The 288358-nt window shown below is 37.7% G+C and overlaps 2 protein-coding genes across 15 annotated transcripts; one reads left to right on the forward strand and one right to left on the reverse strand.

Annotated features, from left to right (window-relative positions):
- The first annotated feature begins 26789 nt into the window (after positions 1-26789).
- MIA2 (MIA SH3 domain ER export factor 2) lies at positions 26790-117432 on the forward strand. 14 transcript variants are annotated; one of them, XM_047767223.1, is made up of 31 exons: positions 26790-27104; positions 28788-28921; positions 32076-32162; positions 37698-38925; positions 45874-46092; positions 46199-46299; positions 57478-57597; positions 60214-60235; positions 60327-60415; positions 63965-64036; positions 65594-65620; positions 66169-66279; positions 67179-67250; positions 67978-68082; positions 72293-72415; positions 73993-74101; positions 75487-75533; positions 76262-76352; positions 79822-79960; positions 84559-84660; positions 86140-86200; positions 86966-87001; positions 91026-91093; positions 92629-92711; positions 94405-94533; positions 98019-98177; positions 101317-101385; positions 109435-109557; positions 115079-115137; positions 115771-116005; positions 117103-117432. In XM_047767223.1, the coding sequence occupies exons 1-31, from the start codon at positions 26990-26992 to the stop codon at positions 117267-117269; spliced, it is 4302 nt and encodes a 1433-aa protein (XP_047623179.1). In that variant the 5' UTR covers positions 26790-26989; the 3' UTR covers positions 117270-117432. The 14 variants fall into 14 exon arrangements, with proteins under 14 accessions (XP_047623179.1, XP_047623185.1, XP_047623183.1 ...); XM_047767227.1 differs by lacking the exon at positions 94405-94533 and having other exon boundaries at positions 26869-27104; XM_047767224.1 differs by lacking the exon at positions 65594-65620 and having other exon boundaries at positions 26876-27104.
- Positions 117433-126728: 9296 nt separating this feature from the next.
- Positions 126729-162348, reverse strand: FBXO33 (F-box protein 33). The gene is made up of 4 exons (XM_047767239.1): positions 161519-162348; positions 131184-131294; positions 129784-130469; positions 126729-128765 (listed from the first exon to the last, which is right to left on the reverse strand). Exons 1-4 carry the CDS (start codon positions 162130-162132, stop codon positions 128494-128496), a joined length of 1683 nt encoding a protein of 560 aa, XP_047623195.1. The 5' UTR covers positions 162133-162348; the 3' UTR covers positions 126729-128493.
- Between the last annotated feature and the right edge of the window lie 126010 nt (positions 162349-288358).

Below are 288358 nucleotides of genomic sequence, written 5' to 3' on the forward strand. Positions count from 1 at the left end.
CTAGCTGCCTACATCCCTGAGCCATTTGTTCCCACCAAGTCACTTCACCTAAGAATTTTAATTCTTTCCAGCATGCAGTACAAATGTTACTTTCCTGTGTACCATGATTGGGAAAAAATTGGTTAACACTTAAAAGGGATGCCCGTAAAACAACCTGGTTGTTTTTTGTTTGTGTTTTACTTTTTTTAGGGCTACGCCTATGGTATATGGAAGTTCCTAGGCTGGGGGTCGAATCAGAGCTGCAGCTGTCAGCCTATGCACAGCCACAGCAACATGGGATCTGACCCACGTCTGCAACCTATACCACAGCCCACGGCAATACTGGATCCTTAACCATCTAGGTGAGGCCAGGGATTGAACCCAAGTTCATTACTGCTGAGCCATGACATGATCTTTTTTTTTTTTAAGTCCTTATTTGATGACTCTAAAATAATTGCATGCATTAGATCTTGTACAATAAGTTTTCAGTTATTCTTACCCAGAAAATTTGAGTAGTCATAGTGCTTAAATAGAAAAGGTAATTTGGGGGTTTAAGTGCAACTATTGGTTGTGGCAGTGATAAGGCTATAATGAATAAAGAGGAAGGAAAAGAAAGGAAATGATCTTTGGAATATGCAGAACAATTTTCCTTTAAGCTCTGCTAAGGAAGCAGAAAATTCTAGTAAGTTTAATTTTACTTCTTAATGGTACACATTTATAAAGTGGAAGGTTTCATTTTTAAAATTGAGTTTTGCTTTGCCCTTAGAGTAGTGTGATTGGTTCCTTGCAAAGATAGACACAAGGAATGTTAGAATGTAAAAGTAATGAGTTTCCTAGGGCAAAAAGACGTATAAAGGTCCTATTAGAGGAGTTCCTATCGTGGCTTAGTTGTTAAACAAACCTGACTAGTATCCGTGAGGATGCGGGTTTGATCCCTGACCTTGCTCAGTGGGTTAAGGACCCAGCATTGATGTGAGTTGTGGTTTAGGTCACAGATGCAGCTCAGATCCTGAATTGCTGTGGCTGTGGTGTAGGCTGGCAAACACAAAGCTCCAATTTGACCGCTAGCCTGGGAACTTCCATATGCCATGGGTGCGGCCCTAAAAAGACAAAAAAAAGAATGTCCTATTAGAGCTAGGAAATTATTTTTATGGAAAATTTAGACGCTGAAGAGGGATACAGCTAGTAAGGACTAAAATTAGTTTGGAGTTGTGTTAATTAGCAGAGACATCTAAGACACCATTTAGAAAAGTTCGTTTGCCCTGCAATGTCAAGGTTGGGGTATGGCCACAGAAATTAGATAGTTTGATCTTCAAGGAGCTGTATCCCTTCTAGGGCTTGTCTGTGCACTGCCAAGAACTCTGGTAATTATATACATGTATACTCTTAATAATTTGGACCAAGCAAAACCCATTAAAGCAGAAATTGAATGCCTTTATAAATTAACAGATTGACAGATAAATGATTATATGGCATAGTAATATAGGCCAGTGCCCTCAGAAAAATAAGTCAATAAAATGTTTTGGGGTTCAACTTCTTAACATGAATTTTTAAAATCTTTTGAAAGCATTGAATAAAAATCTTAGTTCTTGAGATAAGGCCATTAAAATTCTTAGCCCAGAAAACCTGTTGCCTATTTACACTTGTACCTTCCTTCTCTATGAAAAATCTATGGGGAAGATTGCAACTAGGTAAAAAAAAAACCTGAGGTATCTGAAAATTTGTGTTGCCTAGCGTGGTTCTCAGATCCTATAACTCTTGCTTCCTGTTGCTATTTCAGTACCCTATTTAAAATTGTAACAACCTTTACTTTCCCTCACTGTCCTCTTTCCTTTATTTTCTTCCATAACATTTAGCATTCTGTAGTTATATTAAGCTTTGGTTTATTGTCTGTTTCCCGTTAGAATTCAAACTTTATGAGAGCAATTTTTTTGTATCCCATTGCTGTATTTCAAATACTTGGAATAGGGTTTTGTGCATTATAGGCAATATTATCATGAGTAAGTTATGGTTGGCCAATAATGTGGTTTGTATGATTTAATCTCTGGTGATCTTTCAACTTAAGTTACTGTTCTTCCAGCACAGTTAATGCTAATTTGAGACAATGAACTGAGATAGGCAAGGAACCATTGTGGCTGGAACAAGGTAACAGAAAAGCAGTAATGTGGTTCAGAGAGTTAGTGGCCCAGCTTGTATAGGGCCTTACAGGCAATTTTTAATCCTTTAGTGTTTATTAATGGCATTTCATTAGAGGGGTTTGAACAGGGGAGCTAAATGATAGGATTTGTCAGAATTTAAGAGGATAACTCTGCTGTGCTGAGAGGAAAGTAAATGGGACCAGAGGCAGGAAAAGAAATAGGGAGCTATTGTAATAATTAGGCATGATGTAGTGATGACAGTAGAAATGGTAATGAGATTGTAGATAGAGTTTTAAGACAGTGCCCATGGGATTTTCTCTTGGCCTGTATCTTATGTGAGGAGTCAGGAATGACTAAAGATTATCTGAGCAACTAGAAATGAATTGACATTAGCTGAGGTGTGAAAGATCGGAATGAACAGGATTGAGGATAGTGAAGGTGAGTGGGTCAAGAAGCTCAGTTTTAATTATTAGACATCCAAGTGAAGATGTGAAGTAAAGGAAGCTAGACATTTGGGTTCAGGAGGCACATCTTTATTGGAAATATAAGTTTGAGAGTTCTGAGTGTATCAATGGTAAGATCACCAAGGAGTAAGTGTAAAGAATTGTTAATGACAGTCCTTGGTACCTCAAGCTTTTAAGAGGAAAGGGGAGCTAAAGAGGAAGCAACAAAAAACAAGTAGAATAGAAGAAAGTGGTGTTTTTGAGGTCAAGGGAAGAAAGTGTTTCAAGGAGGCAGGAGTGTAATAATGTGCCAAGTGATGCAGATAGGTTAATGAAAAATGAGCATGAAGCATTGAATTTGGGAGTTCTTTTGTGGCACAGCAGGTTAAGGACCTGGTATTGCAGCAGCTCAGATGGCTGCTGTGTAGCAGGTTAACCACCCACATAGATCATTAGTGACCTTCAAAAGAGCAGTTGCAGGAGAGTGATGGGGGTAAGAGTTTGATGATGAAGGTATCACTTCTAGTTAAGGTAATTAAATTGAACCAGTCCTCCCACTGAAAACTAGAAAAGTGTGATAATATGTATGTATACACATATGTATGTGGGTGTGTGTGAATAAACAGAAGTATAAAACTCTAGAGCCCTCAGAGGACTGTTAATGTACTGAAGAACTGAAGGGCCAAAATCTGAGAAAGGAGGAAACCCAAAACCTGGCATTTGGGGCTATTTTCCCCCTAGAACCTGTTATGGAAAGGCTGCCAAGATGCTGAAAACATCTTTTACAGAATCAAGATGTCACACAGACAAAATTTTGAGTTCAACAGTCACTGAAAAGGGAATCCCTTTTAAGTCTCCCACACCCTAGGCTTTGGGCTATACTCTAAGGATAAGATAAACCAGAAATAGACCAGTCTCGAAAGGAACTGAATAAACCTTACCGTAGTGTGATCTATGATTGCTGGTGCTTCTGGCCTGCCTGCCTGCCTGCCTAAGAGCAAAGTTAAATCTTTATGAAGATGACTGCCAAAGTTTCATGTTTATATGCAATTTTTCATATGTAATCAATCAAACATAACTAGGAATAAAAGATGTGTCTTTAAAAGACAACAAGATTAAACAGATGACAAGCCAAAGAAGATCCTGATAGTGATGTTATCAATCCTGGACTTTTGAAATACCTGCTTAATATATTCAAGGAACTAAAAGATAAGATTGACCATTTCAACAGAGAATGGAAAAATAGTTTTAAAAAAGAACCAAATGGAAATTCTACAACTGAAAAACACTATGAAAATAAGAATTCAATGGTTGAATTTTATGGCAGCTCAGAGGTGGTCAATGAGTAATGGCTGAGAATCTTCCACAGCTGAAGAAACACTATAAGCCCATAGCCTTGAACCTCAAGTAGGGTAGATGAAATCACACAAGCATCAGGTAAAACTTTTGAAAACTGAATGCAAATACCAAATGCATGGGGATTTTCTAGTTATCTTTTTATTATTGATTTGTAGTTTAATTCCACTGTCATTGAAGGGAGCATACTGTGTATAATTTCACTTACTTAAATTTTGTTGAGAATTGCTGTTAGGCCATGCATATCATTAACTTTGGTAACCATTGCATGTGGCTTTGAAAAAATATTGATTCTATAGTTATTTTTAGTCTAGTTTATGTCAAGTAGGTCCTTTTTTTTTTTTTTTTTTTTTCATTTTAGGGCCGCACCCATGGCATATGGAGGTTCCCAGATAGAGGATGTATCAGACCCACAGCTGGCGGCCTAGGCCACAGCCACAGCAACACCAGATCTGAGCCACATCTGCGACCTACACCACAGCTCATGGCAACGTTGGATCCTCAACTCACTGAGCAAGGCTAGGGCTCGAACCTGAAACCTCATGGTTCCTAGTCACAACTTCCTTGTTCCTAGTCGGATTCATTTCCACTGCACCACGACGGGAACTCCAGTAGGTCCTCTTTATTACTTTATTGTTCAAATCTTTTATGTCCTTATTATGCACAGTTGACTATCACAAGAGGTGTGTTATAATTTCCCATGAAGTTCACATGTTTGTCTTTCTCCTTTTATTTTTATTTCATATAAAATTAGGGCTATACCTGCAGCACATGGAAGTTCCCAGGTTAGGGGTCAAATACAGGCTGCAGCTGCTTGCCTATGCCACAGCAATGCCAGATCCAAGCCAGGTCTTCAATCTATGCTGCAGCTCATGACAACACTGGATCCTTAACTCACTGAGCGAGGGCAGGAGTCGAACCCTCATCCTCATGGATAATAGGTTCATTACTGCTGTGCCACCACAGGAACTCCATTTTTTAAAATTTATTTATTTATGTATTATTTATTTTTGCTTCTTAGGGCCACACCTGCAGCATGTGGAAGTTCTCAGGCTAAGGGTCAAATCAGAGCCACGTGTGCAAACTACACCACAGCTCATAGCATCTCTCTTCCTTCCTTCCTTCCTTATTTTTTTGGCTTTTTGCCTTTTCTAGGGCCACTACCACAGCATATGGAGGTTTCCAGGCTAGGGGTCGAATCAGAGCTGCAGCCACCGGCCTACGCCAGAGCCACAGCAGTGCGGGATCCGAGCCACTTCTGCAACCTACACCACAGCTCACGGCAATGCCAGATCCTTAACCCTCTGAGCAAGGCCAGGTTTCAAACCTACAACCTCATGGTTCCTAGTTGGATTCATTCACCACTGAGGCACAATGGGAATTCTGGCATCTCTATTTCTTTTTTTTTTCTTTTTTTTTTTTGTCTTTTGTCTTTTTTGTTGTTGTTGTTGCTATTTCTTGGGCCGCTCCCTCGGCATATGGAGGTTCCCAGGCTAGGGGTCTAATCGGAGCTGTAGCCACAGGCCTACACCAGAGCCACAGCAACGCGGGATCCGAGCCGCGTCTGCAACCTACACCACAGCTCACGGCAACGCCGGATCGTTAACCCACTGAGCAAGGGCAGGGACCGAACCCGCAACCTCATGGTTCCTAGTCGGATTCGTTAACCACTGCGCCACGACGGGAACTCCTCTATTTCTAACTATACTTTTGTCTTAAAGTCTGCTTTGCTTGATATTAGTATACCTAGTCCAGCTTTCTTTGGGATAGTGTTGGAATAGTTTCTTTTCCCACATTTTTACTTTTGAGCTTTCTGTAATCCTTGTATTAAAGTTGTCTTATGAGTGAGATATATTTTTAAAACCACTGTGATAGCTTTGTCTTTTATTTGAAGTAGTCTGCCTAAGTTTAATAATTGATATATTTAAGTTTAAATCCCCATTTTACTAATTGCCTTTTTTTTCTTGCCTATTATGTTTCTTATTCTTCCTTTTCTTCTTTTGACCAGAATGAATAATTATTAGTCAGTGTTTTGTTATCCCTATTAACTTGATACATTTTTTTACTGTTACTTAAGTGGTTTTCCTGGAATTTACAACATGCATCCATGCATGATGCAAAACCCCCATAACATTTTACTTATGTGCTGATTTTTTCATAGTTTGTCTATACATGTTTTTTTTGGGGGGTGGGGGTGTTTTGTTTTTTATTTTGTTTTTTTGCTTTTTAGGGCTGCACCCTTGGCATATAGAAGTTCCCAGGTTAGAGGGAATAGCTGCCAGTCTATGCCACAGCCACAGCAAGAGCAATGCCAGATCCAAGCTGTGTCTTCGGCCTATACCACAGCTCGCGGCAACACCAGATCCTTAACCCAATGTGTGAAGCCAGGAATTGAACCCTCATCCTCATGGATACTACTCAGGTTTGGAACCCACTGAACCCAACTTCTGTCTATATATTTTTTTAAGTCTCACAGCATGTCATTATAGATTTATCCTTTCAGTATTTATTTACACTTTACATTACATTTTATACCTTCCTACATCTTCAAGCTTTTATCTGGGATCATTTTCCTTCGCTGTGAAGAAAATTTTTTTCTGATGATGAGTTCTCTGTTTTTGTTTATCCTAAAATTCCTTGATTTCACCTGCTCAGTGTAGAAATTAGGTTGGTGAGTATTTTCTTTCTGTACTTTGAAGATACTGCTTTATTGTCTTCTGTATTCATTGTCTGTTTAGAAGTCATTTGATGGTCTTATTTTTGCTTCTTTGAAGGTAATTCAAACCTTTCCCCAGAGGGAAGGGGAAAACAGGGAGCTGAGGACAAAATTCCAGGTCCCGATCATTTCATCAGTGAATTCAATTTCACACAAACACAGAGAGTAGAAGGGGAAACATTTCTTAGGTCATTGAATGAGGCCTAAATAATCTTGACAGTAATATGACCAAGGATATTAAAGGGAAAATTACAGTGCAATCTCATAAATATAGATGTAAAACATTAAACTATTGGAAGGACAAATTCAACAATGTATAAAAAGGCTACACAATGATAAAATATTGAATACTTTCCCCTTGAGATTAGGAACAAAAAATATTCACTATCTCTGCCTTTATTCAGTGTTCTACTGAATAGACAACTCTAGTGCAATAAGACAAAAAAAATGGAAGAGTAGGAAGGAAAAAATAAAAACCACAGAAAACTATAAAAGATTGAGAGAAATTTTAGAAGAATGTGTCAGATTCAATCATAAAAATTCTTACAAAAATATGTTTCCCCCAAGTCGATGTATAGCTTCAATACAATTCCAGTATAGATTCCTGCAGTGTGTAGAAAGGGAGAGGTGAGGGATGGAATAACTGACAAACGTCTCTATAATGTGTACACAAATAGAAAAGGTAAAGAAAGAAATCCTTGTAGAAGAACAAAGTGAAGATACCACTAGACATCAAGATTTTTAAATAAACTAAGAGTGATATTGGTGCAAATACAAACAGACCAATGAAATAAATTTCCAAAATAGATGTTCACCACAATAGTTAAAATTAAAAAGTGACAATACCAAGTGTTGGTAAAGTAATGGAGCAAAGAGAACTCTTATATAGCTGGTGAGAAAGTAAATTTGCATAGCCATTTTAGAAAACCGGCAATATATGCTCAAGTACATTTCTCTGCATATCCTATATCCAAGCAATTTTGTCACTGTGGTTCCCATTATGGCACAGTGGTATAATGTGGATGAGGATGCAGGTTTGATCCCTGGCCTCACTCAGTGGGTTAAGGAACCAGCGTTGCCCTAAGCTGTGGTGTAGGTTGCAGACTCGGCTCAGATCCCACGTTGTCGTCTCTGTGATACCTCCTGCAGCTTCTGCTTCGATTTGATCCTTAGCCTGGGAACTTCCATATGCCAAAGGTTTGGACCTAAAAAGCACACACACACACACACACACACACACACACACACACACAAATTATCACTATCTGTAACTCCACTAGGAAAGTATGCATTCTTCACCAAGAGATGTACATAATGTCTCTAGTAGCAGCATTATTTATAGATGCTTCAATTTGTAAAGCCCCAACTGTCCCTCAACAGTGGAATGAATAAATTGTGGCATAGTCATACCATGGAATGCTATTCAGCAATTAAAATAAATGAACCACAGCTCCATGGATTGATACGCATACCTCCTACAACCACAATATTGAGCAGAAGAATCCAGGCAAGAACACATGTCATATGATCCCATTGACATGAATTTCAAAACTAGTCTATGGTTTTGGAAATTGCAGTGTTAGAAATCAAGACAGCAGTATCTTTGGGGAGATGAAGAGATTAATAATTAAAAGGGCATGAATCCTACTGTTTAGCACAGGGAACTACATCTAATCTCTTGTGATAGAACATGGTGGAAGATAATATGGACTGGATCATTTTGCTGTACAGGAGAACTGACACAACATTTAAATCAACTATAGTAAAAAAAAAAACTTTTTAAAAATGAGGGGCCTGAAAGAAACTTCTAGGTTGCTGGTAGAATTCTTTCTTCGCCTGGGTAATGGTTATACTTTGTGGGAATCCACTGAATTGTATACTTATGACCTGTACTTTTCTGTACCTTTATTATATTTAAGACCATCTCAACCATGCTTATAGATTATTACTACTTTTAAATCCACCCAAACAAAATAGTTTCCCAACATATCCATGTCAGCAATCTCCATTTGTTTTTCAAGCTCTTCACTTTAGGAAACATTTTTTGAAAGCATATTTACTAACTGAAAGGAAGACACTTGTAGCATTAGAGTTTGAATGGTAGTCCTTGCCTTCTATTACTAAGAGAAAAACTTTAAGCTCATTTCTTTTACTCTCTTAAGGACTGATAATAGTCTTTCACTCTACATTTATTGAGTAGAGTGCCAGGTGCATAAATAGCTGGAAATGGAGTGTAGTCGCATAGACCTCGCTGCTTCTTAGACAGTGATCGATTCAAATATTTTCAATGCATTGTGGTTTTAGCTTCTACAGATTTTTGGAATTTTCCAACAATAACTTGCCAAAATTACAATTTTAATGGTTCCATCATGGAATCAGTTTCCTTTGAGGTAATAACAGTGTTTATTTACTGAAGAAATAAGTTCTTAGAAATATTGTATGGAGTTCCCGTCATGGTGCAGTGGTTAACGAATCCAACTAGGAACCATGAGGTTGCAGGTTCGACCCCTGCCCTTGCTCACTGGGTTAAGGATCCGGCATTGCTGTGAGCTGTGGTGTAGGTCACAGACGTGGCTCAGATCCCACATTGCTGTGGCTCTGGCATAGGCCGGTGGTTACAGCTCCGATTCGACCCCTAGCCTGGGAACCTCCATATGCCGTGGGAGCAGCCCTAGAAAAGGCAAAAAGACAAAAAAAAAAAAAAGTATTGTATGGTGGGAAATTTGGGGAAAAGTCTAAGGTTTTTTTTCCTTCTGTAAAGGGGAAGATAGGTGGTACCAGTAAAAGAAAAAAAAAAGTGTGTACGATCCCTGACTTAGGATGGTTCGACTTAATGATTTTTTGACTTTATGATGGGGCAAAAGCAGTGTGTGTTCAGTAGAAACTGTACTTCAAATTTTGAATTTTGATCAATTCCCTGGCTAATGATATGTGGTAAGGTACTCAATTATGATGCTGGTCAGTAGCAGCAAACCACAGCTCCCAGTCTGCCTTGAGATCATGAGGATAAATAATTCACCTACAACCAATCTGTACCCATACAACCATTCTTTTTTTCAATTTCAGTATTCAATAAATTATATGAGATATTCAATATTTTATTGTAAAATGGGCTTTGTGAAGTTCCCTGGTAGTGCAGAGGGCTAAGGGTCCAGCATTGTCTCTGTAACCACTCAGGTCTCTGTTGTTGCTCAAGTTCAATTCCTGGCCAGAAACTTCCACATACTGTGGGTGCAGCTAAAATAAATAAATAATAAATAAATAAAATGGACTTTGTGTTAGATGAGTGTAGCCAACTGTAGGCTAATGTAAATGTTCTAAGTACACATAAGTTAAGCTAGCCTAATCTATGATATTTAGTAGGTTAGATGATTAAATGCTTTTCTTTTTTTTTTTACTTTGCTTTTTTAGGGCCACACCCTCGGCAAATGAAAGCTGAATCAGAGCTGCAGCTACTGGCCTATGCCATAGCAATGGGGATCTGAGCTGTGTCTTCAACCTACACTTCAGCTCACAGCAATGCTGGATCCTTAACCCATTGAACAAGGCCAGGGATTGAACCCAAGTCCTCATGGACACTAGTTGGTTTTGTCACTTCTGAGCCACAACGGGAACTGCGTATTAATGCATTTTTGATTTATGATATTTTCAACTCACAATGGGTTTATCAGAAGACCTGTATATATCTTCAGAATGTGGAAAACTTAAGAACCCTAAGGATGTGAATTAAACCTGGAAGTAGGATTTTATGTTTCCAGCCAAGGTATGCAAGGTCAAACGAGCACCAATTTCTACTTCAAAGACTACATTTTTTTAAATTTTTTTTTTATAAATCAAATATTCATTTGCCCTGAGGGAGTCAGGGGAAAGCTAGATTACTAGTGCAGAGAGTTTCCAGGGGCAATGAATAGAATATATTTGGTTTTGGTTTGGAGAGGTTTGAGGTTAGAGCATGGGAGACCCAGAACGTTGGGTCTATACTATGGGGTTTATACTACATGATTTCTCAAAGTATACTTAGTAAAAAATATAAAAGATCTGGTCAAATACGTTTTGGAAATTACTGCTGTTTATCCCTTCCTTAGAGATTTATAATATATATATCAGCTTATTAAAGACCCTGAGAAATTCTGTAGCAAATCATATTTTGTGTTCTGAATTTATTTGACCACGGAATTATTTTCTTATTAAGTTATTAGATGTTTTAAAGTAAGTTTTTAGATTAGAAATAAATAAAATAAAATTCATATTTTAAAACTCATTCCTTGGGAGTTCTCTTGTAACTCAGCAAATTAAGGATCTGACTTTATTACTGCATTGGTTTGGGTCACTGCTTGTGGCTCAGGTTCAGTCCCTGGCCTGGGAATTTCCATATGCCACAGGCATGGCCAAAAAACACAAAACAAAAACTTCTTCCTCAAATTTAAAAATTATTCTTCTAGTTACCCCTTTTTTTCTGTTACTGAAGGTTTTATTTATTAAGAAGAAGGAAAAGAATACACTGGAGCAGAAGTATAAGATCTTAACCTGCATTGTATAACCAGTGCTGCTTGAACTTACTCTCCAAAATGCCTCTTATCTGCAGAAGAGAGAAAAAAAGCCCTCAAATGAAATGTAGCCCAAAGAACAAAATTTCTTTGTTTTTTAAAATTTATTGGGAGTTCTCGTCGTGGCTCAGTGGTTAATGAATCCAACTAGGAACCACGAGGTTGCAGGTTCGATCCCTGGGCTTGCTCAGTGGGTTAAGGATCCGGTGTTGCCTGAGCTGTGGTGTAGGTTGCAGATGCGGCTCGGATTCCGCGTTGCTGTGGCTCTGGTGTAGGCTGGTGGCTACAGCTCTGATTAGACCCCTAGCCTGGGAACCTCCTATGCCATGGGAGTGGCCCTAGAAAAGGCAAAAAGACAAAAATAAATAAAAAATAAAATTTATCAATTAAAGTTAAAATTTATCAATTTGGGGACAAAATGTATGTGATACTTTCACAGCATAGCAGTTTACCCCATGGCAATTTCTATCTTACCCACAAATATTATAAATGAAAAGAGCTTTTTTAAAAAAAAAAAAAGGTAAAAATACAGTATGTGGCTTTCATGCAACTGTAGATTGATATTTCAATATGTGTATCCTTTTGGTGAGAAGTCAAACATTAAATATTTAAAGAGTTTTTGGGAGCTCCCACTGTGGCATAAAAGGATCGGCAGCGTCTTGGGAGTGCTGAGACTTGGGTGTGATCCCCAGCCCTGCACAGTGGGTTAAGGATCCAGTGTTACTGCAGTTGTGGCTTAGTTCACAGCTACAGCTCCAATCTGATCCCTGGCTCAGGAGCTCCATGTGCCAAGGGGCGCCAAAAAAAAAAAAAAAAAAATTTGAATGTTTTTAACCTCTTGGTTTCTTTTACTCTCATCTGGGAAATTCTTTTTTTTCCCAATCTGGGAAATTCTGAAAGAACTTTCTGAAAAAAGAAAGATGATTGGTGATGATATTCCTTTAATATACATTCACATGCTATAATTTTTATCATTTTCTTTTTTTTTTTTTTTCGTTTTTCTTTTTCAGCCATCCAGCAGCATATGGAGTTCCTGGGCCAGGGATCAGATCCCAGCCACACTTGTGACCTACACTGTAGCTGTGGAAATGCCAGATCCTTAACTGATCATAAAAAAAGAAAAGTATAGTTGATTTACAATGTTGTGACAATTTCTGCCGTACAGCAAAGTGACCCAGTCATATATATATACACACATTTTCTTTCTTAGATTATCTTCCATCACAGTCTCTTCCAAGAGACTGGATATAGTTCCCTGTGCTATAGAGTAGTAATAGTTTGCATGTATTAACCCCAAACTCCTAGTCTCCACTCCCTCCTCCCACCTCCTTGGCAACCTGTTCTTTATGTCTGTTTTCAGTGTCTGTAAACTTCTTAATGTTTTGTAGATAGATTCATTTGTGCCATATTTTAGATTCCACATATAAGTGATACCATATGGTATTTGTCTTTCTTTTTCTGACCTACTTCATTTAGTATGATAATCTCTAGTTGCTTCCATGTTGCTGTGAATGACATTACTTCATTCTTTTTTATGGCTGAGTACTATTCCATTGTATATATGTACCACATCTCCTTAATCCATTCATCTGTTGATGGACATTTAGGTTGTTTCCCTGCCTTGGCTATTGTGAATAGTGCTGCTATGAACATATGGGTGAATTTTTGTTTTGTAGTTTGTGGTTTTGTCCAGATATATGCCCAGAAATGGGATTGCTGGATAATATGGTAGTTCTATATTCTATTTTCTGAGGAACCTCCATATTGTTTTCCATAGGGGTTATACCAATTGACATTACCACTAATAGTGTAGGAGGGTTCCCTTTTCTCTAGAACTAATAGGTTTTTTTTTTTTTTTTGTCTTTTTGCCTTTTCTAGGGCCGCTTCCCACTGCATATGGAGGTTCCCAGGCTAGGGGTCGAATCAGAGCTGTAGCTGCCAGCCTACACCAGAGCCACAGCAATGCCAGATCTGAGCCGCATCTGCGACCTATACCACAGCTCACGGCAACGCCGGATCCTTTAACCCACTGAGCAAGGCCAGGGATCGAACCTGCAACCGCATGGTTCCTAGTTGGATTTGTTAACCACTGAGCCACGACGGGAACTCCTAGAACTAATAGTTTTAAATGACCCTAGAGGAAGCTCAATTCTTCATTTATTTTTTCAGGAGCAATCTTTTCAAGCACACTAAAACATTCACAGATTTTCTTTGCATTTGTTAATTTAGGTTATTACATTTTGAAAAATTGGTCTGCTAAACAAGCCAACACTATGAGATTCTCTTTGTTATTCCCTTTATCCAAGTTTTTACAATTTACTATGATATTTTTCTTTTATGTTAATACATTTGAAATATAACTACAAAAGGGTGGATGTGGTGGACGCCCATGTCACCACCACACAAGTTAAGATACAGAACATCAACAGTGACTTAGTACCATTTTGTGCATCCATCCTTTATTGGATCCTCCACTCAAGGAATGTCATTATTTTGACTTGTGATAATCATTCATTACTTTTCTTTATAATTTTAATATCGATGCCTGGCATCCCTAAAAATATATCTTTAAAAATTGGTTAATTTTGCCTGACTTTTTTTTTTTTTTTTTTGCCATTTCTTGGGCCGCTCCCGCGGCATATGGAGGTTCCCAGGCTAGGGGTCTAATCGGAGCTGTAGCCGCCGGCCTATGCCAGAGCCACAGCAACGCGGGATCCGAGAGGGATCTGAGCCGCGTCTGCAACCCACACCGCAGCTCACGGCAACGCCGGATCGTTTAACCCACTGAGCAAGGCCAGGGACCGAACCCACAACCTCATGGTTCCTAGTCGGATTCGTTAACCACTGCGCCACGACGGGAACTCCTGACTTTGTATTTTGTATAAGTGAAACCACACTGTATTGTGACTCATTAGTTATGTTTGTAAGAATCATCTGTTACAGCTAATCCTTTCCATTGCTGTATAGTGTTCCATTACATAAAAATAATTTATTGGAGTTCCTGTCATGGCTCAGTGGTTAACGAACCTGACTAGTATCCATGAGGACATGGGTTTGATCCCTGGCCTCACTCAGTGGGTTAATGATCCCGAATTGCTATGGCTGTGGAGTAGGCAGGCAGCTACACTCAAATTCAACCCCTAGCCTGGGTACCTCCATGTGCCGCAGGTGTGGCCCTAAAAAGACAAAAAAAAATTATTACTTTTATTTATGGTGATGATCCTTTGAATTCTTTCCAGTTTGCAGCTATTACAAAAAATATTGTTTATAAATATTATTTTACATTTCTTGCTTCATATGTGCAAGAGTTTCTCTAGAGTAAATATCCTAGGGTATTTACACTGTTAGGTTGTTGGGTATGTTCAACTTTACTAGATATTGCCAAAGAGAATTCCAATGTGATTGTCACCTGCTGGTAACAACTTACATATCATTTATATTTTATTTACAGCTATTTACATTGTTTTAGATATTAAAAGTAATCTAGAGCTGTGTTAAAGTATATGGTAGGACGTGTGTAAGCTATATACAAATATCACACCATTTTATATAAGGCACTTGAATTTCTGTGGACTTGGGTGTTTAAGAGGAGTCCTGGAACAAACCCCTTACGAATATCAAGGGCCAACTACATGCATTGCAAATATCTTCCATTTTGTTTTTGTTGTCGTTGTTCTTGTTCTTTTAGGGCCATACCTGCGACGTACGGAGGTTCCCAAGCTAGGGATCCAATCGGAGCTGTAGCCACTGGCCTATACCACAGTCACAGCAATGCAGGATCTGAGCTGGGACTTCGACCTACACCACAGCTCACAGCAACGCCAGATCCTTAAACCACTGAGCAAGGCCTGGGTCGAACCCGCGACCTGACGAATGCTAGTCAGGTTCATTAACCAGTGATTCATGACGGGAACTCCATCTTCCACTTTGTAGCATGGATTTTAGCTTTTTTTTTTTTTTTTTTTTTGCCATCTTGAAGCATAAGGAGTTCCTGGTCCAGGGATCAGATCCGAACTGCAGTTGCAACCTATGCAGCAGCTGTGGCAACACCAAATTCTTAACCCACTGTGCCCAGCCAGGGGTTGAATTTGCATCTCAGTTCCCGTTGTGCCGGTGGGAACTCCAGTTTTTTTTTTCCCATTTTTGGCCTCCCTGCAGCATATGAAGTTCCCCAGCCAGGGATAAGGTCCAAGCCACAGTCATGACTCAAGCTTCAGCTGTGGCAATGCCAGCTCCCCAACCCACTGTGCCAGGTGGGGGATGGAACTTGCCACCCACAGCTCCCAAGATGCAGTCGATCCCATTGTGCTACAGTGGGAACTCCTCAAATGGTAATTTTTTTTTTTTGTCTTTTTGCCTTTTCTAGGGCTACTCCCACTGCATATGGAGGTTCCCAAGCTAGGGGTCCAATAGGAGCTGTAGCCACCGGCCTATGCCAGAGCCACAGCAACGCAGGATCCAAGCCGCGTCTGCAACCCACACCACAGCTCACGGCAATGCCGGATCCTTAACCCACTGAGCGATGCCAGGGATCGAACCCGCAACCTCATGGTTCCTAGTCAGATTCGTTAACCACTGTGCTGCCAAGGGAACTCCACAAATGGTAATTTTTGTTTAAGGATTTTTTTATTACAATGTAGTTCAGTTTATCAATTTTTTATTTATTTTATTTTATTTTTTTTTTTGCTTTTTAGGACCGCGCCCTCCGCATATGGAGGTTCCCAGGCTAGGGGTCCAGTTGGAGCTATAGCTCTGGCCTACACCACAGCTATAGCAATGTGGGATCAGAGCTGCATCTGTGACCTACACCACAGCTTATGGCAACACCAGATCCTTAACCCACTGAGTGAGGCCAGAGATCGAACCTGAAACCTCATGGTTCCTAGTTGGATTCATTTCCACTGTGCCATGCTGGGAACTCCAGTTTATCAATTTTTTATGGTCAATATTTTATGTGTTCTATTTAAAGGGTATCTGCCTATTTCAAGGTCAAGAAGATAGTCTCCTATTTTAATTTCCAGAAGCTTTATTATCTAACTTTTCACATATAATTATATAATTTTCCTGGAATTGGTTTTCATGTATGGTGGGAGTTGGGGGTTAAGCCTCATTTCTTTTTTCCTTAGGATGTCAAATTGCCCAACTTTAGTTATGGAAAAGTCTGTGCCTTCCACACTACTCTGCAGTACCACCTTTCTCCTATATCAAGTATCCATATATGCATATTTCTCTTTCACGTCTCTCTATTCTATCTCATTGGTCTATTATTCTGTTCAAGCCAGTACCATTGTCTTTTTTTTTTTTTTTTTTTTTGCCCTATGGCATATGGAGTTCCTGGCCCAGGGATCAGATCAGACCCACAATTGTGACCTATGCTATAGATGTGGCAATATCAGATACTTTATTTTTAAAAACATAAATTCACAGAACAGGAAAGGAGAAAATATACAAGAAAAGACTTTTTAAAAAAAGGAGCCAGAAAGCCAGTGTTCCCGTCGTGGCTCAATGGTTAATGAACCCGACTAGCATCCATGAGGACAGGGGTTTGATCCCTGGCCTTGCTCAGTGGGTTAAGGATCTGGCATTGCTGTGAGCTGTGGTGTAGTTTGCAGACATGGCTCAGATCCTGCGTTGCTATGGCTCTGGCATAGGCTGGCAGCTACAGCTCCAATTCGACCCCTAGCCTGGGAACCTCCATGTGCCTCGGGGGCGACCCTAAAAAACAAAAAGACAATAATAAATAAATAAATAAAAATAAAAGGAGCCAGAAAGCCAAATACTGAAGTGGTGACTGGATTTAGAGCCCTGGGAAAGCATTTTGAATGCTTTCAGTGGGATGATTGGTCTAGACGGTTAGCTTCCCATATTACTGGAAATAGATTTCAATATAATTTAGCATGTATTTACTAATCACTATATATCAGGTGGTCTTCCAGGTTTAGGGATATAGTATTGAAATAACAGACAAAATCTCTGCCCTCATGGGGCTTATGTTCCTGAACACTATCTACAAATATTCCCTCTGTCCCTTTCTCCCTTTTCTTTCTTTTTTCTTTCTTTTTTCTTTTTTTTTTTTTTTTTTTGGCCACATGCACAGCATGTGGACGTTCCAGGCCAGGGATCAAACTCAAGCACAGCAGTGACCCAAGCTGCTGTGGTGACAATGCAGGATTCTTAACCCACTGCATCACAAGAGAACTCCCCCTCCCTTTTCTCTTTGTTTTTAGCTGAAATGTTTGTTGTTGTTGTTGTTTTGTCTTTTTAGAGCCACACCGGCAGCATAGGGAGAGTCCCAGGCTAGGGCTCAAATTGGAGCTATAGCTGCCAGCATACGCCACAGCCACAGCAACCCAGGATCTGAGCCACATCTGCGACCTATACCACAGCTCACGGCAACGCCAGATCCTGAGTGACCAAATTAATTCATCTTAATGCTTAAACAAATTTTCTATTATATGAGCTTCACCTTTATTCTCAGGCAATTTTAACTGACCTTAAGTAAATGACTGGTAAGTGAGACCTTTGAAACATGTTGGAAAATTATACAAATTTATAACCAACTATATATGAAACTACTTTTCTCTCCACATCCTTACCAATTCTGAGTTTTGTCAATTAAATTCTCTCTTTTTTTTTGTAATGTCATAAATAAAAATCTCATACTGATTTGTCTTTCTTTACTAAAGAGTGGAATATATTTTCTATTTTTTTTTTTTTTTTTTTTTTGCTATTTCTTGGGCCGCCCCTGCGGCATGTGGAGGTTTCCCAGGCTAGGGGTCGAATCGGAGCCATAGCCACCGGCCTACACCAGAGCCACAGCAACGCGGGATCCGAGCCGCGTCTGCAACCTACACCACAGCTCACGGCAACGCCGGATCGGTAACCCACTGAGCAAGGGCAGGGACCGAACCCGCAACCTCATGGTTCCTAGTCGGATTCGTTAACCACTGCGCCACGACGGGAACTCCTATTTTCTATTTTTTTACATTTAATTTTTAATTTGCCTGAAATTTGTTTAGTTTTTAGTTTATTCAAAAAAAAAAAAAAAAAAAGAGGTAGGGATCAGAGTTCCTGTTGTGGCTCAGAGGAAACAAATCTGACTAGTTTCCATGAGGATGCAGGTTTCATCCTTGGCCTCGCTCAGGGGGTTACGGATCCAGCATTGATGTGGCTGTGGCTATGGCTGTGGCTGGCAGCTACAGCTCTGATTTGACTTCTAGCCTGGGAACCTCCATATGCTGCAGGGGTGGCCTAAAAAGAAAAAAAAAAGAGGTAGGGATCAACTTTTTTTTCCCCCAAGTTGCTAACCGTTGTCCTAGTATAATTTACTGGATAACTTTTGTTTCCCCTGTACTGAAATGCAACCATATAGCAAATTACCTTATGTTCCTGGGTCTATTTGTGGATTCTGGTTTAGTCTGAGTGCTGTATTTTATCATTTAAAGTTGTTTTATAATAGGTTTTAAGATTTAGTATGTTAAATCCTCCAGTTATGTATTTCAAAGGGCTTGGGCTCAAAACTGTTAGCAATCTAACACCTGAAAATAACACAACAATATAAATAAACTATACTGCAATTAAAACAAAATAACATTTTTAAAATAAATAAAAAATATTAGCAATCTATATTTTATCAGATCCAGGGACAAAATTTTTTAAAGCAGTCACAATATTAAATAGCAGCTCCCAGTAACTTCATTTCATTTTCAGAAGTTGACTCAGTTCGGTTTGTCTCATTTTTGAAAGCCTCAGCAAAATTCTCCACAAGATCTGGAACTTCATCCTCATCCTCTCAGGTAGCAAGCAGTACTTTTTTATCCATAGATTATTTTGGCAGAGTTTGAGCCAATCTCCTTAAACTAGTCAGACTGCACTAAACTGGTTTAAGGTGCTGGGTAACATTTCTGTCAGCTGCTTTGTCTCAGCATGGCCTGTAACTGTGAAAATTTTAGCTGTCAGAGATGCTTGAACCTTAGGAGTTTTAATGTGCACACTGTTACTGGATTTATAAATATATTCACTCCAATACAAGGGATATTGTTTACCTTTAAATTTTAAGTTTTTTTTTTTTTGTCTTTTTAGGGCCGCACCCGTTACACATGGAGGTTGCCAGGCTAGGGATCGATTTGGCGCTGTAGCCGTTGGCCTACACCACAGCCACATGGGATCCGAGCCACATCTGTGACCTACACCACAGCTCATGGCAATGCTGGATCCTTAACTCACTGAGGGATGCTGCAGATCGAACCTGCATCCTCATGGATGCTAGTCAGATTCTCTTCCACTGAGCCATGATGGGAACTCCTGTTGTTGTTTTTTAACATCATCTGTTGTAGCTGTTCTCTGAACCAGCTTTTTTTCTGTGAGTAGTTCCTTTCCCACCCATGTGCCCATATATGTGTTTCTCCTTGTTCATGATAGCTTTTTTCATTTTGATAGAATTTTAGTCCCTTCAGGGACTAAAATTGGCACTGAGGGGATTTCAGGCAGACCAGCTAGGATTAGGGAAACCCACATATGGGCACCCCTAATTATGCCTCTTTTCCAAATTTCCCAAAATATATATTTTAAATGAAGACTTTGGGATCACATTACAAGTTCTCCACCAAAGTTGTAACTTTTAGTTTTATCGAAGTATAGATATACGTTGTGTTTCTGTCTGCTGTACAGCAAAGTAATTCAGTCTTACATATTTATATATACATTCTTTTCCATATTCCTTTTCATTATGGTTTGTCACAAGATGTTGACTATCGTTCCCTGTGCTATACAGTAGGACCTTGTTTTTTTATCCATCCTATATGTAATAGCTTGAATTTGTTAATCCCAAACTCCTAATCCATTCCTCCCCACCCCTACCTCTTTGGCATCCACAAATCTGTTATCTATGTCTGTGAGTCTGTTTTTGTTTCATAGGTAAGTTCATTTGTGTCATATTTTAGATTCCACATATAAGTAATATTATAAGGTATTTATCTTTCTCTGTCTGACTTCCTTTAGTGTGATAACCTCTAGGTTCATCTATGTGGATGCAAATGGCATTATTTCATTCTTTTTATGGCTGAGTATTATTCCATTGTTTATATGTATCACATCTTCTTTATCCATTTATCTGTTGATGGACATTTAGGTTGTTTCCATAACTTGGTTGTTGTGAATAGTGCTGCCGTGAACATAGGGGTGCATGTACCTTTTCAAATTATATTTTTTTCCATATATATGTCCAGGAGTGGGATTGTTGGATCATATGACACCTACTTTTAGTTTTTTGGGCAATCTCCAGATCGTTTTTCATAGTGGCTACCACAATTTACATTCCTACCAACAGGGTAGAAGTGTTCCCTTTTCTCTACACACTCTCCAGCATTTGTTCATTGTAGACTTTTTAACAATGGTCATTCTGACCAGTGTGAGATGATGCCTTATTGCTGTTTTGATTTGCATTTTTCTAATAGCTAGTGACATTGGACATCCTTTCATGTGCCTATTGACTATCTGTATGTCTTCTTTGACAAAGTTGTAATTTTGATTGTGATTGCATTGACTTTATAATTTAGGAATAATCAACTTTAGAATATTGAGTCTGTCTAAACAGAAACCAGTGTGCCTCTCCATTTATTCTGTCTTTCACCTTAGTAACATTTTATAGGTTTTTTTCTTTATACAGGTCTTTTCTATTTTTCTTAGGTTTAGCCTCAGGGTTTGTATACATGTGTCTTTTGGCATATGGAGTTTCCCAGGCTAGGGGGTGAATCAGAGCTGTAGCTGCCAGCCTGCACCACAGGCAGAACAACATCAGATCTGAGCCTCATCTGAGACCTACACCACAGCTCATGACAATGCCAGATCCTTAACCCACTGAATGAGTCCAAGGATTGAACCCGCATCATCATGTATGCTTATTAATCTACTCTTATTTTTATTTTTTTATTTTATAATGATTTCTATTTTTTCCTGTTATATCTGATTTACAGTGTTCTGTCAGTTTTCTACTGTACAGCAAGGTGACCCATTCACACATACATTTTTTTTCTCACATTATCATGCTCTATCACAAGTGACCAGAAGTAGTTCCCAGTGCTATACAGCAGGATCTCATTGTTTATCCATTCCAAAGGCTATAGTTTTCATCTATTAACCCCAAATTCCCAGTTCCTCCTACTCTGTCTCCCTCCCTCTTGGCAACCACAAGCCTGTTCTCCATGTCCATGATTTCCTTTTCTGCGAAACGTTCATTTGTGCCGTATATTAGATTCCCGATATAAGTGAAATCATATAGTATTTGCCTTTCTCTTTCTGACTTAGTGTGTTCCAGTTTCATTGATTTAAACCTACTCTTATATAGTAACTTGACAAGCATCCCCTGTGCTATTTGGGAATCCAAAGGATTTTCATAGTTTTGCTTGAAAATCCATCATAGCTTTGATGGATGTTTAGATTGTTTTTTTTTCTTTTTAGGGCCGCACCTGCAGCATATGGAACTTCCTAGGCTAGGGGTCAAATCAGAGCTATAGCCACATCAATGCTGGCCTACACCACAACCACAGCAATAGCAGATCCAAGCTGCATCTGTGCCCTATGCCTCAGCTTGCGGCAACACTGGATCCTTAACCCACTGATCGAGGCCACGGATCAAACCTACATCTTCATGGATACTAGTTGGATTCTTAACCCGCTGAGCCACAATGGGGATTCTGATGGTTGTTTAGATTTTTACTGCTGCTACTAATATCAACCAAATGACAAAAATAAATATGAGATCCAAATCTTTTTGACAATTTTTTTGTTATAGAAGAGAAAAATTAATCAAAAGGATTAGCTGACTTTCTTTTTGAAATGAGAGAAAGAGAAGCAGCTGAACTACATCCAAAGATAGAGTTTCAGGGAGTTCCCCTTATGGCACAGTGGAAACAAACTCGACTGGTATCCATGAGGATGATGGTTCCATCCCTGGCCTCACTCAGAGGCTTGGGGATCTGGTGTTGCCCATGAGTTGTGGTGTATGTTGGTCGCAGACATGGCTTGGATCCCATGTTGCTGTGGCTATTGTGTAGGCCGGTAGCTGTATCTCTGATTTGACCCCTAGCCTGGGAACTTCCATATGCTGCAGATGCAACCCTAAAAAACAAAAACACCCCCCCCCAGGAAGATCGAATTTCATTTAGTAATGAGGCATGATGAATCTTGTCTTTGAAAAGAAATCAATTCATTTTTTTCATTCATGAATGTATTAGTTCCTTCATTCAATAAAAAGTTATTGAGTAATGCATTCATTCAGTGATTTAACCAAAAAGACTTGAACAATAAGTAGGAGTTAGTAAAGCAAAAAAAGTGAAGTTACATGATAAAAACACAATGTCATTCTCTTCCTTCATGGCTTCCTATTGCACTTAGAATAAGCTCATATTCATGCTCACAGCCAAAAATCCCTGAATGATTGGGCCTCTGTCTTTGTCTCCTGCTTCATCTCTGAGCACTCTCCACCTGCCTTTATGTTTCTTTATTTTTATTTTCTTTATTTATTTTTGTATTTTTAGGGTTATCCCTGTGGCATATGGAAGTTCCCAAGGTAGAGGTTTGAATTAGAGCTGTAGCTGTTGGCCTTTGCCACAGCCACAGCAACGCGGCATCTGAGCTGAGTCTGTGACCTGCACCAAGCTCATGGCAATGCCATATCTTTAACCCACTGAACGAGGCCAGGGATTGAACCCATGTCCTCATGGATATTAGGTTTGTTACCGTTGAGCCACGACAGGCACTCCTATGTTTCTTGATAATACATGCCAAGTTAGTTTCCACCATAAAAACTTGTTTCTGATTTACTAGAATGTATCTAACATGCCCCTTTTGTTTTTTTCTGTAACTGCTTGACAGTGAAGGACAGACAATGAAGGACAACTTTCTCATTAATTCTTCCCTCTGCATGGAATATTCTGCCTTCCTACTCCTCCATTGTAAATCAAATGTCACTGTCCAGAGATGCCTTTCCTGACAGTTTTATCTAAGCAGACAACTGTTCCATAATAACTTATCACGACATGCAGTTATGTTGTTCATTCATTTGTTTGTTCTTGTCTGTTCCCCTTCACTAGCATACAAAGTCCACAGGAGCAAGGACTCTGTCCTGTTCACTCCTGTACCTCCAGTTCCCGGAAGTGTCTGACACGTCATGGGCATTCAGTAAATCATACCTATCCTGGAAGATGAGATTTTATGTGAAATATTAAGCTCATGTGTACAAAGTCGCTGCTCAACAAACATTAAATTCCTTTCCTTACCCACTAATGAGGTTAATGAATTCAGTCCCCTGAACAGCAAATATTTACACATATAATCTTGGATGTACAGGATGTTGTATACATTACTCAAAAACACACAGTAAAGGAATAATGACAGTGTGAGGGGTATCCCCTTTCTGCTCCTCCCAGTCTACTCTTTGCCACTCTCTTCTGCGTGCCTAGAACACAGACCTTTATAACTCCTTCAGAGGGTCCCCTCATTCTCTGGCATCTGGCTGGGTTGGTCAATGGGAGGTACAGGTGGAGATCAGAAAGAAGAGTGGGATGCTCTCAACTGGGTTCCTCTACGGAGGCTTCAAGTTCCTGATAGCAGTCCTTCCCTAGAGCTCTATCCAGGCTGTGGTTATTGTTCCTTCATGCTTGGGGATGTTCCAACCCCTGCTGGTTTTCCTTAACCCTGCCCATACCTTTGTTAATAGTCCATCAGAAACTCCTCAATCATTGAAGAGTTTTTCCCTCAAAATGAAATACCCTCTGTTTTCTGGTAGAACTCTGACTGATAGAATGAGGAAACGTGGGCAGAATTACAACACAGCCTTCAGCCACAAAAGTCAGAAGAGCCATGGGCTGGAATGTGCAAGTTCTGCCATCTCCTCTTTTTGAGTCTGTGGCTAACCGGCACCTGGGATTTTCTAGAAGTAAATGCTGACATAAGAATGTACTTGGGAGGGCTACCTTAAAGGAAGGCACTTGTTTAGTAACAATTTTTTTTTTTTCTTTTCAGTTCCCAGGCTAGAGGTCGAATAAGAGCTGCAGCTGCCAGCCTACACCACAGCCACGACAACTCGGGATCCAAGCTGTATCTGCAATCTATACTATACCATAGCTTCCAGCAATGCTGGATCCTTAACCCAGTGAATAAGGCCAGGGATTGAACCTGCATCTTCATAGATAGTAGTCACACTCCTAACCTGCTGAGCCACAGTAGGAACTCCAGATTTATTTTTATTGTTATTATTTTTTTGGCCACACCATGGCATGCAGAAGTTCCTGGGCAAGGGATTGAACTCATGCAGCAGCAGTGATCTGAGCCGCAGCAGTGATCTGAGCCACAGCAGTGACAATGCCAGATCCCTAATCTGTTGAACCAGCAGGGAACTCCTTAATAGGGAAATTTAAATTTATCTGGGTTCTCTCTTAACTTAGAACACAACTAAATTAACTAGATCAGAATTTAGCTGTAACATTTTTGTGTGTGTGTCTTTTGTCCTTTTAGAGCTGCACCCGCAGCATATGGAGGTTCCCAGGCGAGGGGTCGAATCGGAACTGTAGCTGCCAGCCTACGCCAGAGCCACAGCAATGCCAGATCCGAGCCGTGTCTGCAGCCTACACCACAGCTCACGGCAATGCCGGATCCTTAACCCTCTGAGCAAGGCCAGGGATCGAACCCGCAACGTCATGGTTCCTAGTTGGATTCATTTCCACTATGCCACGAAGGGAACTCCAGCTATAAAATTTTAAATATTGAATACAAAAGGATAAAATGCATTAATTATTAAATATTCTTGACTTAATATAGACTATGTAAATAATTCTGTGCCAAAATTTGATGCTGAAGAGCTAATCCTTCTTTAATGTCTTTGACAACATAGTTTATTGATTTGTAAAAGTATTTAAGAAACAAACCTACACCTTTTTGAGTGTGCATGTGTTCAGTTCTGCAAATGAAAGGATCCTCAAACTCACTCTCTATCAGGTTCTTTCTAAGGATGTAAAAATCTTTGCTCTCAGAGAGAAGGCTTCCTACTAATTATTGGTTCTGGAAAACAGAAAACACACTTCCTTTTTTTAGGACTTTGAAAGTAGCTGTCTTTCACTTTAACTCCCTCAGGCACTAGAGGGGAGTGTGGTGTTGCATAAGTGCTGCATTAGGCAAAGTGCTCATACGCGGGCACGCCCAGACACTGGGGAAAGGTACAGCAAAGAAGAGCTTAGAAAAATATTTTCTCATGATTGAAACAGGACAACTTTAGTTTCCAAAAATCTACCTCAGTCTAGTAGATTTTACACAAAAATTCCCAATATAGGATTCGATCCCTTTTAAGCAATAATATCATTCAAATAATTTGACTTTCATAAACATTGTTATTTTTAAATGATATATGCTCACTGATTTTTTTTATTACTCAAATGAATTTATCAACACTGTTTTTTTTTTAAGTGAAACAATATAGAAAAGTGCAAAGAATAAAGTGAATACAATTTGAATTTACAGAATATATTCCCACCATATGGAGGAGGATTGTTTCAGACATCTCTCTCAATGTCTATGTCCAGAAATACACATCCAATTTTAAATACATAAAACTATATTGTATCTGCTGTTTCTAGAATAGTATTATTGCAGACAGAGTAGACATCTTTCTGTGGCAGATGACTTGATTCTTGGTGGTAAGAAATAGTGGTTGTGAGTTGTAGTAATCACAGAACTTAGATTTAAATTTCTTTCCCTTTCACTATGTGACTTTGGGCAAGTGATTTGACCTATCTCTATGTAACTCAGTCTCCTTATAATGCAAAAAAAGGGGATGATAATATTACCTACCTCAGAGAGTTGACCTGAGAGTAGAATCAGATCACATAATTGTTAAAGATGGTACCTGGAACATAATAAGTACTTCATATATTTTAACTATTATTCTTAAATGAAAAACAAGGGTCTATTTCATAGCAACATTGAAGGCTTTCAAAATATGAAAGTGGGGAGTTCTCATCGTGGTGCAGCAGAAATGAAGCCAATTAGGAACCATGAAGCTGCGAGTTTGATCCCTGCCCTTGCTCAGTGGGTTAAGGATCTGGTGTTGCTGTGAGCTGTGGTGTAGGTTGCAGACATGGCTCAGATTTGGCATTGCTGTGGATCTGGCATAGGCCGGTGGCTACAGCTCTGATTAGACCCTGAGCCTGGGAACCTCCATATTCACGGGTGCAGCCCTAAAAAAAATAATGATAATCAAAATATATGAAAGTGGGATATTTCTTCGAATAACTTTCATTATGATATTCCAAAACCATTATTACTTATTACCATAAGTACATTATTGCTTCTACATATAACTATGCCTCCACTGACGCTGGTATTTGCATGTAGCAGATACTGTGTAGTTCTTGACTGAACTACCTGAAGGCTTTAACTGAAGGAGATGAACTACCTTTTTGTGGAGGCCTGTGTAAGAATTGTTCTGTGGAACACAAGGTGTTTTTAAGCAGAGTTTTATGTGGGCTGGCTTTATAAGACATGACTCCAACTAGAAATCCCTGTTAATGATTAAACCCTTATGTATAATCTGGATACCTGACTCTGCAGATAGTGCAGATTGAGAACAGAGACTGTTTGTCCCTCAAGTTAAGCCTAAATACCGATAAAAAAATGTAGTTATTGAGGGATTTAAATAAATTCAAATCTTTTCTTCTCATATTTAGTAAGACAGTGGGCTGCCTCCTGGTTTTGGCTGGCATATCTACTGCCTAAACAATCGGTTTAAACCTTGTTTGGATCCCTGCTTGTTTTAGCATGGCGGAGCTTGGAATTCACAGAATCCTTCTTTTGGTTATTTCTCTGACTAAGTGTCTGGAGGGCACAAAACGGCTGGCAGACTTTAAAAAATGTGGTGACTTGGAATGTGAAAGTAAGTTGCTTTTCTTTTTTTTCCCCTTCTTTTCCTCTTAAATTGAGAATCCGAAATGATATAAAATGTTATTGTGGACATGTATAATAAAAATGAATAATAATATCTTTGGGAAGTATTTATCATTTTAAAGTATAGTTCACTCAAAAGGGAAATTCTGGAAGCAAGAATTTCGTGATAGATTTTAATGTAAATATACAAAGGGGCAAAGATTGGCCTGGTATATAAATATACCAGAAATTATAATGATATAATCCAGATCTCAAAAATAAACTAATTAGCACTTTACTATTTTTAAGATAAATGTAATTGATATGTATTAAAAAAATATCAAACCTTTTGATGGTTATTTTTATGAAGCCCTTATATTTTTTAGTTTCTATTTCACAATCAGAAGTTTCTGAGTCTCATGAATCTTCTAATACCATTTTTATTTCAAGCCATCATGATTTATTACCTAAATTATTTTATCAAACATTAATCATTTCTTTGTTCACAATATGCAAAAATATTGAGATCAGTGTTAGGCGTACATAATCTTATGTATCCTTGAATATTCAACCTCTATCTTCTACAAAGAGAAATTAATTTTCATTCTATTGCTTAAGAACTTATTTTCTGAAATTAGCGTTATGGTACAAAAAATGAATAGCAACCCAGTATATTAGAGTTGCTTTAAATATGTTCCATCTCTCCACTATGTGAGAATTATTTCTAATTTGTAACATGTAAGTAAAAATGAAAAATATCATTAGTATAAACAAATAATTTAAAAGTAAATTTTTTATGAGTAAACATTTTCATTAATCGTTTGGAAATGTAATTTAACATATAGAGAAGGTTTACTCAATGATGTTTTGTAGTAATAATAATAACAACAATGATCTCTCTTTTCCTCTTTACAACCTCATATTAATTTCCTTAAGGCCAGGCATAGAACACGGAAAGAGAACCTTCAAATGTATAGTAATTGATAATGTTATTTTAACTTTAATTGCATGACTTAAAACGTTTTACATATGTCAGTATAATTATAACGGTTAATATGATATGTGTATTATGTTATGTGTTGAAGGAATCTGTTTAGTATATGTGGTTATGATTATTCACAGTTATTAAAGGCCTATTATGTGCTGGGTCAGGGAAATAAGGGGTTTGTATTTAAGAAGAATAAAATGAAATATGAGATAAGTTTCTTGTTCTCCAAGTATTTTCAATCTAGTGGATGATGACAAGACAGGTCAATATGAAAAATAAATAGTGATACAACGTAAGGATAATAGGTAATATTGAAATTCAGAGAAGAGGCAGAGTAGCCTGGACCAATTAGGGATGAATCATAGGGATGTAGGTATGAGTTGTCCATCAAGAGAGATTGATGGGTTTCCAGAAGAGCTTAGGAAAAAACAGAAAGAAAAGCTCAGAATACATAAGGCAGATGTTGCAGTGAAATGAATGCCACACCATTTATTAGGTGTGTGACCAACTCTTTGAGATTTAAAGTTTCATTTGTTAGTATAAGATGAGATTATTAACTTCATAGACCTGTTTTGAGGGTTTATAATAACAATAATTAATGGAAGAGTTTGTCATGATGCCTGAAATATAGTAGGTGCTGGAAGAAAACTAATTATCTTTTCCTTCCCTTCCCTATTGTGTGTTTGTCTCTGCATGTTTACACAGCTTTAATAAGCAGAGTCTTAGCCATAAGAGATTACAGAGGACCTGACTGTCGGTATCTGAACTTCACTAAGGGAGAAGAGATATCTGTTTATATTAAACTCGCAGGAGGAAAGGAAGATTTGTGGGCAGGAAGTGTAAGTATCTAATCATATAAATTAAATACAGAGTAAATGACCAGCTTACCCAAAGACGCCTGGTTTTCATCTCTAAAGGGACTTTAAGAATTTCAAAGTGGGAGTCCCATTTTAGCTTAGCAGGTTACCAACGAGGATCCATGAAGACATGAGTATGCAGATTCAATCCCTGGCCTGGCTCAGTGGGTTGGGGATCTGGCATTGCCGTGAGCTGTGGTGTATGTGGATTTCAGATGCAGCTCAGATCCCATGTTGCTATGGCTGTGGCATAGGCTGGCAGCTGCAGCTCCAATTTGACCCCTAGCCTGGGAACTTCCATATGCTGCAGGTAAGACCCTAAAAAGAAAAAAAAGAAAAAGAAAAAGAAAAGAAAGAAAGAATTTCACAGTACTTTAAAATATATAAACATATTTAAACAAACAAAAATGGTCATGTTCAGTGTTGGTTCCTGAATTTCTATAAAAGTAGCCTTTGGGAAGCCAGTCTGGTCCGGATGAAGGCTTGAGAGTGCTTTGAAATTATTTTTACGTAGCATCCATAGGTTTTGAACTTTGATTTTATGTTTATTTAGAGGTGCCAATGGAGATACCAATGGCCACATTTAAGAGAGACTGGGACGTTTTTTGTTAATTAAATTAAAAGGCATGTCTTTCTGTAAAACAGCTATAATGGAAAAAATAAAAATCATTAAAAAAAAAAAAAGACATGTCTTTCTGAGCAAATAATGAACCAAGTTGCTCTTAAAGAGATCCTCAGAAAGATTAGTAGTCTAGGGAGGTGAGTTATACAAATGCTTCATTTAAAGAAAAATCTTTCTTTCAAAAAGAAAAACTGAGAGAGATTTGGCCCAAAGTACTAGTACATTGAAATTCCTAAAAACCTGGATCATCTCTGAATATATAAGATAGGAAAATTAATGATTAATGTTTTCAGTTGAAAATAGGTTTGTGTTCTAAATTATATCATTATGCTTTAGAATGAAAGGATGCCATGACAAACGATCTTACTCCCAGGTTGAACAAACATGACCAGCCTGGTATATACATCATTTCCATATTGCGTATGCATAAGATCTCTTTCTTGTGCAGCATCTGTGATCTTTGTTTGCAGAAGCAGATTCTATTTGGGGTCTACCCTGCGTTTTAGCATCAGGCGCTATATGACTGAACTTCTGATGGTTCTTGGCCAGAATTGTTTGCCTGGACTTTGCAGCTCCCAAGATTTCTTATTGTTTGTGGTGCTTTAAACATGACATTTCTGTCTTGAATGCATATGACTGTACTGAATGCAGCTATAAGAAAAATGACACAGGAGTTCCCGTCGTGGCGCAGTGGCTAACGAATCCGACTAGGAACCATGAGGTTGTGGGTTCGATCCCTGCCCTTGCTCAGTGGGTTAAGGATCCGGCGTTGCTGTGAGCTGTGGTGTAGGTCGCAGACGTGGCTAGGATTCCGCGTTGCTGTGGCTCTGGCGTAGGCTGGCAGCTGCAGCTCCGATTCGACCCCTAGCCTGGGAACCTCCATATGCCATGAGAGCCGCCCAAGAAATGGCAAAAAGACAAAAAAGAGAGAAAGAAAGAAAGAAAGAAAGAAAGAAAGAAACAAAGAAAGAAACAAAGAAAGAAAGAAAGAAAGAAAGAAAGAAAGAAGACACAGTAGGTATCCTAAGAAGAAAAGAAAACATTATTTCTTGTTTACATGTGTGAAAATAATAGTTTTGCACAAAAGCATGGTGTAATATGTCGAGCTGGGGTGAAGTCTTAAGTACAGTTGGTTTTGTGTATTAAGTGTTTAGTCAGGCAGATAACTGTTTAAGAAATCACACTGTGGAGTTCACACTGTTGGTTTCCAAATAGTTGCAGCAACTGGAGAGCTGGAAGAATCCCAGTTGAGGTGTAATAGTGCTGGATCAAAGGACCAAAAAAATGTGTTCTTTAAACTTTGACAGGGATAGGAAATGGACTGAGTGGTTGTGTGAAGGCTCTAGTCTCGAGGGACAGCTTGAATGCATTTAAATCAGATCCAGAGTATCTCTATTAAAGAGGTACACTCAGAGAAGTTGAATAGAACCAAATGCCCCCTAGAGAACTCATATATCTTTACTATCTTGATGAATCCATCGTGGCTCTTCAGAGTTTAAACATCTTATATGATATTAATATCCTGAAAATGCTGAATATGCCTCAGCTTCATTCAGCTTGGTCACCATTCCCTTGCCTTCTGATATTCCAGGTTTAATAGTGTAAATCTGTGGTCCACTTGGGCAAGAAAGGACATTAAGTATAGAAAGAGGAGGGAGTTCCCATTGTGGCTCAGTGGGTTCAAACCTGACTGGTATCCGTGAAGATGAGGGTTTGATCCCTGGCCTCACTCAGTGGGTTAAGGATCCTGCATTGCTATGGCTGTGGCATAGGCCAGCAGCTGCAGCTCTGATGCACCCCTGGCCTGGGAACTTCCATATGTCCTGAAAAGCAAAAAAAAGGAAAAAAATGAGAGGTTTTCTCTCTGAAATTTGAAAAAAAGTTCATTTCATAGCTTGAACTTTTGTTTCCTCAAATTAACACTGATCTGTTGAGAAGCAAAAAGAATGTGATTTTTTTTGGCCATGCCCACAGCATGTTTAAGTTCCCAGGCCAGGGATTGAACCTGAATCACAGCAGCCACCTGAACCACAGCAGTGAGAATGCTGGATCCTTAATCCACAGAGACACCAGGGAACTCCAAAAGGAATATAATTTCACTCACTTTTTTTTTTTGTCTTTTTGCCATTTCTTGGGCCGCTCCCATGGCATATGGAGGTTCCCAGGCTAGGGGTCTAATCGGAGCTGTAGCTGCCAGCCTACGCCAGAGCCACAGCAACGCGGGATCCGAGCCGCATCTGCAACCTACACCACAGCTCACGGCAATGCCGGATCCTTAACCCACTGAGCAAGGGCAGGGATCGAACCCACAACCTCATGGTTCCTAGTCAGATTCGTTAACCACTGCGCCACGACGGGAACTCCACTCACTTTATTTTTGATGGTAAATGAAAACCAATTAATGTTTGTGATTTGAAATGTGTAAAAACCAAGGACATGGAATAAAATCAGGGTCAATAGCTATTATTGCTTCGATCACTCTTATTTGCTGATCTTTCTTCTTCATTTTGTTAGAAAGGAAAAGACTTTGGATATTTCCCCAGAGATGCAGTCCAGATTGAAGAGGTGTTCATATCTGAGGAAGTTCAAATCTCGACTAAAGTGAGTAAAATCATTTCGGTTATGAATTGAATTTAAAATTTCTTGGCTAAACCATTTTTCTGTGGTATAAGCGCCCATAGGTTATGCATCTTATATAATGGACACATAAAGTAGGCTGAGAATGTACTCTAGGAATAGCTTGAGTATGTGACTAAAATTAGGTAAGATGATGGAGTTCCCACTGTGGCACTGTGGGTTAAGGAGCTGGTGTTGCCACAGCTGTGGTGTAGGTCACAGCTGCAGCTTGGATTCCATGCCTCACCTGGGAACTTCCATATGCCATGGGTGAGGCCAAAAAAAAAAAAAAGTTTAGATATGATGAAATTGATACAAATATTTTGCTTTCTAAAAACTTAACATACTGTTAATATAGAGTTTAAAAGTCTATCTGGAGGTAGGCTGAGCTCAAAGTTGACTCAGCCACTTAGAACCTTTGTGGCCTTGTGTGCTTTAGTTTCCTTATCTGTAAAATGCAGATGATGATTATAATAGAGTGCTACGTCATACATTTATTGAGGAAAAATAAGCATATGTAAAGTACATAGAATAGCACTTAGTGCTGTGTAAGTGTTAGATATTATTACTAAGTTATTGTCTTACTGGGACAGAGTTTACTTCCCATCACACCCTGTAGTTCTCTTATCTGTAAACCTCTTTTGGTGCTGGATTTTTTTTTTAATTTTTTTTATTACTCAAATGAATTTATCACATCTGTAGTTGTATAATGATCATAAAAATCTGATTTCACAGGATTTCCATCCCACAGCCCAAGCACATCTCCCCACCCCCCAAACTGTCTCCTCTGGAGACCATAAGTTTTTCAATGTCTGTGAGTCAGTATCTGTTCTGCAAAGTTCCGTCTGCCCTTTTTTCAGATTCCACATGTCAGTGAAAGCATTTGATGTTGGTGTCTCATTGTATGGCTGACTTCACTTAGCATGATAGTTTCTAGGTGCATCCACATAGCAAAAAATGCTGGTATTTCGTTCTTTTTAATGGCTTAGTAATATTCCATTGTGTATATGTACCACATCTTCTTGATCCACTCCTCTGTCGATGGGTATTTAGGTTGTTTCCATGTTTTGGCTATTGTAAATAGTGCTGCAATGAACATTGGAGTACATGTGTCTTTGCGAGTCATGGTTTTCTCTGGATAGATGCCCAGGAGTGGGATTTCTGGATCAAATGGTAGTTCTATGTTTAGTTTTCTGAGGAACCTCCATACTGCTTTCCACAGTGGTTGCACCAATTTACAATCCCACCAACAGTGTACCAGTGTTCCTTTTTCTCCACACCCTCTCCAGAACTTACTGTTTGTAGACTTTTTTGATGATGGCCATTCTGGCTGGTGTAAGGTGGTACCTCATAGTGGTTTTGATTTGCATCTCTCTAATAATGAGTGATGTTGAATATCTTTTCATGTGTTTCTTGGCCATCTGTATGTCTTCTTTGTAGAACTGTCTGTTTAGATCTTCTGCCCATTTTTTGATGGGGTTGTTTGTTTTTTTGGTATGGAGCTGCAGAAGGTGTTTATAAATATTGGAGATGAATCCCTTGTCAGTCAATTCACTTGCAAAGGTTTTCTCCCATTCTGTGGGTTGCCTTTTTGTGTTGTTTAGGGTTTCCTTTGCTGTGCAGAAACTTTGAAGTTTGATTAGGTCCCATTTGTTTATTTTTGTTTTTGTTGTCAATACTCTGAGAGGTGGATCTGAGAAGATGTTGCTGTGGTTTATGTCAGAGAGTGTTTGGCCTATGTTTTCCTCTAGGAGTTTGATAGTGTCTGGTCTTATATCTATGTCTTTAATCCATTTGGAGTTTATTTTTGTGTATGGTGTTAGGGAGTGTTCTAATTTCATTCTTTTCCATGTGGCTGTCCAGTTTTCCCAGCACCACTTATTGAACAAGCTGTCCTTTCTCCATTGTATATTCTTGCCTCCTTTGTCATAGATTAGTTGGCTGTAAGTGCATGGGTTTCATTCTGGGCTTTCTATCCTGTTCCACTGATCTATATGTCTGTCTTTGTGCCAGTACCATGTGGTTTTGATGATTGTTGCATTGTAGTATAGTCTGAAGTCCGGGAGCCTGATTCCTCCAGCTCCATTTTTCTTTTTCTTTTTAGGACCACACCTGTGGCATACGGAGGTTTCCAGGCTGGAGGTAGAAGCAGAGCTACGGCTTCCAGCCTACACCACATCCACAGCAACGCCAGATCTGAGCCCTGTCTGTGACCTACACCACAACTCACGGCAATGCCGGATCCTTAATCTGCTGAGCGAGGCCAGGGATTGAACCCGCAACGTCACAGTTCCTAGTTAGATTTGTTTCCACTGTGCCATGACAGGAACTCCTGCTGTTGGAATTTTAAATTAGCTTGATAATGAGAAAGAGAATCAGAAGGTAACTCTTCAATACATGAATTTGATTAGTTCATTTAATTCAGATACCAGGTTAAATCAATCTACCTTAACTTAGGTCAGTGTGAAGTCAATCTGCTTAGTTAAGTAAACTGTTATCTGGCTCTCCTCTAACACAAATTCTGGGATTATCTGTCTATTCACTGTATAATTACTGGTCCTGTCAATTCTGTCCCCAGAATATATCTGTCTTCTCTTCATTTTCCCTCTTCTGATAGCCCTGATTCAAGGCATCATTATCTCTTGAGTAGAACATTGCAGTAGACTTCTAACTGGTCTCCTTACCTCTGCTTTTGCCTTCTTCCAACTCATTTTCCACAGCAATGGATCTTATAGATTAAAACAAAACAAAACAAAAATTGGGAATTCCTGTCATGGTGTAGTGGAAATGAATCCGACGAGTATCCATGAGGATGTGAGTTCTATTCCTGGCTTTGCTCAGTGGGTCAGGGATCTGGCTTTGCTGTGACTTGTGGTGTAGTTCGCAGACGTGGCTCGGATCGTGTATGGCTGTGTCTGTGGCTGTGTCTGGCAACTGTAGCTCCAATTTGACTCCTAGCCTGGGAACTTTCATATGCCGTGGGTACGGCCCTAAAAAGCAAAAGAACAAACAACACCCCCCTCCAAAAAAAATCATATCATGTCATTTATTTGGTTTAAAGCCTTCTAATGGCTTTTCATTGAACCTGGAATGAAGACTTGACTCCTTCTCCTGGCTCTGCGTGATCTATTCCTATGCCCTTCTGACCTGTCTTATGCTACTCTCCCCTCACTCACTGTGCTCCTGGCCATACTGGCCTCATGATTGTTTTTAGAACATGTCAAGCTCTTTCCCAGCCCAGAGATGTTTTTAGAACATGTCAAGCTCTTTCCCAGCCCAGAGACCCAAATAGGCTGTTCCCTCAGTTTGGAATGTTTCTCCTACGGTTCTTCATTTTGTTAGCTTCTTCTTATTGTTTAGATAATAGCTTAAACATCAGTGCCTCAGAGAGCTCTTCCATGATGATTCTAAAGGAATGACTGCTTCTTAATTACAGCTTCCTGTTTATTTCCAACATAGCACTTATTACAATTTATAATCCCCCCCCCCCCCCGTTTACTGTAGAATCCCACACCTGGCACAGTCCACAGCACATAGTAGGTATATGGAAGGCCCAGATTCTTTTTTTTTTTTTTTGTCTTTTTGCCTTTACTAGGGCCACTCCCGCGGCATATGGCGGTTCTCAGGCCAGGGGTCCAATTGGAGCTGTAGCCATCGGCCTACGCCACAGCCACAGCAACTCAGGATCCGAGCCGCATTTGCAACCTACACCACAGCTCACTGCAATGCCAGATCCTTAACCCACTGAGCAAGGCCAGGGATCAAACCCAAAACCTCATGGTTCCTAGTTGGATTCATTAACCACTGCGCCACGACGGGAACTCCAGAAGGCCCAGATTCTTAGGTCAGCTTCCCTGGGAGATAGACTCTGAGATGGATCTTTGCATCTAAGAAGTTTACTGGGGAGTACTCTTGGGAGTAACACTTCTGAGGGAACAAAAGCAAAAGCAGGGTTGGGCAGACAGTGAAATTGAACTGTGTGGGAGTTTCTGTTGTGGGGAGCAGAAATGAATCCATCTAGTAACTATGAGGTTTTCAGGTTTGATTTCTGGCCTCAGTGGGTTAGGGATCTGGCATTATCATGAACTGTGGTGTAGGCTGCAGACACTGCTCGGATCTGGAGTTGTGGCTGTGGCTGTGGCTGGCAGTCGTAGCTCTGATACAACCCCTAGCCTGGGAACCTCCATATGCTGTGGGTGCGGTCCTAAAAAGCCAAAAAAAAAAAAAAAAGAAAGAAAGAAAGAAAAGAAATTGAACTGTGTGGAATTTGCAACAAAGGTTTCCACTGAGTCCATAGGAACTTTGAAGCTTTGAAGCTGGGATGGCCTTTCAGAGTTATCCTAAATAGAGGCAAAATGTTGGGCTTTTTCATCCTTACATTACTGGCTCATCTGAGGTAGTTAACCCTGGGCTAGGTTAGGCTAGTATTTACTACAGACAGATGCTATTTCATTTAATTCTCACAACACCCTTATGAAGTGGGTACTGTTATTCTTCTCATTTTAGATATGTGAGACTGGGGCATAGAATGGTCATTTAAGTCACCCAGGGTTACAGAGCTAGTAAATAGCAGGATCAGGATTTGAACTCAGAGTGTTTGGCTCCAGAGTCTGTTTTTTTTTAAATTATTTTATTTTATTTTATTTTTCAGCCACACTTGCAGCATATGGAAGTTCCAGAGCCAGGGATTGAATCCAACCTGCAGCGGAGACCTACACCACAGCTGCAGCAACACCAGGCCCTTAACTCTCTGCACCACAGTGGGAACTCCACCAGAGTCTGTTATTAATCATCCATAGTGATTTTGCAGTGTCATAAACATACTATAAAATTGCAATTCTGAAGTTTATTTTTTTAATTCTGAGTGTTATTCTCATTTCATAATGGTGATATCCAAAGAGTAGTGCATATCACCATTTCATACATCCAGATTTTAAAAAAATAGCTTAACCATTTTTCTTTTTGATGATTTGGTTGTTCTGTGAGATGAGCAAGGGGATCCCTGCCTCCATTGGCTGCAGGTGATATCTCACTAAAAGAAGTCCAAGTGTTTCAGTGCAGCTTCTGAACAGGCCTTCATGCTTTAGAGACTCTGTGGTTAGTCTGAGTTGTGACTATGTACTATGAAATTCCCCTCTTGGAAACCACTGCACAGCTGCATGTGTCCAGTCATTGTACTCCTACAAGGAGTAAGATTTTACAGACATGTACACCTTTCTGTTTGAGTTTATTTGCAGAATATACTCAAAGCCTTGGTTGTCTCTGCTTCTCAAGTTCTTCAACTATTTGATAACAAATAAATGCTAATGCAGGAGGATTTTCATTTAGGTTTATACCATTAACTCTGAGAAGTTAGTTATGATATGAGTGAGGTTAGGAGATATGATTTTAGTTTTTGCTCTTTTGTCAAGCCAGTTGTATGGCCTTGGGAAAGTCATACTCATCTATTTTAAATGATTTAAGGAGAAACAAGGAGTTTTGGTATATTAATGTCAATCATAATATTTTTTTCTCCTTTAGGAATCTGACTTTTTCTGTCTTCTTGGAATAAGCTACACATTTGAGAATGAAGATATTGAGTTAAACAGAGATCACAGCGATAATATATATCTATATGAAGAAGATGAAGACCCCAAATCTAATATATATGAAAGTGATTTTCAGATAGAACCCGGCTTTTTTTCAACTTCTGAAGGTACTTTGTTCGAAGACCAATTTCCAGCATCAGAGGCTCCTGAAGCTATCAGAAGTACGAGTGAGTCCAAAGACTGGGAAGCAGCAGAAGTTAGAAGTGTGGAAGAGCATCCTCTTCCTGAAGTGGATCATGTCCCACCATCATCAGCCGTGCCTGAAGTGAAAGGGTGGTTTGGATTCAGAAAGGACCAAGCTGAAGGGGAGACTTTTGAATCAGTTATTGAACCTCTACAAGAAAGCTCACTCCTAAGTAGAAAAATAGCAGTGGAAGATGAGAATGACCCAGAGGAATTAAACAATGATGAACCCCAAACAGAACATAAGCAAGAACCTGAATCAGAGGTTGATTCAATGCCAACGAAACAGTCTGAACTAGTGTCTGAGTCAGAGCACTATCCTCAAGATACTGGTTGGTTTGGTGGTAGATTTACAAGTTATTTTGGTTTCAGAGGTGAGGATACAGGACTTGAATTATTGTCCAAAGAAAGCAATCCACCATTACAAGATGTTCCTAATTCCATATCCTCTGAGGAAGAATCCACAGTTCCATGTACAGAAACATTAACAGAAAAAGAAGACACACTCACTAATGATAGCTCAATTCTCAAGCCACGGTGGTTTGAGTTTGGTTTTGCTATGCTAGGCATTGCATATGCTAATGAAGACAAAATTATATCAGATGATGGAAAAAATGAAGAAGCAGGTGGGGAAGATAAACACGGACCTCCTCCAACAAGTGAATTTGACCCTGGTGAGGAACAAGAACTCAAAATAATAAAAATCATGGAAACTGAAAGTCAAATAGGCAAGGAAGGAGCCCTAGAGAAAACAGATGATTCTGATACTTTACCATATTTTAAAAAGTTCTTGGGTAATTTTGAGAACTCTTGGAACTTCAAGAACATTCCAAAGGAAACAGAATTGCCATTTCCCAAAAAGACACTGGATGAAAATAATGTAGGTGAAAATGATGAAACAGAAGAATTTTCACTTGAAAACTACCGCACAGATAATATGGAAGATATGACGTTGGAAAGCAGATACAGTCAGTCAGGTTAGTAAAAAAAATATCCATAATAAGAGTTCCCTAGTGGGTCAACAAGTTAAAGATTTGGTGTTGTCACTGCTGTGGCCCTGGTTACTGAGGTAACTGCTACGGTGCAGGTTTGTTCCCTGGCCTGGGAATTTCTGCATGCCATGGATGCAGTCCTTCAAAAAATCTATAATAGAATTTATTCTTTAAACATAATTTATTTTTAAACATGCAAATCACAAGAAAAAGTCCAGAAATCCATTCTAAACATACTCAATAATCAGCAACAACCTTATCAACCACCCTTTTATCAATTTCTGGTTTACTGTAGAACTTAGATACTAATATTATAAAATAAAATCCCAAGGGTCAAAGAATGATTGGATATATGTTGATGTTTCAAGGAGATACATTTTTATCAAAGTATTATATGTAAACAGGTTAAAAATATAAATAATGCTAGGCTTTTTAAAAATTATTTTTAATTTTTAATTTTTAGGGCATTTGGAAGTTCCCAGGCTAGGGGTCGAATGTGAGTCACATTTGCAACCTACACTAAGCTCATGGCGATGCTGGATTTCTAACCCACTGAATGAGGCCAGGGACCGAATCCATATCTTCATGGATACTAGTCAGATTCTTTTTTTTTTTTTTACAATTCCTGACAGCATTTATTACACATTATGATTTTCATATTTTTAAACATTTGCAAGCTCTATTTTAATGGTTGTATAATATCCTATCCATTTTTAAAAATTTATTTATTTTCCCACTGTATAGCAAGGGGGTTGGGTTATCCTTACATGTATACATGACAATTACATTTTTTTCCCCCACCCTTTGTTCTGTTGCAGCATGAGTATCTAGACAAAGTTCTCAATGCTATTCAGCAGGATCTCCTTGTATATCTATTCTAAGTTGTGACTGATAAGTCCAAGCTCCTGATCCCTCCCACTCCCTCCCCCTCCCATCAGGCAGCCACAAGTCTCTTCTCCAAGTCCATGATTTTCTTTTCTGAGGAGATGTTCATTTGTGCTGGATATTAGATTCCAGTTATAAGTGATATCATATGGTATTTGTCTTTGTCTTTCTGACTCATTTCACTCAGTATGAGAGTCTCTAGTTCCATCCATGTTGCTGCAAATGGCATTATGTCACTCTTTTTTATGGCTGAGTAGTATTCCATTGTGTATATATACCACCTCTTCCGAATCCAATCATCTGTCGATGGACATTTGGGTTGTTTCCATGTCCTGGCTATTGTGAATAGGGCTGCAGTGAACATGCGGGTGCATGTGTCTCTTTTAAGTAGAGTTTTGTCCGGATAGATGCCCAAGAGTGGGATTGCGGGGTCATATGGAAGTTCTATGGATAGATTTCTAAGGTATCTCCAAACTGTTCTCCATGGTGGCTGTACCAGTTTACATTCCCACCAACAGTGCAGGAGGGTTCCCTTTTCTCCACAGCCCCTCTAGCACTTGTTATTTGTGGATTTATTAATGATGGCCATTCTGACTAGTCAGATTCTTAACCCACTGAGCCACAATGGGAACTCCAGCTTTTTTTTTTTAGCAAAAGCAATTTCTGTTCCTTCTGTCCATGTCTATTTACACCTCAGGCCCAGGGACAATAATTTCTTTTCTTTTTTTAAGACAAAATTTATTTTGGTATTTGTCTTTATCTTCCAAATAAAATATTTATATTGTTGTGCTTTGACTAACCTTTTTAGATGATGTCCATTGACTTCATGTTCTGGTAGGTAAAGGTTTTTGTTTATTTGCCCTCACTTTTTAGCTCATTTACACCATCCTATTATAGTTATATTTGAATAGTGTTCTTAGAAACCTAAGTTAAGGAATACTTCAATAATTCAAAATAGTCTTGATTCCTAAATGATATTTAATTCTAGGTCTATAGCCCTTCCCTGTTTTCCAAGAAGAACTATGATAACAAGGGTTTTCTTTAAGTGTGCAAGATAATAAAGAAACTCAAGCAGAAACAGTGTAAAAATTTGCAACTTTCTCAATTCTGGGAGCTCAACAGAGGGCAACGGAGGAGAGCAGAGTATCTAGATGCCAAGGTACCTAGTAACTCCTATGTTTAAAAACATGTGGATTATACTTTAAAGAATTATATAACATGATTTTCCACATCTCATCCTGATGTATCCATGATGGACAGATTAGAAACTCAGCAAATATTGGCTAATAATACAGAAACAATTGAAATCCAGAATGATAGAAAACCTTTTGCAAAGAGATCAACATTGTTGCAAACTCAGAAGGAAACACATTTTATTAGACCTAGTTGATATTCTTGAATTTCCAGAAGAACTATATATGTTATTTCTTAATATTCTAAAAAATGTGAGTTCTTTACTTGATCAACATCCTCAACCAGAATATAGTCCTTAGATTCTGACCTTTTTCTAATTAAAAAAGGTGTAGGTGTGATGATTTTCATGACTGAAAACACTAGAGACCTAGATTTTCAAAGGCTAGAGTAAATTATTTTGTTCTAAACTTGTTAGATCCTAAAGGAATATTTGTGAAAACACAAATAAGAGTAGAAAGAAGAATAGAGACTAAAGCAAAACAATCTCAGAAATACAGAAGATTCAAAAATGTAAATATATACAAATATTTTAGAGCTTATTTATAGAAATTTCAGAGAATTCTGCACATCATTTTAGTAGAATTTATCATTTCATATAATGATGTCAGGAGAATTTCTAAATATGAATAACTTGGTGAATACTTAAATGAGAACAGGGCATTTATGCATTATAACTAGGCTTTTTTGTTTTTTTTGTTTTTTGTTTTTGGTCTTTTTAGGGCCATATCTGTGTCATATGGAAGTTCCCAGGCTAGGGGTCGAATTGGAGCTGCAGCTGCCAGTCTATGTCACAGCCACAGCATCATGGGATCTAAGCTGCTTCTGTGACCTACACCATGTTTCACGGCAACACCAGATCCTTGACCCACTGAGCAAGGCCAGGGATCGAACCCACATCCTCATGGATACTAGTCGGGTTCATTTCTGCTGTGCCGTAATGGGAACTCCCGCATTATTACTAGTTTTGAGGGACTTTTATAAAAATATTCAGAAATTCCTTTAAGTTTCAGAAAAAAGATATGTCTTACTATAGAAACAAAGTGGATTATTTCAAAACACTTCATCTGTGATGCTCCAGTGGTTAGGTTTCAGCACTCTCAAAACATTTCAATGTTAATTAAATGAAAAGCAAGCTAGGATCATGCAAAGTTTGTTTTTAAAAAAGAATACTAAAAGAGGGATTCAGATAAAGCCACAGACTATTTTCTGGATATTGGAGAAATAGCAAAGATAATTTCTTCTAGGGAATAAAAAATGAAAGCTTGACTTAATTAGAAAGAATTAAGAAGAAAAATGAATTTTTAAAAAAATTTTAATTAATTAATTTATTTTTTTGAGCTGAGCCTGCAACATGTGGAATTTCCCAGGCTGGGAACTGAACCTGTGCAACTAAACTGCTGCAGTGACAGTGTTGTATCCTTAACCCTCTGTGCCACAAGAGAACTCTGAATCATTGATCTTAAATACATATTTGTGAAAAGTTGAGACTTGAAATAACCACATTTACAAAAAATTTAAATGCTTATATAAGAATTTATAAAATAGATAAATTCGGGAATAATTATTTATACTATAATATCAGTAACTTTAAAAAAGAACTCCAACTGAGTTTATTTAAATCATGATTCCTCAGAGTTCCTGTTGTGGCTCAGCGGTTAATGAACCCGACTAGTATCCATGAGGACGCAGGTTCGTCCTTGGCCTTGCTCAGTGGGTTAAGGATCTGGCGTTGCTGTGAGCTGTGGTATAGGTCACAGATGCAGCTCGGATCCTGCGTTGCTGTGGCTATGATATAGGCTGGCAGCTACAGCTTGGATTCAACCCCTAGCCTAGGAACCTCCATATGCTGCAGGTGCAGCTCTAAAAAGACAATAAATAAATAAATATTCAAGTCAGTTAAACATGAAAAAATTATTATTTTCTTTGACTTAAAATTCTCTGTATTAATTTATTAACAATTGTAAGAAAGTCATGTCTGGATCTAATGTAAGTTTTTTATTGAAGTATAGTTGATTTACAATGTTTCAGGTGTACAGAAAAGTGATTCAGTTATATATATGTACATATATATTTATATATATATAAATTCTTTTTCAGATTCTTTTCCAGTATGGTTACTATAAGATATTGAATGTAGTTGCCTGTGCTATATAATAGGTCCTTGTTGTTCATCTATTTTATATTCAGTAGTGTATATCTGTTAATTACCAATTCCTAATTTATCCCTCCTCCTTCTTTCCCCTTGGTAACCACAAGTTTGTTTTCTATGTCTGGAGTCTATTTCAGTTTTTTGTAAATATGTTAACTTTTTTTTTTAAGATTCCACATATAAGTGATGTCATATTTGTCTTTCTCTGTCTGACTTTCTTCACTTAGTATGGTAATCTCTAGGTTCATCCATGTTACTGTAAATGGCATTATTTCATTATTTTTTTGTGGCTGAATAGTCCATTTTCTTCATCCATTCATCTGTTGATAGACATTTAGTTTGCTTCCATGTCCTGGCTATTGTAAATAGTCCTGCTGTGAACACTGGGGTGCATATATCTTTTCAAATTAGAGTTTTCATCTTTTCTGGACATATGCCCAGAAGTGGTATTGCTGGATCATATGTAAGTTGTATTTTTAGGGAAAGTCCATACTGTTCTCCTTAGTGGCTACACCAATTTACATTCCTACCAAAAGTGTAGGAGTGTTCCCTTTTCTCCACACCTTTTTCCAGCATTTCTTCTTTGCAGCTTTTTATTGATGGTGATTGTGACTGATGTCAAGTGACATCTCATTTTGGTTTTGCATTTCTCTAGTAATTTAGTGATATTGAACATCTTTTCATGTGCCTCTTGGCCATCTGGATGTCTTTTTTGGAGAAATGTCTCCTTAGGTCTTCTGCCCCCACCCCTTTTGGTCTTTTTAGGGCCATATCTGTGGCATATATAAGTTCCCAGGCTAGGGGTTGAATCAGAGCTGTAGCTGCCAGCCTACACCACAGCCACAGCAATGTGGGGTCTGAGCCATGTCTGTGACCTATACCACAGTTCATGGGAATGCCAGACTGAACCCATTGAGCAAGGCCAGGGATCGAACCGCATCCTCATGGATACTAATTAGGTTTGTTACTGCTGAGCCACGACAGGAACTCCTTGCCTATTCTTTTGACTGCATTGTTTATTTTTTTGATATTGAGCTGTATGTGTTGTTTTATTTTATTTTATTTTATTTTTGTCTTTTTAGGGCTGCACCCACAGCACATGGAGGTTCTCAGCCAAGAGGTCGGATTGGAGCTGTAGCCACTGGTCACAGACACAGCAACACCAGATCTGAGCCATGTCTGCAATCTACACTATAGCTCACGGCAACACCAGAACCTTAACTTACTGAGTGAGGCTAGGGATCGAACCTGCGTCCTCATTACTCTGATTCATTACTTCTGAGCCACAACGGGAACTCCCTAATGTAAATCTTAAAGCTTACATTTAAGAAATGTGAAAATAGTACCTCAAAAGTAAAATTAAATATGCAAATACTATAGGAAATTTTCATTTTTCTTAACATATATTATTTCAAATACAGTATAAATCAGTATTTTAAAGAATCAATTTAGTCAGATGTGAATTTGGTATAACTAATTGCTGAATAAGCCTTTTCCCCCTAATGCCATTGAACATCATTGTTGATCAATATTTGAGTCCTGTATTTATAATAGTCCTATTGTATTCAAACTCCTCAGTTTTTTTAACTTTATGTCCACAGGTGGCATTATTAAATTACTGATTTGTGTTTGCTCAGTTGGGACTTTAATCTTTTAAACAGTGCTAAATAAGTGACAGCCTCAAAGTGGTGTGTTAAATTCATAACTCTAAAAACAAAGACATTGAATAAGTCAGTTAGGACTATAATATTGTTTTTTAGGACTGCTCTGATTTTTTTCTACCCTTTTCTTGAAAAATAACTGAGAAGTAAATCCCACAATTTACTTGAATACTATACTTCAGGCTAGGACTAGTCTGAACTTTAAAAAATCCTGTTTGATTAGTTCCTTCATTTAAGTAATCAATTTAAACTATATTTGAAAATTGAATTATCTTAAATTGATGGCTATTTGGCATAGCATGAACATAAATTTATGACGAATATCACAAACATGGAAAATTATAACACATTTCAACTTTTTTTTTAATTTTGGGGAAAGTTAGTATTTTTAAATGAAAGTTATTAATATGTGCATGTATATATACCTTCATATACACAGGGCCATGGGTCAAGGGATGCAGGTGGTTTCCAGAAATTAGAAAAGGCAAGGAAATGGATTCTCCTCTAAAACTTCCAGAAGGAACACAGCCCTGCCAACACCTTGGTTTTAGTATTTCTGATTTACATAGGGAGGCAAGAACTCTAAGAGATTATATTTGTATTGTTTAAGCCAGTAAATGTGTGGTCATGTATTACATTAGCAGGCCACACATTTATGTTTTAATAAATTATTTCCATAATGAAGTATCATAATGCCCACTGAGTTTCAAAGAGTGACCTGCCTAGAAAAAACAAAACAAAACAAAACAAAAACAAAAAAAACCAGGAAGTTCACAACAAAGCAAGTGTTAAAAAAGTCCCCAGGAGTTCATGCTATGGCGCAGTGGGTTAAGGATCCGACAGCAGCAGCTCTGGTCTCTGCAGAGACATGGGTTCAATCCCTGGCCCCATGCAGTGGGTTAAAGGATCCAGTGTTGCCACAGCTGCAGCTCATATTCAATCTCTGTCCCAGAAGTTCCATATGCTGTGGGTGTGGCCATAAAATTAAAAAGAAAAACAAAATAAAACAAAACCCCCAAAGTTTCTCTTTATTTTTATTTGCAGATATGAACTCTAAAATAGAGTTACCTATGATAATTCATGAAGAAGTACATTTCAAAACTCTTTCTTCTGAAAATAATGATGAAAACTCAAAAACATCCCTAGATACTGAAAGGTCTACCAAGTTGGAGATAGACACATCTGTGGAAAATACCCTGCCAAATAGTCAGATCTTTTCAACTGATTACTCTTTGTCTTCTCAAAATTACCTTGATCAAAAAGGTAAGAAACAGGTTATTTGTTCTTTAATGCAGCAATTGAGGAAGAAATTAGATGCAAAAGTTGCATCATATCAAGTGTTAACATATTTTTATTTATAAATTGACAGAATATGCTTCTGTGGGTCAGATTCTGAAATATTTATTTCAAATTGATGTTTTCGATTTCCTGAATCCTGCGTTTTCACCAATTGTAATTCTTACAGGAAGGGTAAGTTGATATTTTAAATTGTTTTCAATAATTTTACTTATTTTACTTAAGATAGGAGCAGCTGAAAATTATGTTTTAGTGAATCCTCCCTATGCAAATGTTACATAATTTTACTCTTCACATAAAATTTTACATGTATGCTTTCTCCTTACATGAATGTTTTGTTGCATGAATGTTAAGAATTTTTTTAAAACCTTCATTAAGCTTTGCTGATATTGAGCAATGGACTTTTTTTCCTTTTTTTCAAATCAGGAAAAATTATACTAAGAGTTAAGCTGGAAGTAATATGAACTAAAAATTAATCGTAAGCAAATTATTAGCACTTGAATGACAGCTGTGACCTCAAAATGTTGTAATGTGAGAATCTTGCAAAAGCTTAACCAAGTCACAACTAGACCAAGTTTAAGCTTGGTTTAGTTATCTTGCAAAAGCTTAACCAAGTCAAAACTTAACCAAGTCATAACTAAAATTCTAAGATCTGTCCACTTTTTCATTTATTGTAAATCCTATTAAGTTATATCTCATCTTTTGTAAATGAAATATTGCAAAATGACCTAGCTGTAGTATGTGGCACATGGTAGTGTTTTACAAATGTTTGTTCCTTTTCTCATCTACTGCTGTGGTATAAATAATTGAGGAACCACTTTTATCTTCTCATTTACATTTTAAGATGAAATTTAACAGTGGTTGCCTTCAAGGAGTTCACTATAGTTGGAGGACCCAGGTAAGAAAAGCAATAATTTTAATATGGTGCCGTAATAGCTGCAAGATGCTACTGATACACAGGGGGAGTTTCTTAGTTGACTGGAAGCAGTAGGTAGAGAAGGTGGGGAGAAGGAGACTGGGAAAATGTCCCAGAGGAGAACTTACTTGAGCTGATCTTTAAGGAAGAGTAGAAATTAGCCAGGCAAGAAAGGATGAACATTCTAGGTCGAGGAAAGGGAATATTTATTTTTATTTTTTAATTTTTTGGCCGAGCTCATGGCCTGTGGAAGTTCCTAGGCCAGGGATCAAACCCACGCCACACCAGTGACCCAAGCCGCTCCAGTGACAATGCTGGATCCTTAACCTGCTGCACCACAGAGAGAGCATTTTTTTTTGGCTTTTTTTGTCATTTCTAGGGCCGCACCTGTGGCATATGGAGATTCCCAAGCTAGGGGTCCCACAGCCACAGCAATGTGGGATCTGAGCCGCATCTGCGACCCACACCACAGCTCATGTCAACTCCGGATCCCCAACCCACTGACCAATGCCAGGGATCGAACCAGAAACCTCATGGTTCCTAGTTGGATTCGCCAACCACTGAGCCACGACCGGAACTCCAGAGAGAACATTTTTAAAAGTATATAAGTGGGAGAGATTCTGGCATTTCTGGAGATCTATAAGCAATTCAGTCTGATTGAATTTAGGGTGAGACTGAAGTAGTATACTGGGATTAAATTTAAAAAATAGCCTTGCCTGTTATGATAGGAAGTTGAATTCTATCTTTTTTTTTTTTTTTTTTTTAGTCTTTTTGTCTTTTCTAGGGTCACTCCTGTGGCATATGGAGGTTCCCAGCTAGGGATCTAATTGGAGCTGTAGCTGCAAGCCACAGCAACGCCAGATCTGAGCCGCGTCTGTGACCTACACCACAGCTCATGGCAACGCCGGATCCTTAACCCACTGAGTGAGGCCGGAGATCGAACCTGCAACCTCATGGTTCCTAGTCAGATTTGTTAATCACTGAGCCATGGTGGGAACTCCAAGTTGAATTCTATCTTTTAAATGATAGGGCACTCTCGCCTCCAAGTGTGAGGAAGCTAAAAATCTCTTAGTGCAAGGAAGGCAATGGTTTTGTGCTATTTTGGAAGCAAGACTTGTTCCTTTCCATTCCTGATTGTCTCTCTGGTCCCAAGGAGAGCATCTTCCAAACCATGGGAGGCCGGTGTGAACCTAGGAGCAGACAGGTCCCTGGCCTGCCTCACAGTTCCTGCCATGGCCCAGGCTTCTGTTAGCTTTCAGGCCTAGGACGCTAAGGGAATAATGCTCCCAGCTCTGTGGGGTCCATTAAAGTCCCAGATATTGTCTCCTGAGCATGGTGACTGTGTGTCCCATCCTTCTCCTCTGGTGACAGCCATCCTTAAGATGACCAGCAGCCTATGAGGTGACCTGGCTTTAGAACTTGGACAAATGAGGTGACTGGACAACTTGGCCCTTGCTCAGGGCCTATTAGAGAGACCCACGGAGAGGTACCCAGGAGTTGCTGTTTTTTGTTTTTTTGGTATTTTTAATAGGAATGTCTACAGCAGCTTTATTCATAACAAATACAGGAAACACTCTGGGTGCTCCATCAAAGGTGAACATATAAGCAAACTAAAATATACTTATGCAGTGCATTACCACTCAGAAATAAAATGGAATAATCTATTGATTTACAGATAAAAAATGATGGGGCACTGTTGAATTTTAAGAAATTTAAGACATAAAAATGTTGAATTTAAATTATAAAAATCTCAAAAGGGTTCTCTTGTGGTGCAGCAAGTTAAAGATTGTCACTTCAGTGGCTCAGGTAGCTGCTGTGGCCCTGGTTTAGTACTTGACCTTGGAATGTCTGTATGCCACAGGAATAGCCAAAAAAAAAAAAAAAAAAATCCTAAATTTGTTAATTATCTTGTGACCTTGGCAAGTCACTTATTCTCTGGGAGAGTTTCAAGTTTAAAACTCTAATATCCATAGCTAAGATTAGATGACAGATTGCTGGTGAAAACCCATTTGAGTATTGTTTAAAAAATCATGAATACGTTGTTTATATTTAAAAGGTGAGTTCATATAAAAATCTGGATTTCTGATTTCTTATTTTGTGGCAACAAGTAGTTCAAGCTGAATAATACATGCATTTTTAGCTGTTTGGCCTCTACAGTGCTCAAGTTCATAATATTTGGACTAAATGTTCTGAAGAGTTTCTGCCAGATCAGGAATTCTAACAATCTTAGTGTGTCTATTAAGCATCCATAGTAATTGCTGTAAATGGAAAATTTGAGCATTTTTCCAGTTAAATTTGGGTGAAAGAGTTTCCTTTTCTTCTTGACTAAATGTTTCAGGTAATTGTTTCTATTTGCTAATAATTTCAGTTAGATTTTGTATACAAAATTTTTTTGAATTGTTTAATAGGAATCAATGTCACTTTTTACCTACTTTATTTTATAATTGAGATGGCTGTTTAAGTTCTAACAAACTTAAGTAGAATGCTTCAGTTATATGTGGAATAAACAATGGCACTCTTGTTCAACAGGTAATTCTTGATTTGACATGTTCTGAAAACACCTCTTACGTCACTAGTACAGAGAATGAAGATGTGGCTCAGCATGTTTGACTTTCAAAAGACTAGATTTTACAGCCGGTGACATTGCCTGTTTAATTAAATGGGAGTAACTAGTATTTACAGTTTAGCAACAGGGCCCTTCAAAAGGGAAATTAGTTTCTAGGTTGTGGACAAGGTTTACTGGTTAGCATGTTTCCAATGTTCTTATGTGCTTTCTAGTAGCTGTCACAAACAGTAATAGCACTTGTTCTCCATTTTCTTTAAAGCAGGCATATATAAGTCAGCAAAATCCCATGTCTACTTAAGAACAAACTTTGTCTTTTAGATGGTAAAAATCATATACTCTACATGAATATAATATGGAATAAAACATTCAACTTTATTTTTATCAGTTATCTAATTCAGGATTTATCTTTTTAGTTGTAGATTTTAAGACGGTAGTCCTATGCATGATGATATTTAAGAAAAATTTATTTATTTATTATCTTTTTAGGACCACACTCGTGGCATATGGAGGTTCCTAGGCTAGGGGTCTAATCTGAGCGATAGCTGTGGGCCTATGCCACAGCCACAGCAATGCCAGATCCGAGCTGCATCTGTGACCTACACACCACGGCTCAGGGCAACGCCAGATCTTTAACACACTGAGCGAGGCCAGGGATCAAATCTGCAACCTCATGGATCCTAGTGAGGTTCCTTAACCACTGAGCCACGAAGGGACTCCTAAGAAAAAATTTAATCAGCAGTTATGTCCATGAAATTGGATTATGGGTTGGTAGTCACAACTCCACCTATAGCACCCCTTTACCACACAAGTGTCAAAACAGGATCACAGAGGTGTGGAAACAGAAGACTGCAGGATGTATTAGAATCTGAAATCCTTTTCAAGGATATGAGGTGCTTGGTAGAACTTTATCTACATGTTAGGATATTTTAACATGAACTTTTTGAAAAAATGGAATTAAAAGATCTAGAGGAAGAGGTAAGTTTCTATATGACTATTAAGTGTGCAGAAATTAGATTTGAATCTGGCATTGAATTTAAGTTTTACTGCTTTTGCTATGGGGGGAACGTGTAGATTTTTCTTTTAAATTACAGTTATTCTTTTGTCCCTGATCTATGTTCTTTTATGTGTTTAATATTTGGGATGGTAATCATTGAAAAATTAGAAAAGGGCATAGGCTACCTTACAGAGGGCAAAGGGATTTTTTAAAAAATGTTTTAGGAGTTCCCATTGTGGCTTGGCAGTAATGAACCTGACCAATATCCATGAGAATGGGGGTTCATTCCCTGGCCTTGCTCAGTGGGAATGACGTAAGCTATGGTGTAGGCTGGCAGCTGTAGCTCTGATTCTACCCCTAGCCTGGGAGTTTCCATATGCCTCACCTGTGACCCTAAAAAGCAAAAGGAAAAAAAAAGAATACATAAATATTTTAGGTTGTAAATAAGTTCTGATGCTGAAAACGATTCTGAAGCTTCCTGATAATGTTCAGACTTATAAAAATTTTCATTCAGTAATACAGTGTTCTAACTGAGGCATACATTATTCCAAGGTTATTTGAATCCTAAAGTTTTGGTTATGCTTCTGTTTTGATTTTAATAAGCTATTCACATAGCTTAACTTCAGTATATGGTGTCCAACACACATAAAGGTTATGTAATACCTTAAAAAATGGAGACTCATTAAGCAATTTCTAGTACTTTTTGATACTGATAGTTCCTCAAACTCCGTAGACTGATGTGGCCAATAAGAGACAGCACTTTGAGTTCCAAAAAATTAGGCCATATTTTGGTCCTGAAAATCACTTGTTGTGAACTTGTGCCATTTGTGGATTCTTTTTGGCAAAATAGTTCTGTTGCTGCTAGAGCTTAATATTAGGAAAGTTTCCTAAGGAACTAAGGTTTTGTTCAACTACTGAGTTCTCTCTGGTGATTTTGTTTAGAAGTACCTGTTCCTTTTTGAATTGCTTCTTTGAAGACTTCAGTTAGATCCCTTACACCTCTATGAGCTAAAACCCATCCCCAAGAACAGATCCAGCCCTGGGTATTTTACTCAACAGACCTAAACAGGATCCTAAATATAGAGCGCAAAGTGCTATTTTTAGCTCCTCTTCCCAGAGGAGAAAAGCGTGCGCCCAGTTTAGGTCCACACTGGTTTGCTGTTTGGGTAACTAGGCGCTCACCAAGTTTGAGTATTGCCAGGTAGCTCAGGTAAAAGTGAGTAATACCCTTGGAGCCCTGTGCTGGGCAGAGGAGGCAAGATCGGTGTTCTCTTGCGTGGGAGAGGTTAAACTTTGCCCAGACCACAGCTGACCCGATACGCCTTCCTGTTAAAGTCCAAAGTCCGGACACGGTTGGCAGGACGCACAGGCGTGGGCCCTGCAAGCCACATTTTCTGACTGGAATGAAGGCAGCGGCCGGTTTCCCTGGGCCGGCGGGCTCCCCCGGGGTACGACGCTGTCAAGGCTTCGGTGGGGTACGGATAGCAGGCTCTTGCGGGGTTGGGAGAGGAAAGCGCTGGGTGTTGTGGCTTGGCCAAGCGCCGGCCCCTAGGCCGAGGGGGCGCGTCCCGCTCATTCTTGGGGGCTACGCCGACGGGCCTCCAGGAGAAGCCTCGCCGCCGCCACCCAAGGCTGCGACTCCTGGGCCTGGTGTTCCGGGCCGTGCGGCCCACATCACAGCGCATGGCCCGAAGCTTAAACTCATTCTTAGCCTCGAGCCCCTAGATTTCACAGGCTGGGCAGCTTCCTTAGGTAGAGTGCCGGCCCCTTTAAGAGAGAACGACCTGGACACGTCTACGAACCTCGCGCGAAGCAGGAGGGGAGATTTACCGCGTCCCCGCGACCCCGCCTCCCCGCCGCGGCCTGGCCGAAACCAAACCGAGGGGTAGGGCGGCGAGGAGAGTGTAGGTCGAAGACTCTTGCGGGCGGGCTTGGCCCTTCAGATCTTCAGAAAGCAAAGCGTAACCTAGGGGCCGAAGCTTCCCGGGTGGGCAGCCTGGACCCTTGAGGCTTGTCGCCGCCGTTCACCTCCAGCACCCCCGCAGCCGGCTTCGCAGTGGTCTGTTCTGGTTGCCCGGTGCGGGTTTGGGTTCCGGACCGAACGCTGCGTGTTCTCTGCCGCTTGTTGTGTCTCGGCTAGGGCCTGGCGACGGGCCCTACGGCCGAGGCAGCGTTGGCGCCATGGAGAGGCCCGGGACTGCCCCTCAGCCGTACTTGGGGCTGGTCCTGGAAAAGCTCCGCGGGGTGAGTCCAGGCGCGGTGTGGGTAACTTGGCCCAGGGGACGCGGGAGCGGCCCCGGGAAGGAAGCAGCAGACTTTTGACTTCGGTGTCTGAGCGGCAGTGGTCAGAGGTCCTGAAGCCAGTTCTCACCTGCAGCTGGGTCCAGCCTCTATCCGTGGTAGTTGCCAGGTTCTTAGGACTTTTGGGTGTGTGTGTGTGTGTGTGTCCGGTGGGAGGGGACCTAGAGATCAGGGAGGTGAAGAGAGTACTTGCTTAACGGGACTTTACAAAGGTATGCTTCTTGATTTCTAAAATGAATTAGCTTTTCCGTTATGTTATTTATTTTGAAGAGAGGTCAGTGACACGTGGTTTCACCGACAGTGAGAAACTTAAGGACTGATCCTCTGAAATGAGTTTCTTTTAGTGCTGAAACTTCTCGTTGCCTGAAAGGACACCTAAGCCTGGACAGGAATTGGGATTCTAATTTTTCATTTTCTTTTAATAAAGAACGCTCTTTTGAGAGCTTTACCATAACTGAGATCGTTCTTCACTTCCTTCTGTGTCTTGTTAATGTAAAAGGTCGTGTTAATGTAAAATATGGCGATATTAAGCTCATAGTGTTCACAATTTCCTTATTACCTCCTCTTTAAAGGTTTAGTTTGTAATCAGGTTGCAGGGATATTTCTAAGTACTTATTTACAGGTGTCTTTGTGGACATATTTAGGGGCATTTATGTCAACCGTTTTTAAGAAACTGTTTGTGTTTAAAAATGTCAACAGCTCCTTCAAGTATTGAGGCAGTTAGGATTACTGGTTTCTTATTACATACATTAAAACGTTCTGTTGCCATGGTATTCATTATTCAACCATAATGTGTCTAGCGATTTTATATGTGTATAAATGAAATATAAATGACAGTTGTATGGAGATCCTAAATGGATCAAGACATAGTCTGGCCCACTGGTGTCATACTGTCTGTTAAGGGAGAGAAGACAAAAACATAGCCCAGAGAAGAAACAGAAGTGCATACTGGACCATAGGTACAAAAAATATTTCATTGTCTAAATATACCACATTTTGAGTATTCGTTCATAGTATAATGGATATTTGGGTTGTTGCACTTTTTGACTATTATGAAGAATGCTGCTGTGGACACTCAAGTACAACTTTTTCTAATGAATGTTTTCACTTCTCTTGGGTATATACCTAGAAGTAGAACTACTGGGCCATATCTACTGTATGTTTAACTTTGTGAGCAACTGCCAAATTGTTTACCACAGATGCTGCACCATTTTACATCCCCTCTAGCAGTTTATGAGGGTCTAATTTCCCACATCTTCTCCAACACTTTTTTTTTTTCCCAAGTAGCCACCCTAACGAGTGTTAAAGTGGTAACTCATTGTGGTTTTGTTTGTTGCTCTCTAATGACTAATGATGTTGAGCAGCCTTATATGTACTTATTGACGATTTGTGTCTCTTTGGAGAAATATCTTTTTAGTTCTTTTGTCCTTTTAAAAAAATTGGATTATTTGTCTTTTTATTTCTGAAACATAAGGGTTCTTTATATATTCAGGATAATAGGCCCTTATCAGGTATATAATTTGCAAATATTTTCTCCCATTCCATAGGCTGTTTAATTTTAACTTTCTGGACGGTGACTTTTTTTTTTTTTTTTTAGCTATTTCTTGGGCTGCTCCCATGGCATATGGAGGTTCCCAGCCTAGGGGTCGAATCAGAGCTGTAGCCACCAGCCTACGCCAGAGCCACAGCAACAGGGGATCCGAGCCGCATCTGCAACCTACACCACAGCTCACGGCAACGCCGGATCGTTAACCCACAGAGCAAGGGCAGGGACCGAACCTGCAACCTCATGGTTCCTAGTCGGATTCGTTAACCGCTGCGCCACGACGGGAAGTCCTTAATCTTTTTTTTTAGGGCCACACCCCCAGCATATGGAGGTTCCCAAGCTGGAGCTGCAGCTGCCGGCCTGCAGCAACAGCCACAGCAGCTTGGGATCTGAGCCACGTCTGTGACCTACACCAGCTCACCCCAATGCCAGATCCTTAACCTACCGAGTGAGGCCAGGGATCAAACACGAATCATCATGGGTCCTAGTCAGGTTCGCTACTGCCGAGCCACAATGGGAACTCTGATAAGGTTTTATATTATAGTTAAAATTGAAGGGTGAAAATCTCTATGAGAAAACCAACATAATTAAGACTAGAGCAATGGATTTGAGATGAATTCTTGAGACTCAGATTCTTTACTAATGCTCAGTCCAGTGGATTCCATCAGATTCTATCAGCTCAAGGCTTTAACTGGAGTTTACCGTCTCCTTTTAGAATAGAAGGACTAATAAAATGCTGTTGGATTTAAGAAATATCACTATACTAAAGATAATTACATGTTTGAGAGATGCTTTTAGAATTGTCTCTTAAAGTGTTATAGTGTTTTAAAGAAGTTATATTGATTATTAGATTTTTGAAGTGATGTGCATTTTTTTTTTTTTTTGGTCTTTTTGCTATTTCTTTGGGCCACACCCGCGGCATATGGAGGTTCCCAGGCTAGGGGTCGAATCTGGAGCTGTAGGAGCTGTAGCCGCTGGCCTACGCCAGAGCCACAGCAACGCCAGATCCGAGCTGCGTCTGCAACCTACACCACAGCTCATGGCAATGCTGGATCCTTAACCCACTGAGCGAGGCCAGGGACCGAACCCGCAACCTCATGGTTCCTAGTCGGATTCGTTAACCGCTGTGCCACCACGGGAACTACGTGATGTGCATTTTATGTTTTGACATAGTTAGCTGAAGCTAGGATGGTTGGAAAATATATAAGCTGTAAGAAAGCTTCTTTTCTTCCCAGTATTGTGTCAAGTGCCTCTTTTTGTCAGAGGCAGAAATACATTTTTTTTTTAAATCATTGGTTGTTTCTAGTGATGTCACAATTCCATGAGCTGGTAACTGGGGTAATGTAGGGTGAGGCAGAGGCCAAACCAGGGTTAAGGTTTTTTTTTTTTTTTTTTCGAAGAGGTATAATCAGGTTTATTTTATACATGTTAATGAACTACAGATAGCATTTTGGAAGAGTTTGTGTATGGATCAGAGTTATAAGAAAGATTTTGGAGAAGAGAATGGACATTTAAAGGATGTTTTTCTAGATAGAAAAGGCCTAAAAAGAGAATATTTGCCATAGAGGTTTTGAGTTGACTCTTGGAAAGAATCAAACCTGATCACATTTGAGGTTGTTCGTTAAAAAATCTTTTTTTCTCCTGCCCTTCCCCTTTTTATGTGATTGAGTAATATGTGGGGCCTGGTAACAGGAAAAACAACCCCATTGGATGATAATGAATAATAGACCCAGAGAAAGATGAAATTCAAAGAAACAGCTGCAAAAGCCTTAAGCTATTTTGTGCCGAAGACTTGCTAGGCAAGGAAGTAATGTGGGGAGGCCATGGTTACAGGATCATGGTCTTTGGAGAAGGAACAATAGAAAGTTTACCTTCATTGACCTGTTCTCTATGTTCAAACTGCACCCATGACAGATAAGAGAAGGAAGCCACAGAGGTAGGGTAGAGGGATTCAAATTCTAAACCCAAGTTTTCATCAGTGGCTTTCAGACTTTTTTTTTTGTGAAGCAGCAGATTCTTTTTTTTTTTTTCTTTTTATTCCTTCCCGTTCGGAAACCAGTATACTCTGTGGGGAAAGCCTAAAGTGGTTGAATCAGGGTAAGAACACCTGATTCAGCTTCTTTCTTTGGCCTTCTCTTATCCTCATGTTCAGAAGCTTGGAGGGATCCCTGTAGAACTTTAGTTTGAAAATCATTGCAATTCACATCCTACTGTCCTTTATCACTTGATGATAGTGGTTGAAATTGCCAGAAAAATATTCTCCATTACCTTCTGTTTGGTGGTAGTCTGGTAGCCCATTTCATGGGAAGGGTGTTACTAGTGTTTATATGTAAACTTGTTCTTATGTTTGTGTCTTAGTCTATTGAGGCTGCTATAACAAAAATACCACAGACTGGGTGTCTTAAACAACAAACATTTTCCTCACAGTTCTGGAGGCTGGAAATACCAAGATAAAGGTGCCATAGATCTGGTATCTGGTGAGGGCACACTTCTGGTTCATAGTCTTCTCATTATAGCCTTACATTGGTAAAAGTGTCAAGGAAGCTTCTTGGAGTTTCTTCCTTCCTTCCTTCCTTTCTTCCTTTCTTTCTCTCTCTCTCTCTCTCTTTTTTTTTTTTGCTTTTTAGGGCTGCACCCACAGCGTATGGAGGTTCCCAGTCTAGGGACTGAATCGGAGCTGTGGCCGCCGGCCTACACCAGAGCCACAGCAACTCGGGATCCAAGCCTCCTCTGTGACCTACACGATAGCTCACAGCAACACCGGAGCCTTAACCCATTGAGCAAGGCCAGGGAGAAGCTTCTTGGAGTTTCTTTTGTAAGGTCACTAATCCCATTTATGAGGGCTCTACTCTTATGACCTAGTCACCTCCAAAAGGCCCTACTTCCAGATACCATCACATTGGGGATTAGATTTCAACACAGGAATTTTGGGGTTGTGGGGGACATGGAAATTCAGTGTATCACAATTCATAATCAACACTTTTTATCAAAAATATATTTTTAAGAAATTAATTTTCTTTGTCTTGAAGGTCGTGGCAGCATTGCCTGAAGATATGAATTTCCATGGTTTTCCATGGGAAGTGGTGATATGTGCAACTATTGTTGGACTCTTTGCCGTTGTCTTGTTTTTGTGGAGAAGTTTTCGATCAGTAAGTAGACAATGCTGCATATGCTAAGAGAATGTTCTGTCTTCATGTTGAACAAGTAATATGAGGAACATCTTTTGTTTTAAGGAAGTAGGTTAGTTTATCATTATGCGTGCTGCTTATGTTAATGTGTGGCTACTAGACACTGAATATGCATTTAGAGGAATTCTTTTTTTTTTTTTCCCACTTTTTGGGTTTGCACTTGTGGCATATGGAGGTTCCCAGGCTAGGGGTCGAATCGGAGCTGCAGCTGCCGCCTACGCCACAGCCACAGCAACTCAGGATCCAAGGTGTTTCTGTAACCTACAACACAGCTCACGGCAACGCCAGATCCTTAACCCACTGAGCAAGGGCAGGGACCGAACCTGCAACCTCATGGTTCCTAGTCGGATTCGTTAACAACTCTGCCACGACAGGAACTCCTAATTTGTTATACTTTTAATATGTGTCTTTTCAGTTCTTTCTATATTCGTAAGTAAATTTTCCTTCTAAGGAGACAAAAACGTTATTTAGCATACGCTCATGTCCCTTGGTGTCTTTGACTTTCTGACCCCCTTTTCATATCGGTATAATTGAGAATTTGGGTTATAAAAATATTTCTCTTTTCCTTTTCTTTGTTTTTTACTTTCTCCTCCACCCCTTCTCTATCCCTCAAGGCGACAACAAATATTACTAAGATGTCTCATCACCCTCAATTGACGTATCTTTTGCTAGATTTCCTGGATTTAATTTTTTTTCTTATTTTAATACTTCTTTCTAGACTGTTTTTAGTGTCAGTCTTTGTGTAGCAAATCTTTTGAATGCTTGAGGATGTTTGAATGAAGTCCTCATGCTGGAGTGGAATTTGTTAGACATAAGCATTCTAGGTCCAAAGTTTTATCCTTTTAATATTTTAAAACCCTTATTTCCTTGTCTTTTTACATCTAATGTTACGTATTGAAAAGTAATGTCAGTGCGATTCTTATTCATTTGTAAGTGATCTTCTCTCTGTGGAAGGTTTTAATATGATATTCTTATTTCAATATAATATGTTTAGGTTTGACTTTCTTCATATTTATTTAGAATTCTCTTAAATGTTTAAATATGAGCCCTTTTTATCTTTTTTAATTCTGGGAATTTTTTTTCTCTTTGGGAGTATTATTTAAGATGTTAGCTCTTCTACTTCTGACTTCAATATCTCTTAAATTTTGTTTTCCTTTTTTTAATGGTTTACTGTTACTTTTTTTTGTCTTCTTAGGGCCACATCTGCAGCATATAGAGGTTCCCAGCTAGGGGTTGAATCAGAGCTGTAGCTGGTGCCACAGCCATGCTGGATCCAAGCTGCATCTGCAACCTGCACCACAGCTCACGGTGACATCTGATCCTTAACACACTGAGCAAGGCCAAGGTTTGAACCTGCATCCTCATGGATACTAATCAGATTCATTTCCACTGAGTCACGACAGGAACTCCATTTATGGTTTACTGTTAAATTTTGGTTTCTGAATCTGATGTTTGAGTTCACCAATCGTTCCTCTTCTATACCTGTTATGCTATGCTTTGACTTTTAAATCTTAATTAATTAATTAATTAATTAATTTTTGTCTTTTTGCCATTTCTTGGGCCGCTCTCACGGCATATGGAGGTTCCCAGGCTAGGGGTCTAATCGGAGCTGTAGCTGCCAGCCTACGCCAGAGCCACAGCAACACGGGATCCGAGCCGCGTCTGCAACCTACACCACAGCTCACGGCAACGCCGGATCGTTAACCCACTGAGCAAGGGCAGGGACCGAACCTGCAACCTCATGGTTCCTAGTCGGATTCGTTAACCATTGCGCCACGATGGGAACTCCCTAAATCTTATTTATTTTAATTCTATTCCCGTATATCTTTTGTAGATGATTTAAGTCCACATTGTTTTTTCTACTTAGATTACCTTAGCCCTAAGCCTGATTCCCTTGTAAATGGAACTTTTTCTTTATTACTTGAGAGAGAGATTAAAGAAGAAAAAGATGTATATATATATTTTTTACTTTAGTCAGCAGATCTCTGATCCCATGGTAACATTTTTCAGAATGTTATTTTGTCTTTTTTTTTTTTTTTTAAGGGCCACACTTGTGGCATATGGACGTTTCCAGGCTAGGGGTTGAATTGGAGCTATAGCTGCTGGCCTACACCACAGCTACAGAAACGAGGGATCTGAGCAGCATCTGCGACCTACACCACAGCTCACAGGGCCAGGGATCAAACCTATATCCTCATGGTTACTAGTCACGTTTGTTACCAACTGAGCCACAATAGGAACTCCTCAAACTGTTATTTTGGGATTAATACTGGCAGAGATGTACTTAAGTAGTTTGTTTTAGGGTCAAATATGTTTGAGGATTAGGGGGCTAAATGAAATGTAACAGGTATATTTAAGGTAAACTTACTTCAGAGGCTTTAATATGCTAATACACAATGTGAATCTTCAATATGAGGAATTTTTCTCATTGGAGATAGAATGCTTTACGGCTAACTTAAGTTTATGCTAACCCAATAAGAAAGCTATTGTTTTTCAGTTGGCAGTAGAATTCAATAAATTATATTTGCTTAAATGTGTATTTGTTTTAATGTAATTTTTGTTACAAATTTCTTTCAGGTTAGAAGCCGACTTTATGTGGGTAAGTTTTTTTTTTTCTTTTTTTCTATTTTAAATTTCATCTTTGTTGATAAATAAATTTATAAACATGATAACATTAATCCTTTTTTCAGGACGAGAGAAAAAGCTTGCTGCAGAACTTTCTGCACTAATTGAAGAGAAATGTAAACTACTTGAAAAATTTAGCCTTGTTCAAAAGGAGGTAAGATATTTTGTAAGTGTTGAATTTATGCTAGAATCACAGGGCTTTATACTTTTTGATGCAGTTACTTCTATGTAAGCTCAAGATTATTAATGTTTTGTTTGCTAAGTATGAAAGTTCAGTTGCTTTCACATTACTAATCTTAATAATTTTACAGTGGTAAAATTATTGTGGTTTCAGTGTTCATTTCCCTGGCTAATGAGGTTAGGCACCTCTTTATATGTTTATTGACCACTTGGATGTCCTTTTTGTCATGTTGTGTAGTTGAGGTTTTTTTTTTCCTTCACATTTTTATATTTCTAGTTATCTTCCTTCCCCTCCTTTTTTTGGTCCCAATCATGGCATGTGGAAATTCCAGGGCCAGGGATTGAACTGGTGCTGCAGCAGCGGCAACGCCAAATCCTTAACCTGCTGTGCTCACAGGCACTTCCTCTTTTTACTTTTGTTCCATAGGATTTTTTAATATTTTGGGTATAAGTCTTTTGTAAGATACATGTATTGCAAATTGCTTCTTCTGTGCTGTGGTTTGCCTTTTTATTTCAAATGATGTCTTGGTAAGCAGAAGTTATTTTAATATAGTCTAATTTGTCAGTCTTTTTTTGTATGACTGCTATTTGTTTCCTACTTAAAATTTGTCTACTGAATACACAGATATTCTTCTGTTATCTTTTAGAAACTTTATTTTTTTACTTTTCTCATTTAGCCTTTGTATTAGTTTGCTAGGACTGCCTTAAAACAATACCACAGACTGGATGACTTGCATAGAAATTAATTTTTTTCACAGTTTTGGAGGCCAGAGGTCCAGATTGATGGTGTTGGCAGGTTTGGTTTCTTCTGAGGCCTCTCTTTTTGATTTGTAAATGGCCATCTTCTTGCTCTTTCCTTATGTTGTCTTCCCTCTGTGCAGGTGCATATTTCTGGTGTCTTTCTGTGTGTTCAAAATGCCTCTTTTTGTAAGGGCACCAGTCAGACTGGATTAGGGCCCATCTGAATCCGGGAGGCTTATTTTAACTTCATGAACTTTAAAGAGCCTATCTCCAGATACAGTCACATTATGAGGTATTGGGGCTTTGACATATAAATTTTGAGAGGAAACAGTTCAGTTCCAAATGAATCAGTCTTTAATCCATCTGGAACTAATTCTGTGATGGTGTGATTTGGTGGTCAGTATTCAATATTTTTCATATGGCTGTTGAATTAACCAGTACCATTTATTAAAAGACCATCTTTTCCATTTGTTCTGTAGTGTTGTCTTCTTAAATCACTATTGCTGTGACTGTATATATCTGAATCTGTTCCTATGATATCTTGTGTTCTCTTGATCTATTTTTTTTTATATTCTTGCACCGGTATCATGCTTTTAAAAATTTACTTTGCTTTTTTTTAGGGCCACACCCTCGGCATATGGAGGTTCCCAGGTTAGGGGTCTAATCAGAGCTACAATTGCTGGCTTACGCCACAGCCACGGCCATGCCAGATCCAAGCCACATCTGCGACCTACACCACAGCTCACAGCAATGCCAGATCATTAACCCACTGAGTGAGGCCAGGGATTGAACCCACAACCTCATGGTTCCTTGTCAGATTAATTTCTTGCTGTGCCACGATGGGAACTCCTACTTAGCAAGTCTTTATATATATATATATATATATATTTATATGGGTCGAATTGGAGCTGTAGCCGCCAGCCTACGCCAGAGCCACAGCAACGCCAGATCCGAGCTGCGTCTGCAACCTACACCACAGCTCACGGCAATGCCGATCCTTAACCCACTGAGCAAGGCTAGGGATCGAACCCGCAACCTCATGGTTCCTAGTCGGATATGTGTAACCACTGCGCCACGACCGGAACTCCAAGTCTTTATATTTGACAGTATAAAACGACCGGAACTCCAAGTCTTTATATTTGACAGTATAAACTTCCAAGTTTGTTTTTCAAGATTGTCTTGATTATCTTGGCACTTTGCCTTTTCATATAAAGTTTAAATCACTTCATCAATTTATACATGTACATGCGCAAATAGCCTATTGGAATTTGGGATTGCATTGAGTATATAGATTAATTTGGAGAGAACTTACATTTCTAATGTTTACTCCTTATTCATGAACTATGGTATATCCCTCTATTTATATATCTTTAAAAAATTCTCTTAGTATTGTTCATGTTTATACATTTTTGTGTTGAGGTCCTGCTTATTTTTTCTTAGTTTATTCCTTGGTAGCTGATGATTTTTGTCCATTATAAATAGTACAGTTTTCTCATTAACAGCTTTGTAGGGACTTAATTCATATTATTATACAGTTCACCTATTTAAAGTATACAAATGAAAGGCTTTTAGTATATTCACAGAGTTGTATATCCATCATGACAATAGTTTTTTTATTTGTTTTTTGTTTTTTGTTGTTTTGCTTTTTAGGGCCACACCTGTGGCATATGGAAGTTCCCAGGCTAGGGGTGGAATCTGAGCTCCACCTGCCGGCCACAGCCTTAGCCACAAACCTATACCATGGCTCATGGCAATGCCGGATCCTTTAACCCACTGAGCAGGGTCAGGGATCAAACCCACATCCTCATGGATACTACTCGGGTTCCTTTCTGCTGAGCCACAAGGGGAACTCTTCCACAATAAATTTTTGAACATGTTTTTTAACTCTGAAAAGAAACCCTGCACCCCTTAGCTATCAGTCTTCATGTAGTATCCCCTACTCCCAAGCACTAGACAACATCTACTTTCTGTTTCTATAAACTTGCCTGCTCTGGATTCCACTTCATATAAATGGAATCATACAAAATGTGCCTCTTTGTGACTAGCTGGATATTTTCTTCTGATCTGGCTTCCAATTTATTGTCTTGTCTATGTTTGTTCATCTCTTAAGTCATGTATTGAGATCTAAATTTCATTTATTGCCTTTTTCAGTTCTAAAGTATCAGTGTGGCTCTTTTTGTAGTTCTTTCTCTGGTTCAGGATTGTCTTTTAGTTCCTTTTATATATTACACTTATTTTAACATCTAAAGGAGAGCTATTCTAGCTGCACCTTCCAAGAGTCTGCTTCGCTGGCTCATTTTTTCTTTTGGTTGTCAGTCAGATTTTGTTTTCTTGAATGTTAGGTTATTTCATGTTGAGTATCAGTAAGAGCACAACTTTGAAGCTGTGGGTAGTATTATCTTTATGTGGGGAGGATTTGCTGTTGCTTCTTTTTTTTTGTCTTTTGTCTTTTTTTAGGGTCGCACCTGCGGCATGGAGGTTCCCAGGCTAGGGGTCGAATCGGAGCTGTTGCCACTGGCCTTGCCAAAGCCACGGCAACACCAGATCTGAGCCGCATCTGTGACCTACACCACAGCTCACGGCAACGCCATATCCTTAACCCAATGAGCGAGGCCAGGGATAGAACCTGCAACCTCATGGTTCCTAGTTGGATTTGTTGCTGCTGCACCATGACGGGAACTCCGATTTACTGTTGCTTCTCCTGGAATTGGTGGGTCATTAGGCAGGTGTAGTTTTGAATACAACTTTTAGAGCTTTTATTTACAGTGTTGCTTTCTTTCAGTATGAAGGATTAGAGTCATCTTTAAAGGATGCCAGCTTTGAGAAGGAATCAACAGAAGCACAAAGTTTGGAGGTAAAAACAAAGAGTATAATTACAAAAATTGGAAGAAAGATTCTTACTAAATATCATAAACTTTAAAAGAAATGTATCTTCTCAAAACAGTTTTAAAGTAAATATGAAACTGTCTTTGGATGTTAAAACTTAAAGAAGAAGTTAAATATAGGAAATAGAATATTAGTAGGTAGCATAAGATATTTTAAAAATTTAAGCTCTTGTTGATAATGTATTTTGAGTGTAGCATATTCAGTTCACTGGAATCTCGGGCTATATAGAAACTCTTTATTCCTAGAAAATGTATTAAGGTTACCATTCCTTTTTTGACTCATTTTGCTCCAGGAAGGAAAATAAGATTCACTTTCATAAATTTAGGAATAGTTGGCAACAATAACTTAAGTAAATTGAGGCAGTACTTGCCTTTACCGCATCCCAATATATTGGGAGCTGAGCTGATTAGAATTAGACCAGAGATTTACATTACATACAGTGGTGTGCTGGTGAATGTTTAATGGCTGGCTCTCTAAAAAGCAGGAGCCCTTATTTGTAGCATTTGCTGAGTTCTGTTACGTAAATATTACTACTCTCACCAGTTTCAAGGTCCCAAAATGATGCCACTGAGTGTGTATTTTGGAGGAGATACACAGAGTCGGCTCTCCTGAGCCAGGTGTGATTTGGCTAATAGGAAGGAAGGAAAGTGTGATAATTAGTCATTTAGCTAAGCTGTGACAGATCAGGGTAAGTAAGAAGAGCGCCTTTCTACTGTTTACAAATGAAAGTAAAAATATGTAAAAAGCATACTAATATTAACATAGAAAACAATGAACGTTGTACCATTGGTGGACATGTTCAGTTAGTTCACCTTGGAAGTTTTCAATCACAGGTTTCTATAGTCATCAGAAAGCCTGTGTATCATGAATCAGAATTTCAGAGTAGAATCCAAAGAAAGTTAATAATTGAATTCCAAATGAAATTAAGTTCTTAATCTTTTTTCTTCATCTGTTACCTATTAATATGTTACCTCAATAACTGAATCAAATTGTTATATTTTGTTGATTTCTCTGTTTTAGTCCTGTCAGTTATTTATTAGAATGATCAAAATAGAATTTTATAAGGACTTTAGCATGCTAAAAGAAGCAAAAACTGGAGGGCAGAAATATTTACTCATGCTTTGTGGTGGTGTGGATAAATAAAACAGACCAATCTATTCTCAGGCATTGAATTTACATAATCTGGCAGGAAAATTAGTTGAATTTTGGCTTTAAAATGAACATTTTGAAAGTTTTTCTCTTATTTCAGTAATTTTTAAAACATAAGTGTTTATTTTCAAAATTGATAATATCATCCATATAAACTGTAATGTGATACAGTTTAAAAAAATTGATATTTGAATCTGTAGATGAAATAGAAACAATTTTGATTCAAGTTGGAGAATTCATATAATCAGATAGACAAATTTGGGGTAATATATGTAAATAAGTTTTTTAACCACTATAATACAGTATGTACTTTTTCTATTTTTATTTTGGCCTGCACTAAATTCTGTGATTCTTTTGGTTTATTTTTTTTAACAAGTTTGTTGAAGGATCACAAATATCAGAGGTATGTTTATTATAGCATTTTAAAATCCAATTGGAATAATCCAATAGCTAATCATTTTAGGTTAAAAAGTTCACAGAATGTAAGTCTTAATTCAGTATAGAATATTATTACGAAGCAATCTTGATTGATTTTAAGTTTATTTTTTATTGTCTTTAATTATTTTAAATTGGAATTATTTCTTTTATAATACTTTAGAGCAGAAGTTGGCAAACTAGACTCTGGGCTCTCTACTTTCTATTGTAAATAAATTTTTCAAAACACAATGATGCTTATTAATTTACATATTCACTTTCTCACTACATATGCATACCACTGGAATAGCTAAGACAGAGACTGCAAGGCCTGCGAGCCTAAATATTTACTCTCTTTCTATGGAGAAAGTTTGCTGACACGTGCTAGAATTGCTGTTATTTCAATGTTATAAAAATGAACAAATACATAAACTAGACTTACTTGACATATAGTATATATTTTTGATTGTGCTCATATGATTTTACCTTGACCAGAAATTCTTATATCTATCTTAGGAAGTTGTATTCCTCTTTCAGGCCTTCTGTGAAAAGCTGATTAGCTCTCAATCTGAGCTTGAGGATGAAATACTCTTTCTAGAAAAAGAGTTAAGAGAAGAGAAATCTAAACATTCAGAACAAGATGAATTGGTAAGGCTTTTGTGTTTGAAGAAACTGTAGGAAAATGAAAGTTATTAAGTTTTTAAAGAAAGATATGATATTGGTTAAAGTACTACATGCACTGTTAAAAAAAAAAAAAATCCAAAGAATACAGAAGGCTGTAAAGTGAGGAATAAAAGTTTCTAAATCCACTAGCTCTTTTCATTTGTTAGAGGTTACTCTTACTGTGTTAAATTTCTTGCATATTTCTGTAGAAATTTTCAATTTGTGCTGTGGAAGTAGCTCCCATAAATAAAGTTGAGTAATCACATACGTAGTGGATTTTTTTTCTTTTTTTTTTCTTTTTAAGGGCGCACCTATGGCATATGGAGGTTCCCAGGCTAGGGGTCGAATCGGAGCTACAAATGGTGGCCTACGCCACAGCCATAGCAACTTAGGATCTGAGCTGCGTCTGCAACCTACACCACAGTTCACGGAAATGCCATTTCCTTAACCTACTGAGCGAGGCCCGGGATTGAACCTGCAACCTCTTGGCTCCTAGTCAGATTCGTTTCTGCTATGCCACAACCAGCACTCCAGATTTTTTTTTTTAATTACTCAGCATGTTAAGAACATTTTAACTTTATTTATAATCATTCTGTTTTAAAATCTATTTTAAGAATGATCTTGATGTGTGTGAGATTATTTAGTAAGATATATCCTAATGGACTTCTTTTGAGCCCATATAACTTAAATGTTTTGAAATAGTAAAGATGAAATACTATTGTTAAGTAACATTTGTATGAAATCGCTTTAAGCATTTGACTGAGAAGATTTCCTAATTTGAGCCCTCACTTTTTGAGAAAAAATGTTAGGTTATATGTGGCACCTTGGAACTTGGAGGAGTTTAATTAAATACTTGTTTATTGTTTGATACTGTCTGTTTTTAGATGGTGGATATTTCAAAAAGGATACAGTCCTTAGAAGATGAATCAAAGTCCCTCAAATCACAAGTATCTGAAGTAAGTTTAATTAATTTAGTAGGTCTGTTTTTGAAAATTAAATTTACATGTTTATAATTAAAAAATAAGATAAAATATTAGGACATATATATATATTTATTTATTTTTAATTAATTACTTAATTATTTTCTTTTTTGTCCACCCCACAGCATGTGTAGTTTCCGGGCCAGGGATCAGATCCAAGCCACAGTTGTGATCTTTGCAGCCGCTGTGGCAACATTGGATGCTTGATCCAGTGTGCCAGGCTGGGGATCAAACCTGCATCTCTAGCACTCCAGAGATGCTGCTGATCCCATTGTGCCACAGCTGGAACTCCTAGATAATATTTTTTAAATACAAGTTACCTCTGGAAAATTAATTTTTTTCACTGGACAATATTTATCAGGCTAATTGCTATGTCACTGTTAAGGTGATTGGCACTTACTGTTAGAAGACAAAATAGAAAATTCTGGCAAGAGACAATAGAAAGGTAACAAAATTTGCTGCATAGTGCCTAGAAGGTTATAAGAGGTTAAATCATTTGTCCAAGGTCATGTGGCAAGTTACTGCCAGAGCCATGACTAGACCTTGATTCTAGGTCAGGCTTTTTTTCTACTATAACACGTTGCCTCTCCTATTGAAATTGGTATGTTTTTTATTTTAATTCCATGTTTCAGGGAGTGTATTTTCAAAAGAGCTATTGTGTTAAACTAATTGTTATAGTCTCAATATGTTGTATTTTACTTAGGCCAAAACAACCTTCAAAATATTTCAAATGAATGAAGAACGACTTAAGATATCTATAAAAGATGCTTTGAGTGAAAATTCCCAACTTCAGGAAAGCCAGAAACAGGTTTGTACTGTAAGGGACTCTTCAACTTGTGATTATGTAATTATAAATACACTGGGCATACTTGTGACTGACCCATGGTAGGGGGCTCAAGAGTAGATTCTTTCTGGAGACCAGAAAAGAGCAGGACAATCTCTTATTTATCCTGTGGTGTCTCTGTGTAGGTTACAGAGGTCTGTGTTTCTGGCTTCCTCTTCCCCCCAGGAGTGGAAGTAAGCCAGGGCGTTTTCAGCATTTTGATAATAACAGCAATTGGCATTTAGAACAAATCTTCAAAGCCGGACTGAAGAAGGGCCAGAGAATACCATGGGAGTTATTATAGCTGTGGATCTGGGGCTTAAACATAGAAGCAGTGGTGGTAGCAGATCTAATGAGGATCTTTTACCCTGCTCTTCCCCTCCATGTATAGATGCTGCCTCATACTCAAGTATATTTCCTCTTCCACTCTTTTCCCAATATGATGATAATTTTTCAGTGAGAAATTTTTTTAGTGATTATATTATTTATTATTTTCTAAATATTGCAACTGAGCTGCATGATGTGCTCTGATTACATATTGTTTCACCCAACATTTTATTTGCCCTAGTGTTAATAATTGTCATTTCCTTTATACCTATCTGTAATTCATCTGTAGTTCAGTCATATATATCTCTTCTAGAGATTATATAAATATCTTATTTATGCGTTCAAATGCTTTGGTTAATCTACTGATTTCATTTTTTCTTTGAAGCATTCCTTCCTGGGGTCTTCCATCTACTGATTTCATTTTTTCTTTGAAGCATTCCTTCCTGGGGTCTTCCACCCTCCTGGTCCAGTTTGTTCTCTAGGTCTGCTGTACTTTTCTTGCCCTGAGACTTCACTTCACCCCCATCCTTCCCGTTGTCTGTCTTCTGTGTCAGATCTTCTATTTTCTGTGTCTAAGACTTGCTCTTATGTGGTTAATTCCTTTGATTAGCTTCCTGAGAAAGAGGTATAGGAGGTAACTTTTACACAACTTGGAATGTCTTGTTCCCTCATACTTATTGACAGTTTGGTTGGGTATCTTCTGGGTTGAATTTTTTTTTTCTTGAAATTTTGTCGTGATTGCTCCATTAAGGTCTTCATTGTCTAGTTTTGCTTTTGAGAGGTCAAATGCTATTTGGTTCACTAAAGCTTTTTTGTGATCTACTCTTTTCCCCTCTGGTGAGTTTTTATATTTTTCACTTTCATTGTTTCCAGTTCTCTGAAATTTCATAATGATATGCCTTAATGTGGGTCTTTTTCTATACACTTGTAGGCTACTCTCAGTCTGGAAACTCCTGCTCTTGATTCAGTTTTGGGAAATTTAAATGAATTACTTCCTACTTTTTTGGATATATTTTATATGATATATGAAATTATTTGAAAATGTCTTTTTTGGTTTTCTTTGTGTCTGTGGAACCTTTGTTCATTTAGTATTCTCCAGCATTTTTCCCTTGTAAGAGTTTTGTTTTGCTTATGACTTTTTCTGATTTCATGGATGCAGTATCTTACTTTGCTGACAATATTATGGTTTTTTTTCCTCTCTTTTTTAATGTGTTTTTCAGTTTCCTGAGTTGCCTTGTTTCCTTTAAGTTTATTTTCTGTTTTAGTGTATGTCTTAACATCTGAGAGTTTCTTTTTTTCAGATATTTGGCAATTCATTGGTGTTTGCTCATTTAAGAATGAAGCTCTCCAAACTGAATTGAAAACTCTGTGTGTGTTTTTTGTGGGCCCTTCTACAGGGTAACTTGCCTAGGGTGTTTTATTGGAGGATGCTCAGTTGTTATCCAAAGACCATTTTCTATAGGGATGACTCCTCTGCAGTTTCCATTTGGGAGGTATAAGCCTATTTGCCATCATTGAGGTAACCAGTTTAGTCAAGTATGGGGACTGGTATCTCACTGTTCAGTAAGTCAACTTTTGCTTAATGTTTTTGTTTTCAACGTGTTATGCACACCTTCACCTGGGTCATGTGTCCCAGAGTTCAGGTTCCAGTTCTCCAGAGACTAACCCTCCAGGCTTTTGCTAGATGTGTGTGTGTGTGTGTGTGTGCATGTGCCTGTGTGCATGCATGTGAAAGACTGTGGGGTTTGGGGGAGGGAGGAGTGGATTGAGAATTGGAACGTGTGCATATGTGTGTGCAGGGAGAACAGGGGGGATTTTCTAACTACGTACAGACTTTTGAGCAGTTCTCCTTTTTTCATTCTACTTATACCCTAGTACTTGTGCCTCCAAGTCTTGGGCCTTTCTGGGTTGTTTCAGATCTGCCTTTTAGACTGTTCTGTCTTTTGCCTTAGATTTCGGTTCTGTCTAGTGTCTTACCATGCTTGCATCTCTTTTCACTTTTCACTTGGAGAACTATTGTTTTATTACCTTTTCTCTTTTTCCTGTCTGTCATCTTAGTAGATTTTAGGAGAAAGTGGTGGTCAACCCTGTATTAAATCTTCTATATTATAATCAAAAATGACTTTTTTTTTTTTTTTTTGCTGTGCCCCGTGGAAGTTTCTGGGCCGGGGATCAAACCTGTGCCACAGCAAAACCCAAACCTGTGCTGCAGCAAAACCCAACCTGCTGCACCATAGAAGAATTCCAAACTGTCTTACACTACGGCTGCTTTCATCTAATACCTTTTTAATCACAAAAGTTCTTGAAATAAACTATTCTATATTCATTGATTCTGCATTCTAATACACTCCTTCTTTTACTTTATCATACATCATTCTGTGTAGCAGTCTCTTTAGTAACTCACTAGAGACTCCCTAATCACCAAATCTAGGTTATATTCTTTAATTCTCATTTATTTTTATCTGGCAGTGTTATTATATGCATGGAAAAGGATTCGTTTTTTTGGTGCTAGCAATTGTCTTAGGTTTGCATAGAAACCCAACAATTACTATTTGATAGAGTTTTAAAGATTAAATAAATTTGGCCTTTTTTTTTTTCCAGTATATATATGGCCGATTCTTTTGTAAATTGTTTACTTATTCTTTTCATCTTTTTTTATGGGGGTGTCTTTTTTTATTACTTTTTTTTGAGTTTTCATTTTTATTTATTAAAAAAATTTTTATTATCATTGACTTACAATGTTCTGTAGCAAAGTGACCCAGTCGTACATATATATATACATTCTTTTTCTCACATCCTCAATCATGTTCCATCACAGGTGATTAGATATATTGTTCCCTGTGCTATACAGCAATCTCATTGACTTCTAAGAGCTCTTTGCCGTTTAAGGTTATTAATCCTTTCTAATTACCTGTTTGTTTTTATTAAAGTATATTTGATTTGCAGTGTTGTGCCACTTTCTGCTATACAGCAAAGTGATGCAGATATATATTAAAAATATGTAGGGATAGAAATACAGATATATGGATATATACATACATGCATATACATAAACATTCTTTCTTATATTCTTTTCTGTCATGGTCTGTCCCAGGAGATTGGATATAGTTCCTGGTGCTATGCCGTAGGGCTTTGTTGTTTATCCTTGGTAAAAGTTTGCATCTTCTAACCCTGTACTTGCTTGTTTTTAAATTTTATTTATTTTTTGATTTGCAAAGCTTTTAAACACTATGTAGTCTGCCTTTTACAATGATCTTTAACCTTTTATGTTATGTTCTGAAAGTCCTCTCCTATAAAAGTATATGTAGTAAAAGATTATTTATGCAGAATTTGATCTTTTCTAGTTTAATGGTATTTCTGAAGGTTAGTTAACTACAAACTGGCACATGATTAAAAACAACAGATTTTAATACAAAGTGTGGCATGTTATATGAGCTATAAGGGATGGTAAGGAATAGGCATATATAACAGATACATTTCTCTCATAAAACCTTTTATTTGATATACATTTATTATGTAATTTGTTGAAGAATGTTTATCTGTTATTTTACATTACTCCTGTTTTGAAAGTTCTTTGAAAATAGGAGCTCCTTCTTCCTTCCCTTCTTTCCTCATTCCATTTCTCTTTTCCTCCTTCTTTCCTTCCTTTGCTTTCCCTTCTCACTAACACATTGTGTTGTATAATATTTATTACTAGAACACCTAGATATATAAATAAGATGCATCTACACATGAATATAAGATAATGAGTTGCTTTTCCTTTTGTGAGGTTCTATTAAGGATGTACCTTAGATACATAAGTTAAGTGAACCTACCTATATATGATGAGATGAGTTGCTTTTCTTTTTGTGTGCTGTTTGAATTTTAGCTTTTACAAGAAGCTGAAGAATGGAGAGAACGAGTGAATGAACTTAATAAACAGAAAATGACATTTGAAGACTCCAGAGCACATGTGGAACAAGTTCTGTGTGATAAAGAAAATCAGATTAAGGTAAATGGCCCTCTGGTTTAGTGACTGAGTTAGCTAGAATTTTATACTAATTCTGAAACTTGAAAAATTTTGTTTTTAGCAGCTTTATTTTGATAATTTATTTGGCATAATTTGAGGAGGTATACTATTTGACATATGTTCTAGTTTGTACCAGTATTATTATCCTTGCTGCCAAATGCTCCTTGAAGGCTTGTAGATTTGTGATATGTGTGTGTGTGTGTGTGTATATATATCTATATATTTACATTCTGTGTCCTTTTTCTCCCCTTTATGTATTTTAGCCAAGGCATTTAATGAAAAAAGGCAAAGAATATTGGATTTTTACCTTTTATCTTAAGACTGTCATTTTTTTGTTGTTGTTGATAAGAGGGTGAAAAGTATTTTAGAAATTTGACAAAGTTATGTGTATTGGCTGAATATCTTTAATATCTAGATTAACTGCTAGATTTTCACAAAGGTGATTACTTTAAATAAATCTAATCGAAATTTGACTCCATTAGGAATAAAATAATTGGTATTATTTTAGGATTTGTTGATTTTTTTCTTTTTTTCCTATTCCCTGTCTCTCCCTCCTACTACTTTTTCCCACCTGTTCTTTTAAATCTTATGCTTTCAAGCTGCAAACAGATACTCAGGTGTGAGTATTAAATAATAAGATATAAGATATAAAACTAACAATCTTCACAGTTAAGTGGATGCTGTCATCTTGAAAGCTATACATTTATGCTATTTTTGCTACTAAAAATGTTTTTGAGATTCCATTTTTAGGAATTGTACTCATAATTTGGCATATTGTTTTATTTTTTTTCCCCCTAAACTTACTTTACTAAAGGACTTGGGATTTTTCCTAACAGAACAAGAATGAGATGATAATCTCAAGCTCTTCTCAAAGCTGTAGGCCATCATATTTGTGCCTGGAACTCTCAAGAGGGAGGAGATCGAAGGGTGGAAATTGTAGAGCAGAATGGGTTTTTAGGTGGGTCCTTCCACGGAAATACATAGAACAGTCTATTTTACTCTTTTTCTGTAAGAAAATCTTCCTTTATCAAAAAAAAATTCAAAAATACTGTTGGAAATTCTCTAATGTTCGAATTCTGATTTTCTATTTTTTCTTTGTCAGTTGAGCTCCTTAGGTAGTTGTTTACTTGAATAAATCAAATCTGAAATCGGTGGTCTTGTTGCATATACCATGTACCTCACTTGAGGATTTGTTTGACCACACGAAATTTACTGTCATGTTAATGACCATTCTTATTGTGCCAAGTGAGAAATAGCATATAAGAAAATGTTTTGTTCCTTGATAGTCATGTCACACATTTAGCAAAAATTGGCATATCAAGTATTGTATTTTATTTAGGAATAACCTGCTTTGGTTTTTCACTTGCAGAGTTTAAATAGTAAGTGTTAGTTTTTGAGAGTATTTACGTATTTTATGCCAGGTGGACCAGAAGAGCTCTATATAACTGTTAGAAATGTGGATTGATGTTTAGACTACAACTATACATTCAAAAGTTGTAAATTCGTTAACATATGACATGACCCTCTCTCTTTTTTTCCCCCCTTTGCTAAATGTCAAGTCTCTGACTGAGCGCTTGCTAAAGATGAAAGATTGGTCTGCTGTGCTTGGAGAAGACATAACAAATGATGATAACTTGGACTTGGAAATGAAGAATGATTCAGAAAATGGTACATACTTAATATCTAAGTCATGACTCATCCTCTTTTGCTGCAAATGATAATGGCTCTTGTATTTCCTTTCTAGTTTCCCATGTGCACCATGTTCTCTATGTACTTGTATAATACCTTGTCTCTCTCTCACTATCCATATAGTTACATTTCAGCTGAGATAACACCTTTAACGGTATATCTTTCTCATCCTCTCAGACAAACCTACAGCCTCTCTTCCCTCTGTTCTTTTTATATGTTGTACATTATAGCAGCCTTCACATTGCGTCCTAGTCATTTCCATGCCCGTTTTTCTGAACCGTAAGCTAATTACAATGGATAGGTGAGTAGTTTGAAAAATGGGTGTTAGATAAATGATTGTCTCAGGATACTTTTTTTGCTTTAGGTAGATGGTTCAGATGGCTACAGTATTTTAACGTAGGCCATCTCGAATTCATATTGCCATTGCTGATTGCCATCTGGAAACTCAGCAGAATTATGTTCAGTATAGCCACTTAGTGTGTTTTCAGACCAATTCCTTTGACTTAAAAAAGGAACACCATGGAGTTCCCATGAGGCCGCAGGTTCGATTCCTGGCCTCAGTGGGTTAAGGATCTGGCATTGTAGTGAGCAGTGGCGCAGGTTGCAGAAGCAGCTTGAATCTGGCATTGCTGAGGCTGTGGCATAGGCCAGCAGCTGTAGCTCCAAGTTGACCCCTGGCCTGGGAACTTCCTATGCTATGACATAATTATAGACTCACAGGAAATTGTAAAATCGTATAGAGAGGTCTCATGTATCCTCATCCAGTTTCTGCCAATGATAGTTCTTTCTGACCTTTGTGCCCTTTCTCTTTTCTCTCCCTCTATCCCATGTATAATTAACAAATTTATTAAGGAGGAGGTGTGATTTTTAAAAGATTTTCTTTGATGGTAACATTAATATGTTGGGAGAAAAGTACATTCCAAAGTACATACATAGAGTTCTGTTTATACTTTTCTACTTTATCTTGTAAGAAATAATACTTTTTCTACTTAGAATTCATGTTTTTTTAATATAGTTTTAATTTGGAATATAATTCCACTCATATTTTGTATGCTGAAGGATTCTAAGAATAACTGAGACTGTAGGCTGGATTTAGGGGAATATCAAACCCTTGTTATAACTCTGTTCTTGGAATTCGTGGTGAAGAACCTTGTTAGATGACACTATGGCCCTCCCAGTGCTTTTTTTGTTTAGCTTCCTTGGAGCAAGTTTGAGGCTGTTCTGCTTCATACTGAATTCTTTATTATAGCAAGAAGAGGGATTATAAGGCTGTAATTGAGTGAACTAATGAAATCATTTGAATGTCTGTTGTGGTATTGCACTGTTTCCTCAATTTATTGCTATGTTTTTGTCTTTCACTGTAGATACTCTGCCAAAAGGAACTTTGAAGAAGCTGATTCATGCTGCTAAGGTTTGCATTACTACATAAGTATAAAGAATATAGAGAAAGAAGTAGGATATGGATTAAATCCATCTGTCTTTGTAACTGTTTTAAAGGCCATTTTATAGTTGCCATATAAGTGATCAGAATTTTCCTCAGTTGCTTTTTTCTTCTTTTAATAACTAGAAATTCATATTATTAATTTTTAGAATTTATCATAATAAGATTTTTCAAGGTGTGCACTCATTTCTTTGGATAAGGAATATATTAAAAATACATACTGTATTTTCTCTCATGCTTCATTTTTTTTTTTTGAGCATTCTTCATCCTCTGGTCTCAGTGTTTGCTGATCCCCTATTGCCTCGTCTTATTTTGAGAAGTAGATACTACCTTCATTTTCTTGTGGTTTATCCCTTCTCTTTTTCATCCTAGTAGTGGTGTCCTGGCCTTTATAGATCTATGGAAAATCTTAGTAACATAGTTTGAAGGTTACTTTAATCAAAACTTATGTGCTGAGTGGAAAGAACCACTATTTAAGCATCTGTCACTGATCTTCTCTATTCTTGTTCTGAGATTTACAACTCTTGATGACTTTGCTAAACTTTCCAGGATGGAAGCCAAAATGTTGGTTTGTGTAGGCAATAATTTCATCAGAGTGATAGAAGAGCTTCAAAGAGTTGGGATGGTATAGTGAGATTTTTTTGGAATAATTAATGTTTTTGTTTTTTTTTTCCTTCTCCTTCTCCCATTCTTTGAAGTTAAAAGCTTCTTTAAAAACTCTAGAAGGAGAAAGAAACCAAATTTACACTCAATTATCTGAAGTGGATAAAACAAAAGAAGATCTTACAGGTAAGTGATGTATGTACCTATATAAATAAAGCCATTCTAAATAAATACATCTCCTTATAGAGAATTGTAAATTAACTGAATCAGTTATGGGGAGATACAGTTTGATTTTTTTTCACTTTTACTTTTGTTAGTTATTTGTGAAAAGTTAGTCTTGTTTTTTTTTTTTTTGTTATTGGTAAAGCTATTTCATTTCCTCCATATTTATATAAAATTAATGGCATTATTTAAAAAAAAAACACATGTAAAACCAAGGAGTTCCCATCGTGGCTCAGTGGTAACAAATCTGACTAGCATCCATGAGGATGCAGGTTTGATCCCTCTCCTTGCTCAGTGGGTTAAGGATCTGGCATTGTTGTGAGCTGTGGTGTAGGTCTCAGATGAGGCTCAGATCTGGCGTGGCTGTGGCTGTGGCTGTGGCATAGGCTAGTGGCCACAGGCTACAGCTCCAATTTGACCCCTAGCCTGGGAACCTCCATATGTCATGGGTGTGATCCTAAAAAGCAAAAAACCCAAAAAAACCCCCCAAAAACCCCATGTAAAACCATACTTATTGATATGCATGGTATGGTTTTATTAGATATTAAAAAGTAGCAAATTATAACTTAATTTAAAAAAATTTTTTATTTGCAAAATTGATTTTTAGTAGTGGTACTACTGTATTTTACAGCTCGTTCTACAGTATAGTTTTGTCCTTTAATATACATGCATAGAATATTAGCAAATACAAGAGTGAAGTGAGACCTGTAAAACTAGTTTTTTTCCATTGTAATCATGTTAATTTATTTTGTTCATAGTGTTTTTTTTATTGCGAACAAATTCTGTTAGTTTGAAATTTTTTACATGATTTTTATTTTTGCCATTATAGCTGCTTTACAGTGTTCTGTCAGTTTTCTACTGTACATCAAAGTGACCCAGTTACACATACATACACATATATATATTCTTTTTCTCACATTATCCTCTGTCATGCTCTATCGCAAGTGCCTAGATAGAGTTACCAGTGCTGTACAGCAGGATCTCATTGCTTATCCACTCCAGATGCAAGAGTTAGCATCTATTAGTTTGAAACTTTTTCAAGTTGATATAATTAACAGTCCATTTAAAAAAAAAAAAAGAATTCACTCTAACTATTAGTATTTCAAAGTAAGAGGAGGACATTCTCAAATGTCAACCATGATTCTCTTTGGATATGGGATTATGGACAGATTTCTGTTTTCTTTTTACTCACATGTATTTTCAGAAATGTTTACAGTAAGTGAACTATATAATAAAACACTTTCTGAAAATGCTGAACTACCAGAAGTAAGATATTAAAAAAATTATTATAGCTCTGTTTATGTGACATTGGTAGTTAGATTTTTTCTGAATTTTGGAAAACATTAATCTTATCAGTAAAGTTGCTATATGCAAAGCATAGTACTAAAAACCATGGGTGATTTATAGGGGGAAAAGATATGGAGCATGCCTCAAGGAAGCTCTATTTTAATGCATTAATAGACTGTGAGAAATTGTAATAAGTGCCAGAATAGCAAGGAATTTGTTTACTAGTTACTCTATCACTTAATACAATTTCTTGGAAAGTTTTTATTTTCTAAAACTAAGTACTTAGAGACCTTGTGTATATGTGTACCCTTCTTCCAAATCTAACTTTGTTTTTTTAATGGGTCCTGAAAGATAAATTTCTGTAATAGATCTTCTATTCATAACAGGAAGTTTTTCTTCTAAACTGTTTTTCCTCTGATCCTGCATTTTTTTGGTAATCATTTATAGTGCTCTTTTAAGATACAGAGGATTTGAAACAAAATAGATAAAGGTAGAAGTACAAAAATTTAAGTGTTGGTTTATTATTATTTTTAATAGGGATAATCAATTTTAATAGAAATAATAGTCAACATGAATGTCTTTTTAATAATGGCTTGTTGGAGTTCCCGTCATGGCTTAGTGGTTAATGAATCTGACTTGTAACTATGAGGTTGTGGGTTTGATCCCTGCCCTTGCTCAGTGGGTTAAGAATCCGGCATTGCCATGAGCTGTGGTGTAGGTTGCAGACGCGGCTCGGATCTGGCATTGCTGTGGCTGTGGTGTAGGCCATCGGCCACAGCTCCTATTCGACCCCTAGCCTGGGAACCTCCTTATGCTTCAGGTGCAGCCCTAAAAAGACAAAAGACAAAAAAAAAAAGACAAAAAAAAAGACGTGTTAAGAATTGTTCAGACTTAATAATAGCAATGGCTTAAAGCTTAGGTCAACAGACTTTTCAACTGATGTAGACTTGAATATTTCTGTGGAAATTTCCTATGCATTTAATCAATTAATGTTAAAGTATTTACTTATACTGTCATTTTTTTGGTGTGTACAATTGATTAATAGACATTTTAGAGTAATTATATACCAATACATATAATTAATAAAATCTTAATGCTTGTTAATATGATTTTGAAACTGTCCTCTTGAAAATGAGTGAGTTTTGCAGTGTTTTTTGTTTTTTTTTTAAGATATGTGGTGGTGATTCACGAACTTATTTTGGGAGATGACACCTCAATCTTAGAGGAGTTAAGAGTTAGGTTATTTTGGAAGAGAAATGAGATTTTCAAAACAGTTGGTGCACTAATTATAAAATTTTCGTAATTACTTAGAATTGTTAATTTTAGTTTCCATAGATGATTCTTTTAGATGGTTTAGCAGTTGAAACAAAGCTAAAGTTGGTATTCTTGTCTCTAATCTTGATCTGGTTTAACCTAGCAGGACTTTGTAGTGCTTGTTATCAGAAGATCCAAATTTTTGCCTTGACGTGTATATCAAAGTTTTGGCTTAAAAAGGAGGCTGGGTAGAAGTTAAGTGTTAACAGATATACTTTATGCTAAATAAAAACAGGCATTGTTCATCATGTGAAAATACTTTTATAGAAAATATTGAGCTAAGTATTGAACTGTTTGCCTTCAAAACCGTTACCACCAAAACCTTGAGAATTTTAGTGGCTTTTGGCTCCCAGACTGAAAACTAGATGCTAGAATTAGAATACTGGGAGTTTCCACTGTGGTGCAGCAGGTTAAGAATCTGACTACAGTGTTTTGGGTCACTGTGGAGGTGTGGGTTCAATACCTGGCCTGATACAGTGTGTTAAAGGATTCAGCATTGTTGTAGATGTGGCATAGGTCATAGCTGTGGCTTGAATTCAGTCCCTGGCCTGAGAACTTCCAAGTGCTGTGGGTGCAGCCATTTAAAAAAATAAAAAGAATTTAAAAAAAGAATGTTGAAGGTTTTAAGAAATCTTCAAATAAAAAAATTTATAGCAAGTTCTATAGCTCTTTAATTAAAATATTAAAAGTATTTAGTTGAACAAAATACAGATTTTCTCTTGGAAAGAATTTAGTGTATTAATTATTATTTTTGGTAATTTTTATTCTTCTGAAATGTTAATGTGCAATACAGAATATTTGCTCCTTTGTGATTTTAAAAATGTTTCTATAGAATGTATTGAAAACCTCCAGACTGAACAAGCATCTTTACAGTCAGAAAATACACAGTTTGAGAATGAGATTCAAAAGCTTCAGCAGAAACTTAAAGTAATGACTGAACTGTATCAAGAAAATGAAATGACACTTCACAGGTAATAAAAATTACATTGGTAACTCCACTAAATGGGAAGTAAAATAGTTTCATAATGTTTGATTATAGAATTTTAACAAGTAATGTTTAATACTTCAAAGAAAAAAGATACTGTCTGTAGATACTCAAAGCAGGGATGGGAGGCTGAGTAGAATCCTAGCTGTATGTGTGTTACTCACATTGTGATTTCATTCATTAGTTTGCAATGTTTTGAATTCTGTTTCCATCATTAATGAATTCACTCAAATGCAAAGGGAGGGTGCATAGACTTTGCCTCTCACCTGGAGGGGTGTCAAAGAATTTCTGGCCATTTTAAATCTACACAGTCTGAAAGAACACACCTCTCTTCCATCTCTAAGCCCACTACACTTGCATGCTTTTCCTAAGGAGATCACTTTTATTTTCTTATAACACTTATGAAACGATTGACCTGGGAAGTGCTTTCTCAGAGATTGTTAATATAGTGTGAAGAATGGAAAACATTTGCCATTATCCTGTAGAATTTCTTCAGTGGTTTGTCATGTTCTTCCCCAAAGATTATGAAAAAGATGAGACATCTACAATTAGAACTCCAAATGTGTTTTCCTGTGGTGTTCAAAAAGTATTTCTTAACACAATTGTGTAAGTCAACTATACTCCGGTAAAATTAAAAAAAAAAAAAAAAGTGTTTATTGAGGGACCAGTGTTATTAATGTCACTGTGTGAAATAGTATGGCTAATAACAATGTTACTTATGATACAGTGTGAAACAGCATGGTAATGTTGTATAATGGAGTCACTAATTGCTAGCTCTATATATAGGCCTTGGTCTAGTTATGTAATTTCTCTATGCTCCATTTTTCTTTTTGTAAACAGTACTACTCTTGTAGAGCCATTGTGATAATAAGATAATATATGTAAAGGTGTAAGAAGAGCTTCTGGCACATTCTCAAGGGCTCATTAAATTAGCTATTATTGTTAAAAGAACTAGAAGTAGTAAGTTGGACTACTAATACTAAATTTTATTTACTTTGGATTCATTATGTATAAGTTTTTTTGTTTTGTGAACTGGCCTGGAAGCTTGGTCACTATTTTAACAACTTAACAACCAATTTAAAAATTATTAAAACATAATTCATTAATTGGTGACTAATTCTAATAATTATAATACTTCTTTATATACTAGAAGGCTTGGTAAATAATATGTAGTCAATATTTTTTATTAATGTTTACATTTGATAGTCTTATTTCTGTGATAAATTCTTATAGAAAACTCTTGAAACTTTTTTTTATTAAAGTATAATCGATTTACAATGTTTATTTAATTTCTGTTGTACAGCAAAGTGATCCAGATAAACACAGTTTCCTCATTGCTTATCCACTCTAGTTTTCTGAGGTCGCCTTGTATTGCTATAAACTTTCCTCTTAGAATAGCTTTTGCTGTATCCCCTAGGTTTTGGAGTGTCGTATCTTTGTTGTCATTTGTTTCTAGGTATTTTTTAATTTCCTCTCTGATTTCTTCAGTGATCCATTGGTTGTTTAGTAGCATGTAGTTTAGTCTCCACATGTTTGTGTTTCTTGCAGTTTGTTTCTTGTTGTTGATTTCCAGTCGTATAGCGTTGTGGTCAGAAAAGATGCTTGGTATGATTTCAATTTTCTTAAAGTTACCAAGGTTGGATTTGTAGCCCAGGATGTGATCAATCTTAGAGAATGTTCCATGTGCACTTGAGAAGAATGTGTATTCTGTTGCTTTTGGATGGAATGTCCTGTAAATATCTATTAAGTCCATCTGGTTTAATGCATCTTTCAGGGCCTTTGTTTCCTTATTGATTCTGTCTGGTTGATCTGTCCATTGCTGTAAGTGGGGTGTTAAAGTCCCCCATTATGATTGTGTTATTGTTGATTTGTCCTTTTAAGGTTGTAAGCAGTTGCCTTATATATTGTGGTGAACCTTTGTTGGGTGTGTAGATATTTAAAATTCTTATATCATCTTCTTGGATTGATCCTTTCATCATTATGTAATGACTTTCTTTGTCCCTTAAAATATTCTTCATTTTAAAGTCTATTTTGTCTGGTATGAGTATTGCTACTCCAGCTTTCTTTTGATCCCCGTTTGCATGAAATATTTTCTTCCATCCTCTCACTTTCCATTTGTATGTGTCCCCAGAAGTGAAGTGGGTCTCTTAAAGACGGCATGTATATGGGTCTTGTTTTTGTATCCATTCAGCCAGCCTGTGTATTTTGGTTGGGGCGTTTAGTCCATTAACATTTAAGGTAATTGTTGATATGTGTGTTCTTACTGCCATTTTATTAATTGCTTTGGATTTGTTTTTGTTGCTCTTCTTCCTTTCCTTCTTCTCTTGTTCTTTTCTGCCTAGAGAAGTTCCTTTAGTATTTGTTGTAAGGTTGGTTTAGTGTTGCTGAGTTCTCAGTTTTTGCTTATCTGTGAAGGTTTTGATTTCTCCTTCAACTCTGAATGAGAGCCTTGCCGGGTAAAGTAATCTTGGTTGGAGGTTTTTTCCTTTCATCACATTAAGTATATCATGCTACTTCCTTCTGGCCTGCAGAGTTTCAGCTGAAAAATCTGCCGATAACCTTATTGGGGTTCCCTTGTATGTTATTTGTTTCTTTTCCCTAGCTGCTTTCAAAATTTTCTCTTTAATTTTGGTCAGTTTGATTAATATGTGTCTTGGGGTGTTCCTCTTTGGGTTTATTTTATATGGTACTTGTTGTGCTTGCTGGATTTGAGTGAGTGGTTCCTTTCCCATGTTAGGGAAGTTTTCGGCTATTATCTCTTGGAATATGTTTTCTGTCCCCTTCTCTCTCTCTTCTCCTTCTGGCACCCCTATAATACGGATGTTGGTGCGTTTAACGTTGTCCCAGAGTTCTCTGAGACTCTCTGCATTTGTTTTCAATCTTTTTTTTCTTTTCTGTTCCACATCAGTGATTTCCACTAATCTGTCCTCCACCTCGCTTATTCATTCTTCTGCCTCCTGTATTCTGCTGTTAGCTGCCTCTAGTGAATTTTTATTTCAGTTATTGTATTTTGCATCTCTTCTTAAGTTTTCTATCTTGTGTCTCTTTGCTCAGTGTTTCCTGTAAGTTATCCATCTTTGCCTCCAGTTTATTTCCAATGTCTTGCATCATCTTCAGCATCAACAGTCTAAAGTCTTTTTCCTGGAGGCTGAGAATCTCCTCATCACTTAGCTGTTTTTGTGGGGTTTTTTCCTTTCTTCCTCATCTGAGTTATAGTTCTCTGTCTTTTCATTTTTATAGGTTTTTGGAGTGGTGACCTTTTTACAGATAATAGGGTTGTAGCTTCTCTTACTTCTTGTGTCTGCCCCCCTTGTGGCTGAAGTCGGTGTGGGGGCTTGGTGTAGGCTTCCTGATGGGAGGGGCTGATGCCTGCCCACTGGTAGGTGGAGCCGATTCCTATCCCCATGGTGGGTGGGGCTTAGTCTCTGGATGGGATTAGAGGCAGCTGTGTGCCTGAGGGGTCTTTAGGTAGCCTGTTTACTGAGGGGTGGGGCTGTGTTCCCACCTGGATTGTTGTTTGCCCTGGGGCTTCTCAGCACTGACTGATGGGTGGGGCCAGATTTTCCCAAAATGACCACCTCCAGAGACAGGCAAGCTGCTGAATATTCCCTACAGCTTTGCTTTCAATGTCCTTCCCTCACAGCAAGCCACATTCACCCCTGTTTTCCCAGGATGTCCTCCAGGAACTACAGTCAGGTTTGACCCAGATTCCTGTGGAGACTTTGCTTTGCCCTGGGACCTAGTGCAATGTGAAAGTCTGTGTGTGCCTTTTAAGAATGGGGTCTCCGTTTCCCCCAGTCCTGTGGAGCTCCTGCATACAAGCCCCACTGGCCTTCAATGCCAGATGCTCCAGGGGCTCTTTTTCCCAGTGCCAGATCCCCACACATGAGGGTCTGATGTGGGGCTCTGAGCTCTCACTTCTGTAGGTGAGTCTCTGTGAAGCAGTTAGTTTCCAATCTGTGAGGCTTCCCACCTGGGAGGTATGGGGTTGTTTATATCACGAAATCGCTCTTCCTACCTCCTGATGTGTCCTCCTCTTTTTCTTCTGGAGTAGGATATCTGTTTTAAGGTTTCCGGTCCATTTGGGTGAAGATTGCTCAGCCTTTAGTAGTGGACTTTGTTGTTTTTAGGAGAGAAGTTGAGCTCCAGTCCTTCTATTCCACCATCTTAATCCCATCTCCCTGCTTATCCACTCTAAATGTAACAGTTCACATCCACTAACCCCAAACTCCCTGTCCATCCCACTCCATCCCCTCTCCACCATGACAACCACACGTCTGCCCTCCATGGTTGTGATCTGTCTCTGTTTTGTAGATAGGATCATTTTTGCCATATTTTAGATTTCACATATATTGAAACTTCTGTATTAGTAGTAACAGTATTAGACAGGATGCTTTATGATTTCAGTTTGTAATATTAAATTCTACACTCAAGTTCATTGTTTTTCTTTGCATGTGATGTTTTTATTGATATTTGCAGATTGCTTTACGGGAAGCAGTAAAATAAATCAGTTGTGAAATAAATGAAAATATAAAATTGATTATTTTATAACATAAAGTAAAAGAAAACACTTTTTATTTTAAGGAAATTAACAGTCGAGGAAAATTACCGGTTAGAGAAGGAGGAGAAACTTTCCAAAGCTGATGAAAAGATCAGCCATGCTGTTGAAGAGTTGGAGACCTATAGGTATTGAATACATTTTACCACTTTCTTTTCGAGGTGGGGAGGGTATCAAAAAGCCCAATACCAGGAAAAAAAAAATCAATCCCCCCAAAAAAACTCCAAATATATTTTTGTTTCATTATTTTTCATTTTGATGTATTGCTTTTATGCCATCATATGAAAAATATAAAAAAGAAAAATCTTTCAGTGAGAGTTTGCGATTTTAAATCTCATTAGTTGGATTTGAATTATGGAGACTCGGTTTTATATTAATGTTAAGAACTTTATGAGTGTGATTAATTTTAAGGTCGTTCTTCTTTGGTTCACATGGGGTAGAATAGATATACTATTAATCAGTTTGAGAAGTATGCAACCAAAAGTAGAGTAAGCATCAGTTAAAGTTATGAGGAAGACTTATAAGACTATAAGACAATAAAAATTGAGCTAAGGTAAAATAATAGAAATAATAACAACAGAGAAAATAAGGGGCATTCAGTGATAGTCCATATAGTTGTGATACTTCATTTTATTTTATTTTTTTCTTTTTAGGGCTGCACCCATGGCATTTGGAGGTTCCCAGGCTAGGGGTTGAATCAGAGCTACAGCTGCCAGCCTACACTACAGCCACAATAATGCCAGATCCAAGCCACCTCTGTGACCTACATACACCACAGCTCATGAAAAAGTCAGATCCTTAACCCACAGAGCGAGGCCAGGGATCAAGCCCGCAACCTCATGGTTCCTGGTTGGATTCATTTCTGCTGCACCACGATGGGAATTCCGATACTTCATTTTACGTTAGTGAGAGTACGCTTAAGTTTTATCCAAAAGAAGGAATTGTGTTATTAATCTTATAAAGGTGATAAATTGACATTTTCTCAAAGATCATTAATGTCCTAGTATTCTATTAAGATTCAGACATTTTCTCATAGATCATTAATTTCCTAGTGTTCTATTAAGATTGAGGCATCTGAATAAATTTCCTAGTATCATGCTTTTTAAAAGTAAAAGTGAGGAGTTCCCATTGTGGCTCAGCTGGTTAGGAACCCAGTGTTGTCTCTGTGAGGATGTGGTTTCGATCCCTGGCCTTGCTTAGTAGATCAAGGATCCAGCATTGCAAGCTGCCATGTATGTCACAGATGCAGTTTGGATCCCGTGTTGCTGTGGCTGTGGCATGGGTTGACAGCTGCAGCACTGATTCTACCCTTAGCTCAGGAACTTCCGTATGTTGCAAGTGTGGCTATAAAAAGAAAAAGAAAAATGAATCAGTATACCGTCTAAATCTTTTCATGGGTAAACCCAAATAGTATTACTCCTAAAGCTTAATTAATGTTGAAAGTATATTAGGAAAAAATTTACTTTATACTCTCATAAAGATGATTAACGTGGAGTATAGTTACATGAAACAAAGCACTATAGGTGTTTAATATTTTCAGTAGAAATAGTGTGTTCTATCATTTCTTAGGGTGTGTTAATAATAGAATGATTATTTATTCTTTATAGAAAGCGAGCCAGAGACCTAGAGGAAGAATTGGAGAGAACCATTCATTCTTATCAAGGACAGGTATGTGTGTGTATATCACTTAAAACAGTTGTGATTTGTTTGTATCTCTATTTTTATGTAGGAGTATAGCTGATGAGCTGTATATCTCTCTTGTGGTTTTAAATGTGGCTATGGAACATTTCTAAGGAGGCAGATATTTCAGAGACAAAAGACCTTTTTAAAGTTGCCATGTGAACTGCTGCTGCTTTGGGAATTTTGGTTGCATAAATAAATAGATAGCAGCATTGGGGTCTGGCTAATTGTCTCTTAGTTGGCACCTCCTATTAATTATGGTATAAAATAGAAATATACTAGACAAATATTTTAGTTGTCTTTACAATTCAGTTTTTGTTTTAAAACTATAATAGACAATGTGTATGTGAAAATTTGTTTTACAGTGTTACTGACTTTTTAGTGATGCTCCAGTTATTTTTGAGTTTATGAGCTGTTACTAAATCATAGTGGTAGGCGTGAATTTTTTTTTTTTCTTTTAGGGCCGCATGCGCGGCATATAGAAGTTCCCAAGCTAGAGGTTGAATTGGAACTGAAGCTGCCAGCCTACACCACAGCCACAGCAACATGGCGTCTAAGCTGCTTCTGTGAACTATACCACAGCTCACGCAATGCCCGGTCCCTGACCCACTGAGCAAGTCCAGGGATCGAACCTGCATCCTGATGGATACCAGTCAGGTTTGTTACTGCTGAGCCACAACGGAAACTCCAGGTGTGAATGTTTTTTGACGAAGAAAAACAGTTACAATAGTATTTAATGACTTTCTTTTTCAGAGTATTTCTCATGAGAAAAAAGCGCATGATAATTGGGTAAGTGTTAAATTTTCTTAGTTTCTTTTGTCAGATTGTTCTTTTTCATAATTTAAATGATGAGTTTAAAAGGTACAATTTTACAACTGAGAATAAAGGTAGCATTTAAAGAAATCAATTCCTTTTAATTTTACCAGTAGTGAAATTGTTATGAACTAATACTTATCACACCATTTTTTATAAAATATGATTTTTTCCTTCTCTGCTTTCAGCGCATTGCTTCTTTGCAAGGAGCTTATACTCTGGGGGGAGGTGTTGTAAAGTTCATAGACTTGTTTCAGGCACTGAATGGCCAACTAATTACTTGTGGACAAATTACTTAAAATTCCCTGGGCTTGTTACTCATCTGTTAAGCAGTGAGATTAGACTAAGTGATAATCTAAAGTACCTTCTAGTTCTAAAAGTTATACAATTGAGGTATGTGATTAGCATGTTTTTTAAAACATTAAAACATTTAAAACATTAAAACATTGCTGTATCTGTGGCATAGGGAAGTTCCCAAGCTAGGTGTTGAATTGGAGCCATAGCTGCCAGCCTCTGCCACAGCCACAGCAATGTCAGATCCAAGTTGCATCTGTGACCTATGCCATAGCTTGCAATAACACTGGATCTTTAGCCTACTGAGCGAGGCCAGAGATTGAACTTGCATCCTCATGGATACCAGTTGGGTTCTTTTTTATTTATTTATTTATTTATTTATTTATTTATTTATTTATTTATTTTCCCACTGTACAGCAAGGGGGTCAGGTTATCCTTACATGCATACATTACAATTACATTTTCCCCCCAGCCTTTCTTCTGTTGCAACAAGAGTATCTAGACAAAGTTCTCAATGCTATTCAGCAGGATCTCCTTGTAAATCTATTCTAAGTTGTGTCTGATAAGCCCAAGCTCCCGACTAACCCACCAAGCCACAATAGGAACTCTCTCATTGTTGAATTACATGTTATGCATTACAAAAAAGACCATCGTGAGAAATGATAGGTCAGTGCTCCAGAGAAACTGAATGAGGAAGTGACAAGCATGTAGATTTTGACTAATTACCAGAATGATCCCTCTAACATAAAAAATGGTTGTGATAGCTGGCCTTTGGAAGGCTTGTCCCTAGGGTGAAGCAGGTTGCACAGTGGGTGAATCTGGGGTCTGGAGTCAACCTGTCTTGGTTTCCTGGCTCTGTTACCTACCACCAGTTTCCTTAGCCAAGGCAAAAGATATCATTAATACCTATTTCATAGAGTTATTGTGATAATTAAATAGGATAATTCTGTTAGTACTCAGTAAATGTTAACTCTTAAATTATCACTGTTGTTACATTGAAGTTTGGAGGTATTTTTTGGGGGCATGGATGTTTCTTGGAATGGAGATTTCAGTTTAGAGTGAGAAATTAGATATATTGAATGTCTAGATCCTTGGCAATTCTAAAATTTTACATGCTTTTGTATTGAGGGTTCAAGTGAAGATTTGTTACTGAATTAAGCTGGGCTTGAAGGTGAATTTAGTCTTCTTCACCACTCCTCACCACTTTCTAAATACTCAGATGCAGACTATATTTCAAAGAGATGTTTATTAATATCTCTTATGCACTATACCTAAAGGCATTTTACATATATGACTCATTCAATCCACAGAATAACTCTGTGAAATACATATTATAATTCAGGTCTTACAGATGAGGAAACAGCCCCAAGGTCACATGATTAGAGAGTGAAGAGTAGAGATTGAAGTATTGATCTTGATCTTTTAGATTCTTTTTTTTTTTTTTTTGGGCTTTTTGGGCTGTACCCACGGCATATGTAAGTTCCCAGGCTAGGGGTCAAATGAGAGCTACAGCTGCTGGCCTGCGCCACAGCCATAGCAATGTGGGATCCAAGCCACATCTGTGATGTTTACCACAGCTCATGGCAATCCCAGATCCCTGACCCACTGAGCAAGGGCAGGGATTGAACCCACATCCTTGTGGATACTAGTCGGATTTGTTTCCACTGTACCACAGTGGGAACTCTTGACCTTTTAGAATCTAATCCTTGTACTTCTTCTTTTAGTGCATTGAATTTCTTGTTTAGTAAATAATGACATGGATTTTATTTTTTTAAAATTTTTATTTATTTTTTAAAATTTATTTTTTCCGCTGTATATTTTTAAAAATTTATTTATTTATTTTTTCCATTGCAATGACATTGATTTTAAATTAAAACATGCAGCAAACATGCCCTTCATGTCTCCAAGTGAAAAGATATTTTTCAGGTTTTATAAAAAAAATATACTCGTTGAACAAAAGTTCATGGCCTGTAGAAAAATATAGAGAAATAATCAGCAGTATTACTTTAATTTATTCCATACTTTTTTGAATACATTTAGACACAAAGCACATATATATATTTAAAAAATAATAATGTTTTATAGCCGTTTTTTACTTAGTGTATCATAGGTATTTTCCTATGAACATTTTATAATTTATGTAAACCTTTCCCATTTTAAAAACTTTTATTTCCACTATTTTACTGTCATATATAATTCGATAATCTCAGATGTTACTTGATGGAGCATTTGTTTGCTCCATCCTGTAGATTTAATCTTTTCTTTCTTTAAACTTTCATAGTATTTTGTATTTGTGTGTGTATATGTCCTGTGATAAGTGCTATGGTCATTTTTATTAGTCCTTACCAAAGAGTTAAGCTGCTTCATATAGGACTGTTTGTTTTTCCTTAACACTTGTACCTAATAAAATGCCTTGTTGCATATTGTAAGTATTCAGTCTCTGAATACACTGTTTTAGAATACAGTGTGGTTATTCACTGGAACTATAGTTTTTGTTAACATTTAGGTGTAAACTTTTCAAGTCAGAATCACTGCCATCAGTTCATTTTTATATTTTTTGTAGTATATTTTAATATATACTGTACTATAACCATAGCAGAACTTACTTTTGACTTAACTACACATTTTTTTGAGTAAGTTACACTATAGACAACATTTAGAAATAATTTTGGTTCTGTTATTAAAAGTTAAATGAATTGGTACTTTGTTGACTAAAGATGTTATGGTGTAGTAATCTTTTTTGTTAGTACAAAATTGTTTATGTGATTATATATGGGAAAAATTTATGCATAGAACCTTTCTGATAAGGCTAAAATGTGGTTAAATCATCTTTTTGGTGAATATTTGCCCCAAGTCAATTTTTATGTGTCGTTCACAATTTTAAGTGAACACATTTGATATACAGTTCTTTTTACCTGTAAAAAGTTATAGACTGAATTAATTTACCTACCTTTTTTATAATTGTTACATTTGCCTAGTGGATTGGATTAGTTTAGCAGGTCTCCTGTTCTACACCCTGCTGCTTCTAATCTTGAGAGTCCACAGGATAACTGGGAAACAGGCATTGTTCTGTACAAGTTTAACCACTGCCCATAGCTGTTTGGGTATATTGCATGTTTTTGGTATAAACGTAAACTTAGTTTTCTGTAACATACATACTCTGACTTTTATTAGGTGAAAGTGTGATTAAACAAATGTAAAAGACTATGGAATATATATCTGTACTTAAATAAAATGTAGCATGCTTTAATTATATTCAGCCATTAAAAAAATGGCCTTTACCATCATGCTGTGAAACTTTTAGACCTTATGGTTTCACAGAATTACAGTGGTTTCTTTCTAGAGATGATTGCTTTGTTCCATAGCCTTTGCTGCCATGCATAATGATAGTGAATCTCCATTCCTAAGCTTGGGTTTCATTACATTGCTCTTGTCATTGTTATTTGGATATTTACTGCACCAAATAATGCTAATCCTCATCTTACATCCAGCTGAAAGCCTTTATTAGAAAGTACATGATTAAACTCTAGCCTTAGACTCAGGTCTTCTGATTATGTGAAACTCACTCCTAAAAGCTTACTGAAATGGATACTTATTACTTAAGTGACTGTGATACTTGTATGCCATTATTGAGATGTTTATTTATGGTTTTCTTTCATTTTAAGTTTTCATAAATTTATCTTAGAAATGTTTTGTTTTCCTTAAGTTGGCAGCTCGAAATGCTGAAAGAAACCTCAATGATTTAAGGAAAGAAAATGCTTACAGCAGACAAAAGTAAGTATTTGAATAGAAACACTTAAAAAAACTTTAGCTATGACTTTTATTATTAGTTATTATTTTAGTAATTAGGTAATGCTTTTATAAGGATAAAGAAGAAAACCTTCAGTGAATCCAGCATATCTAGTGGTAAAATATCTGTTTTACTAGAAGTTACTAGATTTTTTTTTGTTTATAACACTTGTCTTTAGAGAGGTTACTCTACCAGAGAAGGAAACTGTTCATAGATTCTTTTGTAAAAAGTAACTTAAGGAGTTCCCTGGTGGCTCAGCAGGTTAAGGATCTGGTGTTGTCATTGCTGTGGATGAGGTCACTGCTGTGGCACAAGTTGATCCGTGGCCTGGAAACTTTCACATGAGGTGGGCATGGCCAAAAAAAGTGTAAATTAAAGATTTTTTTTTTGGTCTTTTCCTGCGGCATATGGAGGTTCCCAGGCTAGGGGTCTAATCGGAGCTATAGCCACTGGCGTACACCAGAGCTACAGCAACGTGGGATCCAAGCTCCATCTGCGACCTACACCACAGCTCACAGCAATGCTGGATCCTTAACCCCCTGAGCAAGGCCAGGGATCGAACCTTCAACCTCATGGTTCCTAGTCGGATTCTTTAACCACTGAGCCACGATGGGAACTCCAAGATTTTTTTTAAAGGTAGGCAGACTCTAGAGATAGGAAGGAAGGATGAGTCTCTCTGATACACTAATTCTCAGAGTATAAGCATCTTTTAATGGATAAGTGGATAGAATAAATGTTTATTATTTCTCCTTTTCCCTGTTCTATTTATTGAGTGGCATTGCTTTACAATAACAAAATGAAAATAAAAGTGTACAGGGTTCAATTGAAGGGAAAAGTAAATGTTTTTCTATGACGATTGTAGAAGTCTTCCCAGAGTGTTAGAATTTCTTTCTAAAATATGTTATTAGCATTATTTAATTTTAGTTTTCTTGCTTGTCTTTTATGCTCAGAAATTAAAACTGAATAATTAAATGTTTTATTTTAGATCTGATGGTCAAGAACTAGAAATAAGATTCTTTTAAAATGTCATATTTTTAAGATAAAAAGTTTAGGAGTAAAATAGTAGGACAGGTTAATCAGATTCCGCATTTATGCTATGATTGGAATCCTGTGGGTAACATTACAATGGATACATGTACTCATAGCATATACATGACTCAAAGCTGGGAGCCATGTGCTTTAATCCTGGTGCTTTCATCTTACCATAAATCATTTAATCTCCTAGCCTCAGTTTCCTGAGTTTGGATTCTGATATCAAGTACTCTTTGTAGTCTTGTTTTGAAGTAAACAACAAAGCAGGTAGAAACCTCAACAAAATAGCACTATCACCTATTACCTCAAAATAAATAGTGGGGGGAGTAGAAAGGTATTTTGGTCAGAGTAATTTTAAATGATCTGTTTCATGTATGTAGATACTGAGATAGTGAAGAAGAGCTTGTACTTGATAGTGGTATTTTTCTTGAAATGTGGGTGCTTCTCTTGGATGAGTAACTTAGAGATGTTTGTTCTTTATTTGCAGATTAACTGAAACAGAGCTTAAATTTGAACTTTTAGAAAAAGATCCTTATGCACTTGATGTTCCAAATACAGCATTTGGCAGAGGTAGTTTTTTTTTTTTTTTTAAATCCTCATCTAAAATTACATATATTTTTATATATGTTGGACATATAATATATACTAGTGTGAATTAACACTGCTGCTTATAAATATTTTCAGTTCTGGAGCTAGGGTTCTAATCTAAGTTCTCTTACTGTCTCCAAGTTTCTGAGTTGTGTTTCCCTAGCAATAATGTAAATAATGGCTGCCTCCCTTTCTCAGTAGCATTTTTAAAATGATGTGTATTTAGTACTTTGAGCACCTTGAAGAGCAGAACACTTGGTACATAGTAAAGGTACTCATTAATTATTTTTTGGAGAATGAATGGGTAAGAATGCTTAAATGGAATAATAGCACTGTGACTATTTACATATTAACTGTTGTTTGGAATTTGCTTGAATTATAAAAATAAGAGTTAAAACATTTGGCTTTAAATTATTTAAAAGCATTAATTAAAAAGATGGGAAAACCTTAATAATCTGAGTTTTGATTGCTTTAACTCTCCCCAAGAAAGGACCAGTTCTTTGGAAGATGTATTTAATATTTTTGTCCATGCACTGAGTTGGCATCTTTATGATCTCATACTGTTCCAAATTGGGTTTAATAGTTTTCAAAATAATTTTTTGTTGAATTGGAATTAAGCTTCTAGGGCAGTGAAAACAAATCTGTCTTTATATAGGTTAACTCCCCTTTTAATATTAAAAAGTTATAAAGATCACTTTTGAGAGTCCAGTTTCATTAAAATAAAAGTCTGTTTCTACATTAAAAAATCAATTGTTGGGAATTACAAATAGGAACTAAATCTGGATTTGGAAATTATACAGAAGAAATTTTTACCTGAATCTAATGCAAAAGTCTCAGGGAAAATAATGCTTTGATCTTTTGTTGTAACTACATTTGTATGTTATATAAACTATGAAATAAGATTTAACATGATTTAAAAGTGTTATTTTGATGATATTTAAGTTTTTTTTGATGTTGATTTTTGATCTTTGGAAGCATAACCACTGTTTGGGAATGGTGAAGTTTATACAATGATAAGGCTCTTGGTTATATGGTTTATAATTCATTTGATGAATTAGTATATGTAAACTGAGTTTTCACTGATGGTGAATCAAAAAAATAATTTCTTATGCTTCAGAGAATTAGTATACATAATCTGAATTGTCACTGATGATAAATCAAAAGTAATTTCTGGTGCTTCAGAATATTTTGTGCGTTTTTTCTCTACTTTTAGAATCCCAGCTTTATTCAAGTAACTCATAGCCCATTACGGCCTATCTGGCCCTGATTTAAACCGAGCCATGTTTAAACTGAGCCTCACCAGCTGAAATATTTGGACGAATACTGTCATTAAAAACAAAACAAAACTTGATGCCCTTCAAATCCTCTCATAACTCTAAAATATGGTGTCCTTTGCTAAATATTGTATGGTTATCTAAGTGTATTAGTTACCAAGAGAATGATGTTTTTATTGACTGAAGTGTCCATTTAGTAGATAGACTTTAAAAATACAGGGTTCCATATTTAATTCTATCCCATATCAGCAAAACCCAAGTACGGTTAGTGTTTAGGACATGGCTTAAATGTAAATTGGCAATAATAGAATGACCCAGTGGTGATTGTTGAAATGGGATTCTAATCTATGGTGTAGGTCATTGAAAGTATGAATTTAAATATGCTGTTTTAATTATTCCAGAGCATTCCCCATATGGTCCTTCACCATTGGGCCGACCTTCACCTGAAACGAGAGCTTTTCTCTCCCCTCCAACTTTGTTGGAGGGTCCACTCAGACTCTCACCTTTGCTTCCAGGGGGAGGAGGAAGAGGTATATTGTTTAACATCTTTATTACTCTAGATTTCTTCCTTACCTTATATTTTCATCTCATCTTTAAAATGATCTCTAAAATGATTCTTTGAAAAATACAGGCATTCCTTGCACTTATTGGGGGTTGCTTTTGTTTGAAAAAGGAGCTTTATGACATCCATTTTGAATATATTTTTCTTTTAGAAACATTGTTATAATGGATTACATTTTGGTCAAGGATTTGATAACATCTTTTAAAGTCATTTTAACTTCTTAAAAGCTGTATATTATACTATGTAATATATAACTTTATAAAGAATACATAAAATATGATAGTATAGCCTAGCATAAAATTGGATTTTAATGAAACATTATTGGAATGCAGAATTTTTAAAATCTTTTTTTGGTGTTCCTTCTGTGGTGCAGTGGTTTAAAAATCTGACTGCATTGGCTTGGGTCTTGGTAGAGGCATGGGTTCAATTCCTGCAGAGTGCAGTAGATTAAGAATCTGGCATTGTAGCAGTTGTGGCACAAGTTGTGGCTGCTGCTCTGATTCTGTCTCTGGCCCAGGAACTTCCATAGGCTGTGGTTGTGGCCAAAAAAAAAAAAAAAAAAATCTTTTTCTTTACTTCATTCTCATGATCTTTTTGTTGTAGAAAATCAGAAAGTGAAAGGGCCTTTTTTTCTGAGAAACAATTCAGAAGTGCTCTCTGGTAGACAGAATTTTGATGGGAACCTTAAAGGAGACCTAAATCATTTGATAATACTTTGAGACCCAAGATTGTCTGCTTTGTTACCTCCATATGTGTTTTTGAGAATTTCCACAGCCACTTCAAGCCTAAGCATTAGCTGTTGATCTTTGTGCATTTACCTCATCAGCACTAACTCTGGTTTTACCTGTGTACCTGGAGTTTCCCTCTTTTGATCTCTGAGCTATATTTTGTTTACTTTGTCAGGTTACTTTAAACGTTTCCCTTGAGTTGTGGCAAAATTCGAACCGATTTATTCCAAAATCAAGAGTCATAGGTTTTTAGCCCCAATCTGTGTTTATATCATCTCGTGTTACACACCAATATAAATATAATTGAAACCAGTCACATGAAATAGTAGTAACCTTACTATTTTTGATGCTTTCGATATCTTTAGTTCTGTTCCGCTTCGTTAAAAAAGAATGCTGGTTAGGATTAAGTTAATTTCATGGGCCGCTTTGGATTACAGCCAGCAGTCTGCAAAACAGTGTCCTTAGAAATAAGAGTATAATTGGCTAAACTGGAAAGTGAATCACTGGAAGTTAAATGACATAAGTCAAGGATTGCTTGTAATCGAGTGAATATTTAGAATAAGTAAAAATTACCTTTGATTTCTCCTCTCCTATTTAAATTACTTTCATTTCTTTTTTAATTACTTTGAAGATACAAATATGATTAGATCATTTGCAAGGGTATTTTACTATTTCTTAGAAAAGCTACAGAAGTTTTAGGTAAGTTATCAGGTCTTAAAAGAGTTGCTTTGGACTGAAAGTTTCTGTGGCCCACCAAAGAAGAACCTTTCTTTATCTTCCTCTTACCATCTTTTTTTAAGTTTACTTGAGATATATGTTTGAATTAGATTAGCCTATACTTGACAAAGCTTTTGAATGCCTCTTTTATCTGTTCTTCACTCTAGATGTACTCAGCTTAATCACCTCTGCACATTTCTTACTGATTTAATTCTCTGCTTTCCCAGCCTTTTTCTTCTAATAAATTGATTAGGGATGAACAAACTAGAAGGAAATGTCTGAGGAATTTAATAGAATATACAACTGTAAGGAAAAGTTGACATTCTAAAATAAAAGTCAGTTGGCCTCCTGACCGCAAAAGAGATTAGGTAAAAACAATTTGCAGTTACTATACATTAAAAAAAAAAAGTGGAGTTCTTGCTCTGGCGCAGCAGGTTAAGGATCCATGTTATCTCTGTGGCGACAAGGGCTGAGTCCCCAGCCTGGCACAGTGGGTTAAGGATCTGACATGACTGCAGCGGTGGCATAGGTCCCTGGACTGGGACGTTCATATGCTGTGGGTGCAGCCAAAACAAAACAAAACAAAAAAATGCTTATTTTATGCTGATTTGCACAAGTTACCATGAAAAAGTCACATTAGTTTTAGTCTTTTCTCTTAAAGGAGGTAATGAAAATGTGGGAAGCATTTTAGAAAGATTTCTATTAAAATAATATTTTTTAAAAAAGCTATTCTTCAAAAGGTTAAATAAGCTTTTGTTTTCTGGGCAACATAATATTGAGAAGACCTCCTTTCCCCCTCAGTGACAGATGAGGTATTAATATATTTAATGTTAAAATTTTTTTGTCTTTTTTGTTTTAATTGAATATGGGTTATTAATTGTGGTACTAGTATTTTTGTTGTTGTTGTTGTCTTTTTAAGTCTGCACCCGTGGCATATGGAAGTTCCCAGGCTAGGGGTCAAATCGGAGCTGTAGCACCAGCCTACGCCACAGCCACAGCAATGCCAGATCCGAGCTGCGTCTGTGACCTACACCACAGGTCACAGCAATGCTGGATCCTTAACCCACTTAGTGAGGCCAGGGATCGAACCCTCAACCTCATGATTCTTAGTCTGATTTGTTTCTGCTGCACCACAATGGGAACTCCTTTTTTTTTTTGGAGGTACTATTCTTTCTGTGGTCATAGGAAGGGAACTTTAAAATGATTCTCTTCCTTTATAAATGTTAGCACTTCAGATTTTCTTATTCAAATGAGTGTTATCTCGTTCAAAATGTTTAATCCAACAGTGCTGGAGTTTTTGAAATTTTTTTAGACTTGCCTTCAGAGTTGGTGGGCTCTTTTTGAAGGTGAATTTTATATTTAGAAATTCCTGGAAGCCATTTAAATAAAAATTTATTTGGTGGGTATAAAGTTTGTCATCAGACTGAATAAAATCATTTTGGGGCAGAAGTAGAGAGTTATTAAGATTCCGTTTCTTTAGTGGCTTTTAAGTAAATCCAAGTACATTTCTAAAAGAGATGTTCTTAAAAAGTACTTCAGTTGCAGAACTTTTAAAATAGGTATATAGCTTCTAAGATGACTGTTTTAAAGGAATCATGCTCTTTTTGACTACTGGCATTAATTTAAGCAAAAACCTCATTTTATAATTATCTTGCTATATCTGGTATAGAAATCTTTGCTTTGCTATTTACTTTCTATTCTTATTTTTCAGACTTGGTATTAGTAATTTTCATCTTAACCCCTGAGTTTATATATAAATAATGGTGGTAACATTTAAAAATGAATTTTATAGGTAAATGTTTATTTATGATCATGACAAAATTGTTTTTTTCTTTTTGTCTTAGAAATGGCTTTGGTCGGATAGAGTTAGTATAGGCTAATGTCACTTAGGGAAACTTTGTTGGAATCTGATTGTTTTCCCTTTTAAAAAAGTGTCTGTATTTTATTTGATGATAGGTCTTATCATACTTTTAAATAAAACAGTGTTGTATTTTTCTTCTTTAATTAGGCTCAAGAGGCCCTGGGAATCCTCTAGACCATCCGATTACCAATGAAAGAGGAGACCCAAGCGCTGATTGGTTAATTGATCCTCATAGAGCGCCTTCTGACACTGGGTCCCTTTCACCTCCCTGGGAACAAGATCGTAGGATGATGATCCCGCCATCAGGTATATATTTGAAAAGCAACCACTGTGTACAACATATAGGAATGGAAGTAAAGAGGAGTATGTGTGTGTCCTCTCTTAAGAAAGGCCGTGATATGTATTAGAAAACAACACAAACTGGATTGTGATGATCATTGTTAAAAAAAACCCAAAGAAACAGATTTTCCAAACAATAATTATGGGTAATTGTTTACATTACAGAAATCTGTTTCCCACCCCTCCCTGCTCCATGGAATGTCTTTATTGTTTTTGTTGCTCTTAGGAAGTGATACATGTTTATGTTTATGTTAGAAAATCCAAACAGTGGAGAGTGTATGATCAGGAAAGTGAAGAAAATCTCCTTCATCATTTTAAGCATTCCCCTCCCAGAATTTAATTTTGCGTCTTTTAGATAGTTCGTTTTTGGTATGTGTCCATAATCATATGTATACCCATTCCTTCATTACTTCAGTGCAATTTTATATTCACCTTCTTGTAACTGGCTTTTCACCTAGAATAATATATCTTAGATTAATTGCCAAAATAAATATATTTACCAGAAGACTCAGGATATCCTGAAATAAGGCAATAATTGCTGTTCTGTTGATAGCCCTCACATCCCCAATTCAGTTTGCTAAACTTTTATTTACACACAGTGTGTTTCAGGGACACTATTATGTAAAGTGAACTATGCCTGCTTTGTATAAATTAGTCACATTAAAAAATGCAATTTCAGATAGCTTCCTGTGAAGTTGGAGAGGTGATAAACATTTGATATTGTGATAAAAAACGTTTAATTCTAAGAATTAACCTTTTCCGTGGGAGTGTATGTTCTATGAAATGGTACCTCCTTTGCTTTGATAGCACTTCCCTTTGTTCGCTATCAATAGACTATCAGCATCATAAAGAAAGATTGGTATCACTTTTGTTCAGTGCTGTATCTCTAGCATCTAGAACAACGCTGGTATTTGCCCAATAAATATTTGTGAATGAATGAATACCCAAATAATTCTGAGAGAGCTGGATATTTTTTCTTACTGCTTTTATATTTAGAGATAAATATGCTGTGACTTAACAAACATAATCTGCTAGTAGGTGGCATAGAACATCTTTCAAGGATTTTTTTTTAAAACAGCCCCACCCATGGCATATGGAAGTTCCTGGGCCAAGGTTTGAGTCCAAGCCACAGCTTCAACCTACACCACAGCTGTGGCAATGCTGGATCCTTTAACCTATTGCTGGGCTGGGGATCAAACCCACACCTCCATAGCGACCTGAGCTGCTACAGTCGGATTCTTAATCCACTGTGCCACAGTGGGAACTCCTCAAGTATTTGAGTGGGATTCATTTTAAAGTTTAGCTGTGATAAAAATAAATATTAATGAACTACAGCTTCTTTCTTAAGGGACTTGATCTTAAGATTTTGGCGGATATCATATTTCTGTGTATCTTTGTAGAGGATATCCCTTTTGAGAATTTACAAGCTGTTAGTAAAGAGTCCCTATCACATGCTCTGCCTATCTCCCCAAGTATTATCCAATGTAGTGATCCTCAAACTTGGCTTATCATCAGAAATAACTTAAGGAACTTTAAGAAAAATGCAAATACCTGAGTTTCGCCTCAGATTACATCTTCTGAACATGAACTCTGGAAGTGAGGTCTGTTTATCTAAAAACCTCTCTAGGAGGTTCTGAAGAATAGCTAAATTTAAAAACCGCTAATCTACACAGTACCCTTACTAAATGGTGAAGGGTACTGAGTCCCCGAAGAGATGAGCTTGCAATCTTAGCTATGTGAAGAGCTTAGACTAGAATTCAGATAGTAATGGCTCTTGGTCATAAAATTAGAACATCCTTTACATGTCCTTTAAAAATTGCCTGAAACCTGAGACTTTTCAGTATTGTCCCACAGATTCGTGGGTCTCTTTTCACTTTGTTTCTGTTTTTTGTTTTTTTGTTTTCTTTTTTTCATTTGGTTGAATAATTTCTTTTTTTTTTTTTGGCGTTTTGCTATTTCTTGGGCCGCTCCCGCAGCATATGGAGGTTCCCAGGCTAGGGGTCGAATCGGAGCTGTGGCCACTGGCCTACGCCAGAGCCACAGCAACGCAGGATCCGAGCCGCGTCTGCAACCTACACCACAGCTCACGGCAACACCGGATCGTTAACCCACTGAGCAAGCGCAGGGACCGAACCCGCAACCTCATGGTTCCCAGTCGGATTCGTTAACCACTGTGCCACGACGGGAACTCCTGAATAATTTCTTTTGATCTGTCTTCAAATTTACTAACTCTTCCCTCTGTCACCTCCTTTCTGTTATTAAGCCCATCCAGTAAAATTTTATTGTAGATGTGTATTTTTCAGTTTGAGTATTTCCATTTTTTAAAATGGTTTTGAGTTTTCTGATGAAATTTCTTTTTCTTTTCTTTTTTTTCCTCTCTTTTTAGGGCCACACCTGCAGCGTATGGAAGCTTCTGCACTAGGGGTCACATTGGAGCTACAACTGGGGCCTGTGTCACAGCCACAGCAATGCTGGATCTGTGACCTATGCCACAGCTTGTGGCAATGCCAGATCCTTAACTCACTGAGCAAGGCCAAGGATTGAACCCACATCCTCACAGACACTATATCAGGTTCTTAACCCGCTGAGCCACAGTGGGAACTGAAATTTCCTTTTTAAGCATTATAAGTATTTTTTGCACCTCAATAGCTGCTTTAGAATCCTTGTATGGTCTTTCTAACATCAAGGGCAACTTGAAGATGGCCTCTACGGATTGTCTTTTCTCTTAAGAATGGGTCACATTTTTCTGTTTCTTTGTATAAAAAGTAATTTTAGATTGTATTATAGATATTGTGGGCATTCGGGATTCTACCGTATTTCTCTGAACAGTGTTGCTGGTTTTGTTTTACAAGGTAGTGAAGTTGGTCAGACTCACATGTAGACTTTTTCTCTCCTGTGGTGAGCAGCACATGTGTTTTATTCAGGGGTCAGCAACAGTCTTGGGCAGAAAACTCAGAATTTTAGATTCTACTTCTCTGGCTCTCATGAGCTCTCTCCTTCGGTTTTTCAAGCCAGAAAGTTCTGTGAGTTTTGACTGTTCTGTGCTGTAGTTTGACTTTGGTCTGCCTTCAGGCTAAACTGTAAAGAAAAACTCATGCCTTCCCAGGTCCCTTCTGTCAAGTTCCCGCTCCTTTCCCAGATCTGCCTACTGTTGTTCATGCTCCAGAGGCTTCAGGTATTTATTTCATTATTTTAAAAACTTTTGACTTTTTTCCAGTTTTATTGAGAAATAATTGACATGTAGCACTGTGTAAGTTTAAGGTGTACAGCACAGTGAATTGACTTACGCATATTGTGAAATAATTACCATAACAAGTTTAGTAACATCAGTCATTTCATATAGATAATAAATAAAAGAAAAAAAAGGTATATTCCCACACCTACATTTTATATTATGTTGAATTATAAGGACTCATAAAGAGTCTTGCTTTCCAGTGATAATAGTGTCTTTAAGATTTTTCTTAAACTTTAAAACATTTTAAAACATTTTAGTTTAAAATGTTTGTGTTATAAATAATGACATTTAGAATAACTAAATTCCTGAAGGATATGGATTCCATGGTTGTTTGAGATTTTCTGTAATTTAGTCCTATTAAGCATACTTTGTAAAATTCATATATTCCCTTATTACTTGGCCAAAATTTAAAAATTTTTCTTTGACTTAAGATCAATAAGCAGAAATAATTTTATTTGTTTATTAAAAATTTTTTTTTCGTCTTTTTTTTAGGGGTGCACCCATGGCACATGGAGGTTCCCAGGCTAGGGACTGAATCGGAGCTGTAGCTGTCAGCCTATGTCACAGCCACAGCAACGCCTGATCTGAGCCGTGTCTATGACCTCTGCCACAGCTCATGGCAACGCCAGATCCTTAACCCACTGAGCGAGGCCAGGGATCAAACCTCCATCCTCATGGATGCTAGTCAGATTTGTTTCCACTGAGCCACGATGGGAACTCCATGAAATAATTTTAAGTGATTCTATAATTCCAAAGAATCGTTTGTTTTTGCACTGTTAAATACTTGTGGGGAGGGCGTGTTCTTACCTTACATAGTCAGAAAAGATAAGCTGTAACTATTTCTTGTATATTATATTCCAGATATTTTTATTACTTAGAGGTTTTGCTAACAAGTTCAGGTCTAGTTTTTTCAAGTAATCATTTTATTTTCACTATTTTTAGCTGCAAATTCAATCTTTTATAGACCAGTATAGGTTTTAATCTTTTTTTTTTTCTGAAATTCTAGATTGAAAGTGAATATTAAAGGTTAATACACAAATTTAAGATAAGGTTGATTCTGCTTTGGCATAATTTTATACAAAATTGATTTTAATAGTGTGCAGGATAAAGTATTTGTTCATCTAACATTCTTTTGTGTGTTTATAACTTAGACTGCCCGTTGTAGGGCAAGAATGGTTTATGTGAAAATGTGTTTGGACTGGAAATTAAGAAATCTAATTTCTTTTCTCCTTTTTTCTTTTTTCTATTATAATTGATTTACAATGTTCTGTCAATTTCTTCTGTGTAGCAGAGTGACCCAGTCATACATATATATGTGTGTATACACACACACACATATATACATACACATTCTTTTTCTCACATTATCCTCCATCATGTTCTATCACAGGTGACATCTCATTGCTTATCCACTCCAAATGCAATAGTTTGCATCTGCTAACCCCAAATTCCCAGTCCATCTCCCTCCCTCTCAGGAAATCTAGTTTATAATCTTCACCTTATAAAAAAATCTTTTTATGTGATTTTTGAAACTCGTTCTACCTCAGACCTTTTATATAGTGAGAGAGATGTACATATTCTGTTTAGCTGAGTAATAGAAAATTTAATTAGGTATTAATGGTCAGTGTTGAGATTTGCTAGATAATGTTCAATCCATTTGGTAGACCAAGTAACATATTATAATCTATAATGTTAGTAAGACCAAAGACTATTTATTATTTTCTAAACTCAGTTGGTGAACACACCTTTTTCAGTTTCTAAAAACTTCTTATTGGGAGACTTCCTGTTCTAGGTTAAGCTACAGTTTAATCAGATTGGAAAATGTTGACACCAGTGAACTATGATAAGTTATGTAATACCTAGAGCAAGCACTGAAAACAATCTTTGTAAAGATATACACTCAAAAACACTATGGCCAGGTACATCATTAGAACAGACATACTTTTCAAGCCTCATGGGAAGATATCCCAAGATAGATCTTATCCGGGACCATCAAACAAACCTTAAACAAATTTAAAAGAATCGAAATCATATAATACATTTTCTGACCACAGTGGAATCAAACTAGACATGAACTATTGATACACACAGCAATTTGAATAGATCTTAAGGACATTATGTTAATGAAGAAAATGTCTCAAAAGGTCAGATACTTTATGATTTCATGTATATAACATCCTTGAAATGACACAGTTATAGAACTAGGAAACAGAGTGGTGGGTGCCATGGGTTAGGGATAGTAGGGGAGGAGAGCAGATATGACTGTGGCAGGAGAGAGATCTTTTTGTTAATGGAGTAGTTCTGTGTCTTGAGTGTGGCAGTGGTTTCACAAATCTGCACATGATAAAATGGCAAGAACTATGCACATGCATTGTACCAATGTTAGTTTCCTGGTTATTATACTGCATTTTTATATATATGAAAGATGTAATCACTTGGGAAAATGGGGCACAGGGACTGCAGAAACTGTATTATTTTTGCAGGTTTCTGAGAATCTTTAAGATCAAAAGTTAAAAACCCTTATTTGGATACAATATACATGCGGTAAAGTGCATGTGTTTTTTTTTTTTTAATATAATGATTTTTATTTTTTTCCGTTATAGCTGACTTACAGTATGTGTTTTTAAGCATATAACCTGATGATTAGTTCACAGTTTATGCACATCTATAAACCAGCATTCAGATTAAGGGACAGTTTTCAGTTTATTTTTATTCCTCTTAATCATTTAGATAGGAATCTTTACAATTTAGCACAAAAAAAGTTCTTGATGAGTAATATAAAGGTTGTTAAGATTCGCATGTTGTAAATAATCAGAATTGTAACAGGAATATGTTTTGAAAGTAATGAACCCATTATAAATTCTTAATAAATACTGAACTGCAACAAAAAATTGATCAATGCGAATTACTTTGCTCAGTGTTTCATTCTATAGGAAGTGAAAGTTTATTCTGAGTCTCTCATCCTGGTTGAAGTACAAGAGTAGAAAAGCAAAAACATAAAGATGCTTTTTAAAGCCTCTCTTTGAATCACAGCAGCTAACATTTGATTGACCAAAATAAGTCTCATGACAGGATTTGGAACTGTTGGGCAGAATATATATTCTACCACTTAAGGATAAGGATACAAGGAAGGGTAAGGAATGGAGAATTGAGGTCATGAATGGAGTCTCCCAAAGGGATTTTACTTTTATAATGTATTTTCACTTATAACTTACTATCTTTTAAAAAATACATTTGTGTACTATAATTTCTTAGATTTTAAAATTACTTTTTGGAAGAGAGGAATGTATGATTTTTTTGTTTAGTTCTTCTAATAAGTGACTCCAAAGTAATTGCCTTGTTTTCTCTGCACTTGCTCTTAACTACAGAGCTGTGCAATATTAAGCAATCTTGAAGAGTAATAATTTAGGCAAGTTTTTAGAAAATCTTAGAATATGATCTCTTAACTGCCATATTTTGTAGTTGCTAATACATTTTAAGAGGTATGCATATTAAAGTATTCTTATGCTTTTTATAAACTGTAATTAGTAAACTATGTTTCTTAGCAATACTAGTAACAAATATGTCAAGTAAGAAAAGTAATGCTAGAGTTTAAATAATAGCTATTTGATTGTCACAATATGAATCTGCAAAATTCTTGGCTTTTAGTCTTGTAAATGATTGTTGAGAATTATATCTACAAGGCAGTTACAAATAATTCATAGTGCAAGTATTAATCAGTAATATTCATCATATGCAAATAATTATATTCATGAATGTAATAAGAAAGATTATTAGATTAGTACTCATGTCTAAGTTCATGTAAATATTTTATTTTGGTAGAGATGAGATGTAAGTTGAAAAACCATAGAGGCTTTAATGAGACAAAGTTTGTTTTTATCATATTGTCACTCTTTGGTGTTAATGATCTCTCAGTGCCCCTCTTGGTGCTCTGACTTTGGTGTCCTTCTGTTCCTCTATTGAGCCACACAGCCTCCATTTCCAGGGATAGAGAAGTAATAGAGAAGAACAGAGAATCTTACTTTTCAGTAAATCTTGTGCTCTTAAAGTAGAGCGATATGCATTAAAGGTGAATTATGTCACTTCCTCTCCTTGTACTTTTTTGAACTTTCATAGTCTTAGTTTTAATTGGTGAGAGAGCAAGGAATACTTGTGTGGTTTCTGTTATTTTGGCCAGCATGTATCTTTTACTGATTTGGATAATAACGTTTTATTTAAGGGGTAGCAAAGAGAGTTAGCAGCTTTTCCTTGGTGGTTTTATCATGAAGTAAGTCTATTTTTCAGCCTTGCATGTTTTAAAAAAATTTGCTTTTATCTTACTCTTTTTCCCCGCCCCCAGGGCCGCACCCGCGGCATATGGAGGTTCCCAGGCTAGGGGTCAAATCGGAGCTGTAGCTGCCGGCCACAGCCACAGCCGCAGGCAACGCTGGATTCTTAACCCACTGAGCGAGGCCAGGGATCGTACCTGCAACCTCATGTTTCCTAGTCGAATTCGTTTTCTGCTGTGCCATGGCAGGAACTCCATATCTTACTCAGTCAAAGAGCTGAAGAAATAGGAGACATACACAGCCAACCTGATGAGGACAGTTTTGAATTTTACTTTGAGAAAGAAAAGCAGGCTAAGCAGAATAAAACAGTTTGGGAGCTTTAGAAGTACAGGCATAGATGTTACTGCCTCTGATTTGTAGATATTTGTACAGACCACTCTCCTGCATTGCAAACATTCTTTCAGACGAGATGCATTTAATGGAATTATAGTTTATCTTAAGGTAGGCTCATTTTTATCTCCTTTTTGAGATTTTTTTGAGTCTCTATAAATTGGATAAGGTGTATTAAAATCTACAGTGATGCTTTTATCCTCTTAGAGGATGTTACTTTAAAGCTGTTTCCAGTTTTGGGGATTTCCACTTTTTAGGGAGTATATATTGCTTTTATCACTCATATCTTCTCTGTAATGATCCTTTATAAATTCGAATGATTAGTATTTGGTTGACAACTTGCTGCTATGTGTGTTTATATAAACCGGAAAAATCTGTGCTTAATTTTTCAGTCTTCCTGAAGAGAGTAGACTGAGGAGAGATTAGGATGTAGGGCAAATGTAAACAACTTTTTGAAAAATTTCCTCTTAAGAGTGAGAGATGAGATGGTAGCTAGCTGGAGAGATAGTTTTGTTTTTTAAAGATAGAAAATATTAAAAAATGTTTATTTGCTGATGGGAATGGCCTAAGTTCAGAGTAGAAATTGTTGATGTGTGGGAGAGAGTATAAAAGTGAAATCCTTGAGTGGTATACAAAAAACGTGGGGGGAGTTCCCGTCGTGGCGCAGTGGTTAACGAATCCGACTAGGAACCATGAGGTTGCGGGTTCGGTCCCTGCCCTTGCTCAGTGGGTTAACGATCCGGCGTTGCCGTGAGCTGTGGTGTAGGTTGCAGATGCGGCTCGGATCCCGCGTTGCTGTGGCTCTGGCGTAGGCCGGTGGCTACAGCTCCGATTTGACCCCTAGCCTGGGAACCTCCATATGCCGCGGGAGCGGCCCAAGAAATAGCAGCAGCAACAACAACAACAACAAAAAGACAAAAAAAGACAAAAAAAAAAACATGGGATCCAGAGTATAGTTGAGAAATTAGATTGGCGTTAAATAACTTTGTAAAAGGAAGGAAGGCAGAGCAAGTGGGTACAGATGTTGAGATTGGATGAGAGTAGGAGTGTATTCAGTTGCATCAGTTTTCCTGATGTGGAAAATTATTAACTTGAGGTGGAATAAGAGGGCATTGTCTGAGAAAAAGGTATACAGTAGCCATTTAGGATAATGAAGGAATTTAAATGTCAGTGAGGTGTGGTATGATTACAGGCAATGTTGAGTATCTGTTTGAAGTTTATGGTCATAGGTTTGAATGAGACCAGTCAGTACTATATTTTAATAAAGTTTATAATCATGAAGACTTTTTATCATTACAGCTACTTTGGTGCTTATTTTGTGCCAGATGCTATGTTAAATGCTTTTTATTAATCATTCTAAGACTCTTAGAGTGTCTGAAGAAACAAAAACATGGAAAATAAAGCAAAATCCTCCTAGAATTTACATATTAATGTTTGTTTCATATGTGTATATAAGCTGTATATGTGTGTGAGTGAGAGAATTGGTAAATAAAATGTAAAAATAAATAGCACACTGTATAAGTTGAAGTCTACTCTGTTTCCTTTCCCAAGGGGGTTACCTTCTTTCTTTCTCAGAGACAACTACTCATGAGTTTAATGTGTGTAAACTTACAGCCTATATATGATTTAAAAAATATATTTGTATTTTATCATTTCTAAATCAATATATGTTCTTGAATTTTTTCCATTTTAATGTAAATTTTATTATTATAATTGCTGTATGGTACTTAAATATATTCATATATATGAATTCATAAGTATATGAATATACCACAACATATTTATCCTGTTTTATCTAGTCTTCTCTGATGAACATTTAGGGTGTTTCCAGTATTTCACCATTACTAACAGTGGTTCACTTAACATTTTTTTGCACATATGTTCTTTAGAGATGAGTCCAGGTAATGAAGTAGCCGGGAAGTAAAATTTTTGGTTTATTAGTAGATGTTTGTATTTTTGGTTTATTAGTAGATGTTGCCCATTGTCCTCAAGAGTGATTATGTGTGAAGTATTTGAGAGTAGCTATTTCTTTAATACTTGATGTAAAACTGTTGTGAATATTTCCAGCCATGTGAGTTAAACATTTTCTCATTTCTTTATTTTTTGTAGTTCTTTGATTATTAGTAATCTTGACCATTTCTTTTATTATTGTCTGTTCTGCTGAATTTCTTGCTGTTTACAGCATACTCTAGTTTATTTTCTCTCTGCTAGTAGTTAGCTCCTAAAGGTGTATTTTGGTATATTAATTATTCAGTCCATTCCACTATTATTAAAATTGATAGTTAATATATATATATAACTAAATTCTGTTCTTGTACTATGATTTACACATAGTAATGGAAAATTTCAAACTTCAGGGTAGCCTTATGCCTGTGTTTATTACAAAAGCAAAGCTATTCCCTTTAGTAAAGTGTCTAATTTTCCTAAAATTGTTGATTGTTGTCTACGAAGAATGTATGTCAGTCTTGGTCCATCCATGTTGCTGCAAATGCTGTTATTTCTTTGCTTTTAATGCCTGAGTAATATTCCATTGTGTATATGTACCACATCTTCTTGATCCACTCCTCTGTCAATGGACATTTAGCTTGTTTCCATATCTTGGCTATTGTGTATAGTGCTTCAGTGAACATTGGAGTACATGTATCTTTTCAAGTCATGGTTTTCTCTGGATAGATGCCCAGGAGTGGGATTTCTGGATCAAATGGTAATTCTATTTTTAGTTTTCTGAGGAATCTCCATACTGTTTTCCACAGTGGTTGCATCAATTTACAATTCCAACAGTGTAATAGGGTTCCTTTTTCTCCACACTCTCTCCAGCACTTGTTTGTAGAGTTTTGGATGATGGCCATTCTGGTTGGTGTAAGGTGGTACCTCATAGTGGTTTTGATTTGCATTTCTCTAATAATGAATGATGTTGAACATCTTTTTCATGTGTTTTTTGGCCATCTGCATGTCTTCTTTGGTGAATTGTCTGTTTAGATCTTCTGCCCATTTTTTGATGGGGTTGTTTGTTTTTTGGTATTGAGCTGCAGAGGTGTTTATAAATTTTGGAGATTAATCCCTTGTCAGTCGCTTCATTTGCAAATATTCTCTCCCATTCCATGGGTTGTCTTTTCATTTTGTTAGGGTTCCCTTTGCTGTGCAGAAACTTTCAGGTTCCATTTGTTTATTTTTCTTTTTATTGTCATTACTCTAGGAGGTGGATCTAAGAAGATATTGCTGTGACATGTCAGTCTTTCAGAAAGCAAGAAAAATGTCTGTGTTTGCTATATGAAACTTAAGTAAACTTGATTTATTTTTAATGAAGATATTTTTAAAATGTGTTTTCTAGGCCAACCATATCCTGATCCAGTTTTTCCTCCGCAAAGGCAAGACAGATTTTATTCTAATTCTGGTAGACTTTCTGGACCAGCAGAACTCAGAAGTTTCAATATGCCATCTTTGGATAAAGTGGGTAAGAGACAAGTTGTGTGTGTATGTTTTTTAATAGTGGTGACATACTAAAGAACTAGAAGCTGCATAAAGGCTAATATAATCGTGATCTCTGCTTAGCACTTCAGTCCAAGGTCTTTCCTGAAAATGTCCTGGTTTTATGTTTCTTGTTATATTGTACACATCCATGGCATCTGCACACATGTCAATTTGGGCACCATCATAATACGTTTACTCTATGTATCTGTAATGGTATATTTTACCATGCTCCATGATAAATTTTCTAGTTTTCCCACTCCACTTACATATATCCTGTTTAGTAATCAGGGAAATTAGGCTGGTGTGAATGGTTATGTGAAAATCCACCAGAAAAATAATTTGAGTGCATGCTCTGTTGATGGGTTAATCAGTTACCTTGTTTAAACTGTACATGCTTAGGTAGATTTAAATTAACATTTATTGAGTAATCAACTATTCGTCAGGGGCTCTTTCACCTAAACCACCTCACAGCAACCCATTGAAGTTGGGAAATATTTATATCCAGTGTATCAATTAAACATGCATAGTATTAAGAAAAGAAAAGGAATTCCTGGTGTGGCACAAACAGGTTACGAACCTGACTAGTGTCCATAAGGATGTGAGTTTGATCCCTGGCCTCACTCTGGGTTAAGGATCTGGCATTGCCAAGAGCTATGGTGTAGGTTGCAGATGTGGGTTGGATCCCACGTTGCTGTGGTTGTGACATAGGCTGGCAGCTGCAGCTCCTATTCAGCCCCGAGTTTGGGAACTTCCGTATACTCCAGGTGAGGCCTTAAAAATGCCAAAAAAAAAAAAAAAAAGGAAAGAAAGGAAAAGAAAAAAGAAAATATAAGATTAAAAGTAAGTAGAAAATTAAACTTATGGGTAAAAGGTTTCCTCAGGGAAGGGTATATATTTGGGGGGATGGGGATCATCCAGTTGAAGTATGTATTGTTTTGAAAACAGTATTCTCTGAATAATAAGCAAAGGAGCAGATCTATGGCCTGGGTTTTTGTTATTATGAGTCCAGGTAAAGAAATACCTTGGAAGCAAGATATGTGTTGTTATAATTTCTAACTGTTTGGCTTTTGAAATTGTTTTCCCCTATTAATTCTGGCTTAATGAAATGAAAGTATATGTATGATTATCTATTTCTAAACTAATGCTATTTAAAATTTTTCATATGTCCATTTTTTTTTGTATGTAATTGCACAATTCTAATTTAGCAAAGAATTTTTAAGTGCCTTCTGGTTAGAATGTACCTGCATGACATGGTAGATGATATAATTAAGTAAGGTATAGTTTTTTTTTTTTTTGCTTTTCTTTTTAGAGCTGCAGTTGTGGCATATGGAGGTTCCCAGTCTAGGGGTCTAATCGAAGCTACAGCTGCCAGCCTACGCCAGAGCCACAGCAACACCAGATCCGAGCTACATCTGTGACCTACGTCACAACTCATGGCAACGCCAAATCCTTAACCCACTGATCAAGGCCAGGAATTGAGTCCACAATTTCATGGTTCCTGGTTGTATTTGTTTCCGCTGCGCCATGACGGGAACTCCAGTAAGGTATAGTTTTTAGCTGTAAGAAGATAATAATTAAATAGGGAGAAAGACAAATATTTATGTTTAAATAATACTGGTTAGAATAGTAAGTCCCATTAGAAAATATTTTATGTTCACAGGAGGGAGAACTCCCGTTTAGGTGAAGAATCAGGGAAAATGCCAGAAGGAGAGGGCGTTTGAGCTGCTTCTGAGGGAATTTGAAAAATTAGTCAAAAGCTAGGGGTTTGTGCCAGTCATAATGAACAGTATAAGCAAAAACAAAAGACCAAGGGTTATTGACTGATAATGCTATGAGACTGAGATATTAATCCCTTGACACAACACAAGTTCTTAAGAGAGTTAAATGAGTCAATACATTGCGGAAGTATTTTGTAAATAGAAGAATTCTATGTATATGTAATATATTATTATTGGCTTATCAGTATATGGTATTCAGGTGATGGAGAGTGGTGAGAGAGACGGTTGAAACACATGAGCTGGCACTGGTGCTCTGTATATGTTTTTGTGAATGAATGAATGGTCTCATTTAATCCTCACAATGAATCTGATTTTATAGATGAAGAAACCAAGGCTCAAAAAGGTGCTCAAGAGCCAAAATTTGATCCCATATCTGTCTGACTCCATAGCCCTGGTCTTGATTCCTATACTTCGTTGAAATGAGAGGGTAGTGGACCACACAAATGGCATCAACCCTGCCACTGATGCACTGGATATCCAGAGAATGCTTACTGTGTGACTCGCACTAGGGTAGTTGCTGTATTTCATTGTTGAATAGGAGGTTAGCATTCCTTACATATGGAGATCTATTTAAAGATCCATATAGGCAGTTGCACTATGTAGTGACAAAAGTTATGAGTGCAAAGTGTTATTGAGGCATGTGGACCAGTAACCCAGATGAGAGGTGGTGGTGCTTTAAGTATGGGATAGTCAAAAGAAATCATTGTGGTAGAAGTGACATAAAAGCTGAGATTTAAAGGAGGAATTAGCTGGCCCAAAATGTTGTTGATAACATTCTGGGAGGAGAGAACAGCATCTTTAAAAATTTACTTTTTTTATTTTTTTATTTTTTTTTGCTTTTCAGTGCCCCACTCGCAGCATATGGATATTCCCAGGCTAGTTAAATCAGAGCGGCAGCTGCCGGCCTGCGCCACAGCCACAGCACATCAGATCCAAGCTGAATCTGTGGCCTACACCACATCTTACAGCAATGCTGGACCCTTAACCTACTGAGAAGGCCAGAGATCGAACCCACAACCTCATGGTTCCTAGTGGATTTGTTTCTGCTGCTCCATGACGGGAACTCCAGCTTCTTTAAAAATTTAGAGTTAAGGGTGCCTTGTAAATTATGGCTACACCCTGGGCTGAAAGTCAGAGAATATTGAAACAAGTAGTGAAGAGGTAAGCAATGCATGAAGTTTTAAAGTCCTTGCAAAACTATTGATAAATTTTGGACCTGTTTGCAGGATGATGGGAACACATTAAAGGATTTTAAACAGAGAAATAATCAGATCAGATCTGCAATAGAGAAGTTACTCAGGTTGCATTATAGTGAATGGATTGGAGGGAGGATAACTTTTTAGGAGACTGAAGGAATCTATGTGAACGGTGATGACGTAGCAGAGGTGAACAGACCAAGAGAAAATAGAATTGAGAGGACTTGAGGTTGAAGTGGGAGTGAGGATGAAGAAGGAGTCTAGGCTGATGCCCGGGTTCTTGGCTGTGGCACGTGGGCCATTCATTGTTCTGAGACAAGGGAGTAGGTGTGGCGGAACATGTGACAGGAAAGAGCGTAAGTTACATTTTGAACTTACAGAATTAATAGTACCTGTGATACACTTGCAGGCATACTCAAGTCAGGTTCTGAAGTCCTGGGCAAAATACCCAGATCTGAATTATACATCTGAAAGTAATTAGCGGTTTATATCAAATTAAAACTGTAGGAGAACATGACATTTCTCAGGGAGACAATGAGAAGAGGGTAGGGTGCAGGGTGGAAGTCTGAGGAGACTGCCTTTGAGGATGATTAGAGGAGAGGAGCCCACCAAAGAGACTGAGAAGCAGTCAAGGCAGAGAGGTAGAGAAGGGCACCATCCCAGAAGTTGAAGGCTGTGAAGATTTAAAAAGCAAAGGGGGGAGTTCCCATGGTGGCGCAGTGGAAACAAATCCGACTAGGAACCATGAGGTTGCAGGTTCAATCCCTGGCCCAGCTCAGTGGGTTCAGAATCTGGCATTGCCATGAGCTGTGGTGTAGGTCGCAGACATAGCTTGGATCTGGCTTTGCTGTGGCTGTGGTGTAGGCCGGTGGCTACAGCTCCGATTGGACTTCTAGCCTGGGAACCTCCATATGCTGCGGATGCAGCCCCCAAAAGAGAAAAAGCCAAAAAAAAAAAAAAGAAAAAAAAAGCGAAGGAGTAGTCAACAGTGATGAGAAATGATGTTAAATAAGGACTAAAAATTTTGTTTTAATTTAGCAAAAAAAGAGGCTTTTCATCTTGGAGAAAATAATTTCGGTGGATGTAGCACATAGATTGCAGTATAGTGAGGACAGACGGGAGAAATTCTGAAAATGTATATAGAGCAGCTTTTGACTTGAAGGGGAGAGGTAGCTATAAAGGGGTGATTCTCTTTCTGTCTCATTTTCAGGGAGTAGTTGGAAGGGACTTGCTGATAGGATGGGTCTAGCAGTAGAAAGGGAAGCAACAGAGAGAGGAAGATCCCTGAAGAAGCTAGAGGGGAAGGATCCTGTGTACAGAATCAGCATCTTAGATTGTCTAGAAGAATCCTTTTCCATGATGACAGGAGGAAGGATTATAGGAATATAGATGCTGATACATTTATGTTTGGCTAAAAAAGTAAAGGAAGTTTCTAAGTGACTGGTGTGGTAGGTTTGAGAAGAATGAAAGTCTGAAGTTGCTGAGAAAACTAATTTAGAAGACACACAAGGAGGGTGAGGCAGTGGGCAGCTGGAAGTATGGCTGGAAATCTGTTAGCCACTTCTCAGAGGCTGAGCAGTTAATTCTTTTTTTTTTTTTTTTTTTCGATCTTTATGCAATTTCTTGTGCCGCTCCCACGGCACATGGAGGTTCCCAGGCTATGGGTCAAATCGGAGCTGTAGCCGCCGGCCTGCGCCAGAGCCACAGCAACGTGGGATCCTTAACCCACTGAGCAAGGGCAGGGATCAAACCCAAAACCTCATGGTTCCTAGTTGGATTCGTTAACCACTGAGCCACAACGGGAATTCCTGAGCAATTAATTCTTGATGATAAAGTCCAGGAATATTTATTTAGAAACAGTGGCTAAATTCAGCTGTTAGTCTCTGTTATGTGATGGAGGAATAAGGAAGGAAGGATGAGAGGGAAGGGAGGGACGGGGAAAGACAAGGCAAGAAAGAAAGCAGGGGGGAAATGAAGGAAAGAAGGAAGAAAGGAGGGAGAGGGATACTCCCTCCTAGAAGCCTCCTTTTTTTTTTTTTTTTTTTTTTTGCTTTTTAGGGCTGTACTCGCAGCATATGGAAGTTTCCAGGCTAGGGGCTAAATTGAAGCCACAGCTGCTGGCCACAGCCACAGCAGTGAGGGATCTGAGCCATTTCTGTGACCAGAGAGCTCACGGCAATGCCGGATTCTTAACCCACTGAGCAAGGCCAAGGATCAAACCAGCATCCTCATGGATCCTAGTCGGGTATGTTAACCACTGAGCCACAAAGGGAACTCCCTAGAGGCCTTCTTAATGATGCTGCTTGCAGAGTAGCTCGGAACAAGCTAAGGCAACCTCTGCCCATGCCTTTGCACAACTCTGAGTCTGTCCAAGCTGTTCTTGGGGCCCTAATAAAGGATGCTGGTGTCAAGCTGGTTTCTGCGCCGACAAGGGGAGTGTGGGGATATCAGCTTCCTTTGTGATCTGGAGATCTAAGAGTGAATGGAGTGCTAAGTCATTTACTTTTCATGGTTTAATTTTTATGTCTAGATGGACCAGTGTCTTCCGAAATGGAATCCAATAGAAATGATGGCAAAGACGACCTTGGTGTAAGTATTGAAAGTGGTATTTTATCCAGGATCTTTCTCATCTCTGGATTTACTAGAATAGAAATTTAGTTAGAGCCATTTAGTTTTTGATTGAAAACTTCTTAATATATTTGCATTATACTATAATGTACTTAGTATTCTGACTGTTTCTTTTCTGGATTGTACTCTGTGGTGATAAAGTACAACATACAGACTTGAGGCTAGATTTAGTTTATATAGTTAAACAGGAATTTGAATTTCCTCCCTTGAGTTGTTATTTGAATGTTTTAAAGTATATTTTTTGTTTACTACACTTACATTCTTGGTTTTTGAAAATACTAATATAAGCATATTTTCCTTTTTTTCAGTATATCCTTAATAAAAGGATGTATATTTTGGTACTCTTGGACTATTCTTGTGTTTTATCTTTAGCCAGACTATTGCTTTCTTGATTAAAGGTGTTTTCTGTTGAATTAATAAACTATTCATGAAAGCTAAAATCCATCTGATGTAGAAAGCTGAGTCTCTGGAGCCTTTTAGGATATCATAGACTGCTTTGTGCCTAGGCGCCTAGATGCCTAAATGAGCTTTTCAGGAAAACTATTGCGTATTTTGCTGTTGTTATAGTGACTGCCATGTGTCAATTTTTTGTAGAATTTAAACGTGCCTGATTCATCTCTTCCCAATGAAAGCGAAGCAACTGGCCCTGGCTTTGTTCCTCCACCTCGTCCTCCAGTCAGAGGTCCATTGTTTCCACTGGATGCAAGGGGTCCTTTCTTAAGAAGAGGCCCTCCTTTTCCTCCACCTCCTCCGGGAAGCATGTATGCAGCTCCCCGAGATTATTTTCCGCCAAGGGATTTCCTTGGCCCTCCACCTCCTCCATTTGCAAGTATGCTTTTTTTTTTCTTTGTCAAGTTTAATATATGTCTTATAGAGTAGATCAGAATTATTTATTTTACTTTTTATTCATGTGGTAATACAATTCAGGAAAATTTTTCTCATTCTATGAGTATATCATTACTTTTACAAATTGGGAAGTCAGCCAGCCATCAGTAATGAGGCTTCAACTTGGTTCATCTTAATAACGTGGGATTAAAAAAATAATAATGTGGAATTATTTCTCTATGTCAGTAATCAAGAAAATGGTTGGCTTTTTGCAGCACTCTTACATTAAGACTAAAATTATTTGTATCTTATTTGATAGAAATTGGGTACTCTGTGTCAGTTAGTAAAAATGCAGTTTGTATTTTAGCATTAAAATTACTGGCTAAATTATTTTAAAAAGTCTTTTAGAATCTTTTTTCATAAGTAACTGCCATGTAGTCCTACTTATTTACAGCCCAGAATGTATTTAATCATGTTTGGACTAATTGTTGAATTTATTAGAATTCTTTCATAGCCTCCATAAGAAAAACGGAATAATTTATTGCTTTTATGTCTATACATTGCCACTTAGAACTGTAGATTTCAGCAGACTAAATACATGGTTACCAAACATTAGCAAAAAGCATATCTTTTTCCGGGTCATTTCTTTCCTCATTCCTCCTCTAAGTTTAGGGTGAAATAAAATGAATTTTATTTGGGGAATTTCAAGACAGTTTTTGATATAACTGAAAATGTTTTAGGGTAGTATCAAATTAGATTTGGGAATTACTGATCTGAATTTTAAATCTGGTGAAAATTACACGAAGACTCTTTTTAGAGTAATTTTGAAATATTTCCTCTCCTTTTTAAAAGTATTAAGACGTTAGATTTTCATACAACAAAAATCACACCTAAAATTAATGATAACTCCCTTTAATTGTGTAGTTGAAGAGGATAGGTTTTTCTCATTGTTGTAAAAATTCATTTGTTAGATCAGGTAATTATTCTGGTGTTAATTTTTGAAAATAAAATAGATAATAGAAGTTATATGCTAATGACTTATTGGGGCTGCAGTGCAGGTTCTTAAAGTTAAAAAATTCTTTTATCAATCTCTTTGAACAGTGAGAAGTGTCTATCCACCAAGAGGTTTTCCTCATTATCTGCCCCCAGGAGCTGGATTTTTCCCTCCACCCCCACATCCTGAAAGTAGAAGTGAGTTCCCAGCAGGGTTGATTCCGCCTTCAAATGAGCCTACTACTGAACACCCAGAACCACAGCAAGAAACTTGACTATATTGTCGGTCTCTCTTTAAAAGTAATGTTGACTTCTCTCTCATTTTCAGTTTAAGTAACTGTGGTTACTTAAGTGATTATACTTTTGCTCAAATTGAAGCTCAATGGAATTTTAATTCTCAGGATAGTATTTTGTAAATAAAGATGATTTAAATATGAATCTTATGAGTAAATTATTTGCTTTATTTTATTCTAGATAGCATAATTATTTTAATTTAACACATCCACTATGACATAAACAATAATGAGAATTTCACATATGTGATCTTGCAGTTGGGGATGTTTTAAATTCCAAAGGCTGTGTCTTTATGCCAAGAACTGTATTTACTATGATGGTTGTAGCAAATGTGAAAGTAACTTTATGTTTAATTAAATAAATTTTAATTGATATAAAGACTTGTTTGGCATTGAAAATAATAAAGCCAGCTAGTTTTTTCATAAATATGGCTCCTTTAGTTAGTTTTTTAACTTCTGATAGCTTTGAGGGACAAAACTAATGCTTTATATGGTCTTTCCCATCCAATTATCTTAACCAAAAATGTGCCCTCTTTCTTGCAAATAGACCCAAAGCAACAAATTAATACACCTAAAAGTCAAAGTTGATCATATTTTAAAGAAAACCAGGATGTTGTCTAATGGCAAATTTTACTGGTTTCCTGTGAAGTTTTATTTTTTTCTTGTTTTTCTCTTGATGTAAGATACTTATTTCTTGATTTAGTGGGGAATGTTGAGATTTACTATGAGTGTATTGAGTCAGTGTGTCATTTTGAGCTTTGGACTCAGTAGCTTTAGAATGTTTTCTCTAACTCAGATTTGTATTTTAATATTTTTTTTTCTTTTTTGGCTGCCCTGTGGCATATGGAGTTCCTAGGCCAGGGATCAGATCCTAGCCACAACTGTGACCTACGCCCCAGAGCTGGCAGCACCGAATCCTTTAACCCACTATGTTGGCCCGGGGATGATCCTATATCCTGGTGCAGCAGATACACTGCTGATCCTGTTGTGCCACAGCAGTATTTTATTATTAGTCATCTTGTAGATTAACATGATTATGAAAGGAAAGACAGTTAAGTATAGGTGGTAAATATTACACACAGCGTTAATATTCTAGTTGTTTACTTGGATTTTTTCCTTCAGTGCCAAAAGACAGAAGATTGAATATTCTTGTAACAAATGATATAATTGGAAAACTTCATACCAGCATTTCCCCACATGTTCTTTGAAATATTGTTCTTGTGAGGTATTTCTATTCCTTCTCCATTCTCACCCCTGCCTTAGAAAAAGTAAAGGCTCTATGTGGAATGCTTGGATTAAAAAAATCAGTAGAATAAGAACTATAAAATTATCCTTACATTTGGTGTTAAAAGCCAGATTTCAGGGGAAAATAAAGACTACTTTTTTAAGTTGGAAACTGAAAGAAGAGAAATGGAAGAAGAGTAATAAAGAATGTTCCAATCAAGTGAATTTTTTGGTTTGCTTTGGGATGGGGAGCCTTGTCTTGGCCTGAAAGAAGGGAAGGAAAGAGAAGGCAAAGCAAACATAAGAGAGATGCAAAATCCAAGAGGAGGCAAGGAGAGCATTGGGTGAGAGGCTGGTGGAAGACGGAAGACTTGACATCAGCTGAGTAGTCTAAATACTTTGAGATTCCAGAATCAATGAATGTAATTAGCTTTAAAATATATCTTATTAAAGTAATATAAATGGGATAAATCAAATAATAGTACTTTAGGATGAATCGTAAGTTTTCCCCATTTACTCCTTATCCCCAGTGCACTTCCTAGTCAGTTTCTCTTTTAACCCCTCCCCCCGCCTTTTTTTTTTTTTTTTCCTTTTATGGCTGCACCCTAGGCATGTGGAAGTTCCCAGGCTAGAGGGGGTCGAATTGAATTGGAGCTGCAGCAGCTGGCCTATGCCACAGCAACAGCAACACAGGATTTGAGCTGTGTCTGTGACCTACAGCACAGCTCGTGGCAATGCTGGATCCTTTAACCCTTTAACCCACTGAGCGGGGCCTGGGATCAAACCTGCATCCTCATGGATACAAGTTGGGTTTGTTTCCACTGAGCCATAATGGGAGCTCCAACTTTTAACTTTTTTGAGGACCTTACATATAATTTTTTCCTGGTGGCTGTACCAGTTTACATTCCCACCACCAACAAAAAAATTTTCCCTTTTCTCTACATCCTTGCCAGGATTTGTTACCTTTTGACTTTTTAATAATAGTTGTTCTAACAGATGTGAGTAATATCTTATTGTGGTTTTGACTTGCATTTCCTTAAAGATTAGTGGTATCGAGCATCTTTATCTATCTGTTGGCCATTTGTATATATCTTCTTTGGAAAAATGTGTGTTCAGATTCTCTGTCCATTTTTCAAATTGGGTTATTTTTTGTTTTTTCCTGTTTTTTGTTATTGAGTTATATGAGTTCCTTGTATATTTTGGTTATTAACGCCACATCTGATACGTGGTTTGCAAATATTTTCTCCCATTCTCATAGGCTGCCTTTTCATTTTGTTGATTTCCTTTGCTGTGCAGTTTTTTAGTTTGGCGTAGTCCACTTTATTTTTGTTGCTTTTGCTTTTGGTGTCAAATCCAAAAAAATCATTGCCAGGACCAAGGTTCAGGAGCTTATTACCCCCTGTGTTTTCTTCTCAGAATTTAATGGCTTCAGGTCTGTTCACGCCTTTAATCCATTTTGAGGTGATTTTTATGTATGGTGTAAAGTAGGGGGCCAGGTTCTTCGTTTGCATGTGAATACCCAGTTTTCCCAACACGATTTATTGAAGAGAGATTATTCTTTCCCTGTCGTGTATTCTTGGAGCCTTGTTGAACATTAATTGACCATGTATGTATGGGCTTATTTTTCTGGCTTGTCTTCTGTTCCATCAGACTGTGTGTTTGTTTTTATGTCAGTACCATACTGATGTGATGATTACTATGGCTTTGTAATACAGTTTGAAACTTGGAAATTTGATGTCTGCAGCTTTCTTACTCTTTTTCAAGGTTGCTTTGGACATTAGGAGTCTTTTGTGGTTCCACAGAAATTTTAGGATTTTTTGAATAGGAATTGCATTAAATATGTAGATCTCTTTGGGCAATATGTACTTTTTAACAATATTAAGTCTTTCAATTCATGAATATGGATTAACTTTCCATTTATCTGTGTCTTCCTCGGTTTTTCTCACCAACACGTGTCTTATAGTTTTCAGTGTACAGATCTTTCAGCTCCTTGGTTAAATTTATTCCTCCGTATTTTATTGTTTTTGATCATATTTTAACAGAGTGAACATAAAATGAAATGAGGCTAGGCCATTCCTGGGTACCCGGCTGTGGGGGGCACTGGATATGGGGTGGCTCTGGGGCCAGAGATGGCAGAGGCCGCAGTTGTGGTGGCTCCAGGATGAGTGGGAGGAGCCCAGGGAGCGCCGTGAGATGGGCCAGCTCCCAAGCCAGTGGGGTGGACACTGCATCTTACTATAGATGCTCAGAAGCACCACTGGAAGCTCAGATGTGGATTCCCCAACCAGCTACAGAGAGGGGTGCAGGGGAGCCACAGAGAAGTCCCTTCTGATGCCCCAAAGAGCAAAATGACCACTTCCGGGCCCCAGGAATACCACAAAGCAGTATGAAACCTATTCATGAAAGGCGTCAGGGATGCCTTCCACCAAAGAAATGAGATACCCCCCTTGACCAGAGAGGCTATGGGGAGAACTACCAGCTGTTCAACTAAACACATACCCTCCAGTGATGCCTCTGAATGGTCCCAAGGGGTTGTGGTGCTGGGCAGTGCCAGGCAGGAGCCAGAGTTGGTCTAGGGGGGTGATGGAGCTGAGGCCATCATTAGTCTGGCAGGCTGTATAAGGTGGCTTTAAATCACAAATATTTAAAAAATGTAGGGAAGAACAAAATAATAAAATGAATGCCCTTTTACTTACTACCTGAAGAGCAAATTTAACATTTGCCTTATTTTTTTTCAAGAAAAAAATATTACAGTTACAGTCATCCTGAAGCTGCAGCAAAGGTAAGCACTCTTGTGAAAAAGATGTTGTTTTGTTTTTCCAGTTAAGTGTGTTTATGTATAGTATGAAGCTTTTATTTTTTCTTTCCTTTAAAAAATGTATATCAATAGCATCATTATATATATATATATATTCTCTAGAAGTTGGTTTTTTTTTACTCGACTTTTTTTGAGATCCATCACTGTCATTTTTTTTTTTACACTTCAAATAAGATCTTTTATTGAAGTCCAGGTTCTTTATGTCTCAGCACAGAAGAAACCCAGTGAGAGGCAAAGTGAAGGGTAAGAAGTAGATTTTTGGAGAGCAATAGAGTATGGACCATCTCAGAAGGGGAGAGCGGCCTGGGAGATACACATTCCTTTGACAGAATGCTGTCCATGTCAAAAGGTGAGAGAGCAGCCTCCATCGGTGTGAATAAATGTAGGTTAAGTTCATTTTTTTGTTGTTGTTGTTGTTGTTGTTGTTGCTATTTCTTGGGCCGCTTCCGTGGCATATGGAGGTTCCCAGGCTAGGGGTTGAATCGGAGCTGTAGCCACCAGCCTACGCCAGAGCCACAGCAACGCGGGATCCGAGCCGCATCTGCAACCTACACCACAGCTCACGGCAATGCCGGACCATTAACCCACTGAGCAAGGGCAGGGACCGAACCCGCAACCTCATGGTTCCTAGTAGGATTCGTTAACCACTGCGCCATGACGGGAACTCCAGTTAGTTCATTTTTGACTACTGTATAGTATTACACTCTCTGGCTTTGCCACAGTAACTTAATTTTGTTATTAATGGGCATTAGGTTGCTATTGGTTTCTCATTATAAATTATGTGGAAATAAGCCTCCTAGTATTTCTTTTCACAAAATTTGTAGTTCTTTAGAGCTATAGTTTACAAACTGGGGGACATCCCCAGTGTATCACAGTAAGGTATATATAAACCTCTGAAGCTTCAAGGAGACAATTTGAGATATTGGTCTCAGTGCTGAGAAAGTGAATAACTTTGCGATCGCTTTCAACTAATTGACTTAAGTGATAGGCTGGTGCTGCTTTTGGTCCCACAAGCTCAGAAGTTTGAAGAATAAATGACATTGCTATAACAAAACTTTCTCTTCTCATCTGCTTATTTATGTAAAAAAGATTGTTGTTTCGTCTTTAGCCACGCCTGAAGCTTGCAGAAGTTCTTGGGTCAGGGATCAAGCCTGAGCCACAGTGGGAATTTCTGAAAAAGGTTTTTTAGTACTTGTGTTATAAAAGTGAAAATAAGAATAGAATGAATGTTGGACCTGACTCATTTCAGGAAACAAGCAATATTCATCCATGGAGTATGATCTCTTTGGGGGGGAAAAAAGCCCAGCCTTATTCATTTCATTAAGAAATGCGGTTCTATAAATTTATTCTTTATACTAATTTAAATTTATAATATTTATGTCTTTGATCATTTATGTACTTAGTATGTGTAAAATCTAGGAGAAAAAATTTAACAGCCTTTTCAGAAAAAAAATCATATTTAAAATTCTATTTTTTTTTGTTACAGAAAATATATAAATAATCAATGAAAAGGCTAACAAAGTATTACATTTGCATAAAATGCTGGCTGTGGGATTGTTGAAAAGGCTATATGTAGATAGCCTTTCTGGGCCAAATCAGAAGACAAACCACATAGTATCTTAAACAGGGAGTTTAATACAAAGAATTATTCACTGTGATAAGAAAAATGAACAAATGTAAGGAAACTATGTGGCTTTTCTAGAGCTGAGGGAGGGCACGTGTGTGTGGTGGGTGGTAGGCGAAGCTTGGGAGGGGTTCAGCCCTCCCTGATGAAGGTGTTTCAACTCTGGGGTTGCAGAGATTGCTGGTTCCACAAGGCCTGAGCTGATCTAGAGATGCTGAGCAAGCAATAGGCACTGTCCAGAGCGCAGGTGGGGAGAAGGTGAATGGTAACCATTGGCACTGGGTGTGGAGTGGGAGTGTGGATGCCAGAGTTAGGGAGGCCTTCAGAGCCAGTGAGTGGGCCAGGCAGCAGCCGCCCCACACGTGACCTGCAGGCTGCTCAGGGCAGGCAGTGGAGTCCAGGTGCCAGTGCAGGCAGGAGACCTTCGAAGCACGTGAGCTGTGCAGCAGCCCTGGTTTCTTTGTGAAGGAAGTTCAGGCTGAGGCTGCAGGGTGGCAGAGGGACCATGTCTGGGCCTATGGCTGGGGCAGGCTCCACCGTGAGTCTTCTATCCAGGCTGCCTACCTTGACTTGCCTGGGAAACTGCAGGAGAACCTCTGCGCGCCTGTTCCCCGTGGTCCTTACTGAAAAAAAACTTAACACTGTTCTGAATTTAAAGGTGCCTTACTTAGAGGAGTTCCATTATTGGAGAGCATATGTTGAAAGGTGCATTCAGAGTTGAAGCAGTAAATTGGTAACTGATACAATATATAGGCTTAAGGAGGAAAATGATCAGGAGCTTATTGCATTTTTAAAATGGATGGATGGTAGTAGGTATGGAACTACTATGGCATGTAGATCCCTTTACATACATTTTTAAAAGTGATGTGTCATTTAAAAGTGTTAATGTTTATTAAGATTATAACCAATTTAGTATATTAAACTTAAAAATTTCCAAAGAATATATGGTTTTTCAAAATTCCTTTAGAATTTTTAGAGACTATGAGAACAAACCATCGAAAACATGGTGATAGAGAATACATCTGGAACTGAAATTGCTGGGTCAAAGGACACAGGCAACTTTAACTTTACAAACTACTGCAGATTTGCTCTCCAGGGTGGATACACCAATTCAAGTTCCAACCGTCACTGTTTTCCTCTTCCTTGCCAACAGCTGTTATTATCTTGCCCCCCATTTGTTTAAATTTTTTTTTTTTTTTTACCATTCGAAAAGGATGATTCAAGTGAAAATTGATTCATAATACACCTTCCATTTTCTTTCCACACCAGCAACCCAAGTTAGTAGATTGTACCAAAGTGATGGCCTGCCAGGTTACCTGACTTCTGGGATGGCCAGGAGCTTCAGCTGGTTGCTTCTTAATGCTTTCGTTTTCTTGGAGAGCAGCTAGACTGGAGCTGGGTCTGACAGTGCGCCCTGGGCCGAGCATGCTCTCAGGCACTCACTTCTGATGCAGAGTTCAACCATCCACTATGGACAGTGGGGGCCTGTGAACCTGTGAGAGAAGTATGCTCCAGGTGTTCGAAGAGCAGGTAGGAAGCCTACCTGGGGAGCTCCAGATGTAGCTGGTAGGTCTGAGGGGTTGGGAGCTGGAGGTGGGATGAAGGCTCCCTGCAGGCCTTGACCTTCTGTCTGTTGGTGGCTGATGTATGCTGTCAGTGCTGGCTAAACTAGCAGCAGGGTTATGTATGGGAGACTATAAATTAGAGCTTCAGTATTATTATTTTGCCTTTTTTTTTTAAAGTGGCACACCTGCGGCATATGGAGGGTTCCCAGGCTAGGGGTCACATCAGAGCTATAGCTGCTGGCCTACGCCACACCCACCCAGTTCTGAGCCATGTCTGAGACCTTCACCACAGCACATGGCAATGCCGGATCCTTAACCCACTGAGCGAGGAGGCCAGGGATCGAACCCGCATCCTTATGGATCCTAGTTGGGTTCGTTAACCACTGAGCCATGAAAGGAACTCCTTCAGCATTATTTTGAAATACTTGTAGTGAAAAAAAAAATCACTTGAATTTGAAATTTACAAGAAATCTCAACATTATACTTAGCATTACATTTAGAGCTGTGAGATTTCATAATTTCAGCTGCATAAATTTTTGTATGTTGTTAACAGAAAGGTTTAAAAATTATCGTCCATTTGTGGGGTGTTTCTCTTGTTGGGTATGTTAAAAATTTTAATAGGTTGAAACATTTTACAAGATTTTATTTGAAAGTTCTATACAAATTCAGTGATTTTTTTTTTCCCTCCAAACTTCTGCATTTTGTTTTTCTCATCAATTATATACAAAGACAACAATGGGTCTTTTTTTTTTTTTTTTTTGCTTCAGTTCCTTCTAGTTTATACCAGTATGCTGTATAATATTTTCTATGTGTGTCAGGACATGAAAAAGTTTAGGAAGCATTGATATAGACAACATGGTGTGACTGTTGGGTATTATTCACACCTGCTATGTGTTACTCCATTAATACTGTTTTCTGTTACTGGCTTCATAATGATCTAGTCAGCTTCAGGCTATAAGCCCCAAGCATGTTAGTTTCTGAATCTATGTGTTCAACCCATAAGCACACTGTCCTTCCCAAGCCCCAACTCACCAACTCCCTAACTTCTTTATTCCCAGGATGGTGGAGGAAATAAAGTAATTTTAGATTTATAAATTTCATAATTTAGTAAGCTTTGTTTTGAAAATATTTACTATGTTTGCTCAAAGATGATCCTGTATGTCTGTAAGCTGCCAGGCTAACAATATTTGAAACTTTTGATGAGGAATCTTGAGTTTTAGATAAGTAAGGTGAACCCCTAATATCATAGATGAGGAAATTGAGGCTCAAGGAAGAGCTGGTGATCATGTAGCATTAGAGTCAGAGCTTAGCAGAGAAAATAGATGTGGAGCCCCCCAGTTTAGTGATTTACTTTTTATACAACTTCACTTGTATACTATATATGTAATTACAAATGTAATTAACAGACTCTATTTTTCTTGGTATATTTCGGGTACTATTTTGGTATTCTGAATACATACACATGTTAATTCATCCAAAGGAGTTAGCTGTGTCCAGGAAATAATTCCAGCAGTAGCTATAATGACAGTTCTTTGTGGATGCAAGATTATTCTATGATGAGGCAGTACCTGGAAAAGGCAGTGTCTGGAATGATTAGGGAAAGAGAGCAGGAAGAAGGAAAAGCAGCCATTTTCTTTCTCATCAATGACAATCGTTTGTCTCAACAACTAAGAATGGAGATTACAGGAGTTCCTGCTGTGGTACAGTAAGTTAAGGATCTGGTATTATCTCTGTGGCAGTGTGGGTTCCATCGCCAGCCGGGTGCAGTGGGTTAAGGATATAATATTGTTGCAGCTGTCGCTCAGATTCCATCCCTGGCCTGGGAACTTCCAAATGCCACAGGTGTGGCCAAAAATAAGTATATAAATAAATAAATAAAATTGGAGATTATAAGGCCACATGAAAGCAATATGGGGTTTAAGAACTATTTAGTACTGGCATAATGAAGTATTTTTTCATCAAGTAGAGGAATTTTTAAAAATAAGTTCCAGTCTATTGTTGACTTTTCAGCTTATCTTTTGCCATAGTAAGTGAAAAAAATTAAAACCCTCTATTCTGCCTAAGGCTTTTTAAGATACACTCTCAAATTTCAGCTTTGCTGCACCAGATTACCTTAGGAGCTCACGTGATTATACACAATATAGAGATTACTGCAGTTTATTTCACACTAAAGGTGTTCAGGCTTCATGTACAATAAAAGGTTACAACGATCACTTTTTAATGCTTTATTCATTGATTAAAAGAATATACATTTAACATAAACCATACAACATCAGTCATCAGGTCAAACATTCAGCTGGTTTCCTTACAGTTTCTGTCAGGAGTTATTTTATCTGATCACATTTATAAGATAAAATCTCACCACATCTGGCATTTACACACACTGTGCCAGTGGATTCACACTACTGATGTACATATAAAATCCGCATGGTATGTGCTCACTGGAGACAAAACAGTGCACACCTGTCAAAAGGTCATTTTAATATAAGATGGTAAAACCATTTGTAAAATACATATAAACTTTTTCCATAAATAGAATCATATCTGGACATCTGTTGCATAAATTGTGTTTCCAAAGCTTACAATAGAGCAGCCAGGTCTCAGCACTGCTGGGCACCCACGTTGGCTACTTACTTTATTATTGCAGACTGTCCTTTAACATTAAATGCACAACATTCGTACCACTTAAAACTGGGGTCAGGTGGAAGTCTCACAGAGACCACGTCTGTACCGCGGTTGCCCTGAAACAGTTAAGTCGGCTTTTAAAGCCTCTCAGATATAACAAGGTTTTAAAACATACTTCATGGAATGTTCTTCATGTATCATAGCAGCTCATACCTGTGATAGAACAAGCTTTCAGTTTTTCCTTTCTTTCCTTTACATTCACTATTCACAGTGAAACAGGTGCATGTTTTTTTTTTTTCGTTTTGTTTTTTTGTTTTTTTTTTTTTCAGAGTTCTGAGGTTGCTGACTGAGCCACAGCACAGCTGTGTACCACAGGTCGAAATTCGACCTTAAATATTACAATCTAGCAGTATCTGGCTGGCCAGAGTGGGCCGGCCCCTGCCAGCATGTGGGCACTTCTTCAGTTAAGTCTATTCTTTGGCAGCTGACACGCGCGCTGACAGAGAAAAATCCAGTGACTTGCTGCTATAGGGATTTCACGACTAATGTTTGTTCGCAAGCATGTGTGTTTACACTCTGTGTTTTGATATTCTTTCTTCCTCCACTATTTGAAATCTGGGCTAAAAAGCTAACTTGACTGTATAATGTAACTGATGAAGAAAATTATGTCAGATATACTTTTTAAAATATCCAATAATTTGAGTATCATGTTAATGTAAATGTATTTTTAAAACAGGGTTAAGCAATGTTCTATCCTAATAATATACAAAATTCAGAACGGAAACTGATGATATCAAATACTATATATGTAATAAAAGTTAAAAAGTCTTGGCTTTTCTGTGAGAGATAACTCATTGGGGATCATATTATCCTTCCTCTCCCATTTCAAATAAAAATTAATGAAGTGCTATCAGAATGCATGAATGTAGTGCATTGCATACAAATCCACCAGGCTATGGACATATATCTATATATGTATAAAAATATTTTGGCTCCTGAGCTCTGAATTGTGACACACAAAGAATAAAAACATCAAAAGGCAGAGTAACTCAGTCAAAAATAAAGTTAGCCAGTAACCTCAGACAACCTTCGGTTGTATATCCTTAAGGTTTGGTAACAATTCCATTAACCGTGAAAGCCCTAAACATTGTCACTTTGAACTTCTAAACCAATACCCGACTACGTTCTTTGATCAAGAAGTAGAATATACATGTGTAATTCTATAAAGCTAATACTGATTAAACACAGCACAAAGGGATTAATTCACACTACTGAAGGAAAAAAAAAAGCAAAACATAATGGGACCCTACTTGCATATGTAACCACAGGAATTGTACATTTAAAAAAAAGCTAAATGTCTTCGCTGAAGCTTTGCATCTCTCTGTAAAAATGACGATTTGGTTCAGTGAAGACACTGAGTGATTCGATGTCCATGACCGCATGCCAAGGTTGACCCAGGCCCAGGGATACCTGCTCAATAAGGTTGTGCACTGGATCCACATCCTGGTCGGCCAGTTCACCTTGGTCAAAATCAATGCTTTCTTCCGTGACTTCGAGTACTTTTAGATCAGAGCCACGAAGACGAGCAATGGCGATGAGGTTGTGTGCCCACACTGTGTAACCTTAAAAACAAGCAAAAGATAAATAAGCACTGTCATTTCCTTGCATTTTATTTGTGTATCTGATAAGTTAGTCTTTTCCACAGATTTATCTCTCACTTATCACTTTGGTCCTTGTCCTTTAAAAATGTACTGAGATTAAAAAAGGAAGTATGATTATTTAGCCCAGGGGAAAAAAAGACTAGAAGTTTTATACTGTCTCTAAGAGCATCATGGTGAATGGGTAGCTGCTGTAATGGTATTCTGATATCACTGCATTTAGTAAAAGAGGGGACATTTAAAGTCTGAAGTGTAATTTTACAGCTTTGGATAGTGATGTATCATAAAGAACAAATTTTTATTTTATATATATGTAATAATACATAGTAAACTGGTATTTTTTATTAGAAAAAAAAAGTCCTCGGAGTTCCCATCGTGGCTCAGTGGTTAACAAATCCGACGAGGAACCATGAGGTTGTGGGTTTGGTTTCTGGCTTTGCTCAGTGGGTTGAGGATCCGGCACTGCTGTGAGCTGTGGTGTAGGCCAGTGGCTGCAGCTCTAATTCGACCCCTAGCCTGGGAACCTCCATATGTTGTGGGTGTGGCCCTAAAAAGACACACAAAAAAATGTTGTACAAATTAACATATTGATAGCTAGAATCTAGAAGAGGGTGCAGTGGGCATGAAAGAAATATTCTCTCTTCCTTCTGTGTTATGTTTTTAAGAGATCTTATGATTAGAGGAAGAAATATATCTATTGCAGGTATAGCTGTTTTCTTAAATTAATTTCAAATGCCATTTTTGTGAAATACCATCAATCACATGGCAGAGAAAAAAAGCAAAAGGGGAGCTGGAGCAGAACACTTAGGGTAAAACGTTTAAAGAGCATAAATATTAAAAAGTATAAAAATGTGCAGGTCAACTTGTGACAAATGAGTTCTTAACACTGTAGTTGTCAGTGCTTTCTTTGTGTGATAGGTGTGATATCAATCAATATCAAATTGATATCAATATCAAATTGCAACAAACAGAAATCACCTACCATGAATTGCCAGAAGAGACAGCTTTGTGCACCTCCATGCTAACAAAACCAATGGATCTTCATTTCGGTTGTCACTAAGATCTGGAAAACCAGACGTGTCAATCACATCATTCATTAATATAAAATGACTGAGGAATTTGTCATACTGCCTGGATATAAGATCAACAATAGCTCCTGAAACACAAGTGATGTAGCTGTCAAAATGAATCCTCTCTAGTGGAATACTGGGTTTCAGAATCTTTAACATATCTTCACTCTTGATATCAAAAGCCATTATATAGACCCGAAGGTTGGTGCTCTTTCGTGACAAGGCCTTCCAATGCTCGTCATTTGGCATGTTGTCCAAAGACTTGTGCATCACAGAAACACTGTGGACCAGGAGAGAAAGTCGCTGCAAAGGCACATGGTTGTTATCTGTTAAGACTCTTGCCATCTCAGCTGTAAAGTCACAGAAATCCAGGGCAAGTGAGCGCAGATTCACGAATCGCTCCAGTTCGACTGCGGTGATGAGAGTGCTGTTACCCGGAATATTGTTGTCCAGTAAACTCAGGTGCTCCATGGTGTTGGCAATAGCGTTTGAGAGAGATGACAGTGATGTCGGGGTTACTATTTCCAGCATAAACCCACAGGACAGCCATTTCAGTTGCCTACTATTACTGAGTATTTCTTCAAACAGCTGCTGAATTCTGTAATGAAAACACACACCACACAATCTTGTTGACATTCAGCTCTAATCTTTTAACACTGGCTTTTGAAAATAGGTAATGAAATGGCATGATCCATGAAATGTTAGATCCATTTTTTCTCATTAGTTAATTTCTATCCAACCCCTAAGTAATATTATCATAAATACCATTAAAATTCACATTTAAATATAAAAATAAGTATTTTAAACAGAGAGATATATTCAACATGTTCTTCCAAGTAAAGGAGCATTTTACAACAGTCTGGTAGAACGGACTAATGATTCACACTTTGTGTTACAGCAAAGGCAAAGGAGAGGAATAACGGTTTTTTAAGCACTTCAAAACACCCCAGTGGTTTAATAATAAAAATGCTACCATTCAAGATCTCTTCATTATCATTCTTTTTTAAAAAACATTCTCTTCTACTATACTATGGTTTATCAGAGAATACTGAATACAGTTCCTGTATACAGGAGGGCCTTATTTAAGAAATAGCAGTTTTAAATAGCAATAATTACCCAGCAAATTGTCTTAAAGATTTCTGACACGGAAGAGAATGTATTGACCACAGTATTTCACAGTTAAGACATTTCCAAGATAAAGGTTCTTTTTAGGAAAAAAAGGATCTTTACTCTTCTGGTTGCAACTTACAATTTCTTGGAAAAAAATGAGAATTATCAATATGAGTCCCTCCTCACTAACTATACAACTTACTGTTTAATTTTTTTGCCATCAGGGTCCACCTTGCTGAGGTATGTATTTGACAAACTTCCTTGCTGTTGTAGAACACTGATGTCTCCAAAAAGGCTAAACTTCTGGAGGTTCCTATAAGAAAAGTAATTTAAAATGATTGTCTAAATAATTAAGATAAAAATAGGAATGTTAAAAAATATGCAGAAGGGATATTCTATACAAGTTTCTACCTTATAGCTCAGAATACAATTAAGTCCTTTCAGATTGCTTTTTACATACATACAATCAAAGCAATGTGATACAGGAGAAACAGCATAAGCTTGAAAGAATGAGGATTTGGGCATAACTATTAGTTTAGGAACTTAGTATTTTAATGACCATGTAAAAGTTTTCATACGGTCCTTGGGACTCAATTCTTTATCAGTAATAATAACGTCTAATTTAAAGGGTTTAGAGATGAATAAATAGTAATGACATATGAAAGAACTATTTAAACTCTCTAAGTTTTACATAATGTTTCCCAAACAACTTAACTTAGTGTGTTAAATGCTCAAGGGTGGGGCACTGTCCTGAAGATATCTTCTCAGAAAGAAACATTCTTTGACAAAAGCTATAGAACCTTCAGCAAACGTATAGCTTAGCAGGAGAGGTTAAAGAAAAAAAATCTGTAAAATCTTTCAATTTAATAACTTAGCTACAAAACATACTTTTCTGATAAAATTCTAAATAGGTCAAAATTAATAACAGGATAATGATAAAAACTCCCTGGTGCCAATAATAAAGCTTAAAAAACAAAAATTCAACTGAGATCAAATTGGCTTTATTAAATGATTCATGAGTGGGACAGTACCCTACCTATCTAGCAAATGGAAGGAAGCGCTGCAGATCTGTAGAAAAGGAAAAGGTTTTAAAGGTGGATAGGAGGAGGAAAGAGGAAATTATTAGCAAAGAATGCACTGTTTCAGGCAATAGTCACCCTCCTAAAGGGAATGGAAGGGCTTACAGGGCGAATAACCTCACTAATAATACTGACCAAGGAATTCCAGGTTGACTGATTAAATGCTACATTCTTGTGGGAAATGGAAACTGCAGTTAGGTTAAGTATTACGTGTTGGTTGGTAACATGGGGTTTAGCATAGTGACTCCATTTTAAGTCTGCTATCTTTTTTTTAAAAAAATATAACCACTAGAGATTACATCTGTAACACAAAACTTAAGGATAACTTGAATGAATAAGAAATGTATAGCCCCTAAGAATGATAAAATATTTAAGTAAATGAAAAATAACATTTCTTGATCGTATGCCACATTTTCCCAAATTAACCACCTTGGTTCCACTAAAAAGCCTGATTAAGTACCAGACACTGTGTTCTATCAGACATGACAGTGATCAAGTGCTGTAGACAAGCATATGGTACCATGTCTTACGGGGGCATCTGACACTGTGTAAATCAGAGACGCCTTCCCCAAATAAACTGATTAAAATAGGACCTGAAGGATATGTGTGAGCTAACCTGGAGGAGTGTGAGAGGAGGGTGTTACAGGGAAAAGGAAAAGCATATGCAGAGTCCCTGAAGCTAAAAGAAACAAAGTGAGTTTGAGACACTGAAAGGAACCTAGAACACAGAGAATGAACATGAAATGAGGCTGTAGGGGTAGAGTTCTATGTTAAATAAAATTTTTTGATTTTTGCCTTCAAAATAATGAGATGCCCTCAGATGATTTTAAGCAGGAAATAACATGATTAAATTTGTGTCTGGAAAATAATGCTCTATCACTGGAATAGCCTGGGAGGGGGCAGAGTTAAAAGTGGGGGGCCGGGTTAAGAGTAGTTTAGGGGAGTTCCCATCATGGCGCAGTGGTTAACGAATCCGACTAGGAACCATGGGGTTGCGGGTTCGCTCCCTGCCCTTGCTCAGTGGGTTAATGATCCAGTGTTGCAGTGAGCTGTAGCATAGGTCGCACACACGGCTCGGATCCCACGTTGCTGTGGCTCTGGCGTAGGCCGGCGGCTGCAGCTCTGATTAGACCCCTAGCCTGGGAACCTCCATGTGCCGTGGAAGCGGCCCAAGAAATGGCAAAAAGACAAAAAAAATAAAAAAAAAATAAAAAAGAGTAGTTTAGTAATAGAGATAATTTGTAGTGGTAGAAGAGAAGAAAATGGATAATCTCAAAGCTATTTGTAGTAGCTAAAACAGACAGGAAAATGTCCTAGATTAGCTATAAAGGGGTGAGGGAGAGAGTAGTCAAGAATAACTCCTAAATTTTCTGGGTTATGGAACAGCATAGACAGTAGAGCTTTTCATTGAGACAAGGATTTACAGAAATGAATCAGAAATTAATTAGGGCCTTTGGGGGCTTAGGGGGGTAGAGGTGAGATGGTAGAATAAGATTATGAGCTCTGTTTTGCACATGTTGAGCCTGTAGTGCCTTCAAGATAGTCAAGATGTCAAGTAGGCTATTCCAAGTCTAGAGCTGTAACGGATATGTGGATGGTAATGGAAATAATGGATGAGGACAATGGGGCTTAGGAAAAGAGGATAAATGAGAAGAAAAGCAGGCAAAAAACCCAAGTTGTGAGGAACTCCAATAATTAGAGAAGGCTGAGGCTGCAAAGAAGAGGTCAGAAGTTAAGAAAAGCCAGAAATAGGGAAGACGCAGAAACAAAAGAATAAAGTGATCAACAGTAGAGTCATGGGGTATCATAAGATGTGGACTAAACATATCCAACTGGCATAGCAACACTGTGATCAGAATGGAAGTCGTTTTGTATGGTGTGATATGAAGAGGTCAGATTGGATGTGAAGAAATAGAGACAGTGGATAGAGACAAATATTTTTAAAAAACGTGCTGTGAAAAGGAGTAACAGAAGGGACAAGAGAATACATAAAAAGCCTCCAGATGAGAGAGGCAAAGCTATAGGAGAGTGGATGTGGCTCCTGATTAGGAAGACAGCGAAGGATGAAGGAACTTCTGTACCAGATAGTGAAGCATACAGTATCAAAGTTAGTAATGATATTAGCAGAAAAAAAAGGAAGACAAGTTGATGGAATAGAACAGCCAGAAATGAACACTGTTACATGGTAGAGTTTAATAAATGATAAAGAAGGTATTACAAATCAATAGAGAAAGGAAAGACATTTTTAATAAATGGCATTGGGACAAGTAATTAGCAATTTCAGAAAAAAAATCAAATTAGAGCCAATTCTGACCTCATAGACCAAAATAATCAGCAGAGATGCTATGGCATATGATAAAAAGTCAAATCAAACCCAGTATGAAAATGTAATAAATTTTTATCTAACTTCTAAGGGATAAAGCTTTCTAAGGTTAGAAATGATGGAATAAATCAGAAAGGACAAGGTAAATTTTTGACTACATAAAAATGAAAAACTTGATATTCAATATATACCTCTAAAAAAGGCAAGCCAACATAATTAGAAAAACATTTATAACACATGCTATAGTTATTTTTTAAGATATAAAAGGATCTCACATACAATAAAAGAAAAAAATTAAGAATCATACTGAAAAACAGGAAGAGGTTATAAAATAGTAAATGCAAAGCAGGTCAATGAAAATATTAGGATTACTAATAGAAGAAAATCAAATAACTTCTCTTGACTTCTAAAAATTTTAAATTAGAAACTAATAAACCTAATATGCTTTCCATTTGATTACCAAATAAACTGTATTCTTAAAAACATTTCAAAGGAAGAAACCAACTTATAAATTTTTTCCCATTTTTAAAAGACTTCTGAAAGAATGTTTATTTTTGGAGAATAAGCTTGTATATAAAGTAGAAAAAAAGATATCACATTCCATTTCTAATAATATTCAGAGAGCAGAGTCCTATACAAGTCACACAATCTCAGTATTTTTCTCCCTCCAACCCAGGTTCCCTTAATTACTACTGTACATCCATAACACTGTGCTTGTGGTATTAAAACACAAATGTGAGGGAATTCCCTTTGTGGAGCAGTGGCAACGAACCTGACTAGAATTCATGAGGATATGGGTAAGATCCCTGGCCTCGCTCAGTGGGTTAAGGATCTGGCAATGCCATAAGCTGTGATGTAGGTCACAGACACAGTTCAGATCACACATTGCTGCGGCTGTGGCGTAGGCTGGCAGCTGTAGCTCTAATTTGATCCCTAGCCTGGGAACTTCCATATGTCTCAGGTGTGATCCTAAAAAACAAAAGCAAAAACAAAAACTGAAAAACAGAACACAAATGTGAGAAACTTTACTTCTTTCACAAAGGACTAAACAGCTACAAAACTACCTTCCCATCTGTAAATAACTAGAAAACTGGACAAAATATGTGAGAAGACTTGTTACACACTGGACAAGAAACAATATAGGACTATAATCCCTGAAAGATGGAATAAAATGAGATGAGTACTATGAGTGCTTGGAAAAGTTCTAAGCTGAAACCCAGAGTTAGGGGATCCACAGAAAGGCCAGCAGTCTCCTTGAGTTGAGAAGACAAAGATTTGGGAGTGCCTAAAGTGGCTAGAGTTTGCAGGGGAGACAGCCAGAGACAAAGAGAGTTCTACAGATTTGCAGAAAATTTTGCAAAGACATTACCCAGGTCTTTGGCTGAGCAATAATGATCTCCCTTTATCATTACATAGGGACCTTCTTCATCTTTTAAAACAGAATTTGACTGAAAGACTATTTTATACAGGTTTAGTCACCTCTGTTCTCTTTTGGTTTCCATTTGCATGGAATATCTTTCTCCATCCATTCACTTTCATTCTATATGTATCCTTAAAGCTGAATCGAGTCTCTTGTAGGCAGTTTATTGTTTACATTCATCCACTCTTTCTTTTTATTTGACAACTTAATGCATTTCATTTTAGATAATTATTGATAGTAAAGGACTTCCTTGCCATTTTACTATTTTGTTTTACATTTTCTTCTATTTTTCCTCTTTTGCTGCTTCCTTTATGAGATTTGTTGATTTCTTACAGTGGTATAATTTGATTGTTCTTACCTTTTGTGTATCTACTATATGTTTTTTATTTGTGGTTGCAATGAGATTTGTATAAAATATCACATAGGTATAACAATATATTTTAAGCTGATAATTTCAATCACATACAAAACTGTACACTTTTACCATCTCCCCTTTTACTGGCACTGATGTCACACTTCATATTTTATACTCTATATCCACTAACGAATTACTGTAGCTATATTGTTATTTTAAGAATTTTTTCCCATTTAAAATTTTATTTTAGTTGATTTACAATGTTGTGTCAATTTCTGCTGTACAGCAAAGTGACCCAGTCATACACACATATATATATTCTTTTCCTCATACTATCTTCCATCATGTTCTATCACAAGAGATTGGATATAGTTCCCTGTGTTATACAGTGGGAATATTTTTAATACCTTGTCTTTTAACCTTTATAGTAGAGTTAAAAATTATTTACGTACCACATTATTAGAGTGACTGCATATTTACTTAAGTATTGCCTTTTATACTTTTACGTATTTTTATTTTGTAACTAGCATTCTTCCAATTCAACTTGAACTCCTTTTGGCATTTCTTATAAGGCTGGTCTAGTGGTGATGGAACTCCTTTATTTTCTTTTTCTGAGAATGTCTTTATTTCTTTTTCATTTCTGAAGGGCTTTTTTGCCAAGTATAGTATCCTTGGTTGGCAGTGCCCCCCCCAACTCTCAGCACTTTGAATACATTACCTACTCCCTTCTGGCCTTATAGGTTTTTGCTGGGGAATCTGCTAATAGTCTACAAGGTTCCCTTGAAATGTGATGTGTTGCTTTTCTCTTGCTTTCAAAATTCTATCTTTGAGATCTGACAATTTTATTAAAACATATCTTGGAGCATTCTTCTTTGAGGTGATCATGCTTTCCATCCTTTGCAGCTTTATTGTACATCTGATGTTCCTATCTATCCCAAGCTCTGGGAAGTTTCCAGCCCTTACTTCTTCAAATAAGCCTTCTTTTCTCACCTTCATGGAAAATATATAATACAATTTATATACTCATTCTTTTGATGTTATTACACAAGTCCTGTATGCATGCTTTCTTCACTTTTTCATGTTTTGTTTTATTCCTCTAAGTGGCTAATTTCAGAAGGTCTTTCTCTGAGTTACTGGTTCTTTCATTTGTATCTGTGAGTCTGCTTTTTAAGTTCTGACTGAATTATTCAGTCCTATTGTATAGGCAATTCATAGAGCTCTATTTACTTGAGCTTTACTAGTTTCCTTTGGTAGTCCCATGTTTGCCTGCTTTTTTTTTTCTTTCATTTTTTAAAGGTTTTATTGAAGTATAGTTGATTTACAATGTTGTGATAATTTCTGCTGTACTGCCTGATTTTTATTGATCCTGTCTAGCCTTGTGTTAGTGTCTATCCATGTGAGGATGCAAATATGTCTTCCGGTCTATATAGACTGGTTTCATCAGGTAAAGATCTCCTCCGGTGAGGTCCTCAGACTACTGAGATTGCTTCTAAGACCACAGCTGAGCTGGCTTGGAGCCGGGTCATGTGGATGCTCTGGGTGGTCGCATAGGGGTCTGTAGTTTGTGGGCCTATTACCAGATACTTGGGCAGGGATGGATCCTGTCTAGTCTCTTGGTGGACAGGACTGCTTCTAGGTCCTTGGTCAATAGGGCTGACTGGGATAAAGGTCTACTGTGGGATCTGTAGACAGTGGTCCTGCTACTTACGATGTGCGTAGGCAGGCATGGTTCCATCAAGTCCTTGGGAAGGTTCATGTTGTGCCACTGGATGGGTTCCTGGGAAGGCAGAAGTGCCCAGGATCCACAGTTAAGACTAAGCTCTGCAGGCCTGTCTTTGGGAGCAATAATAAGTGTGCTTTCTGCTATGTTTCTAGGTATGCAGAACTGCCCTCAGACAATGGCTGACTGGGGATAGAGTAGAGTCAGAGGGCTGCTTCAGGATGTGGAGTTAGACCAATTTTGGTGGGCCTGCCTCAGGAAATAGATGGATTTGTCTCCCAACAGGTTCCTAGGCAAATGGGATTGCTCCTCCACTGTACACAACCTTGAATTTTGTACTGCTTTGATTAAAAATCCTTAAGAGATCACAATTTTACTGACAAGAAGAAAAAGACTCAAATGGGTATCTTGGTACAAGAGCCTTCAAAATGTGGTTTAAAAAGTTACTCTAGGCTACTTACTATTTTTTAAATGGAATATTATTCCCTCTTCTGGTCTGCCTGGTAAACTTCTACTCAGCATTTAATACCTGGATGTCACCTACCCTATTAAAGACTCTTCTGAGGGCATCTTCTCAAGTCTCTATAGATTTAGCTATTCCATGGGATTTCGTTTATGCTTTAATGTAATTAGTTACCTAACTCTCATTAGAGGGGTAAACTCCTGTCTCTTATAAGTACCTAGCACAAGCATAATTTCTGGCACAAGAGAGATGCTCAATGAGTATTTGTTAAGCAAATGAATACTTTCAGATAGGTAAGTCCAAAAGTTACCTAAATAGAAATAGTAATCAAGACCAGAACATAAATGAGAACAATGGGAAATAAGTACATAAGGGGAAGTTGGCCTGTGACAAATTTTGGAAAGATAATCACAAATGAATGGTTTCGTATGGATAATTATTTTAAGGTTAATGTTTTCAATCAATTAAAAATAAATAACATAAACTTTTTCTTCTGGATAGAGAGATAGAGATAAAAGGAGATAAAGATTAGTTTATGAGCACTGATAGCTATTCTAAATAATTATATTCTGTACTGCTTTGACTATTTTTCATATTAGGAATTTTTTATGAAAAGATAACTAGATCTGCCTTAAGGGGAAAAAAAGCCTGAGAAAAACATCAACATCTTGAGGGGTTTAGAAATGACTCTTCATTTCTATCCCACGGAATAGCAAGGTGAAAATGTCAGGTGAGTAGAAAATATTTCACTTAATTTACCATCAAAATGCCCTCATAAAATGTTTATATTTCTTCATTATTTATAAAAAGATAGTGATAAAAATCATTTCATAAATAAGTTAAAAGACTTCTTGAGGCCCCATGATGGATACGGACCAACCTGAATTACTGATATCATACAAATGAACTTCTCCCTATCATACTCTAAACTGCACTGTTCAATATGAGGCATTTAGCTACTGAATACTTAAATCATGCTAGTCAGAACTGAGATGTGCTCTAAAAGTAAAATACATTGAATTATAAGAATTAGTACATAACACAAATGTAAAATCTCATTAATTTTTTAAATTAATCACATATTGAAAAGATAACATTTAGGACTATATTGCATTAAAATATATATACTCAAATTAATTTCACTATTTATTTTTACTTTTTTAATGTTACCAGAAAATTTTATATTACATATATGTTCCACATTATGTTTTTATTTGACAGTGCTGCTCTAAAGAATTATGTAATATCATAATCTTAGTTTCCTGGCTAGCCTCATTTAAAAACATACTATCATCAGCAGAAATTTAAAGGCATATAGGTAATCCTCTTGCTCTTACAGTTAAAATATTTACCAGAAGGCCTATACCATTTTTCAGCTTTCCTTCCAACTATATGTAACCATATAAATATAAATTCTAAGATCAGTGACCAGTTTTTCACTATAAAAAAGCAGGAGTTGACTTAAAAGAAAGTATATACAGAAAAATACATGGTCTTTCCTCCATCTCTCCCATTAATTCAAATACAGCCCAAATCTATCAACTTTTTAAAAAAGTACAAAAGCTCGAGAGGACAATCATCCTGCATGAATAGAGCAAAAAGGCTCATCTTTCTTCACCTGTGATGTAATTTTTTTTCTCTTTTTTTAGGGCCGCACCCGTGGCTTATGGAAGTTCCCAGGCTAGGGGTCAAATCAGAGCCACAGCTGCCAGCCTACACCACAGCCACAGCCATGCCAGATCCAAGCAGCATTAGCGACCTACACCACAGGTCATGGCAACACTGGATCCTTAACCCCCTGAGCGAGGCCAGGGATTGAACCAGCAACCTCACGGTTCCTAGTTGGATTCGTTTCCACCGAACCACGACGGGAACTCCAATGTCATTTTTGATTTTGCACTGACTGTAGCTCATTTATCTTGAAGATGTGATATCTAATCTCCACTGCTGTCTCCATCTCAGACCTGAAAAAATGCAGTTTGCTGGCTTGGTGAAAAAGCAAGTCCTCTTACAGGGGTGGGGGTGGAGGGGATTCTCCTTTCCTCATTCTCATGGAGAAATAAGAATGGAAAGACACACAGGCAAGGGAAATGAAATTAACCATGGATTATATATCTCCTCTAAATATCAAGTTTTCTCCACTTATTTTCTATAATTAGGTTCAGAGAATTTAAGATGACTATGCTAGTATTAATTTTTTTAGTTTTCCCAATCATTTCAATCTATAGCACTGGCATCAAGGTCTGCATATTCTTTTTTTCTCCCCCTTCATTGGGCTATTCATGTTGCACTGATAGAGATCAATGACAAATGTAGACAGAGATCAATGACATAACCCAAGACATCTATCAATTTGCCCTTCTCTAATTTCCTATTTTTCTACTATTTTAATCCAAAAAGTTCCTTAATTATAGTATCAAAGATTCCTCCTTATGAAGGTCCCACAAGTGGAACTGGAAGCTCATTTAATGTATTCCATTTAATTTATATCAACATACCATATATATATGGTAAACAAAGACTACCTAACTCCTACTGGTGGAAAAATAAAAGACCTTATAGATTAAAAAATAAGAGCAGAAGAATCATCTTTCACTATCATGGCTAGTAGTCAATTTTACTAACAGAAAGTGCTGATACTTTGGCAATTACTGGCATAATGGTAACTATTATCTCTACTGTGGTTACTAGTTCTTAAAATTAAAGGTAGGGTTTAACATTTCCCCAATTTATCTCAGAGCTATTATTTGGATTTACTGAATCTAAAACATAAGTTTTTTCTATTTCGACTGACTTACCTTTTAAATTGTGACTAAAATTTCCTTGCAATGTCATTTTCTTAAGCTCTTGGATTTTATTGACAAATAGCATTGAATAGTCTCAGCTTCTCAGCAATCTAAAATTCCTTGCCATTTAGACTGTGAGTCATTGCTTCTGAATGTACTCAAATCATCTAGACAGTATTACTTAATGAACTTCACAATTCCCAGTATACAAAATTGTATATGAAAGATTTTGTCCATTTATTTATTTATTTATTTTCATTTATAGAGCGGGATGGATTGGGAATTTGGGGTTAATAAAGTTTGCCCTTTTAAATTCCCATATCAAACTTGTTTATCCCTCCCCAATCCAATGGATTTCTCTAACCGAATCTATTTACAAAATAATACTAATTGCTAAACTCAAAAGTATAGTAGGTTAACTTCTTTTTGACAATCAAGTAATGATATTGAAAGAAGTTATAGATTACATTTGCTTGGCACAAATCATTTAAGTGGATATAATTACTTTCTTTTACATACACTGACTACACTGACCTGAATGAAGTACTTGGTGTCACTTACCGAATAACACACTATTCATATAGTTAAAAAATTTATTAGATAAATAAATACATCCAAATGATACAAAAATAAGGATTTATGGCCTCTTAACCTGAGGCCCAAAATATTGTGTTTATGTGCACATTCTGGGAAGAGGATCACTAGTTTTAACAGCTCTTCAAAGATTAACCAAAAAAGATTAGGAACCACTGACCTAGGCCTGGACTTCTGTGGAGACGTTAAAAAAACAAAACAACAAAAACTCTAGACCTACATACATGACCTATTCACATTTAAAATGTACTACTAACCACATTCATCAATGTATACCCCTTCTCACAACTGCCAAGTTCTAATAGCTACTTCTCTCTGTAAGTTAAGAAAGAACAAGCAACCATTAGCCAATGACAGAGATTACTATAAAGATTAACACAAAATTAGGTAAAGGAGAACAAAATTTAAGTACATTTATGTTAGGCCCAATATCTAATTTATTTTGGACTTAGAGTGCTGAGTGTCTTTTTGTTATTTTTGGTGGCAACCTTTTAAATTCTAAAAAATAGATCTCTATCAGAAATGCTGTCAAAACAAAAACCGAAACCCATAAATTACAAGGAGTTTCCCAATCTCAGGTGAAAATAAAAATGCTTATTTTGGAAATTCTTAAAAAACTTTTTCAGATATATAGTGTTTAATTATCCTCAAAAAATTCTAACCCAACCTTTTCTTTACCAAAGTGCTGGATTGTGTACTGTCGGCTCAGTTCACCTCTCAAAAAAATTGAGGTGTCTTAAATTTGGCACTTTAAGGGTTTTGTTTTTTGTTTTATTTGTATTGTTCATATTGGCTCCCAGGGTAATTTTAACTTAATTTTTTTAAAGAATAATTTACTTTTATATTTTAGGCTATATTTTTCTATAAAACCTACATAAATATCCAGTAAAACTCCAAGCAAATGGGCAAATTTCTTTTACTCTGTTGGATTTTCTCACAGATAATTGGTATAAGATTAATTTAATAATGTGCATCTTGGAGTTCCTGTCGTGGTGCAGTGGAAACAAATCCGACTAGCAACCAAGAGGTTTCGGGTTGATCCCTGGCTTGCTCAGGGGGTTAAGGATCAGGTGTTGCCCTGGGCTGTGGTGTAGGTCACTAATGCAGCTCGGATCTGCTGTGGCCATGGCATAAACTGACAGCTGCAGATCTGATTTGAGCCCTAGCCTGGGGACTTCCACATGCCCTGGGTGTGGCCCTAAAAAGACAAAAAAGAAAGAATGTACATCTTAAGTATTTCCTATTTTCTTTTTAATGAAGGGTCTTTGGCTTCTGAGTTAGTAGCCCTGTGCATATGAAAATAATTACAAATGCAAATTAAGTATTGCTGAAATAATGAATAATTTGTTTCAGATTCAAGTTGGGAAACAGGCAAAAAGCATGCTGAATTTATAAAATTTTTTTTAATAAGAATTCTATTAAGAATGCAGGCTTAGGAGTTACTGCTGTGGTGCAGTGAGTTAAGAATCTGACTGCAACAGCTTGGGTTGCTGTGGGGGTATGGATTTGATCCCTGGCCTGGCACAGTGGTTGAAATGATCTGGAGTTGCTGTAGCTGCAGCTCAGATTCAATCCCAGGCCTGGGAACATCCATATGCCACAGCTATGGCCATTAAAAAAAAAAAAAAATGCAGGCTTAAATCTTCCATTTGGGACTTCCTCCTGTGGTGTAAGGGGTTAAAAATCCTACTACTGTGGCTCTGGTTGATGCTGTGGCATGGGTTTGATCCCTGGCCTGGAAACTTCCACATGCCATGGGTGTAGCCAAAAAGAAAAATTTTAAAAAATGCACTGTCACTGCAGTAGCTTGGGTCACTGCTGTGGCATGGGTTTGATCCCTGGCCTGGGAACTTCCACATGCCATAGGCATGGCCAAAAAAAAAAAAAAAAAAGGAGACAGGGACAGAGGGACAGAAGGGATATTTGTAGAGACACTGGTTAGAAATGTTGGCCCCATGAAGGTAGAGATTTTGTCTGTTTTTTTCAATACTAATCCTTAAACCTAGAAGACCTTCTGATATATAGTGATTAGTAAATATATGCTAGATTTTATTGAATTTTTTTTTTTGTCTTTCTAGGGCCACACCTGTGGCACATGGAAGTTCCCAGGTTAGGCGTCAAATCTGAGCTGTAGCTGCCAGCCTACACCATGGCCACAGCAATGCAGGATCCAAGCCACATCTGTGACCTACACCACAGCTCACTGCAATGCCAGATCCTTAACCCACTGAGTGAGGCCAGGAATTGAACTCATATCCTCATGGATACTATTCAGGTTTGTTACTGCTGAGCCACAATAGGGACTCCATAAATTCTATTGAATTCTATTTTTTGTAATATGGGGAGCTAAATATCTGGGCCAACCATCCCACTGAAAGCATTCAAATGCCTGGGTAAAATATAAAATCTTCTTTCAAGTATTTATGAGATACCAAGGAGTCTTTTGTTAAATGAGAAGTAGAAGATGAGACAAAGGCATTTTTTTGTAGGGACAAATACCAAACCATTCAAATATCTGAGAAAAGAACCAAAGGAAAAGAAATCAGGCCCAGAAAAATATCCCTTAGGAGAAATTAGTATCGTACACTCTGCTGAGTTGATGATTTGTTGGATCAGAAGAGGATGAAGTCACCAGCACAGCAATTTTCATTTTAAGATCAGGTGGCTTACATACATCATGAGAAATGTGTACATATGTTCATCAAAAGATAGGAACAAGTTTGTTGATAACAACACTGTTCATATTGACCTAAAACTGTGTGGAAACCACACAAATGTCCATCAACAATAGAATGGACATATAAATTATGGAATATTCATTCATACTAAGGAGGCTGTCTTTGTACTTTCTTGCTTCTTTGCTATAGATTAGTTGATCATATAAGTGTGGGTTCATTTCTGGGTTTTCTATTTTGTTCCACTGATCTATATATCAATTTTTGTGCCAGTACCATACCATACTGTTTTGATTACTGCAGTTCTGAAGTGTAGTTTGAAACCACAGAGTGTGATACTTACAGCTTTGTACTTCTTTCTCAAGTGCCTTGACTATTCAGTGTCTTCCGCATTTCCATACAAATTTTAGAATTATTTATTCTAGTTCTGTGAAAAATGCCACTGGGATTTACCCTGAATCTGTAAAATTGCTCTGGGTAATATGGATATTTTAACAATAGTGATTCTTCCAATCTATGATCATGGTATATTTTTCTATTTATGTGTGTCATTTTCAGTTTCTTTCATCAATGTCTTACGGTTTTTGGAGTATACGTCTTTTACCTCCTTAGTTAGATTTATATCTAATTATTGTATTTTTTGATGTGATTATAAATGGGGTTGTTCTCTTAATTTCACTTTGACAGTTCATTGCTGGTGTATAGAAAAGCAACATATTTATGTACATTATTTTTGTATCCTGAAACTTTACTGAATTAACTGAATTCACCAATAAATTTTTGGCTATATCTATATCTTTAGGATTTTCTATAGATATCATCATGTCATGTGGAAAGAGCAACAGTTCTACTTCTTCCTTTCCAACTTGGATTGCTTTTATTTTTTTCCTGACTGCTGTGGCTAGGACTTCCAATACTATGCTGAATAAAAGTGGTGAGAGTGGGCAACCTTGTCTTGTTCCTAATCTTAGAAGAAATGCTTTCAGCTTTTCACTGAGTATGTGGGCTTGTAATACATGGCTTTCATTATATTGAGGTACGTTCCCTTCATACCCACTTCATGGAGAGTTCTTATCATAAATGGATGTTACATTTTCTCCAAAGCTTTCTCTGCATCTATTGAGATGATCGCATGATTTTATTCAACTTGTTAATATGCCGTATCACATTGATTGATATGTGGATAGAGTCATCCTTGCATTCCAGGATCCTCTTGATCCTGGTGTATGCTTCTTTTAATATACTGTTATATTCAGTCTGCTATTATTTCACTGAAGATTTGTGTATCCATGTTCATTAGTGATATTGGCTTGTAATTTTCTTTTTTTGTGGTGTCATTTTCTTGTTTTGGTACCAGGGTGATGTCTTATTCTGATTTTGGTATTGGGATGCTGCTGGCCTCATAGAACGAGTTCTTAAGTATTCCTTCCTCTGCAATTTTTTGGGGAATAGTTTGAGAAGTATAGGTGTTAACTCTTCTCTGAATGTTTGGAAGAATTCACCTGCAAAGCTACCTGGTCATGGACTTTTGTTTATTGGCAGTCTTTTTTTTTTTTTTTTTAATTACTGATCCAATTTCATTACTGGTAATTGGTCTGTTCTTCCTGGTTCAGTCTTGGGAGAATGCACATTTCTAGGAATTTGTCCATTTCTTCTAGGTTGTTCATTTTATTGGCATATAGTTGTTTATCTTATGTTCCTTTGTATTGCTGCGGTGTCAGTTGTAACATTTTTCATTTCTTATTTTTGCTATTTCTTGGGCCGCTCCCATGGCACATGGAGGTTCCCAGGCTAGGGGTTGAATCGGAGCTGCAGCCACCAGCCTACGCCAGAGCCACAGCAATGCTGGATCCCAGCAGCGTCTGCAACCTACACCAAGCTCAGGGCAACTCCGGATCGTCAACCCACTGAGCAAGGGCAGGGACTGAACCTGCAACCTCATGGTTCCTAGTCGGATTAGTTAACCACTGCGCCACGATGGGAACTCCACATTTTTCATTTCTGATTTTATTGATTTTGGTTCTCTCTCTTTTATTCTTGATTAGTTTGGCAATTTTGTGTATCATTTCAAAGAACCAGAGCTTAGTTTCATTGATCTATTCTCTTGTTTTCTTTGTCTCAATTTCATTTATTTCTGCTCTGACCTTTATTATTTCTCACTTTTTACTAAGTTGGGTTTTGTTTTTCCTTCTTTTTCTAGCTTCTTTGGCTGTAAACTTAGGCTGTTTGAGATATTTCTTGATGATTCTGGTTAAAGTTTTATTCAAACAACATACATATTATTATTCCAATTTTGTAAAAGGATGTTTCACATTTTATTAGCAATTAACTCTGGTGAATTTTTTACTTTTTTGAATTTTTCAAATATTCCGTTTTTACAAACACATTACTTGGGAATTGAGAAATTTAAATTAGCTTTACATAACTTTCACCTTTGTAAGAACTTAATTCATGTCAAAAATCATCAAAAAATTAGCAACCTATATATTAGTAAAATTTAACTAGTTAATATAAGGAGACTCTCTGGAAGATTTCTGTTTTAGTTCCAGGTATACAATGCTTTTAAGTATCCCAGAAATGTCACAAACATGCCACTCAAAGGCAATGAACAAATTTTTTTTTATTTGCAGCAATGAAATGGTAATAATCTTGTTACAGTAGAGCCAATAATACATGCACCAACTTTCCTTACAGAGTAAGGGATATCTGATTCAATCATCTTTCCTTACAGATGAGGGAACTGAAGTGACTTATCTAATACTTCAATATTAGTTAGGGCAGAGCCAGGTGGAGAACATTGTTTCTGACTCCCACTTCATGTTGTTTCTATAATTTTCTTTTTTGGCAGCACCCACAGCAGGCAGAAGTTCCTGGGCCAGGGATCAACCCTGCATCACAGCTGTAACCAGAGCCATAACAGAGACACACTGGATCCTTAACCTGCTGAACTATAAAGGAATGCCTTTTTTTTTTTTTCTTATTTCTCATAATTAAACTGTGTCCTTGTATACGATGGTCTTATTGAAAACTACGGGAAAAATTAAAAGTGGCATATTTTATAGTATATGATGGACATTTTTAAAAAATTCTTTTTACAGCTGCACCTGTGTGGCACATGGAGGATCCCGGGCTAGGGGCTGAACTGGAGCTGCAGCTGCCAGCTGGCCTACGCCACAGTCACAGCAATATGGGATCCAAGCCGCATCTGCAACCTATGCCACAGCTTGTGACAAGGCTGGATCCTTAAACCACGGATTGAGGCCAGGGAACTCGCATCCTCATGCATACTATGTCAGGTCCTTAACCTGCTGAGCCACAACGGGAACTCCTGGTGGACATTTTGGAAAAAAGTTTTTTGGTACCTATATTCCCATTCAAAATGAGCATTTATTTAGTGAAAGAGAAAATAATAATTTACTTTAAAACTTAGAAATACAGGGAAAAAAACCTTACTGGGAACTCAAGGGCAGCTTCCAAATATATCATGTTTTTTTGTTTGTTTTGTTTTGTTTTTTTAGGGCTGCACCTTCGGCCTATGGAGGTTCCCAGGCTAGGGGTCCAATTGGAGCTACAGCTGCCAGCCTACACCACAGCCACAGCAACAGAGGATCCGAGATGCATCTGCGACCTACACCACAGCTCATGGCAATGCCGGATCCCTAACCCACTGAGAGAGGCCAGGGATTGAACCTGCAACCTCATGGTTCCTAGTTGGAATCATTTCTGCTGCGCCACAATGGGAACTCCCCAAATATATCCCAAATTCATCATGTTGAAATCAGATCACGAATCATAAGGTGAAGCCAAGAAAATAGCATATAGCTTTCAGGTGGCTAATTATTGTTTCAGATGGTAAAAAAGAGACTGAAAAGAACATCTAGGCAACAACACTAAAACAGAACCTACTGAACCATGGCAATAAATAGATGCCTCATTTTGCAGCTAGGAGAATATGCCAGTAAAAAGGGAATTATGCTACATAATCCTTTCACTTAAAGATGAAATCTGTGACCGGGGTTTTCTTTACTTTATTTATTCATTCATTTACTTATTGTTGAATCAGCAAGTAAACTAAAGAAGCAAACTGGGTTCTTACCTGCACAATGTTCACAACATGCAATTGCTTAAAAGTCATGTAATGAAAACCATATTGGGAAAAGATTTTAGTTGGTAAGAAATATTTTTTCATCTTAATTCTTCAAATTAACTTAGCTCTGTTCCTATGGTAATATTAATAGGATATAACTTAATAGTTCCTTTGAAAATCCTAAAAACATGCTGTGAAAGAGCACAGGATCATGAATGTTTGATAATCAATCTTTCTAATGCTACTGCCAAAAGAGAATAAATTTCTTCAACCTAATGGCATTCTTCTTTAATCCTATTTTAAAAGTCATCAATTCCAGATGCAGTGCTGTCAGACTGTTAAGTGCTTACAACTGAGAAATTTATCCTATAGACTGTTCTCCTACTCTTTGCTCATGCAGTTATTAAAATATATATTGTGTGCCAATTACATGAAAATATATTATGATTAAGTTATAGGTATCCATGAGTTTAGACTCCTGGAGTAGAAATAAAGGTTTTAAAAATTCTTAAAAAAAAAAAAAAAATCAGGTGAGCTGCAGTCCAGGTTCAATCCTTGACCTGGGAACTGAGATCCCACATCACGCTGCTGTAAGATGTGGCAAAAAAAAAAAAAAAAAAAATCAAGTGAGACTAAAAAATTACTGACAGGTTTGTTAAGTGTACTAATACCACTGTGGTTATTATAAAAATATCCATAATTTTCAGAATTTTATACTGAACTGGTAGTGTAAAATGACATCTGTATCTTGTATTTCCTTTAAAATATTTCAGTAAAGATAAAAGAAAGCAAATATGGCAAAACCTTTAAATATGAATCTTGATGATAGCTTCGTTGTGTCTAGTTTTTCTATGTTTTCAAAAATTTCATTAAAAAATTAGAAAAAAAAATCAGTCATCTCTCTGCGTAACTGGGAAGTTCATTCATTTAACTGCTGTGTGCCTTAGTTTTAAAATAGGGATAATAATGCCACCTCATATGGTTGTTGATTACTGCTGTTTCTCTGGGAAAACTAGGATTTTAAGGACTGTCAAAAACATATCCGTTCAACTCTTTGCAGTACTGGCAATATGACTGGGCCTCAACCAGCTCCATGATCAAGGTGGTAACTCTACTAGAACTTTGGTATGAAGAGGGTACATAGCTTGAAAAGGTGGACTTGGATCTTCTATAGAAGATCAAAGTCTCTTGCCTCATGTGACTGCTCTTCTTCTATGCCTGAACCAAAGTTGCTTTTTTGAGGTTTCTAAGAATGAGATTCTTTTTTGAAGTTACCAGCAACATCTAAATAACAAAACAGGTTAAAAGGTAGTTCAGGAATGGCTGGTTTCTCCCTTTTCCTTGTCCACTTAAAAGATATAACAAAAGAAGCACACACATGATGAGTTGCTGGATAGAAAAATAGACAAGACCAGGGGTGAAGGAAGAATCCTTGTACTTCTTCTGGAAAGTCCTACCATCTTGAAGCCACAGCTTATATGTGGGCCAGACTTAGGCAAATTCCAAGGAGTACTGGGTTTTCATGAAGCAGGAAAGTGAGAGAGGGGAAGAGGAAAGAAACATAAATTCATGCCAGGAAGTTGCTGGGGCAATTCAACAGACTGATGCAATTCAACAGACTTGGTAGTAAAGGGACTAAGAGCAAAGATAAGTTTTGCTTTTAGAAAATAAACTGTATCCAAACTCTAGGTATTTCTTTTTTAACACAAAAGAAAAACAAAATAAATACCAACAGCCAAAAAGAAAATTTTTTTAGACATATTTTGGGGGTAACAATTAAAAGGGCACTGTAATATTAGCTGGACAATTGTATATAATTTTTTATACTTATATTCTACTTCTAGAAGGCCTCCAGATAAAAATAAAGACAGACTTAGACTATTTACCACTTCCACGGCTCCTACCCTGGTCCATGCCATCATGTCTTGCCTGGATTACTGCAATAACCTCATAGTCCACCTCATTGCTTCTACCCTTGTCCTATTACAAACCTCCTAACAAAGCAACTAGAATGTTCCTTTTGCACTATTAGATCATGTCACTCCCTGTCTCAAAACCCTTTCACTGCTCCTTGTATCACTTACAGTCAAAGTCCTCACAAGAGCCTAATAAAGGCTTACTGATTTTGATATCACCCTTCCTTCTTACTTGGCTGACCTTTTCTACATCTCACTGCTCTATGCGCTGTCTTACTTAACCAGGCCAAAGTGCAGAGACACTATTCCACTTATTGCTTCTTCTCCCAGGAATCACTTTCCAGAGAGAGACATATGGCATCATCCTTCCCTTCCTTCGAGTACTACTTCAGCAGTTAAGACCTTCCTTAATTAAATGCCCCATTTTACACAGCAACACTCCTTCCCATCACCACCATTCCCATCTCCCTTCACCAGTTCCTTTTGCTTCATAGCAGGTATTACCAACTTGGATACTATATGTCTTATTTATTTGTCTTGTTTTCCCACTAGAATAAGCTCTACAATACATGGCTTTTTATTTTTTTTATTTTTCTTTTTTTTTTGTCGTCTTTTTTTTTTGCCTTTTCTAGGGCTGCTCCTGCTGCATATAGAGGTTCCCAGGCTAGGGGTCTAATCGGAGCTGTAGCCACTGACCTACCTACGCCAGAGCCACAGCAACACGGGATCCAAGCCGCGTCTGCAACCTACACCACAGCCCATGGCAACGCTGGATCCTCAGCCCACTGAGCAAGGCCAGGGATCGAACCGCAACCTCATGGTTCCTAGTCGGATTCGTTAACCACTTCGCCACGACGGGAACTCCAATACATGGCTTTTTAGTTACTGCTGTATCCCCAGTCACTAGAACAAGGCCTGGCATTCAACAAATATGTTGAATAGTATATTTACCTTAGTCGATGATAAAAACCATGGACTATTTATCTATACCTTATGCACCATAGATTGAAAGTGTAGATCAGTTTTCAGGTACATTATACTCTAGGAATACCTCTAAAATAATGTATTTGTCCAGAAAAGTGAAAATTCTTTTCTCACAACCTGTGAATTGCACTTATCTTTTCATCCATAGTTTTTATACATACAGAATAAATACACATATTTAAATTATATGAAAAACATACAGGTTAACAAACTGGACAACCTAGAAGAAATGGACAAGTTTCCAGAAACACACAGTCTGCCAAAATTGAGTCAAGAAGAAACAGATAATTTGAACGCACTGATCCCTAGAAATGAAATAGAATCAGTAATTAAAAAAAAACTATGCAAACAAAAGTCCAGGATCAGATAGCTTCACTGGAGAATTCCACCAAACATACAAAGTCAAGAACTCATCCCTATCCTTCTCAAACTATCCAACAAGACTGAAGAGAAGGGAACCCTTCCGAATTTATTCTATGAAGCCACCATCACTCTAATACTAAAACCAGACAAAGACACTATGAAAAAAGAAAGATACAGGCCAGTATCTTTGATAAATATAGATGCAGGAGTTCCCGTTGTGGCGCACTGGTTAACGAATCCGACTAGGAACCATGAGGTTGCGGTTCGATCCCTGACCTTGCTCAGTGGGTTAAGGATCCGGCGTTGCCGTGAGCTGTGGTGTAGGTTGCAGACGCGGCTCCAATCCCGTGTTGCTGTGGCTCTGGCGTAGGCCAGTGGCTACAGCTCCGATTCGACCCCTAGCCTGGGAACCTCCATATGCCGCGGGAGCAGCCCAAAGAAATAGCAAAAAGACAAAAAAATATATATATATATATATATAGATGCAAAAAATCCTCAACACAATATTAGCAAACAAAATCCAACAATGCATAAAAAGGATCAAACTTCATGATCAAGTTGGATTCATTCCAGGGCCACAAGGATGGTTCAACATATGCAAATCTATCAGTGCACTACATTAACAAAAGAAATGACAAAAACTACATGATCATCTCAATAGATACAGGAAAAGCATTTGACAAAGTTCAACATCTATTCATGACAAAAACTCTCACCAAAGTGGGTATAGAGAGAAAAATCTCAACATAATAAAATCCATTAAAGACAAACCCACAGCCAACATAATACTCAACAGTGAAAAGCTGAAAGTCTTCTTACTAAATTCAGGAACAAGACAAGGATGTCCACTCTCATCACTTCTATTTAATATAGTACTGGAAGTCATAGTCACAGCAATTAGACAAGAAAAGGAAACAAAAAATATGCAAATTGGAAGGGAAGAGGTAAAACTGCCACTATCTGCAGATTACATAACACCTCTATGTGGAGAACCCTAAGGTCTCCACACAAAAATCATTAGAACTAATAAATGCATTCATTAAGGTAGCAAGATACAAGATTAATACACAGAAATCCATTAGATTTCTTTACACTAATAATAAGATATGTTCAAAAAAATTCCATTTAAAATTGTGCCAGGAGTTCCCTGGTGGCTCAGTGGGTTAAGAATCTGGTGTTTTTACTGTTGTGTCACTTCTGTGGCATGGGTTCAGTCCCTGGCCCAGGAACTTCTGCATGCCTTGGGCACAGCCAAATTAAAAAAAAAAAAATCTAGGAATAAATCTAATCAAGGAGGTAAAAGACCTATATGCTGAAAACTCTAAGTACTGATAAGGGAAACTGAAGTTGCTTAAAAAAATGGAAAGATATTTCATGCTCTTAGATTAGAATAATTAATATTGTTAAAATGGCCACACTACCTAAAGTAATCCACAGATTTAATGTGATCCTTATCAAAATACCCATGACATTTTTCACACAACTAGAGCAAATAACCTTAAATTTTTATGGAACCACAGAAAACCCAGAATTATCACATCAATCCTGAGGAAATAGAACAAAGCTAGAGGGATAACCCTTCCAGACTTTACGTAACACCACAAACCTACAGTAATCAAAACAGTGTGGTTTTGAAATAAAAACATACCTATAGATCAATGGAACAGAAGAGAAAGCCAAGAAATAAACCCATGCACTTGTGGTCATTTAATCTATGACAAAAGATGCAAAAATATGCAATGGAGAAAAGGCGGTCTCTTCAGCAAGTGGTGTTAGGAAAGCTGGACCGCTACATGTAAATCAACAAAATTAGAACCTTCTCTCACACCACATACAAAAGTAAACTCAAAATGGTTTAAAGACCTGAGTATAAGACATGACACCATAAAACTCTTAGAAGAGAACACAGGAAAAAACATTCTCTGACATAAATCATAGCAATGATTCCTTAGGTCAGTCTCCCAAGGCAAAAGAAATAAAATAAAAAATAAACCAATGGGACCCAATAAACTTAAAAAGCTTTTGCACAGCAAAGGAAACCATTAACAAAACCAAAAGACAACTTATGGAATGCGAGAAAATATTTGCAAATGATGTGAATGACAAGGGGTTAATTTCCAAAATACACAAACAGCTCATACAACTCAATATAAAAAAAACCCCCAAACAATCCAATCAACAAATGGGCAAAAGATCTAAATAGACATTTCTCCAAAGAAGACATACAGATGGCCCCCAGGCACAGGAAAAGATTCTCAACATTGTTAACTATTAGAGAAATGCAAATCAAAACCATAATGAGGTATTACCTCACACTGGTCAGAACGGTTATCATCAAAAAGTCTACAAACAATAAATGTGGAGAAAAGGGAACTCGTCTACACTATGGGAATGTAAATTGGTGCTGCCACTATGGAAAACAGCATGGATAGAGGTTCCTTAAAAAACTAAAAACAGGGAGTTCCCGTCCTGGCGCAGTGGTTAACGAATCCGACTAGGAACCATGAGGTTGCGGGTTCGATCCCTGACCTTGCTCAGTGGGTTAACGATCCGGCGTTGCCTTGAGCTGTGGTGTAGGTTGCAGACCCGGCTCCGATCCCGTGTTGCTGTGGCTCTGGCGTAGGCCAGTGGCTACAGCTCCGATTCGACCCCTAGCCTGGGAACCTCCATATGCCGAGGGAGCGGCCCAAGAAATAGCAACAACAACAACAAAAAAGACAAAAGACAAAAAAAAAAAACTAAAAACAGAGCTATGACATGATTTAGCAATCCACTTATGCGTATATACCTAAAAAAGTGAAAACTTTAATTCAAAAAGATACAAGCACCCCAATGTTCACAGCAGCACTCAATAGCCAAGACATGGAAGCAAGCCAAGTGCCCATCAAGAGAAAATTGGGTTAAGAAGACGTGGTGTATGCACGTGCGCGCGCGCATACAAACACACACACACACACACACACACACAGTGGAATATTAGCCATAAAAAAAATGAAATATTATTGACATTTGCAGCAACATGAATAGACCTTGAGAATATCATACCAAGTGAAGTAAGTCAGAGAAAGACAAATATTATATAATTTCACTTATATGTGAAATCTAAACAAATAATATCTATATATAAAACAGAAATAGACTCATGGACATAGAAAACAAATTTATGGTTACCAACGGGGAAAGGGAGAGGGGGAGGGATAAATTAGAGGTATGGGATTAACAGATACAAACTACCCTAAATAGATTAACAAGGATTTATTGTATTTCATAGGGAAATATATTGACTATCTTGTAATAACCTTTAATGGAAAATAATCTGAAAAAAATATATAACTGAATCACTCTGCTGTACATGTGAAACCAACACAATATTCTAAATTAACTATACTGCAATAAACAATTTAAAAGGAATAAAAAGTAGACACAACTAAAATATGTATACAAAAATTTCACTGAGAAGAGATATCTTACTTTCTTTTTTACCATAAGAATTTCCCTAGGAATCAAACAACTACCATGATTTTTGAAGGCCTTTTAAAAAAATCTACATAAACAGATTCAGTGCGATTGGAGCAATTCATTGAAAACATTAACCACCTCCAGCTTAAGAAATATTCCTCAAGGAAGGCTGAAATGCAGAGAACTGAAAACTCTTAATTTTTCTTTGGGATTTCTGTTGGACTGTGGTTCAGAACTGGCCAACTATCTGCAGCAGGAACTTTAGTATGTTTCCTTTCATTTCAGAGTATCCAAAATTATTTATCTGATGTAATAAGTAGTATCAGTGGAAAAATGCAAAACATAGCCATCTTAAATTAGAGTTAATAGAGCAAAGTCAAATTAACTATGGAAAAGAAGAATACATAAGAATTTGGTATTTTAAAAAGATGCACTTAAAAAGGTCAAGTCTTTCTTGATGTAAAGACACTCATAAAATCCATTTTTTTCCTTTTCTAAATTAATAAAAGCTAAAATAATCTACATCACTGCATGAAATTCTTACAGATCATAATAATCTTCTTAGTCAATGTTCAATATCAAATGTGTTCACATTCACATAACACTTCTGTGAGTATACTTCCCCCCTCACAAATGTTAATGAACGACCACAGCCAAATGAAATAAAGAAAACAAACATTTTAGAGAAATATCCATCAGAACTTTCTGCCATGATGGGAATGCTCTATTCTATGCTGTACAACATGGCAGCCACTAACCACATATGGCTGCAGAGCATGTGAAATGTAGCTAGTGCAACTAACTGAATCTTTAATTTTATTTAAGTAATTATTTTTTTGGGGGGGGTCTTTCTTAGGGCTGCACCCTCGGCAATATGGAGATTCCCAGGCTAGGGGTCCAACCAAAACTGTAGCTGCTGGCCTACACCACAGCTCACGGCAATGCTGGATCCTTAACCCACTGAGTGAGGCCAACATGGAACCCATGTCCTCATGGATGCTAGCTGGGTTCGCTAACCGCAAAGCCATGAGGGGAACTCCAAGTAATTAAAATTTAAATAGCTATATGTGGCTAGTGGCACAGCTTTAGAGATTCCAGAAATAAGTCACAGGCCTATAATACATTGCTTATTAGCTTTATTAGGGATTAAAAGTGATTTTCCAGAATTTTACAAATTCACTTACTCAATTACCATCTAAGAATTATCATCATCCTCAAATGCCAGAAGTTACACAAAAAAGGTTTATTTAAATAAGACTGACATTTAAAAAGGTGATTCAACATATTATGAAAAGATAATTTTAACAGTACTAAGGACAAGAAAACTGAGTGAGACTTACTGAGAAATGATGAAAAGTATTTGATTCTTCCTTTTCTCTATCTATATCCAAGCAGCAAGTCTTCTTGCTCTACTTCCAAAATATATTCCAAATCCATCCACTTTTTAAAATCTTCTTTTCCTCCACTCTACTCCAAGCTATCATTATCTCCTGCTTAGATTAATGCCAACAGATTTCCTCTAGTCTCACTTTCTCTCTGTTCATTCTTAAAATTCACTTATTATACAGCAACTAGAGTGACTGTCTTAAAATGCAAATTAGATCACATTTTGCTTGTCCTTAAGATTTTTTCAGTGACTTCTTCTATTCTTAGAATATAGCCTAAAATTCATTCCACAAGCCCACATAACCAATCCCACTCCTTCCTCCCTCTACATCTCAGACCTCATTGTGACACCACTCTCACCCTCATCCCCATGGTCCTGCCATATTTTCTTCCTTACTGCTCCAACAGGCCAAAAATTTGTCTGGCCTAAGGCCATGGTGCTTACTGTTTTTTTCTGCTTGGAATGCTATTTGCTCAGATCTTCATATGGGTGACTCGTGTCATTCATGCTGCAACTCAAATGTCCTTTTCCGAAGATGTTTTCCCTCACCACTCTATCGCATGTTGCCACCTAGTCACTATTACACAGTCTTTTATTTTCACAGCTGAAATAATCTTTCATTTGTTTACTTGTTTCTGCCTGTCTTCTCCCTCTGGAATGTTGAATCCATGGGAACACGGAGGTTGGCACATAGTATCCTCTCAACATTTGGAAGAAAAAACCCCAGATTTTGTATGATTATCATCTTAGGTCATATGCAAATTGATCAAGCTGAGTGAACTCTTCCAAGGCTGCCTCAGAAATAACACTAAAATGAAAATAATTTCATCCCTTCACTAAAAAGCTGCTTCACAGCTTTTTTTAACACAGAAAAAATATTTTACTTTAATAATCTTTTGTTGACTCTTATCTCCTAACCTTTTTCTATCAATTCTCAGTCACTGTAAGAATGTACCTATGGACGAGAGAGAGCCCTAATTCCTTCCTCTCAATAGCCATCCCAGGAGAGCAGTTTCTTCAGCAGGTTAGTCTCCTTTCTTTTCAATGACCTTGAAGCTATCCCTATGGAGCCATTTTAATTTGTCAGTTTTAAGACCAGGAGTCTGGTATGGTATCTCTTCTGTAAGGCAGCCATCTCTTGGGCAGTGTGGACTGGTCAGAGTACTAATATATTTTATTTATTTATTTGGCCATGCCTGAGGCATGTGGAAGTTCCCTGGCCAGGGATGGAACCCGACTCACAGTAGTGACCTGGGGCCACAGTAGTGACAATGCCGGATCTTTAACTGCTAGGCCACCAGGAGACTCTGGGAGTCCCAATATATTTTAATACATGTATTCTGTAAGTGAGCTTTTTTTTTTTTTCCTTCTTTTCAGGGCTGTACCTGCAGCATTTGAAGATTCCCAGGCTAGGAGTCAAACTGGAGCTATAGCTGCTGGTCTATGCCACAGCCACAGCAACACAGGATCCAAGCCATGTCTGTGACCTACACTACAGTTCAAGGCAATGCCAGATCCCTGATCCACTGAGTGAGGCCCACGATCAAACCTATATCCTCATGGATACTAATCGTATTTGTTTCCATTGCACCACAACAGGAACTCCATGTAAGTAAACTTTTTAAAGCAAAAAATAAAAGTAAGCTCTCAAAAGTGAGATATTGTCACATGTATTTATTACCTTTGATAGGGAAAAATAAGGCTCACTAAGGTTGGAGATAATATTTTCAGGTCATTTCTTACCTTCTTAGACAGTACTATGAAATGTCTAAAGAATTTTTAATCTATTTCAAGATGTCTTTTCAAATTGCCTTATCGGTTGTTGCTTCTCGGTAGACTGATGTTCAGAAAATACAAAGGTGAGATTCTCTTTCACTGCCAGCGCCAAATCAGCAGACCAAATCTAAGAATTATTAACATGCCTCCTACTACTTAGAGGGTATTTAAGTAGGCACAGTCATAAAATTGGTCAATCTACATACACAGAATTTTAACAAGAAAATCACCCTGATACAAAATAGCTCTGCCCTGCATCTTTTTAAAAAAGTACTGCTCTCAGTTTAGCATTTTACCTCAAAAAACAAAATATTTATATAGTCCAGGAAAGCATAAACCAAATGACGACAATGTTACTTATGTCTACTGTTTAACTATTTTTAATGACTGAGTCTATTAGCTCTTATTGTAAATCTAATTGTCCATGAACTCTCATTTTTCTTAAGGAGTCTAATATATGGCATTTTAATAGGCAGCACTCAACTTGACAACTAGGTTAAATCCTAAAAATGCATATATAAATTTGTTGTTTCTGAACTTCTAAGTACAATTTCTTCTAGAACCATTATAGAAGAAATTCAGCCAATTTAACCTATAATACAATTGATTGAGTACTTATTGTATTTCTGTTCTTACTGTTGGTCAAGAAGGTAAGTATCCTAGAAACCTGTAGAGAAGGGAGATCAGAAGCTAGAGGACTGTATTTTACCCTTTGAGAGGCATTTCTGTGTCTCTTTGATACTCATTGGTTCTTCCTAACACCTGAAATAAAGTGGCTATAGCCACTCTCAGAGTACAAGTGCATATGAAACCCAGGAATCAAGCAAAATAAAATGTCAATTATCCTCTCCGAACAGTATCCTTGAAAAGGTCCCATAATTCAAGGTTATGGTTTTAGTTCTTTCCCTCAGAGACATGAAAATAACTGGAACACAACATAATAACGCTCTGAACTGTATGAATTATTTAAAGGAATTCAACACAAAGCCTCGAAGCCTAAAGCTTGTGACTTGGTAGGTTTCATATCCCCCCTTTCAACTTATAAAATGGTAAAAATCAAAAATCAAAAAAAAAAAAACAAACCACTGTAAATTTAGCTTAGAAATGTAAAGAACAATATTAAATGTTGATTTCTCTTATTAAACAACTTGGTTTAAAACATTTTCAAATCTGTTTAAAGAAAACCAGTTTCATTTACGTTTTTAACATCCACATTAATACTTCCAGCATTACTAGACACTCTCAAGACATTTTCAAAAATAAAGCTGAGATTAACTTATTTCTAAGCATATAAAGATTATTTATATGGCAGCCTTATAGAAAAGTAGATCGGGATGCTAATAAAAAAAATGGGCACACTTTTATTTGCAAATTACACCTCAATTACAGCTGAAAAAAAGTGGTAGGGGTGAGGAGGGGGAGGAGAGAAGAGTTAAACAACAAAGCAAAGATGTTAGATACCACTATTTTGCCTACATAACTTCATCCATCCAATCAACCAGTTATTAAAACACTTAAAAGGAACTATGCGCTTTGAAAGGCGTGTTCTTACTTGGACAAAAGGCACACATTTTTAAGATGATTGCTTGGAACTATCTGATCTCAAAAAATCTAATTGATACTTGCTGAATTCATCCTCCCTGGACATCCTCCTCAGCAGTAACTACTCACTGAATCAATCTCTCTAACTTCTGGGTCATTTGGGCCTCTAGCCATCACTCAGCTCTGACAAAGAGTCTCCAACCTGATCAAGACCAATTTATAGCCTTAAACAGCCTCTCTTGCCACATAAAATGAAAGTAAGGAAAATAATGGCTTGATGTGAAAAGCTGGGGAAATACACAGCCCACTGGAATGCATGCTCCAGATACAGTCTGGAGCCATATGCTTATCTCCTACCCTTCTGAATCAGAAACATAATTAAGAATATATATATATATATATATATATCTCACTTAGCATTAAACCAGGACCTTAGTTCCATCCTGTTCAACATAATGTAACTACTGCGAAAGAAAGACCACTGCTTAGAGAAAAACAATGCTGTATACAATGTGTACATCATTTGACAAACTGACCCTGTTAGGTATCAGTTTCTTTTCTATAAAATAGGGATAATAATAGCTATCCTGACTAACTCACAGGGTCATTGAAAGGAGCAAATAAGACAGTGAATGTGAAAGTACTCACAAACTACTAAATTATTATTATGTAAGTTGCTCCTTCTTAGAACTTTTGAATTTTCTTCTAACTCATAGTTTAATTATAAAGTTAGAATACCCAGATACAGAACATCTAAATTAACAGGATTTTGGAGACGGTGACAGACAAATAATGGAAAATATTGATTAGGACAATGGGTCAGAACATATCAAGTTAGTCTCAGAATTACAGTAGAATTCTAATGAAAAACTAGGCCGCTAAGGGCTTACTCTTTATAGACACAGGCCAGTTCCCCCAACTCATGCAAACACCAAGCTATATATACTGTGCTACTTTTAGGTGAATAACTAGGGATAAGTTGAGTCTGGAGGTGCAAAGGGGAGGGACTTCCCAATCGTCATTATCAGGCTGTTCCCCAATCCTTTTAACAAACACTCCTACTCTTCATGCCTGGCCTAGTTAATCAAAACTATTCCCGGTAAGAAAATGGCTGTCAAAGATTTTTTTGGGGGGTACAGTCTAGTAACTATGAGAAACCAGTAGCATAGCTAGTCCTTCCCCACCACGAACTATTTTGAATGGATAGATTCAGAACTGAAAAAATCAGGTAAGATTTTGTTTCTCCCAAGACTCACTCACAGGCCTCACCCTCCAAGCTTCAGCTCTCATCTGTAAAATGAACCCCATCCCATTGCCAACGAAAGTATGAATGAGACAGGGCTTGGAAGGTGCCAGGAATGCTGTCTGATAAACACCAAATCCATCACTGTTTATAAAGTATTACGATAATCCCGTTATGCCCTCCCGCCTCAAGGAAATCGCTGGATTAGAACTGAAACCCCTAATCACTGAAAAAAGCAACGCTGAAGCGGGTCGGGAGTATCCGCACAGAATCTATTCTGAGATGAGAGGAAGAAGGCCATCCTGCTCCCCGGAAGGGGAGGAAGCGGGAGAGGAGGATGAATGCAGGGTTTACGACGAGCCTACCTGTTGTTCCGGATGCTGACCAACACGCACAGCACCAGCTCTAAGTAGGTGCGCAACACTTCTAGCCAACGGGATGAGAGCTGCAGTGCTTCGACTTCTTCCCCACCAGTCCCGGTATCGGCGCTGCCTCCATCGCCCGGGCCGCCGCCGCCGCCGCCGCTCAGGTAATTCTCCGCGGCGAACTCAACGCGCAGCTCTCGCACGAACCAGCCGCACTTGCGCATGAGGAATTCGAGCCGTGGCTGCTCCGCAGGCGAGACGCGGAGGCAGATGCGGAGCTGGGGCCAGAGAGCAGGATAGAAGAGGCATTCGCGCCAGTGCGAGCAGGAGGCCGAGGCCCGTAGCCGGTCGGAGGCGGACAGGAAGGAGAAGATGTGCACGATCAGCTCGCTGGGCAGCGACGCAGCGCCTGCCGCCTGCCCGCACAGAGCCATCCGGCCCCGCCGCCGGCTGCCGGTCCCCGGCCGCCTCCGCAATCCCCGGAGCAGCCCCCGCAGCCGTCGCAGCTGCTGCAGCCGCAGCCGCCGCCGCCGCCACCGCGCCACCCGGGCGGCCCCTGCTCGGGTTCCGGCTCCCGGTGGTCGGGGCTGCGGCACTGACAAGAACAACAACATCAATGACAAGGAAGAAGGGGGCGGAACCGTCGTAGGTCTCGGCGGAACCAAGTACAGCACAAGTTGCGGAGAGGGGGAAAGGCCTCTGCGGGGTTGGCCTCCAGACAGCCAGCCTGTGGCCTCTCAAACTTTACTCACACGCGTCCGAGGCCTACACACTCAGGAACTTCAAAATCCTTGCTTTTACTGGTTAGGGACCCGGAAGCGGCAGGACTAATTGTAAGGAAACGGCAGCCCTCCCCGCGCCTGGAGGCGGAGGCAGAGCAGTGGTAGGACCTGAGCTTGACGTCACCAGTGGTGGGAGGAGCCCGGCGTGATCCGGAGCTACTTCCGGAAGAAGGGAGCGCCCGGTTGCCGGTAGGAAAGGGAGACGCGGCACGTGACTCCTGACGCACGCAGGCTGTCGGGACGGGAGTGGGGAAGCGCTGGTGGTGCCGGTGTTGGGCGCCCCCTCCCGTCTCACAGAGACCGCCGAGTCCCGTCTTGTTTGTAAGTCGGTTAACTGGGGCGCTCAGGCAGTGTAAGTGGAGGAACTCTCGTTAGCGTAAGCGGGCGGTGACGCTTCTCATTATACGTTTTCCTATTGCTGGGCTGAGGACTCAGAGCCAAAGTGCCGGCTTGGGTCTTTTTCAGCCTAACCTCCGCCCCCCCCCGCCCCCCGCAGAGAATTGTTGGGAGTTTCTGAGAAAAACCCGCTAAGGAAGCAGGACCGGCGCCCTCGCGGGCTAACCCGGGGGGCTGGGTGAGGAGAGGAGAAGCGCGGGGAGGGGAGACAGGACACAGGCCGCAAGCGGACCTTCCCTCGTGGTCAGACCTCGGAGTGGACATTAGCGCACACCTGGGTGCGAGGGGAAGGAGTGAGGACAGCGCCACCCTTTGGATTTTGAGGGAGAAGAGAAAAAAAAAAGGGCAAATGGGTTAGATCTGTTGGTTGATAATTAGTCTCTTATCCAGAGATTGAGGGAGACTGAGTTCCAGGTTTTGGGGCTCTAACTGTAAAGAAGTTTGTTGTTATGGTAAAGGTTTTCTTTAGCTCGGCGCCCGGTTTTTGAGGGAGGGATTTTTCGAAAGAGTGTCCTAACTTTATCACAACTCGGGAAGTAGTTAGTTAACTGACTGTAAGGAGCAGTGAAGTCAGAAAGAAATAAGCGATTTTATGTAATAATTGAGGATCGCTTTAGTGAGGCTGCCGCTTCAAAGCCTTATCTAGGGTCTTGGAACAGCCGTGTTTATTTGTGGCTAACTCTCAGAAGCTGTTCTCCTGGATATTTTTAGCCCTCTGAGGGCAAAACTCTCCATTCATAATGCTTCCATGCCTTTTGATGCCTAGCACAGGCCCCGTTACCAATAATATTGTGTTGGTACCTCAGTTATCTTCATTTCGGTACCTGTGTGGGGAGGAGCTATCATTCATGGTAGGTCACTTCTCTGAACCTCTTGTCTGTAAGAGATTTTTCTATGCAGTTATTATTATATCTTATGAATGGATTAATGAGCATTAATGGAAACAGCAGTGAATTAGGAAGTTGAGGCTTGGATTTAAATTTTTTATTTTTTAAAAGCATTGATTTTTTTGGGGGGGGGGCGGCTTGTCATTTTAGGCCTGCACCCGCGGCATATGGAGGTTCCCAGGCTAGGGGTCCAATTGGAGCTGTAGCTGCCGGCCCACACCACAGCTCACGGCAGCCCTGGATCCTTAACCCACTGAGCGAGGCCAGGGATGGAACCGGCAACCTCATGGTTCCTAGTGGGATTCGTTTCTGCTGCACCTCCATGGGATCTCCATCATTGAAATATTTTGAGTGACCCATGGACATCTACATTTCCCACTTAATAGTAATTAAGTGTGCATCTCTTTAAAAGCGTATTATTACATAACAAAACTATCACACTTGAAAAACTTCTGTTGTCTAATAACCCATCTTCAAGTTTATCTAGTTATTTTCCAAATGTTTGTTATAGATGTTTTATCCAAACCAAGATCCGGTTGCATAGGCCGGCAGCTACAGCTCCGATTTGACCCCTAGGCTGGAACTTAAATATGCCATGGATGCTGCTCTAAAAAGACAACCCCCCCCCCCCAAAAAAAAGGGAGTTCCCCTTCGAGGCTCAGCAGTAAGGATCCCAACTAATATCCAAATCAGGATCCAAGTAAGGGCCACACTTGTTTTAGTTTGTATTTAAAGCTTCTTTTAATCTAGAATAGTCACCCTCTTCCCAGCACTCATTTTTGGGATCTCTCTGATTAGTTAATTACAGGAGGCTTATTGTGCTGTAGATTATCTCCCATCTGTAATTGTTTGGCTACTTTCTCTTGGTGTTTAGCTTACTACGCTAGTCCCTGAATTTCTAATAAACCTACATATTAATGTTAAAGGCTTGATTAGGTTGGTGACATCTTGATCTCCCTCCTTGTAAAGTTTTGTGTTTTGTTTTTCTCCAAGTAATCTGTGAGATGTTATTTTCTACAAATGTCCAACTCCCCCATCAATGATTCACTTAATAGCCTTAACAATAATTGATAATTCTTGCCTGAATCATAATTTTATTATGAGTTGCAAAATAATAATTTCTAAGTCTTTTGTTCCATTTATATTTATTAATTTTCATTCTTCTGGATAGGAGAAGCTTTCTTTAACAAACTGGCAACATTTAGTTACACTGAAATACAGCTCCTATTCTCGTATTGAAAAGACAGGAAAAAATGCCTAGTTCTTTTTCTTTTATTACCCATTTTGAAAGTAAGTTCCATGGCCTCAAAGAGTGATGAATGAGTTTTTCTAGTTTTTATTTTTTCTGAATATCAAATTCTCATGGATTTTTAAAATGTTTTAATTTTCCTTTTTGATCCTTAAATTTTGATACTTCTAGAACACCTCACAAAGAAGTCTATGTGATTAATATTACAATTTAAAAAAATTCCTTGAGCATTTTTAGTAGAGGTGATACTATACTGAGTGGGAGGGTAAGCTGGATTTTGATCTTTTTTCTTTTTTGCTTTTGTAGTAATATAGCTGTGTGACATTTAAACACGTTGCTTAACTCTTTGGGGCCTCACTTAACTTTGTCTGTCAAGTAGAGAGTTTTGGCAAGGTTCCCTGCAGCTGGTGTTCTCTGACTTTTTAAAAATCTGTTTTATGGAGATACATTTTTCATATGTAATTCGTTTCAAGTATACACATCAACAGTTTAGTAGTTTTATCAAATTTTACGACCATCACTGTAAATAAGTTTTATTTTTTTTATTTTTATCTTTTTGTCTTTTTGCCATTTCTTGGGCCACTCCGGTGGCATATGGAGGTTCCCAGGCTAGGGGTCGAATCGGAGCTGTAGCCACTGGCCTACGCCAGGGCCACAGCAACGTGGGATCCGAGCTGCATCTGCAACCTACACCACAGCTCACTGCAACGCCGGATCCTTAACCCACTGAGCAAGGCCAGGGATCGAACCCACAACCTCATGGTTCTGAGTGGGATTCGTTAACCACTGAGCCACGATGGGAACTCCCTGTAAATAAGTTTTAGAACATTTTCATCCCTTTAATGAGATTCCACATGCCCATTATGGCTAATCCCCACTCCCACCTCCAGGCAGCCACTAATGCACTTTTTGTCTCTATAAATCTGCTGTTTCTGAACATTTGCTATAAATGGAATCATACAACATATATGATCTCTTGTGTCTAGCTTCTTCCACTTAGGATGGTGTTTTTTAAGTTTCATTCATGATGTGACAAATGTCATTAATCCATTCCTTTTTACTGCTGAATAATATTTATGTATATATTTATTTATTAATTACCCATTTACCCGTTGATTAACATACGGGTTTTTAGTTTTTGCCTATTATGAACACCATTTCTGTAAATACTCATGAGCAAGTCTTTTGTGGACATATGTTTTCATGTCTCTTCCATAGATACCTAGGAGAGAAGATGATACATTATATGGTCATTCCATGAATAACTTTTGGGGAAAGGCCCAAACTGTTTTCCAAAGTGGCTGTATCGTTTTCCAGTCCCACCAGCAATGTATGGGGGTTTCCAGTCTTTGACTCTTTGATGTTCTCAAGACATTCTCTGGTTGATTTGAGAACAATATTTTTCCTTTTTCTTAGTGTTTTACTAGCAACAAACTACTTTCTCCAATAATAATTTAATCTTTAATTATTACAAATACTTCCTAAAGGAAATAAAAATACAAATGATTTCCAACTTATAGTGGTTCATTGTACTTACGATTTTTCAACTTTACAATGGTGAGAAAGTGATATTCATTCAATAGAAACCATACTTAGGGTTTTGAATTTCGATCTTTTCCCATGCTAGTAATATGTTATTTTATACTCTCTCATGATGCTGGGTAATGGCAGTGAGCCACAGCTTCTAGTTGACTCCACATTTCTTGAGGGTAAATAGTCAGTACACTTCAAACCATTCTGTTTTTCACTTTTAGTATAATATACAATAAATTGCATGAGATATTCAGTGCTTTATTGTAAAATAGGCTTTGTGTTAGATGATTAGCCAACTGTAGGCTAAGTGTTCTGACCATGTGTAGGTAAGCTATGATGTTTGGTGTGACACATGGAAGTTTCTATGCCAGGGTTTGAATCAGAGCTGCAGCTGCTGGCCTACACTACAGCCATAGCAACACCAGATCCCAGCTGTGTCTTTGACCTGCACCACAGCTCACAGTAACGCTGGATCCTTAACTCACTGAGCAAGACCAGATATCAAACCCACATCCTCATGGATACTAGTCAGATTCTTTTTTGTTTGTTTGTTTGTTTTGTTTTGTTTTAGGGCCATACCCGTGGCATATGGAAGTTCCCAGGCTAGGGGAGGAATTGGAGCTATAGCTGCTGGCCTACACCATAGCCACAGCAACGCTAGATCTGAGCCACGTCTGCGACCTACACTACAGTTCATGGCAACACTGGATCCTTAAACCACTGAGTGAGGCCAGAGATAAAACCCTCAGCCTCATGGTTCCTAGTCAGATTCCTTTCCACTGAGCCACGATGGGAACTCTACTAGTCAGATTCTTAACCTACTGAACCACAATGGGAACTCCCTGCTAAATGCATTTTTGAGTTATGATATTTTCAGGTTATGATGGATTTTTTGGGGGGGACATACCACATTGTAATTTGAGAAACAGCTCTATATTAATATGCTATAAAATAAAATTCAGCTTCTTAGTGGTGTTTCTAGATTTTTAAAATTGTATTTAATTTTCATATTAAATGAAGGATGATAGGAATAGTCTTATTAATGACAATGAGCTAAGATATGAAATAAGATATGACTTTGCTCAGGTACAGTTAAAAAACAGTAAATTTGGAGTTCCTGTCCTGGCTCAGTGGTTAACGAATCCAACTAAGAGCCACGAGATTTTGGGTTCGATTCCTGGCCTTGCTCAGTGGGTTAAGGATCTGGCATTGCTGTGAGCTGTGGTGTAGGTTGAAGATGTGGCTCGGATCCCGGCATTGCTGTGGCTGTGGTATAGGCCGGTGGCTATAGCCCCGATTAGACCCCTGGCCGGGGAACCTCCATATGCCGCGGGTCTGGCCCTAGAAAAGACAAAAAAACAAACAAAAAAACCGGTAAATTTCATTGATGACATACAATTTGTTTATTAAGCCAACATCTTTGATGTTAATCCATAGTATTTATTGAGTATGTATATTCTTAGCATGTTAAATGAATTATGCTATTGCTCTTGACATTTATTATCCTAGATAGACTAAATTATTTTTGGTAAACTTTTTTTTGATAAAGTAACAAAATTGACTTCTTTAAAGGACAGAATGAAAGCACATTTTGTGAAGTTGCAGTGTCTGAGCTATGATTCATCAAAGTGTGGGAGGAAGTATTGACGCTATGAAGCCCGTAAGTACTCAGTAGTACTAAGCTTCTGGTTCCAAAAGTGGCATATTGTCACTATAGCAACTACCCATGCTTATTTGGATTTGAAACCCAGACAACGAATGATGGGTAAGAGTACAATGTCAAGATGGATGTGTATCCTGGTGGGTTGATATGGATGTCTGTTGATGGTCAAGTGTTTGTTCCGTTTTTCTTATATTTATTATGATTGATTCTTTCGTAGCGGTATTTTAATTCTTGTTAATGTATTTTCTGGAGAGAAGTTAAACATTCAATATTCTTATGTTCTTCCTTTTCTAATAGGCTAAATTTAATGCTTTTTCCAGTTTGGTTATTAGGATATTAAATATATTTCCGCTATAAGTTTCTCACTGTCACTGTTTGGCAACTTGCCAAACAGTAATTATAAAACATAACTTTATTATGCCAAATCACTTGGAATTTTATAACAGAAAAAACCTGTAATACAGATTTTATTTTAGCTACATCATGAAAAAATGTTCAAGGCTACCAATGAACATTCACATTGCCTAAATTCAAACATTCTTTGAAAGAATTTTCTTTTTCCTGAGCAGGGTCTAGGTTTCAGATGCTGTTGGCAGGTAGAGATGACTTAGATTCCTTCCAATTATCTATTAGTTGCTTATATAAGTTTACTTAGAGGTACAGGAGCCTCCTGGAAGAACAGAACTGGAAACTTGATTCTCTCCACCTTTGTCTGACCAATTGAAATGGTTCCTAGTGAAGTCATAATACAGGGAAAAGAAATGAAGGTTTGAAGGGAACTTGTCTTTAGGATAGGATAAGTCTGCGCTGGTGAGCTAAACATAGGACAAAGGACCATGTCGTTTTTTCCACCTAGTTGTACAGTATTGTTGATGTCAGAACTGATCTTTACAAAGGGCCCCACAAGTTGGTTGGCCAAGTTTGTGAACTGAAGGATCTATATCAATAAAGCAGGGATTGATAGCTCATATCCTAAAGGAGATAGGAGCAACAAGAGAACTGGGTCCTAAGCAAGATGACGGTTAGTGGGGAGTACTGGACTTACCAGAAGATGCTTTTCCCAGTGGGAAACCAGCTCTGTGTTTCCAGATTTCCCAGTACTTAAAGAAACTAAAGTACTAATTTTTTTTTCTGAAGATGAAATGTCCTAATTGTCTACCTTCACATTAAAAATATCCTGTGGGCCAAACAAACCAGATTTAATCTGTAGGACACCAGGTTACAACTTCTTAACCTAAGAGTTCTTATACATGTGAGCTGGGGCAACTTTGTTTTCCAAGAACTAGGCCTGCTAGCTAATTCCTGTATTTTATTTTATTTTATTTATTTTTTATTTTTTTTAATTTAAAAACAATTTTTTTTGTCTTTTTGCCATTTCTTTGGGCCGCTCCCGCGGCATATGGAGGTTCCCAGGCTAGGGGTCGAATCGGAGCCGTAGCCGCCAGCCTACGTCAGAGCCACAGCAACGTGGGATCCGAGCTGCGTCTGCAACCTACACCACAGCTCACGGCAACGCCGGATCCTTAACCCACTGAGCAAGGCCAGGGACTGAACCCGCAACCTCATGGTTCCTAGTCGGATTCGTTAACCACTGCGCCACGACGGGAACCCCCTAATTCCTGTATTTTAAATCCACTCCTAGAGCTACTTTTTTTCTTACTTTTTTTTTGAGGGGGGGGGTGGTGCTGTACCTGTGGTGTATGGAAGTTTCCAGGCCAAGGGTTGAGTCCGAGATGCAGCTGCTGCCTACGCCACAGCTGTGGCAATGACAGATCCTTGACCCACTGGCTGGGCTGGGGATGGAACCCGCTCAGAGTCAATGCCAGATACCCAACCCACTGGCCACAGCCTGAAGTCTTAAAGCTATGTTTTTCCCATTCATTCCTTTCACAGTTTAAAAAAGAAAGGGGATTTCCCGTTGTAGTTCAGTGGTAACTAATATCCATAAGGACATGAGTTCGATCCCTGGCCTCATTCAGTGGGTTAAGGATCCGGCATTGCTGTGAGCTGTGATGTAGGTTGCAGACCTGGCTCGGATCCTGGGTTGCTGTGGCTGTGGCGTAGGCTAAAGCTGCTGCTCCTATTCAACCCCTAGCCTGGGAACTTTCATATGCTGCAGGTGTGGCCCTGAAAAGAAAAAAAAGAAAAAGAAAAAGAGGTTTAACTTAATGACTATTTTATAGCATTACTGTTTCTTGCCTTTTATTCAAGAGGATGGGTGTTTTTAGAGGCACCTTTTGTTGCCTAAGATGTTAATAAAAATGTATTAAAAACAAAATACTGCTATCTTTAACGCAGTTGATTCAAACAATCGGTTTCCTTGACTTTCAGTCAAAATCAGTAATTGGATGATTTTAATTATCTTGGTTGGAGTTGTCCAGCTTATATTACTTATAGGCGGTATTGTACAGTGGGGCTCATAGGTCTTTTACTCCAAGGGTACTGTCTCTAACCAGTCATTTTAATTGGGTTCCTTTAGTTGCTTAACTAGCTTAAGTAAGGAGGTTCCCCCCCCTCTTTTTTATACATACTTCAAGGAGTTTTGAGGACATCCGTACACACACATGCGTTAGAGCTTACCTGAGCCTCATGAGGACTAAATGGGGACCTGTAAACAGGAACTAATTGTTTCGTAATCTCTCTTTCTCAGCAGGCTTCCTTTGCCTTTTCATCTTGCAAGGGGCCCAACTGCTGGCCCTTACTAGGCTATATACTCTTCTAGCTCAAGTATCCACTTTCATTTAGAGATTTGTTCTTTGTCTCTAGTTAGAATTCTTGTGAGAATCTGATTGGACTATTTTTGGAAGATAGACTACAAAAAAAGCTGATGGCATTCCTATCGATTGGCTGCTTTAAGGTAAAGTGTCCTGCCCTAGTTCAGTTTGCTGAGTTTAGGAGGATAGAGTAATGTGCTGAATGCTTTGGACTGATGGATGTGGGGATTTGGGTGAAGAGAGAAAGGAGCTTTGTTTAGACCAAGGTATGGACCACAACCACTAGGAAACCTATTAGTACAGTAGATACAATGTCTTAGTGACCTTTTATCCAGAGATGCCTAGAACTCTGTATTGAACAAAAATGGCCTAAGCTGATAACTGATCTCTTAAATAGTTGTTGAATAGTGTGCAGATAGTCTCTGGCTTCCCTCATTCCTGGAATAACCATCAGACTTCCAGGTTATACTAGTTGAATAGCCATGAGACTCTGTCATGAAGAGATATTTCCTTCATGGTCAATTACTGTAATATCCTCATTGTAGATTTTAATATTTAATCCTTTGGAAAAATCTCTTAAGCCTGTTAAGTGCTGAAAAGGTGAAATGAAGTGAATATTTACGTACAGTAAACATTAATTGGAGTGTTGCTTTGGTTTAGGGGAAAAAGTTTCACCTGCTATGCCGTGGCCGTGGCTGTGGCTGTGGCACAGGCTGGCAGCTGCAGCTCCAATTCGACTTCTAGCCTGGGAACTTCCATGTGCCTCAGGTGCAGCCCTAAAAAAAATAAAAAAAGAAAAGAATTTTTTAAAAGCCAAAATGATATTAAGTAAATTTCTAAATATTAAAATTTATAAGTTCTTAACTGCATTCTCTAGGAATGTGAACTACTTCACTTATATTTATGAAGGGGGAACTCATACCTCTGCACCACAAGGAAAATATAACAAATTTCCAGTCACTTGAAGGATACAGGGTTTTTTCCATGGTATTCAGTTTATGTATAGGAACATTCTCTCATCTATGAAATCTAGCCTTAAGCAAGAAGTTTCTAGTAGAAATTTATTACTTTTTAAAAAAATTAGAGTAATACATGAATATGACAACAACAACAAATGTACAAAAGTGCTTTTGATGAAAAGCAACAGTTTCTCATTCCTTACCTCCCATTGTTAGGTCTATCCCCAGAAACAAATATTTGAACTATTTTGCTGTATTTTTCTTTAGGTAACTTTAAATTGTGTGCTCTTACCTACATTCCTTGATTGGTTAACTATCATCTGTTTACTCTCTTTTATAAAAAAATGAAGATTTAGTTCAGTTACTCCCCTTTCCCTTCTCCCTCTCCCATCTTTCTACCAATATTTGATAGTTAATTGTACTTTAAGTTTTTCTCTTTATACACACACACAGTTTATATTATTGAGGTAACACTGGTTTATAGCATATAAATTTCATATATACAGCATTATACTTTGATGACTTTATTCCAAACAGAGTGCTCACCACTAAAAGTCTAGTTTCCATCCATCACCATACAGGTGATCCTCTTTATCCATTTTGTCTTCCCTCCACACCCCTTCTCCTCTGGAAACCACCAATCTGTTCTCTGTATCTACGTGTGTATTTATTTATTTATTTATATAAAATATTCCACATATGACTGAAATTATACAGGATTTGTCTTTCTGTGTCTGACCTATTCACTTGGCATGATACTCTTAAGTCCATCCATGTTATAGCAGTTGGCAAAATTTAATCTTTTTTTAAGTTTTGATTCTTATGTTAATCAGCTTTTCTTCATAACAGTCACTGTCTTTTGTGTATAAGAGAGAAGATTATGACAGATTAGGTAACTGTTTAGCAGATATTCACTTCTTGGTCTTGCAACTTCCTTTGGCCGAAAGAACTTGGGCGGAAGTGACAGTGCACCAGCTTTGAGCCTAGGCCTTAAGAGGCATTAAATATTTCCACTAGCCACTCCAATCTTTTCATAATAAAACATGTCCTAAGCATCTTTTGGCCACCATCGGAACCCCAGATAGTTCTGCCTAAAGCAGAACTGCCCTAATTGATGTAAAGAATTTATTTATAAGTGAGAAATGTATGCTTATTTTTTTATGTTACTGAGATTTTGTGTTTGCTTGTTTTGCAGGAAAAAGTTAATTTAATATGGATACCAGGAAGTGGGGTGGTGCTATAACAAAAACTTAAACACATATCATTGGCTTTGGGACTGGGGTGGTAGTTAGCAAGAGGAGGCTAGAAGAGGAAGGTAGACATGTTATATAGTAGCAAAACATTTGATAAAACTTTTGTCTGTGGTAACCTTAGGAGTTTTTGGTGCCTTTTCCTTGTTCATCTTTCCCTCTGTAAACCCTACCTGGCTTTTAATTCCTTCCCTATCAGTATCTGTCCCTCAGGTAAGTTCTATACAGTTTATTGTGTCATCAGCATGCGATGTCGTCTCTGACCTCTGTGCCTTTGTACTTGTAGTCTCTAGTTTGATGAGTTACTACCCCTTTCATATCTGAGTTCTACTTAAATACAAAATTTCACTTTTTTTTCAAGAGCCTGTACTCTCTACTCCAGACTTCAGGGATCTTTTCCCTCTGATTAGCAATGAATCTTATTTATCCATGTTATTTATCGTTGAGTCACACTTTCAGTGTTCTTTCCCCCAAAATATAGATTCCTTAAAGGAAAATCATATGCTTTATACCTCTTTGAATATACTACAGTGTCTAGCATAGTGAAGAGTTCATGCTGAGTACATAATCAGTATTCATTGGTTGAAGCTCTGAGTCGTTTAGACCAGTGCTATTCAGAGCGCACTCTGCAGATAGGTGCTGGTTCATGAACTGTTACTATTATGCTGGAATATAAATACAAAAATTGAGAATAAGCTTTAGAAACTTATATAGATTCTTGACAGAAATTATATGTCTGTCAAATTTATAATAAAAAATGTTGTTTCTATTTTTCATGTTTAAAAAATTCTGGTAATTCATTTAAATTTCATCTTATAGGAGTTCCTGTCGTGGCGCAGTGGTTAACGAATCCAACTAGGAACCATGAGGTTGCGGGTTCGATCCCTGACCTTGCTCAGTGGGTTAAGGATCCGGCGTTGCCGTGAGCTGTGGTGTAGGTCGCAGACGCGGTTTGGATCCTGAGTTGCAGTGGCTGTGGTGTAGGTCGGCGGCTACAGCTCTGATTGAACCCCTAGCCTGGGAACCTCCATATGCCGAGGGAGCGGCCCAAGAAATGGCAAAAAGACAAAATAAATAAATAAATAAATAAATAAATAAATAAATTTCATCTTATGAAAGGATCTGTCCAGGAAGTTCCCATTGTGGCATGGCGGAAATGAATCTGACTAGTGTCCACAAGGATGTGGGTTTGATCCCTGGCCTTGATCAGTGGGTCGGGGATCCGGCGTTGCTATGGCTGTCTTGTAGACCAGCAGCTGTAGCCCCAATTCGACCCCTAGCCTGGAGCTTCCATATGCTGTGGATGTGGCCCTAAAAAGCAAAAAAAAAAAGGGGGGGGGGTCTGTCTACAAAGGATTAGGAAATTTTTTTTTTGTCTTTTTTTGTTGTTGTTGTTGCTATTTCTTGGGCCGCTCCCGCGGCATATGGAGGTTCCCAGGCTAGGGGTTTAATCGGAGCTGTAGCCACCAGCCTACGCCAGAGCCACAGCAATGCGGGATCCGAGCCGCATCTGCAACCTACACCACAGCTCACGGCAACGCCGGATCGTTAACCCACTGAGCAAGGGCAGGGACCGAACCCGCAACCTCATGGTTCCTAGTCGGATTCGTTAACCACTGCGCCACGACGGGAACTCCAGGATTAGGAAAATTTTTAAAACTGCATCTCATCACAGATTGCTCATATGCATGAATATTTTGCAATGAAGTGATTGGTATATTTTGACAAGAAGAAGAGGATTTCACAAAGGAGATGATATCTCTTCTTGTAGGGTGAGTAAGATTTGGATGGTTGTAAAGCACTGTGTCATTTCCAGTAGGGATAGCAGGGTTTTGGGTTACAAATGGAGGAGAGGTGTGTTAACATGATCAGTGGTGACAAGGGAGAGAAGAGTCCTAGCAGAATAAAAAATTAATTCCACAGAGAGCTGACTAGGTTACCAGAGCTTTTCCTGTTTATTTGGTTACTGCTTGAGTTGTTGTATGATGTAGGCCTTTTTTATTCCCATATGTCTGTTGCTGATTTTCTGTGGGACTAGTAGTAGTGAATACATTTAAAATTTTGCCTGTTTGAAATACTTTTTTAACTTAGTATTTAAAAAATTAAATGGTTTATTGAAATGTTGCAAAATTTATTATAGCTTTAATATGAAGCTAAATAAGTAACATATAATAATGAAGAATAGTTAATAATCGGTAAAAAGTATTTAATTTTTTATTAGTTTTTAAGCCTAAACAGCATAAGTTTATTTTCTCATGGTACTAGAGGCTAGAAGTCTGAGATAAGTGTAGATGTCCTTCTTCTCTCTCCATCCTATAGTCTTTTTATGTGTGTGTCTGTGGCCTGATCTCCTTTTCTCACAGGGACATCAGTAATATTGGATTGTGACAATCTTAATGACCACATTTAACTATAATTACCTATATAATGTCTCCTGTCTTCAAATCTATATAGTTACATTCTGAGGTACCTACCGGGCGTTAGGATTTCAGTATATAAGGTTGGGGGAAACAATTCTGCCCATGGAAGGAAGTGTATGAGACTAGTTTATTTTATAGTTTTAATGACTCAGAATCCTAAGGTGGCAGGTTTGGAACCCAAGGCTTTAGTAGAGGAATTTGTACTTATTCTTTTGGTAGAAATTGCTGTATTGTGGACAAGCTTTAACATCTTACTTGATTCTGGTCTGACTACCATAAAAATGCATTGAAAATGCTACTTCACTGGAGGAGTACAGTATCCCATTCAGTTGGTAATCTTCCTGTCATGGAAGTTTTTTGCCAGCTCTAGTTTTGAATGAACACAGTAAACATAATGGTTAAAATATCAATTAAAAATATCAGTTAAAAAACCTACTCTCCATACTTTGTATGTCTTTTTCCCTATGTGTTCTGACCTTGCTCATAGCTGCCTACACATAGTTGTCTGTAGCTTCTGGGTTTTGCAAAATTGTTAAAAAACCTTACTTGGAATCATCTGTTTTTTTTTTTTTTCTTCTTTTTTCTACTGTTCTGCCTTGACTTTGTTTTCAGCTCTTGCTCTTCAAGATTGGGATACAGAGGGACCTTTCTGTCCTTTACCACACAGTTCCTTTGACAGGAATATCAGGATTTCCTTCAGTTTGCAATTATGTGTTTGGCTTTATTAATTTATTTTATTTTTAGTCTTTTAAGGGCCACACCCATGGCATTATGGAAGTTCCCAGGCTAGGGGTCGAATCAGAGCTGTAGCTGCCAGCCTATACCATAGCCACAGCAGAGTGGGATTGGAGCTGCCTCTGTGACCTACCCCACAGTTCATGGCAAGGCTGGATGCTTTTTTTTTTTTTTTAATGATATTTATTACATTTATAGTTATACAGTGATCATCACAACCCAATTCTATAGCATTTCTATCAAGGCTGGATCCTTTAACCCGCTAAGCAAGGCCAAGGATTGAACCCACATCATCATGGATATTAGTCAGGTTCATTACCACTGAGCCATGACGAGAACTCCTGACTTTATTTCCTAATTTCAACACTGACTTTTTTCATACTATATTTTCCTAGTTTTGTAATTTAGTTTGGTTCTTTTAAAATTTTTATTTATGGAGTTCCTGTTGTGGCACACAGGGAACTATATCCACCTTCTTGAGACAGACCATGATGAAAGATAATATAAGAAAAGGAATGTATATATATGTATGACTAGGTCACTTTACTGTACAGCAGAAATTGGCACAACATTGTAAATCAACTATACTTTAATAAAAAATAAAAATAAAGAGTTTCCGTGTGGCTCAGTGGTTTACGAATCCGACTAGGAACCATGAGATTGAAGGTTCGATCCCTGGCCTTGCTCAGTGGGTTAAGGATCCGGTGTTGCCATGAGCTGTGGTGTAGGTTGCAGACGCGGCTTGGATCTGGCGTTGCTGTGGCTCTGGCGTAGGCTGGTGGCTTCAGCTCGGATTAGACTCCTAGCCTGGGAACCTCCATATGCTGCAGATGCGGCTCTAGAAAAAGACCAAAAAAAAAAGAATATTGATATAAACATTGCTCTTAGAGAATTAACATTTAGCTTATAGCACAAAATATGAGCTGAACTACTTATTTTTTACTTGTAGTAAAATATAGGTGGTACAAAGTTACCATTTTAAGCATATAGTTCAGTGGTATTAAATATATCGGCATTATTGTGCAACTGTAACCACTGTCCATCTCTAGAACTTTTTCATTTTTCCAAACTAAAATTCTATACCCGTTAAAAAAATAACTCCTCATTTCCCCTCTCTAACCTGAAGTAAGTATTTTAAATTTACTTTTTTTTGGTATGTGTTTTCTTACTATTTGCTACCATGAATAAATATGTATTGAATACTTGTATATATGAAATTGGGCCAGATGCTGAGCAGGGTTGAATTATATTTATAAAGAAAGCTGAGCAGTTTGCCATTAGGTGGTTTCCTGGGTGACAGAGTCTTGCTGTATCATGTTCTTTGTTTTACATCCACACTCCATTAAATGTGCAAAAGTACATAGCTGTTTTTTTGTTTGTTTCAGAGTACCAGGAAAATGCCTAATTTCACTTGTCTGACAATTCTAAGTCAGGATTGAACTGAAATATTGCTTTGATTTCATCTGATATTTTGAGTACTTAAATGAATATATTTGCAGAATTGTTAAATATGAAAGTGGATGGAAGCTTGGTTTTTTTTTAAAAGCCTGGAGAAATTTTTGTAGCTCTGTATATTTTTAAGGTGTCCTGGTTTTATTCCTTCCTCCCTAACTTCTTTTTGTTATGTTCACTTGCACATCTTCCTTCCCCTGGCCCCATAGGTTGCCTGTGTCTCATGCCTTTTGTCTTTAGTCTTTTGCTTAGAAATTAGAAATCTCACCTTTTTCAATTCAGTTACCACTCTGTGAGAAAATAACTCCTACAGTTGACCCTTGAACACCACATGTTTGCACTGCGTGAGTCCACTTATATGTGGATTTTTTTCTATAGTAAACACTACAGTATTACACAATTTGTAGCTGGTTGAATCTGTAGGTGTAGAACCATGTTTATAGAGGGCTGAGTATAAAGTTATATACAAGTTTTTGACTGGGTAAAGGGTTAGCATCCCTAACCCCCATATTGTTCAAGGGACTATTAAACAATACCCTTTTGAATATTAAGGTATTCTTAATATTGAGTCACAGTTCTGAACCTAGAATTGTCCTTAAATCTTCGCTTATATGGTCTGGTATTACCTCAAATAAACATGTCTAATGTTGGACTTAACATTTTTTTCATCCACTTTAAACCTCTTCCTCTTTTTTTTCTCTCTCTCTTCAAATAGCACTACTATTCTTGTCATTACCTAAACTTGACGTTTAGCAGTAGTTTGCTCTTTCTCTCCCTGTTCTACCAGTCACCAAATCCTACCAACTGATTCTATTATTATGATCATTATCACATATGACCCTTTCCATATTTATTGCACTCTATCCAAAATAGGGTCTGATAAGCTGATGCTGAGGCTACTGCAATAGTCCTCTACCAGTAGAGTTTTCTCTTGAATCCTTATACCACTTTTTTGTATAATTCTCACATGAAAGTTATGCAAATGTATTTTGTATTATGGTTAGTTACGTATCACCATTGTCTTTTTTCATTTCTGCACTCTCCAGAAGGGCTTGCATTATAGTTGATGCTCAATATATGTTTTTGAGAAAGTGGTATTTTAACTGTAATTTCTTCTTCTTTTAATGTATTTTGTACAACATTGCCATGTTCCTTCATTCACTTAACAAATATTTATTGAGTGCTTATTATGTACCAAAGACTCTTAGCTGCTGAGGGTATAGTAATCAACAATAAAAAGCTTATGACTCTGGTGGCTTACATTCTAGTGAGGTGGAGCAATGACAAAGTAACAAAATATGTAATGAGTTAGATGGAGATAACTGCAAAGGAAGAAAAATAAATGAAGGAGGGAATAGGGAGATACGGATTATGTGGGATGAAAGGTTGACATTTTGGATAGGGTGGCCAGGAAGGCTCTTCTGTAAAGGTGGCATTTGAGTAAAGTCTTGAAGGAAGTGAGTGGGGAAGGCAGTAGATATCTAGGGAAGAGAGCTCCAGGCAATGGGAGCAGCAGGTGTAAAGAACCTTGGGTGCAAGAGTGCCTGGCATATTTGAATATTGGGGAGGAATGGAGTGAGTTGGAAGATGGGTAGTAATAAACACGGGTGTGAGTTAGGAGGAGAGGTATAGAGTGGGAAAATACAGATTGAGTAGGCCTTGTGGGACATGATTAGGAGTGTGTGTGTGTGTGTGTGTGTGTGTGTGTGTGTGTATGTGTGTGTTTCTTTTTTTTTTCTTCTCTGAATGAAATGTCTAGCTTTAGGAGGATTTTGAACTTACAAGTGACATCATCTGACTAACATGTTAATGGAATCATACTGGCAGCTATAACTGAGAAGAGAGAGGAAGCAGGGAGATCAAAAGAGAGAGGAGCTTTGATACAAATCCTGGTCAGCAACAATAGAGGTTCAGACCTCAGTGATAGTGGTGGGAGTAGTGAGAGGTATCCTGGTTTGGGATGTAGTTGAAGTAGAGCCAAGAAAATTGGATTGGATGTGAAGCATGAGGAAAAGAGTCAAGGAATATTTGAAGATCTTTGACCTGAGCAGCTGAAGAATGGAGCTGCCATTACCTGAGATAGAGGTGCTCCTGAGAGGAGCAGGTTTGATAGTGGGTTTATTAGGAGTTAAGCTTTGCACATGCTAAGTTTGTGATTCCTCCTTGATATCCAAACAGAGCAACACTGTCTAAGTTCACCTGGGTCTATTAGATTGAAATTCAGGAAGGTCTCAGAGTCATCAGTATTGAGATAGTATTTAAAACCATGAGACTGGAGTTTCTGTTGTGGCTCAGTGGTTAATGAATCCGACTAGGAACCATGAGGTTGTGCGTTCAGTCCCTGGCCTCGCTCAGCGGGTTAAGGATCCGGTGTTGCCGTGAGCTGTGGTGTAGGTTGCAGACCCAGCTCAGATCCCATGTTGCTGTGGCTATGGTGTAGGCTGGCGGCTACAGCTCTGATTAGACCCCTAGCCTGGGAACCACCATATGCCACGGGAGGGGCCCAAGAAATGGCAAAAAAGACAAAAAATAAATAAATAAATAAAACCATGAGACAGAGTCATCTAGAGAGTGAATGTAGAAAGAAAGATTAAAATTTTTGGAATATCCTGTATCTCTGCTTATTAGTACATACCCTCAGAGACTCTGGGTTCGCCACGGCCTTTCACAGTGTAGTCTCAGTCACAGTGGAGTACTTATGTTGCCTGAGATCTCCTTTTGCAGTGCAGCCTTCCTATTTTGCTCACCTTTTCACTTTTATTTACAATGTTTTCTTCTTTTCCACCTTAAATCCAGTTTTTTTCCAAGCAGCTTTGTCTTATTACTGCAGAATTTACTATTTCTTTAATTTTAATTACAGAATTACTGCAGAATTACTATTTATCTTTTATCCTTTTCTTTTTAATGGCTGTACTGGTGGCATATGGAAGTTCCCTGGCTAGGGGTTGAGTTGGAGCTGTAGCTGCTAGTGTACGCCACAGCAACACTGGATTTGAGCTGCATCTATGACCTTTGCTGCAGCTTGTGGCAATGTCAGATCTTTAACCCACTGAGGGAGGCCAGGGGTTGAACCCACATCCTCACGGAGAAGATGTTGGGTCCTTAACCTACTGAGCCACAACCGGAACTCTTTTTTTTTTTTTTTTTTTTCCCCCCCCGGTCTTTTTAGGGCTGCACTTGCAGCATATGGAAGTTCTCATGCTAGGGGTCCAGTTGGGGCTGTGGTATGCTCCGGGCATATGGAGGTTCCTGGACCAGGATTGAATCGAGTCACAGCAGTAACTGGAGCCGCAGTTGTGGCAGTGCTTTAACCCACTGTGCAGGGTGGGGGATAAACCTGCGCCCTTGCAGTGACCCAAGCTGCTGCATTCGGATTCTTAACCCACTGTGCCATAGTGGGAATGCCCTCTGTTTCCTTTTCAAACAACAGTTATTCTGTCTCTCTCTTTCTCTCCAGAGCTGCTGGTGTGGCATATGGAAGTTCCCAAGCTAGGGATCTAATCGGAACTGTAGCTGCTAACCTATGCCACAGCAACAGCAACACAGAATTTGAGCTGTCTGTGACCTACACCACAGCTCATGGCAATGCCAGATCCTTTACCTACTGAGCAGGGCCAGGGATTGAACCCGCATTTTCGTGGATGCTGGTCAGTTTCATTACTACTGAGCCATAACGGGAACTCCCTCAAACAACAATTATTCTATTTCATTTTGTGAAAGTCTGTCTTTATTGCACTCCTCTTTATTTTGTTTGTATTTTAAAGTTCATTTTATATATACATATTTTTTTCTTTTTTGTTTTTTTTGCTTTTTTTCAGGATCACACATGTGGCATATGGAAGTTCCCAGGCTAGGGGTCTAATTGGAGCTGCAGTTGCCTGCCTACACCACAGCCGTAGCAATACCAGATCTGAGCTGCGTCTGTGACCTACACCAGCACAACAGCTCATGGCAATGCCAGATCCTTAACCTACTGGGAGAGGCTGGGGATTGAACCTGCATCCTCATGGATACTAGTCAGGTTTGTAACTGTTGAGCCACAATGGGAACTCTCAAGTTCGTTATATTTTTATATGTCCTTTTTTTTCCTATTAAGCTTTATGGTGGGGACCATGATTTTTAATGTCTTCCACAGTGATCAGAACCCTAGTTCTACTCCTCAGGGAATATCTCTGGAGAAACTGTGAAAACACTAGAAACCCAGAGGAATTAAGGCTTTTCAGGAACATCTGCACGTTGATTCCGCTTTCTCCTATTAGATAAAAAAGTTGTGGCATTATTGGCATTGTTTGGTTCAAGAACCAGCAGGAATCCAGATGTTTGTAATTTCTTCCCGTTGCTTATAGAGCGTGTTCTTCTCATACTGGTGATGTAAGCCCTAAGCATAAAAGAGAAGGGGAATCATAATAGTTAAGCTTGCCAAATATTGCAAGACCCTACCTTGTCCTCTCACTGGTAGTACATGACTCTGTAGAGACCAATGGAAGCTATGCAGAGATATGCTACATCTGTCCCTGCTCTTAGTGGCAGCCGCACTGCTGATAAGATTTTGAATCCTTGGAGTTCCCATCGTGGCGCAGTGGTTAACGAATCCGACTAGGAACCATGAGGTTGTGGGTTCGATCCCTGCCCTAGCTCAGTGGGTTAATGATCTGGCGTTGCCGTGAGCTGTGGTGTAGGTTGCAGATGCGGCTCGGATCCCGCATTGCTGTGGCTCTGGCATAGGCCGGTGGCTACGGCTCCGATTCAACCCCTAGCCTGGGAACCTCCATATGCCAGGGAGCGGCCCAAGAAATAGCAAAAAGACAAAAAAAAAAGATTTTGAAACCTTAGCTAAGTAAGTCAGGAACTAAATGTAAACTGTGTGTGTGTGTGTATTCTCTCTAATTCATAGTTGGTGGCTAGCATTTATTTAGGGCTTACTTGCTATGAGTCAGTCATAGTTCTAGTGCTCTACATGTATTAACTCCCTTAGTCCTTATAACATCTTGTGAATTAGCCATTTTCAGCACGTAACCATTTTTAGATGTGGAAATTGAGGAAAAGAAGACAAAGTAACTTTCTTTAATAGCAGCGTTAATACTAAGTGGATGGAGTTCCACTCGTGGCACAGTAGAATTTAATCTGACTAGGAACCATGAGGTTGCTGGTTCGATCCCTGGCCTTGCTCAGTGGGTTAAGGATCCGGTGTTGCTGTGAGCTGTGGTGTAGGTCACAGATGCGGCTTGGATCCTGTGTGGCTGTGGCTGTGGCCTAGGCCAGCAGCTATAACTCCGATTGGACCCTTTGCCTAGAAACCTCCATATGCTGTGGGTGCGGCCCTAAAAAGCAAAAAAAAAAGTTACTAAGTGGAGAAATGGGGTTTGATCCCACAATGATCCAGAGCTGTTATTTTTAACTGCTATGTTATACTAGCCCATATGAAATACTGCAAGCCAACTTTATTTATTTGTTTATTGGCCACCCTGTAGCATATGGAGTTCCCAGGCCAGATATCAGGTCCGAGTTGCAGTTGCAGCAATGTTGGCTCCTTAGCCCACTGTGCCGGGCTAGGTGTCAAACCTGTGTTCCAGTGCTCCCAAGACACTACTGACCCCATTGTGCCACAGTGGGAACTCCAGTCAATTTTAATTTTCTCTTTTGTCTTTTTCTTTCTTTTTTTTTTTTTTTGTCTTTTTAGGGCTGCACCCACGGCATATGCAGGTTCCCAGGTTAGGGGTCTAATTGAAGCTCTAGCTGCTGGTTTACACCACAGCCATAGCAACACCAGATCTGAGCTGTGTCTGTGACCTACACCACAGCTCACAGCAACACCGGATCCTTAACCCACTGAGTGAGGCCAGGATAAAACCTTCATCCTCATGGACGCTTGTCAGATTCGTTTCAATTGAACCACAATGGGAACTCCATTTCTTTTGTCTTCTAATAGGTGTCTCTATAGTTAAAATAATATACCATTATTTCTTGATTCATCAACTAAGGCAGTAACTATTGATGACCTGCTGTTAAAGATGAGGCTTTAGTTCATTTACACTATTCTTGTGCTACTGTACTCTCCTTCAGATTTTATATGCTTATATATTACTGATGTTTTCTCCTTTGTCTTTGCAACTCTGGCATACCTAAGCCTCTGTTTCTTGTTACATTAATTTTTTTTTGTCTTTTTTGTTGTTGTTGTTGTTGTTGCTATTTCTTTATTTCTTGTTACATTAATTTTTAACAGTACCTTTTTATTTTCTTTTTTATAAAGTGAGGATATTACCACTCAAATGCTTTAGTTCAACTTTTTTACTTTTTCCCCTTGCTTTTAACTTCTTTCAAATATTTACTTTAAAATTATTAAAGTTGGTAATGTATATATTCTATTTAAAGAAGGCAGTATAACATTGTGATTAAGAATGTAAACATTGGGGGAGTTCCCGTCACAGTGCAGTGGTTAACGAATCTGACTAGAAACCACGAGGTTGTGGGTTCAATCCCTGGCCTTGCTCAGTGGGTTATACAATGTGTTATTAATCAATGAAAAGCAAGAATGAACTATTGATGTGGCAGTATGTAAGCATCTCAAATGCATTTTTCTGAGTAAAAGAAGCCAGACTGAAAAGGCTACATACTAAATGATTCCACTCATGTGGCCTTCTAGAGAGGGCAAAACTATAGGAATGGAAAGCAGAACAGTGGTTGTTACGGGTTTGAGGAAGGAGGAGTGTTTGACTTAGTCAAGCACATGGGAATTTTTAGGATGATGAACGACACTGTTGTGGTCATATGAAGCTGTGCATTCTTTAAAATCCATATAACTTTACAGCATAAAAGTTTTTTTTCTTTTTTTCTTTTTAGGACTGCACCTGCAGCCTATAGAAATTCCCAGGCTAGGGGTAGAATAGGAGCTGTAGCTTCTGGCCTACACCACAGCACAGCAACGCCAGATCCAAGCCACGTCTGTGACTTATACCACAGCTCATGGCAATGCCAGATCTTTAACCCACTGAGTGAGGCCAGGGATTGAACCAGCATCTTCATGGATACTAGTTGGGTGCTTAACCTGCCACAGTGGGAACTCCCTATAGCATAAAAAGGTTAATGTATGCAAATTAAAAAAATTAACCAGGAGTTTGAGGGATGTTAGAATGCAATCTTATAAAAGGATCTAGCAAATATATTAGAAACATATATGACAGAAACACGGTGAAGGAGTGGGGAAAAAGAGTTAATAACTTTGGAAAAGAATGCTTTATCTGGAAACTGTAAGACTAAAGATAGAAGTATACATAAATTCTATACTTTGGTTGATAAAGTTGTTTTTCACAAGGGTTCAGGTTGAGAATTCTGAGACTGCTAAACATGTGTACCAGGAATGAACAAATATGTAAACGTATGGTAGCTGATAGGCAGATTTTTCTCTAATGGAGAGGGAGATCAGAGATAAGCACAGAGGAAGGCTAGAATGAACAAAATAACTGACCAGTACTCTTCAAAACTGTTAAGGTCATCAAAAATAAAGTCTGAGAATCTACCACCAGAAAAAGATAGAAAACATGATCAGTAAGTACGATATGGTATCCTGAATTGGATCTGGAACAGAAAAAGGACACTAGGGAGAAGCTAGTGAAATCCAAGTTAAATATATAATTTAGTTAATACTAAAGTACCAGTGTTCATTCCCTAGTTGAGACAGCTGTGCCATATAATGTAAAATGTTAATAATAGTGGGAAACTGGTATACGGGAACTCTCTTACCTCTCTTTCTGTAAATCAAACTATTCTAAAAAGTTTAAGTTAAAAAAACCTCAATAAACAAATTTAGCTACTTAATTTAATATGGAAGGCAGCTATGCTCACCACTATACCAACAACGCTAACAACTATTTAACTTATTATGATTATATAATATACAACCAAATACTTTATACTGTTATTACATTTCTTTGTGTCCATAGTCTTGGCCCTAAGAAGAATGTTTCTAGGATTGAGGTCAAATAGATTATTTTTCTTCTGTTACATAAACTTCTCAAACTTATATAATACTTTAATATTTTATAATTGAATCTTGACCTCCCATGTAGCTTTTTTCCCTCTAGAGTTTAGAATTGCTGTTTTTTTTCTTCTGATTGACAAAACGTTCTCAAAATTATCTGGCTTCTCTGTCATACTCAGTTTTAAGAATCCATGGAGACAGTCCTTTTAGAGCCCTTTATCTTGGCATGGGATTTGTTACCCTCTCAGTCTGCTGCATGGTTGTCATTCTGGTCTTTCCTTCACTATGTTAGTGGATTAGATCTTCTATTTTTTAGATACTTTATTTTCTTTGTTTCTCACTTAATTTTGCTGAACATCCTTGATATCTTCAGAACATTGCTTAATGACAAATTATAGGGTTCTGATGTATCTGAAAATGTTTTAATTTGACCTTTATAGGATCAAAAATAAAGGTCAATAAGGTATTGGTGCTTGGTATATAGCTTTTCAATAGGAAGACTTGCATTTTTCTTCAGTTTTCTGAAAATTTCTTCTATTTATTTATTTATTTATTTCCTTCCCTATATTTTCTTTTTCTCTGTCCAGAACTTAATGTTAGTCTGATGTTGAATCTTTTAGATTTGCTTTTCTTATATCTTTTGTTCTACATTTTTGTCTTTCTTTTTGTTGTATGTTCTAGGAAATACATCTGCCTTTATTTAGTTATTTTTTTGGATGCACCCATGGCACATGGAATTTCCCGGGCCAGGGATCCTGTATGTGCTACAAGCTGCAGCAATGCCATATCTTTCTAACCTACTGCACCAGGCTAGAGGTTGAACTCGAGCTGCCATGGAGATAATGTCAGATGCTCAACCTGCTGCACCACAGGAGGAACTCCTCCAGTCCTTTTGAAAAATGTTTTCAGCATTGTTTATGAGGATGATGAGCTCTTGGCTGAGGCAGTGGGTGCAATGAGCCTGTGTCTCTCTCATCCTGAAACAGGCTAACTAGTCTTGTTCATGTGACAGTTTCAGGGACCCAAGTGAGGTAAGCAGAATTGCAAGGACTTTTGAGGTACAGACTTTGAACTGTCTTAGAACATAATAGTGTCAGTTCTCTTGGGCCCCTTTGGGCAAAAAATGTCATAAAGACAGCCCAGATTCAAGGAAGAGATGAATAGACTACACCTTTTGATGGGAAGGGCTACAAAGTCATATTGCAAAGGTTATTAATTCAGAAAGGAGTAGGGAATTATGTTTAGCTATCCACTCTAGGAAAGTGGTATGATATGTTACCTAAATATTCTTTCAATTTTAAAAATAAGGTTTAAAAAAAAATAAATAAAAATAAGGTTTTATTATTTCCTTTGTATGTATGTCTGTGAGTGTATCTTTATAAACTGTATATATAGCTTCATATTGTCAAAGAAACTAAAGCTTGACAAGTGTTAATGTGGTAAAAAATGGATTTTATTCAGGAGCCATTGCTGTAGGAGAAAAAGACCTCAGTATAGAATGGTGCTCAGTTCTGAATACAGCACAGACAAGTGGCGATTGGTAGCCCAGGAGCAGGATGGGAGTCAGTGGATGGAAAATTGCTGAAGGAAACACTAGGGGTATGGGGTTTTCTGGTTAAACTAGCTTGACAGGATTCTTGCTGGAGGCAGGACAGAGTGATTAGATGCCAAGGATGTGGTTTCATGCTAAACTCACTTACCAGGATTCTTGCTAAAATTGGGTGATACAGAGGTGAAAATGGAAGGCCAAAGGTTGAGGCCTAGTTGAGGAGAGGATTCAGAGGAGCTTGACTAAAGTTTGGCCAAGGAAAAAGTCTTTGTTTATATATATGCTAAAAACTCTATGTGAATTTCTCAATATTTACAAGATTTCTTAGGATTCTGTTTGTGAATATTTCAATTTGATGAGGAAATGAAAAATACATGTAAAGCTTGTGTGGTGGAGAATTTCCTACAGACTATTATGATTTTCTTCCTTTGGAAAAAAAGAAGGAAAAAATATGCTGTATTTAGAGTTTAGATAGTATGTTTTTGTTTCAGATATATGATAAATGGTCAGTGAGGCCTAATTAGAAAAACATTTTTATTTCTGAACTTTTTATTTTGGCAAGCACTTTTTCTCCCTTAGTAAAATAAAACATTTGAATAGTTACTAGATTCTGTACTTGTCCAGCTAGGTTTTGGGAGGAAGCTGGCACATAACAGATGATTCTCTGCTTTTGATGCAGCTACCTTCGGAAGGACAGTCTGGTGAGAGCTGGTTTTACTCTATAGTCTCAGAGCTGTGGGATGGGGAGAACTATTGTGAAAGGCCCAAAACCTCATCTAGGGGTATTGGATTCTGTTATATCCAACATGGATAGGTGGTACTCTGAGATATATCCTTACTCCTTTAGCTCACCCCAGGGCAAAGAGTTCAGGGATCCCCATATCTGACCCATAATTTATGAGGGGACATTGGCACTACATCCCCATCAGCCATATATGTCTTAAGTGGAAGAGTATCTGGATATGACCCTACATGTGACAAAAAGTGGGAGATTGAGGATAGTTTTATTAATAATGATAATATCTGCTCCTGTAGTGTATTAGTAAACCCTCCTTTGAGCTCCCTCTCAAACTCAGTATGCCTCAAATCAGACTTGTCTGTTCTCCTAAAGTTTGGTTCTGTTCTAGTATCCCTTTTCTTTCTTTTTTTTTTTTTTTTAGGGCTGCAACCATGGCATATGCAGGTTCCCAGGCTAGGGGTCAAATCAGAGCTACAGCCACCGACCTACACCACAGCCACAGCAATGCCAGATCTGAGCTGCATCTGTAACCTATACCACAGGAATGCCAGATCCTTAACCCACTGAGCAAGGCCAGGGATTGAACCTGCAACCTCATGGTTCCTAGTCAGATTTGTTTCCACTGTGCCACGACAGGAACTCCAGTATTCCTTTTCTTGATAAGTGGAATCACCATCACTTCTATTCCTCTAACCAGAAGCCAAACTACCTGTCTTTGAGAGCTCCCTTACCCTCACTCTTCATATGCTAGGCAAAGCCAAGTTTCATCAGTTTTACTTTATAAATATCTCTGCAATTCATCCTTTTATCTTTCTGCTGCTACTACATTAGTCCATAATCTGGGAAGAGGTTACTACCAAAGAATCTATCCCCATGTACCAATAGCATCATACATACACCCTTTCAATCTTCCCACTCTTCCTTCTTTCTCATGACTGAATAATATTCATTTTTGTGTGTGTATGTGTATGTATGTATGTATAACATGTTTTCTTTATTCATCCATTGATGGACACTAAGGTTTTTTCTATAATTTGGCTACTGTGAATAAGGCTGTGATTAACATGGGGGTGCAGGTATCTCTCTGGATTCCTGATTTCATTTCCTTTGGATATAGAGCCAGAAATATGATTGCTGGATTGTATGGTAGTTACTATTTTTAATTTTTTGAGGAACCGATCTACCATTTTCCAAAGTGGCTTTACCAGTTTATATTCCAACCAATAGTGCAGCAGGGTTCCCTTTTCTCCATGTCTTCAACACTTTTGCTGTCTTTTTGATAATAGTCATTTCTAACAGGTGTGGGATGATATCTCATTGTTGTCTTAATTTCCCTTATGATTAGTAATGTTGAGCATCTTTTCATGTACCTGTTAGCCATTTATATGTCTTCTTTTGAAAAATGTCCATTCAGTTCCTCTGTCCATTTAAAATTTATTTATTTATTTATTTTTTTTGCTGTTGAGTTGTATGAGTTATTTGAATATGTGGTTTGCAGATATTTTCTCCTTTTCCATAGAATTGCAAAAGAAGATTGCCTTTTCATTTTGTTACTTTTGTTACTTTTGTTACTTTTTTTTCTTTTGCTGGACAGAAGCTTTTTACTTTGATGTGGTCCCACTTATTTAATTTTTCTTTTATTGGTTATGCATTTAGTGTCATATCTATAAAATCATAAAATCATTGTCACATCCAGTGTCAAGGAGCTTTTCACCTATCTTTTCTTCTAGGAGTCAAATAGTTTTAGGTCTTAAGTTAGGCATCCTTTCTTTGTCAATAGACCTCCTGCCTCCAAAATTAGCATTGCAATTCTGTGAGTTGTCTTAGGGAGGTTTTGGAGAATCTTTAAACTATATAAGAGAGAGTGGGCTTTATAGCATGTGGCCAGTGTCATAGCTTGGAGTGTTCTCTTCCTTTCCCTAACTTCCTCCTACCCAGATCACTGTCCAAACACAATTGCCTTTATTTTTCTGCATGTCTTTCCTTTTGACAATAGCCAAAATAGATTTTCTCACTCCTGAGAATAGGTTACACAGTATTCTAATCTACTTGTCCAAATGGTAACTGTTGTAACTAGAAGACCTTCCAAGTATTTTCTGAACAAAGGAAAATTATCTTGACTTAGTTTCTTTTGGATAGAATGGGGAACTTTCTGTTTATTTTATTGTGGAGTCTTTTGGGTGTATTAGGATTTCTCTGGGGAAAATTTTGGGATAAAGAAACTACTGTAGGAGTTCCCGTCGTGGCGCAGTGGTTAACGAATCTGACTAGGAACCATGAGGTTGCGGGTTCGGTCCCTGCCCTTGCTCAGTGGGTTAACGATCCGGCGTTGCCGTGAGCTGTGGTGTAGGTTGCAGACGCAGCTCGGATCCAGTGCTGCTGTGGCTCTGGCGTAGGCCGGTGGCTGCAACTCCGATTCAACCCCTAGCCTGGGAACCTCCATATGCCGTGGGAGCGGCCCAAGAAATAGCAAAAAAAGACAAAAAAAAGAAACTACTGCATACATCAAAAGAACATAAGGATTTCTACTTCCCAACTGTCTGTAAGGTTTTGCTTGAAGATTTTTGTTTAAAAAGGGTTGTTGAATAGAGCTACTAAAGTAAATAATTGAAAGAAAATGTAAATTTCAAAGTAGACTAATACAGCAAGTTGATTAATGGGACTTTCCTTCTTCCCTCTGATTTTGGGCTTAGATCTTAAAGCTGAGAACAGAGCATATTAGTGCCTTGAAATTCTAACATGGGATACTACCCCATTTGTATAGAACTTACTATGGCCACAGTCCCTGCCAGGGAAGCAGTTCTAGGCAGTTCCTTGCATATGGAGGCTCTATGCAGTGCTACGTGATTCTGCCAGTTCATCTACAGCTGATTGGTGACTATGGGACTCAGTACCTCATCTCTCCAGCTGTAGCCAGGCCAGGGGCCTACAACATGCTGCCATGTAGGCACTGGCTCCTTCAGGGAAGTGGTCATCTGCTGGTCAGTGAGATTCTTTTTTTTTAGTTTTTTTTTTTTTTTTTTTAAGAAGTTACAGTGGTATAGGCAGTTAGCAAGCATCACAGAACACAAATAAATAACTGAGTAATATCAGTGTTGAAACAATAAAATAGAGATCCACCAACTCCTGCTGGAGTTGCCTGAATCCAAACCTTAAAAAAATGTTTCTTTGTGGCTCAGCAGTAAAGAACCCAGCTATTATCCATGAGGATGTAGGTTCCATCTCTGGCCTTGCTCAGTGGGTTAAAAGATCCAGCATTGCTGTGAGCTGTGGTATAAGTCACAGACTCCCCTTGGATCTGACATTGCTGTGGCTGTGGCTGTGGCCGGCAGCTGCAGCTCAGATTTGACCCCTAGCCTGAGAACTTATATGTGCCACAGGTGCAGCCCAGAAAAGAAAAAAAAAAAAAAATCATCTGATCAGTTCTATTTAGGTTTATATAAGCTCATTTTCAAATACAAGTAAGATTTAGGCTACTGGAAATAGTGCTTATGGCTTGACAGTTTATGGGAGACATTTTTTTTCTACTTCCATTCTTTATATCTACTTATCTGAGTGGCTGCAGTTGTTGCACTACTGATTCTGGAAACTATAAACTATAGTTTGAAGTTTCCACTGTAATTCTTGTCCACTTGACCTATAAGAACTGATAGCATCTTCAATTGCCATCATGACTCCTTTAGGCACAGAGACTGCAGTGAGATTTCTGTATCTGTTAGGAAAGGAAGTCTTGGTAAAATAGTGTTTATTTTACAGAGTAATAATCTTTTCTCTAAGTGTCCTCAATTCTATTCTGAAAGGTATCTCTGCCAAATAAAAACTTCACTTCTAAGGAGAAAACATGCACTAGACAGACAGGATTCCATACACAGTTCATGCTATTGGCTTCTGGTGGGTTTGAAATAAGAAATTAATGTGTGGTTATATAGAAATCTAGTGGGTTAAATTAGAGAATGAGAGGGAATGAAAGAGAGAGGGAGAGAATGAATATGAGAGAATACAATCCTTTTTTGCAGGTTTATGCTTTCTCCTCTAAGAATCAGAGAAAATAATCTGGCCTGTACAAATAACTGGAGGCCTCACTGAGTTTTTTTTGTAAATTTTTTTGAGGGAAATTGTATTGCAGTTCTCATGATCACTACCACTTCTGTCTGTTGAGTAGACACTGAGGAAAATGATCTCTCTCTGAGTTAGAGGTCGGATTATGTAAATTGGAAGTACAGAATATTTAGGGGGCCGCAGCCTCACCTTCTGGCTGCTCCAGTTGAGGGTTTTTCTTGCTTATCTTTCTGGTAGCTTTTCTATTGCCATTTTATTAATTGCTTTGGATTTGTTTTTGTTGCTCTTTTTTCTTTCCTTCTTTTCTTGTTCTCTCCTGGTTTGATAACTAGTGTTGTATTTGAGTTGATTTTTCTTTGTATATCCATTGTAGATTTTTGGTTTGCAGTTATTCTGAAGTTTTGATATAAGAGTCTATATGTATATGAGGTTGTTTTAAGTTGTTGTTCTCTTGATTGCAAGTTAATCTCCAGTGTCCTACATTTGTACCCACCTCTTCTCACGATTTCTGATTTTAGTGGTATAATTGTGCATGGATGATTTCGTATCTTTACTGTGTATATACCTTTACTGGTGTGCCTTGTCATGTGTGGAATTTTTGTTTCCTGTTGCTGTCTTTTCTTTTCTGCCTAGAGAAGTTCCTTTAGTATTTGTTGTAAGGCTGGTTTAGTGTTGCTGAATTCTCTCAGCTTTTGCTTATCTGTGAAGGTTTTGATTTCTCCTTCAACTCTGAATGAGAGCCTTGCCAGGTAAAGTAATCTTGGTAGGAGGTTTTTTTCCTTTCATCACGTTAAGTATATCATGCTACTCCCTTCTGGCCTGCAGAGTTTCTGTTGAAAAATCTGCCAATAACCTTATGGGGGTTCCCTTGTATGTTACTTGTTTCTTTTCCCTAGCTGCTTTCAAGATTTTCTCTTTGTCTTTAATTTTGGTCAGTTTGATTAATAAATGTCTCGGGGTGTTCCTCCTTGGGTTTATTTTATATGGTACTCATTGTGCTTCCTGGATTTGAGTGAGTGGTTCCTTTCCCCTGTGAGGGAAGTTTTCGGCTATTATCTCTTGGAATATTTTTTCTGTCCCCTTCTCTCTCTCTTCTCCTTCTGGCACTCCTATAATACGGATGTTGGTGTATTTCACGTTGTCCCAGAGTTCTCTGAGACCCTCTTCATTTGTTTTCAATTTTTTTCTCTTTTCTGTTCTGCATTTGTAATTTCCTCTAATCTGTCCTCCACCTCGCTTATTCATTCTTCTGCCTCCTGTATTCTGCTGTAGCTGCCTCTAGTGAATTTTTATTTCAGTTGTTGTATTTTGCATCTCTTTTTGTTTAAGTTTTCTGTCTTGTATCTCTTTGCTCAGTGTTTCCTGTAAGTTATCCATCTTTGCCTCCAGTTTATTTCCAATGTCTTGCATCATCTTCAGCATCAACAGTCTAAAGTCTTTCCTGGATGCTGAGAATTTCCTCATCACTTAGCTGTTTTTCTGGGGCTTTTCCTTTCTCCCTCATCTGAGTTATAGTTCTCTGTCTTTTCATTTTTATGGGTTTTTGGAGTGGTGACCTTTTTACAGATACTAGAGTTGTAGCCTCTCTTACTTCTTGTGTCTGCCCCCCTTGTGGCTGAAGTCAATATGGGGGCTTGCTGTTGTCTTCCTGATGGGAGGGGCTGATGCCTGCCCACTGGTAGGTGGAGCCGATTCCTATCCCCATGGTGGGTGGGGCTTAGTCTCTGGATGGGATTAGAGGCAGCTGTGTGCCTGAGGGGTCTTTAGGTAGCCTGTTTACTGAGGGGTGGGGCTGTGTTCCCACCTGGATTGTTGTTTGCCCTGGGGCTTCTCAGCAGCTGACTGATGGGTGGGGCCAGATTTTCTGAAAATGGCCACCTCCAGAGAAAGGCACAGCTGCTGAATATTCCCTAGAGCTTTGCTTTCAATGTCCTTCCCTCACAACAAGCCACATTCATTCCTATTTTCCCAGAATGTCTTCCAAGAACTGCAGTCAGGTTTGACCCAGATTCCTATGGAGACTTTCCTTTGTCCTGGGATGAAAGTCTGTGTGTGCCTTTTAAGAATGGGGTCTCCATTTCCCCCAGTCCTGTAGAGCTCCTGTGCACAAGCCCCACTGGCCTTCAATGCCAGATGCTCCAGGGGCTCTTTTTCCCAGTGCCAGATCCCTACACATGAGGGTTTGATGTGGGGCTCAGAACTCTCATTCCTGTAGGTGAGTCTCTGAACCAGTTAGTTTTCAGTCTGTGGGGCTTCCCACCCAGGAGGTATGGGGTTGTTTATATCATGAAATTGCCCCTCCTACCTCTTGATGTGGCCTCCTCTTTTTCTTCTGGAGTAGGATATCTTTTTTAAGGTTTCCGGTCCATTTGGGTGAAGAATGCTCAGCCTTTAGTAGTGGATTTTGTTGTTTTTAGGAGAGAAGTTGAGCTCCAGTCCTTCTATTCCACCATTTTAATCCCATCTCCCTCTGGTAGCTTTTCTATCAGATACCACTAAAGTGGCACCTTTCTGCAGACCTTTCTCTGTAACAGCACCTCTTGGTCTTCTTATAATGAACTCTCATCTTAGGGACCTTTCTTTAGTAGTTGTAGTTCTTCACAGTTCCCAGTAATTCCCAGTTGCAGCTACGCCCCATGGCTAGCTTCTGGTGGTGTTAAAGCTGATTTGACCCCAGGCCTCTTGCTTCCTCCTATAGAAACATTGACTCTTCTTAGCCTCACCTTTAGCATCAACTCTCACCAGTTACTTCCTTCCTGTTCTTCCTCCTCAGTGGACTTACTCATGCCAATATACATGTGGTTTTTAAATATAATCCACTTTTTAATACTCCTGCTTCTTTTCATGTCAGCCCCTAACTTTAGCACAAGGGTTACTTTTTCTCTGCTTCCCCAGGTGGCATTAACCACTGCCTCCTTTATGCCCCTCATCTATTTTCTAAACATCTATCATAGTATCTATAATTCTTTCCTTTTTTTGTCATTTTAGGGCCACACCTGCAGCATTTGGAGGTTCCCAGGCTAGGGGTCAAATTGGAGCTGTAGCTGCTGGCCTATGCCACAGCCAAAGCAACACCAGGTCTGAGCTGTATTTGCAGCCTAAGCTGCAGCTTGCAGCAATGCCTGGTCCTTTAACCCACTGAGCGAGGCCAGGGATTAAACCCACATCCTCATGGATACCAGTTGGGTTCTTAACCCACCGAGCCACAAAACAGGAACTCTGCATCTATATTTTTTGTTGTTGTTCAGTGGAGCAGAAATGAGTTATCTCCACAAAGCCTTGCTCACATTACAGGTTCTTTTCTTTTTTTAATTTTATTGGCATATAGTTAACGTACAATGTTGTATTAGTTTTAGGTGTACAGCAAAGTTAATCAGTTATGTTTTACCCATTCTTTTTTCCCATATAGGTTATTACAAACTATTGAGTAGATTTTCTTTTACTCTAGAGTATGTTCTTGTACATTGCAAATTCTTTTTTTTTTTTTCTTTTTCTTTTTCTTCTTATGGCTATACCTGCTGCACATGGAAGTTCTCAGGCTAGGGGTCAAATTGGAACTGCAGCTTCAGGCCTACACCACAGACAGAGCAACACCAGATCCAAGCCACATTTGCAACCTATGCTGCAGCCTTTAGCAATGCCAGATCCTTAACCCACTGAGTGAGGCCAGGGATCGAACCCACATCCTCATGAAGACTATGTCATGTTCTTAATCCTCTGAGTCACAGTGGGAACTCCACATTGCAGATTCTTGAACAAAATAAATATTGTTGTTATTTTAAGCCACTAAATTTTGGGGTAATTTGTTATGCAGTCATAGAAACTGAATTCGATTAAGGTATTTGGAAGTGGGGTACCATATAACAGAAACCTGAAAGTGTAGCAGTGGCTGAAATTAAACTAGACAGGACTAGACAGTGGGCAGAAAGTGGGAGGACTTTGAAGAAATTGTTATTGGAAGGCTGATGGCCCCTAAGGAAGATGTTAGTGAAAAAAGGTTAAAGGAAAGTGAAAAAGTATCATTGGGAGCTGGAGAAAAGATCCTTCTTATGTAATAGCAAAAAGTTTAGCAACATTGTCACTTATAGTAATGTGGAAAATAGAAAATGGTTATAATGAATTGCATGATAAAGATATTTCCAGGAATAGTTCAAGGTGTTTTGAGGCTGCTTCTTGCTGCTTTTAGTAAAATCGATAGAAAGTGTTGTGGTTAAAAGGCTTGGGTGCCTAAAATTTATATTTTAAAACTTAATGCCCATGTGATGGTATTAGGAGCTCAGGCCTTTGGGCTGTGCTTAGGTCATAATAGTAGAAACTTCATGAATGAATGGCTTTTATAAAGAGACCTCACAGAGCTCTCTAGCCCCTTCCAACATGAGAGGACACAATGAGAAGTTGGCCATCTGCGACCTGGAAGAAGTCTGTCTTCAGAACCTAACCATACTGACACACTGATCTTGAACTTCTACCTTCCAGAACTGTGAGAAATAAATTTTTGTGGTTTATAAATTACCAAGTCTCTGGCATTTCATTAATAGCAGTCCAGTCAGACTAAGAGAAGCCAAGGAAAGAATTGTTAAATATAAAGAAACTTACTGAGTTAGAAAGTAAAACTCTCTTTTCTAGTTTCTTCATGTGGCAGACAATTTTCCAATTAATAGAAGTCTTATGGAAAGAGATAAAATCTAAGGTATTGTGAGAAAACATCGTTTAACTAAGAAGCCAAGGGGGTCATTGTAAAACTCTTGGTTAAGGCCTCAGAAAATTTAATGTCATGCCTCACAAAGGCAAATAGTCCCTCTAGGGATCTTGAGGACACGCCGTGCCTCACAGATCTTCTTTATTAAACACAAAGGTCCTCTAAGAATTTTAAGAGAATTGCAAACCTTTTAATTTACAAACCCAGGAAGTACAAGGACTTATACCAAAATTTATGAGTGCGATTTTTGTCTAATAGAGTGGATTATAATTTGATTCACAAGAAACCTACACAGTTAAAAAAAGATTTTATGCTGCAGGTGTGGCAAAGAAATTTTTTTTTTTTTAATTTCTTAGAGCTGTTTTAGGTTCACAGCAAAGTTCAGCAAAAAGCACAGTGAGTTCCCACATAGGCCCTTGTCCCTCTTGTACACCAGTAGTACTTTTGGTAAGATGGATGAACCTACACTGACACATCCATTATCATTCCTGGTTCATAATTTATACTAGGGTTTGCTCTTTGTATACATTCTATAGGTTTGCATTATTATAGGCCTTAAATCCTCTATGCTTTACCTATTCATCCATCCCTTCCTCAACCCCTGACAGCCACTAATATATTTACTCTCTCCATAGTTTTTGTCTTTTCCAGAATGTCACATAGTTGGAGTCATATAGTATGTAGTCTTTTCAGATTGTCTTCCTTCACTTAATAATATGCATTTAAGCTTCCTCCATGTCTTTTCCATGTCTTCCAAGTCAATGGCTTAAAAAGAAATGACTCGGAGTTCCCATTGTGGCGCAGTGGTTAACGAATCTGACTAGGAACCATGAGGTTGCGGGTTCAATTCCTGGCCTTGCTCAGTGGGTTAAGGATCCGGCGTTGCTGTGAGCTGTGGTGTAGGTTGCAGACGTGGTTTGGATCCCGCATTGCTGTGGCTGTGGTGTAGGCCAGTGGCTACAGCTCTGATTAGACCCCTAGCCTGGGAATCTCCATATGCCGTGGGAAGCGGCCCTAGAAAAGGCAAAAAGACAGGGAAAAAAAAGAAAAAGAGAAAGGACTCATTTCTTTTTAGTGCAGAATAATATTCTATTGTCTGAGTGGTTTATATATCTATTCATCTCCTGAAGGACATCTTGGTTGTTTCCAGGGTTTGGCAATTATGAATAAAGTTGCTATAAACATCCATGTGTAGGTTGTTGTGTAGACTATTTTCATCTCTTTTAGGTTAGTACCAGGGAGGGTGATGGCTGTGTTGTGTGGTAAGAGTATGTTTAATTTTGTAAGAAACTGCTGATTGTCTTCCAAAGTGGCTGCACCATTTAGTATTCCCATCAGTAATAAATGGGTGTTCCTGATACTCCACATCCTCATCAGCATTTGGTGTTGTCAGCTTTCTGGATTTTGGCTTTTCTAGTAGGTGTGCATTGCTGTCTTGTTGTTTTAATTTGTATTTCCCTAATATCCCGATGTTGAGCATCTTTTCATGTGCTAATTTGCTGTCTGTATACTGTCTTTGGTAGGTGTGTGTTCAGATCTTTTCCCATTTTTAAATTGGGTTTTTCATTTTTTCTCTGTTGAGTTTTCAGAATTCTTTGTGTATTTTAATTGAACTGCTCCCAACCATAACGGGCAGCCCACCTGCTGCTTTCTTCTCAAAGGCTCTGCTCCAAGGTTTTCTTTCAAGGGTGAGGAGCAGGAAGAATAAATAACTTAGTTACAGTACCATTGAGAAGAAAAATAAATATTGCTATTTAAAAAAAAATCCTTTTCAGAAGGAAAGCTTTTCCAATAAAACAACAGAAAAAGAATTCTTTGTATATTTTAGATTATAGTCTTTTGTCAGATAGGTGTTTTTTTTTTGTAACTGTATTTTCCCAATCTGCAGTTTATTTTCTCTTTTTCTTGATCCACATAGTTTTTAAAAGCTTGGACTGAAAGGCACAGAGGTAGTACAAAGTGAAAAGAGGCCATTGGATACCAAATTTCTATAGGTAGGTAGAATGCTAAGAATAATGGCTACTTGACATGAACCAACAGCCCAGAATGGGGAACCATGAGCCACAGTGTATCATTCCTAAGCAGTACAACTGAGCTGTAATGGAGGAACTAGCAGCATGTGCTCAGCTGGGTTTTAAACTTTTGGAACAGGCCACAGACTGCTATCTCCTTTCCCCCTTCTTTTTTTTTTTTTTAAACTTTGAAAAATTTTAAAAATTTTATGGCCACACCCACAGTGCATAGAAGTTCCAGGACCAGGGGTTGAATCCAAGCCATAGCTGCAGAAACACTAGATCCTTTAATCCACTGTGCTGGGCCAGGGAGCAAACCTGTACCTCCGCAGCCACCCTAGCCACTGCAGTTAAATTCTTAACCCACTGTGCCAGGGCAGGAACTCCCTCCTTTACCCCTCTCGAATGGGAGTATCTATAGGAGTTATCCTACGCATACTGTACCATTATGTATAAGACAGATAACTTATCTTTTGTTTGTTTGTTTACATCTCTTCAGATCAAGAGGAACTATACTCACTGGGGCTGTATTTAAGAAACTGTACTCAAGAAGTTCATCCATATCTGGACCTCAAACCTCAGCCTGATAATATGGGGTACTGAGGGGAGGGAATGAGCATATTTTGCATGTAGGAGGGATGGGGCTGCTGTGGCAGCAATACTTCTGGTCCCACATACTCTTTTAGAGCCTTGCCATTCTTTGTCAAGAGACTGAGTTTACTTCCCTTGACCTTGAACCTGGGCTGAACTTTGCACTGATTAGTCGAATTGCAGGAAGTGATGCTATGGGACTGCCATGGTTAGGTTATTAAGGATGGTACAGCTTCAACCTGCCTCTTTCAAGAGGAGTTCCCGTCGTGGCGCAGTGGTTAACGAATCCGACTAGGAACCATGAGGTTGCGGGTTCGGTCCCTGCCCTTGCTCAGTGGGTTAAGGATCCGGCGTTGCCGTGAGCTGTGGTGTAGGTTGCAGACGCAGCTCGGATCCCACGTTGCTGTGGCTCTGGCGTAGGCCGGAGGCTACAGCTCCGATTAGACCCCTAGCCTGGGAATCTCCATATGCCGCGGGAGCGGCCCAAGAAATAGCAACAACAACAATAACAACAACAAAAAGACATAAAAAAATAAAAAATAAATAAAAATAAAAAAAAACAAAAAGAAAAAAAAAGACATTTAAAAAAAAAACAAAAAAAACCCCTAGCCACCATCATGTGAAGAAGTCTAGGTCACATATAAAAGCCACGTGTAAGTATTCTGGCCCCAGCCAAGGTCTCATCTGACAACATCAACCACCAGACATGTTAGCAAATGAGCCATTATATAATTTCAGTCCCCAGACTTTGAGCTACATCAGCCAATGCTGAGTGGAGCAGAGATGAACTATCCTCTCCAGGGCCTGTTCAAATTGCAGATTCATGAACAAAAAAAATATTGTTGCTTTAGGTCAATACATATTAGGGTAATTTAAAAAAAATATAGTCTTAGTAACTGAAATAATTAGAAAGGTTTATGGTTTGGGTTTGTGTTTTTAAGTTTTGGTAATAAAGTTATGCTGGCTTCATGAAATGAATTGGGAAATATTTCATCTTTGTATGGAATAATTTAAATAATATAATTTTTTTTTCTTAAAAGTTAGGTAGAACTCAGATTTAAAGATTTTGGAGGCGTATTATTATTATTATCTAAAATAATAATCACCTTTTCAATCTCTTCTTTGGTAATTAATATGGGTTTTCTATTTGGTTTACTTTGTTATTTTATTTTCTAGGAATTCATACATTTCTTCTAGTCCTAGTCTTGCTAATACTTGTTTTGTCTTACATTCTTTTTTATTTTTTAATTTTTTTTGTCTTTTGTCCGTTTTTAGGGCCACACCTGTGGCACATGGAGGTTCCCAGGCTAGGGGTTGAATGTGAACTGTAGCCACTGGTCTACGCCAGAGCCACAGCGACACAAGATCCGAGCCGTGTCTGCCCCCTACACCACAGCTCATGGCAACGCCAGATCCTTAACCCACAGAGCGAGGCCAGGGATCAAACCCGCAACCTCACAGTTCCTAGTTGGATTCGATTCCGCTGCGCCACAATGGGAACTCCTTGTCTTACATTCTTAAACAGGATCATAAAGAGTATTTGTGTGTGTGTGTGTGTGTGTGTGTGTGTGTGTGTATCAGTATTTTGATAGTTTTTAAAACAACGTCTTTTGGATCATCAATTCTCCTACTTTTTTCCCGTATCATAGATTATGTCTGTTATCTTTATCCATTTACTCCTCAAATATTCTTTTGGTTAATTTTGTGGGGAGTTTCCGTCGTGGCGCAGCGGTTAATGAATCCGACTAGGAACCATGAGGTGGCGGGTTCGATCCCTGGCCTTGCTCAGTGGGTTAACGATCTGGCGTCGCCGTGAGCTGTGGTGTAGGTTGCAGACATGGCTCGGATCCCGCGTTGCTGTGGCTCTGGTGTAGGCCAGCGATTAGACCCCTAGCCTGGGAATCTCCATATGCCGCAGGAGTGGCCCAAAGAAATAGCAAAAAGACAAAAAAAAAAATTTTTTTTGTGGTTTTTCTTAAAAACAAACAAAACCTTAAGGTAAACATAATGTTTCTTTACTTTTAGTCATTTGTCTTCATAATGAAAGGATTTAGGGACATAAATTTTTATCTAATTATGACTTCTTCTGTGTTTTATAAATTTTTATGTATTTACCTTTTCATTGATTTCTAGAGAGTTTGTTATTTTTCTCTTTGATCAGGAATTAATTTTCAAGTCATTAAGATGTCTCAAACCACTTAAAAATTATTTCTTATATTATTGAATTATGACAGTGACTATAGCTTGTAATTTATTTACTTTTAAGTATTTCTTATGGTTCACTTCATGGAAATTTTTATAACTCTGTGAGCAACTTAACATGTAAATTCTCTCCTTGAGTGAAGTAAGATTCCATCCTGTCTTAGTTAAGGCTGGTATAACAAAAATATCATAGACTGGATGGGTAGTTTAAACAACAGAATTTTATTTCTCATAGTTTGGAGACTGGGAAGTACAAGTTTAATGGACCTGTCTGATGAGAACCTGCTTCCTAGCTCATTGAAGGCTGTCTTGCTGTGTCCTCATGTAGTAGAAGAGGCAAGAGAGTTCTCTGGAATTTCTTTTATAAGGATACCAATCCCATTCATTAGGGTTCCACTTTCATGATGTAATCACCCCAAGGCCCTAACCTCCTAACACCATCATACTGAGTTTAGGATTTCAACATAAGAATTTTGAAGGGTTTCAAACATTCATTCCCTAACATTCTGCCCTTGACCTTTCAAAAATCGTATTCTTACATGCAAAATACATACCCATTCCAACAGTCCCATTAAGTTTTAACTCATTTGCAACATCATCTCTGAAGTCTGAAGTTCAAAGTCTCTGTAAATATCTAAATCAGGTATAAGTGAGACTGGGGTATGATTTATTCAGGGGCAGAATTCTTCTCCAGCTATGAACCTATAAAACCAAACAAGTTATGTGCTCCCAGAATACAGTGGTGGGAGAGGCAAAGGATATTCTCCTTCCAAAAGGGAGTAATTGGAAAAAAGAAAGGAGTTATGGTTTCTAAGTAAGTGCAAAAACTAATGTGACAAACTTCATTAACCTTTAAGACTTGAGAGTAATCCTCTTTGCCTTTCAAGATCCACTGGGGTGGCAATGTGACTTCAGCCTTGATATCTGAATTGCCCTGTCAGTGGTGGGAAGAGAAGGGTGGTCTTATTTTTTTTCCCTGTCTTGAAGAAAAGCACCTGGCTTCGGTTGAGATGTCTGTTTAGGGCTGTGGTTCATATGTGTATTAATCTCCTCATTAAATGGTCACTTGACTGTACCTTTAGTATTCTCTTCCAAGAATGCTTTCTCATTTTGTAATATAGATAAGGCAGAGAATTTCTCAAATCTTTAAGTTCTGGTTCCTTTTTGCTTAACTCCATTTTCAAATTATTTTTCTTTTCTTATGTTTTACCATCAGCAGTCAGAGGGAACCAAGCCACTCCTTCAATCTTCGCATAGGGATCTTCTCAACTAAATATCCAGTTTCATTGCTTACAAGTTCCCACTTCTACAGAACACTAGAACGTGAACTCAAGTCAGCCAAATTCTTTGTTATTTTATAATAAGGATCACCCTTTTTTTCCAGTTTCCAATGACAAGTTCTTCAGTTCCATCTGAGACCTTATTATGATGGTCTTTGTAGTCCATATTTTTATCAACATTCTGCTCAGGATTACTTACGTATTCTTTAAGAAGACTGAAGTTTTTCTCTCCAGGTCTCTTCTTTCTGAACCCTCATCATAATTACTCTTAATGCTCATTTTTCTAGTGTGTACCTCTAAACTCTTCTAGCCACTACCAGGTAACTAGTTGCAAAGTCACTTCCACTTTTTTAGGTATTTTTTATGGCAGCATCCCACTCTCAGTACCAAAATCTGTAACAGTCAAGGTTCTCCAGAGAAACAGAGCCTCTGGAGGCTGAAAGGTCCCACTATCTGCTGTCTGCAAGCTGGAAACCCAGGAAAGCCAGTGGAGTAATCCAATCCAGTCCGAGTCTTTTTTTTTTTTTTTTTTTTTTTTTTTAATTATGCCTATGGAATAAGGAAGTTACTCGGCCAGGGATCAAATCTGCACCACAGTAGCGACCCAAGCTGCTGTAGTAACAACACTGGGTCCTCAACCCACTGTGCCACTAGAGAACTCCCAGTCTGAGTCTAAAGGCCTGAGAACCAGAAGAGGTATTGGTATAAATCTTACTTCTAGGGCAGAAGAAGATGAGATGTCTTAGCTCAAACAGTGAATTAGGAAAAAAGGAGCAAATTCTTCCTTTTTCTACCTTTTGTTCCATTTAGGTCCTCAACAGATTAGATGATGCCTGTCCACAGTGGTGAAGGCAATCCAGGGAGTCCATCGATTCAAATGCTAATCTCTTCTAGAAACACTCTCATATATACACCCAGAAATAATGTTTAATGTGGGTACCACATTGCCAGTCAAGTTTATACATAAAATTAACCATCGCACATATAAACATAAAAAAATCACTGAAATAAAACTTCAGAAGATGAATTTAAGGCAAGTCACAATGGAGATCTACCTGAATTAGTGGAGTGGACAAACCAAGAGGAAGAAATATCTAAAAACTGAGAACAAATACATATAGAAAAATATAACAAAGACATTCAGTTAAATATTCATTTTTTCATTTTTTCATTAAAAAATTTTATTATATGTGATTTACAATGTTCTGTCAATTTTCTGCACAGCAAAGTGACTCAGTTATACATTTATATACATTCTTCATTTTCACCTTATCCTCCATTGCATTCCATCACAAGTGATTAGATGTAGTTCCCTGTACTCTACAGCAGTATCTCATTGCTTATCATTCCAAATGCAATAGTTTGCATCTACTAACCACAAACTCCCAGTCCCTCCTACTCAGTCCTCTGGCTCTTCCTTGGCAACCACAAGTCTGTTCTCCATGTCCATGAGTTTGTTTCCTTTCTATAGGTAGGTTCATTTGTGCCGTATACTAGATTTCAGATGTAAGGGATATCATATGGTATTTGTCTTTCTCTTTCTGACTTCAGTAAGTGTGAGAGTCTCTATTTCCATCTATGTTGCTGCAAATGGCATTGTTTTGTTCTTTTTTTTGGCTGAGTGGTATTTCATTGTGTATATGTACCACACCTTCTTAATCCATTCTTCTTTCGATGAATATTTGGGTTGTTTTCATGTCCTGGCTATTGTGAATAGTGCTGCAGTGAACATGGGGTGCATCATATATCTTCTTTCTTTTTGCTTTTTGTCTTTTTAGGGCTGCACCTTCGGCATATGGAGGTTCCCAGGCTAGGGGTTGAATTGGAGCTGCATATGCTGGCCTCTGCCACAGCCACAGCAATGCCAGATTCAAGCCACGTCTGCAACTTAACACCACAGCTCATGGTAACGCTGGATTGTTAACCCACTGAGGGAGGCCAGGGATCGAACCTGCGTCCTCATGGATGCTAGTTAAATTTGTTTCCACTGAGTCATGATGGGAACTCTGCATGTATCTTTTTCAATGAAAGTTTTGTCTGGATATATGCCCAGGAGTGGGATTGCTGGGTTATATGGTAGTTCTGTATTTAGTTTTCTGAGGCACCTCCATATTGTTTTCCATAGTGGTTGTACCAATATACATTCCCACCAACAGCGGAGGAGGGTTCGCTTTTCCCCACACCCTCTCCAGCATTTGTTATTTGTAGACTTATTAATATGGCCATTCTGATCAGTGTGAGGTGGTACCTCATTGTAGTTTTGATTTGCATTTCTCTGATAATTAGTGATGTTAAGCATTTTTTCATGTGCCTGTTGGCCACCTGTATGCCTTCCCTCTGGAGAAATGTCTATTAAGGTCTTCCTATTTTTCAATTGAGTTTTTTGTTTTTTATGCTGTTGAGTTGTATGAGCTGTTTGTATATTTTGGAGATTATGCCTTGTCGGTTACATCATTTGCAACTATTTTATCCCATTCCGTAGCTTGTCCTTTTTTTTTTTTTTTTTTAATTTCCTTTGCTGGGCAAAAGCTTTTAAGTTTGATTAGGTCCCATTGGTTTATTTTTGTTTTTATTTCTATTGCTTTGGGAAACTGACCTAAGAAAACGTTTGTACAGTTGATGTCAGAGAATGTTTTGCCTATGTTCTCTTCTGTGTGCTCTGTTCTTTTATGGTGTTTTGTCTTGTGTTTAAGTCCTTAAACCATTTTGAGTTTATTTTTGTGTATGGTGTGAGGGTATATTCTAACTTCATTGATTTACATGCGGCTGTCTAGGTTTCCCAGCACCACTTGCTGGAGAGACTGTCCTTTTCCCATTTTATATTCCTGCCTCCCTTTTCAAAGGTTAATTGACCATAGGTGTTGGGTTTATTTAAGTTTCATTTTCCGCATACCGTTTCTACGGACATTGTTGGAACTTGTGCGTCATCAAAATAATGACGCACAAGAAAGAAGAAAACAAAATTAAGGGAACAAGATAGAACACAAAAGAGAGGCAGAGGAATTTACTGAGTATTGGTGAAGAGACACACCAAATGATAGCTGTGCAGCAGGCCTGAAAATTAATCAGTCTAGATTTGAACAGATCAGAAGCCTCAAGGAAAGACTTCTTCAAGAAGGTGAAGTTAATAAAATACCTAATGGATTCGAGTGTGTTGAGAAGAGATTTACACAAGCTCTGGAGAATATGGTAGAAAAATTAAAGTTAAAAACAGAAAAGTAAAAATGGGAAAAAAGATAATTCTTGACTAGGAAAAATAATCATAGTAGATATGATTCAGCTATCATAGTGTTTTACATGGTCAATATAAGCAATGGATATTAATCTTATGGACCTTGTAATATGATCCTGTGCTATTGCTACAACAGGCCTCGAGAAGGGTTGGCTAGGGAGACAGCATGGAAGAGAAAGACTTAGGAAAAAAATGGATATGGATCTATCATAACATTATAAGATTTTGGAAGAATAAGGCAGCCTAAATGTGTGTGTGTGTGTGTGTGTGTGTGTGTGTGTGTGTGTGGCGAGAATGGTGGTTATATATAAAAGATAAGTTTTCATCTTTTGTAATAAATATTATCACTAGGTAGTAATTGCTTATAACTGAAAGTCAGTAAGAATATAAAACTGTAAGAATATTATTTAGAAATTGGGGGTAAATACCAAAAACCAGCAGGAAGAGTTGATAGCCATTGCCTTCAAGGGTGAGAAATTTGAAATGTATAGGGCCTAATATTTTTCAGAATGAGTCTTAGAAAGTTTTAAAACTTTGCTAAAAACACCTCTTCCCAAGTCTAAATTGAAAATAAAAGGAAATAATGAAAAAAGACAGAGACTTGATGGATCCAGGAGATATAAGTAGCTCTATGAGTTTTTTTTGGTTTTTTTTTTTTTAAAAAGGGGCAGAGAAAATATTAAGAACTCATATTAGAAGAAAGACCTAAGTCTGCATTTTGCAGGTTACCCCATTCCCTCACCCAACCCGTTTCAGTTAGGATTAGTGAGAAAAACTGTTAATAGGTATACCCTATAAAGCTTTTAAAATTCAAGGATAACAAAATCTTGCTGGATTCTAGATAGAAAAAAATAAGTTGTGAAGAAAAAGAAAAAAAAAACAGGCTGAGATTGAATTTCCTGCGTCCAACTTTGGAGACTAGAAGATGGTAGGATAATGTCAAAGGGCTAGTGAGAGAATTACACCCTGTGAATCCTGTACTAGGCTAGGCTATCAGTCACTTTCAAAGAGAGAGATATTTATAGATATTTGGGGAGTCAGAGATTAGGGATGTCTTGAGAAAATATGCTAACCAACAAAAGGGTTTCAACAGTGACTAGGACATGGGGAGATAAAAAATAGGAGAAATAGTGGTTAGCAATGAACTTGCCAGTATACACATGGTCCAGTCTCACTGGATAAAGGAGGACTAAAGGAAAATGCTTATGGTAGGTTCTAAAGAAATACTCTTTTTTCTTGACCTTCCAACTTGAAAATTTTCAAAATAAAAATTCGACTTTTACCTAGATTCATCAATTTCTCTTGCAGTGTATCTCTTCTAATTCAGGAATACTGGTTATTTAGAAATGGCTGACTCTAGGGCAGGAAAAATAGAAGGTGAGCTTGCATTGTTTTAACAGGAAAGAAAGCAAGGAAATGCGCTAAGATGAATAGAGACATTTCAAAAGGGCAGAGAGTGTAGTGTGTAAAGGAGATTAATTGGAAAAAACACCTATAAGGTGGGTGAACAAAGCAGGATTGGAAGAGGGAGAAGTTGAACTCTGATTCAGTTAATTTTCCTTGTTGTGACTTCTGGACCTGACATGTGTCTTCAGAGTTGTCCTGAATTGAGGCAAGCGGGCTGGCCCTTGTTCCCCTCATGGTTTAGTCATTTGATTTGGACTTTCCCTGGAAAGGGGGCAGGCATATCCTTGGGAGAGGAAGCTCTCTTTAATTGAGGGCACTTTCTGGAGAGATGTCAGTTGTGAGCTGCCTTGTACAGCTTTCTTTCACCTGGGAATGAATGCCTTGGTCCTGAATAAAGTCCCGAGCAGTGCATTCCAACAATCCTTACTATCATCCATTTGCTTCATTTAATAAGTTCACGCCATCTGGCGATAGCTCCTGTAGGATTATGGTTGGTCTCTTTCTAGAAATATAAGAGGATACCTCAGTCTTTTTCACTACAGCTTGAGGTCAAAACTAGTATTCATTATATTCCTCTGCTACCAGTTCTAGATTTCCTCTTACTCGTGGCTGACACCTCTGCTGGTCTGGGCAAATTACTTGAGGTCATTGAATCCTTCATACGTGGGAGGTTCTGAGGCCCAGTTCCCTTGCTCACCATAATCTCTGAGCTATGGCTCTTGCATTTGTCTGTTTGTTGTCAGAACTGGGCAAAGGAGTATGAAGAGATAGATACCTTTCATATATGCCCTTAACATGGCAAACATGTTTGTCACGTGAGTGATAAAAAATATTCTTCCCTGCACTTGTGTGACAGAAGCCCTATGTTTTCCTGATGACCAAGGTCAATTAATCCTGCCAGATTGATGACTCCTTTCCCTGCCCTCTGGTTTCTTGGCCCAAAGTACTTGAAATGACCAGGTAGCAGTTGTAACTAAAAGTTTAATGGGCTGTGTTACTTGGTGAGAATAAGACCTCTAGATTCATAGAACCTAGCATTGCAGGGAAGGGAAATAATAAATTTCTAAATGGGTCATTGGTAAGGATGGCAATTGAGGCCATTTCTGCTCTCTCCCCTTTGTTTCCTGTCTGTATGTATGTTACTTATTACAGATGCATTATCGTAATGGTTATGATTTAGGGTATAACTGCATCCTGGAGGGTGTCCTATCTTAATATGGTATCATCTCCAAGGGGGTGCCTTAACCATGCCTTCAGAATGCTCTTCCATTGCTCTCAGACTGGCAGCCTCTGAATGTTGTGGTATGTGATAGGACCAGTGGACTCAATGGTCTGTGCTCATAGCTCCTTTGCTATAAAGAGGAGTCTTTGGTCTCTTAATGTTATGTAAGATATAAAGTGAACCAGAAACATTGTTAGGTCTCAGATAGGTACTGGTTATTGCCTTGTGGTAAGGAAAGGCAAATCCATGCCTGTAATATGTGTTGATTCTAGTCAGCGTGAATCACTGTCCCTTTGAAAGTGGAAAGGGTCCAGTGTAACAAGTTTACACTGTCTGGTTGATCTCTTGAGCGAATATGCCATATTTGGGGCTTGGCCTTGGTCTCTGTTACTGGGAGATTGGATAATCTGTTGTAGCAGTTGGCTAAGTCAACTTTGGTGAGAGGGAGCCCATACTCTTGGGCCCATATATAGCCTCTGTTCTGCCACCATGGCTACCTTGTCCATTATGCCAGCACTAAAGTGGTCAATGGCAGAAGTTGGATGATGTCAGCTGGTTAGTATTCTGTATACATGGTTGTTTTTTGCCTCTTTCATGAGATTTTCTCTGATAGATATTAACATATGATACAAGGATCCTCCTACTTTTGTCCACTTCCACAGAGCTATGCTCATGACCTGTTGCCAGGAAAACCAGTGAAGAGACTTAGTAATCTTTTAGGTGAAATGAAAGAGGCCCTGAGCCAGCAGAGTGGCAGTGAGAATATAAATAAATATATCTGAGCAGTTTCTCAGGTTTGGCTTGTGACATTTGGGAGACTCCAAAGTTTTCAATCTGATTGATTAGGAAAATCAGCAGTTCATTTTGAGGCAAGGGATTTAGGAAAAAGTTGGTCTGTATATGGGACAGATACATTTTGTTTTAGAAACCCTGATGTGGAACTCAAGAAGGAGGTTAGAATTAGAGAAAAACACAGAGCCATGTCACAACCCAGAATTGCAGGGAAAATTTTATTTGCTATCACTACTCTAATTCACCTTTTAGAATCCTCAATTTGCTGGTTATTGTGGGATTGGGAATGCAAGGGAAAAAACAAATACCAGCAGCAGAAAATACAAGGAAATTGGTCAATCAGGTTTAAAACTTAAGCTCATATAAGAATTTAAACATTTCCTTTCAGTCAGTAGTGTTTAGTGTCTTAGTATTAACTGATGAGAGTCTCAGCTTCTCTAAGATGGCATCTGAGTTTGTGGTGGAGGGCCGGCTTCTGTGATTTTAAGGCTCGAAAAAGGCAGGGCTCTCAGATTCCCATATTGTCTCAAGGTTCTTCTGGTCACTCTGGTGATGTCCTTTGTTGGTGGTTACTCTCCCTGCCAGCATTTGGACTCCTCTCCAGCAGTTTTGTCAGAAACTAGTGATGTTTCCTGACTGACAAGGCCTCTGCTGTTAGAGACCCCTCTGAAATCTGGCTGTGAGTTGGAGTCATTTCAGCTCAGGTGGGCCCACTATGAGCCATGATCCTTAGCTGGCAATCTCCCTAGCTAGATACTCTGGGACTAACCTGTGCCAACTTGGGAAGGCTAAGCTCGGATCCTTTATTGACAAGGCTCAATTACAAATTTTTTGCCACTGTAATTTGATAACTTATTTATTTACCTTTTAATTAGTTTAGTATTGGTCATTGCCCACCCTTCCCCTCTAATATACATGTACACTAGAATATCAACTCATGATAATGGTACCTTGTCAGTCCTGTTCATTGCTGAATCACAAGCTACAGGGAAAGCACCTGTCACATGGTTGGCCCTTAATAGAGTTTTTGTAAGTCAATAAAGGGCAGAAATAATAGAAGAAATCCTCAAAGAGAAGTATGTCAAGTACGAACAAGATGAAGATTAAACTGTTGAGTACATCTTCTACCTTCTATTTTAGAGGTAGACATTTTAAGAGGTTCTAGGGAAGGAGACTGAGAAGAACTGATCAAGTGTGAAGATGAAGTGCAGGAGATTGGGAGAAGCATGTATGTTTATAAGTAGTATAAAGAGATGAGTCTGAGAAAACTCAGATCTCAGGAAATTATGCCATGAAAGGGAAAATAGAATTGTGGCACTAAGTAAAATCTTTTATGTAGGTTGATGGTAAAGGTAAGGAGTTAGGACATATCACTGGGCTCTTCAGGAAGAGGACTCATGAAAGACTCTTTTCTTCCCAAGACAGAAGAAAGTTGGTGCTTTGATATGTGGGGAGGAACTGGTGGAGGGAAAGAGGGGGAAGACTGAAAACAGAGATGGTTTATGAATTAAGGTCTCAGAACTTAACTGGGAAAGGATGAGATCAACTTTAGAATGGAAGACAGGAAGAATGAATGGAAAATAGAAGATCTGAGGCAAATGGGAAGTACATATTTTGCTTAGTAAAATAGGTGTCCCGGTTATCTGCCAAGAGTGTATGTACACAAGTCCTCCACCTCTCACACTTCTTTTGTACTTTCTTTGACCTTTTCTTAACTAAAGATAAGCATCCATGCTTCTTGGAAGAACAAGAGCTCTTTAGTTCTTGTTCAGACTTGGATAAGAGACTTAGTTGCACAGAATTGATATGAGGGTCTCAACAGATCTCAGACTCAACTCTGTTTATGATCCCGAGTTATGTAACTAATATGAGTAATTCAAATAATGCAAGTTTCGGATTCTTGTCTACCTTAGACATGCTGACTCATTATCAAATAAATAAAATTTATTTACTCTGAATGTTTCCTTTTAGTTGGTCTTCTTAACTGATGTGAGAGTCCATCAATACCTTGTTTTAGTTATCCTATGAAAATGAAGAGTTTATGGATTATATGCTGATGGGAAAATTACCTGCTGAAGTAAATAACTTCATACTTGTTTTTTATTCTACTGATTTCATGTATATGAATTAAAAAAATTTTTTTTGGACATTGTAAAAAAGCACATATGAAGTACATAATGTGCATATCTGGTGTTAAAATACTTTTTAAAATTATTTGAATTAATAAAAGTTTATATGGAGTGATATTTTCTTTGCTCATATTTTTTTGACTGTCGTTCATTTATTCATTTACCATTTCCTTACTGGCTAAATGTGTAAGTTCTGTTCTAGGTGCTGAGAATGTAAATGCACGAAAGATTCAGTCCCTGAATTTGAAGGAGTTTATGGTCTGGTTATAGAAGACATACTGTAATAACATAAACACAATAATATATTGTATGTGCTAAGAAAGAAATATGTACAGGATGGAGTAGGGCCCAAAGGAGTGAGTGGTCAGTTTCTGCCTCAGAAGAATGGGAACCTATTGTCAAGAAAGGTTTTTCTGATGAAATGTGCCTGAATCTTGAAAGGTAAGAGTATTTTTGTTAAGTTTGCCTTTAGATGATGTGAAGTCTTTGAGGACAAAGAATCTCATCTTATACACGTTTGTGTTCTGGACCAAAGGAAGAATTTGCCAGTAAATGAATTGTTTCCAAACAGTTCCAAATTTACAACTATTATAAAGGTATTTCTTTAAAATACCAGTAGGTGGCAGTATTACTCCATATAAAAAGACTGATCCCCAAACAGTGGAAGTGATTTTCCTGAATTTCCAAACCTGGTAATGAGGGTGTTCTGGGTTAAAAATGGATGAGAAAAAGTGAGTTTGAAAATTTTTTCTTGGCAGACCAGTTTTTCCTTGAATAAACCAATGTCTGAACCCCTTCACACCCTCTTTCCACTCACCCTGAACTCCAGAGATCTCCATAAAATTGACTTGGACACTTCTCATTCCAAGGCCTGTGGGAGTCTGAAGCCCTTCTAAAGATTTCTATAATACCTTGACCCAGAAACAAAACTGAGCTCTCTGCTTGATGTACACTAAAAGCCCATTCACATGAAATATTCATAAGTTTAAGATCTTTTAGTGAAGATTTGGGGAAAGGATAATAGCAGAGTTTTACACAGCAGCAGTACAGACAAGTGCAAATGAATCAGACAGCTTCCCAGGTCACAAAATGTTCTTTGGCCTCCCACCATCATGGAGTTTGACCTAATTCTTTTGTTTCAGCCTTATCTGGTTGGCTCCTCTTTTTGCCTTCTTGATCCTGGAGCTTCAAATTCTTCCCCTTCTCTCCCCCTCCTCTCCCTCTCCTCCTTCCACTTCCCCTGTCTCCTCTCCCGGCTTCCTCCTGACCCTCTCTCCTTTCCTCTTCCTTGGTCTCCCACTGACAAAACCACCAAGGTGCTCTGCAGTAGAGGGCCTTTCACTCTTTGTGATCCCCCCACTTCCTTGAAGGCAGTAGCAGTTTATTACCCTTAAACAGAGAGCAAAACAGTTTTTCTGTTTCCTGTGTAATGAAAATACTTTAAAAAACAGTCCCTGCGTATATTTAAGAAATATATATGATTATAGATTGTATTTTTATTTTTTGTCTTTTTAGGGCTGCACCAGTGGCATATGGAGGTTCCCAGGCTAGGGGTCGAATTGGAGCCGTAGCCGTCAGCCTACGCCCGAGCCATAGCAACATGGGATCTGAGATGTGTCTGCAACTTACACCACAGCTCAAAGCAACGCTGGATCCTTAACCCACTGAGTGAGGCCAGGGATCGAACCCACATCCTCATGGATGCAAGTTGGGTTCGTTAGCCACTGAGCCATGACAGGAACTCCCTGATCATGGTTTTTAGCTGATGGTTGCAGGTTTTTCTTTCGCAGGGTGATGTTAAGTGAGGTGAGCTCGATAGGGTTCTCTGCTTCTCTCTCCATCTTCCATGTGCCTAGAAAATAGACCCCGGTTTCTTTCATGATCTATCATAATTTTATTATTTTTGGTGTTTTTTTTTTGAAGTTCTTTATTTATGCAAATCAGTATGGTCCCAGGATTAGGATGGAAATTGTGATTGGTCTGCTATAGGGAACCATTCTTCCCCCTATGAAAATGTTCAATATAAAGAATATTTGAAAGAGGAGTTCCCGTCGTGGTGCAGTGGAAACGAATTTGACTGGGAACCATGAGGTTGCTGGTTCAATCCCTGCCCTTGCTCAGTGGGTTAAGGGTCTGGCATTGCTATGAGCTGTGGTGTAGGTCACAGACACAGCTGGGATATGGTGTTGCTGTGGCTCTGATTCGACTCCTAGCCTGGGAACTTCCATGTGCCATGGGTTTGGTCCCCCCCCCCCCAAAAAAAAAGGGCATTTGAAAGAATCGTTGAATCTATCACCTAGAGTCTATAGAGTCTATGATTGTTAACATTTGGTTTTATTTGCCTTTCATTAATCTAATTTTTTGTTGTATTTCAAACTAAGTTGCAGGCATAAGTACATTTCACTCCTAGACATTTTAGCATGCATATAATTAACTAGAGAGTAGTTTTTACTTTCAGTTCTTTTTTTGTTTTTGAGGTAAAATTTATGTAATAGTGGTATTCAGTTATTAAGTATACTTTAGATAAGTCTTGACTAATGCAAAAACCAGGGTTATCTAAACTCCTATCAAGACAAGAGAAAATTTCCATAAGTTTTCATTTGTACTGGTATTTACTTTACCATTAAAATTTTTTTCTCAATGGAGACCATTCCTTCTCCCATTCTCCCATGCAGCTTACAGGGCACAGAGGAAGTATCTGCATTTCCTTATTCCCCGCTGTCTCTAATCAGGTATTGACCCAGTATCAATTCTTGGCAACTGAACTGGGAACTCTATACCAATCACTTACACTATCCTATTTCCACCACTAACTATCATCTGGCAAGACAGTCTCCTCTGTTTTCTACTACCATGATGATTCAGAGTCTTCTGCTCCATCCTCGGGCACAAAATTGCTCAGCCATTACAATTCTGAACTGAAAAATTAATTAATTAAGTCATTCTTGGCTGCATTGGTGGCATTTGGAAATTTCTATGCCAGGGATCAAATTCGAGGTGCAGCTGTGACCTACACTGCATCTGTGCAAGGCTGGATCCTTCAAACCCTCTGCACTAAGCTGGGGATTGAACCCGCACTACTGCAGAGACAATGCTGGATCCTTAACTCACTGCACCATAGAGGGAACTCTCCCAAATTTTAAAATAACAGAGAAGCAAAAAAAAAAAAAAGCCTAAAACATGCTTTATTATCAGTCCACCAGTGTTAATATTTTTTATTCATTTCTCCCATTGTGTGAACCATGTACCTTTAAAGAGGTAAACATTGAACAGAAATATTATTATACTACATGTACTATTTCTAATCTTTTTCTGATGCATATGCAGAGTTTGAATTCAAATTCAGGTTGATACATATTTAGATCTGATAGTGAGAAATCATGAGAATACTTAATAATGTTTGTGTTTCTGGTAGCTTTCCAGTTGCTAGTTGATTTCTGGCTCCACTGCTGCCATTTATCTCTGTATGACAACCCTCATCCTTTGAATAAATTTCCCTGTTTTTACTTAAGCAAGTTATTTTTTGTTCTTTCTATCTGTCTCTTTGAAGAGACCCAAGTAATATATAATGTCAACAAGCAAAAATGTATTGTGTGTAATATTTTATTCCTGGTCTTTCCTACATAAGATCATTATGCTTTTTAATCTTGACCAAACTAAGAGATGAAAAATCCTTATTTAAAATTGTGATTCTCCAATTATAATTGTTTTTTAAAATTTATTTATTTATTTTTTGCTTTTTAGGGCTGCACCCGTGGCATATGGAAGTTTGCAGGTTACGGGTTGAATCAGTGCTACAGCTGCTGGCCTGTGCCACAACCACAGCAACTTGGGATCTGAGCCGCATCTGCAACCTACACCACAGCTGGTGTAGGTTGGCAATGCTGGATCCTTAATCCACTGAGTGAGGCCGGGGATGGAACCTGCATCCTCATGGATCCCAGTTGGGTTTGTTAACTGCTAAGCCACTAAGGCAACTCTGATTATCATTGTATTTTGAACAAATGTATTTTTCATTTGTCTTGATTATATCACATTTATTTGATACATTTTGTAATAGTTTTGCATAGGCCCTATATTCAAGTTTTCCCATTTATTATTCATCTATAGATTCCTGCCATTTGCCTAGAGAATTATGGGTGTAATCTCCTTGACTTCCTACTGTATTTTAATCTGGTGCTTTCTAAATTGTACCTTTAGAATTTGAGCTGCATTTGAGTTGGAGTCCTGGAAACTTATAGCTTATAATCGTTGTTGAGGCCTTTAGCTACTTGATAGTAAAGAGAAAGTGAGCTGAGTTGGTTTTTAGCTGGTATCTACAGCATGGGTGTGTTGAATCACATCTCCTGAGGTCACATCATTTCTGGAGGGGATTTCTTTGATGATCTCCCTCCGCGTGCAGAGAAGCAGATAGCCCCAGAAAGAAGAGAGACCAGTGTGTAGCTCTGTGGCTCATGGGCATTTTATTTGGTGGCATCAGAGTGATTATTTCTTTCTACTCAGCAGTTATTTGCCATATACTTCATTTTTGAATTATTGCTTCCCTACCCTCCAAGGATATCCTTTCATATCTTTTAAAATAATTTAATGATGAAGAGGAGAGGGAGTTAGCAACAGCCAACTTTTTTTTTGGAAGGTGTATAGGTGGATAGATGAGGTAAATTTGATCATTTAAAGAAAATCTAAGGCAAATGAACCAGGAGAGAAGCTAAAATGCACTTAATGGCAAGAATCTTTGTTTTGTCAAGTTATGTATCCCATGTCCTTTGAACAATTCCTGGCACTTAATAGATGCTTTAAAATATTTGTTGAGTGAAGGATTGAAGATAGAAGAGAGACAGATGAAGTTGTGAGGTAAGAAGGAGGGATTAGAATCAAGGTGATCTTCCTTTGAAACTGGAGACAAGAAATAAGCACATGTAGATAAAATTGGAGGTAAAGGAGAGGGAAATTAGCTTTATGGTATCTATACTCTTAATAAAGTTGAAGGTCAGGCCACAGGTTGAGAGTAAGGATGAAAACAGACTAGAATAGAGCTGAGTAGAGAAACAGAATAGAATGAAAAATGCAGCTTGAACAGAGGGTTAAAGCTTTGTAACTCGTACCTAAAATTGGGAAAGCAATCTAACTTGGGGTGCATACAGGGCTACTGAATAGTGTTGAAATTCTGGCTTAGGATTGTGAGCCACAGGGTCCCTCCTCTGCTTTTCTAGTTTTAAGTTTTAATGATCTCTTTCCTTGTTCCCCCAACCCTATGGGTGGAAATAGCTATTTCCTGCAGTTGCTATCTCTGGTTTATTTTATTTATTTATTTATTTTATTTTTTTATTACTCAATGAATTTATCACATCTGTAGTTGTATAATTATCATCACAATAAAATTTTGCAGGATATTTAATCTTCTAGTTAATCAGTTTTTTATTTTATATTCTCTCTGTTCAAATAACTGATGTGTCTCTGCCTTCTGAGTATATCCCAACTGATATAGTGGTTTTACTTATTTTTTAACTCATGGATAACTTAGGATTATATCTTAATTGTATGCAATATGCACTTATTATATGGTATCATTATGAATGTACAACATTTTCCCCAAAATTAATTATAACAAGTATAGATAGAAATAAGTATAGTTTTATGAAAAACTTCCTCTATTGCCTTTATTTTTCTCAATTTTACTGCAACTAATGAAACCATCAGAACCACACTGGCCTATGTACTTTCTTAGTACAGGGGACTAGGTTTTAAATTAAAATGTTTCTCTTTGGTCTGGACTCACATGTTTAGGTGATATAATCGACATTTCTCAGCTCCAAATCAAACTAGATTGTGTTGTTCTAAATTTACTTTTGAATGATAGGATATAAATGCCAATCATAAAAATTTGGTTTGAAGTGGTTAAGTGGAAAATCTCTTAGTTCAGATAAAAATCTTCAATTTGGGACTTCCTGCCCTGGTGCAGTGGGTTAAGTATCCTATTGCAGTGGCTTTGGTGGCAGTGGAGACTCGGATTCAGTCTCTGGCCTGGGAACTTCCATATGCCGAGGGTATGACCATAAAACAAATATTTTAAAAATCTTCGATTTGATCTCAGTAAAATATTTTCTTCTTTAATCATTTACAAACCCATAAAGTTAAAGAAAAATAAGTTATTACATACAAAAACTTGTGAGGGGGGAGGTTTGGAACCGTTACTCCTTCCTGGGATTGAACCTGTATTGGTGGTTCTGGTTTTAGCTGTGAAATCAAATCAGTTCTTCATTGTCAAGGACGTCCTTTGTCTGTCTGTCTCTCTGTCTATCTATCTATCCATCTGTCCATCTGTCCATCCATCCCATCATCTAGCTATCAAAAAAGCATAGGAAGGAGTTTCTGTTGTGGCTCAGAAGTAACGGACCTGACTAGTATCCCTGAGGATGTGAGTTCAATCCCTGGCCCCTCTCTGTGGCCTAAGGATCTGGTGTTGCCATGAGCTGTGGTGTAGGTCATGGACACTAAGATCTGGCATTGCTGTGGCTGTGGCGTAGGCTTGCAGCTGCAGCTCCAATTTGACTCATGGCCTGGGAACTTCCGTATGCCATGGGTGTGGCCCTCAAAAGAAAAAAAAAAGTGTGGAATAGAGTTCCTGATGTGGCGCAGCGGAAATGAATCCAACTAGGAACCATGAGGTTGTGGGTTCAGTCCCTGGCCTCACTCAGTGGGTTAAGGATCCAAGGATCTGGTGGTGTTGTGAGCTGTGGTGTGGATCACAGAATCGCATTTGGATCTGTTGTTGCTGTGGCTGTGGTGTATTCTGGAGGTTACAGCTCTAATTGGTCCCCTAGCCTGGGAACTTCCATATGCTGCGGGTATAGCCCTAAAAAGCAAAAACAAACAAACAAACAAACAAAAAAAACAAAAACAAACCAAAAAAAAAAAACCCAACAAAAAAAAGTGTTGGAATGAGTAAAATAATGAATTACAAAGCACTTCTATCTGTCTTTCCAATCTACTTATTTCAGAGTATAGCCTAGTTAATTTCCATTCACGCACACTTATTCTTTTACTTTTTTTCTTACCACACATCTTAGCTATCCAGAGCATCTTAATTTCTGTATTCGACATCCATAATTTTGTGTTTGTCTTTAAACCTCCAAATTAGCAGACCATAACTCTTAGTCTAAATTGTATGGTCTCAAGAGTCCATCTAGTCTAACGATAACATAATTTATTTGGGCAGGGATTGTTGATTTTAATACCAATATTTAAATGTATATAGATGTGGTAGTGGTGAGAGAGCCAGTAATGACTTTATTTTGTTCTTTCTATAGGGTATCCACTTTCTGGTGAGATATAAGTACTTCAAAAGCTAGTTCACTGGTCATAAAATTGTTTTAGTGAAAACAGATTTAGATATAGCGGAATATATCATCCCAAAGCATATTTTAGCTAAACTATTTCAAAAGGTCTAATTCATCCTTCCAATTTTGGGGATGTTATTTTATTAAACCATTATTATATTGACCCTCCTTTATTTAGAAATGATGTAAATAATGCTTTAAATTTTTATTACCATTTTTTTGTTGGAACTTGTCATTTTGAATTATGTTTATTTCAACCAAAGATAATTTTTTTTTTTGGTCTTTTGTCTTTTCTAAGGCCACTCCTATGGCACATGGAGGTTCCCAGGCTAGGGGTCGAATCGGAGCTGTAGCTGCTGGCCTATGCCAGAGCCACAGCAATGTGGGATCCAGGCCTCATCTGCGACCTGCACCACAGCTCATGGCAATGCCGGATCCTTAACCCACTGAGCAAGGCCAGGGATAGAACCCGCAACCTCATGAATTCCTAGTCGGATTCATTAACCACTGAGCTACGATGGGAACTCGTCCAAAGATAATTTATTTTCTTTGAAACTTTGATCTCACTTTTAGCTTAATTCTAGAAACATGCCATATATTTTGATTGTCTCAGATGGACATGATTGACTTTTAGCTATTGGTTTTAGTTATTTCCTTTTACTCATTTATAAAATCTTCTGAATGTTTACCCAAGAAACCCATGAATGATCCTTAATGATGAAAATGTTTAACAAAAGTCAGGGAAGTCGCATTAGTTTATGACAAATGAACAAAGGTGGTTAAGTCTATGATGATACCTGTGGTAGACACCTTGTCTGATCACTGTCCGATGTCCACCTCAGAAAAATTGCTCATTACCTGGAATAACCTCCAACATGTTACCTGGAATAACCTCCAACCCTCCAACAGTGGGTACCCAGTGACCACATCTATACAGTGACCTTAACTTGTTTATCACCATCTTATCCAGGAGGATTTACCTGATCCAACCTTGGTCAATAAAATTCTTTCAAGAATTTAAAGTTTCAATTGAGACACAAAGGGACTAGAAGGTTTGGAACTGGGCCAGATAAATGGCACTGCTCTTAGAGTCTGTAAACTCCTTTGAGATTTCCAGTTGGCCTTACTCTTGCTGTTTCTGGGTATATGTTTTTAAATTCTTTTTGAATTTTGGGAGTTATCCTAGTATCCTGTTAAAAAGTTTATCTTTTCTCATAGACCAATCAGAATTGACTCAGTGTCTCACATTAGTAACCCAGAAGAAAAAGGGGGAGAACATGGAACGAAGAAAGGATATTTTAAAATTATGAGGAATTGAAAAGTAGAAATACACTGATTAAAACTAGGTTGAGAATGGGAAAAGGAAAGAGAAAAAACCTACTGCATGGAGACTAAACAACATGCTACTAAAAAACCAATGGGTCAATGAGGAAATCAAGAAGGAAATTAAAAACTACCTTGAAACAAATGATAATGAAGACACAACCGCTCAAAACCTATGGGATGCTGTGAAAGCAGTGCTCAGAGGGAAATTTATAGCAATACAGGCCTTTCTCAAAAAAGAAGAAAGATCCCAAATGGACAACTTAACCCTCCACCTAAATGAATTAGAAAAAGAAGAACAAAAAAGTCCTAAAGTCAGAAGAAGGAAGGAAATTATAAAGATCAAAGAAGAAATTAATAAAATAGAGACTCAAAAAACAATAGAGAAAATTAATAAAACCAAGAACTGGTTCTTTGAAAAGGTGAACAAAATTGACAAACCCCTGGCCAGACTCACTCAAAAGAGGAGAGAAAGAACCCAAATAACCAAAATTATAAATGAAAAGGGAGAAATCACAACGGATACAGCAGAAATACAAAAAACCATAAGAGAATACTATGAACAACTATACGGCAACAAGTTTGACAATCTGGAAGAAATGGACAATTTTCTAGAATCTTACAGCCTGCCAAAACTGAATCAAGAAGAAACAGACCAACTGAACAGACCGATCACTAGAAATGAAATTGAAGAGGTCATAAAATCACTCCCTACAAATAAAAGTCCAGGACCAGATGGCTTCACAGGTGAATTTTATCAAACATATAAAGAGGAACTGGTGCCCATCCTCCTTAAACTCTTTCAAAAGGTTGAAGAAGAAGGAATACTCCCAAAGACATTCTATGATGCCACCATCACCCTCATTCCAAAACCAGACAGAGATACCACCAAAAAAGAAAACCATCGCCCAATATCATTGATGAATATAGATGCAAAAATTCTCAACAAAATCTTAGCCAACCGAACCCAACAACATACCAAAAAAATTATACACCATGACCAGGTTGGGTTCATCCCAGGTTCACAAGGATGGTTCAACATACGCAAATCAATCAGCATCATACACCACATTAACAAAAAAAAAAGTCAAAAATCATATGATCATCTCAATAGACGCAGAAAAAGCATTTGACAAAGTCCAACATCCATTCATGATCAAGACCCTCGCCAAAGTGGGTATAGAGGGAACATTCCTGAATATAATCAAAGCCATTTATGATAAACCCACAGCAAATATAATACTCAATGGGGAAAAACTGAAAGCCTTCTCCCTCAAATCTGGAACAAGACAGGGATGCCCACTCTCACCACTGCTCTTCAACATAGTTTTGGAAGTCCTAGCCACAGCAATTAGACAAACCAAAGAAATAAAAGGCATCCACATAGGAAGAGAAGAGATCAAACTGTCACTGTATGCAGATGACATGATACTATACATAGAAAACCCTAAGGACTCCACCCCAAAACTACTTGAACTGATTCATAAATTCAGCAAAGGAGCAGGATATAAGATTAACATTCAGAAGTCAGGTGCATTTCTGTATACCAGCAATGAAATATTAGAAAAGGAATACAAAAATACGATACCTTTTAAAATTGCACCTCACAAAATCAAATACCTCGGAATACACCTGACCAAGGAGGTAAAGGACTTATATGCCGAGAACTATAAAACTTTAATCAAAGAAATTAAAGAAGATGTAAAGAAATGGAAAGATATTCCATGTTCCTGGATTGGGAAAATCAATATTGTAAAAATGGCCATACTACCCAAAGCAATCTACAGATTCAATGCAATCCCTATCCAGTTACCCATGACATTTTTCACAGAACTAGAACAAACAATCCAAACATTTCTATGGAACCACAAAAGACCCAGAATCGCCAAAGCAATCCTGAGAAACAAAAACCAAGCAGGAGGCATAACTCTCCCAGACTTCAAGAAATACTACAAAGCCCCAGTCATCAAAACAGTGTGGTACTGGTATCAAAACAGAAAGACAGACCAATGGAACAGAATAGAGAACCCAGAAATAAACCCTGACACCTATGGTCAATTAATCTTTGACAAGGGAGGCAAGAACATCAAATGGGACAAAGAAAGTCTATTCAGAAAGCATTGCTGGGAAACCTGGACAGCTGCATGCAAAGCAATGAAACTAGAACACACCCTCACACCATGCACAAAAATAAACTCCAAATGGCTGAAAGACTTAAATATACGACAGGACACCATCAAACTCCTAGAAGAAAACATAGGCAAAACACTCTCTGACATCAACATCATGAATATTTTCTCAGCTCAGTCTCCCAAAGCAATAGAAATTAGAGCAAACATAAACCCATGGCACCTCATCAAACTGAAAAGCTTTTGCACAGCAAAGGAAACCCAAAAGAAAACAAAAAGACAACTTCCAGAATGGGAGAAAATAGTTTCAAATGATGCAACCGACAAGGGCTTAATCTCTAGAATATATAAACAACTTATACAACCCAGCAGCAAAAAAGCCAATCAAGCAATGGAAAAATGGGCAAAAGACCTGAATAAACATTTCTCCAAAGAAGATATACAGATGGCCAACAAACACATGAAAAAATGCTCAACATCGCTGATTATAAGAGAAATGCAAATCAAAACTACCATGAGATACCACCTCACACCAGTCAGAATGGCCATCATTAATAAGTCCACAAATAACAATTGCTGGAGGGGCTGTGGAGAAAAGGGAACCCTCCTGCACTGTTGGTGGGAATGTAAACTGGTACAGCCACTATGGAGAACAGTTTGGAGATACCTTAGAAATCTATACATAGAACTTCCATATGACCCCGCAATCCCACTCTTGGGCATCTATCCGGACAAAACTCTACTTAAAAGAGACACGTGCATCCGCATGTTCATTGCAGCACTATTTACAATAGCCAGGACATGGAAACAACCCCAGTGTCCATCGACAGAGGATTGGATTCGGAAGAGGTGGTACATATACACAATGGAATACTACTCAGCCATAAAAAAGAATGACATAATGCCATTTGCAGCAACATGGATGGAGCTAGAGAACCTCATACTGAGTCAAATGAGCCAGAAAGACAAAGACAAATACCATATGATATCACTTATAACTGGAATCTAATATCCAGCACAAATGAACATCTCCTCAGAAAAGAAAATCATGGACTTGGAGAAGAGACTTGTGGCTGCCTGATGGGAGGGGGAGGGAGTGGGAGGGATTGGGAGCTTGGGCTTATCAGACACAATTTAGAATAGATTTACAAGGAGATCCTGCTGAATAGCATTGAGAACTTTGTCTAGATACTCATGTTGCAACAGAACAAAGGGTGGGGGAAAAAATGTAATTGTAATGTATACATGTAAGGATAACCTGACCCCCTTGCTGTACAGTGGGAAAAAAATAATAATAAATAATTAAAAAAAATAAAACTAGGTTGAGAATAAAATCTTGGGTTGTTAAGTGTTCAGGGAATTTATTCTTTAAGTATTGCCTTTAATAAACTCTTGTAAATAGTAAATACTATTCTGCTTTGATTTAAACTATAATGAGAGTATATAATTAACCTAAAAATGTGTTTTAGGCCAATTCATGATTATTAGAGCTGTGGAAAAGTAAGAGAAACATTTTATTTGTCAATTATATTATATATAAATAAATAATTTTACATTCTCCCAGAGAAGAGAGGAAAAACTTTAGTAACTTTCTGTGTTTGAGAGTAATACCAATATAGATTTAAGTTGGCTTTTATTTAAAGGAAATAGTTTACTATATTTGACCCACACAACACCTAGCTTTCCAAGCCGTTAACCCTGAGCACTATTTTCTCAGTTAGAAAATGTGGAAAGAAACTCTCACGTTGGTAAATTTTGCTTGTGTATGTCACTAAGTTACTTATCTTTATTCATACATTCATTCATTCTACAACTATCTATTACGTGCCTGTTAAGTGTTAAGCTTTGTCCTAGTGCCTAGGAATCATCAGTTAACAAAGGCCTTTGCTCTTGAGATGCTTACTTTCTAGCTTTTTGTATTTGTTAATTCAGGTATCTTTCTGTTGCCTTTTAATCAGCTTGAAGCCCACTCAGATTGTATCAATCAGGATCATTTAGGGTATCGTTAGTGTTTTTGGGGAGAGACTAATGGTGACAAACAAAATGTCAATGATAGAGACATCAAAAGATTATCTAAACTCTTTGTAATTTTGTCTTGGAATTCATTGAGTTGTAGAACAATGCTCATGTTTTGATTTTCTTAAGAATTAAGGAGACTATGAAATTTGTGAATATATGTGCATGTTTATATATGGCACATAAATATAAACATTTGCTATATACTCACATGAGCTATATTGCACAAATGTAGCTCTGGCTATTTTGCCAGATCCAGTTCAAGGACTTATTTATTTATCCTTAGGAATTTTGGGACATAGAAGATGTTTTAGACAATACAAGATGATCTGAAGCACAGTTGGTCACTTTTATAAATTAATTGCAGTATTTATATGTAATTAACACTAATAATTCAGCAGTCATATAGAAATCATTAAGTTGATTTTTGAAACTAAGAGCATTGTCACAGTTAACTAGTTGCTGATGACTGTATATATTTCACAAACATTACTTCTGTCTGTGAGTGTGTCCATGCCATGCTCTTGTTGGCTCAGGCTGTGAATTGGGACTCTGTGTAAAGGTCAAAGTTATAGCCCTTTCCTTAGCCCTGATCTGTTTGCTAAAACTCTGAGAACCGGCTTGGTTACTGTTAGTTCTTCTTTCTGTAAACTGCATTTTCTTGTTGACCTAGTAGACAAATTCAGCTTTTCCTACAGATAAAAGATTTAAGCAGCAGTTCTCAAAGCATTTCCCTTCTTCAGAGAGTCTTCAAGATCAAAGCTGTTACCATAATAATTCTTAAACTTTTCTTTCTCGCTTTTACCTCCAGAGGCTACAGGACATGATAGCATAGTTACTCTGATAGTTACATGTGGTGAGTTTATTATGTTTTTTACTTTTAACTAAATAGGTAAATACATATTTAAATATGTCACAGTTTTAATTTCTGACATGTTAAAAATTGATTGATAGAACTCACATAAACAAAAGCCCTTCGGGGTCTTCCATAATCTTTAAGAGTAAAGAGATTCTAAGATCAAAAAGTTTGAGTACTGCTGGTTTAGTATAATTGAAACAGTTGTTTGAATGCATTAGTGTTCATAGAATTATATTCTAAATGTACTTGTGGAATATTTAGATATTATTTTCATAGTGTTCATAGAATTAGTGTTCATAGAATTATATTCTAAATGTACTTGTGGAATATTTAGATATTATTAGTGTTCATAGAATTATATTCTAAATGTACTTGTGGAATATTTAGATATTATTTTCTGGATCTTGTATTGTTGCTACAAACTTGTGCTACATTACGTGGTAATAAAATGCTGTTCAAGGTTTTTTCAGTGTCTATACTAAAATGGTACATGATCCTTTTGATGCACATTTACAATTGATATCACTTGCCATTCATTGTGGGGTAATTGATTTGCCAACTTGAGGCTTTAAATAATTGTGGATTCTTCATTGCATATTCAAATGTATCCTATAACAAGTAACTATGAATCATTCTAAACAATTGATAATAAATAAGCTTTCAAGTCTTAAAATTATCACAGATATTTTCTGAAGGCATTTATCTTGGCTTATTCAATTATAATACTTTGTATCTACACACTGCCTATCTTTTCTAATTAATAGTTATATTTACTTTATTTAGGGAATCTGCAACAATGAGTAAGATTCTTGAAAACATGCCAGTGAAAGTAATTTTAGTTAAGTTTAGGTAACAAAAATAGAAACATGTAAAACCTCTTTCATGTGTATAGTTACTTGTTTAAATTTTTTAAAAATTTCTGATATTACCAATATTTATATCAACATGAACTTTTTGGATAATGGGACTGTTTATCTTAGGTGGCAATTTGAAATAATTGTAAGTGTGGATATACATGAATAAGTTTATTTTGATTATAAAATATTAATAACATACTGATAATATTTATTGAACTTGACTGCTTAAAAATATGAAATATTATATGAATCCTCTTTTTAGAAAGGCAGTATAAACTAGAGAAACATATACTTTGGGGAAGAAGATGATTGCAAATTGTAAAGGGTTCAATTATTCATATACATTTCAATTATTATTAAAATATGGTGGAAAAATATAATGAAACAGAGAATTATTTCCAAGTATAATACCATTTTTGTTTGTTGGAGGACATGAACAAAAGCCATTTAGTACTCCAAAAATTAATGTTACTATATGAAGTAAAATGTCAGTTAACTGCCATGATAGGGTATTCTTTTGTTTAATAGATTATAAAAGACAATTGCTGTTGAAAAGATAGTTTGTTATAGTTTCCAAGAAGAGGAGACATGCCATGCCATGCAGGGCCATGTGGGGAAGCATGAGGGTAGGTCAGGATGCAGAAGAAATGAGGGGAAAGCATGGTCCAGAACCTTTATTGTGTTTTTCAAGGGAAGGAATGAGAAAGGGAAGCTAAGTAGCTGAGCAAGTTTAGGACTGGATAGTTTAATTTCTGCAGTGACATGTAGGGGTGGTTCCTAATTGTCTGGTACCTGGTCCTGGGGGTGATTTAGCCCTGGGAGATAGTGTGCCAGACTGCAGCAGCCTCATAAGAGATGTCAAAATAGGAGTTCCCATTGTGGCTCAGTGGCTAACAAATCCTACTAGGAATGATGAGGTTGTGGGTTCGATCCCTGGCCTTGTTCAGTGGGTTAAGGATTCGGTGTTGCCATGAGCTGTGGTGTAGGTCGCAGATGTGGCTCAGATCCTGGCATTGCTGTGGCTATGGTGTAGGCCGGCGGCTACAGCTCCGACTAGACCCCCTAGCCTGGGAACCTCCATATGCTGTGGGTGCGGCCCTAGAAAAGACAAAAAAAAAAATCAAAATATCATAAAATATGGATAATAAAAGCATGATTAATATACGGACATACCATGTGTTTAATAACCTGTGTCCCTCCATAGAATGCAAGCTGCATGAGGCAGCTCTTTGTCTACTTTATTCTCTGCAGCAGTCCCAGAACTTAGAATGGTACCTGCAACCTGGTGATTATTTGTTAAGTGGAGATCCATAAATTTACTCTTAAAAACAGCAACAACAAACCTACTCTTCTTTTTACGCTTCCATTCTTGTTATCTGTGTTTAAGATCTCTTGGTTTTTGTCCCTGTGTCTCCATCCCTATTGTATCAATTGCTGAATCTGTCACATCTACTACTGAAGTATCTCTGATGTCTATTCTTTGATTAAGATTCTCAACTGATACTTCAGGCCCTCATTAACTCTGACCTGGATTATAAATCTAAGTGCATACTTTGTATTTTATAGCTTTTACTTATCCTGTTTTAAAGTTTCTACAGTATTGTTATGTTCCTTATTTTTTGACCCTTGCAGCAGTATTATGAGATCATTATTTCAGTTAACTCCATTTACAGAAGTCTGAGGTCCAGAAGACAAGTAATTTACCCCAGATTAAGAGGCAGAGCTAGAATCTGATTCACTTTCACCCATCTTCTCTCCCTAGTTCCCTTCTCCTATTATACCTTGTTCAATTACTTTCTCATCGTATCATTCCTTTGCTTTGGTTTTCATGGCTTATAAACAAAGTCCAACCTCTTTAGCCTGAATAAGACTTTTACTGTTTGTTGAAAAATTAGGTCCCATATTGTAAACCTCAGCCATGATACTTTATATATGAGTTTATGCTTTTCTCAGCATTGGGACTGTTCATCATGGCATATTAGATCATTCAAGGCCCACCTTCTCCATGAACCATCTCTATTGCCTTCACCTTCTTTTCACCCTAGCTGTGAAAAAATTCCTCCCTTTTCTGAACTCTAAACCCTTTTACCTTTGACTCTCCTATAACACTTAGGGAAACAATATTGTAATGTAATTATCTATGTTCATTTTATCCATATTTTATTGCTCGTAGGTCCTATACAGCAGAAGTCAGCACTGAAAAGTTTGTTTTTGCTCACTCCTCTGCCTCCCAGCAACTAGCACATTGCTTTGTACATTAGTACCTGATAAGTATGCATTGGATAAAATATTAATCTTCTGAGTGAATTGGGACATTTTCATTGAGAATACAGTTTGCTAAAATTAGCCCAAGCATATACTGAGGATGAGTGGATTAATGAATTACCATAAGGCACTTAGGTTTTATTTGATAACTTTCTAAAATCTCAATATATTCCTATATATTTGCATTTTATAAAATTCTTAATGAATTAAATAAATACTTTTTATACACTTTGAGTTTTTGAGTTAAAAGGCTTATATTCCACACTTAACACCATTTGAAACTTTAAGTACCAGCAAATATTAAAGCCCAGCCCTTAGCAGACAAAAGATAACTTGAGAGTAGAAATATCACAACAAACTTGCATTTTTTAAGATCCTTGTGATGCATCATATAAATTATTTTCTAGTACTTGTCTTATCTTTCACTTGCTGTGAATACTTCTGTGTTCTATAAAATGCTACAATCCATAGTATTGATTGGGAAAATGCACTTACTACACAAGTCTGAAAAAGAGGTATTATTGCTAGAGATATTACACAATTTTCAGCACTTGACAGGCTCTGTTATTAAATGGAGATGGGGTTGGTATTTAGTACCTACATTATTTTCCTATAACTTCTATAACAAATTACCACAAATTTGGTAACTTAAAACATCAGAAATTATTCTCTTACAATTATGGAGGCAAGAGGTACGGAATCTTTATCACTGGGCCGAAATCAAGGCATTGGCAGGGTGACATTCCCTCTGGAGGCTCTAGGGAGGATCCATTCCTTGCTTTTCAGCTTCTGATGGTTGTCAACATTCCTTGGCTTCTGGCCACATCACTCTACTCTTTAAGGTCAGCATCTTTAAATCTCTCTCTGCTCTGTCTTTATATCACATTTTCCCCTATGTGTAGTTAAGTCTCCTTCTTACAAGGATACATGTAATTACATTCAGTCCCACCTGGATAATTGAGGCTGTTCTCTCCATCTCTAGGTCCTTAGTTTTATCACATCTGTGAAGACCTTTTTTTCTTATAAGGTACAGTTTACAGGTTCCTGAGGTTAGGAGCTGATATGTTTGGGGGAGCATTAAAAGCATACCATAGTAAACTAACACAGCTTTCTAAAGGAAGGTAAGTTGTAGCTTGATTTTTGACTATAGCAATCAGAATTTTCATTTGTGAAATCTTCCTGGTGGAACCTTTTAGTAATGGGCAGAATGACTTAGTTTAACCCTTTGAAGCTGTGCTTTATTGAATGTTAGCCAATTAACACATTGTGAAATCATACTCTTCAAAATTTTTCTTTTGAAAAATTAACAGGTTAAGAGACATTCAAGTGTAGCAGATTCTTATAAAGCTTTCAAATGATATAACATGCTGGGATAATGATTTCAGTTCAAAAACCGATTCTAGGAAATAGTAACATGGTAACATGCCATTCACTTTCTTATTAATTGTAGAAGTTGCAATCCTACCAGCAGATCATTAATACTGTGGAATGTAAGAGCAGTACAAGTTAATTTTTAAGTAAACTTTTTATTAATGCATAACATACATATAGGAAACTGCAAATATCAAAAATGTGCAACTTGATGATTTTTCACAAAATGAGCAAACCCATGTTAACAGCACCTAGATAGAAATACAATGTTACTAGCACCCCAAGAGGTCAGCCTTGTGCCCACTCCCAAACATTACACCCAACTCTGACTTTGGTTGCCACAGAGTTTTACCTATTTCTTGACGCTTATGTAAGTAGAATCATGTAGTATGTTCTCTTCTGTGTCTAACTTATGATGTTTAACATTTTATCAATGTATCAGTGTTTTTTTGCATGTACCAGTAGTTCTTTCATTTTTTTTTGTCCTTTTTTGTCTTTTTAGGGCCACACCTGTGGCATATGGAGGTTCCTAGGCTAGGGGTCTAATCAGAGATGTAGCTGCCAGCCTACACCACAGCCACAGCAATGCTCGGTCCGAGCTGCATCTGTGACCTACACCAAGCCCACCACAATCCTGGATCCTCAACCCACTGAGAAAGGCCAGGGATCAAACCCGCAACTCCATGGTTCCTAGTCGGATTCGTTTCCACTGCACCACAACAGGAACTCCGTTCTTTCATTTTTGTTAGTGTGAAATTTTTATTTTATAAGTATATTACAATTTATCTGTTGGCGAATGACATTCGTATTTCCATTTTGGGGCTATTACAAATAGTGGTTCTATGAACATTCTTGTTAATTCTCTTTGGTACACATATATAAGGATATCTATGGGTATATACCTAGAAGTGGAAATGCCATCTCAAGGAGTACAGTGTATATGATTTTAGTAAAGACTGTCAGATAGTTATATAGAGATTGTACCATTTTAAGTTGTTGCCAGTAGTGCATGAGCATTCCTGTTTTCATCATCTCATCAGAATTTGATATTGTCACTCTTTTTAATTTTAGCCAATCTGATGAGTAAGTTTTGATGTCTCATTTGTGCATTTGATTTGCATTTCTCTGACTGCTAATGAAATTGAATACATTTTTATATCCTTGTAGGTTATTTATATGTATTCTTTTGTAAGTTCATAGTTTTTTCTATTGAATTGTTTTTGTTGTTGTTTTCGGTTTTCTTTTGCTTTTTAGGGCTGTGCCCATGGCATATGGAGATTCCTAGGCTAGGGGTCGAATTAGAGCTGTAGCTGCTGGCCTATGCCACAGCCATAGCCATGTGGGCTCTGAGCTGAGTCTTCAGCCTACACCACAGCTCACAGCAATGCCGGATCCTTAACCCACTAAGTGAGGCCAGGGATCAAACCCACAACCTCATCATTACTAGTCAGATTCATTTCTGCTGTGCCACAGTGGGAACTCCGAGTTGTCTTTTATTTTTAGGAAAATTTATTTGTAGTTGGTGCAGATTCTTTGTTGAGTGGGTGCATTGCCAATATCTTTTCTATTTTTTTTTTTTTTTGTCTTTTTAGGGCTGCACCTGAGGCATATGGAAGTTCCCAGGCTAGGGGTCGAATCAGAACTGTAGCTGCCACCCTACACTACAGCCACAGCAACATGGGATCCGAGGCACATCTGTGACCTACACCACATCTCATGGCAACATCAGATCCTTAACTCACTCAGCAAGGCCAGGAATCAAACCCACATCCTCATGGATACTAGGCGGGTTTGTTAACCACTGAGCCATGATGGGAGCTACTATCTTTTCCATTCTGCGACTTGCCTTTTCAGTTTTTCTTTTTCTTTTATGGCCACCCTGCGGCATATGGAGTTCCTGGGCCAGGGATCATATCTGAGCCATAGTTGTGGCAATGTTGGATCATTTAACCACTGTGCTAGGAGCAGGAACTCCACCTTTTCATTTTTTTTAGTTGTGTCTTTTGATGACCAGAAGTTATTAATTTCAATATGATGTAATTTATCAATCTTTTCTTTCATAATTAGCACATTATGTAGCCTGCTTAAGATTTCTTTGCCTGCTCCAAGTTCATAAGTCATAAAGTTGTCTTCCAAGTTTATCTTCTAGAAGCTTTATTTTAAAATTACATTTAATGGAATAATCCATCTGGAATAAATTTTTACATATGGTTTGAGGTAAGTATAAGATTCAATTTTCCTTATAGATGTGCATTATAATTGTGCCTTTCTCATAAATTAAGTGGACATATATGTTCAAGTTAATTTTTTTGTGCAATTTTAAAAATTTCCCTAATACATTATTTTTTTTCCTACTATACAACATGGTGACCCAGTTACACATACATGTATACATTCTTTTTTCTCACATAATCATGCTCCTTCATAAGTGACTAGACATAGTTCCCAGTCCTACACAGTAGGATTTCATTGCTAGTTTTATAGAACTTATTTAGCATATATTATGTGTCAGGAATTGTGTTTGGTACTAATGATAAAGATACAAATAATAGAGATTCTCTCTCCTGGAAATGTCCTTGAGTGGGGAATATAACTTATATGATAATGAAAAATGCCTCTATCATATTAACAACTACATGTTGCAGGGTAAAGAAATGAACTCCGTGAGGAAATGAGGAAGAATCTGCTAGAGGAGGCAACATTTGAACTGGGTTTTCAAAAATGAGTAGGAGTTTGATGAATCCATTCTATATAAAGAGAAAAATGTGTTAAAAGACACAGGTTTGTCAAAGGGTAGATGTATTCATAAAATGGAGAAAGGTTTGCCATAGGAAGGAAGAGTGTGTGAGGAGATGGAGAAGAATCGAGGAGACAAGTGGACGGAGATAGGGCTAAAACATTTTAGGCAGAATGGACCACACTTGTAAAATTCAGTAAATATAAATGAACATGGCATATTTATCAAATGGTGGGAAATTCAGTATGGTCAGAAGGTAGACTGTGTTTGCATGGGGGAAAGATGAGAAGGAGGAACAGAGGAGGGATGAGGAGCAATGGAGATGAGGATGAGATTACGGTTGAGCTTATCCCTAAGGAACCTGGGGAGAAGGGAGTGTTCAGCCAGGGAGTGGCATAATCAAATTTGGTTTTTAGGAATATGACCCTTAGGAGTCTGAGGAATAAATTGGTAGGTGGAAGATTGGTGGAAGGAAATCTGTTAAAATAAATGCACCTTGGCCATGGCATGGCAGTGTGATGGTGAGATAGTATCAGATGTGGAATTAGTCTGATTATATTCAAGACATCTTGGTGAACCAGGTATGAAAGGCTGGTGTGATAGAGGACTCCAAAATTTATAGTTTGAGGGAGTTCCTGTTGTGGCACAGTGGTTAACGAATTCGACTAGGAACCATAAGGTTGCGGGCTCGACCCTTGGACTTACTCAGTGGGTTAAGGATCTGGTGTTGCTCTGAGCTGTGGTGTAGGCCAGCAGATACAGCTCCGGTTAGACCCCCAGCCTGGGAACTTCCATATGTCAAGGGAAGTGGCCCTAGAAAAAGGAAAAAAGACAAAAATTATAATTTGAGAGGCTGAGTGAATAACTATTCACTATGCTATCAACTAATATAGCAAATATAAGGAGAAGGTATAAGGAAAGATATGGTATGATATTATGTCATAATGGTATGATACATTAAAATGAGATGCTGGTTAGTTAAGTAGTTGGAGTTACATAGGAAGAATTAAAAACGTGTGTAGAACTCAGAAGAGAGGTCAGGCTATAAAAATGTATTTGAGAATTATCAAACATGTGTTTTTTATTTTTTTAATTAATAAATTTTATTACATTTATAGGTGTACAGCAGTTGTCACAACCAAATTTTACAGCATTTCCATCCCAAACCCTCAGTGTATCCCTCCATCCCCCCAACCTGTCCCATTTGGAAACCATAAGTTTTTCAAAGTCTGTGAGTGAGTATCTGTTCTGCAAAGAAGTTTATTGTGTCCTTTTTTTAGGAGAATCATCAAATATAGAAGATAGTTGAAATCACAGCAATTGGTGCAATCATCCAGGGGGAGTAGGTAGAGCAAGAGGAGAATAAGTCTAAAGAATCAATCCAAAGTAACTTGAACAGTTAAGAGAATAGGAAAATAAGCTTGTGAAGGTGAGATTTTTCCTCTACCCCTGTCTATGGTTTCTAATTTTCCTACATAACATTATTTCTTGTATGATATAAAATAATAACACTGATATAGTACATAAAAGCATATGATAAAAAGTAACACTCTCCCTGCCCGTCCATTCCTCAAAACCAACATGTTTAACTGTATATTTTAGTTGTTAAAAGTCTAAATTTAAGTTTGAGTAATATGCTTGTTCCTCTGAATTTTGATTTACCTTCTTTGATCATGACTGTGTGCTATGCAGAAGTCTAAGATTCTCACCTTGTGGTGTGCCCTATATAATCTTTTCCCTTTGAGGGCTGTTAAAATCTGTAAATATTATGTGCTATAACTCTAATCACTAGGTTATTAACTAGTTGACTCTTAGTAAATGCAGTGGAGATTGTCTTGGGTGGACCTGACCTATTCAGATGAGCTCTTTACAGGGGGACTGGGCCTTTCCAGAAAGAATTCTCTTACTAGCCTTGAAGAAGAAAGCTGAGAAAAGGGAGCCATATGGCTAGGACCTGAGGAAATTCTAGGAATGGAGAGTGATCCTTTGCTGACAGCAGCAAGAAATCAGGAACTTCAATCATTCAACTGCAAAGTGATGAATTCTGCCAACAATTAAAGCTTGGAAGAAAACTACAAGCCTCAGATATGATTGCAGGCCTGGCTGACACTTTGATTTCAGCCCCGGTGGGGCGGGGGGGGGATCCTGAGCAGAGGATCAGCTAACTCAGACATTTATCCATGGAAAAGTATGAGATAATAAATTTGAATTGTTTTAAGCTTGATAAACTTAAAATAATTTTTCATGCAGAATTAGAAAACTAACCAACTTTTAACTTTTTAGCAAATAAAAAGATAAATATATAATTTATTTACTTTATCTCTACTTCATTTTTTAAATGTTACATTAATTTTAGTTTTTCAAGTGCTTAATTTTGTTTGCTTAATTCCTTTTGCTTCTATTTCTTATTCTTTTAAAATTTAATGTCTTGATATCTATTAATGTGAAAGAAGAATATTAACAATTCTACTCTTTTTTTTTTCTGCCAATTTATAACTTCCACCTGGAGTGAGACATAGTGAGGCCTGATGGTAGGAGAATAAACCTGGCTTCAGGCTGGAGCAGCTGCAAAATGATGAAAATATTGTGTAATGAAAACACAGTGCACCTGCTCTGGGTGAATTATTAGATAAAATTCCATAAGCAATGTGAGTTAATTGAAATAGGGTATATTTACTCTCTAGTTAATGAAACAACTGGACCTTTCAGGGATGCTGTGCTCCACCTATGAAATCGTCCCCTGAGATGCTCAGGAGAGACAAGTAAAAGTTGCCAGGAAAAGGCTAAGAGAAATTAAATGTAGGAACTCTGCCTTGGAAGCTAAGGGATAATTCATGTTTATCTGATGATGAGAGACTAGTGAAGTGTAATTTAACTGGGAAGATAAGCAACAGCTCCATCTAATTGGGAACACCCAATTATTGGATTTTCTGATCCTCTTCTATCTGCTTGAATCTTTTGCTGTTAAAAAGCCCCATTTTACAGAGGTCTTTGGAAGTGTGGTAATAATGTACTATAGTACCACTTGCTATGTATGAAAAGTCTCTTCTATAAGCGAAATTTTGTTATGGGTTGGGTTCAGGTTGATTCTAAAAGTTGACACAGTATTTACAATGACATGGAGGTGTCACTGTTTTTGAGTTGCAAGTAGAAGAAACCAATTCTAGTCAACTTAGGAAGAAGGTTTTTTGTTTTTTGTTTTGGTGGAAATACCTCAGGGAGTGCATGAAATTGATGGAAAATATAGAGAATCAGGCTCAGAAACATGGTGCTATCACTAAAGTAAATGGATTGTGGATTTAAACTCTTAGGGAATCTGATAGGTCCTACTCTCAGGCCTTGGGAGTAGAGGAAGGATCTGAACTCTCAGAGGGACTCTTCAGGGACCTCTTTGACTGTCATCAAGGGTTGAGGCTAGGGCATCTGGGTTGCAGTTGCACCAAGGCTGTACCCTATGAAAGAGAAATAGTCAAATGCAGTAATTGTTGAGAAGTATGCCTGGATGCCAGGCAGTGAGAAAAAAAAGTGCTGAGGATCATAGGCTCTCTAGCATTTACAACCCGAGGAGAATCTGTGTCCTCTTCAGGGCTACAATAGGCTAAACTGAAAAGGGATACGGAGGAAAAGCAAAGATGTCATTAAACTAGACTTAAATAAAAGCAATGTCCCCTTTCACTAAGCTAGATCAAAAAAGTACCTCTAAATCTGGGAATTTACACCTTTTTGCCTTAAAATATTCCAAGTAGTGAAGAGAGACGGGAGATTTCAAAGTGTTTTTGCTTGCCTGCAAAGTTTTATCCAACATCTCTGATTAATTTTGGGTTCGGTGCCCGCAATGTTACTACAACATGATTTCTCTTAACTTGTGCCTGCATAATAAAACTTGTCTATGTTATTGTCTGTCCCCAATTCAATAAATTATGCGGCACATTCTGTTTTATTTCAGCTTCATCTCTGACCAGAAACCACACGGAGGGCACATTGCTCTCATTATTTGCCATTGTACTTATTTCTTTTAACTTTCTTGTACTCCTCTGTTTTAGGGTTTGCCGAAAGTGCTACCTGGATTGCAAAGTTCTTTTTTTCAAGTTACAAAATGTCAGGAAACTACTTTCTGCATTTTGAAGAGCCTGGTTTTTCAGACTAGTTTTTCCCTGGGACAATTAAAGCTGAGAATTGGTAATTATCTTGATACTTCAATAGGAAAATCCTCTTGGCTCAATTACATGGAAGTGGATTACTTGGCTGTAGTTTGAATAGTTGCATTTGCTCTTCTCTTCACTTTGCCCCAAAGGCCTTTAGCATAAAGTTATTTCCAAGAGAGGTGGATCCTAAAGAGGGTACCCTCTTTTTGGAGATTGTGAACATCTAGTCAGAATGTAGTTGTGTTTTAAGACCTGGGAAAAATGATTACCATAAGGATAATGTGATTGACTTGTCTATCATCATTTTAAAAATTAATCATGTAGTCAATTGCAACTTGAGAAAAGAAAATATTGTCAAATTTTATTTTTTCTTCACATTTAAAAATTGAAGTATCTTCCCGTTGTTCAAGAAAAGTAAAGCCTGTATGATTCATTTAGGCACATGTAAGCCTAGAGGTGGGAGACTAGGTAGTTTCATCTCACTGTGCTCATTTAAAAATAAATAAAAGCTTAATAAAATCATATCTGACTAGATATTGGCATTCTAGGTATTTCTGCTTTGTAACCCAATTTAAGGTACCTATGTAGAAATTGTTTCAATGATTTAAGGAAAAGAAAAAAAAATTTTTTTTAGGGATAAGACAAGAGAGTCTATTCTTTCTTTAGTAGGTCTCTCACTTTTTTGCCTTTCTTTTCTTAAGCCAACTTATTCTCTTCCTTTTAGAGAAACCTGAAGGTCATCCATGATCTCCCTTTCTGCCTCATCTTCCTCAGTGATCAACTCTTGTGTCGTAAATATCTCTGAAATCCATCTTGTGCTCTACTTTCTCACTGCCCAGGTTCAGACTTATTATCTTTTTTTGAGACAACCATGATTGAAATTAGTGTAGCCTCTTCTGCTTTCTTTTGATTGCTGTTTGCATGGAATACCTTTTTTATTCCTTACACATTCAGCTTATGTGTGTCTTTACATCTAATGAGTCTCTTGTGTCAGTATATAATTGGATTTTTTTTTTTTTGTCTTTTTAGGGCTGCACCTGAGGCACATGGGGGTTCTCAGGCTAGGGGTTGAATCAGAGCTGCAGCTGTTGGCCTATGCCTCAGCCACAGCAACGCCAGATCTGAGCCACATCTGTGACCTACACCACAACTCATGGCACCGCTGGATCCTTAACCCACTGAATGAGGTCAGGGATTGAACCTGCGTCCTCATGGATACTAGTCAAGTGCGTTTCTGCTGAGCCACTATGGGAGCTCCCCAAATTGGATCCTTTTAAAAATCCATTCAGACTGTCATTTGATGGGAGTTTAAACCATTTATTTTTACATTAGTTACTGATGGGGAAAGACTATTGTCAGTTTTGTTAATTGTGTTCTCTGTATCCTGTAGCTTTTTGTCCCTCCTTTCCTTTCTCATTGCTTCCTCTGTGTTCCACTGATTTTTTTGTAGTGATATGCTTTTTTAAAAAAATTATTTTTTAAGGGCCACACCTGTGGCATATGGAAGTTCCCAGGCTAGGGGACAAATTGAAGTTGCACCTGCTGGCCCATACCACAGCCACAGCTACACCAGATCTGAGCTGCTTCTGTGACCTACATCAAAGGTTGCAGCAACACTGAATCCTTAACCCACTGAGCAGAGTGAGGGATTGAACCCAAATCCTTGTGGACACTGTATTGGGTTCTTAACTCATTGAGCCACAACAAGAACTCCTAGTGATATGCTTTGATTTCCCTCTCATTTTATTTTCTGTATATTCTATAGTTATTTTCTTTGTGGTCACCATTCAAACTATATAAGCTGTCTTAAAATTAGATTTCCTGTTTTAAACTGATAATAACTTCAATTGCATTAAAAAATTCTACTATTCTACACCCTTCCTCAACTTTTATGATATTGTCACAGATTATATCTTTATATATTATATACCCATTAACAAATATTTTTGCTTTTTGAAATGTTTTTATCCTTTAAATTCTATGCTTCAATTTACAATAGTAAGGCTATGATATTAGTTATGTATTTACCTTCACTGGAGAACCTTATATTTTCATTTGACTTTGTATTGTTGTTTGCTGTCCTTTCATTTCAACTTGAAGGGATCCCTTTAACATTTCTTGTGGAGCAGGTTAATTGTTAATGAATTCCCTTGGGTTTTTAAAATTTAGGAATGTCTTATTTGCCTCTTCAATTTGAAGGATGGTTTTGCTGGATAAAGTATTTTGATTGACAGTTTTTTCCTCCTAGCATTTGGAATATGTTATTCCATTGCCTTCTGTCCTGCTAAATTTCTACTGAGAAATCCACTGATAATCTTATGGAAGCTCCCTTGTATGTGATGAATTGTTTTTCTCTTGCTGCTTCCAATATTCTCTCTTTGTCTTTTAATTAGACAGTTTGGTTATAATGTATTTATGTGGTTCTCTGTGGATTTATCCCAGTTAGATTTTTTTTTTTTCGCTTTTAAAACCTGTATGTTCATTTCTTTCTTCAGATTTGGGAATTTTTGGCCATATTTTTTCAGAAAAGCTCACTGCCCTTTTTCTCTCTTTTTTCTTCAGAGATTCCCATAATGCCTTTATTTGTCCACTTGTTTGTATCCTTAAAGTCTTTTAGGCTCCCTTTACTTTTTAGATTATTTTTGTTTTTTTATTTTATCTTTGTATTTTACTTAAAAATTTATTATAGTTGATTTATAATTTTCTGTCAACAGGTGCTGTACTTCAAAGTGACCCAGTCATCCATATATTTACATTTTTTTCTCGTATTATCTTGCATCACGCTCTATCACAAGTGATTGGATATAGTTCCCTGTACTATACAGCAGGACATCATTGCTTATCCATTCTAAATGTAATAGTTTTCATCTACTAACCCCAAACTCCCAGTCCATTTCCACTCCCTCCCCAACCCCCTTGGCAACCACAAATCTGTTCTCCATGTCTGTTAGTCTGTTTCTCTTCTATAGATAGGTTCATCTGTGCCATATTTTAAATTCCACATATAAGTCATAGCATATGGTATCTGTCTTTCTCTTTTTGACTTACTTAGTATGAGAATCTCTAGTTCCATCCATGTTGCCACAAGTGGTGCTATTTTGTCTTTTTTTATGGCTGAGTAGTATTCCATTGTAATGTACATCTTCTTCTTCTTCCTTTTTTTTTTAAGGGCCACACATGTGGCATATAGAAGTTCCCAGGCTATGGGTTGAATTGGACCTGCAGGTGCTGGCCTATGCCACAGCCACAGCAACGCAGGATCTAAGCCATGACTGTGACTTACAAGCACAGCTCACAGCAACACAAGATCCTTAACCCACTGAATGAGGCCAGGGATCAAACCAGTCAGATTTGTTTCCACTGAGCCACAATGGGAACTCCCGGTATCATATCTTCTTAATCCATTCATCTGTCAGTGGACATCTAGATTGTTTCCATGTCTTGGCTATTGTGAATAGTGCTGCAGTGAACACTGGGGGTGCATATATCTTTCTGAATGAAAGCTTTGTCTGAATATATGCCCAAGAGTGGGATTGCTGGGTCATATGGTAGTTCTATATTTAGTTTTCTGAGGCACCTCCATACTGTTTTCCATAGTGGTTGTACCAATTTACATTCCCATCAACAGTGAAGGAGGGTTCCCTTTTCTCCACACCCTCTCCAGAATTTGTTATTTGTAGATTTACTAATGATTGCCATTCTGACTGGTTTAGGGTGGTATCTCATAGTGTCTCATTATAGTTTTGATTTTCATTTCCCTGATAATTAGTGATGTTGAGCATTTTTTTGATGTGCCTGTTGGCCATCTGTATGTTTTCTTTGGAGAAATGTCTTCTTAGGTCTTCTCCCATTTTTCTTTCTTTTCTTTCTCTCTCTCTCTCTCTCTCTTTCTTTCCCTCCCTCCTCCCTCCCTCCTTTCTTTCTTTCTTTCTTTCTTTCTTTCTTTCTTTCTTTCTTTCTTTCTTTCTTTCTGTCTGTCTGTCTGTCTGTCTGTCTGTCTGTCTGTCTGTCTGTCTTTTTGTCTTTTTAGGTCTGCACCCATGACATGGAGGTTTCCAGGCTAGGGGTCCAATTGGAGCTGTAGCCGCCGTCCTATGCCACAGCCACAGCAACACGGGATCCAAGCTGGGTCTGCAACCTACACCACAGCTCACAGTAATGCCGATCCTTAACCCACTGAACGAGGCCAGGGACTGAACGCTCGTCCTCCTGGATGCTAGTTGGGTTCATTAACTGCTGAGCCACGACAGGAACTCCTTCTCCCAGTTTTCAATTGGGTTGTTTGTTTTTTTGCTGTTGAGTTGTATGTGTTGTTTGTGTATTTTGGAGATTAAGCCCTTGTTGGTTGCATCATTTGGAACTATATTCTCCTATTCTGTAGGTTGTCTTTTTTTTTTTTTTTTTTTTTCTAATGGTTTCCTTTGCTGTGCAAAAGCTTTTAAGTTTGATTAGGTCCCATTGGTTTATTTTTGTTTTTATTTCTGTTACTTTGGGAGCCTAATCTAAGAAAACATTTGTACAGTTGATGTCAGAGAATGTTTTGCCTAAGTTCTCTTCTAGGAGTTTGATGGTGTCTTATCTTATGTTTAAGTCTTTAAGCCATTTTGAGTTTATCTTTGTGTATGGTGTGAGGGTATGTTCTAGTTTCATTGATTTGTCTGTTTTCCCAGCACCAGTTGCTGAAGAGACATTTTCCCATTTTATATTCTTGCCTTCTTTGTTAAAGATTAACTGACCATAGGTGTCTGGGTGTATTTTTGGGTTCTTTATTCTGCTCCACTGGTCTATATGTCTGTTTTTGTACCAGTACCACACTGTCTTGATTATTATACCTTTGTAATATTATCTGAAGTCCGAGAGAGTTATGCCTCCTGCTTTGATTTTTTTCCTCAAGATTGCCTTGGCAATTCTGGGTCTTTAACGGTTTAATATAAATTTTTGGATTGTTTGTCTAGTTCTGTGAAAAATGTCATGGGTAATTTGATCAGGATTACATTGAATCTGTAGATTGCTTTGGGTAGTATGGCCATTTTAACAATTCAGGAGCATGGAATATTTTTCCATTTCTTTGAATCCACTTTAATTTCCTTGATTAATATTTTATACTTCTCAGCATATAAGTCTTTTGCCTCCTTGGTCAGTTTTATTCCTAGATATTTAATTTTTAGGGAAGCAGTTTTAAAAGGAATTGTATTTTGTGTTCCTTTTCTAATATTTCATTGTTAGTATACAGAAATGTGACTGATTTCTGAATGTTAATCTTATATCCTGCTGCTTTGCTGAATTTGTTGATCAGTTTGAGTAGTTTTTGTGTAGAGTCTTTAGGGTTTTCCATATATAGTATCAATAGCATCTGCATACAGTGACAATTTTACCTCTTCTCTTCCAACTTGGATATGTTTTATTTCTTTTGTTTCTTCAATGGCTTTAATTCAGCTTGTGTCTCTGCAAATGAATTTTCTAATTTTTCTTGGCTCCTTCTTTTATTTTCTAGTTCCTTTCTAAATTAATCTGCATTACTGTTCATATCTACTTTTAAAAATTTTTTTAGATTATGATTGATTTACAGTGTTCTGTCAGTTTCATATCAGCTCTTAATGCCTTCATATTTGCTCATAATTCACTATCTCCTTTTTGAACTCAGTGTCTGTTAGAGTGCAGAGGTCTGTTCATTGTTTGCTCCTTCAGGGGAATTCTCCTGTTCTTTTAACTGGGAACGGTTCTTGAGCTTCTATCATTTTGCTTATATTTTTCTTATTCTGTGAGTTTAGGGAAAACAACTACTGTGGTTATGTACAAGAGCATCCCTGGGTAGTTTATGAGGGCTTACTATTTTTTTGGCATGAAGGCTGCTTTTAGCTTGGATGCTTGCTCTCTCTTTCCTCAGTGTTTGCAGGCCCTTATCCCCTTGCTAGGCGTGTGTCAGTGTATGGCCTGTGCTTGCTTCGAGGTAGAGGGAGTCATTGAGCAGGGCCTGTAGACTGTGCCTGGCTGCTGAGCCCTTGGCAGTGTTGAGAACCTGCAGGGAGGTGGCATAGGCTGCACCTGGTTGCAGGGCTCTGGGAAATGGCAGTGACATTGAGGGAGGTGTAGCTGGTTTCCAGAGCCTTTGGCAGTGGCAGTAGCAGGGCATGTGCATTCCAGGGGTGTGAAGGCAATGGGGCGTGCTCGGTTACAGTGCCCTCCTCTGTGGCAACCTCTGAGGTGACTGGGGCTGCAGGTGGTGCCTGTTCATGGACCCGTAGTGGTGGTGGGCCACACTCACCTCTGTCATCTGAGATGGTTGTGGGGATTTGCCCCTGCCATAGCTCAGCTCATGCAAGAGGTGTCCCACTGCCTCAGAGCCTGCACATGCACAGAGAAAGATATTCCTGTGGCTACCGCCCCGCTTCTCCTCTCGCCTTCCTCAACAATGGTGTCTTTCTTCTCCTGCAGGTCCAGGCCTCCTCCCAAGATCCCTTGGCTGCGGCACTCTGCTCCCCTACCCTTGGAGTTCCTCTTGTGGCTTAGTAGGTTGAGAATCTGACTATTATCCATGAGGATGTGGGTTTGATCCCTGGCTTCCCTCAGTGGGTTAGGATCCAGTGTTGCTGCAAGCTGCAGTGTAGGTTGCAGATGCGGTTTGGATCCCATATTGCTGTGGCTGTAGTGTAGGCTGGCAGCTGCAGCTCCAATTCAGTCCCTGGCCTGGAAACTTCCATTGCCATAGGTATGGCCCAAATAAATAAATAAAATATTTGTACACCACTGTCTTAGCTGCTTAGTTCCCACACAGCCAACCCTAGTCCTCTCTCCAGAACTGCCATCTGAAGTCTCTATGCCCAGCCCCCTCCTGAGTGTCTCTGGCTGTGGTGTCCCAGGTGGTTACACCAATGATCTGTGCAGCTCTCTTTCTGCTTTTCCCTCCTAGTCTGGCTGCTGCATTTTTCTCCAAGGCTTTGAGGTCCCCCCTTCATCCTGGTTGGTGCAGATTCCTTTCCCTTTTCACAGCCGCCTCTCAGGAGTGCTGGTCCTGTCCTGGTTCCTTTTTTTTTCCCTTCTCTCTTTTTTTTCCCCCTTTTGTTCTACTCAGTTATGCAGAAGGTTTCTCACCCTTTTGGAGTTTAAAGGGCTCTGCCAATGTTCAGTAGATGTTCTGTCCAAATCATTCTCTATGTATCTGGTTTATTTTTATGTTTGTGGGAGCAGGTGAGCGTCACATCTTACTTCTCCTTCATCTTGATCCTGCTCCTCCTCATTCTTTTTCTTTATATTCCTCTGAATCTATGAATTCAAACAATTGATCTAAGTTCTTGATTCTTTCTTTTACTTGATCACATCTGCTATTGAAGCCCTCTAATAAATTTTTCAGTTATTTTATTTTTCAGCTCTAGAATTTGTGTTTTTTTTTTTTAAGTTTATATCCCTTTATTTATACTCCCATTTTTTCGGCCACTCCCACGGCGTGTGGAAGTTCCCAGGCCAGGGAATGGACTGGAGCCACAGCAGTGACAACACCAGGTTCCTAACTGCTAGACCGTCAGGGAATTCCTACTCTCATTTTGTTAATGCATAATTTTCCTGATTTCATTTACTTGTTCTCTTTTAGCTGACTAAACTTCTTTTTAATAGTTTCAAAAAATTGCTTGTCAGATAGCTCATAGATTTGCATTTCTGTAGGACTGGTTTCTGGTGTAAAATTTCCTACATTAGATTGTGCCATGTTCCTCTGTTTCTTTTTACACCTTGTAATTTCTTTTTGGACTTAGGCATGTTAAGAACCAACCACCTCTGCCAGTCTTTGTGTATTGGCTTTGTCCAGGAGTATACCTTTGCCATCCAGCCTAGCTAGCAGTTCTAGCACTTCTCTAACTTCTGATTTCTCCTCTCCCTAGTGTCTTTTTGTAGAGCTACAGATATAATGTGCTTCTTGCCTCTTTTCAGTGGTTTCCAAAGTCTGGCACTGGTATTGTCAGCACTCTCAGTATAAGAGTTAAGCAAGACTGCATTTGGCAAAACAAAAACAAGTACCTTGGATAGCCTCTATACAAGCCAGAAAATTGGATGCCAAGTCCACTTTTTATTTCCATGTCGAAGGAAGAGAACTGGTATGGAGTTTGCTCCTGAATACTCTGTACTATGCTGTACAGAGTGAGTGACATGAACAGGTGTGCCAAATACTACAAATTTTTCTACTCTGGTCAGTGAAATCTCTTCTTAGCTTTACAATGCCATGGGTTGTGTAGCTTCTCAACTGGTCTATAGAGTTCTCACAGAGGAATTCTGGTTTATATGTGGTTGATAATTCAGTGTCTGTGAAAGAAAGTCTGTAGCTTCATAGTCCACCATCTTTCTAGAAATGACATTTTAATGTAAAAGTATTTTTAGGGTTTATTGTCTATTGTTTGTAGATAATGATCTCTTATTCTATTGTATTATGAAATGAAACACTTCAGAATTTATTTTAATGCTCCGTTCACCTGACCTGCCCTGTTGCTGTGTCAGTTTATCCTAGGGGAAGACAGCTCACTTTGGGTTTCTTTCCTTCTTTCTTTCCTTTTTTTTTTAAGGCTGCACTTGTGGCCTATGGAGGTTCCCAGGCTAGGGCTTGAATCGGAGCTGTAGCTGGTGGCTTATGCCATAGCCACAGCAATGCAGGATCTGAGCCACAACTGCAGCCTACACCATAGCTCATGGCAGCACTGGGTCCTTACCCCACTGAGCAAGGCCATGGATTCAACCTGAATCTTTATGGATGCTAGTCAGATTCATTAACCACTGAGCCATGATGGGAACTCCCATTTTTGGGTTTATTAAGTTCAGTTTAACTATTGGCTTATGTAGTACCAACTTCATATTTTTTGTATACTTATTTTTTTTTAAAGATTATTTTTAAGGCTATTAGGGGCTGTAGAGTAGGTTTGATCTGTGTGTGTGTGTGTGTGTGTGTGTGTGTGTGTGTGTGTATTGGAGGAGCACAAGGGGCAGAGCTGGGATCTTTCCTCCAGACTTAACAGAAATGGGATGCTTGTCTTTGAGAATAGGCAGAACTAAGTTGTCTGTATTAGTTGGAATTTATTTATGGATGCATCAAAATCAGAAAAGTGGTCATATTATAGGGCATGATCCATTGGCATTAGTAAACTACAAATGGTTATTAATTACCATTCTTTTCCAGTGTCAAAAGTCATTATGTGATTATGCTAATAGATTTTTATCTACTGCTTACCTTAAGGTGAGTATTATGTGTTGAATTGTGTCACTCTCAAAAATAGATGTTGGAGTCCTAACCCCTAGTTGCTCTGTGACCAAATTTGGATATAGGATCTTACCAGAGGTAATTAGGTTAAAATAAGGTCATTAGGGTTGGCTCTAATTGGATGTCACTGGTATCCTTATATAAAGGAGGAATTTCAGATACAGAGATGGACATGTGCACAGGGAAAATGCCAAGGGAAAATGAAGGCAGAGATTGGGGTGATGTCTTTACAAGCCAAGGAACACCAAAAATTGTCAGCAAACCACAAGAAACTGGGAGAGAGACATGAAACAGATTTTCCTTTGAAGTTTCAGACTTTGCCAATAGCTGATCTTAGACTCCTAGCCTCCAGAAGTGTGAGATGATAAATTTCTGTTGTTTAATACCATTTTGGTGGTATTTTGCTAAAGTAGCCCCAGGAAACTAATACAGTAACCTCTTATAGTGCACATTTTCCCCAAAATCTTTATAAATGATTATCAAAGATGTTCAATATCCATTACTGTAAACACCTCCTAAGATATGTAGGTTTATGTTATCACTTGTCAATATGTGTGGCTGAACCATACTCACTCTATGTTGTCAGCTCTGTCTTAGGCCTTTAGTCCTATCCCTTCTCCTTTCTCTGTGACTGAGCTTTATTTAGCCTACTCACAAGAAATGTCCAAGCCAGGTAAATTCCTTGTCAGCTTTCACCCTTGCCTTCATCTGATATGAAAACTGGAAGAATGCCTTTTACTGACATAGATGGTTAATGGGCATGAGATCCCTGCAGGGAGGAATGCCCCCTCCCTTTCCCATAGATGCAGAGGTGTTTCTCACTTGTAGTCTGATTCTATTTTTGGCCTTGGCCCCTTTAAATCTCACTGTACCCACTTGGGTGGAACAGAGTGTAGCTGTGAATGCCTCTGGATCATCATCTCCCTAGTCCTACCCGTGTATAAGTTACCCACAATAAACTTCATAATTGCACTTTATGGAGTTGCCTGCTTCTTTTTTTTGTCTCGAAATTCCTTCTCAGTTTGAAGAATATTAATCAAATATCTCTGCCTTCCAACACAATACTTGAGAGTCATCCTTTCAATCTATAATTTCTCCACTCTTACGTCATTCAAATGTTTTAATATTTATTGTTTTCACATGCAGATATACAAAGTTCTTTTGTGATTTTGGGGGGCAGTAGTTAGTAGAAGGAATTGATAAATTTGTGTGAAATCTTTTAAAGTCACCATAATCTCTTTTTTTCCATAGAGATGTTTGGGTAGGACTCAACCTCATAATTGTATAAAGGACAATTTCAGAAGTTAAATGGTTGTAGTAAAATAAGAAAGACCAGCAATGTCAACCTGCGTAATTCTATTGAAAATTTATTTCTCTCATAAAAGGGTTTTTCTGGTCAAATCAGACTTTTTCCTTTAGATATTATTTGGCAATATGAATCACTATCACTTTTACTCACTCAGCTTTGGGCTAAATCAAATTTGCTGAGCAAGATAATACAGTTATTTTTGTACACAGTAGTAAGGGAAAGAAGAATGAATGGCTTGTAACAGTTGCTGTGCTTACAAATATCGAAGTTTTCAATGAGCCCATGACTTTAAAAGGTCATATCATTTTATAGTTGCGCTTTTTAAAGTCATAATAAATACAGGATATGTGCTGTACTTCCTGCTCTAAATGCATTGGTTTCCCAATTTTTCATGTCAAAGAATGGCTTTACCATCTGCCACTGTGTTATAGCATTCCTTCAAACCCAGGCTTTTCTTTTTTTCTGATGTGTTTGTTAACTTTCAGGAGATGCCCTCACTAAGACCTCATATTGTGAAGTTGTTTTATAGTATTTGGCCAAAAGCAATATGAGTGCTAGGAGTGATTGATTTGGAACAAACTTCAATGTCAGAAATATTTGGAGAAGAATTATATGAACTCTAAGATCATTGTTGAAATTCTGGTCAGCATGATTTAGTAAGCAGATTATGCTGTATTCCTTTTCTGCATGTCACTTAGATAAAAACCTTAGTTGTTTTGTTTAAAATTTCTTTATCCCTATTTATATTTGTGTACTTGATTTGTCATGAACTGAGAGAATATTAGTTTCCTACTGTGACTCCGGATTTAGTTTTGCATTTCTCTAGGATTTTATATATTTTAAGACTATGCTTAAAATGTCATGATTTTTCTTGACCATATACTTTAACATATGAAACACCTAATTATTTATACACATGAATCTACTTTATATTTTGACCTTTAATTATATTTTGTCTGATTTATTATACTTACTTTAAAAATCATTTAATATCTCTGCATTTTTATTTTGTTTCTTTTCGCTTTGGATGTGTCCTGGATAGATAGCTTATAGCTGAGTTTAGTAATGCAACATGATTTTCTACTTTTAATAAAGGAATTTACCTAATTTGCCATTTGTTGCCATTGTCAACGTCTGTAATTTTTTTGACATGTTACTTTGTAGTACCTATTTTATATACTTTCAAATTATTTATTCCTTTCATTTTTCCATTTTTTTGTTCTTATTTTGATCAAAATATTTGTGTTCTGTTTTTCCCTTCTTATGGTTAGGAAATTATACATCCTATTCCTCTAAACTCTTGAGGTCTACTTTTTTTTGAGGGGGGCACACCTGTGGCACATGGAAATTACCATGCTAGGGGTCGAATTGGAACTACAGCTTCTGGCCTATACCACGGTCATAGCAACTCCAGATCAGAGCCATGTCTGTGACCTACACCACATCTTACAGCAACATGGCATCCTTAACCCACTGAGCAAGGCCAGGGATCGAACCTGTATCCTCATGGATACTAGTTGGGTTCGTTGCCACTGAGCCACAATGGGAACTCCCGACCTTTACTTTTAAATATAAGACATACACTTAAACATAGTTTTCTTTCAGCATCCACAACACATCAGTATATATATCCTTCCTGAACAAAGCAGGGATCTCAGTAATTTTTACTTTATATTACCTTTTGTCAGCCTTTTTCTTCCATGTTGAGATAATGTGAGATAATAGTTGCAGATAATTATTATTTAATATTAAAATTTACTTAGCTAATGTTTTATTGATTTCATTTCTACTTATTGTTTCTTTTTCATTTCCTTTTTTTTTCTTTGTCTTTTGTCTTTTTAGGGCCACACCTGTGGCATGTGGAGGTTCCCAGGCTAGGAGTCTAATTGGAGCTGTAGCCACTGCCCTAAACCACAGCCACAGCAATGCCAGATCTGAGCTTCACCTGTGACCTACACCACTGCTCACAGCAACGCCAGATCCTTAACCCACTGAGCGAGGCCAGGGATTGAACCCACAACCTCATGGTTCCTAGTTGGATTTGTTAACTACTGCGCCACGACGGGAACTCCTCTTCTTCATTTCTTACAGTCTTTTGTTTATTTACTTATTTTTCGGGCCTTATTGATTCCCCTGCCCCATCCCCAGCTTTACTGAGACATAATCGACAAATAAAATTGTATGTATTTAAGGTGTATGATGTGATGTTTTGATATGCCACATATTGTTTACAGAGTTTTTATAGGAGAAAACATTTATTTATCCTTGAGGATCTGAAAATATATTTACTTTGCCTTCATATTCAAATAAAATTTTGATTGAATACGGAACAATTTCAGATTCAAAATAATTTTCATTCAGAACTTTAAAAATATTTCTTGCATGTCTTCTTGAATCTAGCATTGATGTGATTGTGATAGCAGCCCAATTTTTTTTGTCGTTGTTGCAAATCACTCCCCATCTGTTCTTTCAAAGTTTTTCACATTTTGACGTAGATAAAAATGTGGAGTCTTTTTATGTTCATCTTCTTCATTCCTTTACTTTCAAGACCAGAGTCCTTCTTCAATTGTAGGAGCGTATCTTCTATTATTTTTCTTATTTATTTTCCATGTTCCATTTTTTTTTTTTTAGTCATTTCTTAAGGAACTTTGATAGATGAAGGCTGGATCTTCTGAATTTATCCTCCATGTAGTTTACAATTTTTATACCATTTATTTGGAAATATTTTCAAACTATAGGGACACTGCTGGAAAACTACAAGGAACTTCTGTATAGTCTCCAAGCAGATTTAGAAACTGTTAACCTCTTGCCCACTTTGCTTTATCATTCTTTCTCTTTTTTTTAATTTTCTGAAAGCTGGTTTCTTTTATTTACTCTACTTTGTACAAAATGAGCTCTTCAGCAAAAATATGAAGCCAGAAATGCTTTATGAATCTATATTTTAACAGTGACATTACAAACGATTTATATTACTACTATTATTATCCATAATGATTGCACATATTATGTGTTGTTATGACTTTAGAAGGGATAGTTTTATATTACTTTCATAGATCCATCAAATAATGAATATACAGAGTAATTTATTTAAATCTTTAAAAAATTTTTATTACAGTTGATTTATAGTGTTCTGTCAATTTCTGCTGTATAGCAAAGTAACCCAGTTTTATATATGTCTATATATATACATATGTATATATATGTGTGTGTGTGTGTGCAAAGTAACCCAGTTTTATATATGTCTATATATATACATATGTATATATATGTGTGTGTGTGTGTGCAAAGTAACCCAGTTTTATATATGTCTATATATATACATATTATATGTATATATATGTGTGTGTGTGTATGTGTGTGTGCAAAGTAACCCAGTTTTATATATGTCTATATACATATGTACATATATGTATATGTGTGTGTGTGTGTGTGTGTGTGTGTGTATTTTTCCCATTATCCTCCATCATGTTCTATCACAAGTTATCAAGTATAGTTCCTTGGACTATACAGCAGAATCTCATTACTCATCCATTTCAAATGCAATACTTTGCATCTACGGCCCCAAACTCCCAGTCCCTTCCAGTCCCTCTCCCTCCCTCTCGACAACCACAAATCTGTTCTCCATGTCCATGATTTTGTTTCTTTTCTGCAGATAGGTTCATTCGTGCCATATATTAGATTCCAGATATAAGTTATATCATATGGTATTTGTCTTTCTCCTTATGACTTACTTCACTCAGTGTGAGAATCTCTAGCTCCATCCATGTTGCTGCAAATGGCATTATTTGACTGAGTAGTATTTCCTTGTGTATATGTACTACATCTTAATCCGTTCATCTATCATTGGACATTTACGTTGTTTCTGTGTCTTGGCTAATGTGAATAGTGCTGCAATGAGCATAGGGATGCATGTATCTTTTTCAATGAAGGCTTTGTCTGGATATATGCCTAGGAGTAGGATTGCTGGATCATATGATAGTTACTTAGTCTTCTGAGGTATCTCCATTCTGTTTTCCATAGTGGTTGTGACAATTTACATTCCCACCAACAGTGCAGGAATGTTCCCTTTTCTCCACACCCTCTCCAGCATTTGTTGTTTGTAGACTTACTAATGATGGCCATTCTGATTGGTGTGAGGTAGTACCTCAACGTAGTTTTGATTAGTATTTCTCTAATAATTAGTGATGTTGAGCATTTTTTCATGTGCCTGTTGGCCGTCTGTATGTCTTCTCTGGAGAAATGGCTATTTAGGTCCTCTGTCCAGTTTTCCTTTTTTTTTTTTTTTTTTTTTTTGCTGTTGAGTTATATGAGTTGTTTGTATATTTTGGAGATTAAGCCCTTGTTGGTTGCATCATTTGGAACTATATTCTCCTATTCTGTAGGTTGTCTTTTTTTTTTTTCTTTTTTTCTAATGGTTTCCTTTGCTGTGCAAAAGCTTTTAAGTTTGATTAGGTCCCATTGGTTTATTTTTGTTTTTATTTCTGTTACTTTGGGAGCCTAATCTAAGAAAACATTTGTACAGTTGATGTCAGAGAATGTTTTGCCTAAGTTCTCTTCTAGGAGTTTGATGGTGTCTTATCTTATGTTTAAGTCTTTAAGCCATTTTGAGTTTATCTTTGTGTATGGTGTGAGGGTATGTTCTAGTTTCATTGATTTGTCTGTGGCTATCCAGTTTTCCCAGCACCAGTTGCTGAAGAGACATTTTCCCATTTTATATTCTTGCCTTCTTTGTTAAAGATTAATTGACCATAGGTGTCAGTATAGGGTTTATTTCTGGGTTCTCTATTCTGTTCCATTGGTCTGTATTCTGTTTTTTGTACTAGTACCACTTTGTCTTGATTACTGTAACTTTGTAACATTGTCTGACGTCTGGGAGAATTATGCCTCCTGGTAATTCTTGCTCTTTTATAGTTCCATATAATTTTTTTTTTTTTGCAGAACCATTTGAGAATATGTAGCAGAATTAATTTCCTGTTACCCCTAAACAACTTAGCATATATTTTCCAATAGCACAAGGATATTCTCTTTTATAACCATATTACAGTGAATTAAAATAAGAAAAATTTAACCTTGATATACTAGTACTAGCTAATTTAAGATATTTTAATATAGTTCATCTTTTTTTGTGGTATATATATTTGTGGTACTGGATATCTTTAATTTTTAGCTATGTTCATTCTTTTATTTCCAGCCCATCTATTGAGTTTTTATGTTGACAATTGCATATTTCATTTGCAAGATCTCTAACTAGTTCTTTTTCATAGCCTGATCTTTTAAATTATAGTTTGTCCTTTATTTTTCATTAAGATTAATTTTATTAATTAAATTTCTTTATTTCATTAGTCAAATTTCTTTTAAATTTACTTTGTTCCTCTAGTATTTATTCTTGCTTAGTTAACATGTTATCATTTCTTCTGTTGCTTAATTCTTTTTTATTGTGTTGTTTCCCTTAAATAGTTTGGTGATTTTTGGTTTTGTGTTCATCTTTGTATTTTAGAGTCCCTGAGATCAATCAGTGAATATTGTTTGTATTTACCACAGCTTGCTTCAGTTATTGTAGGGAAGGGTGAGCCAGTAGCCAGTATTCTGTTTCTAGATATTTTTTATTTCTTCTAGATGTTGCCAGCCTCCTGATACCTTGATTTTCCTTGGCAGGGTATGTATTCACAATAACTACTCTTGCTAGAAGCAGATGACTTTGTTGTACATTGATTGGTACAGTAGTAGAGGGGAAGGTGTAACAATTATCTATGGTTTTAACAATAGCAATAACAAAAAGCTCTCCAAAACTTAATGGCTTAATACAGCAGCACAGTTATTTAGCTGACAATTTTATGGGTCTGCTGGGCGGTTCATCTGGTCTAAGCTGCTCTGCTTTTCTCTCTTGATCTTGTTTGTGCTTCCGTGACCAGCATGTGGTTCTGTCGTTTTTACTGTTTTGCTGTCAATTGGTTGGTTGCAGGACTGGTCTCAGATGGACTCACTCATATGTCTGGCAATTGTCTGAACGCCTTGGTGCTACTTCGTATATTTTATCAGGCCAGCTGGGGCTTGTTAACATGATTGTCTTAGGGTTCTAAGTACAAGGAAACAAGATTTTTAATCGTATTTGCTTGCATCGTATTTGCTAATGTCTGTTGGCTAAAGCAAATCAAATGGCTAACCCAGATTCAAAACGTGGGTAAATAGATTCTACTTTTGATAGGTGGAGCTTCAATATCACATTACAAGGGTGCAAATGAAGGGAAGGGAAAGACTTGTGACCATCTTAATAGTCTGCCCCAGAGTTGCTGACCCACCTGGATACACTAAATATGTTTCTCTTAACAACTTGAGCAGTTTCCCAAGCCCTCTTTTCAACTCCATCTGCATTTTTTAAAAAGGGTTTTCTTTTAATATTTCTAATACACTGAGAGCATTTATTCTTTTTTTTTTTTCTTTTTCTTTTTGTCTTTTTAGGGCTGCACCCACAGCATATAGAGGTTCCCAGGCTAGGGGTCGATTTGGAGCTGTAGCTGCTGGCCTATGTCACAGCAACGCTGGATCATTAACCCACTGAGCAAGGCTAGGGATCAAACCCATGTCTTCATGGATACTTGTTAGGTTTGTTAACCACTGAGCCATGATGGGAACTCCTGAGGGCATTTATTCTTATTCTCTAGAACTCATTTGGATTTTTTTTCTTTTAAAAAAAAGTATAAAAAATAATTTTAGATGTATTTTAGGCAGGAATAGGAGTCAGGGGCATATTCCTAGTTTGCCTTTCTAACCTGTATTACTTTTATAAGTTAAATCATAAGTTTAAGGTAGGACTAAAGTGCTTTTACTATTATGTCACCTGTTTCTACTGTTTTCTCTGGGATAATCACCTATCAAGCTCATCTAAGATGACTGTGTTACACAATGAAAATTTAATCTCAATTAATAAATTTTATCAGAATAAGTTGTTTGCTTTGTAATAATAAAAGGGCAAAAATTGACCACTTAAAAATGATCATATTTAATGGAGTTGATGAAAGATTTGAAAATAACCAACATTAAAAGTCTTTTCCTGTTAGCTATTGCTTTTTAGCTCTGCTACCTAAAGCAGGTATTTTACAAGAGGAAATAATTATTATTTCTGTTTTTTATCCATCACATTTAGCCATTATAATTTTCTTAGTTCTAAGGTTTAATACTAAAAGTCTCTTCCTTGAGCATAGAGTCCTTTCAACATAAAATTGTTCTTTGAGAGTCAGAAAAGATTGAATTTGTCTGGAAAACTGCTATCCTATTGAAAGCTAATGACGAGAAGTTCAGCTTGTTTATTCACTTCACTGCATTCATAAATGGTGCTGTCACACAAATATGTTGGTTATTGAAACTGTTTCCCACAGCATGTGCCCTTCCTGAAGAGTGTATGCTAGTCATTTTATTAGTTTCTCTTGGTTTCCAAAACCCAAGAGAAGGAGTGAATAAATGGATGAGGTAAGAATAACAGCAGTCAAGTGTCTGGATCCTGTGTTCTTCTGTTTCCATTGTCATTGAAATATCCTCATCTGCTCATCTTTAAAAATCTTCCCTATATTTGTCTCACTCTGCCAGTGATTCCCCATCCACAATTACACTTCTCTAAAGAACTACACTGTCTGTGTTTATTTTCCATTCTCTCCAGTGAAGCTTCTTTATCAGAACTGTATTGAAATAGTAAAGGTCACTCATCATCTCTTTGCCACTCAACCCAGCAGGAAATTTTCAATCTTCATTTAGTCACAAAACAGTAGAATTCCTATGGCCTTCTGAGCACTGTTCTAGGTACAAGGATACAGTGTCGAACAAGACAGATCATCAAATTCCTGGTGGTATGGCACTCACATGAACAAGAATAATCAATTGGTGACAAGTGCTATGATGAAAATCAGAGAGAGAGGAGAGAGAGAAGGAGAGAGGAAATGTGTGACTGTTTTGACACTTGAATGGCAAGGAGCCAGCTTAGCTTCATCTGAACCTAGAAGTAGTGGGTGGAGCCACTGTGGCCACTGTGGTGGTTATCTCTGATCAGGGCCATGCTGAAGCTTGCCTGGGTGAGTTGGGCAGTGGTGTTAGAAGATGAAGAGATAGGGAGCTGGTGGAGTGGCTGGGTTCTTTTTGAATAGCATCCAGAGTTCAAGAGATGGTAGACTGGAGCAAATCTGGAAAGGTGCATAAGCAGCCCAGTGGAGTAACAATGAGCATAGTGTCCTATCCTGGGTCTCATGCAGCAAAATGACTTTCTTTACAGCTACCCCCCCATGTATTATTAATAGTTCAATTTTTAAGAACTTTAATAGCCTTATTGCTGTATATAGGCTGCGCTTGATCTATGGTTTTCACTATCACCCCAATAATGCCCTTTGCTGGAGGTTTTGAAAGTCTTTGCCATAAATTTTCTAAGGGATTGTGATTGTTTATCAGGCATTTAGTTTGTCATGGTGTTAGATTGACCAGGCAATTGCTCATGTTGGAATTTGTAGGTTATGATTTGATGAATTAGATGACTGCTGCTACATAGGGAGCAGTTTGTGTTTGCCTTTTCTTTGATAATCCACTGGAAAACTGTGAATAATAATATTGCATATAAAAGAGACAAGGATGGATAAAGGTGTAAGGGAATAAATTTTCTCTGTAAGTAGCAAACAGCCATGAATCTCATACTAAATTTTCCAGGCAGGGAGCCTGTCACTCTAAGCATGAGTTCTTATTTTAAGGAAAATTTAGACCAGTCATGGACTAACTATTCCAAAGCAATCAGAGTTGAAATGTTTTACATCTTGACTTTTTTTTTGGTGGGGAGGACAAGGTTACTGGGAAAATAAAAAGCCATTATTGAAAAATTTAAGCATAGTAGTTCTTAGTTGTAAGCAATGGAAACCAGTTTTTGGCTGATTTAAGAAAAAAATTATGCATTCAAAGGACATTGAGCTATAGAACCAGTCTTGGGACTGCAGATGGGAACAACAGTCCAAATCATGCTACAGAATGAGCTCAGTGGGGACACTGCTGTCACTGCTGTTGAGAACTACAGCCTGCACTGTTGACATACCTAGTAATGGGCCATGCAAGCTGCCATAAACTCTGCTATCCCTGCTACCTAAAGAACTTGATTTTTTGTGACAGCCCCCTCCATTACCATAGATAATTTATTCCTCCTGTACCTTCCCTGATGGGGAGAGCAAGACTGCCTTGGCCAGTAAGGACCTGTTGTGGGATTTGGTGGGCTTGGGAAATTTACAACATCCAAATCCACCCATTTCCTCCCACTCCTATCTCAGTTTTGTTCTATCCTGATCAATGCCTTTACTTTCACATAAGTGATCTCAGTGGGTTGTGAATTCAGCTGACATAATTTAGAAACCTGCAGGATCAAAGTTTTAGTTTGATTTTCAGTTATCTCAGCCCTGCCACTGAAAGTGATAAGAGATTCTCTTAGCAGTCAGAGAAACTCGGGATTTCACTTCATGCCTCTAGACAAGAATTTGTGATTTCAGCTTGTCATTCCTTTTCTTGAAGCAGTGTAGCACCGTTAGAAGCAACTTCCATGCCTCACAGTTCTTGAATTCCTTACACTTGTCATGTACTTCTGTGGCAATGGGTTATATGGTCCTTGTTCAGTGGGGACTACTCGAAGGTGATAATTTCATAATTTGTGCACAGGCTACGAGATTCCCATCTCTTAATGTTGGCTGGATTTTCTTTGTTTTTATTTTCAACCAGTTCAGATATCTAATTTTCTTTTTTTGAGGGACAATTGGTTTTAGCTGGTATTGCTTTATATGTTAGTGTTCTTAGTTAAAACAACTCTGTAAAATAAATGAATTAGTTCTTAGGACATTTAATTACACAGAATCTAAGGGCTACAGCGCTAGGAACAGTGCTCCAAATCATGTCCCCTAAGGATGCCATTGCTGCTGTTCCTGATCCTGGGTGCTGTACTTTGCAACACAGAGTGCAGTAACAGTGGACTTTGGGTTGCGGCCACTAGCATGGCTGCAATTGCCATATTATCATGCTCTATCTTTTGTCATTGCAAGAGTAAATTGCTCACAGTCTCCTCTTCTTTATGTCACTGGTTCACAATTAAAAATTTATAGAGTGAATGCATCTAAGCCTGGTGGGACTTAGGTCATGGGCCTGTGTTCTAGCTGTGAGGGCCACTGAGAAGGTGAATATCTGACATTTTCTTTTCTATGATGCATAGCGGGCTCTGCTACCTACCAATATTCATAAATTGGGGGAATCCTTACAACTCATGAGGTTATAGCAAATGCTATAGGTTGGCTCACTTAATACCATGCCACCCTTTCTTTAGATAGTCTTTGGAAAGTAATGGATTACATTCCCAGGTTCCATTGCCACTGTAAAGCACATATACAAGGTTGGGATGTAAAGCCAAGTCATGTGAGATGTTGGCCATGGACAGAGAGATTGGACCTTCTATAAGCATGCTTATGAAGGTGATGAATTTTTTCAGAGTGGCTGTGAGGACTTGAGGCGTTCAGAACTAAGCATACCAATCTGTGGATGAGGATGTTAATGGAGTTCCTTAGGGCAGACCCACAGTGTGGCTGTGCTTTTCTTATCACTGCATTGTTCTTGGTTTATGGACTCTGTGAGCCTTTATGCCCTGTTCCTTGGCCCTCTCAGGGATTCTGTGAGTAAGCTAATACTCTATAAATCCCTTGATGCTAAACTAGCTAATTCAATTTTGTTTGCAAGTGAAAATCCTGACAGGGTTTCAGATGCTAGGTTAATAATATTGTATGCATATTTGAAAGTTGCAGTGATAAATACAAAAGAATTATAAATACTGTATATGCTGGAATACATGTGTAAAGATTGCAGGCATTGATCTTCACTGGGTATTTGTAAGAAAAAAATTGATTAATATATCTAGAGGATGTACACAGCTAGTGGTTGTGAGAGTAAAATATTCTAGTAGGTTAAATAAACTTATGAGTTTTAAGCCTCAGATTCTTTCATCATGAGAGATGTGAGCACAAATTAGCATTGTAGATGCTGTGGCACTGTGATTATATTAATAGAATTAATATTAGTATTAATAGCATTTGTTGAGTGCTCACCGGGTAATTCTACATGGATTATTTTATGTAATCTTCAGAATAAACTTTTGAAGTATTTATTATTGACATCTCTATTTTACAGATAAGAAAACTGAGGTTTAGAGGTTAAACTGCTTTCCCAAGGTCACATAGGTAGGCAAGAGTAGGTTTTGGACCTTTAGCTGTCTGACTGTAGAGTCTTCATTTGTCATTAAGTAACTCTGCCTCTTATCATTGAATGTAGATTTAATTGCTCATGACTGCATAGAATTTGATGAGGAAATTAAGATGGAGAATGCGTATTTGCTAAAGAAAGCCAGGGAAACAATGTGAGTGCTCCAATGGGGAGTCAAAGACTAGGAGGTAATGAGTCTCCTGGGTAGATCCCTTCTGTACAAGAATGAGGAAAATCTTTTTTAGGCAGGTGAGTTATGCTCATTATGTTGAAAGCCTTCATACTCCAAGTATGTTCCATGGACCAGCAGCACTGGCATCACCGGGGAGCTTATTAGAAATGGCTTTATGAAATAACGAAATAGGAAAAACAAATGAAGGAAATTGAGAAGCTTTCCGTGTGGTCTTAACATGTTGCTTATAGGAAAGGTTTTTTTGTTTTTTTTAATAGACTTTTTTTGTTCTGATGGAACTCTTTTTTTTTTTTTTTTTGTCTAGGTAAGAGTAAATGTAGAAGAGATATTCAGTTAAGTTTCTCTAATATATTTTTCTGTTCTCCCTTTTTAATTGCATTATAAACAGTCATGTATGTATACTTATGTATGTGGAAGACTTCACAAATACTAAGGACCTAGCTATTAACCCAAGTTTTCTCACACTATCTCTTTAGTATTTACTGTGTTCTTCATTTATTGTTCCAAGTTTTGATATTCCAAGTAGTATTATAGAGTTTATAAGACACATTGTTCCTAAGAGATAATTCAATCACAGCAATTACTAATTTGGATTAATGTCTTTCCTTCTTTGTTCTTACTTGTCATGACTCTAGGTGTGGGCTTCCCTTGCAAAGATCACTTAAATTCTCATTTCAAAAGGCATCTACCCATCACAGAAGCAGCTGTGAAAAAAACCCCATAAGGTTTTCATGCTGGAACCAAAAAGCTTCTCTGCAGTTCAGGTAGCTCTCATAGCCCTAATCAGATGTCTGTCCAGACCCATTAAGTACTGGCACACATACTCTTGGGAAAGGACTAAGGCTGTTCCACTCATGAACAAATACTAAATGAATAGAAAGTTTCTAGCTGTGTGTTCTGAAAGAATGTTTAATGAAGATAACTGGTGTCTCTGAATGGTTCATTTTTACAGTTGTTCTTAAGGCTATAACTGATAAACACTTCTGAGGCACTAAGTATACGAAAAGGCATTTAAAATGATAAAACTTTACTATTTATTAGGACATTGTCCTTATTTTCATGCTTTCATTTATTTTTCTGTTAAATTTTTAGAATAACTTATAAAGATTTAGTTTTAAAACTTAAAAATCTTTAAATTTTATTTTTTTTAAATTAAGGGACAATGGATATATAACATTAGTTTCAAGTTTACAACATACTGATTTGATGTTTGTATACATTGAAAATGATTGCCATGCTAAATCTAGTTGTCATCTTTCACCATAAAAAGTTACAAGGTTTTTTTTTTGTGATAAGAACTTGTAAGATTTACTTTCTTAGCAATTTTCAAACATGCAGTACAATACTATTAATTATAGTCACCGTTCTGTACATTACATCCCAATGACTTGTTTTATGATGCAATGGTAAATGGGATGTTTTCTTAACATCTCTTTCTGATAGTTTGTTGTTAGTGTGTAGAAATACAGCAGATTTTTCTTTATTTTTTTGTCTTTTTGTCTTTTTAGGGCTGTACCCGCCCAGCATATGGGGGTTCCCGGGCTAGGGGTCTAATCGGAGCTGTGGCCATTGGCCTGCGCCAAAGCCACAGCAGCACCAGATCTGAGCCACATCTGACCTACACCACAGCTCCCAGCAACACTGGGTCCTTAACCCACTGAGCTAGGCCAGGGATCGAACCTGCAACCTCATGGTTCCTAGTCGGATTCATTTCCACTGCTCCACGACGGGAATTCCTGAAATACAGCAGATTTTTGTATATTGATTTTATACCATGCAACTTTACTGAATTTGTTAATTAGTTCTAAAAGTTTTCTGGTAGAGTCTCTAGGATTTTCTATATATAATATTATGTCATCTGCGAATACTGACAGTTTTATTCTTCCTTTAAAATTTTGATGCATTTGATTTCTTTTTCATGCTTAATTGCTCTAGATGGGACTTCCAATACAATGTTGAATAAAATTGGTGAGAGTGGGCATCCTTGTCTTGTTCCCAATCTTAGCTTTTTACCTTTGAGGATGATATTAGCTATGTGTTTGTCATATATGGCCTTTACTATGTTGAGGTACATTCCCTCTATCCCCACTTAGTTGAGAGTTTTTATTATAAATAGATGTTGGGTTTTCTCAAATGCTTTTTCTCCATGTATTGAGATGATCATATAATTTTCAATCTTTATTTTGTTAATGTGGTATATCACATTGGTTGGTTTGTGCCGTATTGAATCATCTTAGCATTCCCTGGAATAAATCCCACATGTTCATGGTGTGTGATCCTCCTAAGGTATTGTTGAATTTGGTTTGCTAATATTTTGCTAAGGATTTTTGTATTTGTATTCATCAGGGATATTAACCTGTAATTTTCTTTTTTGTGGTGTCCTTGTCTGCTTTTATTATCAAAGTAATGCCTATTAAAATGAGTTTGAAAACATTCTCCTTCTTAATGTTTTGGAAGAGTTTGAGAAGGACAGGTATTAAATAATCTTTGGATACTTGGTAGGATTTACCTGTGAAGCTACTTGGTCCTGGACTTTTATTTATTGAGAGTTTTTAAATTACACTTAAATCTTCTTATTAGTAATCCATCCATCTAGATTTTCTATTTCTTCGTAATTTAGTCTTGGAAGATTGTATGTTTCTAGGAATTTATCCATTCCTTCCAGGTTGTCCATTTTATTGGCATAAAATTGTTCATAATAGTCTCATGATCCTTTGCATTTCTTTAGTATTGGTTGTAAATTCTCCTTTCACTTCTGATTTTTTGAGCCTCCTCTTTTTTTTTTTTTCTAAGTGAATCTAGCTAAGGGTTTGTCAACTTTATCTTTTTAGTGAACCAGCCCTTAGTTTCATTGAACTTTCCCATTGTCCTTTTAGTCTCTTTGTTGAAGCTCTTACTGTCCCTCCATTCTTTTCCCAAGTTTGGTTAGCATCTTTATGACCATTATTTTGAACTCTTTATCCCATAAATTACTTATCTTTGTTTCATTAAAGTTTTTTTTTCATGGGGTTTTAGTTTGTTCTTTTGTTGGAACATATTCTTATGTTTTCTCATTTTACTCTCTTGGTTTATTTCTATATATTAGACAAAATAGCTACCTCTTCCAGTATTTTTTTTTTTGATAGGCAAGAAATAGATTTATTAAGATAAGACACTTGTGAGAGATGCAAGTCACATCTCCCAGTCTTAAAGAGCGGCCTTGTATAAAAGATGCATCCTTATTCTTCAACCTTGCCCTAGATCTTGGTTGTCTCTCAAATGTGATTGCCTAAGTAGACTAATTTATTCCAGATATGTCCCAGTTGTTGAGGGTGTGCCAAGATCTCTCAGTGTTCCAAAGGGAGGGATTTCAGTCAGTGGCTAGTTTCAGGCTAATTGGAAGCCAGACCCTCAGCCAGCCACTTTTAAATTATGCAAATATATACAGTCCTGTTGTACTGCAAACATAAAACCTGGCAACCTTCAGTCCAGGTCTGGAGGTGTCTTGTTGGCAAGCTCCTTTCTGGAAGGTACTTGTGTGCTCTTGCAAGGCCAAGGGAGAGAATTAAGATGATGTCTCTTGGCCTGTATTCCCTGAGAGCATCTCTGTAGCGTCTAGGTGTGTTGTAAACCCCTCAGACTGAAGCTCCAGGACAAGTCAGTAGGTTTTTGTCTCAGGAAGACTGGGGTATGTTTCAGTTTGCTGTCTGGGCAGTGCCCTGGGGGTGGTAGCCTGTCAAGAACTGTTTCTCTGAATGTTGAGTCCTGTGGGGCCCAGAAATGCAAGCTCTCTTGGCCACTAGAGCCAGGTGCTCAAGGGGCATCTCTTGTGTGGGCCACGTGCACCTACCAGCTGTATCTAGGCAGCAGGAGAACATGTGTGTAGAGAACACTCCCTGGCTTTAGCATGGCAGCTCGAGAACACTGGGCTGGTTTCAGTGATGGGGGAGGAGGTAGCACAGGGGCAGGACATGCTTGTGGGCTTTATCAGGGCAGTGGCAGAGTGCTGTGACTTTATGTACTGGCCGGCACTAGTGAGGTAGAGGGAGAGCACAAAAATAGTGCCTAACAGCACCTCCATTTCCCTAGAGAGTCCCAGCAGTTTCCTGTACCTCCAGCAGATGTTTTGGGATTAGGAAAGGAATTTCCTTCATGTGTAGTCTAGGTGGTTTTCAAACTGCTGCTTTTGCTCTGCGTCCCAGGGTTAGTCTGTGTGCCAGCCTTTTAAGAGTAGAATCTTGGTTCCCTCTAGTCCTTTGGGTCTCTTGGATGTATGCCCCAATGACTTTTTAAGCCCAGCATTTCTAGGGCTTGTCTCTCTGGTGCATATTCCAAATGTTAGAGAAGTGATGTGGGACATGAACCCCTTGCTCCGCAGAGAGAATCTTTGTATTTGTGAGATCCCTTCTATCATGGGGCACCACAGGGGTAGGGTTTTGGGTGAGAACATGGTAGGCCTCTCCTACCCATCTACATGTGGCTGTTATATCCTTTGTTATGGAGGAGATGTTCAGTGAGTTTTCAGGTCTTTTTTCAGAGGGAATTGTTCCATATGTAGCTGTAGATTTGGTTGTGTCCACAGGGGAGGTGAGTTTCAGATCTTCCTGTGCCACCATTTTGAACTGCCTCCCCTTTGAAGATTTTTTTTTAAACTACTTAATTGTTCTTTTTTCCCCTCAATCAGTGGGGGAAATCTATAAATCTTTACCTAAGAGTAAATATGATTGAAAATGTTTCTCCAGTGTCATATCTAAAGAACAAAACAAAACAAAAAATAAAGTTGATGTTGAGCTTAATGAACCATGTCACACCGACCCTTCCAGGATCTGAGTCCTGTTTCCCCTTCGGCCCCATTTCTCCTTTCCTTCCTCATGTCCCATGCTTGGCCACACTGAGCTGGATTTTCTTAATATGGCATGTTGTTTTGTAGCTCTTACCCTCAACTCTTTTACTGCATGAGATAACAGTCTTCCCTCTATCTGCATTTTAAATGCCTTCTAATTTTCAAAGATACATCCTACTTCTGTTCTGAACAGAGCCTTTCCTGATTTCCCTATAGAAAATTGATACGGTGCCTACCATGTACTACAAATGCCCATAAAACAAGTTTTATATAGATATTGAATAAATAGTGACAAAGAATGAACCAGTGAAAAGCAAAGAGTCAAAAAGATTCCTTAACTCTTAAACCAGTGATGCAGGACCAGAAAATCACAAGCAAGAATAATTTTGCGTATGTTTATGTCCTGCTTGTCTATTGAAATCTCTTTGGTGCAAAGCCCATGGCTTAAGCATCTTTGTATATCCAGTGTACTCTCCAGTGACAATTTTGATCATCTACTTGATATACCGTTTTTAGAGGTTAAATGATCGTCATGATTTCATTGAAAAACATTACTTAATTGACTTGGTACATTCATCATGACCTTAGATTGCCTTTGTTGAATATCTGAGATTTATTTTTATGTAAAGGTTCTTCATAAATTTTCTTCAGATGTCAGAATTAAGAGTATAGACACATTTGCTCTTGAATGTTTATCCTATTCTTCACTGATGATCAATTTAGAAAGTGTCTCTTCAAGCAAGAATAAACAAAGCAAATGATCTCTTTCTCCCATATGAGCTTTTGAATTTCTCTTTTCCCTAAAATGAAAACTGCTTCTTGCCAATAGAAGATATTTTATAGTCATCTTAAAAATGAATTTTCTTTTATCAAACCAATAACCTTTACATATGCATTGTGTTCCCTTATGTGGAACTGTGAGATCAGCTTCAAAAGATTCTGTTTGGTGGTGAGTATGTCAGTGGAAGGATGTCATTTGTCATACCTTAGATGAATAAAACCCCTTGCTTCTTATACCAAATAAGAAAAACCAGCACCACTCTGCCCAAGTAAGATAAATATACCTGGGATACATATCCTTTCCTATTAAAGAGTTAAGGAATCTTCTTGGTGTTTTTTTTTTTTTTTATTATTTCACAGCTCTCTGTTACTACTTAATATTCCTATAAGATTGTTTTATGGGTACTTTGGGAACTGAGCAAAATTGTAGTTCAGTTCATGTCTGTCTATGGTATTACTCTAACTCCTTTCTGTGAAATTTTCCTTCTTTCTTACCCTTCACCAAAGTACTTAGTGACCTAACTCACTGATGATCCAGTTTTCTCAATAACTTGCCTCCCCTCTTGGGCCAGTGTCCCAGCAACAAAACCATCCTTCTTTCTCCACCTAAAACACTCACCAGTTGGCAGTCAAACAGAAAATCAATTTGATTAATTCTGTCTGAGGAGCTCCTGATCATTAATGGCCCAATGTCTTATTCTTTGAGGGTGAAAATGAATATTGTACAGCAGGTAAGAACTTCGTGATGAATTTGTTAACCAAGGAAGTGACTCTATAATTGTGATATTTCAACAATTATGAGGTGGGGTGTTGGGATGTTGCACATCTGGTAGAGTTGTATACATTTCTGCATCTCCCTCCTGTTTGTAAGACTGGTCCTGGTGGTTGTAAAAGCAACCTGAAGATTTCCAGGCCTAAAGCTGTGTATTTCTTGTCTTCTGTGGAGGAATCCAAATGCTGTTATGTCATAGTAAATACATTGTGCTTCATATAATATCATAGAAATTAGAAGTAAAATCATTTTATTTTGTTTTATAAAAACATTTTTGATGGAATATAGAGAGCAGCAGTAGTAAGATTATTAACTTCTCAGTAGTTTGTGGATAACATTATTATACATTCTACATTTTGGTGAAATCTCTGACCAGAGTATTTAAAGGTGTGTTTATTTAAAGATCCATGACATAAGTCATATATTCAAAAATAGTTTGCTTCAGATTATTGTATGAGGACAAGTCAGTGGAGTAGACAGACTGTGCCTATTCATCAAACCATTTCTTATGTTATAAATATGGTAATCATAAATACAGGAAAAAATTGAAGGAAAATATTTGAAGTGTTAAGGACAGTTTTAAGGAAACTATAAAAACAGACAGCAGATGTCACTGTTGCTTTTCCACTTGCCTCAACCTTATTTATTTGGATTTCGTTCCTAGTTAATGATATTTTCCCTCTCATCTGAGAACTCTTAATAGGTTAAACAAGTTCACCTATGCTAAACTTCTGTTTTGAATTTTATATTTATTAAGGTTATTACTGTAAATCTTGCATATATAATTTATAGAGATGATACTTACATTTTATATGCCTAGGTTCATTAATTCAGTGTTGTAAATTGATAAGATAATACTTTTTATAATTATCATCTGATTCAAAATAGATTTTTATCCACCTCGAAGATAAGCTTGTTCTCATCTTATTTTAAGTGACCAATTATATTGTTTATTCTCCCCATGTAAGGATGCAAGTGCATGGCCTCAAATCCTGTCTGTGATGATGATTTAAGAGAATTTTTATCATGTCAACACATCCAGCCAGTTGGATTCAGAAAATATCTGGGGAGAATGTTCCATAGCAACTTTAAAAATATGAATAGTCTTCCTGTCCCATTTTCTTTCCTTTATCAATTCAACTCTAGTTCGTTAGTGTTTCCTTTTCAAGCTGTTTTCTAGGATGTACAGACCTCAATTTCCCATCTTCCCCCTCTAATTAGTTACCAGGTCTTGTTGATTCTACCTTCCATATATTTCTAAAGTCAACCCCCCTTCTTTACACCACAAACTTTAAACTTAATAGTACGCAACTGAAATATGTGACGCATATATTTTTATAACTTGGATAATTTTTCAGTTTTAATGGAATTCCATTATTTCATGAGAAAGAAATGATGATGCAACCTTGGTTTTGTTGTGAGAGGAATGTGGTAAGAAGTAGTGATAGTACAACTAAAACGTGGGAAGATTGCTTTTTTACAGAATCTAATCTTATTGTCATATTTCATGCAGAAAGCTAAAGCTTTATCATTATATTCTTAGACATGTTGAGCTTGTTTATTTTTTAAAATCTGTTAAATAAGAAACTTGGAAGATAGAAAATAAAAAATATTTCTAATGTGCTTTCCATTGATAAAATTCAGTGATTCAACAGGAAGAGCTGAAAAAAAGATACTTAGAAAACACTGCTTTTTATTTCTCTCGGAAAAATCTTAAAAAAAATTTGTTTTTATTGTAGTTGATTTACAGTGCTCCGTCAATTTCTGCTGTATAGCAAATGTGTATGTACACATTCTTTTTTTCACATTATCCTCCATCATGTTCCATCACAAGTGATCAGATAGAGTTCTTTGGGCTATACAGCAGACTCTCATAGCTTATCCATTCCATATGCAATAGTTTGCAACTCTTGGAAAAATCTTATCAGCGGGTAATTTTGGTAGCATTTATGGTTTGTGTATATGTTGCATCACAGATTACTATTTTTTATAACTAAAATGAAAGTATGTATTGAGCACTTACTGGGAAATTAACATTTTTATAGTCAGTACAATAATAAAATGTGGTTCACCCTTAGACTCTGCTATCACTGAAGAACAATTCAAAGAATTTAGTGATGTTAATTTATAAATTTGAGGATAAGTCTGTGAATGTGTATATGATGGGAATGTTAAAATAAACGATAAAAACAGTTTATATTTGGAATTTGTTATTTTGATTCCTTTATTGAAAATATGATTAATGGTAACGTTAACGCAGGTTGGGAGAGGAAAGAGTTTGGCCATGAGAACACTGTTCTGAGTTCTTTTTTTTTTTTTTTAAATTTTTATTTATTTATTTTTTTCTTTTTACAGCCTTTTTACCAGCAGCACATTGTGAGTTCTAATGAATTAGTACTGCAACCTATTGCCACGTTCAAATTAATTGTAAGGAATATATTCAAAATTGCTGGAATAAATAATTTTAACTACCAACAAATTAGAATATGGTACTCTGTGTCTGGTTTATGTATTATTTAACTCAGCAAGTGCTCTGAAGAGGAATTAAGAAACAGAGCATTTTATTCACTTGTAGGAACTTAAGGTGCTTAGAGAAACATAACTGTTGCCAATTCCAGGAAACGGTGTTTCGAAAACATTGTATCTTCAATATAGACCTTGGTTTGAAACTTGGTTTTGCCACTTTTCTTCTGTGTCATTTTGGTCAAGAAATTTGCCCTCTCATAAATGCAGTTTCCGTACAAAGAGAGAATAATGCTAGCTATATTTTTCAGGGTTGTTGTGAAGATCAGAATTGATGCATTTAAAGTACTCAAATACCAATATATGTGTAAGATGTACCATAAATTATTCATACATATATATCATCATAATCACTAATAGCAAATGTTTCTCTGCGGCCTATTGAGTATATGACTTTATGTTTGTCTGGAAATATAAAAGGGTAGATAGAATTTGTGACTCCCACACTCGGAAGCAATGCTGAAGTAAAGTACCTACTAATTGGCACAGTAATTCTTTACCTGATATTTTTAAAAAATCTAATGATTTGCATTTTATTTGAATTTCAAAGCCTATTATTTTTCTCTTAATAGCAACTCCCTGATTATCTCTACTCTTTTACCAATCAGACCAGTTAAGTGAAACTACCAGTTTTATTGTCCCACTCACTTTTCATCTTTAGACTTTGATAGTCAGATGATGGAGAATAGGATTTCAGAGTTACCTTCCTCTCTACTGAAATTCCGATTGGGATGTAAAGTAGCCTGGATGAATGGATGGTAGGTGTACCTCAGGAAACACCAACATAGAAAATGGACTGTATACTTGGTACATCTTGGCATGACTTGCTTACAAATTTTATTCATATGAAAAGGTAGAATTATGACATGAAATCAGTAGTCAAAAGTTTAGAGTATGGACCCCAACTGTCAGACCCTCTGGGAGAGTAGACAGACTCTTCCTTGGTCCTATGGCATCCCACCTTTTCTGTTCCCTGAGCCTCCAGTGCTTTATAGAACTACAGATAATTTAACTTTGGTTACCATCTCTGCCTTCCAATTCCTTCACAGTTTTAACTAATATACTCTCTGTTATCATCTTAGAATTCAGAAATGAAATTACCATGTATGTCCATATATGTTTACATTGTTATTTATAACATATTTTCATTAGTAGGAAAAACTTTCTGAATAATAATCCATACTCTTAAATATATTTTTAGCAATCCTAAACTGGAGGTAAAGTCACTATCAAATATTGTGTTTATGAGCTGGGAATGGCTAAAATATGGGAATTTCCCCCCAAATCACTCCTAACCACAATACTCTTGTTTCCAACAAATTTACTGAGTATTTACAATGATTTAATTTATATACTGATTTAAATGATTTAAATATAACAACATACATATTTCTATGATAATCTAAGTAGGTACTGTTATTATTTGGGGGATGAGAAAACTAAGGCAGAGAGAGGCCTATAGCTGGTCCTACCTGTGGCCCAAGGTCTTGCAGGTAGGAAATGGCAGAGTTGGGACCACAACCCAAGTCTTGTAGGTGCGGAGTCTGTACACTTGGGAATTACACTGCTAGTCTTCTAGTTTGGTCTTCTTTGTTTTTATAATGGTATTTTTTTTTTAAATTTAAGTATAGTTGATTTAGAACATTTCAGGTGTACAACAGAGTGACCCAGTTATATTTATGTATATTCTTTTCCATTATATGTTACTACAAGATGTTGAATGTAGTTCCTTGTGATGTACAGGAGGTCCTTGTTGTTTATCTATTTCGTATATAGCAGTGTGTATCTATTAACCCCAAATTCCTAATTTATCCTTCCTCTTTCCCCTTTGGTAGCCATAACTTTTATTTTTTTCTTTTGGGGCCACACCTGTGGCATATGAAAGTTCCCAGGGTGGAAGTCCAATCGGAGCTGCAGCTTCCAGCCTACACCACAGCCATAGCAACACCAGACCTGTGCTGCCTCTGCAACGTACATGACAGCTCACAGCAATGCCGGATCCTTAACCCACGGAGCGAGGCCAGGGATTGAACCTGAGTCCTCATGGATATTAGTTGGGTTTGTAACCCGCTGAGCCATGACAGGAATTCTGGCATAACTTTGTTTTCTATGTCTCTGGTCTATTCTGTTTTTTAGAACTGCTAGAAGAAAGTGGATTGGAAAAGATGACTTCCACAGGAACATGCCAGGTTTTCAGAGCCAGAAAATTTTTTTCTTCAGAGCATAGTTGTGAATGGGACTTATGGATCAGGAAGCATCTCTGAGCAACTGGTAATAATATAATAGCCCTAGTAAGCTTTCATCCATATTTTGGTTTAATGCTTTTCTTGTGATCTAACCTCTGGTTGGAAAATAAATTGACACTATCAAGCATTATAAACTCTACATTGAAGACTAGGAAACTGCAAGTCCAACCTGAAATTCTCTCTTGTTCAAGTTTCTAAATTACATAAAAATTCATTTTATGTATTCAACAGACATCGGGAGTAATCCATACTATTATTTACTTTTAACTAAAATCTCAAAGCTATGGCTCCTGTTTTTCTGCAACACTTTGGGAGGATTCTGATTTCCTCATTAAGTGTCAGGAAATCATAAGATTATAAAAGTTCCTACTATTATATAAAATACCTATGATTATATAATGACAGATTTTGGTGAGTGGGAATGAGGGTTATAGTTGTGATATAATTCCACAAAGAGTGTCAATAACTATGTAAAAATGTAGAGGATGTTTTTTCTTACTTTGCTATGTATGTATCTTCAATAATGCCAAATGTGAATAGATATTTGATAAAAATGGAAGAGAAAAACAAGACTGAAGTTGAATAGGCTGGATAAGGCGACAGGCACAAATAGTGAAAGGGAAAGACTGATTTTCCCAAGATCAATAATCTGGGCTTACAGGTGTATTGTTTGGGGTAGAGCAGGGAGAGGAGGCTGAAATATAAGGAAAGGCAAAGGAAGACAGAAATCCTCCCCTTTAGAATCAGTGCCATCTGCAATAAAAGAACCATCTTAATGTCTCCAAATAGCAGCACAGTGCCTTCTGGTATAGCTACAAGGAATAATTGGAGAAGGACTTCTGCTATGTGATTAAAAGAACAGAACCAGAAAGGATGTCTGCCTTATAGTAGAGCTTGCTCTCGTGGAGACAGCCATGTAGCACTCGAAATGTGATGGAAGCAGTGGGCATCAAGCTGCAACATCTAGTGTGGCCTCCCTATATAATTGGGCTTTACACACTATGTTTTCTTTTTTTTTTCCTATATAGTCGGTGATTATCACTTCTTTTTACCCCTAGACATAAACTTTTATTGTTGCCTTTTGTAGCCTTTTTTTGGTATTGATAGTTTATACAGAATTTTTGGCATTTGGCTTACATACTTATTTTTAAAATCCTGTGCCTTGAGAGCTTTCTTAAAATTCAGTCTCCCTTTTGTTTTCAGGATGATTGCATCTAATTATGAAATTAGGATAAATGCATGCAATCAGAACCAAGTAACAAATATTAGGTTCTAACTTTGTAAATTTTATTTTTGATAGTAAATGCCTCAGAGGCATAGCTTTTTTATTTATGCAGGCTACTACCTTGCACAATTTTATGCATGTATCAGAAACTCAATAGTTATATGTAGAATTAATGAATTATTTTTAAGATGCCGTGCAAGCCTCCTCAAAATATGTGAATTCTCTCGGAGGCTAGACATATTTTCAAAGTTATTTAAAACCATATTATGTTTGGACCATATATCAGTTAAGAATAAATTGATTTATCAAGCTGCTTGTTTTGGCAGTGGTGACTATGAGTGCATTGGTTGTCTTTGGAATAAAAATGATTTTTATAGGTCATAAGTTAGGTCAGTTAGTCATCATAGATTTACTGTGTTTCTGATGCTGCTTCTTTAGATTTGATCTGGGTTCTCTCTTGTACATTTGAAGCTTATTTAGGAGTGTGTCAGAACAAGCTGTCTCTTCAGCCTGAATTGTTAGCCTCGAGGGCAGCAACCATGTTGTTGTATTATGTTCAGAGCAGAGCACAGGAGAGAGCTGCCTGGATAATAAGGGATAGTGATGAGCTCAAGTGGGTGACCTGGTTCCTAGGTCTGGACACTGTGGGCTGGAGAAAACCATGTCATCTTTCTCAGGGTTTTTTCCTTGACAACTCTCCCCCTCTACCCCCTGAAAAAGCTACTGTTCACTTTAACATGAAGTCTTATTTTATTTTACTTAAAAAAATACATGCCTGTAACAAAGCCTGCCTACTTCCATTTTGCAAACGTTTCAGTTTTATAGGCCCTAAAAAATCATACTTTGTCTTATTTGTGCTTTTGTACTTAATACTTAGCAGAGTTCCTGGAACATGAGGGAGTTTGATAAATGCATGTTGAATCAAATTGAGCTGGTACTTTTGAGACTGGGTAATCAGGCAGTTGAGAACTGAGTAAGATCTAGAATCCTTATTTCCTGTCTCATTTCAGAGGAACAGCAGATTCTCATGGCTCTTTGATCCTCACCCAGAATCCAGCCTGGTTTAGGGTTGCCATAGATTGTGAAGCCATGGGATTGAGAGAAACAATAGATTTGGAAAAGGTAGTTAAGTTTGTAATTAAGTTTGGTGTCACCTTAGGTTTGTAATGTTAGCAGTCTGGAGCAATGTCTAGTTCTCCATGTGGAGAAATTTGTCCTGCTAAAGGGGTCCAGAAGATCTGGGAAGCTGGATCAGGAAGACTTAGACTTATTAAAAAAAAAAATGGGCTTTCCTAATGATGACGTGTTGAAGCCTAATAAAACATCTATTTTGGTGCTTTTCCTGGACTTGTTTAAACTCGTATTGCTTAATGCCAGTGTAACAGGAATAAGAAACTGTGTTCTGACAGTAAAATATTCATTTGAGAAGGATGGTAAATTTATTGGGAACATTTCAGGGCTGAAGCATATTTGTAACTGTGAGATATGGCCTCAATTATTAATCATCACGAGAAACCGAACAGAACTGACTCTGATATACTAGATTAATGGCACTTGATTTTATTACCCCAAACTGAATCATCATCTACTAAAAGATTTTAGGTCTTTTCAGTGATTCAGCCCTGGCTCTGTTATAGCCCTAGAACTGTGGCTTTTAATTACTGCTGATTTCCTTTTAACTTCTCCTAGGGATATTATTTTAAAATGTAGGGAGAGGATTCAAATCCTCCTAATTTGATACTTTGAACTGAAGTTAACCTAGAGCTGTGGTTTTCTTTGATCTTTATTTTATTTTATTTTTTTAGACCAGTAGAAAATGAAGGAGGGAGGGTATTGTTTTTGAGTACTTACTGTACTTTAGGAATATTAGCCAAATATAAGTATTATTCCTGTTTATCTCAGATGAGAAATCTGAGACCTAGCAGAGTTAAATGTTTTGCCCATGGCTGCATCACTTTTAAGAAGTCAGCCAGGATCCAACCAGCCTGAATGATTTCCAAGTCCATATGCTTCTTACTTCTCTACAGATTTCACCTGTGTTTTAACACTTGTTTAAATGTTTACAGTAGTTTGTTCCTCATATGGCACTTACACTGATATTACAGTTATGTCAAAATTAGTTTTATCTCATTAGTCCATGTTCTTCTTAATGAGTAGGGTTTTGTCTTTGTATTTTCTAAGCCCCTGGCACAGAGCTTCCTACATGTAATGGATGCTTTGTAAATATTTGTTGAATAAAATTGTTTAATTATCTGACATTGTTTACTACTTGGTATATATCTAGGGTTCAAAATTACTCTTTCCCAAAACAATGGTAGAGGTTGGTAATTAACATGTGAAATCTCAATTGAAAAATTACAATTTTCACTTTTATGAATTTTTTAACAGTAAGTAACAGCTTACAAATAGTAATTTCTTTTTCCTAAAGGGTAAGAGAAACTATTTAGAGGGGATACAAATAAATATGCTGAGGTCTCTATACTTTGGGGTTTCATAGCCAAGTGGCAGTCACGGGAGATATTCATGGTATTTATAATATAGGGTAGAATGTTCTAAAAATATTCAAGAAGAGCTGTAAAAGTTTAGTGGAGAGATGGTTTTTGATTTGCAGGGGACATTAATGAAAGAGGGGACATTTGACCTGGAACTTAGAAAGACGAGTGCATTTGGACAGAGAGATTTCAGGGGAAAGGATTCCAGGCAGAGGAAACAGTTTAAGAATAGTCATGGAGTCATACATGTCAAATAAATGATAATCAGTTTAATCTGACTAGAGTATAGGGCATGTTAAAGGTAACAAAAAAGATAAGACAGGAAAGGATACTTGGGGATAGAGCTTGGGGGACCTTGTACAAGATGATATTTAAGTTCCTCTTAAGCAATTTTATGATGCTATAATTCTTTGAATGCTGTGACAAGGCACTTGAGTTTTATTCAGTAAGCAGTTGTGAGTTTCAAAAATATTTTGAATTGTGACATTTTATCTTCATTTGATATTCTTACAAGTGTCATGGAGTGACACAATCAGAACTGTGCTTTGTAGGCACAGATTTAAGATTATTTTGGCAGCAATGTGTAGCATTGGGTGAAGTAGAAAAGGATTACAGGTTAGAAGTTAGAAGAGTGTTGCAATAGTACAGATTAGAAAATGATATAGATTATACTATTAGACAATAATATAGATTATAAAAAAAGCATGATGTAGATTAGAAAAAGTATATAGATTAGGAACAAGGACCTGAATTAAGATGGCATCAATGAGAATAAAGAATTAGAAATAAATTTAAGATGAATTTTGGGATTTTATTTGATAGAGCTGAGTGATTGGCCAAATGTGTATATATGTATTAATTAATGTTGGAATGGGAGAGCTTAAAGATAATTTTGGTTTGGTACATAGAGAATTATGAGAAGGTTTGAACATAACAGAGATAGAGGATTTAGTTGGCGAAGGCTATTTAAGGAAGAGGAGAAAGATGAGTTTAATTTTGGTTGTATTGAGTTAATGGCATGGAATTCAGGGCAATCTGTTAGGTTGGAAATTGGGAATGAAATAAAAAGGCTGACATTATTTCTATACATATATATATATATACAGTGCATTGGCAAAGAAGATTTAGGACAAAGTACAAAAGGAAACATTATTCCATTTTCAACAGCTATTAATCATAGTTCCTGAATGACTTTGTAATTAATAAATGGACACACTCTAATAATAAAAAGATTCACGGACACAGAAACATATTCATCCATACAAATATTCCTGTGCTGATAACTTATAGTTACCACAGTGAATTTAGAGTGGCTATCTCTGGTATTAGTAAAGAACGAGACAGCTTTAACTTTAGAATTGATTTGGATAAAATGACTCCTGGAAGTTCCATTATAGTGCTTCTTTTTTTTAAAGTCTAAGACCCTTCCTCAGTCCCCTTTGGTTGCTTAATTTTCTTGTCATTAATAATGTCCTGTAAGGAGATATGGCAAGAACAGGATTTTTGCTATCTTGGGGCTATTTTTATCAACTGGTACTTGAAGGAAGCAGATGGATCTTTTGGAAGTTGGGTTTCATTTTATTTTATGCCCACAAGCTCCAGAATTTGCTTAATTTAGGTGGGGCACAGTTAGGCCATTCACTCTCCACCTACATTTGTCTTCCAATAATCAAATTGAAATTTTGGTTCTAAGATAGGTTTTTCTGATTTGGGAAACTAGGAATTTCAGATGTGCAAGTTGATATTTTCATTGGTTATCCAAGAACAAATGTCCACCAGGTAACTGACCTGAATTTTTTTTTCTTCCAGTTTTGTTAGATATAATTGACAGACAACACTGTATAAATTTAAGGTGTATGGGATAATGATTTGACTTATATATAAATCATGAAGTGATTACCATAATAAGGTTAGTGAAGAGCCATCATCTTATAAAGATACAAAATAAAAGAAAATAATTTTCTTGTGCTGAGAGCTCTTAGGATTTACTGTCTTAACTTTCATGTGTAACATACAGCAGTGTTAATTATGTTAATCACGTCGTGCATTACTTCTCTCGTACTATTTATCTTATAACTTAGAGTCTGTACTTTTTGACATCTTGTGGTAACCACAAGTCTGATCTCTTTTTCTACGAGATTGTCTGGTTTTTTTTTTTTTTTGAAGTGTTATTGATCTACCACATTATGTTGGTTCCTTGTGCACAACACAGTGATTTGGTATTTCTATATTTTACAAAATGATCACCACAATAAATCTAGTTACCACCTGTCATCATACAAAGATATTACTTTATTATTGACTGTATTCCCCAAGCTATACATTTCATCCCCGTGATTCATTTATTTTGTAATTGGAAGTTTGCACCTCTTAATTTCTCTCACCTGTTTCACTCATCCCCTCCCCCCTCCATCTGGCAACCACCTGTTTGTTCTCTGGATTGACATTGTTTCTATTTTGTTATATTTGTTCATTTTTTAGATTCCTTCCACATATAAGTGAAATCATATGTTTTGAGCAAAAAATAGACTATGTAGTTATCCTTTGAGCTGATACTATAGGCATGGATGCCAAACTCCTAGGACGATAGGGTGAAGATGGAGGTTAGGGGTCTTGGGAAGACATTTCATGGATAATCAGAGGAATACATAAAGAGAGAGATAGACAGGAGGAGGACGAGGTAGGAGAAAAACCATACAGGAACAATGAAAAAGCAGAGAGGAAACAGAGAAAGGGTTTAAAGAAGCAGAAACTGTCATTAGTATCAAACCTGCAAACAGGTATACTAAGAACTACAGAAAATTTTTTATTGTACTTGGCATAAACATACAATCAAGGATCTTTGACCTGAGCACTTTCAGTAGAGCAAAATGGGCCATGCTGAATTTGGGACAGAATCACTTCCAAATATAAGGGGTATAGCTGAGGTAAGTACAAAAAATGAAGCTGTAGGAGGAGAACAGATCAAAAGTCCTGAGAGCAAAGCTGGGTTGGGGGCTAAAATGAACAGCAAGTGATCCCAGACAGGAGCAGGGAGGGAACAAACATGAAGCTCAGAATGATTCTATTGGAATATGATGTTTTTAGCTGGCATGGCTCTAGTTAGGATGCCTTAAAGCCATAATGCAACTTCTGATACCATGTGTCTGAGACGTGTTTTCTACTGCCCAACCACTTCACGTCCAGGCTATAAATCAAAAATCTTGACCAGTTACATGCAACTGCTCCTCTGGCATTGCATAGTCAGAACTGTTTGAACACAGTAAGGCAAAGTGTCCATGGGAAGAAGAGTCCTTTATCATATGCCACACAGACCCAGGAATCAATAAGTTCTTGACAATCTGGAGAGCATCCTTTTCATGATGGATCCAGTGCCATTGGAAGCACTTAAATGCCTCAGTAATGTTTGTTGTGAAAGAAAAAATGTAGTTGTAAACTGGATGCTATGAGAAGGCTTGAAGCTCTTGCTTTTTTTTCAGGGTGAGCATGCCAAGGATATCATGGACCACATTTTGAGGGATACTAATCTAGAAACGTGGGAGAGGTGGCTAATATAGCAGACAAGGTTGCTGTGTGTTGATGTCCAGTTGGGTAGGCTGTTCTCTGACCAGGGGCTTGCTTAATCTGGTAAAAGTAGCTCTGGAGCAAAGGCAAGCAGACTGACTCTGTACTTGGTTCACATTTGAGTCTGCATCTTACCTACTTCTCCCTTTAGCCACCCATTTTCTCTGGCTGCTGATCTTCAGCTTGCTCTTGGCTGTATCCCTGGATCCTCTGCTACTTGGGTTTATTGTGTTTTCCTGTGAAATACTTACACTCACCTTCATGGATCGTACCATATTTTATAAAGTATACTTACCTGGGTAGAAATACACCTTGTCATTACCTGCTCAAGAAAAGGGTTTTGCCCACTCTGACCACCAGCATGTTGACTAAGAATCTTGACACTTTATCAATCCAGTTGTCTTTCTATAGCAATATGAGGAACTCTCTAGAAATTTATTAATTAGCAAGAGAATTTGTGGATACGTCTGATTCCTAGTCTGGAAGGAGAGGTACTTGAGTTCATAGAGCTTAATACCACAATGCATAAAACTGGACAGTGGCTTTTGATATTAATTTTTAGTTTCTTGGTGAAAACCCTTCACAAGAGAAATAGTTTTTGTTCTTGTCTGGTTTGAATTTTTATATTGGCCGAGTTTATCTGACCTTCCTCTGATGCTGTACTGTATGTTACACATTGTTTTTGCCCATTGTATGCTGCCTGAGGATATAACTTATTTACTGAAAGGTCATTCTTAGAGTTATTTTTTTCTGCTGATACTGTGAAAAATGTTTGATTCATTTTGTTCTGCAAAATATTGCTGCCTGCTTTCTTCTTACCTCTGCAATGGCTAGTTGTTGTTGCCCTGTGTCTGCCTATGCATTGTTCTATTTATCTTTATCTTTGTGGTCCTCACTCACCTTTCCCACCAGCACTCTCTGTCCTGATCTGAATGATCCTTACTGTGGTGATAGTTAATAGGCTAAGATTTAGGAGTGAGGCAGGGTGGAGTTTGATTTTAGTGCTATCTGTTACTTGCCATGTAGTCTTGGACAAATCATTTGGCATCGATATTCTTTAATTTTCTCATCTCTGAAATGGAGTCACAATAGTATATGCCTTGTGGGTTGTTATGTGGATTAAATAGACCACACATGCAGAGTGCTCAGGACAGCATGACACATAGTAAGGGTTTCATCATTATTAGTGTTTACTGGTTAAGTCCCAAACTGCCTATGTGTTTATTCCCCACTGTTAAGCAGAAACTTCCTATGTATACCTTTTCCAGCATCAGCACCTCAGAGGGAATTCCTCTTCAATTATAGATGTTCAATATTTGTGCCAATTATTGTTTCTTTTGTAGAGAATCCTCTATTTCTCCTGCTTTTGGGTCTTCAGTAAGATGCAGTTCCACATCTTTCACCTTACCCTTCCCTTTTTTCCCCCTTTTTTCCTTTCTTTATTTCTAACTTGGTGTATTAATTTTCTATTGTTGCATAATAAATTACACAAACTTGGTTTAAAACACTGTACATTTATTATCTCATAGTTTCAGTGAACCATGAATTTAGACATAGCTTAGCTGGGTTCCACAAGACTGCAATCAAGGTGTTGGCTGGGCTGCATTCTCATCAGGAAATTCCACTGGGGAAGAATTTGCTTCCAAGCTCATTCAAGTTGGCAGGATTCATTTCCATGAAGACGGATTACTGAGGGCCCAGGCTTCTTACTGGCTGTTGGCCCAGAGACCTCTCACAGTTAATTGCCTGTGGGAGGCATATGTGGCTTCCTCAGTATGGCTTCTTGCTTTATCAGGACAGTGAGGAGAATCTCTCACTCCAGGCTACTAAAATGGAATCTTATATGATGTAATGTAAATGTAGGAGAAATATCCCATCACCTTTTCCATGTTCTATTGTTAGAAGCAAGGCATAGATCTCTCCTGCACTGAAGAGAAGATTATGCAAAGGGGTGAACACTAAGAATCGAGCACTGTCTGGGGAGAAGGATCATGTTAGGGTCTGTTTACCATGCCCAGATGCTTGATGGAATGTTCTAGGACATACCGAACTCTTCCATGACCTTAATCTTGATAATATCTTGTTGATATCTATGAGCAAGATATCAAAATATGGTACCAACTCTGAATTCTTGGGAGACTATCACAGCCATGGAAAGTATGAACTGAAAGCATTTACCTTGAAAAGCCTCCTTGAAACTTAAGAAAGGTCAACAAATTTTGCAAAGATCTTTCAGAGTCCATAGTGCTAACCATTACACCATGGAACTTCACTACAAAGATCTTTCAGGAAATGAGATAAAAATGTTGAGGTCTGAGCAAAGTAGAAAGAGTTTGGGACAGTCCAAGTGAGTAATATGATAATGGTTGATTAAAGTGGAGGGATAAAAGAAATTGCTAAGTAACAGTGAGTATCTAACTTAGATTGGTTAAAATGAATTTTAATGGGACCAATGAACATTTTCAAGGTGTTGTGCAGTGATATTGATCAATCTGGAAGTAGGAGTAGAAAAAAAGGTAAATTTAATCAGCGATAGGGATTGGCAAGAACAGTGGACATTCAGGGAATGGGAAATTCTAAATCTTATTACTATTGCAATTTGGCTTGTCTAGCTGGAGACAGTTTTTTTTTTCAATCTCAATTTATGAGCTATTCCAAACATACAGAAAAATAATGTAATAGGCAATTACTTATTTCTAGTCATATTTAATAGATGTTAAAATTTCGCATATTTCCTTCAAATATTTTTCTCTTTTTAAAAAATAGGTAAAACCACACCTCCTATCCTATCTCTCTCCCATTTTTCTCCTCTGATGAAGATTTGAGGTTTGCAGTTATTATTGTATCTGTTTAATTGATAGGTATGTATAAGCTCCAAACATCATTTTAAAGAGGGAATTCTTGGAGTTCCCATCGTGGCGCAGTGGTTAATGAATCCGACTAAGAACCATGAGGTTGCGGGTTCGATCCCTGGCCTTGCTCAGTGGGTTAAGGCTCCGGTGTTGCTGTGAGCTGTGATGTGGGTTGCAGACGCGGCTCGGATCCTGCGTTGCTGTGGCTCTGACGTAGGCCGATGGCTACAGCTCCTACTGGATCCCTAGCCTGGGAACCTCCATATGCCATGGGAGTGGCCCTAGAAAAGGCAAAAAGTAAAAAAAACCCCAAAAACCAAAAAACAAAACAACAACAAAAAAGAGGGAATTCTTTCACACACTCATTAGCAAGTAAAGTAATAGATACAAAACAAGGAGAAAAAACTGGAATGATCTTTGAGGACAACAACTAATGCCCAGATTTTTTTTTTTTTTTTTTGCTTTTTAGGGGTGTATCCATGGTATATGGAGGATCCCAGGCTAGGGGTTGAATCAGAGCTGTAGATGATGGCCTGCGCCACAGCCACAGCAACACAGGATCCAAGTCACGTCTGCAGACTACACCACAGCTCACGGCAATGCTGAATCCTTAACTCACTGAGCAAGGCCAGGGATTGAACCCGAGTCCTCATGGATGCTAGTCAGATTCATTAACCACTGAGCCACGACGGGAACTCCCAGATGTTTTATTACAGCATTGATGTGCCTCATTTCAGAGCAAGCATTAAAATGCTTTATTATCTTTAGTTTTTTGAGGAATCTCCATACTGTTTTCCACAGTGGTTGCACTAATTTACATTCCCACCAACAGTGTAATAGGGTTCCCTTTTCTCCACACCCTCTCCAGCATTTATTGTTTGTAGACTTTTTGATGATGGCCATTCTGGCCAGTGTAAGGTGGTACGTCATAGTGGTTTTGATTTGCATTTCTCTAATAATGAGTGATGTTGAACATCTTTTCATGTGTTTTTTGGCCTTCTGTATGTCTTCTTTGGAGAATTGTCTGCTTAGATCTTCTGCCCATTTTTTTGTTTGTTTTTTTTTGGTATTGAGCTGCAATACCAGATGGTCTTTGTAAATTTTGGAGATTAATCCCTTGTCAGTTGCTTCATTTGCAAATATTCTCTCCCATTCTGTGGGTTGTCTTCCCATTTTGTTAGGGTTTCCTTTGCTGTGCAGAAACTTTTAAGTTTGATTAGGTCCCATTTGTTTATTTTTGTTTTTATTGTCATTACTCTAGGAGGTGGATCTGAGAAGATATTGCTGTGGTTTATGTTGGATAGTGTTTGGCCTATGTTTTCCTCTAAGAGTTTTATAGTATCTGGTCTTTATATCTAAGTCTTTAATCCATTTTGAGTTTATCCCTGAGCATCTATCCAGGGAAAACCATGACTCCAGATACATGCACTCCAGTGTTCATTGCAGCACTATTTACAATAGCCAAGACATGGAAACAACCTAAATGTCCATCAACAGAGGAGTGGATAAAGAATATGTAGTGCATATACACAATGGAATATTACTCAGCCATTAAAAATAAAAAAATAACAGCATATGTAGCAACATGGATGGACCTAGAAATTATCATGCTAGATGAAGCCAGCCATACAATGAGACACCAACATCATATGCTATCACTTACATGTGGAATCTAAAAAAAAAGACACAGTGAACTTCTTTGGAGAATAGATAATGACACAGACTTTGAAAAACTTATGGTTTCCAAATGAGACATATGGAGGGTGGGAGGAAGAGCCTGGGGTTCAGGATGGAAATGCTATAAAATTGGATTGTGATAGTTGTTGTACAAGTATAAATGTAATAAAATTCATCGAGTAATTAAAAAAAACTTAACTGTCAACTTTTAGGTTGTGCATTTTTAAATTTTATTTATTTTATTTTATTTTTTGTCTTTTTGCCTTTTCTAGGGCCACTCCCATGGCATATGGAGGTTCCCAGGCTATAGCCACCAATCGGAGCTATAGCCACCGGCCTACACCAGAGCCACGGCAACCCAGGATCCGAGCTGCATCTGCAACCTACACCACAGCTCAGGGCAACGCCGGGTCCTTAACCCACTGAGCAAGGCCAGGGATTGAACCCGAAACCTCATGGTTCCCAGTCAGATTCGTTAACCACTGTGTCACGATGGGAACTCCGTGCATTTTTTAAAATTGATACAGCCATAGAGCATATGTAAACAAAGAAGGATATGTTCCAATAAAACTTTATTCACAAAAGAGAGGTGGCTGACTGGAAAGCTGAATTTAGTCCAAGGGCAGTATTTTTGCTCCCAGGACATAATTTGCAGACAAATAATTAGGAGACCATTGTGTTTCTATATGTATTGGGCAACATTATTTTGCTTTCTTTGCAGAATTAATCTATATTGCATAATCTATGATTTATATCTCATCATCTGGAAGAAAAAAACAAAGTCTATGGTTATTTCCAAAGCTGAGTTCATAGTAGATGCTTCCTTTTTGTTTTTCCAATTAGTGAACATTAATTGGAGAACATGTTTTTAGATGCCTGAAAAAAAATATTTTAATATCCATTTGCCTTAAAATGTTAAGGGCAGAAAAACAAATGTACTCTTCTGTGGAGGAGTTAAACTGGAAGGCAGAGGAAGCCCTTGTCTAGCAAGCTATAAGAGATGATTTTTCATTAGAGAGTGTGAAGTCTGTTGTAAGTACAACCACATTCATTAGCCAGTTTCCTGCTTCCTGTCAGTAGTGGGCATTAAGTTTCTCTGTTCAATTAGAGTGAATTCTGGCTTTTGCATGACAGATCCTTTTCTGGGTGTTTAATAGCCTGGCCTTTGATTTTTTTTCTTTTTGGATTATCACTGAATAGGTGTAACCTCAAGGCAGAGTATGAATTATTTCTTAAGCAACATACTTCAAATGTATGACAAATTCCCAGAGAAGTAGATTATACATAGAAATTAAGCAAAACACCCCAAACATATAATATTTATATAAAAAGATACCTAAAATGTATTTACACCAATGAATAAATATTGTGTTCAGCTAATAAACATAACCAAAGCCAGAAATTTAAGACATCAACAAAAGTACTAAGTTTGTTTTGCAAACATATCTAGCAACTGAACACAGTTGAAGGTCACAGTGTTTTGACAGATAAAGATTTTATATTACTAAGTGTCAAGGTCAGCTCTACCTGGTTTAGACTTGTTTTCTGAGGTAACAAATAGTCTAGGCCTTCCCTCTTGATTGTGCCTGATAGGTAGCTAAACCTCCCTAACAACAAGCAACCTAACTATATAAACGGATGCAAGTGGGAAATAAAGTGGGTATGTGAATTTGGGGTGGTGTTATGAATGGGGGTAGGTGGGGATGGGCTACAAATGAACTTATAATATTATGTAATGGAACTTCAAAATTCATTCCTTTCAAACCAAATATACACTGAGAAGCTACTTGTGCCAGTTACTATGCTACCCTTAAGAGGAAAGGCAAATATGTGAAAATCCTTACCGTGAAGATATTAGTGCATATTGATTAAACCCTTCAAGATGATAAGGAGCTTTATTCTTTTTGTAGAGTGGTGAATTTGATTCACTGGTTGATAGGCTGGATAATTTGGTGTATGATTATGCCGTTGAGAGACCAATTGAGCTTCTTGATAATTGATTAGGTAAAGAAATATTTGACATGTTGAAAGACTCACTAGCAATATTCCTAAAGGTCAAACCTGTGTAGGCTACATAACATTGAAAAGCAAATGCCACACCCTAGGAGAATTTCCATAAGATTGGCTTCTGTCAGGAAAATTCTCTGTGAAGACGTTCTGACAGCAACAGAATCTTATATAACTTTGTGATACCATCTGTTCAGCAGGCTGAGAAAGAACAGGCTCTCAACCTTAGTTTTTCCCTGGTATATGTAAGATTCAACTTTGAAAGTGTCCTCCTGTATATGATTTCTGATTAGCTGAACAAAGGTGACCCTGGACGATCAAGAAATTCTCATTCTTCCACACTGTGCCCAAAACACCAGACAATGAGTGTAAGGAAAATCGTAAAGCACTAGGCTTTATTTCTATTTAGGGTTAAAATGGGGATTCCAGGTGGAAACCACACATACATTTATAGACAAGCATATTTTCTGAAAAGCAGAGAATTATATAGGACCCTTGCATCATTCTATTCTCAAAGCATTTGTTAAGCTTCATTAAATATCTTATTCAATGTGAGACATGGTTCTGAGCATTGGAATAAACCATCATTCCTGCACTCCACTTAAGAACATTTACAACAAAGTGATTAGCGCTGTAATAGAGGAATACGCAAGATGCTGAGGAGGCACAAGAGAGGAAACACTTCACGTTTCTAGGAGAGGCTACAAGAGGCTTTTCAAAGAGGGTAGCATTTGAGTAGATTCTTAAAGAATGAATTAGTTTTTCAGGGTAATAAGAACATTATTAGCTGGAGAGAAAACATGTGAGAAAAGCAGAAAGGTGTGAAGCATCCAGGAGACCAGTGTGTAGGGAGATATAATTTTTAAAGGTAGATGGGAGCAGAAATCTTGGAAAAACTTGTGTACCCTACTCTAGAGTTTGGACTTCAACTTGTAGACTTTTGGGGCCTTTGAAGGGTTTGATTTTACAAGGATGAAGAATGGTAGGCAATTGGGATTGGTGATGGCAGATTCTTGATGATCAGTTAGAAACATAGCATAGTCATATTGATGGGACATGATGGGAGTCTGGGCAGAGGAACAGTACAGGATTCCTTTTAGCTTTTTGACTTCATGTATTATTGTTTCATTAGTAAAAAGTGAAGAGCCAGCTTTTGGATGGGAAAGATGGATTCAGTTGTGGACATCTTGAGTTTGAGATCCTCTGGAACATCTGAGTAGAGATGACCACGAAGTAGTTGGTAAAATAAGCCTGATGTTTAGGAGTAAGAGATCCAGTGTGGAGATAATAAATCCTAAGAACCTGGGAGTTCCCATTGCGGCTCAGTGGAAACAAATCCACTTGTATCCGTGAGGATGTGGATTTGATCCCTGGCTTTGCTCAGTGGGTCGGGGATCCAGTGATGCTGTGAGCTGTGGTGTAGGTCGCAGATGGCTCGGATATTGTGTTGCTGTGGCTGTGGCGTAGGCCGGCATCTGTAGCTCTGATTTGACCCCTGGTCTGGGAACTTCCATATGCTGTGGGGCCAGCCCTAAAAAGCAAAATAAATAAATAAATAAATTTATTTTAGCATCATCAATGTATACAAATTTTTGAGCCAAAAATGTGAATAAGATTGCTCAAGAAAGTGTGTCAAATCAGAGAAGAAGAGGGAAGGCTGACCCAGGAAATTGTAATAATTAAAGAGAAGAGACATATACAGAGCTGAGAAGGAAATAGGGAGAAGTAAAGGAAAAATCAGGAGGAAGTGTGCCAGGTGAGTGGATAATTCCAAGAAGGAGGTACTGCTTAATTGTATCAAATGCTGATGTTGACCAAGTTTGAAAATGGCACTGGATTAGATCATCATGGGCTAAGTTAAATAGCAACAGCTGTTTTATTGGAATGATAAAAGCAGAATAATGTAATAGTGAGTTGAGGATTGAATGGGAGGTGAAGAAGTAAAGTTATCAAATGCTCATTATGATTTTAACCTTCCCTTGAAGGCAAGAAAAAGAGATACTTGTAGCTTGAGGGTGCCAAAGAGTCTCAGAATTAGACTTTTAAAAATAATGGAAGAAGCTTGATAGGAGAATTCAAGAGTGTGGTCTGTTGACTCTTAAGCTAGGTTAAAAAATTTTTTTTTGCTTCCTTTTTGGGTGTTGGTTTAAAGGTGTTTTAAAACTAACTGAGGTTTTGAAATGTCTAAACCTGCATAGAAGTGCCTTGAGAAACATTTGAGACAAAGGATAGTTTGGGAAAGAATCCCCACTGCTGCTGCATGCAGAGTGTGGCTAGATATGTGAGATGATGAGGTTTAAATAATGGCAAAGAAAGTTGAAAGGCTCTCAGCGTCTTTGCTGACTCCAAGAAGCAAAAACAACCTGCCCTCCGGCAAACACATTTTCCCTTCTGAAATTCTGTCAAATAAATTCAGAGGCACATGAAAAAAATGGAAATATATCTTGTAACATGTGTTGATATCGTTGCACAGCTCCTATTTCATAGATTGTGCATGATGAATTTTAACACTATATCTGATTTCTCTAGCATGTACACTGTGTAAAAGAGCTTGTAGAGGTACAGTGTTATAATCCTTCCAGAGAACTTGAGAAGGCATTGCACCAAAATGAGACTACAGATATTATATAAGAAAGAAGAAATCTTTTGCTCAAAAATGAAGGCACTTCATAATAACATTCAAGGAAAATTGCATCCTTCGAGGCACACTACACATTCTTTCTTACCGATGACAAGAAATACAGCTTAGGTTTAGCGTTTCATTCAGAGTATCACAGCCCTAGCTAGCTTTCAATGGGCTTATTTTTCAAGACCTGAAGTAGTAGCTCGTCATATATCTCTCAGCTTCTGAAATGATTGGTATTCCTCTCCTATCTAGCAGCTGTTGGAGGGTTTTTTATTTAACCAGTGAAGAGTTCCAAAATAGAAGTGTTGTGCTGGTTATATTTTAAAAACACACATTTCAGGTCTTTCCTCTTTGACTTGAAGTAGTAGATAAAAATCCCAAAGTGAAAATGACAAGATAACATTGTGACATTGATTCACAAAGGCATAAATCATCTATAGACACCCCTACATGTCAGCTCCCAAGGCAAATACTGAAACTGTCATACCCAACATCCAAGAGCTAAGTACTAGGTAGATTTAGTCAAAATCTTGATTCACTGCAAGGCTAATGAAATCAGGTGCTCTGGGTAACTAAATTCTCTAGACATTAGATGGCTAAATAGGATACCCCTTTTATTTGAATTTTTTTTTTTTTACCACAGAGTTTTAGAAATTGTTGCCATATTTTATTAATTTAGTGATTTTTCCTGTTGGTGTAAAAACAGTTTGATTGTGGATTCTATTCCTGTTGAAGATGGGGAGGTAGTTATTTTCTTGATATTTTCTTTTAGAGTTTGTGCACAAGAGAGATTGGCTGGTAATTGCTTTTTCCTGTTCTAGATCTTGTGATTGGTCTGATCAGTATGTTCTAAGACCTCTACCCTCCACTGCCCTGTCAAATTTATATAACATGTTATTTTATTCTTAATCTATTTTTTAATCTCTGGTATTTGATATTGGTTGATATTAAGTTGTTAAAAATTTTAAGTAACGTATAACCCAATAAGAGAAGAGACATGTACTGCTGAAAATTAACTTCCTGGGATTGAATCTTGGCTCTGCTACTGGCTAACTCTATGGCCTTGAGTAAGAACTAAATGTGTTTGTGTCTCAGTTTTGTCCCCTGTAAAATAGAGATAACATTACTACTTACCTATAGGGTTGTACTTGGTTTCCCTAAAGTACTTAGAAAAGGGCCTAGTATACAGTATATTCCACATATGTGCTAGCTATGATTACTATCACCCTACATCTTTATTCGAGGTTGGCCCCAGAGTGCATCATCAACTCCTGTGCCAGGGGAGATGTCTCAGTTTGGGTTGCTATGACAGAGCACCACAAACAAGGTGGCGTCAGCAACAGAAATTTATTTCTGTATTTCTGGAGGCTGGAAGTCCAAGATCAGGGTACAAGCATGGTTGGGGACTGCTGAGGGCTCTCTCCTTCCTTTGTTGCCTTCTTGCTCTTTCTATATAAGTGTGGTGAAGAGAGAGAGGGCTATAGCTTCTTCCTCTTCTTATAAGGACACTAGTCCCATCCTGGGGGCTCTACCCTCATGACCTCATCTAAACCTTATTACCTTTCAAAGACCCTACCTTCTAATACTATTGCTTGAAGGGTAGGGTTTTAGCATATAAATTTTGGGATCATACCATAGCAAGAGAGGATGGGGATTTCCCTTGGAGAGGATAATCTGCAATCCCCAGAGTTTGGAATTGAGTTTGGTACTGTCTCTTGTTTATGTATGGATATTCTTAGATTGGGTTTATATGTTCTATTTTTAAGCAATGATGTGCTTAAAAAAATAAATAAAAGAAGAAAAAAAAAAAAAAGGAACAAGAGAACCCTGAGGTAGGTTGTTATGTTGTCATTTACCTCTCCATAGCCATAACATTTTGAAAAAAATTTCTGGTCACTAAATTATGGTAATAGAGGGTTTCAATGGATTAATCAAGGTTTTCTGTGGTATGCTATGATAGAATACAATGAGTAATTACATGAATTACAAAACATAATGGTAAACCAAAATATAATGAAAAAGGCAATTTATTAGTGCTTTCCCCATGTCTTGATGTATAACTTGATCTTTGCAGAGAATAGCAATCAGGTTGGCTTCCCCTCCTCCAGGCTAAGCAGTAACTGGAGGATTCTTTTGATCATTTTATTCATTTTGTGTTAAAACTATAGCACTTCTAATTTATAGACATATTGTGAATGTCAAGGAAATGTCACCCAAATCATTGAAATACAGTGAAATTCATCCATTATATTTAAGTAACAGGTTGCCCTGGGCTCTAAGAGAAGCAC

The sequence above is a fragment of the Phacochoerus africanus genome, chromosome 2 (genome assembly GCF_016906955.1).
Source record: "Phacochoerus africanus isolate WHEZ1 chromosome 2, ROS_Pafr_v1, whole genome shotgun sequence".
NCBI classification, from domain to species: Eukaryota; Metazoa; Chordata; class Mammalia; order Artiodactyla; family Suidae; genus Phacochoerus; species Phacochoerus africanus.

Coding starts and splice junctions, on each gene's coding strand:
- MIA2 (XM_047767223.1), top strand. CDS start 26,990: ATGGCGGAGCTTGGAATTCACAGAATCCTTCTTTTGGTTATTTCTCTG. Junction 68,083..72,292: donor TTCAGGAAAGCCAGAAACAG/GTTTGTACTGTA, acceptor TTTGAATTTTAG/CTTTTACAAGAAGCTGAAGA. Junction 94,534..98,018: donor TCCAGGGGGAGGAGGAAGAG/GTATATTGTTTA, acceptor TTCTTTAATTAG/GCTCAAGAGGCCCTGGGAAT.
- FBXO33 (XM_047767239.1), bottom strand. CDS start 162,132: ATGTTGTTGTTCTTGTCAGTGCCGCAGCCCCGACCACCGGGAGCCGGA. Junction 131,295..161,518: donor GTCAGCATCCGGAACAACAG/GTAGGCTCGTCG, acceptor CTTTTCTTATAG/GAACCTCCAGAAGTTTAGCC. Junction 128,766..129,783: donor GTCTCTTCTGGCAATTCATG/GTAGGTGATTTC, acceptor CTTGTTTTTAAG/GTTACACAGTGTGGGCACAC.